This window comes from Calypte anna, chromosome 27 (assembly GCF_003957555.1).
Source record: "Calypte anna isolate BGI_N300 chromosome 27, bCalAnn1_v1.p, whole genome shotgun sequence".
Classification (NCBI taxonomy): Eukaryota; Metazoa; Chordata; class Aves; order Apodiformes; family Trochilidae; genus Calypte; species Calypte anna.
In genome coordinates, this window is record NC_044272.1 from 2,258,734 (window position 1) to 2,547,091 (window position 288,358).

Below are 288,358 nucleotides of genomic sequence, written 5' to 3' on the forward strand. Positions count from 1 at the left end.
AATGTTAACTGATTGACAGTGTGGGAAGAGAAGGTGCTTGGCTCTGTAGATCAAACACAGCCTCATTTGCTCACTTTTCTGCCTTCTCCCTCCCATGCTGCCTTTTTCTGGAAAATCCCAATTTCTGTTTGATTCCAAGGGCTGCTGAGCCCAGTTGATACTGCTTGTCTTACCATAGTGTTAAAAGTGAGTACATTCCTTAGATCCTAAGTCATCTCAACCTGACCCCAATTAACTACAGACCCTGGATTTCATTTCTCTCAGTTCTTACCAGCCATAACAAATTAGGTCATTTTGTGTCAGTGAGACATTGAAGCAGACACCACTGGGAAAGTCACAGGGGACTCTCTGCACCAGTTATGTTGCAGGAAGTACGAAGGAGAGAGAACAGCTCATATCTTCCTATTGCTTTCCCAATAGGAGCCACAGGATACTTGGTAGCATAGCTGAGGGCTTTTCCTAAGGATACAGGTAAGCTTTACATTTTGGTCACACAGGAAATTTGGCAATATTTGACACCTGTGGCCCAATCAAATGCATCATGAGCTCAGCAGTCCCAAAATTTGAACTTTCTTTCTGCAAAGGTTGCCTGGGGCTTATGGAAGAGCCTGGCATTTCTTAGAAATGTTGGAGAGGTGACAATTGATAGATCTCTCAGCTTTTAGAGATTCTGCTGAACTACTAGAGCACCATTTAGAATATTTAATTGTTCTGTTGAGTAAGAACATTTTGAGCTCAATGAAATCCAGGAAAATCTGTGGAAAGGGGCTGAATCCATCATTTCAGAGCCTGAAATGTATACCTTGGATTTGAAAAGGAAAAATGCAAAGGACTCTTATTTCATTATTTTCACTATGTTTTTTTACCAATAACAATGCAACAGAATCATTATGTATAATCATTAATGAGATGGTGTGAGCCAGACTCTGATCTCTCCAGGATGAGTAGAGTTATTCCTTAGAATAACCCCAGAACAGGAATGGTGGTGTTGTTATCTATCAGACAAGGCCTCCAGACATCTTCCTTCCCTTACTGGTGTTCTTCCAGCATTTGGAGAAGTCCCCAGTTCACAGTTAGAGAAGGAAAGCACTATTTTTTTTCTTTCTTCTTAATGCTTACCTATTTCAAGTGACAAAATGCCTTTGAGACAAGGCCTGCTCTGAGCTCAACACTGAAAGGCTCTGATTTTAGCTATTATCTCAAGGTAAATAACTCAGAATGCTTTCCACTGAGTTTGTTTCCCTTTTGGCTTTGCTGGACTTTATGAACAATTCTGGTGGAATTGGAAGGTTTACTCTCTAGGCAATCTTGCAAAAGCTCAAGAAGAATTTAATTATTGCAGTAGAAAGACTTTTGCCATCCTTACTTTTCTAATGTTTACATGGTTGGAAATGTTTTCTCAGTCTGTGTGTTACAGACTTCCTGCCTGCAGTGTGCAAAGGACTTGGAGCATTTTCAGGATCTTAAACAGAATCAGAATGGAACCTGAGTGTGAAGGTGTCTTCAGTGCAGACAGCAGTGCCCCAAACATTTACGTTGGGTCATGTAAAGCCCAGCTCAGTTGTGTCCATGTTCTCTTCTGCAAATAAAACAAGGGAGAGATGCACTTTTATGTTGAAAGCATGAAATTGTAAGGATATTTGTGGTGAGTACTGAGAAGGAGGAAGCAGTTCTTTCTCTGCTGTCTCTCCCATCATCAGCTCCACTGTACAATTGCTGGGCTAATGTTCACCTGGTAATTCCCAAGCATGGGAAATAACTCTGCATGTGGGATTCTGGGTGACAGATTATCATGGGGAATGAGTGTGGGGCATTGCTATCTTTCACTGAATTCAAAATTAAAGGCTGTTAAGAAAGCATAAATGCTAATTCTGTTTCCTGCTCCAAAGCCAGGGACCCACTGTAGGATTGAGGGAGGTTTGAAAAATGTTTTCTTCTCTAAAAAGGAAAGAGAAACATGACTCAAACCTTCATGGTATGAAGTCACCATCCTGTCTGTTACTCACTCCCATTATCTCTTTGCAGTCTGTTCCCAGAGGGGCTTCCAGACAACTGGCTGTTTACCCTTATGTCAAAGCTGCTTTCAAAATAAAATCAGCAATTACAGTATAGAAGGAGGGAATAGTGGTAGAAAAGTCTGTTCCTAGATGAAAATCCTTCCTTCATGTAGAAAGTAAACCAGTGTGGCATTGTGTAGAGGGAGAGTAGGGAAAAGAATCTGCAGGGCTCTGCAGGCACCTGCCCATACCTGGTACTGCAGTGAAAAGTGCTCCATCATAACTCAGAAATACCACCTGAAAGGCAACAGCTTGATGCTGGGATTACTTTACAGGCACAGCAGGCAAGTTCCAGTCAGACAGAAGCCCTTCTACTGTAATCACTGGAAGAAAATGGATTTCCTGTCTGTCTGTCTGCCCAGAAGTGTTGCACGGGTCCAGTACTGGGTCCAGTCACTCACACAGACATATAATGTTTCTTGAAGGGGCTGTACACTTTCCATAAGGGAAGGGAATTACTGAAATATGATAGTGGCTGATGAAACTTAATATGAGCACTGCTATAGGTGAGGTAAGAAAGTGGAATAATTGAAAAATAGTGTGTCTGTTCTTCAAGCTGCCCTGATCCATTGTGGGTGCTTGTCTCCCTGCATAGGAGATCTACTGGAAGGATGATCTGTAAGTTTTGCTCATGTAGAATATGACCCAGTCAAAGTCTGGGTCTGTGAACTGTTTCCTAAAATGGCTCTTTTGTTTTCCAGGCAGAACCTAAAGGTTTGGTTCCTTAGTCACACCGTGCCCTCCCCCCCCAGTCAGGAGGATTGTCCATGTGGGGACTTGAAGGAGTCTCAGCTTGTGACAGGGATGGAGAAGATCTGGTGGAGAAACCAGCAGTGCCAGTCAGTAACTCTCAGGTGCAGCCTCCTTTCCTGCATCATCCCTTGAGCCAGGCACAGAGCAGCCTGAGATCCCTGTGCCCTGAGCTCTCTTTCATCTGGGGATGGGAAAAAGAGTCTTTTACCAATGACTGGGATGTAAAAGACTCTTGAAAGGTTCTTGGCTAAGGGGGGAAGAACTCTGGTTTGGGTGACAATAGAAGGATGAGATAAGGAGATAAAGTGGCTCTGGCCACCTCCCAAGTCCACTGCTTTTCAGTGGGTAATAATGCCTCACTCTAGATAATTACTTACAATCTAGTTAGTGTTCAACACCAGCACATTATTTCTACTGTTTTTTTAAAGCTAAAAGGGCTGTGTGTGAGCTCAGCAGTTTGCAAAATGCCCTAAGTGAGGGCTCTGGATGTCTCCACAGTGTCTTTTACACATGCAAATTATCAAGCTGCCCTGAGACCAATGTTCTGTAAAACGTGATGCTCCACCAGATTGTGGCAGCTCTAGAGACCTTTAAGAGGCTGTAGGACTTTCCTGGTTCTTTTTCTGGGTAAAATACTGAGAAGCTTCTGATCATTCTTCCCCAGATTCCTAGCCTGATGTCACACTTCTGCAGCTTCCACAGAAATACATTTCTTTGCCATCTGGTGTCCCTTAACCTTTGCACTCCTTAGGAAAACATCAGGCTTTTCCAGCCACATCACAAGGTGTATCCAGTGACAATCCAAAACTGGCAGGCTAGGTTTTTCTTCTGCTTTCCATAGACAGAGACTTGGTTTTGCAGCAGAGCAGCATCTCAACAGAGATTGGTGTTGCTCCCCTAGACTCAGAGGCCTTAAGAGCTGGAAAGGGAGAGGGAATTCTAACTCTAAAAGAAGCTGGGGATTGCTTTCATAATTAATAGGAAGGCAACACCAGCCAGGGAGTGGCAGGGCAATACTTGCATGACACAGCTGGACTTACAAATGTCAGGATACAGACTCAACACATGCTCAAGATTCTTCCCTTTCTGTTTCCACTTGCACAGATCATCTCTACAGACAACACTCAGTAGCTATATCATATCTCTTGTCAGAACTGCTGCATCATCTGTTTATTATTAGTTTAAGATCCCAGCTTCTCTCAGCTAGGACTAGGAAAGATGTGGATTATTCCCAGGTATGGAAGAGGCAGTATTGCAATTGCTTTCATAGGGAACATGGGATTTGACAATAAAATATAGGATATTCTGAACTATATGGGATATCTAAAGGTGCTATCTGGGACATCTACATTATCTCCTAAATTTGCACAACTAATCTGAGAGTGGTAGCTTCCTGTAGGTTGCTTCTGCCTTTTCAATGCATGACCATAGGTGGCTGTAGCATATTTTCATGTGTTTATCACTTAGGCTGAGAATTCTCAACCTTGCAATAAAGTCTCTTGGAGATGTAGAAGGTGTCACAGCTTTTTCTGAGTTTCTTTGGGTGCACAGGTCTTCCCTCCACAATCTTTGCCTCTTCTGCTCTCAGGGTAAAGCACAAGGAGGTGCTTTAACAGAACAGTTTCAAGGATATGTCACAGTTTAAAAAGTGTTTGAAGGGAAACAGAGCTGTTGCTTCTAATTTCTTCCTTTGCTGTCTCCATAATGAAATACAGTCGTACTCACTGAAGTAATACCTTATGAAAAAGGAAGTGCTGTGTTTTTATTGGACACCTTTTATTACCAGCCTCAGTGAAAAGTGAAGGTTTGAGCAAGTATCCATTCCTTAGGCCTTTCACCAGCTTGTAATCCTGAAAGAGAAAGGCTCCTTCTCAGGGAGCTGGAGATTTGCAGCAGCAGCAGCAGTGTGGGATGCCTCTTCCCTGGAATTATTCAGTCAGGTTGGATGGCCCTGATCTAGTGGGAGGTGTCTCAGCTTTCATGGCAGGAGTGGTCTTTAAGTTCCATTCCAACCCAAACCATTCTGTGATTCTATTGACATGACAAAGTGGTAGGAAATTCCCTGACAGCTTAGACAACAGCTTGAAAACTACATCAGGTATTCATGGTGTAGCATCCTCTTCTAAAATCATACCACTGCTGCTATCCTCATCTCTGCTGAGCTGATTTAGCTGGAGGAGTTGGGGGGGGGTTGACATTGGAAATCCTTAGAAGAGGTTGCATGGATACAGCCCACAGCTTTTTTGGGTCTGTACAGACATCCCCATTCCCTGTGGGCTCTTTGCATTGGGAAGAAAATCTTCCATGTGTGTCCTGTGGAAGACCTGCCAGAGCTTTCCCATTCTGGGTGTGGGTGATTGTGTGCTTAGATTATTTATGAAGAAGCAGGCATGGGAAGCATTGCCAAGCATCTCCAGGTAGCTTATTTCCCTTCTGAGAGGAGAATAAAGACTGCAGTGTATTTCTGCACAAAAAGAATTGCAGGGCAGAGATTTTGCTCCCAGATGACAGAATTTGCCTGGAAGATTCTTGGCACCAGAGGTTCAGGGGTCAGATGCTTTATTGTCAGGAGTGAAATGTTCCTTCAGAAAACACTGAAGTCTTAGAACAAGCAGATGGTTTTGTGCGGAAACTGCTGCAGCATGAAATGATCTCACAGGTGACTCGTACCTTATCTATCAAAAACCAAAGCAAGAACTCTTTAGTAGCTGTAGTTATGGGTACAGGCTTAGATCACATTGACTTAGCTTCCCAATGAATTAGGATGCAATATACTACTGATGACAGCTTCCTTGAAAGGCAAGATTTATTAGTCTCCTTTCTCTGGGAGGACCTGATGTTGCTGTGTGTTGGTAGCCAAGAGCCCAAAAGTTTTCATCACAAAATAAGCTGCTCCTGCAGCTTGCAAACTCCCTCACTGCAGTGGGGAGAGCAGACAGTGAGGTGATGTACAGGGTGTCATTGGCTCAAGAGCTTACAAAGAAATCAGTAACAAAGAACTCCTCCCCATGGTGCTTTATGTGCCTGGAGATGAAGTTAGCATCAGAGTTCTGAGTTAGCATCAGAGTTCTTCATTAAAATAGTTGTTATTAAATTAAAATATTATTAATGATATTAAATTTAAATATTAAACTGTTATTAAAACAGTGTTTGCCAGGAGCTAAACTTAGTGAGTTTAGTCAGCAGCTTCATCAGAAGGCACTGAGGTTTAACCAGAGCCACAGACATTTTCTGCTCTTAAAGTTACAGTAAATTGTAGCTTCTCACTTGTGTGTAGGCATTTTTTTTAGCCAACTAGTTTTATGTCACTGAATAGTGAGGTTATTAAACTGTCATGGTTTAGGCCTATTGTTAACTTCATGTTTGTAACCCAGCTAAATAAAACTGCTCTGTTACAGTGCTCAGTTTATTGCTGTTGAGTAACTGGGATCTGTCTGCAACTTCTGTCTGCAAGATCTCTAATCAGGCTTACACCATTCACACACAAACCTCCTGGGAGGAAACTGAGAGTAGTGTTTCCTTATCATAGGGAAGATCTAGCTCAGAGGACATGCATACTCTTAATTTTTTTATCTGATTATTTATTAATTAATTTGCATTAAATGCAGCATTCATTTAAGCTTAGGGTAACAAAGTGCACTTTTTTTTCTTTTTTCTTTTTTTCAGAGAAATAGGTGGGCTCTTCAGGGGTGGCATTGCTTGCCACCATGATTTGTTTTATTAATGACAGATTCTCCCATCTCTGTTCCACCCACTGGGTTTGGCTTGAAGTGGAAAACACCTTGTCTGACTTTATATTTCTTAAGTTTCCTTTAGCAATAGATAAAACTGTTGAAAAAGTAAACTATAGCTTTTGAGTTGAGGGCTTAATCTCTGCTCTACCTGCTGTGACATTTGGCAATGACTGCTTTGAAAAAAAAATTAAATTGGAAGTTTGCAATTTAACTTCAGGATTTACAGTGAGCTTGGAAGAAATCTTCCTCTGCAAGTTGCTGCCATCAGCAAGGCACATCTCCTCTTGGGCTGTCAATGTGCAAGCCATCTCTTCTGAAACTGGTAAGCAGAGTTCTTTGCATGTAGTTTTTGTCTCAAATTTTTATTTTGTGATCTTACTGCCTAGCTGTACAGTTGCTCATCTTGCAAGAAAAATGAGTGGGTATCAAAGTATTTATTTCTCTTAAAGAACAAGGAAAAAGTGTCTTGTCAAGTATAAATGAAGAATGAGTAAATGTGACCAGGAAAAAAGGGCTGGAGAAGAATCAAGTTGCATGCCACTTGCTGACTGGTGACCTGTGTTTTCTGAGAGAGAGCCTAGACAACATTACTCCTGATTTATACTTAATATTTGTTAGCTTTTATTCTGAAGACACATGTGGTAGTAAGACAATTTCAGAGAGAGTTTAAGTCAGTCAGACAAAACTAAAAATAATGCCCACCCTTGACTTTTTTTCCCCTGCATTCTTTAGTTGCTTCTGTAACCTAAAGCATCATACAGCTTTTAAAGTCACAGGGCTACAGCTTTGCAAGCAGGATCATCAGATGGTTTTACATCCATTTTCTCCATGCTCTTCTCCCATTGCTGCAAGGACTAGTCAGAGATGGGAGAGGCAGCAGAGTCCACATCTTCTGTGTCATGTTCATGTGGGGACACTGGTTGTCCTCCTTTAACACGTTTCCACTTCATCCTTCTGTTTTGAAACCAGACTTTGACCTGGATGATAAAAAGAAAATAATTACTGCTTCAACCTGAGCTGTCCAAGCAGACCTAGCCATAGATGTGTGTATCAATATGCAGAGGTTTTGTGGAATTCTAGACAAAAAGGTGAAAGGAAACTTACAAGTTCAAGTAATACATCTCTCTAACAAAAGCAGGAGCAATTTTTTTTCTAAACTGTTCAGGCAGAATGCATGTATCAAATCAAATTCTAATAATTTCCTGGTAATTGCAGTCTAAGGTGACAACCATATTCCATCTGGAAGTCCTGACATGTCAGTAGGTACTAAAGAGTGGTGGTAAACAACAGCTCAGTAGGGACCAAATATTCCCAAGTGTGTCTTTAGTTTAGATAAACACAGTTATTACACTTATTAACTACTTCCAAAAATTTTTAACAAATCCTGTTTTAAAAACAAAAACACTTTTAACAAAAAGTGTCCTAAAAATGAAAATACTTTTAACAAAAAGTCTCTTGAAAACAAAACACTTTTAACAAAAAGTGTTCTAAAAGAATGTGAAGGCTCTATATTAAAACACCTCTGTGCCACTGCACAAGTACAGCCCTGAGTAACTTATCTGCTTTTTAGCTCTAGGGAGAAGCTGTGGGGGAGGAAGAAGCAGGTGGGGAGACAGGGATTCAGGAAGTACTTGTCTCTCAGTGAGATCCAGGTTCACAGCTATCTCGTATCTCCTCAGCCTTGTCAGGTAGTTATGGTGAGCAAATTCAGCTTCCAGCTCCCTTAGCTGCTCCTTGGTGAAAGCTGTCCTCTCCTTCCTGGATTTGCTCCTTGGTTCTGCCTTGTTGCTTGAGTTGTGGTTTTCTAAGAGGCAAGCACATGGGTAATTTGCAGTTAGGATGAGGTGAGGATGTGTAGAGCTGAGGTCTGATGCAAACTACAAATTAAAGTGCTCAGGGAAATTTGTAAGCATTTTGTTGTGCCCCTTAAAGCTCAGTGTGAGTTTGCAGTGTTGTCAGTCTGAGGTTCAAGGGATTAAAGGTGGGTGGGGTGTGTTGTCAAAACTGCAGCAGCACAGGAATAAACAGCTATAGGGAGGAAGCTCTCAATCCTTATTATCATTGCATTGAAGTGGTTTCCTTTCCCTCATCTTTACTTTCATTCCTTACATACATATCACTGTTCCATGATCTATGAAGCAATAGGCAGCAGAGTTGGCACATTGTGTTTGTAATGTGTTGTGATCTTAAAGGTCCCTTCCAACCCTGAAAACTCTGTGATTCAGAGTGCATGGGGAAGATCTCTGGCATGTGAAGATGCAGCCAGTTCCCTGCAAGACAATTGGGCAAGTTCAGCATTTGCAGTTTATTAACAGAAGCCAGCTTTGCTTTCTGCTTGCAGCCAACATAACTGAATCAGAATCTGATCTTCAGAAGTAGAGTTTGCTGTCCCTCACTGGGTTGAACTACTAAGAACAGCCAGTAGACAGTGTACTGGGGGAAGGCATGAGGCCTTTGCACTGTGCAGATACAGGATTTTAGCACCAGAGTGTCCTTGTATTGCTCAGACACTGCTTAGGCATGCAGGGAATCCCACCTGCTTGTTAGATGTTTGTGGTGATCCACAGCCCACATCAATGCACTTTGGTGCTTGTTGTTCAACAAACTACTGCCCCTGCTGCAGTTTTTCCCTCAAATACAAACCATCTGCCTCCAAAACAAAATACAAAACATCTAACCCCACACCAAAGACTTTGAGGGCTTCTTTATTCTAAGGGCTTAATTCAATTAGGAAGACACTGATAGATTTTGCTGTTACAGGCCATAAAATTCTGAAAGCTATCAGGAACATTGGCCAAGTGACCTCATCAACAGTGGGTTCATTTGGCAGCTGATGATAAAGTAATCAGAAGTTGCACCTCATGTGCACCTCATGGAATAATATCCCATGGTGGGTGCATATGGTATGCCATGATCCATGGCATTCTGCACCCAGACAACTTTAAAATGATCAGGGATTTACCTGATCAGTATTTTTCAGTCCTTGTCAGGTTATCTGCTGCTTTCTGTTTTTATTTACTGCTTTATATGCCATAACAGATTTTATACCAATTGAGTTGGAAGGGACCTTAACCCCCCTGGAGGGGCAGGGATACCTCCCAGTAGACCAGGTTGCTGGAGGCCCCATCCAATGTGGCCTTGAACAACTCCAGGGAGGGAGCAGCCTCAGCCTTTTGGTGCAGTCTGGGCCAGTGTCTCGTGACCCCCACAGGAAAGATTTTTTTCCTAATATCTAACCTAAATCTACCATCCTCCTTTCAAACCATTACTGCAAATGGAAATTGCAAGCTTAGAGAAGTCTTCCTTACAGGTAGCAGCTAGCAGGAGTTCACATCAGCTCTACATGTTTTATTAAAAACTTTTCCAGAATTCTTAATCAAGGACACTGTAGGCCTAATATTGTTTAGGGAGCACTGCTGGAACATTCTTATTTCTACTGCTGCCTCTCTAGCATTCTGTGTTGTTTCACATACCAAAAAAGCAGTCTGAAGTCTATTATGTATTATATTACTATTGTTGGAGATCTGCAGACTTCAAGTGCATGGTAACACACATATGATTTCAGACAGGTCAGACTGGTTATTTTGTGTGTTCCCTGACAGCCTATTAATATTGGAAGAGAACAGAGATTCAGGCCAGAGAGGGAGAGCACAAGCACAAGCTTGTTCTTTAAACAGCAAAATGAAGAAATGAAAGTTGGTTTAGAGGTGGCTCTACTGTAGCCAACCTGTAGAGCCTAAAAATTAATAATTAAATATTTTATCACCTTTTTCTCTACCTATAAAATAGGGATGATGGGAAGTATTCCTCACTGTATAGCAAAGCTGTGGGGAAAAGCACATTGTAGCATTTGTAAATGAATCCTGTCTCAAATGAATGCCTGTAAACATCTGACTTTTTAACAGCTTCTTTAGGAGAAAACAACTTTATGTGTATTTCACATACCTGGATTTGAGAGAGCAGTAAACCAGAGGTTATGTAACTATGAAATAACTGAATCTTGCACTGTAGAAAGAATGTTTTGCTAGTTAGGATGACACAATAAAAACTGTCAACATTTTCTGCATTGCTGGACATGGGACTGACAGGCAAGCTTTTGGTACCTCCTTTTTTGAGGTAAAACCATTTAATTTTTAGTGAGGACAAATGGAATTAATATCTAAAGGGAGACTTTGCATCTTTTACTTGTTACCACAACCTAAGGTGTCAGAATCACAGTATGTTTCCAACTATCTCGGGGAGCTCAAGATAAGGGATCTTTGCTATTTTCCATTCTCTTACACTTGGACAAATGGTACAGAGTCTGGAATTCCACATTCTAGTGTATACATGCCATGTGATTCCTGTTTAGTTACAGCAAACGTGTTGTGCCAGTGACTAAAATGCCTCAGCCTAAAATGCTCCTAAACAATATCTGCAGAAATGAAACAAAACCAACAAGGTTGTTAAAGATGAAGCTATTTAATTTCAGTGCTGTTCTTCTGTAAACTTTCCCAGTCGAAAAATAACGTTTTCCTCATCAGCTTTACTTCTTAAATACTCATCTTACACATTCTCTCATTCTCTAACGTGTACTATCCCACAACCCTGGTTTCACATCACCTACCTGAGTTTTCCTTTTTCCTTTTGGATGGCTTTTTGTCAGACTCATTTGTTGCATTTCCTGGGACCTCCTCATCTTCATTCACAGCCCCTGGCGCACTCGCTGCGTTTGGGCTGCTGCCTTCTGATTCCCCAGATCCCAAGGCCAGTCCTGGATTTAGGTGTCTTCTGGCCTCAGTTGCTGCAAAATGCCAGTCAGAGGGTTGGAAAGAGGAAAGTTGCTGCTCCACAAACACCCTCTCCTCACACGGGAAGCTCTGGGGAGCAGTCACCAGGCCTGAGGTGGAGAAATCGGCGTAAGAAACAAAATCTGATTTTTGAGGAAAGGAGAATGGTGCAGATGGGAAGTGGGACAGCCCTGGAGCTGTGGTGGTGACATCTGCGTGGGTGCTCCGCAGACACCCCCAAAGTGGGGCAGGAGGCTGTGGGCTGCTCATGCAGCTGCTGCTGGGATCCATCTCCTTCCAGTCCTGTCCACACTCTGCTGTTCCTGACTGGCTCAGGCTTTAAAGTCAGAAGAGAAGCAGAGGGGAAATCTTCCAAATGTTACAGAACAAATCTCCTGCTTAAACAACAGTTTGTTTGTGGGTTTTGTGCTGTCGTAGATTTCTTATTTTGGGAACTCTTCTAAACATCTTCATTGTCCCAGCTGGAAAACAGTAACCAAATCTGTGCAGTGATGATTGCCCTGTGTTGCTTCCCAAGGCCTGGAGCTTCTTTCCTTGTGAAGCACTGGACATGAGTGAAACACTTTTTAAATACTGTGCTGGGGAGAGAGTGACAAGTTTGTGAAGTGAAATGTGAGAGAGGGGAGGGAGGGGTTAACACACATACACTCAGTCCCTCCAACCAAAGCAAAGCAAGCAACTATTAATCATTGGAAACTGTATATGCACATCTAATGGGATTTGCAGATGGAGCCTTTTAAAGAAACAATGTCTGTATTTTTTTTTTTAAAGGGAAAAAGGAGCACACAAAAAAGGCTTTAATGTTTCCCTGTAACACTATGAAGTCCTTTTTACTGCCCTGTTAACAAAATTCCCCATGTCTTGGATTCCCTAAAAGAATTCAACAGATGCCAAATTTCAAGAACTGAAGTGGGGAATAAAACGGAGGGCTTAAGTGATTATATGTAATTTAAAGTCTAATCCTAGTTTTAAAAAAAAGTCTTAAACCTGCCTTATGCACAAATGTGAGGGTTTGTGTGACTGTTTGTTTTGTTAGCTTTGTAGCACATGTGTGTGCTGTGAGTTGCACTTTGCTGCTAGTGGCAGATCTCTATTCTGCTTTCCAGGGAATTCTCAATATGCCACTCCTTCCTGCAAGGAAATCTCCTATTTTATACTGATGGGAGACATGGTTTTCATCTTTTGTTGAAAGTTTTATAGTTTTTCCTAACAGAAAGCAGATTCTTAGACCCTAAAGCCTTCACAATTGAAAAGACATTAATAGAGAATCTGTTCTCAATGCCTTTTTCACAGAAGTGTGGCAGCTGGGAATGCCCCAAATCCTGCTCTGCTGGGGATGCTGCAACTCCTCTCAGGGTTGTTCTCCATATTTTTAATGACAGTTTATGTGTGCATGTGTTCTGTGTTTCCATAATCTGCTTGCAACTATTTCCAAGGCTTCCTTCCCTAGCCCTTGCTCTGTGTTACCTGCACCTCTTTTTCTTCCACCATTTGTGCCACTTCTTGTGTTTCCCCATGGGCACAGATGGGACACGGAGCCTTCACGTTTCCCAGGGCCTTAGGTGATACTTTTATTTGGCTTCTGTATAATTCAGAATTGTAACATTTCAAGGAATCAGGGGGAAAAGGTGCTTATCCTGATATATCTGTTGGTTCTTAGAGTTTGGCCTTTTCCAAGAAATGAAGTTAATTTAGTCCAAGAACATCAAATTCTCTTCTGTCATACAGATCTTGACTTTCTTGCAAAAAATACTAAGTATCTGATACCTAAATAATTCTCTAGGAAGAATTCTCCTGAATATTTAAATGTTCCTGAGTTGTACTAGAGGATAAACTTTAAAACATATTTCCTGCTCACTGGCAGGAGAAAACCCCAAGTGCTCTTTCTCTGGAAGGCCAGGTTATAATAAATACATGAATGCCACAGATGTTGTAGGCTCTGGCAGAGTTGTGAATCAGTCCAAAACTTTTTGCCCTTGCAAAGTATTTAATTTACATTCTCTGTTTCTCTTGTCATATACTCAGGGAGATAAAGGGAAGGAAGAATTGTCCTTTAGTAGAGTAACTCCTTCCCCCAGGAGGAGCTTTCAGCTCCCATCCCCAGGTCCCAGCAGAGGTTTGTCTGCAGGGCTTTAGTGCCTCAGTTCCTGCACATCACTTTGCATTTGAGTTAAACTGCTTGGACCCTGTGTTCCCCATGGAGCTCTTGTGGTTATTATTCGAACTTCAGATGTGGGAAAAGGAGATGACATACCCTTCCCAAATGTGAGAACCCCCAGGTCTTGCATTGCTTCAGCACCCTCTGCAGCTGGTGCTGTCACTCAGCTGCTCAGCAGGGGCCTGTTTGACCTCTACATCTTCCTGACACTTCATTCCTGAAAGAAGAAAGAACAACAATCCTCCTGTCTTGCTAAGTTCCATTTGTTAGTTGAGGCAGCCACCTTTAACCTTCCTAAAGTCAACAGCTCTTTGGTCAAGCACTGTGTTGGGTAGAAAAAAAATGGCCTGGCTGAAGGTGAGGTTTTGTAACCATTGCTCCCATGTTAAAGCTGAAGGCAAAAGGGGGGATTCACCTTTGGGCTTTCTGTCAGTTCATTCTATGATTCCCCCAGGAAATATTTTCTCAGAAACGTTGGAGATGTGGATAGTAAGGTGGTAAACACAGAGAAGTAGGAAGCAGGAGGGAGGAGGGGTGAGTTGGGCACTTGTAAGTTTTGCTAAATCTGAATCCATGCAGGAGACACAGAGGAGGGTGGAGGATTAGAGACGGATGTGTCAGGGACAGAAAGAAGCACCTGTGAAGGAGAGGAGAAGAGGGCTAACACAGCAGTGAGAGTTGGGAAGGAAATGCCAAGCCCAAAGATGGGCTCTTTGGGTTTATCAATCATTTTAATAGTTTTCTCAGCCATTCTGAATGAATAAAAGAACAGGAAAGTAAAAAGTTTAGAGGGACAGTGTATCTAGGAAAGGAAAAAGTATTTCCTACCAATGGAAGTTAAAGTGTGCTGGTGGTTAAAGAGTTTTATTAAAAGACATTATATATTGAACAAAATATTAGAAAATGTTTACTTGCATTTTGCTGTAATGCTATCCAACAAGTTAGTCCAGTTTAAAAGGCCTGTATTAGCAGAAAATCAGTATTAGTTTTTCAGGTAATTTGGGGAAGGAGATGTAGAGAATGAGAAAGTATGAATTCCTTCTTGAAAGAAAGAAAACTTTAAGCAACAACTCTCTAACAGTGATAAAGTAGGGACTGAAGAATTGTATTTGCTACCTATTTAATCTTTGTTGCAGTGAATCATTTACAAATTGAATCTGGCATTTTTCTTACAATATGTAATTTTCACAGTTCCAAATAGACTGAAGTTATTCTATGATTATTTGTCCTTTTCTACAAAAGCAGTTGTTCATTTTCACATTTGTCAGCCTCTTTGCTTATTCTTCTCCAAGTTAAAGTACACGTAATAACATCACTCTGAGCAAGTCAATATTTTAAAATACTTTGTTTTTTCCCCCTTCTGTTTATTTCTCTATCTCCTATGGTTCCAGTTGATCAATCCAGTTGTTTTACACCCTTCAACTTCTTCTGCTGCTCAAATTTTTTACTTTCCTTAACTCTTTCAAGTTTCTCCCAGAATTTTTAGAGGAATCTTTATGATCTTAGCAGTCTGATTCCCTATCAGACAGGACAGTGCTAGTGTAGCCTTCACTGGTTGGTGGGAGCTGTACAGTCAAACTTCTGAGCAGGGGAGACCTCATCACTCTCTACAACTCCCTGAAAGGAGGTTGGAGCCAGGGGGGGGTTGGGCTCTTTTCCCAGGCAACTCTCAGCAAGACAAGAGGGCAGGGTCTCAAGTTGTGCCAGGGGAGGTTTAGGTTGGAGATGAGAAAGAATTTCTTTCTGGAGAGGGTGATCAGGCATTGGAATGGGCTGCCCAGGGAAGTAGTGGATTCTCCGTGTCTGGAGAGATTTCCAAAGAGCCTGGATGTGGCACTGAGTGCCATGGGCTGGGAACTGCAGTGGGAGTGGATCAAGGGTTGGACTTGATGATCTCTGAGGTCCCTTCCAACCCAGCCCATTCTGTGATTAAGGGCTTCTTCCTTCCACAGTCTAATCTGATGCTTTGACTGAGAATCAGTGTCTGACTTGCTGTGCAGATGAAAGCTGGCATCACTACTACAAGAATTTCTAATTTAATGCTAATGTTTCTCTTAACACCAAGTCAACATTTCCGGGATTCATTACATTTGATGGCTTTATGGTAGCAAAAAAGCCCTGCTTCAGGTACAGGAAAGATGTGTTCAGAGACACTTACATGATAATTTATCTTGAGATGGGGAGTAGCAGAAACCAAAAGCTGAAGAATGAGATTTCTATTTTTATTTGCAGAAATATTAAAAGAAAAAACACGAGGTGGAAATTACTGTGTTACACAGTGTCAGCTTTTACAGTTTTTGTTTAGAAGATCCCTTTTTGTTTTGTTTTTTAGCCCTTTTGATTGCAAATCAGAGGTGTGATAGAGGTTATAGGCAAATAACAACAAGCTTGGGTTAACTGGATTTAGTGGGTTCACTCATAGGAAAAACTCAATTGGATTTGTAATAATAATTACAAATTGAATTAATGAACACTCCCTTTGTTTTACCACTTCTCAGTTTCTTTTTCACTGGTACTTCTATACCAAAGTAAAGATAATATCACAGCTCTTCTCCCAGAAGTAGTTGCTACCTCATCCAACTATGGAATTCCATAAGAAAGCTGAAGATCAAAACCCTGGAGCCTCCAGAAGATGAGTAAGCAGCTAACACAATCATTTGAGCTCTGGAGAAAGGACATCTGGCAGGGACACAAGGGCTATGACTTGTTCCTAGAAATACTGACATGAAACCCCCAAAATACTGGTGTTACATTTAGTTAATTCTAAATGTAGTTAAATGAAAATGCTGGAAAAGTTAAATGAAAATTAAATGAAAATGTTAAATGTGTCTATGGAAGTGTTACAATGTTAAATGAAAAAGTTAATGACAATTCTGGCAAAGAGAGAGAATTCATTCCTGTGCTGATTGGCTGTTACAGAAAATGGAAAAAAATTAAAATATAAATAATTTTAAGTTAAAGTTTTATTCAAATTCCTATTATTTTGAATATAGCCACAGGACATTTGTAGTTTTGAAGAGATCAGCATCAATTCTGGTATTAAAGATGTCCTGTGGCACTCTACATGGTAATTACAGCTCAGCCATTTGTCAGTGTTAGGGAATTCTGCTGAAACCAAGGAACATTTACAGCTATTGTATTGTATTGCCTGACATCTTAAAGACAGAGCAGTGATTTCTGGACAACTTCAGCGACCTTCTCCCCTTATTTTTGGCTGCAAAGGAATTGTTAGTGGTGGAGTATCTCCCTCTAATGGTATCCTTTGTAAATGCAACGAAAATGGAACATTTCCGTTTAGTTGGGCCCCGAGTCGGCTGGTTTTGAAACATTTTAAGTCGTGCCCATGAAAAGCAGATTTCCAGCAAATCAGATTTCCAGCAAATCAGATTTCCACTTCAGTTCGTGTACAACTGAAGCTGCTGATGGGTGCAGATTGGGTCAATTTGTGAGAGCAGATTTTTCATGCTGGTCTTCCTCATTCATTTTAATAGTTTTCTCAGCCATTCTGAACGAATAAAAGAACAGGAAAGTAAAAAGTTTAGAGGGACAGTTTATCTAGGAAAGGAAAAAAGTATTTCCTACCAATGGAAGTTAATGTGTGCTGGTGGTTAAAGAGTTTTATTAAAAGACATTCTATATTGAACATTTCCTTCTGAAACCCAAGTCTTGAGCCATAACATCCCTTGTTCCACAAGTCAGAATCTACCCCCCAAGAAGTCCTTTCCAAATGAGGGAATTTAGCAGGAGTTTCTTAAGTATCAATAGTGAAAAGACTGGTTTGGTTTTCACATTTTTGGAGTATCAGGTAGAAAATTAGGAGTCAGCCTGTCCACTGACATGAGAAATTTTTTGGAAGAGAGTAAGACTGAGAAAACCAGATTTTTTGATAACTTTTGGATGAATTGTTTTGAATACCTCTGTTTTCTGGTAATATTTCCCAGTAACCATCCCATCAACTTGAGTGGGATCAAAATGCAATGGTTATTCCTACACAGGAGACAGGGCACAGTCTTAAGTCTCACACATCCACTGCTCAATAACGAATTAACTTCCTAGATCTAGAAGTTGCTCTTGGATTTTTGTGACTATTTTTCATACATGAAACTAAGAAGAGCAACACATGTAGAATGCAGCAAAACTCAAAAATATATATATTTTTTCCTCTATAAATCATAACTATTACATCCTGAGTCCCAGGAACCAGAGTGCCTGAGAAACTAGGAGCTTACCCTTTTTAAAGGTGAGTTTAGCACGTTGCCTTTGCATAAATTTACTATTACAGAATTTTTTTTTAAAGATACTTCAGTTTCATACCAGGAGGTGGAGATGTTTACCTGCAATTCTTGAGAAAATAACCCGAATTTTTAATTGTAAAGCTGTAGCTAAAGTTTAAGTAAAATGCTGTCTCCCCATTGCCCTCCCTACAGTCAGAAATGACTAAAATAAAAGTATGCAGGTGCTAAATCAAGAAGCTAAATTTTTATTTTGTTTTGCACTTCAAAAAACCACACTGAACTGTAGCCTCTGGCTACTGCTGGGTGGATGTGAACACTTCTGTGTTCCACAGACCTATTTGCAAGATTTCTTTACACAACCTCTGAGCTGCAGCTGAGAGCTGAGAAGGATTCTTTCAAGCTGCATGGCAAGGAAAACTTCCAGGAGATCCTTTGCATGACAGAAATTCACACCACAGCATGAGAAGTTGTTGATAAATTCCCCAGCTGGACCAGTTCTTGTAGAAGAGGCCAATGCTTTAGAGTTGGTGCAAAAGCAAACATGTTCAGACACCAAACACTACAGCTAAGGGCAAAGGGTGAGGGAAATGCAGGTAGGACAAGGGAAAAGCCTTAAGAGAAATGTGAAGACCTTTTATTTAATTTTTTTTTTTTTTGCTACATGAGAACAAGGGCAAGCTGAGGAGCTGGTCCACATCCAGGCTCCCTGAGTCCTGTGTGGCCATTGGATCCATAGCTACAGACACAGATGAGCTGAATTAATTCTCCCCTCTCTCTCTCTGATGGTTTAAAAGTTGAAGATGGTAGATTTAGGTCAGACATAAGGAAAAAATGATTTCTTGTGAGGGTGCTGGGACTCTGGAATGTGCTGCCCAGGGAATTGTGGCTGCTCCCTCCCTGGAGTTGTTCAAGGCCAGGTTGGATGGGACCTCCTGCAACCTGGTCTGCTGGGAGGTGTCCCTGCCCATCCAGGGGACTTGGAATTAGATAATTTTTTAAGGTCCCTTCCAACCTTGGCCATTCTGTGATTCTCTCCCTAGCTACAACCTTTGCCTTGGAGGCTGCATCTTCATTTGGTTTTATTTTATGTTTATAACTTTAACACTCCAGGTCCCTTGAGCAAATTATAAGTGTGTTTGCCAGGTTGTTGTCTGGAAGCAAGGGAAGAAGCTATTTTTTTCTTTCATTGGACTGTTACTATTGTGGGAGAAATGTGTCTGAGGAACAAAATCCTTTGCTAGGTGACCACGACAGTCCCTCCTGTGGTTCATTGCTCAAAGACAGTGAGGCACCATGGTTCCTGCTCTGACTCAGGATGTAACAGTTATGGTTTATGGAGAAAAAAAAATTGATTTTCACATTTTCTTGAGTACTACATGTCTTGCTCTTTTTAGTTCCATGTATTAAAAAAAAAAATAAATGTTTCTAGTGGATGGCTTCTTTTTAAAAGTGTCAAGCCTCTGGCTTCCCCTAAGAAAGTATAAATTTTAAGACATTTGTTAACACACACAGACACTAATCACTCACATGCAGAGCCTGAAGAAACACAAGTGCATGGGCTAATGCTGCTGCAGCACAGTTTAAAATAAAGAACCTGCATTACACTGAAGTAGGGCTGCTAAGCAATGGGAGGAGATGGGCCAGAGCAAGGAATGCCCAAGTGATGCTGTGTTGCAATCAGCCACTAAGGGTATGAATCAATATTGGATTTGTCAGAGAGAGGAAAAAACCCCCCTCAGGCTGAATAAACACTTAGTTCACTATAAATTATATATAATATATAGAATTTTCCAGAAGGGTAAACTTAATCTTTCATCTGGGAAGATGGAACTACCCACACTGGGGTTTGAAGTGTTATCTCTGCCTTTACTACTGCTTCAAATGGTCCTTGAGCAAGGCAGGTGACAGTCCATGTGTGGAACTGTAACCAACAACCAACCCCTTTTGTACAGGTGACTCAACAGCCATTGCACAGTGTCAACCACTGCCAGCTCAGGCTTGACACCTACTTAAGAGTCCCATCGGTTCATGGCAAAAAAAATGGCTTTTGGCACGTGTGGCACATCCTGTGTTTTATTTTCCAGCTCTGTTATGTACCTCTGCAGGCAGTTAGAAGGATGAAATGGAGTGCTCAGGTGTCCTGGAGGATTCTCCAAAGTTTATGTGGAAGCAGCAGCAGCAGGTGCTAAGGGGAGGTGTGTTTAATGGGGAAGCTGGCATTTCTGGAAGCACAGGGGCTGGATCTTTGTGAAGTCTCTGCCATTAGTTGCAGACAAAAGGGCTTTCTGCACCCAATTTTATCTTTGTCCTTTTATCAGGTTGTGATTTTGTTGTTTTATACTTATAAAAAATGTAGTGGCAGTTATCATGCAAAGTGTCCATGGGACTGACTCCTTCCTCCCCTCCACAGGATGGGAAGTCTGGAGCAGGGATTCCCAATCCACAGGCTCCCTCCTCATTGCCAAGGCAGTTTTCTGTGTTGGAATGGCCTCTGTGGTTGCCATGACAGTGACTTGCAGGATCATAATACAAAGGTGAGGAGCCTGTAAGTTGAAGGAGACCTCATGTAGGGTTTGATTGATAGAAAAAGTGATTTTTAACTTGGTAAGAAAGAGTGTGAGCAGCTCTTCCACTTGCCCCTCGCTGGGTTCCCAGGGCCCTAAGCCCTTTTGCAAATAAGGAGGTATTTGCCCAGAAGTTATGAGAACAGAAGCTTGTCTAAAAAGATGAAAAAAAATCCAAGGAGTTCTCCATTTCTTTCTGAAGGATTCCAAATTGAAAAAAAAAAAAAAAAAAAAAAAAAAAAAAAAAGCAGCTAAAAATAGGGCAAGGAGCAGCTATTGATCCCCAGAGTATCTGTTGTGTTGTGCTTAGCTGCAGCTGGGAGTCTATACTGCTACTGACATGGTTAAATACCTCAGTACTTGGTTTTTTCCTGGATCTACCACAGATTTAGGTAACTTTAGAACACAAGAGAACTTCATTGTTTTGAAAAGAGTACCACCACATTCTTATATTAATGATTTTAGAATATATTAAGGACAAACTTTTTGGATAGGGTTTGGAGTGGGTATTTATCTTTTGGATAGTCATTCCTGCAGTTAACATTACTTGTACTCATTAAATAGAGAAGCAAGACTTTAGACTGATGCCACAAATTGCTGCTTGTTCCAATTCCACAGGTGATTTTTTTTTACCCATATGTTTTTTTCTGCAGAAAATAAGATGTAAAGCTACAGCTACTACGTGTGCTGTAATTAACAAACCTTCTGCTTCCCCTTGGTAATCAGTAGCAGTAAAATGGTGAAGCTCATTAGGAATGAGCAATCTTTAACTGAATTTTTATTACTATAGTGGTCTAATTCTCAAGTCAGGTAAACACAGGTATTAATCTGTAGTCAGAAGGTGTTCATAGGTCTGACATAATATTCTCATTACCAACTAGTGGAGTTCCTAGAGAAGGGAAGATGTAGAAGAAAGACTTGTACAGTACTTGATGCTTGGTAGTGTTGTTTCAGGCCTTCAAGAATCTCTTGGGTATTTAGGTCAGGAAAATGTGGGGAAGATGTGTGGAGAATTCTGCCTGTGACTTAAATACATTGTGGATATACAGCTGGCATCAACTTATCAAAAGATTGTAATGACAGTTCCTCTTTTTACTTGGCATAAACCAAAACTCATGGTTTCTGGCTATGAATGACCTCAATGATGAAATGCACGATTTTTACCTTGGGAAGGAGTATTTTATTCATTAGAAAAGGTGAGAAACAGGGACTTGAAAGTCAAAAGTGTGTTTCTGTGTGGTGATTAAATGAACATACACCTGTAGGTGTTCATTTAGGACCAACTTTTCTATGCATTGAAACTAGATTATCCAAAGGGCTCAGCACTCCACATACTGCTACAGGTTGTTGCTTTATCAAGGCCTCAGTTTTGCCTCAGTTTCTCAGTTTTGTTTCTGTGCCACCAGAAGCTGAAAGTACTGTTAGACTCAGTTCTCTGCTCTGCTCAGTTCTCTGCTGGAGTGTGAGGCAAAGTGGAAATGCCCCAAATTAAAACCTGCCAATAAATTCAAACTTTCAAATGGTTCCCATTTGAAAACAATGTAGGCTAGATCCAATTAGCAAGTACCACTTATTTATTATGAACAAGCAGAATTCTAATTAGGCTGATTTGAGCCTCAGCTACCCTCTCAGATTAGATTGGCAATTAAGGTATTACTTGTACTAGTAATTATGGTTCACCATGAAATTACCCTCCCTTTTCCCCTCTCCTTCCAAAAAAACATGAAATTATCCATGAGTGGAAATATATTTATCACAGGACCCTGTGCAGACTTTGCAGATAAATACAAACAATTAGAAAACCACTCAGAGTGCTGTGCCAGCACAGTAATTAGGGTTTGAACACAGGATTTTTTGCCAAATTGGCTGGGTTGGCATCCAAGAGGAGCTGAAAATGTCTTCAAGCATGCCTGGGGGTAGAGGTCCAGTCACTGGTGCTCCTGGTTCCCTCTCAAACATACCCTGAAGAAGCAATAATGCAGGGAATAGATAAAATTGTTTAATTTAGAACAAAATCCAATAGACAGAAGACATTTTAAAAGCAGTCTTACAACAGACATACTCAGATATTCTTACCTGTATGCACTGCTGGTACTCTTGTCTTGTCATCTCTTTGATTTCATCCAAAGGGTGTAATTTGCCTTTTGTAGAAATGGAGAGAAAGCCTGAAAAATAAATTTTGGTAGATCTGTAATGTATAACCCCTGTTACAGGATGACTTGTTCAATATGGTGTTAGCTACTGTTTGCAGAGCAAGGAAATGGAGCTGGCAGAATGAATGATATTACAGCTGTTCTTCTCTGGGTACTGGCAGGCTTTTTATCATTTTGTCAAAAATTAGGAATTAATCAGAAAGGACTCTGATACTGGAGTAAAAAAATATTTATTTATTTTTCCCTCACAGTAATCTGTGGTCTTTTCATGTCTTGAGCATATATTCATAGATTTATCTGAAGAATCTAAAGACTGCTGACACTTGGTGTTTGTGTTCCTAAAAATGGTTAGTTTTGAGAACAAATAGCTTGGAAATGACACAAAATCTTATCTTTTCTGACTATAAAAGGAAAATCAGAGAGACAGAAGGCAGGTAGCTGCCTTCCTAATGTCTGCAATAGAATCAGGGAAAAAAGGGAGAATGTTGTGCAGATTTTGTTCTTTCTGCTGCCAAAAGAGTTGTGTGACATCAGAATTTATGGAGATATTTTGGAAAAAGGAAAGTGCTTCTTTCCAGTGGAGGGATGGGGTTGTTCTCTATAAATTAATGTTGGTTTGTTTGCTTTTAAATAGCATAGCATCTCCTCAATTTCAATCCTGATCCTAAGGCAACTCTTGCTTTCCATTTCACTTCTGTCATTTTTGATCTCACAAGGACTGAGTAATGGAGTGAGGAATGCAGTTAAAACGTGGACTGCATAACCTAGTGTGTAAAAAACAATTGCATGGTAGTGCATAATAAACAACAGCATGATAAATGATTAAATTACAATTTAATTGTAAAACTAAAAAAATTATTAATAAAGGTGTTTGCTAATAAAGAGAAAAAGGCTCAGGAAATCAATACATCCCTTTAGCTTTACAGAACAGACCTTTCAAACTATATTGACAGAAACAATCTGTCAGCATAATATTTTGTCTTCCTGTCTGTAAAATATTATATGATACTTCCCATTTCAGGCAGAACAATCTAGGATGCAGACAGCACAGAATAGAACATTTGTATCATAGTAATTCAAGCTACCTGTTTAAGTTAGACAAATGAAAAAAATAGCCTCCAGCCCACACATTGTGGCCTGGCACAGAGCAGCATCCAAAGATGAATGCAGCTGATGAGATTAATTTGTTGGGCCCTTACTTATCACCTACAGACTGAGGTTCCTTATATTATGAGCTCATTTCCTGGTGCATGCACAACGTGCTATTTCAGCTTCCCTTCATCCAAACAGGGCAATTTGCTGTGGCCAGAAGGGGCCAGAGTTACCACCAGATCCCATTAAAATGCTCTCAGAGTTATTTCAGCCATTTGACTCCTGAGTATTAGGTCTACCATGGTCTTCTGCTCAGTGAAGGGCTCTTTCTTTTTGCTCTCTCCTCTACCTGGAGCTTTTTCCACCCTTTGGTAATTTTTTCAGTGTGTGAAATTCACAAGCTTTGGTGCAGGAGTTTCTTGCTTGCATTTCCCTATGTGTTGGGGTCTGTTTGGTCCTGTTCTTTTAATCATGAAGTTGTAGTGTCATGAGTCATTTATAGGAAACACACATTCTGCAGTGCTACACAAACTCCTGCTTGTAGGGTCACCCCTCACATGGAACAGGGACACTCAGAATGGTCAAACTGCCTCATCCCAAAATTCACTATTTTCCTCAGGAAAGTGAAAGTGTGACCTGAATCATCCTGGTGGCCTTAACAAGTACTGTAATGAATCACAACTTGATATGATTCTTTACAGGTAGCCAGCCCCCTCCTTCTAGAAGGAAAGTTCTGGCAATCCTTGTGGGAATCCAGTGCTTTATCCTGGCCTTCAGGAGCCAAGAATGATGCAGTAAACCAGATGGTGTTTGGAAGAGTGTTACTTGCACTATTCTTCTGTCTCTGTTCACCTTTTCATTTCTATTTCAACTGATCTTTCTTGTAGAATGCTACCAAAAATCAGAAGCATTCACAGAGAGGAAGTTTTTCTTCTTGACAGGTAGAAACAAAATCTCTCTCATCTCCAGAGTCATTTTGAATATTCTTAAGACACATGCAGCCCTGTAATCTGATTTAAAGGCAGGTGAAAATTTTAGATTTACCAAACATCTGAATATTTAGCTATGTGATGTGAAGTGAGTTGAAGTCTGAAGTCAATTAAAAAGCTCATACTGATGTCCTTCCCTGCCTGCAGCATTTTCCTACAACCTCAAGAACCCACTTTGCATACATGCCTTTTCTCCCGAAACATTCTCTCTTTATGTACATTTTAAGAGTGAATGTTTTATCCTAACTCATTGAGCTCCCTACACAATATTTACTGATGATGAGGAGGATGATTCTTCAGGCTTGCCTGTGGCTTTGTTTTACTTTAGAAAAATAGGTGCCCTGAGAGCAAGAGAAGATGGAAGTCTCTGAACTGCCCTGCAAGTGACTGACAGCAGCAAACCCGTGAGACTGCTTGAGACAACTTTAATTTATTTGTACAGCATGCATATGGCAGGGTCCTCACCTCCCATTTGGGGAATGATAAATGACAAGATGTCAACAGTTATTAATTAAACTGCCTGGCATAGCAATGTACACAATGATAAGACCTAAAGAATTGTATAGCATTCCTTCTATCCCATCATGAGAATGAGGCCCCTCTACTGTTCTCTGGTAAAGCAGAGATTAGACTCAAGCATCAATATTCCAGCACAGGCTGGCTACCTAGTAACTGCCTGAACACAGGGCCCTAAAAATTGAAATCCTCTCTCATGTGAGGTGTAGTAATTAAACTTCAGCATTCTTACTGCAGGAAATGGTTCTTCTGTGTTGTTCCCACAGATTGTGCTACAACAACAATTTTAGCCCCATGAACTATTAACCAATTATAAAGGGATTTTCTCAGTCTGCCCTAACTGAAGATAAAAGTAAAAAATGTTTTGATTTTCTTGCCAGATATTGTAATTTAGGAAACAAAACACCAAGTGCTTTGGTCAAACAGAATGGATTTAAGCAGGGGAGCAACTTGCACCCAATTTCTGCTTTTCTGATACAGTTTTAGCTGCTGTTCTTTCTTAAAAAAAAATCCATTGCTCCACAATTCAACCAATGAGGTTTCTGTTTGAGCATTTTCAAAAAGCTGTAAGGAGATAGCACCTCAATTCCTGCATTTCCAATAGAGAAAATGTAATGGCTGACTAAGGAGCCTTGGAACCAGTCCCTTCATGAAATATAAAATGGGCTCTACAGTAGACAATGCTAAAAACCAGCATTGTGATATCAGGAAAAGATTACAAATAAAATGTCAGCTAAATAATTACTTCCCTTGGAGCAGCAGACATGGCACTTACAGAGAGGGATTTTTGCAAATATGTACACACCTGAGTAATTTCCACAGTTCTTAAAGGCACTTTCCAGTATTCTTTAATCAAAGAAAAAAAGGCACTATAAAAAAAGCAAACCCTCTCCTGTGTAATTAAATAGCAAGCAAAAAGTTTTATATTCTCTGCTCTCCTTCCAGCAGTCCTCTGCCTTAACTCACTCTGCAATTAAATCCTGTAAAGCCTTCTGCAAGGGCAATAAGTGCCTTTCACAGTGTGAGGCTTTGTTTTTTCTTGGAAGTGCTAGAATGATTAACCTCTTTTTCTTTTGCTATTTTATTATATTTTATATTTATAAAATAACTGCCTTCACTGGACTGGGACTTTTTAGTCATAGCATCCTAGAATCCTAGAATTGGCTGGGTTGGAAGGGACCTCAGAGATCCTCAAGTCCAACCCTTGATCCACTCCCACTGCAGTTCCCAGCCCATGGCACTCAGTGCCACATCCAGGCTCTTTGGAAAGATCTCCAGACACGGAGAATCCACTACTTCCCTGGGCAGCCCATTCCAATGCCTGATCACCCTCTCCAGAAAGAAATTCTTTCTCATCTCCATCCTAAACCTCCCCTGGCACAACTTGAGACCCTGCCCTCTTGTCTTGCTGAGAGTTGCCTGGGAAAAGAGCCCAACCCCCCCCTGGCTCCAACCTCCTTTCAGGGAGTTGTAGAGAGTGATGAGGTCTCCCCTGAGCCTCCTCTTCTCCAGCCTCAACACCCCCAGCTCCCTCAGCCTCTCCTCACAGGATCTGTGCTCCAGTCCCTTCCCCAGCCCAGTTGCCTCCTTTGGACCTGCTCCAGCACCTCAATCTCCTTCCTGAGGGGCTGAGGGGCCCAGAACTGGACACAGGACTCAAGCTGTGGCCTCCCCAGGGATGAGCACAGGGGCAGAATCCCTTCCCTGGACCTGCTGGCCACGCTCTTCCTGAGCCAGCCCAGGATGCCATTGGCCTTCTTGGCCACCTGGGCACACTGCTGCCTCCTCTTCAGCTTCCCATACAGTAAGAGCTTGAAGCCTATAAGTTTTTACAAAGCAGCTTCTCTAAATGTGCTGCTTTTTGCTGATCACTGTGGCTTTTTTGGCCTTTCACAGGAGAAAGGTGTGGGGTTTTTTAAACTGCATAAATGTAATCTGTGTGACTGTCCTTTAAATATCCTTTTAGGATATTTAGGTTTTAGGATCCTGATGTCAAAAATCAGTACAGCTGCACTGACACCAATATTCATTGCAGTTTTCTCTTGGTCAAGATTTTCTCAGTTATGTTTTGTTTAAAAAAAAAAAAAAGTTTCCTAGACAAGCTTTTCAGCAGACTTGTGTGTGAGGTCTCACTGAACACTCACTTCCAACTATGTTTTTTAGTATACCTGCCATTGCCCCAAAGACCACCCATAAACTTTCTATAATAAGTTAGGGATGTTTACAAGAATACCCTTAGGCATGAGTTATTTCCACTCCTCTTGAGCCTTCCATTTGCTTTTTAAATAGCAGACTAATCTACATACATTAAAAGTTACATTGCCACTGTTTGCAGAGAAAGTAAATTCAAAGTCATTGGGTATAATGTCTATATGTAACATGTACTTCAGAATAATAGTGGTGTATTTCAGTAAATATAGGATGATGGTGCTGCTGCCCAAGACAGAATTATATATTTGAGAGCTGTGGAACTTAAAAGTAAGTTTGTTGCTCATATACAGACTCTATGCTACACATCTGATGGCCTCTTTGAGGTTCCAGACTTCCCAAAATAATGGAAAGCTAACTGAAATCCTGGAATTCTAGCAGACATTATTTCTAACTGCAAGAAAGGTACATGTTGAGGATACAATGCTTAATTCTGAAATTATACCAGTTTTCCCAGTAGTGAGATCCTATTTCCTGTCACTGAACTGTGTTCCACTGAACGTGTGCATTTATTAACACATTTAACACCACAAAATAGTCTTGCTCTGTTCTTGTTGCAAGTGTAAGTCCAAGGAATAATCCTTACTACTGCTTGTTACCTCTTGGTGCCATATTAGAGATGTTAATAACAACACTAAACCTCAATTTAATTTATTCAGAGTTATTAATTTATTCAGAGTTAATAATTGCTAAGCAGGCTGAAACTTCACAGGCATTTCTTCAAGTAATTGGAAGTCTATGCAACTCTCTGTCCTCTCTCTCCCCTCAGTAATGATTTCCTGATAGTGCTACTTTTGTTTCTAGAATGCAGAAATTCATCATGAGTGAAAAGTTTCTGGTTCTGAATACTACCCTTAATCTGAAGAACAATTTTAGAAGAAAACTATCACTTTTAAAATTAACTTCTCCTGCTAATTTGACAAGAAAAATAAGCCTCTGCAAATAGCAAACCCCTCCAAATGGAAGAGTAATTACCTTAAATTAAGCCTTATTTCTGGTTTAAAAAACAAAACTAAACACTCAAAACCAAAACAAAATGAACCCAAAAAAGTCCAAAATCCCCCCCCCCCAAACAACCAATACAAAACCATCAACCACCCAATTCTAAAAGCATGGACTGGAAAGGAAGGAAAGGAAGGAAAGGGGGAGGAAAGGAAAGGAAGGAAGGAAGGAAGGGAAGGAAGGGAGGGAAGGAAGGAAGGGAAGGAAGGAGGGAAGGAAGGAGGGAAGGAAGGAGGGAAGGAGGGAGGGAAGGAGGGAAGGAAGGAGGGAAGGAGGGAGGGAGGGAGGAAGGAAGGAAGGAAGGAAGGAAGGAAGGAAGGAAGGAAGGAAGGAAGGAAGGAAGGAAGGAAGGAAGGAAGGAAGGAAGGAAGGAAGGAAGGAAGGAAGGAAGGAAGGAAGGAAGGAAGGAAGGAAGGAAGGAAGGAAGGAAGGAAGGAGAAGGAAGGAAGGAAGGAAGGAAGGAAGAAGGAAGGAAGGAAGGAAGGAAGGAAGGAAGGAAGGAAGGAAGGAAGGAAGGAAGGAAAAGGAGGAAGGAAAAGGAAAAAAGGAAAAAAGGGAAAAAAGGAAAAAAGGAAAAAAGGAGATTAGAGAATCTGACAGATGTAAATAGCCTTAGAGGAGCCACTCTGTCCCAAGGCTTCTCTTAAGGGCAGTTTTTACACCAAAGAATCTGGTAGCCTCAGTGAAGAATGACATCACTTATTTATTGAGCCAGAGCTGAGCTGTTTTTTCAGACACTGAAATAACCTCATGCCACAATCATTACATTGTTGGCAAGTGGTAAAGATGTCCACTTAATTTAGGGGCTTGATAACCATGAAATAAGTAGATTTTATTCCTTAGTTTGAGAGTAAATATAAATTGCCTGAAGAGCCATGAATAAAAAGCTTGAGTCTCAAGGTTCGTTCTTCCAAACATCCTGATGTGGGAGTCTTCAGATCCATGACTTTTGACTTGTAACTTAGTCAAGGAGTTGTCTAAGTTAACTTAATCAAGGAGTTGGGGCTTGCAGGTTAAATGATGTTATTACCCTTATTACCCAAGCACAGACAAATGTTTCCACATCCTGGGTGCTGTGCAGATACATAAGAAAGGGATAATTTCAATCTAAAGTGCTAATTAGTGCTGAAATCGTGTGGCAACCCCACTGAGAGCAATGAGAAATCTGAGTAGCCCATGTGTGACAAAAAAAAAGGATTCACATCACCTGGAAGAGCTACAATGGATGTTCATGCCACCAACATGACAGTGGCAGCCCCTGGGAGCTCCAGGGAGAAGCAGGGTGATGAGAATGACCCCCAGCTGAGTCGTGGGGTTGGTACTCTAGAAGCAAGGGATGCCAGCCAGAGGGATCTTGACAAGCTAGAGGGGAAAGTTTCATGAGGCCAAGCTGCAAAATCCTGCATCTGAGACTGCTGGGGGTTGTGAGCAGCCCTGCAGAGAAGGACTTGGGGATATTAATGGGTGAAAAACTTAATATTATTGAGTGGGCAATCTGCACCTGCAGCCCAGAAGGTCAACCATACCCTAGGGTCCATCCAAAGAGGCATGGCCAGAAGGTCAAAGGAGGTTTCCCCCCCCTTCTGCTCTGTTCTTATGGACTGTATCCAGCTCTGGGGTCCCAGCATAAGATGGACATGGAGCTCCTCTTGCAGGTCCAGAGCAGGGCCACAGATATGGTCAGGGGACTGCAGCACCTCTGCTGCTGAGAGAGTTGGGGTTTTTAGCCTAGAGAAGAGAAGGCTCTGGGGGAGACTTTATAGCTTCCTTCCAGCCTCCTTCAGGTTGTTGCAGCTCTACAACATTCAGTGCAAAAGCTGTTCCCATAATTCTAGGAACAGAAATGTCCATCCCTTTGTACATAATTGGGAAAAACTCTGTAGAATTGTCCTTTGTTGGCTCTAAGAGTGAAAGGGGAGCAGTTGCACTTTTTCCTATAACTAAATAATGTCAGCTGTGTTTGAGAGTTCTGCAACCCATAGTGGCTTTTTTTAAAACTGTGAATTACTTGGTGGCCTACTTGCCTAATAAGAGGAGTTTCAGTTTATTAAACTTTCAGGTTGCAGCTGCACAGGGTGTTCAATCCAAACCCAAGCTACATACAAATATCTTCTATGTTAATTTAGGATTTTTGAGACTGTTTACTATAGAAAAATTGTTCTGTGCTGCACTAATTTGAGTGAAACAAGCTAATTATAAGTTGATGTCATATGGCTAAAAAAATACATGTTTATTCTTTCAGTATTTCATGATGCTGACTCTCTCAACTGCATTTGCAGAACACACACATGATGTGTTTTCTGGGCCCAGGGCTTCACTGGATGAAGTTAGCTTTTTATTGCTCAATTTGTAATTAAAAAAAATTCTTTATTGTTCAGTTTGTAATTAAAAAGTTGAACCTCATGCAAAATCTTTGGGACTTTGTGGTTATCAGTAGGCTGTTTGTGCTGTTTTAAAGTTTATCTTTCACTGTATAATGGCAGGATTGTGTTTTTACCAGGAACAGAAATAAAGTAGGCACACTGACTGTTGTCAGTGAGTAGACTGAGCCAGTGTATACACAAGTTGGAAAAAAAAACAGGAAATAAATGCTCAAAGCTGCTTTGGAGGAATCATGAATATGGACTCTGCAGTATGAAAGTTGTTCAGCTTCTGGCAGGCAGCTGTCTCCAGCCAAGTGAAGGTAAATTCAGTGACTTGTTACTACCTCTAGTTTAGTACCACTTAAAAAAAAAAGAAAAAAGGGAGTAAATAATAAGTAAATAAATATATAAACCCAAATGCTCAGCTTGATGAGAACCCACACGAGGGGTAGGGATGTTAATGTAGCAGTCTGTGGCTGTGGAACAAGCCACATCCCACATTTTGATTTTTCCAGCTCTTAGGAGAACATTAATGTTTCCTGTGCCTCTCCTGATAACATAAAGTGCAAAAGAGGGGATTGGAGGAGTGTGTTTCAGGAATAAGATTACAGAAGACCAAACATATCTGCAGAATACTCATCTAATCCACTTTTGACCTGTGGTAAGAAACCAGTGAGAAGCAACTTGTAAACAGGATGGGCGTTGAGTGGAAATACAGCAGTGTGAGTGCCTGAGGACTCCCTGGCCATTGGTGTTCTAGTAAAAGCCTTTTTAACATGCAAAGAACCAATCATTACATTGTAAGTCAGAAAACTGCAGGATTCTGAATGGCAGCTTAACAGCAGGACATTTTTGTGCTTTTTGTAGAAGAGAACTGTGTGGGAGGACTTGGGCTTTTTTTGGAAGAGGACATCTTTAAGGTGAAACATTTGGGAGAAAGGTATTAGTGGTTCATTTGCAGCAGGCCCTGTACTCCTGAACTGCCTGGAATCCAGCATGAAGTCTCAGATTAATCATAGGAAGTCCTCCAGTTTATCACAGTCAACATTTAAAACCCAATATTCCAGTAACTTTAGATGCCAGTGGCACTGGAAACTTAACTTAAGAACCTACTTAAGAACCACTTGTAGCTGCTCATGGCAGTGTCTGAAAATGAAGCCTCAAATGCCAAATTCATAAAGTCAAAGATAAGCCTGATAAATGTCACAGGTCTGACAACTGTTTATATTGGGGTTTTATATGAAGAATCAAACAATAGTAGGGAAAGAACATCTTAGTTCTGGCTGTATTGAAAAAGCTTTTCATCCTTAAAGCTGTATTGAAAGATCTGCATGCTATGTGCAGTCCAAGCTCAGATTTTCCCTAACTTTACTGGAAAATGCCTTTGTTTCTTAAAGAGCAAGGTCTGAAAAATAAGAATGGGCATAGTTCCACAATATCAAACTGTCAGAAAGTTTTAACTGTTTCTTGGCCTCACTTGCAAGGGGATTTCACACTTCTTTTTTGGTTTAGTCAGAGAAATCTGAAGCAATCAGATTTCAGTCAAGAGATCTTGGTGTTTCATAGACTTCTTGTTTTCTTTAGCAGGTTTTAAGATATGACTGAACATCTGAAATATCACTGGGAGTAGGAGGGAAACTGAAATCAAGTGAGCTTCTTCCCTGGGGGAAGCAGAAATGAGAATATTGAAGTAGTTCTGAGCTCCACATCTTCCCAGAAAGACTTTTTCAAAGAGAATCATTGGAGCAAGAAGTCCCAGAATGGAATTTCTTTGGAGTTGTTACTGGTTGAGTAATCAGTGGGTTACTGGTTGAGAGTTAAGGACCCTAATATACTCTTTATCACAGAAATTGGAGTCAACATGCTGACTGTTCTGTAATCCCCTGGTTTTGTAGCAAATCAGCTTTATACTGTAACTGAAAATCAGTGAGTCTTCCTAGAATTATTCATTTTTTCTACTTTATTAACAGTGTATTTAAAATTTAAAATAACAGACCAATATTATTAAAGCACTATTACTTCTCATTCCATACAAGGGAAAACATTGCATAAATAATTTCTGAGAAAAAAAATAAATAGTTAATTCACTCTGCAACACATCATCTTTTCTCTAGAAGTTCTGGTCCCACAGAAAATAATTGTAAAATCTATTAAAATCACAAGTTTTTATGGTTATATGATTTCAGCAGAAACTCTACATAGAAGAAAAAACAACAGTGAGGAACTCTCTTCATTCCAAACTGAATTATCTGATCCTAGGCTTAGCACTTCTAGAGGATATATACAGCAGGTAATGATTCACTTGCTAATAATATTGTTTAATGTAAAAAACACAAACATTACTGTGAATGTTGAGAAGCTAAGTTAAGGAAAGTTGCTGTCAAACTAAGACTTACCAAAGCTTCACATACCAAGTACTTTTTGAGAGGAATTCATGACTTTTTAAAATTAGCAGAGGCTCACTTTTAATGAAGAATCAGCACCTTACTCTCCCAACCTGGCTTGCACAGTCTTAATGCTACAAAGTGTGTGTATAATTCAGACTCTGCAGACTAGAAAATGTAAATTGAGATCTATAAGCTGATAGGAGGCATTTGTGTTCTAGGAAATAAGGAATAATAATTAGATTTTATGTCAAGTTATGCACATTGTTAGCTGTTTACAGAACAAACATCAGTGAGGTTATTTGGTTTGAGAGGAGCATCCATTTCTTAAATCTGCTCCACTTTGTACAATTTGTTTAATTGTTCCTAAAACAAATTGTCCCTAAAGCAAATTTGGGTTTAGTTGTCAAATCTCAGTTTTGAAGCTGTTGAACCTCCAGTCTGTTAAATGAAAGTGTGAAGTGGATTTTTCACACCATTGTTTTGAGAACACCAGTGCCATGTTTTGGTTTTTGTGTTTTAGAGGAAACAACTGGGACATGAGAACATCTGCAGGAGATTCATTTCCCAACAATTTTACTGAAGTCACCAAAGATGGATAAAATCCCTGCTCTCACTAACTTTGTAGTACTCAGTCAGAGAGTTGTAACTCTCCTTGTGCTTCCCTAATGGCATGCTTGTCCTGCACTTAAAAATATGGGAAAGGGATCTCAGTGTTCTTTTCACATAAAGTAAGTAAAATGTTTTCTAACAAAGTGTGATTGTCACCACAACAGCTTCACTTTTCCTCTGCCACGCTGCTTCTACAAGCCACATGATTCCTGTGGATCTCCAAGGTGTACCTCTCCTCTTAGACAGAATTAAGGTTTTGCTACCTCCAGCTTGGTTTTACCTCTGTCTCTTATCAGACCATCACTGCTATAATCTGATAGATTTTGGACTATGTGAGCCTTTGTCCCAGCTTAGCAGAAGGACTCGGAACCTACTGCAGTCAGCACACGATGCTGTGGCCTCTTTAGTGCCATGTGGTAAAACCTCCAGCGCCGCACTCAAGAGCCACCTCCTAATAAGCATTTTCTAACTCGTGCTGATTAGATTTGCTGTTCCTGGCTCTGGACAGACGAGGTTTCTTGGTTTTCTGAGGCCTGACAGCTTCCTTCCCAAAGTCCTTCAGCTCAGACTGGTTGTGGTACCGGGTGTAGCGTTTGCATTTGCAGGAGGTGACAGCTCGGAATTTGTAAGTCCGAGTCTCTTCTCCAGGACAGGACATCTGGACCCGCTGCGTGCGGCTGTGAGCAGGGATGCAGCGATAATCCAGGGAGTTCTGACGCCACCACTTCCCTCTACCAATAGAATTGGGAAGGAGGTGTGAGGGGAGGCACTGCCCCGAGCAGAGCAGCTCCTTGACGGGTTTGATGCTGCGGCAAAGCCCCTCGGTGAGGTAACGCGTGGTTCGCAGTTCCCTGCAGCTGAACTCGGAAGCATCTGCAAACAAGAAACCCATTTAATTCCTCACCACTTGCCCTGAGTAAGCACTTTTCCATTCCTCAGCACGTTTATCTAGCTCTAAGCTAGATGCAAGCTGAACAGGAATGGCAGATTCACCTCCAAAGGCTCCTGAAAATGAGTATTTGACTGCTCTAGCAAATGTACAAATGTACGTTGTACAAATTCACATTATACAAATACAGATTTGTGCAATGTACAAATTGGTGAATAAAATCCTTCTCTTGCCACTAGGGAAATTGCACATCAGGGCTGTGCAGGTTTGCAGTGGAGTGTCAGAAATGTAACCCCAGCAACAGTGGTTTCGTGGGAAGTTCTGATAGGATTCTTCTGTTTGTATTTACCTGTCCCTGTTGCTCTTGTTTAACTTGTCTCCAGAGTTAAATTCCTTTGCAACAAAGAAGTGTTTCTGAAGTGATTTGTAACAGGTTAGGGGAATGAGCAGATTACAACAATGGTAAGGAATTCCTACTCCTTAGGCATTAGGTTCTCTAAGTTTACTGCTGTCTAAAATAACCCCACATCTCACATAAGTTCCTTCATATGGCTTGAAGCACCTTCTACATCATTAGGAACCTTGCAGTGTTTTGGGTTTTTTTTCCTCCCTTTTTCTCAATGCATAGCTACAGGCAAATGAAACATTAGGAAATACAAGATTTTTTAGCATTAAGGATTTATAAAAGCTTTCAAGTTGTGGTAACAGACTTTTTTTGAAGGTGTCACTTCTGCCAAGTGACAGGCTTGGCTAATTGACTTGTTTCAAAGACACACAGTTTGTTTTTTCAAATAACTTTATCTAAAAGGTTAGTTTTAACTCAGAAAAGCTGTTTGCACTGGAAGTCCTCACAGGTCAGTTTACAAATAGCAGGCTGTGTCTTTTAGGCCCATTCTCATTGCTGAACACAAGGTGGTTCCCTTTTTAGTTCAACAGAAGAATTCTGGCCCTCAGTCATGAGTGATGGTTTTATACTTCTGTTGCAGGAGGTGCAGCAGGAAAACACGATTCCCTCCCAGTCATCCCCAGAAAAAGAAGCCTGGATCTGCAGTCCCCAGCAGTGGAAAATGTAAGTTTGATTTACTGCTCTGTGCATTTGGTAGCCAAATATGTCAGTCTGGAGAACAAATACGTCAGAACAAATATATCTGTTTGCCAGCAGAGCAGTTCCTTAAAACCCACCTTTCTCTGGTCCTAACTCCCTATCTTCCACCTCTTCTCACAAAGCTTTTGTTTGGCATTGCTGCTAATATTGAATATCTGACCAAATGCAGGGAAATATGGCAATGCTCTCTTATGGATTGGAGTTGTGTCTGCAGAACAGGAATAATATTGTAGTACCCAAGGACTGTTCAGCAGTAGATAGACCAGATTTCTCATCACTAAAGTCTGGTATATCCCTTCTGATATTTACTTTGATACTGCTTCAACAGTAAATGTCATTCCCTGTCACTTACAGCATGAGGTCCATACCTAGAGGTTTTCCTAAATAAACATCCCAACCTGTTAGGATTCAAATAGTAACAAGGATGTTATTTTTCTTACCGTTTGGATCTGGAGTTTGTTGTATGTGTCTTCCTCCATGCTTTGCTTGGTTCATGGTGTTGTTGCTGAACATTGGCTCCATTGGTGTTTCTGTGTTCTCAGTGATCTCAGGAATTATTTCTGTAGCATCATTTTTAAATATTTGCCACCCTTCCACAGATCGAAATGCAATTTGTATCAAGACACAGACAGAGCACACAGCCCAAGAGATCTGCATGGTGGCAGCTCACAGATCAGCTTCCCAGTAGCCTGACAGGTCTCAAATCCCAGCCAAAGGCACATTATTCCCCCTTTTTAAAATCCTTTTCAGATCCAAGCCAGCCAATGACTATACAAAGTGGGAAGGGCCAGACAACAACTCATTCATCTCAGCTTTTGTCTGTGTGACATAAAACGGGTGTGTGGGGGTGGGTGAGTGACAATGTTCTACGATTTCTACCTAGAAACTTCTCATATGCACTTAATTTTTGAGCCTGGCAAGAATGGTGATTGACAAGACTGGGATGAATTACAACCTACCAAGTCTTTAATAATATCTTTTTCTAACAATTCTATAACTTAAATCTGCTTCTACTTTCCATATCTGAATCTTGACAGTTGTCTTTCCAGAAGGTTCTTCATACTTTTAATTTTTAACTGTTCTTTCTCTTCCCCCTCCCCTTTGCACCCAGTTTAAAATAAATCTAGAAACTGTGGCTCGGGAGTTGCACTTTTAAGTCTCTGCAGGCAAGTGACTTGCAGGGGGAGTAGTGTTCTTTTTTCCTTTACAAAACAAGGAGCTTGACATTTTGTTTCACAAAGGTATTGGAAGAAACAGGCAAGAGCTCCTTTTCAAAATGAGCTTTGTTTAGTTTTTCTTAAGCAATAGGGTATTTAGGAATATGTTAGGGTCAACAGCCAGGATTATAATAGAATGGAAATGGTTGGAAGGATACATCATGCTTTTTGGTATCTTCTTTCTCACATTTTTAGCACTTAAACCCCAAACATTTGTACATGCTTTAAATTAATTGCATATTACTATTTCTGCTGCCATTCTGCACAAGTGTTGAATATAGGACATGTGCTTACTTTAAACACAAGAATATGACCAGACTAATTCCCATTTATTATGAAACCACTTAAGAAGAATTTAAGACCTTATGTCTAGGGCACCTATGTCCATTCATGTGCCATGTTTTAAAATATTACCCACAGTGGCATTCTTCCTTGTAAAAATAAGATGGTAATGCTGATGCTTGCAGTATTTTTTTTGTCTCAAGACCACATGCACTTTGATGTTATTTGCAAATGATGTCAGGCTAAACACATTAATGAGGAAGCATCTCAGCTTTATGTAAGTGAACTGCTGAAGTAAAATGTTTGCTTAAAGCAGTAGAGTGATGTACTACTGCAATACTTTTCACAAACATCTCCTGAAAATATTTCCTGTAGAAGACATTCAGAAGTGATTCACTCTCTGATTTCCCCTACTCCTATAAAACTCAGAACCAAAGGCTTGCATTGCATTCTGACAGTTTCACTGACCTGGCATGAAAAGCAGTTGTCTCCAAATGTAAAATGGAGATGTGTTCTTGGTGCAGCCTTGATGAGGCACTGATCAGTCACACTGGTGGCTTGTCTCCTTCAGTGGGAAGACAGGAATACATGAAATGTGCACAACAGAATTGTTCAGGGATGGAATGATGACTGTCTGGTGAAGAATAACAAGCCTACAGCTCCATCTGGTGAGTCAGCTAGCCAGTGACCTTGGCATACTGGAATTAAAAAAACCCAAAACAACCCAACAAACAACAACCCAATACGTGCTTTATTCCCAGTATTTATTTGCAGAATAATAGATACTAATTAAGCACTAATTCTCATGAACAAATCCTTAAGGATACCTCTGAGATCTGTTCTTTTTTTTTCAGTTTTACTCATTGGTGAAGCCCAGAAAGTAATTTTAGAAGAAACCTCTGTGCTCTGTACTTAGTGAGATTCCATTAGATAGTCCCTCTGTGCTAAAAGCATTACAGTAAATTCACAGAACTAATTTACAAAAAAGGGAGGGGAAAAAAATCCTGCTTCTAGTTCTAGCATCATCTATTTAACAAGTTCTGGACAACAGAAGAGATCTCAATGAGAATATTTAAATATTTTCAGGAGTGACTAATGCAGCATTCACTTATATAATATTTCCTGGTTTTACCTTTGCTCCAGAGTAGCATGGATACAACACCTGTGAAGATTGTAGTCTCTGCTGCAGGACCAGAGGATGAAAAAAGCACTCAGAAAATGGTATTTTTGCTTTCAATCTTAATTTTTATTTATAAACTTCTTTCCTGTGTTTATGCAATGGCTGAGAAAGATTTAGCTCAGCATGAGCAGAAGGTCAGTTTAGTTTTACATGGATCATAATTTTATCTATCTGGACTTCCTTCATTGTCCCCTGCTATAAAATGCTAATAGCTTCTTGCCTCCACTCTTCTTCCCTCTCCAACTTCAATAGTTCTCTAGGACAAAAAATCCAAGCTTTTTCTTTTATTGTGCTGGATTTGACATGGTAAGAGACCACTGTTAGATAGATGCATATTTTACAGAGACCCCCATCCCTTCTTCAGAGTGCTATCACACAAAAAATACCACACTGCTATTCAGGGCAGTTTTTCCAAAAAAATAGTTTTAAAAATGCCATTCCAATTCACATGGTTGTAAGGAACATCTCACAGCAAAGGGTACCTGTGCAGTAATTTCATAATAACAAAAGGCAGAGCTAGAAATGCTTTCATTTCTGAGCCACCTGTCACTAACTCAGAACAGGGTACACAGTCATGGAGCTCAGTTTTTAAAATCTTCACCCTCATATACAGAATGCTTGTTAAATCAGTTTTGTTGTATACTGAGATAAATGGGCCAGAGAAACATTGAAGTTGCCACTAGAAGTGAGCAGTGTCCTGTGAATGACAAGAACATCTTGAATATAAGAACAAATTCCTGTGTGTCTTGAGTTTTCAGTATTTTCTGGTACTGACTGACACAAAACTATCACCATAAAGCAAACAGACTCAGTTTTAATAAACCATTCTGATTTTATTCTAACAGTTAAAAGCCTTCTTACAATTCATGGAAGAGATTACCTTTCCAATGGACTGGAATTTTTGAGTTCTAAGTAACAGGTCAAAGACAAAGTGCATGGCACATTAATTATTCTTTTTTTCTTGTACAGATAGGTGATGCAGGGACACATGCTGTGAGATGAGATAGAAAAGAAGTGTCAAGGTCCATAGCAAACAGGATGATTTATAAATAAGAATGAAGTATGAAAAAGCCAGTATAGTAAAAAAGATAAGACCAGTACTCCTATTCCCTGAGCTACACAGCATGATATTAATAACTAGGAATTTTGAAGAAGCAATTACTTAATACTGATATAGTATGATAAAGCAAACAGGTTTGTAATTAGCCAATGAAATAGACCACTGCTGGTTAGTAGTGATTCAAAACAGAACTAAAGACTATGTAGAATTTTCCCCAGTTGTCCCTTTAAAGGACAGAGAAGAGAAAAAGCTACTTGATTTGGCAGTTCCCACCTTGTACAAGAAAACAGAAATAAGCCTGGTCTTCAACCAGAACAATCACCTATGGAGTTTAATTTCATTAAAATATTTTAGCTCTATAGAACTCTTCTTCCCCCCAGTCACACAACCCTAACAACTGAAGTAAAACAATTTGTGTCCTTTGAGATTTTTGATTACTGAACTGAATATATGAAACTAGATCTGGACATACAGGTGTTATAATACAATAGTGTTTCTGTTTTAAATAGTTTTAAGATTTTCAGTCTAGAACTACATTAAAGCACAGGTAAAAAGAAATGCACACATTTCGGGTTCTGTTTAAGCAGCAATTCTGAATTTGCAGTGGGAGATCCTTTGCATTAAGAGTGCTGTAACTCACAGGCACACATTTACACATAAATCAGGCATACCATAACCAGAGCTCCCTCTCCCAACATTGCAATGACTGTTTTCATCTGGATGTCAAGGAGACAAAGACATCATATGTTTCCTATTCCATGTGGTACATAACAATGCTCATTTCTATGTAATGATAACATGCAAGCAATCTAAAAAGTGAGTGTATTTCTGCAAACTACTTTGTAAGCACACCTGTGCTGCCCTACTGGAAGCAAGGTGCAATTGTGCTCATTCCATGTTATGTTAATCAACAGTGATAATGAAGAAGGGAGAGAGACACTGTAATTCAATACAAGCCTCAGAAGCTGTTATGTTCTGATGCTTTTGAATTTACCATCTATACAGTACAAGCACTCATAAATGCAGACATTATTTCTTTTTTGCTCAAGTTTTTTCCTCAACATTTGCTCTTGACATTTTTTTCTTGCATGACTTCAAAGCAAAAAATAGGAGCCTTTCATACCAGACTATTTCATGTCAATCACAACAGCAAGAGGTACAAATATTCTTGGAAAGACAGTGTGCATCAAGATTGAGCTCTGAATGGCTTCACTACCACACACTGTGGATTGCAGAAATCCACACTGAACACAACACTGCATTCTCTTCATTTTATGAGCAAGTGCATTTTTGCCTTTGTATATCTGCTTCTCCATTGCTTGAAGTTCCTACACTCAAACTTTAGGCATCTAAATACAATACAGTACTTCAGGTAAGGGCAAGTAGAGAGATGTGCTGAGGCCCTCCAAAAGTGGTGCCTTACAAGTACCACACTCCATGGCAATGGGAACCATTCTGCAGTTGGCAGGGGGCTCTGAAATACATGTGTAAAAAACTATTATCACTGGCTTTAGCCCTCTAAAAACACATGTTTATTGCAGCAGCTCCAAACACTGACACAATTTTGTGCCATTTTGAAAGACAGACCCAGAATTTGAGAACAATCCTTTCACAAGACAAGAGCAGGAACGGTGTCTCCCTCACCTGAGGTGATTTAGCGTAGTTGTTGGGGGTTGGGAATCTAAAGCACCTACGACGTCCTCTGATGAGTTGAGAAACTTCAAGAAACACTCTGGTGCTCTGTTTTAGGGTTTCAGTTTGCCCTCCTTCTTGAGCTGCTCATTGAGCTGACAAAGCTGCCTCAGAAAGCCATCGTTGGGGCCGATCTCCCGCTTCTCGCGCACCGTGCTCAGCGCTGACTTCACGTCCATGTTGTGGCGCAGCATGAGGTAGGCAATGACCAGGGTAGGAGATCGGCTGTAACCCTCACGGCAGTGCACAAATACTTGTCCTGCAAGGGAAGACAGCTCATAATTTGATTTACACTGGCATATATGTTTGAAAAGCAGCACAAAATAGCTGGGATATAAAGCGTAACAACGTTAATCTTCTATCGTCTTGAGAAGTGTAAGGTCTGAGTGCTACAATAAGACTCAACCTGAAGGAAAGGTGATATCAGTGTTAGTACTTCACAAAGAAGTCATCAAGGATAATGCAGAAAAAAAAAGGTGGTAAATCAAACATTCAAACTAAAATGTTTGTTAATACATTACAGAGAGTGTCTATTTGCTACACTTCTCTAATATTTTCTAATTTAGAATAAGCCCTAAGGATGACCAGTGCAAAAGCACAAATGAACGATGCAAAATTTAAAATACCCAGAAGGTCAGAGGAATATGCTGTTTGTCATGTATTGGATCTCTTCAAAGCTCTCTAGCCTTTTGGATGCATTACTGCCAATTCCTAATGCTAACTCCATGTTGGATCATATGTGGCTACTTCTCTGGCTATCTATGAGTCCACAAGAACACTAAAGGGGTGTGGTAGAGAAAGCTGGGAGTGAAGTTGAACCTGGGAAGAAGGGAGGAGTGAGCGGAAGGTGTTCTAAGATTTGGGTTTATTTGTTATGATCCTTCCTTAATTTTATTGGCAATAAATTAAATTAATTTCCCCAAGCTGATCCCCTTTTGAAAGTGATGGTAATTGGTGAGGGATCTAATCCTGTAGGTAGGTATGCAACAATAATAAAGCAGGCTACTGTTCCCTTTGAAATCTTACTGGGTTTTATTGCTTCTCAGCTGCTTCTTCTTTGACCTGCTTTTCCAAACACAAAAATTTTCCCCTTTCGAAACTCTGTGTGATATATAGCCCCAGGCTATTCTCCAGAGCAATTTTTTTCCCAAGACAAGAGAACAGATGAACCATGTACATATTTTCATCACAACCACAACCTGTTTTGAACCACAGCAACAGAAAGCCCATTGCCACATTTGCCTTGGTCTGCAGAGGCTTCTCAGCTCAAAGCAGATCTGTAATTAGTAGCAAATTAAATCAGCTAAAGCAATTCTCAACATGTTTTGGGAGCTCATAGCCATAAAGGAGCAAGATATAGAGATTTTTTTGATCATGTATGTGGAAGAGAATTGGCTTCCTCTCTGCAAATGATCAGAAGTAAAAGTGCCTTCCTCTATGAGAGTGTCTTAAGAGCCTTCCAGAACCTCATAAAGTTACAATGCTAAAATGAAACTGAAGGAAAATATTACTGCATCCCTATACACTTCACTGTCCTTACTTTACAATTCAGTGTCAAAAAAAAACCAACTTTCCAATTTCAGTAACTATTAGATCAAACTGAGCAGGGACAGTCATGGCACTACTGGCACTTTTAAGCTCTTATTTCCTACTGCAGCTTCAGTGAGTCACAATGCTAACTGGAAGAATCACATCTAAATTTCTAGAATTTTTCATTCTCTACCAAACTGGAGGTAAAAATTTCTTTCCATCTGCCCAAAGCACGTCACAGCTGTGCTACCCCTTTTGCCCATTTCAGAGGAAGAACTTTTAGAACTGTGGGAGTTCTCATTTGCTTTTTTTTCACGTTCAGTTGTGAAGTAAGAAAGAAATTAAGAATGTGTAGAAATAGCTGGTATGCTGAAATACTGATTCAACAACAAACACCTTCTGGCCTACTGCACTTTGTCCTAGGATTTCTGCTCTGAGGAAACACAGTGCAGAAAAATGTGCCCAATAGCAACATTACAAATAGCATCTCCATCCATCCTGCAGTCCTAAGGAGCATCATCACAAAAAAGAGCTTAATGCAACAAAAACTGTAAAGCCAAAGTTTCTCTCCTTACTATAGAGTTGGAAAAAACCCCATCACATTAGGTTGTGAGCAATCTTCAGCAATGCATTACTTGTATCACTTCTGGTGTCCTAAAACAACTTTTAGATCCTGATTTTTTTTTTTTAATTTTTATTTTACATGATTTACCACTTCCGAGCAAAAGTAAGAACACATCTTCCCAGAAAGGCAGTATTACAGAATGCAGCAGCTGTTTCACTTTTCAAAGTCATCCCTACAATGACAGACTTTGCCAAATACTGGAGGCCCACAGGTAGAGACAACAGATTAAGAGATCTCAGTGTGTGTTCTGGTGTCTTTGATCTACAGTCACGATCTGAATCCCTTACTTGGTTCTTCAGCTGATATTCTGAGCAAAGAACCATTTGAAGAAGTAAAATAAATTGCAAGAGGAGACACACAGTGCACAGAAAACATGGCAGAAACCACATTCATTTTCCCTTACCATCCTTCTGGGAAAGTGCTTTATCTATAAAATCAGCTGCCTCCTCAAAGTAGCGACTGAGGTTAAATTCTTGGGTGTCGTTGGCTTTGATGCCGTGGTATCTGATGCCTGAGCCTTCATAGAACTGTGCATTGGTGTTCACATGCATGAATGACTTCCCCTCTGCTGCATTCAGAACATGAGTTATACCCAAGCTCTGCAACTTCATAATGTCCTTGGCTATGAACCTGTAAGATAAAAGCCATCAAGAACGTGATAAGAATTCAGTGAATCATCACGGGATTTATGATGTCCCCAGAAACTACTGAAATCACAAATTTTTTATTTTTCTGCTATTGGATGCTAAATATACTATGTCCAGAAGGGAGTTAGCTACAGGTTACAAATTCACAAAATATTTAGAGCTGTGGTCATTGCTTCTGCATGACAGAATGCTGCTTTCTTGGCTGACAACTGAGCAGAGTGCACATGAAACTAAATCTGCTGGATCTTACTAGGACATAAAATTGAAACTCATTCTTAACATAAGCTTCTGACTAAAGTAAGAAAATACTGGAGATAACAGAAATCCTTGGATAGTCACTTCTAACCATAATCTACATAATTAAAAAAACCACACAGTTATAAAAAGCCTCTACTGTCAGCTACCAGTGTTCTAGGTAAGCCATCCTTGCTGCTGTAGCAGATAGTCCAGGTATTTCAGGAGCAATTTTAGCAACTGTGACACAGCACTGGCCTCAGGAAGATAGAAAATAGCTGAGTAAATGCTCCTGCCTCTCCAAAGGCCTCATCTGAAGACTCACATGAGGTGTCATTCTCTGTCTCTCTGCTGTTCACTATCTTTGAAGTCTTAAAAAGATCTGGCAAGGCTACCTGACGGGCAGCAATATAGAAACAAATTGTCTTTGCCACTCAGTGTTTTCATCACAATTATTAACATTTGTAGTATCTGAGTTGAAATCAATGCCTGAATGGTAAAGAACCCAGATGAGTGATAGTTAAGATACTGAAGTCCTAAAGAAAGCATTCAGTACTTTTAGGACAGCTATGCCCTTCCCAGCTCCTCAATTCTATTAAATAATTTTAGCAAAACCACTTGGTTCCATGCTTAAGTGGCTGAAAGAGCACACAAGTAGTGAACAATCATTCCTTCCAGGCTTGATGATGACAATGAAATAGATTCAGTAATAATGCCATAAACTCTAATAAAAGCTTTGTGCTGTATGTGCACTGGCACACAATCCATCTCCAACTGATCCTGCAGTAATCTCTCCTTGTGCACTGGAATGCCATCTCCAGTAAGAGGAGATAACCACTGAATATTCATATTCATATTCATATATTGACTCATTTTTGTTATAAACCCACCTCTTTTCATTCTGATTATTTGCCTGTGTCAGTCCCAATATTTGCTTCCTTTTCCTGGGAAGATAAAAACTAATCCATGTTTTAACACCCTTTTTGGTCTCTTAATAAAATCTGAGCCCAGTGGTCAACATGAGCAGAATATGACAGAGAGGTTTAGTTGAAAGATAACTCAGTTCCTGCACATTTTGTGAAAAGGAATAGCCTGAACAGACACAAATCCCTTATTCCTTGTGAAGGCAGCTTTCACTCTGTGTCTAACTGAATGTGGAAACCAATCTCTTAGAAAATCTCCCTACAGCTCCAAGTAATAGGCTGCAAGCACAAGGAGTTGTAGTATTAGGCTGAGCTCCAGATAAGCATTTGTATGGTATATTTTTTGACAAATATCTAAGAGAGGGCAATGCATCTAAGGGTTTTGGCTGGACACTTAGTTATTCTAACAGAAGTTAAAATAAATACCCAAGTTAGCTGGTTTCTATCTATATGAATCTCTTGAGCTCATTCACTTACAATTTTCATGTAATTCAAGGCTACATGGACATCTAGAGAGTTCCTTTTCTCCTAATGACTGTTCACCCCTTAAATTGTAGTGTAAGCATGAGTGAAGCTTCTACATTTTCTGCTGTCTATGCCAAACAACTATGGCAATAAGCCAAATATTTGTGAAGACTTCATTACCAAAACAAATGTTTACAGATTCTCCATCTGGCAGGACATCATCTGTGCCAGAGTTCAAGTGTCACAGCCTGGAGAACTGTGCTTGCAACACCAGACTAAATCCTACCATGGAATGCCAAATAAAAAATTGCTAATTCAGCTGTGAGTTCCCATGCTTAATGGGGTGAGTTTATGGCTTAACTAATAGATAAGTATATCTCTGATAGTGGTCAGGATCAATAGGACTTCATGTCCTGGGACTGAGGTTGATTCTGGCTCCCCTGAAGACAAACTCATTCCAGTGATTGATTTTTGCAAATTTAATGGATGATTTTCTTACACAGATGGGTAGGGAGGGAAAAAAAAAAAAAAAAGGATTATTTGTATGCCATTTTTTCTCTTTCCAAAGTCGTTGGATCTCTCCCATCCTTAACATTACCCTGAAAAAAAATCAAATAATCTTGTCTGTTTTCAATATGGAAGATTTAAGAGCTCCTCATCTGTGACTTAAACTAGTAAAAAGTGTTTCTTTTTAAAAAACAACAATTTTACCAGCCACAAAATATGTGTCTTAGAAAACCTTTCATAAGCAATTAAGGGTACAGGAGACTATAAGGCATTGTCATATGAGATTATCCACTCATCTGATACATGGTTATTACAAGGGTGTTGTGATTGGGCTCCCATAGATGATATTGTATTTATACCTCATGGCATTCTGTCTGTCCTCTTACATGTGGATAACCACAACTTGTTAGCAAGAGGAGGAAACAGCAGGAGAAAAATGCCCACCAGTGCTGACACAACTGAGCTGTTGTTCATTCTGAGCTGAATGTTTCATTCTGAAACAGCCTCATTAATTTAAACCTTGTTTAGCTGTATTTTAAGTTAAGATTTGTGACTCTTAACAGGGGACAGATGCCACCATCTTCGCAGATGCCACTCAGGAGCTGTGCCCTTCCATTTAGCAAGCAGAACCCTTGGCATCCTGCCTGCTGCTCGGGCCTCGGAGCCTCCCTGCTGACACTTCCCGAGCTCCGCACCCTCGGACTGCACAGCTCCAGCGAGGCTCCGCACCGATTCCACCCTGATCCTGACATCCCCCCGCTCCAGGTGGGGGAACCCCCGGTGTCTGACACCCCTGCACGTCCTTGCCCTCCACCCACCCCAACCTCTGCGCTCGAGTGCCTACGAGAACTCCGCTCACAGCCCGGCAACCTCGGGCCTCTGGGCCCCGTCCTGCGCACTCACGCGTTCCCCACGTGGATGCGCGGCACCACCTCGTTGCTGTGCGCGCTCGGGAGGCTGTAGCAGCCGCTCCCGTTAGCCAGAAGGTCGTTCAGCTCCTCCACTGAGATCCGATAATCGGACATGGCCGGGCCCGAATCCATGCCCGCCAGCGGGTCCCTTGGCGCAGCAAGCTCGGGTCCGGTCCGGCCCGCCCACCGCCTCAGGGGCGGAGTCCCGGCAGCTGCTTCCGTCCCCGATGCGCGCCGAGCCCAGGTTCGCAGCTGGACGGGCAGTGAGAGGTTCTGCCGGTCCGGTCCGGTCCGACCCGCTCGAACCGGCTGGTCTGCCGAGCTCCTCAGTCAAAGGCGGTTCCAGACCCGGGCGGTTTGGGGGGATGGACCCTACAAGCCTCACCCTGAAGCTGCTTCTGGTCGGAGACAGCGCGGTGGGGAAGTCCAGGTTCGGGCCGGGCGGGCCTTGAGTTCGAGCGGGGCTTTCACGACCCCGGGCTGAGTTCTGGGTTTGTTCCCCGCAGCCTCCTGCTCAGGTTTACAGACGGAGCCTTTGAGCCATGCCTGAAACCCACCATCGGTGAGCACGTTTTTCCCAACGTTTTTCCCAACGTTTTTCCCTGGTGTCCCCGCTAGCGAGAAGCAGCGGCGGGAGGCGGGATGGTGCGGGGCGGGAGGCGGGACGCGGGACGCGGTGGGGAGGTTGAGAGGCTGTTTTGGTTTGTTTGTTTTTCTTCTGTTGGTTGGCTTTTTTGTGTGCTTTTTCTATTTTGTATTTTTTCTATTTTGCGGGGAGGCGGGGACGGAGCCGGCTGCGAGGCCGAGCATTCATTCCCCAGTTGATTCTCGCAAGTCTTCCCTTATTACGCCTTAGGTGTTGATTTTAAAGTGAAGAAAATGCTGGTAAACGGGCATGCAATCCAGCTGGCGATATGGGTAGGTTTTGTTCTGGACAGACATGAACACTTAAAGAGTTTCCTTCTCGTGTTGTGTTTTGGTTTGGTTTTTCCCCTCTTCCTTTCCTCGCTTCTTGCTGGAGTCTTCTCCGTGTTGAAGTTGTATTCTTGTGATACAGATGCACATCCTGATAGCTCACTGATGGCTGGCTGAGACTTTGTGATGTGTATTTAGTTTTGTTCCTTGTCCATGCAAAGGGGTTGGATCTTCTGGATGATCTTTGAGGTCCCGTCCAACCCTAATCAATGATTCTGTGACCTGAATGAATTAACACATTGCCAGTTTTAGATTTTTTTTTAACAAGGAAAAACTAAATCATAACATACCTCTTTGTCTATTGCAATCTGTACATAAATTTAAATATTTGTGAGGGGATAAAAATAATATTTGTGATGTTCTTTTCCCTCCTTATTGTTTGGTCAGAGGATTTTTGAATTTCATGTCACACTTGGAAGCTGTTTTGAAGATTCATAAGAATGTGTGACATAATGCAGTAGTAATTGAATGTAACTACTGATTTATATTTCTTAACCACTTACACAAGCTTCAAGTGGTTCTTTTTAACTAAATTCACCTTTTCTGCTTTGGAAAAGCAAAGGGAGACTTTTGAACACTACACTAGGATCTCCTTCCCTGCAGTGTCTCACCTCATTAAATTGAACTGATTAAGTCCCACTGACTTTCTTGTTGTCTGTTCATCTTAAAGGTGTCTGTCTTTATTGTTAAATCTTTAACCAAGTCCTCTCCACTCTTTTGTGCCCCTTCCTTATCTGTTTTATTTTGCTGCTGCCAATGTTTTCTGACCACTTCCCTCATTCTGTTGTCTTTCGGTTCCACATACCTTTAGTAGTCAGGGAAAATTTAACTTTTTAAAGATATCTTATGTAGTTTAAAATGCCTTTTTTTTGTTGTTCCAAATGTATTTGATTTTTTGTGTGTGTAGTGTCTTGTTTGTTTGTTTGTTTGTTTGTTTTCCCCTCTGTAGGACACAGCAGGACAGGAGCGCTTTAGAACGCTGACTCCAAGTTATTACCGAGGAGCTCAAGGGGTTGTTTTAGGTAGGACTTCTAGAAAAGAAAAATATGATTCCAAAAGGTGTTGTCTGAGAGGAACAATTACAGTTTGTGCATTACTGCATCATTAGCTCAGTGAGTATGCAAAACCACTGGCAGAAAAGAATGTTTCTTCAAAATATTGAAAATCAAAAACACAGAGACATCACACTGCAAGTGGATTAATGTTTAGTTTTGTAGTTATTACTTTAATGAGGTTCTGGTAATAAGGTAAAAAGGGTTTTGTGCTCTCATGTGTCTGCCTGCCTCCCTTCCCCCCTGATGATTTTACATTTTTTCCTAAAATGAAAACTGTTGATGTGATTCCTGTATGACATAAGGTGCACAGCACAAATAATGGGTGGCCAGTCCATTCTGTGTGACAACACCAGTCAGGAAAAGAAGAATTTCTTATTCTCAGGGTTTTTGAAGGCTGAAAACCTTGCTGTATAAAATACTCTTATTACGATGCAGCTTTTTAAACCTTAGTGATTGAATGAATGTAATTATGAAGTTACCTGTGGACAAAAGTCACTTTTTAGTCAGAATCTGTGTTTTTAGCAGCAGTAGAGCATGCTTGTAGTTATATATTAAATGAAGTGGTAAAATACCTATTTTCAGATATTCTGTGTGAATTTAGAACTAGTATCATATAAAAGATTTCAACTGGTAAATCTGATTTCCAGTCACAGATAGGTTGATCTCTGAGGTCTCGATGATCTCTGAGGTCCCTTCCAACCCAGCCAATTCTATGATTCTATGATTCTACGATATATTACAGTTTGTGTTTTGAAATACCTTGTGATTGCCATGGCTGCATCCAGTGTGTTCCATCTCTGGAAAAGGGACATGGTTTCATTTTACTGTAATTCCCTAATACTTCTTTTTTTGGGGAGAGGGGCTGTATTTATCTAGTAGGGATTAAATTCTGCCATAATGAAGTAAATGTTGTTGAAGACTCTACAGCTCTTAAGCTTGTTTTCCTCTGTTACCAGTGTATGATGTTACAAGAAAAGACACTTTCACAGGACTGGAGAGCTGGCTGAATGAGCTGGAAATGTATACCATCAAAAACAAGACTGTGAAGATGTTAGTTGGCAATAAAACTGATAAGGTCAGTTTAGAAATACATCCTCTTACACAGGTTACTCAATCCTGATAGAATATAAATGTGAGGTAAGTGCTGACAGGAACACCTCTTGTGTGTGAGGGGGTGATAATGCTCTCTGAGGAATATAGGTTGGGTAAATTTCTGCATCATCTTGTTGAAAATTTTAATAGAAACTCTCTTGTGGAGATGCAGTTGTGGAGGAAGATTCTTTTAAGATAATGAGAGGTTCTTCCTCAAAACTGTCATACACCACTAAAGTTAAATGCAGTGCAACAGCACAACTGCTGCTTCCTTTTTGACTGTTTTGGAAAGGGTGGTGGGGAAGAATAATTCACCTCTTGAGTGCTATAGAATTTGTATCAGTGTGGGTGTGAGCTGCAATGCTTGCTGCACGTTTCTGGGGTGTTTTATATGACTCTTGCATAGTGAAATGTTTGACTTATGCTTTACTACAAGAGGTTTCCAGTGTGGCTATTGTGAACTAGGATCTCCTGCACCCTTCCAAATCTGCCCATTTTCAGATTGTTTGGTACTCCTTTCCAGCTATTTTACTACTAAAAACCTCATTTCTGGCCTGTTGCTCCTAGTTGACTCAGAAGATATCAATACTTTATTAAATTCCTACTGAAATTCTAAGTTAGGGGGTTCCAGGGAATTCCTACAGTGGGAAGTATAACCTATTTTAGTCCTCTTTTTCACTCATCTCTGCAGCCTGATCGTGAAGTACAGAGAAAAGAAGGACTCCAGTTTGCTAGGAAACGTTCACTGCTTTTTATAGGTATGTAACTCCAGGCCAAAAACTTGAATATTAATGTTTATTTTGGTATTGCTAAGCATGAATGAAATGTACAATTGTATTTCAGTTTGGTTTAAATTTTTTAGAGCCTAATTAATATGGGTCCCTTTGGCTGCATATACTTGGATGTTGGTTTTAAGTTTTCTAAGAGATGTTCTGTTTTTACTTTAATTATAAGTATTTTTTCTCTGAACAAACTTACTTTAGATACTGTATAGGTAAGGATTTTATATTCTTTTGAAACTAGCAGAATTCCTAATTCAGAGTCCAGAAGAATTTTTTTTTTAAGGTCACTTTTCAGTGAAACTTCTTGGAAAGATTTTCAGAAGGAACTGGAACAAATGTGTTTAGGAAAACATGTAATTCCCCCTGCATTTTTTGTTTCCCAGCTTTGTTATGAAATAACTATCTTGTAGATTTACTACCAGAAACTGAGAACAATTTCTTTTTCTGCCTTGTATGGAGCTGAGGATTTTTTTTAGGTGGAAAAATTACATGCTTCAGATTGAGGTGTATTTCTGTATCATATTAGACTTAAATTTGCCTTTAAAGGAGAATGTATAGGACATTCACTCATTAAAAAATGTGTATCTTCTCTCTGGTCCCACAAGAACTTTTTACCAAGTGGAATGCTTTCTGCAAATAAGATAAAATATTTCTTTCTCTTTCCCCTCCACCAGAGACCAGTGCCAAGACACAGGATGGAGTGCAACATGCCTTTGAGGAACTAGTCATAAAGATCCTGCAGACACCAGGTCTTTGGGATAAAAATGCAGAGAAGCAGGGAATCCAGCTCATGGAATCTTCATCACAGCAGGGTCAAAGTTACTGTGGTGCATACTGTCCACTTGCCTAAAACTACAGGTGGCTGTTCTGTCAGATCCAGTGGACTTTTTTAAATTAAAAAAAAAAATACAGGGGGGTGGGGGAGTTTCAGGCACTAGACTGTATTGTGTGACCTGCCAGCAGTTGTGTAGATCCAAAACCCAAACTGGTTGGACAAGTACATTTTTGCTCATTAATAATAATACAGTTTATTCTTTCCTTATGCACAATTGAGATCTCTAGATATTCCTCTGGTAACTGTCAGATTTTTCATATTAAATCATAGGCATGCTTTCATCTTGGGAATATTCACTTTCTGCTTGAAAGGGTTGTCAGGGGAAAGAGAAGACTTGAAAAACATCAGATTCACCTTCAAAATTTTAAGTTTTTCTTTTTTGTAAGAAAATTAGAAAGTTACTCTGCATTCGTGGCAAATCACATGAACAGTACCCCAATATGGAGATGTTGTTTGAGTTTCTTAACCTCCCTACATGATGCTTTCCTCAAAAAAAGTTTCTAAATCCCTAAGATCCTTGCAATGCAGTTTTCATTAAAAACTCTCCAACTCTCATGCAATAAAGTATTGTACAATATTAAAGAATCACGTTTGTGTTCAGTGATGTAATCAGTGTGGTAATTTTAAATATGTAACTGCACAAAATAGAAAACTGATTTGTGGGTTTTTCCATTTCATGGCATTTTCCTGTTTCTTTCTTGTTATCTTTTTCTTTTGTAAACAATGAAAGTTGTCTCAATTAAAAATTTTTTTAAAAAGGCCAGGTCCAGGACCCACGGGGGGAGTGGATCAAGGGTTGGATTTGATGACCTCAGAGGTCCTTTCCAACCCTGATGATTCTGTGTCCTCCTTCGAGTCTTCCCGTGGCACATCCCGGCTGACAGCGAGGGCTCTGGATCTTCATCTCCGTGAACCTAAGGATGTCAGATCCTAATGATGACAGCAGGAAAGGGACTCAGGAGCTCTGGTCCCCAGAGCAGGAGGGGCAGTCCCAGCCCGGGGGCCCCCGACTCCCCTGGGCCGCGTTGTCATGAAAAAGTCGCGTCTGAGGCGAAACCGCGGTAGGAGGCAGATTCCGTGTTTTCTCCCCCATTCCACGCTGCGGATCCGTGGTGAATCCCCGGGGCTGCGCGACAAACGAGGTGGGGTCCGCAGCCGCCCGCCCGGCGCGTATCGGGAGGGGGCAGCGAGTGAGGCAGCGCCTACAACGGCGCAAAGAGCGCATGAGCGGGAAACGCGCAGGGGACGGGGCAGCCGGGGCGGTGCTCTGCGCCCTGCCAGGGCGGGCAGGCAGCACCGAACGGGTCTGGACTTGGACACGAACCCGCAGGTAAAGGTCATGCGGCGGCAGCACCGCTCGTGGGGCGATGCGTGGCTCTGGACCCCAGAGCCGGCGCGACGCCATTTTGCGGTGGGGCAGGGCCGGGCTGTAACGCTGCCTCCTGAGGCACAGACCTCAGTGTGGCGGAGTCCCCCGGGTCAGATGGGATTTTCCTGGTGGGATTTGGGTAAAGCTGCGGTCTCGGGGTCGTTGTTGATGGAAAACCCTGCGGAGGGCTCCAGGTGGAGGAGATGGAGAGACCCTGGCAGGGCCCGGCATCACGGGAAGCAGGGCTGGAAGATGTCTGGAAGTGCGGTGCGGGGCCCGGCTTAGCTCTGTACCTTGTGTCGTGTCACTGATTTCGGTGCAAAACATTGAAAATTCTGTCTGAGAATTCTGAAGATTTTGGTGCGGGAGCCCTGTCAGGCGGTGCTGGGGAAGCTGCTTCGCCTCCCTGTGCTGCGCCCCTCGGGTTTCTGTAAGTTTGTGTGGAGCTCACATTGCTGTGAGGACAGAGCAGCAATTAAAGTTCCCTTCTCATTTGAGGTAACTTTAAAAATATGTCAAATTAAATGCAATATTCCAGGAAGCAAAGCAGCTGAATGAATTACTTATCCAGTTCTTTTTGCGTTAATGCTGTGTGTGTTTGTGCGAGATGTTTATTTCTGCAAAGTGATAGGTAATAAAAATGGTTTTGAAAGGTTAATTACATGGATGTGTAATGTATGCAATAAACTGGAGTGTGATCCATTAATCAGAGGGAAATTTCAACACTCACTTAATTTGCTTTGACAGCTCTGTAATGTTTTGACACCCACGTGGACTAATGAGGTGTAGCAGTAGAAAACACAGGGTGCAAAACACAGGTTAATTTATCTACAAACAGAAACATAAGGAACATCCTTCATTTCATTTAGCAAAGATCTGACATTTCTTTTAAATCCTTTTTGCGTCCTGTTACAGCTGATAATTTTTCTGCAATCATTAATCTGATGGATTTCCTGGGCATGAATGGGATTTAAAGGTCCTGTTATGCATGAAGTGTTTCCTTTTGGACTGGACATTATAAGCACAGATTCAGTTCTGCAGTTTGAAATGGAATTGCTCTGGGGTCCTTTGTTCTCAGTGACAAGAAAAATATAAATAAAACCATCTGATTATTTGCTGTAGCATCCTTAGTACCAATGAGCAAGGCTGATGGAATGACATCTACTTGCATGTAATAGTAGAGTGGTCTGCATTAGAATATCAGGGGGATGTGAATTGCTTTGAAATGTGCTTTTAGAAAGCCCCAGCACATCTTCTCCCATCTTCCTGCACACTCTGTTTCTGCTCACTTCAGAATCACCTTTATCCAGGATACCATACAGTTATTATATAACAATATTTTCCACGTTTTTTTTCTTGCATAGCAGAGTAACTGAATCAGGTTAAACTGAACACTGGAGGGAAAGATGTACTAGGACTTTACTATATTCAGGATTGCTATTTTTGTTGCATATTGTATTCTCTTTGCTTATTTCAGGGCTGCCTCTGAATCCCAGTCCAGAAAGAAGAAAGAATTGTGTTGATTTCAGTTGAACATTTGTCGTTAAGATTAAGAACAAAGCTATGCCAGTGCTCTCAGAAGACTCAGGTAACTAATCTGCATGCTCTCACCAGATCAGTGGCTGAAATCATAGTATAAAAATTAACTTTCAAGCTTTTGGAAGTAGAGCTGGGAGCTGTGCAGCAAAGGAGGCAGTTCAGTCACTTTTCATGTCTGCTGTGGCACTTGAATAACTCAGAGTTTGTTAGAGGGCTTGCTGTTCTAGAAACAAAGGGTAAATAATATGAAGGGGGAAATTTCAAAAGTAATGTCTTAAGAAATGTGTATTCCTTTGGTAGTTTTTTGCCTTAATATAATGTGTGTTAAAGCTTAAGCTTTGTTTGTATCTTAAGAAGGGGAAGAAGTGGTACCCAACGAATGGAAGATAAGCAGAAATCTCCAGGCAAACCTAATGATCACCAAGATGGTACTCAAAGAGTGGCTGATGTTAAGGCTGTGATACAAGGTCCCATGAGACATGGGTTCTGCAAAGCTTTTGTTCTGTCTTGAATTTAAATTTAGGATTGCACGAAACTTTGGCCCTTTTGACATCTCAGCTCAGACCTGATTCAAATCATAAAGAGGAAATGGGGTTCCTTAGGGATGTCTTCAGTGAAAAGAGTCTCAGCTATCTGATGAAGGTAAAAGTTCATTTAAGATTTATGAACATCCATTTGCCTTACAGATTACTTAGTTCCTGTTCCCTCATTTACTGGCTGTTTACTTTGCTAAAGCTTTTTTTTTCCCCTCAGAAGTTTATACTGACCACAGCATGTATACATTTAAGCACAAACCTTAAGGACATTTGTTGATAATTAATATATTTTGTTCAGAAAAAAACATTTCTGCCTTGATTGCCATAATGCAGATACAGTGCCCCTTAGCTAAAAAAAAGTATAGAATGGCTTTTTTTTTTTTTTTTTCCTTATGTTGCTTGTCTTAAAAATTTTTCTGGCTGTCTCTGAAACCAGCATGTGCAAGAAGAAAAGACTCCTAAACAAACCAAACCAAAGCCAAGAGAAGTTATTTTTCTGACACTTCATTATATTCCTTAAATATCAGAATATTTCAGTATAATTTTGAAATTGTGTCTCTCTGTAGTAATATACTTGAATAATTTTTTTCAGATTCATGAAAAACTCCGGAATTATGAAAGACAGAGTCCAACTCCTGTTTTACATAGTGCAGCAGGGCTAGTTGAAGATGTGAGTAAAAATTCTTGTCTCCTTATTTTCCTGCTATTCAGACTTCCTTTTCTAACAAATCAAAGCTGTATCTTGTTTAGTGGCAATTCTCTAACTTCCAGGTTGTTAATTTTTTTGTTTTAAAGGTAATAGAGGAGTTGCAGACTGCACCAGTGAATAATGAAGAAAAAGAGCTACTTCAGCTGTTGTCAACACCACATCTCAAGGTAAAAAACAAACCAAGGACTTTAATAAAATCTCTTTGCAGAATTTCAACAGAATGTTTTGTAATGGAAAAATGAAATCAGAGAGCTCCTAAGAGAAAGGGAAAATGTACTACCAACTCTAGTTCTATTCCAGTGTGATCTCCTGCACAGGTTTTAGGGTGTGAAGGAGGTTGGGAAGACACAGCACAGGCCTTTCATGCAGAATTCATGTTCCCTCCTCCCCTTAGTGTTTTCTGAGGGAGCAAAAAAGAAAATAATACCATTTCTCAACCTTTGGCTTTCTGTAGTTTACCTCCATTCTGCAGGCTCCATTTCTGAGGCTGAGCTTCTTTATTGTCTGGATTTATTTTAAATACCAACATATACCAGTGTATAGTGTACATGATGGGCAAATAATTACCAAATCTCTGCTTTTGGGATTTATGAGGGTACAAAAGGTGGAGGTTTAAGTTGACTTTAATGTTGAAAACATGAAAACTGGAAGCTGTTATTATCCCATTACATTACTGTTTCTTATTTCCTTCATGCAGGCAATGCTTGTAGTACATGACACTGTAGCACAGAAGAACTTTGACCCAGTCCTTCCACCTCTGCCCAGTAACTTTGATGATGATTTTGATGAGGAATCAGTGAAAATTGTTCGGCTTGTGAAAAATAAAGAACCCTTGGTACACATAAGATACCACATCTCTAGTCATAAAACTCTGTAGTGCAAAAGCATTATTGTGAGTATGGAAAAGGTACTTGAAGAACCAGGGAGGATGCAAAAAATTGGGAGTGTTCTGAAGCTAATAAAATAACATTAAAAGGAGACTTTAGTAAATAAGCCTTCACAGTTTTCTGTGACATGCTTTGTAGGTGTGGGTTTGTAATGCAGGGAGCAAGATCTCTGAGGAGATTGTGTGTGTTAAAGCAATTATGCTTACTCTACATATTAATTATTTTCATATTGTAGCTCATACTTGATGGGTAATACCTCAATTTGCAAGCAAATCAGTGATATATGTAAAGGGAGGTTTGCTAGCTGTATATTATATATAATATAGTATATATATATATATATATAGCATTATATTGACAAGGTACTAACTTAATACAAACAGAAATGGAGGAATTTATTTCCTAACACAAAACAATTGCATTGAGGAAAAAATATGCTAAAGTGCTTTTTGTATATGCTAGTAGGTAGTAAAGGAGAGCAACAATTGAAGTTCAGAAGGCATTTTTTTGTTTGTTTTACTGTATTCTTACCGTGCTTTCTTGGGGATGGGTGTGTTTCAGGGAGCTACCATCAGAAGGGATGAGCAGACAGGAGCTGTGGTTGTAGCAAGAATCATGAGAGGTGGTGCAGCTGATCGCAGTGGTAAGTTTCTGAGGCATTTCTGATATTTGTAACCTTTTTAAGAATTTCCACAGGTATGCACACACATGTCATATATAAACAAAACTAGAGCAACAATCTCTAAATATGATGGTTATTCAATCCAAAATCAGTCCTCTGGTGTTTAATATATGTATAGAATAGTTTGTAAAAAAAGATAACAGCCTATCAGAATCTCAATAGGCAACTGTGAGATGTCAAATCTGAAGTAGGATGTAGGCTCTCTGGTAAGTCAGTGGAGGGAGGTGAATATTGCTGTGAACACATCATCCCAACAAGCTTTAGAGTGGGATGGGTTACCACTGGGATTGCCTTATGGACTATAAATCATAGAATCATAGAATCATAGAATTGGCTGGGTTAGAAGGGACCTCAGAGATCATCAAGTCCAACCCTTTAACCACCATTGCGGTTGCTAGACCATGGCACTCAGTGCCACATCCAGGCTCTTTTGAAATATCTCCAGACACGGAGAATCCACTACTTCCCTGGGCAGCCCATTCCAATGCCTGATCACCCTCTCCAGAAAGAAATTCTTTCTAATATCTAACCTAAATTTCCCCTGGCACAACTTGAGACCCTGCCCTCTTGTCTTGCTGAGAGTTGCCTGGGAAAAGAGCCTAACCCCCCCCTGGCTCCAACCTCCTTTCAGGGAGTTGTAGACAGCAATGAGGTCTCCCCTGAGCCTCCTCTTCTCCAGGCTGAACAGCCCCAGCTCTCTCAGCCTCTCCTCACAGGATCTGTGCTACAGTCCCTTCACCAGCCTGGTTGCCCTCCTTTGGACCTGCTCCAGGACCTCGATATCCTTCCTGAACTGGGGGAAGAGAGCCTTCAATGTGTAGATTCAGGATCTACAGGGTTAATTCAGGCAGTATTTAGCCTTCCATTTTCAAGACAGTGATCACTCAGATTTTATTAAATGAGCTGAACTGATCTCATATGATGTGTATAGACTCCAAGCCTTGTGCATTTTTTTAAATACACAAGTGTAATGCAACTGCAAAAATAATGAACCACTGTGATGAAAAAATAATAGCTAATTACAGCTTTCTTCTTGATTGTCATGCTTGAAATTGAATTGGTGTAATCTGACAAATGTGATATCACAGGACTTATCATTTCTTTGTTTCATCAGTAATTAGGAATTTTATATTATGTAGGTTTTCTCTAAAGTAGCTGCTAGGAAAAAAATGTCAATAGAGACAGGAGAAGTCCAAGCTTTCGAGGTCCAAGCTTTAGAAGAAAGAGAAGCCAAGAATGTTTCTTCCTTTTAATCTTGTGTCTCTGTTTATTCAGCCCATCCTGTGCTTTCTGATCACTTTTCTGAGAAATTCTTAGGTGTCAGTTAGCAGTAATGACATAGCACAAGCACATCATTTCTTAATGAACTGGACCAACAAACCTAGAACTTGTTAGGGCTTCTTCATGGACTGTTAAAAAAAATAAGTCTAACATTCTTTGTGAAGTTTTGTAGCATTGATCTATCCGTTGATGGCCATGTTGTTCCTGCCTTTTTATTGTCAGCAGTCTGTCTCTTACAGGCTTTGATTATTCTCATAAACTGCACAGTTTTGTATTCTCAGTGCTCATCCAAATACAGAGGCAGTGATTTTCCAGAATACCTTGCCACATGTTCTTTGTCTCCATGCTTGTCTTGGTTGCATGTCAGCAGAGTGGTGCTTTCCAGGATGTAAACTCACTTGAATTTACTTCACCATCTTCTCAGGTCTTGTCCATGTTGGAGATGAACTGAGAGAAGTCAATGGCATTGCTGTGCTTCACAAACGACCAGAAGAGATAAGTCAGATTTTGGTTAGCACTGATTTTCATTTTAAGATCTTTTCTGTTGGGTGATCTAGGAATTTGTAGACATTTTACTCTAACCACTTAACCACTATGAGGGAAATTACAGCAGTTTTTTTCTAAGGAGCACTTTCAAGTTACTAGTCTGCAAAAACTTAAGTTAATATTGTACTGAAAGTCACACAAGTATTTAATGCCCTGTGAACTGTAATCCAGGAAATAATGCAGTTGCTAAAAGGTAATGAAAGAATTGTAATGCAGGGCCTGGTATGTTCTGGCCAAGTAGTTACTGTGGGAAAGACATTGTTGAGGATTCCTGGAATATCATGATAGCTCTGTAATTAAGTCATACAGTGGGTTAGTTTGGCTATTTAGGTTCTGTGAAGAGATAGACACAACCTCCTAAACTGGAGCTTGAATGGTCTGTATTGTGTCCTTGTTCTGCTTTTAAAATAAAAAATATTTCTCTCTTTCACAGGCTCAGTCCCAGGGATCCATAACATTAAAAATAATTCCAGCCATCAAAGAAGAAGACCGTCTGAAAGACAGCAAGGTACACACACACCTTCAGGAACCACTGAAGTGGTTTGGGATGTATGCAATCCCTGTAAATGCAAGATTCCTGCTGTTTCACTGAAGAGGCTCACAGACCCATAATTGAACTTAAAAGACAGTAGAGCAGTTTCTTTTCTTAAAGTGCTGTAGGTTTTTTTATTCAATAGAAGTACTTCATCATCTCAGCACTTGGTCTTTGATAGCATTGCAGAAATTTCACCTCTTTTTGCTTACATAATTCAAACTGGTGTTTCTGCCAGTCTCATCTTACCATGACACCTCTTACCTGTCAGTTATCTCGGGGCATTTTGTCACTCAAATGAACCAAACCAGACAGAGCTGCACTCATCATTTGACCCCATTAACCCACTAAAGCATCAACATACCTGAGTGCTTCATTTACCCTCCTTTATCTGCACTGATTTACTGATCTACTGGGCTCACAACATTCCTCTGTCAACCTCTGTTTCTCCTCCCCTGCTCTCTGAATTTTTACTTGGTGCCCCACAGGTCACTTTTAAAAGTTCTGCTGTGATGTGTTGAGTGTTGGGAAGAATTCATATTTGAAGTTGAATAGTACATTTTGATACATTAAAGGAACATTTTAAGGACAGTCTAGGCAACTTTGCCACAAAACTCACTTTATTGTTTTCTCTCCTTCCTAAATTTGTTGGGGTTTTTTTAATTTTTATTTTTTAAATGTTTTTGCTTTGTTGCATTTTGTGCTGTGTGGAGTGTGAACTGTCAGGCCCATGTTCCACAATGATAATACTTCATTACTGGGTATGGGCTTGAAACTGACTTTATTTTTCTGCATAATGAGCAAGTCAGAACACAGATTCAGCTTCTTGAGTATTATTGACTACTCTAAAGCATAAAGGAGAGATGAAGAGTATATATATTTATATATAAATCTATTTAGCAGTGTAAGCACTGGGGAAGCCATTAAACCGGAATTTAAAATTCCAAATAAGACAAGAGGAAAGAACATGTTCCTTTCTTTTAAAGGTGTTTATGAGGGCACTTTTCTGCTATAATCCCAAAGAAGACAGAGCCATTCCTTGCCAGGAGGCTGGGCTGCCATTTAAGAGACGACACATCCTGGAAGTTGTAAGCCAGGATGATCCCACGTGGTGGCAGGCGAAGCGTGTGGGAGATACCAACCTCAGAGCAGGCTTGATCCCCTCCAAACAATTCCAAGAAAGGTTTGTCAGTGAGGATTATCTACATATTTTATGCTGCTTCTTTTTTTTTTTCACAGGAAATTAAGGGCAGGAGGATGCCAGAGAGAAAACCAGATGCTTAGGAGGAAAGTGCTAAAAAGCTTCATTTTCTCCAGTTATATGATGAGCTTCATAGCTTTCCTTGTTGGCTTATTTGCCATTGATGTTTGCTTTGTAGCATGCAGACAGAAACACTTGGAAAATAAATGTGTATGAAATCACATGCAGAATATCAGTCTTGGCTTACCCCAACTCTTGTTGGTGCTTTTTTGGTGTTAGGCTTTTGCCATAGAGGAGGTGGCTTTTTCCAGCAAATTCAAGACTGAGGGATTAGAAGTTGAGCTCTGGTTCATGATTTTAACACTGCAGAAAATTTGACTTGATGCTCTCTCTCTTCTTGTGTTTTCACCCCAACTGGGTAACCTGGTTCGTTTAGACAAGTCCAAAGCAGTCTGGAAGGCTGTGGATACTTTGAGTATGCAGAGCTGCAGTCCTAATTCTGTACAAAGACACAATTTCTTTCTTAATTTTCAGTGCTCTATGAATAACATGCTCTAATTCTGAGCTTACATGGCTGAAATATATTTCTTTTCCATTTAGACGACTGACTTACAGAAAAACAATTGGCACCCTGCAGAAGCCCAGAACTGTGAAGAAACCATTATGTAAGTGTGTTCTGTTCCTTCAGGGGTTTCTTAGCTGATACCCACCTCTCAGTATTTTCCTGTTATTTCAGGAGTTTGAACTCTGTGCAGTGTTGCTGCTGCCTATTGTTTTCACAAGACAGTCCCTCACTTCCTAGTTTGAAGAACCTGAGGCCTTATGCATTCTTGAGATGCATTAAAATTTGCTAGGTGTTCACATTTTTTTTATGGTTTAAAACTTGAAAGTTGCAAGAGTAACCCAGTAGAAAGTTCTGTAACTTGGTACATAAGTGCATGAAATGACTCTAAGCTTGTATGAACTTTATCTGTAGCTTTAAGGAGGATAAAAATCACTGGAGCTTGCAGAACCATTTGCATTTCATGTAGGATTATGAAGCTGATCTTAAGCAGTTATTCTTTTTTACAGCTCTGAAGTTGTTACATTCAGTGGTTGGAGTCATGTAATGAGGATTTCTACTTAGCTTTTTCTCTCAGATGTTCTCAAGACAATTAGTAATTGGCTGCAATACTACATTTTCATTTAAAAGTCTTTAATTAGTTGATAAGGGTATGTTACTGCATTATTTTTTAAGATAGAAAAGCTTGCTAAGCAAATTGGGCCAGAAGAGCCTCCCTTTCCATTCCCTCTGATTATATTCAGTCCTTTGTCAGTCTTTTAATATCATCCCAACTCTGCCTTTCATGCTAACTGCAGATGATCAGTCCTCTGATAAAGGTAGGTAGATTCCTAACTCAGTTTTCTTCTGAATATAAACCATCAGTGCATTTCCTAAAATACTTTCTAAGCCCCCAAGCAAAGGGAATAGTAGATGTAGCTTGTTCCTGCAGCAGTTTCTTCCTGAGTTAATTTTTAAACTCATTTAATTTGGATTGATGACATAGGTAGTGGTAAATTCCAAATTTATTTCCAATTCAAAAGACAAGATTTGTTTCTTCTGGTGTGCATATACATTTTCTGTAGGTGTCTGGGTGAGGTTGAAAGAATTCCAAGTTAAATGTGGTCTTCAGTATTTGTTCAAAAATAAAGAAATACTGGGGTTTAACATTTGAATGTTTAACACCTGGATCAATCCAAATTGATTATTTTCACTGTCCATTTAGACTTTTTTCTGTGTTATTTTCATGATGACCAGTTGTGTTGGCCACACAGTTTCTATGTGTCACACTTTTCCACATATTAGGTATTTTTGGTTGAATTCTGCATGCTGTGATTTTTATTTATTTTTTCTTCACATTACACATACTTCTTGGGAATGATATTCCAAATATTGACTATTCCTTCAGCTTTGGTGAAACCATTAATCACCCAACAGAAAACAGCAGTGTACACCTCTCCTAGCTACCAGTAGGTGTATCTTGCTACTACTTCTGTTAATGTAGGCATAATAATATTGTATGAACATACACTTGATCACATACTGGCAAGCCAAGTATGAAAAGCAAAGCTCTCTCTTTGTTTGCCTCATGTGATTAAAATTTAAGCTGCATACATTTTTTGCTATGGTTGGGCTTGTTCTAGAATAGCACAAAACCTTCTTAAAATGAGTAGAGTTCTGTGGATATTGCAGTCCACAGGTGCCTGCAGCCCTCTCAGGAAGTGACAAGAACTCTCTGGTTGTCTTAGGATTGCAGTGTAGTGTTTTGCAGATATTTTAAATACTTTTAAGGGGCCTTGGAGAGGTAATTTTGGTTTGAGGAGGGGTAGGTTGGGTTTTTTAACATAGATTCACATGTTATTTTACACACGTATGACAAAAGCATGAAATCTTTCTAATAATTAATAAGCAATGATGATTAAATAAAAAGGAAGGTGTTCAGAAGGTATTTCAGTCATCTCTGATTCCCTTTTTTCAAGCCCAGGTGATACTGAAATGAGGGCACATTCTGGGAACCATAAATACAGGGATTTAAAATTCCCTTGTGCAATATTAACATCAAGGATTTTTTTTTTTTAAGGCTAAACCACATGCCAAGGCAAAATTCCTTTTTTGTTTTGGTTTTGTGAATGTCTGTGTTAGAAAAGTGTGTGTGCAGAGTGCAGGATAGAAAACTGTTTTCCTCACCAATGAACAAGACTTGTACTGCAGGCACTGTTTAAGATATCTCCCTTCTTCCCCCCCCCATTCTCCTCTCCCCTGTACCCTTCCACTCCAACCCTTTGACCTCTTTGTAATTTACAGAAGACTGTGACTGTGAAGGATATTTCAATGGACATTACATAGGTGAGAAACAAAAATCTCTTTCCTCTTGCCTAACACTCCCCTCCCTTGCAAAAAAAAACCCAAAACAACCCAACCAACAACCCAAACACCCCTCTATAAAACACTCTTAACACTGAAAAAGAAAATCCAGTTTATTTACATTAGCATTCATTTCCTATACATTCACATTATCTCCATGGAAAAAAATTGTGAGAGGAATTTGGATTCAAGAGTAAATTCTCAATGAATAAGGTTGAAGATGTAGGTAAACCAAGACATGGCTTTTCATCTATTTTTTGTTTTCCTTTTCAGCTGGCTTACGTAGGAGCTTTAGATTAAGTCGTAAAGAGAAGGAGAACAATCAGAGTGAAGGGAAGGAAGCAGTGCAGGGAGATGCTGCAGAGTTCCTCACGTATGAAGAAGTCACAAAATATAATCAGCAGCCTGGTGAACAGCAAAGGCTTGTGGTGTTGATTGGTAAGATACACAGTTAGTTCCAAATTTTTCGTGTTATTTCCCTCTTCCCTGCACTCCAAGAGACTTCCTTTGGTGTTTGGTTTGTTTGTTTTTTGTGCTTCTGGTGGCCTTTATAAAGTTTTTTTCTGGTTTAGGTCAGAAGTTGTTCCTTTCTTTTAAATGACACTCCAAAACCCCACAAACCAAACCAAAAATCCTCCCAAACCCAACCAAACTTACCAAATCCTTCTAAAAATAATGGCATAGGACCATTTCTGATTCTTCTTATTTCTCTCCCTCAAACATGTGCATACTTACACTACCAAAACAACTGTTAACAAGCAGATACTAGAGTTACCTAACAGTTTATGCAGCAAGTTTTAATTGTGTGCTGAACAGCTCTGTGTTAAGCCAGTTTCCCAGGATGTCCTATAAATCAAGGGTATCTTATAATAAAACTAAGATGATAGATTTTTTGACATAGTCTCTGACAAATGTTTGTCCAAAGTGATTCAAATATTCAATTTATTCCTGATAATGTTCCTTGGAGCAGAATGTGGTAGGTCATGAAGTCTTTCATGTAGAGGTTTCTTCAAGCACATTCCTGTCTGATATTATTTGTGTGAACTTCATATTCTTTATTCCATTTGCAGTATTTCACTCCAAACAGAAGTGTGCCACTTTGTTTTATTTTATTAGGTTCTTTAGGGGCCAAATTAAGTGAGCTCAAGCAGAAGGTTGTTTCTGAGAACCCACAGGAATATGGTGTTGCAGTTCCACGTGAGTTAAATGGCTTTTGTCTCATTGCTTTGTTACATAAATGCTGACAGTGTGGTGCTGCCTGCTCTGGTGAGTGGTAATTGGAGTTTTGACCACTGATTAGATGTATATTTCAAAAGTATATCAAATTATTTTTCTTGCTGTTTGCCTTTAGCAGCAGAATTACAATGGTTGGTTCATGACTTATGTTACTTGGAATTTGCCAGTGTGGAATTACCTTGTCTGAGGGTATAAAATGTGATTGGAACTCAGCAGAGAAAATGGACTTGTTTGCAAAGGCTGATCTTTCCTCTTTTTTGTCTCACTTCCATTCTCTTCTAGATACAACCAGGTCAAAGAAAAGCCACGAGAAAGAGGGAGTAGAATACAATTTTGTCTCTAAGCAATCATTTGAGACAGATGTGCAGCAAAACAAGTGAGTTAATTTTCAAATACTGTCAAAATTGACTGTTAAACCTTATAAATACCAAGATCAGGTGCAAAGTTGGACTGGCTGTATTTGAAAGGCTCAGCTTTCCAAGTAAAAAGCTGGTTTTTTCAGTCTGGACTCTTAGTGTGAACTTAAATGTAGTAAGAAGATTTTGAAACAACACAGGACAAGTTGTAGGATCATGTTAGAATTTAAGCATTCATATCCTTAGTTGTATGATTGGTCAGAATTGAATCTGGTGAAAGTGACATAGATACTTTCCATTTAATGTATAAATACTTTCCATTTAATGTAATAGGTAACAAATTTTATTTATAATCCTACTTTTTGAGGGGTATTGTAGACTGAAACATATAAAGGGCTTTTGAGAAGATGAAGTGCTCAGATTTTTTGGCTGGTCTCAGAATATGGAAGAAATGGAGTCCATTTCCTTGCCAACTGTTCTGTTTTCTGTGGAAAAACATCCCCTTTCTTCTATTAGGTTTGAGCATCAGTCAGCTGGATGAGTGTAGCTGCTTCTATTTGTCAGTGGGGGTGGTTAAATATTCCTTTTTGGATGGTATTTTAAAATGTGTTGACTTTTCAGATTTGTGGAACATGGAGCATACAAAGAAAATCTTTATGGTACCAGCCTTGAGGCAATCAGATCTGTGATGGCCAAGAGGAAGGTTTGTTTGGTGGATGTGGTCCCTGAAGTAAGTCCTGCAGGTTCTTTTAAAGCAAGCAAGCATCTTAACAGCCTGAGTAACTGCTGGTCACTTTTTGTGGCTGCTTTTGCAAATGGCAAATCCTCTCTTCACAGGCAATAAAGCTCTTGAGGACTCCTGAGTTTAAGCCTTATGTTATCTTTGTGAAGCCTCATGTTCCAGAAAAGAAAAAACAGGTTCTAAAATCTCCCGTGTCAGAAGAAATCTCAGTTCCCCTTGTGAGTACTTTTCACTTCAATTCCTTCTTTTTAGACATGAAACATTGGGATAGCATCCCAATAGCAGTTATCATCTTACATGCCTCCTGTAACATATTTTTTTCCCTCCCCGTCATGTCCTGCATTTTTGAAAGTGCCTACCAAATCCCACCAGTGCTATATATTATATATTATATTATATATTATATAATATATATAAGCCGACAGCTCGGACAGGGACACTCTGTGCTGGGTCAGGAACCAGCTGGAACGGGCCCAGAGAGTGGTGCTGAACGGGGCTGCCTCAAAATGGCGGCTGTGGTGTCCAAAATGGCGGCTGTGGTGTCCCCCAGGGATCAGTGTTGGGCCCAGTGCTGTTCAATATCTTTATTGATGATTTAGATGAGGGGATTGAGTCCCTCATCAGCAAATTCACAGATGACACCAAGCTGGGGGGAGTGTGGATCAGCTGGAAGGCAGGAGGGCTCTGCAGAGGGACCTGGAGAGACTGGAGAGTTGGGCTGATCCCAAGGGGATGAGGTTCAAGACAAGAACCCCACGGGGAGCTCCAGGCTGGGCACAGAGTGGCAGAAAGGGAGCTGGGAGTCTGGCTTGCCAGGAAGCTGAAGAGGAGGCAGCAGTGTGCCCAGGTGGCCAAGAAGGCCAATGGCATCCTGGGCTGGCTCAGGAAGAGCGTGGCCAGCAGGTCCAGGGAAGGGATTCTGCCCCTGTGCTCATCCCTGGGGAGGCCACAGCTTGAGTCCTGTGTCCAGTTCTGGGCCCCTCAGCCCCTCAGGAAGGAGATTGAGGTGCTGGAGCAGGTCCAGAGAAGACCAAGGAGGCTGTGAAGGGATTCCAGGACAAATGCTGGAGCTGGGGATGTTCAGAGGAGGCTCAGGGGAGACCTCAGCACTCTCTCCAACTCCCTGAGAGGTGGTTGGAACTGGGGGTGGGGGGGGTTAGGATCTTCTCCCAAGACAGAGGCCATGGGCTTCAGCTCTGCCAGGGGAGGTTTAGGTTGGAGATTAGAAAGAATTTCTTTCTGGAGAGGGTGATCAGGCATTGGAATGGGCTGCCCAGGGAAGTAGTGGATTCTCCGTGTCTGGAGATATCTCAAAAGAGCCTGGATGTGGCACTGAGTGCCATGGGCTGGGAACTGCAGTGGGAGTGGATCAAGGGTTGGACTTGATGATCTCTGAGGTCCCTTCCAACCCAGCCCATTCTAGGATTCTATGAGTATATTACATATTATATACTATCTATTATCTATTATTATATTACATATATTACATATTATTTATTATATATTATTAAATATTATATATTGTATATAGTTATATATTTTATTTTATTATTATATATGTTATATATCATATATATTATATATATCTATTGTCTATTATATATTATATATATTTCCTTTGAAAGTAATGACTTGCTGTGCTACTACACTTTTTAAAATGCTGCTAATTGGAAAAACATGCTGTAAACTTCATCCCATTTTCTTGTGTTGATCAGCAGGATGAAGAACAGCAGGAAATTATTAATTCAGCTGCATTCATTGAAGAGCAGTATGGCCATTTCATTGACACTGTGCTGGTGAAGGAAGATCTGCAGAGTGCCTGTGCTCAGCTCAAAGCTGTGTTAGAGAAACTGAGCAAAGATTCCTTCTGGGTGCCAGTCAGTTGGGTCAGGTCATAGCTTGGTATCCTCTGTTTTGGGGAAATATTGTATAAAAATGCCTGTAAATACATGGATTAGAAAAAGGAAATATTTCACCTTGAATTGGTGGACTTAATCCATAAAGACTGTGAGAAAAACTCAACAAAGTCAGGAGCTGCCACTGCCTTCCTGAATCAACACTTTGAATAGCAGCTTCCATTTAGAAGATTGGAGTGACTTTTAGACAGTAAGCATTGCATTTTGTTTATTGGTTTCACAGAGGGTCCTACACTTCCACAGCATTTAAATAAATAATTAAATAGCTGGAATTTTCATTCTTTGGCCACAGATTTTGGGGTTGGGGTTCAGGCATCTGAGTAAGGAATTCCAGGAACAACTCTGCCTACACAAAAAACCCTCCAAAAACACCATCGAAAAAACCCACCAAAAAAATCAACAAAAAACCCCACCAAAAAACCCCACCAAAACCCACAACAAAACCCCACCAAAAACACCATCAAAAAAGTCCAATAAACCCACCAAAAACCACCAAAAAACCCACCAAAAAACCCCACTAAAAACCCAACTAAAAACCTCCAAAAAAACTACTAAAAAAATCTACAAAAAGTCCACCAAAAATCTCCAGAAAAACACCAAAAAAACCACAAAAAAACCCTCTAGTGTAATGAGGCAACCAGGTGCCTTTTATTGGCCCCCTGGTCCTGCTCATGTGCAGTGGGTCCCACCCTAATTAGGCACAGGTGGGCTTGACACAAGCTGATGCTCACTCCCTGGCAATTAGTGGCACTTGGTTGCCTCGTTACACTACAAAACCCAACAAAAACCCCAAAACCCCCCAATCGCTGCAGGAGCTCCCGTTGGTCTCTGCTCTGGGTGGGCTCCTGGTGACACCAAGCGGCTCCGTGTGACACAGACGCAGCCGGGGGGGGAGTTTGGCGGGGTCGGTTCCGGGGGTTCTGCTCGTCCCGGGACTCAGCTCCGCATCCCTTGCAGCCGGGGCGGGAGGAGCCGGGATGGGGTCCCCTCTGCCTCCCCTGATCTCTCATCCCTCTCCCCCCAACTCATCTGCTCCCCATCTCCCCTACTTATCCCCTGCCCACCCCCCTCTCTCCCTGTTCCGTTCTTTCCTCCCTCGGGAACACCCCCGGGGGAGCTCAGGATGCGGCTGATGGTGCTGGAGACCCCCCAGGGAAGGGAGAGAGGCGGGGAGGGGGGGGGATGTCCCTGGGGGTGTCACCCCCTGACCCACAAACCAAGCCCTGGGGTGGGTGGGTTTGTCCTGGTTCCCAACCCCTCCCCCCGATGCTGCTGATGGGGGGGATTTAATTACGCCAGACCCTCATTAGCACTGCCTAAGCATTAATTAATGTGTCCTGTAGTGGGGTCGGGGCCCCGGGGCTGAGCCAGACAGATTTGGGGGTCCTGGGCGTGGGGGGCTCAGGTGATTGCGGAGGGGCTGAAGGGGGTGGGTGGGATCTGGCAGATTTTGGGAGGAGGGGGAGGTGTTTGTGTCACACAAGCTGCCGGTGAGTCACCCCCCGGGGACTGTCCCCACAATACACAGCCCCCCCCTTCCTTCATGGTGACCTCCCCACCCCTTTTTCAGCTTTGCAGCCCCTTCCCCCCTCCCCAGCCCTCAGTGTCCCCCTCCCTCCGCAGCGATGCTGGAGATGGGGGGGGGTGCAGCCCCTCCCGCCCCTCGCTTTGCCATCGCTCCGTTGCCTTGGCAACGCGGTGGCCCTGTCCCTCCTCAGACTCTGCCACCGCTGGGCCTGGCGCAGGAAGCATCACAGGTAGGGTCAGGGGGGGGACAGGAGGGGGGGGGCTTCATGGGTGTCTGCCTCCTGTCACCCCCCATACATCACTCTGAGCTGTAGCCCCCAGGAAGAACACACACGAGACCCTCCCTGGGGATTTTGGGGGTCTCAGCCAGAGGCCATGGTGAGGGGTGCACACACCCCCCCCCCCCTTCCCACCCTAATGAGGAGGGTTTAACCCTGCCCCACCCCCACCCCCCTTCTAAAAGAGGGGAGGAAAAGCTTTGCCCTGGGAAGGGGGGACTTGGGCTGTGCTTGGGGAAGATGAGATGCAGGGGGGACGGGGGGCAGGCAGGGCCCCACCACAGGATGGCTCTGGAAGGGACTCGGCCACCTCTGGGTCCCCATTGCCAGGAGGGGAAGAGCTGGGAGGAGCAGAAAGGAGAATTTGGGAGCTGATGTGGCCCAGGCAGCTCCCTGTGCCCCACTGCCCTCTCATGGGAGGGTTGGGGGTGGTCATTCCCTGTCCCTCCACCCTGTTGGGGTCCAGGTTGGTCCTTTGTGGGACTGCAGGTGCTTGCATCTGGTGGGGGGATCCATGGGGCAGGATGAGGCCCCCATTTGGCCCCCTCCCTATTGAAGCCAGCAACCCCATTGCAGGAGGGAGGGTTTTAGGGGGAGTGGGGGAGCCTGTTGTGCTGCAGGAAGGAGCTGGTGCCTCTCACTGCCCCCCACCCCAGCCTGGTCCCTGTGTCCATCCCTCGGAGTGTCCCATGGCCCCGGGCGGTGAGGCAGACGCGGGGAGGCGGCCTTTGCAGCCCAACTTAATGGAATAAACCAATTCCCTTAACCCATTTATCCCGCTGATCCAATAAAGGTGGCTGGGAATAAAGTGTGTGCGTGGTCTTAATGCAGCCCCCGGCCCCCCCACCCCCACATCCCCCCTAGTCCAGGCAGCACCCTGGCTCTGTCTGCCACAGTGGGCTGGGTGCTCCTCCCCGGAGGAGCTGGGGCAGAGGTGGGACCTTGGCCCCCAGGGCTGGGACTTGCTGGCCCTGGCTGAGAGGGAAGCAGGAGAGGTGACTGTGCTGGTGGAGGTGGCTCTGATCCCCAGGACATCAGGAAGCATCGAGGGACAACCCAGCAAGAAGCGTGACAAGGGTGCAGGTGGGTGATGGGAGCAGCTGTGGTGTGGCTGTAGGTGGGGGTGAGTAACACCGTGTGTCCGCCTGTCCCCCACTACCACCATGGGGGGTTGAGAAGCCCCATGTCCCCAACGGTCATCACTGTCTGTCATGGAGCGGTGGGTGGTGGTGGTGTCCTCTTGTCCTCCCAGTTTTTCTCTAGCAGGGTTTGGGGGTGTGGATGTGTAAACTTGTGGAGCTCTGGGGGTGGGTGAGCTGGGGAGGAGGAGAAGGTGGGACATGGGATGGGGATGGAGGGACAAGGAAAGGGGGGACAGGGATGGAAGGACAAAGGAGGGGGGACAGGGATGGAGGGACAAGGATGGAGAGACAAGGGTGGAGGGCCAGGGATGGTGTGGTTGAAGGGCTGGGTGGGATGGTACAGGCAGGGGGTGGGCAGGAGGAAGCAGGCAGGGGGAAGGAACACGACAGCAGGGACAGGAGAACAGGGCTGGGAGCCACCTCCGGGGCGGCACCAGGAAGCGTCCGGGTTCGTGGCAGGTGCGGGCGGAGGTGACAACTTCGGACCCTGCCCGCAGCGGGACCCCCGCACCAGGGGTGACCGAGCCCCCGCTGCCACGCGGGGCCACCGTGGCTTGTCTGCCCCCTTCTCTCTGTCCCCGCAGGCCAGAATGGAGCCCAGCACCTCCCCTCTGCCACCCACCAGCCCCGCCGGGCTCTCGGCGTTCGTGGCCGTGTCGCAGGTGCTGGGACTGACGCTGTTGGCCACCACCGGAGCCTGGTTGGGCCGGTACCGGGGCGGCGTGGCCTGGCACGGAACCCTCCAGTTTAACGTCCACCCCCTCTGCATGGTGCTGGGCATGGTGTTCCTCCAAGGTGACGGTGAGCAGGATGAGCACCCTGGCACGGATGCAGCCTTTGACACCACCCCCCCTCCGGCTCTGCAGCCAGTCTGGGAGGGAGGGGGACAAAATGGTGACGAATGAGCCTGGGAGGATGCCCCAGGACCGAGTCCTCCTCATCCTGCCTCCCTCCTCCCTTGGGAGATGTGGGGTGCCCCATGGGGACCTCCCTGGGTGCTCACCTGCCCTCTCTCTCACAGCTCTCCTGGTTTACCGGGTCTTCAGGCAGGAAGCCAAGAGGTCCACCAAGGTTCTGCACGCTCTGCTCCACGGCCTGGCTCTGGGCATTGCCCTCGTGGGTGAGCGTGGGGGCCGGGGTGGGGGGAAGGGGCTGGATCTGGTCCTGGTGGTGATGGGATGGGATCCTCTCCCCAGGCATCGTCGCCGTCTTCGAGTCCCACCGGACCAAGGGCATCCCTGACATGTACAGCCTGCACAGCTGGTGTGGGATGGCCACCTTTGTGCTCTACCTCCTGCAGGTGAGGGTTGGGGACCCTCCGGGCTCCCCCTGAGGGGGAAGGGGACCCCACAGCTCCCTGTGACCCCCCTGTGCCCTCTGCAGTGGCTCCTGGGCTGTGGTTTCTTCCTCCTCCCTGGTGCCCCCTTCTCACTGCGTGGCCGGTACAAGCCCCACCACATCTTCTTTGGCATCACCATCTTCATCCTCTCCATCGCTGTCTGCTTGCTGGGTATCACTGAGATGCTCCTCTTCAACATCAGGTGGGTGGCCAAGCTGGGTGGGTTTGTAGCTCCCCTCCAATCCCCTTGACCTGCAGCAAAAGGGCTGCTCCAACCCATGGGGAAGAGTCTGTCCCCTGCTCAGGCCGTGGCTCTGTGGCTGTTCAATGTCCCCACTCTGAAGCCTCTGGGGCTGCTGCTGCTGAGTCACTTCCCAGAGCTGGGTCTTGTGACATCTTTCTTCAGGGAAGGGGATAAAACACTTCGGGGTGCGGGTAGGGACAGGCCACCTGCACCCCAAAGCTTGAGCATCCCCCTCTGCCCTCCTGCAGGGACTCATACAGCCTCTTTGTGCCTGAGGGTGTCCTGGCCAACACCCTGGGGGTGCTGCTGGTGGCCTTTGGGCTAGTGGTGGGCTACATGTTGACACGGGATGACTGGAAGCGCCCACCCCTGGCTGAGGAACTGGCTCTGTCCATGGACTTCAAGACCCTGACAGAGGGTGAGAGCCCCGGCGGTAGCAGCCAGTGACATCCCCAGGACCCCTGTCCCTGGCTCCTCCTGGTGTCTGTGGGATGTTCCTGTGTACCCCATCCCTGCTGCTTTTGGGGCTCAGCCCGGCTGGGGGAGGTGAGGGGCACCAGGGAAGGGTGTTCTTGGTGTGAGACTGCTCGCTGGGCTCTGCCCTGCTTGGCCTTATCCCTCCTCAGCTCTGCTCTGCACAGCCCCCCGTGACTCCCCCAAACCTACCCCAGCCCTGTGGGGACAGCAGTGACACAGGCAGGGGCTGGGGCAACAAGTACAGAGGGGGTTCCCAGGCTCTGCCCTGCCTGAGGGACCCTGGGTGGGAGCTGAGGTTTCTCTGCTGGACCCCAACTCCTGTTCTTGATGCAGAGGGGCCCAGGGGTCCCACTCACTGGCAGCCCCTCACCCTCCAGCCTGGCTGCTCCACCCCTAGAGTGCTCCCCGGGGGCTGGGAGGGACTCGGCCTCTGTGCACCTTCAGTGTCTTCATGTCCAAAATGTTCTCTCCTCTCGTGTGCTGTGGTGTCTGCTCAGTGGCTGTTCCCAACAAAATAAATGTTTGCAGCTAACCCTGTCCTCTTCTGGTCTCTGCTCCCCCAGCTCATGATTTTGGGGTACCCCTGAACTCCCACATGCTGTGGGTGGCCAGGGGAGGAGCTGCCCGAGGGGATGGAGAGGACAGGGTGGGCATCTGGGGAAAAACACCAGGCCAGATGCCATCTCCAAGTGTTAACCATTTATAAATAAGTACATTTTTTTTCATACATACAGTTTTCATTGTACAGATTACAATCTGTATACATTGGGGAGGGGGGAAGGGAAGGGGGCAGGGGGAAATGCATTCTTTTGAACTTTTCACATCTATCTCACAGCTCACATGTACAGACAAGAAAACTCTGCTCAAGCAAATACAGCAAAGGAAAAAATATGTTTTCTTCTTTCCTTATACATGAGAGGCAAAGGCCTCTGCTGTCGGCAGGGGCTGCTCTTCCCACTGCACAATATCACAACTGTGTGGTGTTCAATATATCAGTAGAGAGAACAGAACATGCATTGAATAATATACTGTACAGAGAGAAAGTCCTTTACATCAGAATTATAGAAAAGCTAAAGGAAAATTTAAGTGTCTTAAAGATCTTCCCAGCAAGTGTCTCGGAGGATGGCAACCGGGGGGGGGCTGTAGAAAGCAGGAGGTGTGGGGGTACTGCACAGGGTTTGTACCAAACTCAGATCCTCTAGGATGTGAAGACAGAAGGCAGACAAAATGCTGAATGCAACACTATGGGAAAGAAAAGGCTGGAGGGGGAGGACAGCAGCAGCACTGGCAGAGTCCAGCCCAGTCTCTGGGTTCTCAGTGTAGCCATGAACTGGACTAGGTGTAGCACAAGTGCTGCTCTTGGTGCACAGACCCACAGGGAGTCACCCAACTCCCTGGGTGTGAAGCTTTCCCCCCCCAACACACCCAGCACCACCCCAACACCCCACAGCCCCAGCACCGTCCCCACACAGCCTGACCCAAAAGGGACAAAGTCTTTGGGCAAAGCAGCCCCCTGGTTTGGCCACTATAGGATGTGATCCCATCAGAAGGGACCTGGCTGCTGACTCCCCAGTGCTGTGACAGCTAGAAAATGAGCAGGAGGAAAGGATACAGAGGAGGGGGCTGGTGTCCATCAGCTTTCCCAGTGAGGGTGGCACTATAGTTGTGTTTTCTTTTGGGTAGGTCTGTAGCAGTTGCAGTGAGATCCAGCTGTATAGTCAAGGAGTTGGACGTGAATGCATCTTGCTAAAGAATTGAGCCCTTAGTGGTTTGTATTAGAAAAAAGAGTTTGATTGAATGAAAATCCAGCAATTATTCACACAGAATCTGAAAAAAACGCAGGTTAACTTTCAACCCTTGTGCTTTGTGTCCAACAACGCAACCCCCGCCAGACTTGGCGTCGAGCAACCGGCACGGGGTGAAGGCATTGAGATCCGCAGAGGTCCCAGTGGGTCCACCAGCTCTTCCCCTAAGCCCTTGGGTTAAACACCGTTCATCCCAGTGGAAAAGTTCTCTTGAATTCCCAAGACTAAAGCAAAGCACCCCCAACCACAGAGCTCAACACAGAACCCTCTCTGCAAGGAAGGCAGAGGACGGGCAGGCACGCCGGCTTTGCTGTTCTCTAGATAAGGCAGAGCTGGCACTTGGGTTGGAGCTAGACTTCTCCTGGGGAACCCTGGACCACATGGCAACCCCTGGATTTGGGGACTGGGTGGCTCCAAATTGGGTGGCCACCCTGGTTCTGGACCTAATCCCCGTGTGGCTGAGGCTGTCATGCATGCACAGGGATGTTCACACCAGCCAAGTGTTTTCTTGTTTTCTTCACAGCCAGGTTAAAGGAAAAAACCAACCAACCAAAGCAAAAAAAAAAACCCAAAAAAACAACATAAAACCCAACCCAAATAGTTCAGTGCTTGGATAGAACCATCTGTGGGCACCAAAGCCAGATGGACAGACAGACAGAGAGATGAACACACACACCTGCACCCGCCCAGGCAGTGACGCAGAGGAGGCGGCTCAGGCTGTGCCTTCGCCTTTGGGGATGGATCTCCAAGGGATCTGTTTGTGAAACCCTCTCCTGAGCAGTCCAGATGCCAAATAATGATTATTTCCAAGGCCCTCCAATGCTGCCCCAGTGGTGGGGACCCCTGCATAGGCCCCTGCCAGGATGGGGTTCCCTCCCCTGGGCCAAAAGCATCCTCCCAGCCTGGGAGACAAAGCAAGAGCTGGTGAATCCACCCAGAGGGACGTGGGGGCACAGCCAACTCTTGGAGTGGCTTTGGGCAGAGGAGGAGACACCAGATGGCAAAGATGGTTCAACACAGGGTTCAGCTTCAGCATCACCCATCCAACATACCCCAAGAACCAAAGCTGGATGTTTCCATGTCATCAAGAACCTGGTTCACTCAGTGCCCCCAAGAACCCGACTCGCTCAGAAGATGGGGGGCTCAGCAGGGGAGGGGATGCAGGCACTGGCTGGCAGCACAGCCCCACAACTTAATTACAAAAAGAGTAATTAAACAGGCAGCACGAACAACACAACACCCTGTCTGAAACTCTGTGTCTGGCCTTGTCAGATCAAGATCTAAGATGATAGGACAGAGGGAGGCCAGGTGCTTCCCAAGAGGGCCATGCACGACAGCCTGACACGAGAGAGCCTCTGCTTTTTGTCCACACCAAATCCAAATCATGCCTTTGAGGACACGGGGGACTTTGTAAAGAAAGGTGTGCTCCTTACCCACCCAGGGACAACAGCAGCCATCCTGCCTTTACTGTCCCAAAGAGAATTGCTGGGGAAGTGCTTTAAAACCACTGCAAAGAATTCTGTGTTTAAAAATTGCTCCATCTGTTGATGCTTATATACAAGAGTCAGTTCTTGTGCTATAAATGTTATGATTCATTGCTTTGTTTCTTTTTTCTTTTCTTGAAAAATACACTAAGAGACAAGAGTTGTTTCCCTAGTTTCTAATGAAGACACTGCTCACACTTAAATATCCAGTATTTATCATAGTAACAAATCCAAACAGTAAAGTGCACCCATTTACAAAGAGAACAGATGGAAAACCATTAGTGCAAGACTCCTGTGAAAAATGTAACACTTGGCTTTGTGAAAAAAAAAAAAAAACCAGAAAAAAACCCAAAACACCCTGAAGGTCACAGTATTTCAGCCTTCCTTCAGCTCAGTGGTTGTGTTAAAAGCTTGAACTGTTTTCTTTTTCCCTTAAAACATCTTCATAGACCCAAAAATTAGACACAGAAGTGCTGTGAGGGATGATGTGGACTGGGAGCACGGGGCAGTGAGTGGTGAAAGCAAACCAGGGGCAGTCCTTGCACTGCTGCTCTGGGACCATCCCATGGAGAGAGGAGAGAGAACTGGCTCCTGGATCCCAAAACAAGGACAGGGCTGAATTTGGTTACTTTTCCCTTTCAAAGCAAAGAAGAAATAAAAGGTAGAAAGCCACTCACTCTATTAGAAAGCTGGAGGATGGGAGGTGTTGAAAAAAGCCACGGGTGCTGCTCCAGCCCTAAAGATTTGCATGTCCTAGCTTGAGGTGGATGTGGAGGAGCAGAAATGGGTTATTCCTTACAAAGCAGAACATGCCAGAAGAGAGGAAGGAAAAAACCCCAAACCTATCATACACCCTTTGCATGGAGAAAAATGGTGCATGGAGCCAGAGTGTTCCCATGGCCAGGGGGAACTCACCCTGCTGAGGGGTCCCCCAGTCACCCCCCACTTCACAGACAATAAAGCAAAGAATAAAGCACTGGAGGGCACCTCGGGAAAGAAAAGGCAAACCTCAATCCAAACACTGGCTTGGCAAATAGCTGAAAAGAGCACAAAAATCACCAAACCCCTTGGAGGAAACACCTCCCTGAACACTCTCAGAGTGTCTATGAGACACAAGGCTCCATCATCCCCAAGGTGTGCATATCCCAGCTTGCTCCAAGTAAACGAGGCAATGAGACAGCAATGAGATGTGATCCCCACACAGGGAGTAAAAGCCAAAAGGACGAAAGCCCCATCGAAGCCAGGGTTTGCTAAAAGGCCAAATCCTGATCTGGTGTCAAGGGGTGTAGCTGCTGTCACACTGAGGATGTGGTTCCAGTGGAGGTTGGCCCCCATGATTTGGTTCAAGAGGGGTGCCATGGGTTGGCACAGCCCTTTGTTGACACCATGAGGCACCGCTCCTCTTGCTCGGCACTGAAAATGCTCCCAGGAGTTGGTGTAAGTGAGGCTGAGGAAGTTGGGGTTGTTCAGCCTGGAAAAGAGGAGACTCTGAGATGACCTTATAGCAACCTTCCAGTATCTGCAGGGGCTGCAAGAAAGCTGGGGTAGGGCTTTTGACATGGGTGTGGAGGGAGAGCACAAGGGGGGGACTGTTTAAAACTTGAAGAGAGGAGATTTAGGTTAGACATAAGGAAGAAATTCTTTAATCTGAGGGTGATGAGACACTGGAACAGGCTGCCCAAAGCAGGTGTGGTTTGTCCCTCCCTGGACGTGCTGCAGACCAGGCTGGATGGGGCCTTGAGCAACCTGATCTAGTGGAAGGTGTCCCTGCCCATGCAGAGGGGTCAGAACTGGGTGATCTTCAAGGTGCCTTCCAATCCAAACCATTCTATGATTACCTTGCAAGTAAAAAACCAAAACAAACAAAAAAACCAACCAAACAACCCCCCCAGTATGAAACCCCCAACACAAAACGGTGACAACGGGGTGGTGAGTGTGAGGTGTGGTCCCCTGCTAACCGCAAGTGTGAAGCAGAACTTGTTGCAATCTCAGTCCACACGTGAGAGGTTTCTGGCCAATCTCCTCGGCTGATTAAGACACCTACAAAAGGGCAACTTGAATTTCCCAAAGCTTGCAAAATGCCCCAGAGCACATCAGGGTCAGGGCAGCTGGTAGGCAGCATGGGAAGGAGCAAAGCCCAGAGTGATCCCCACCCCTCCTGGCCAGCAATACGATTGAATCCCGCTGGAATCCAATTGGGATTAAACTGCTCTAAACCCGACGGAGCAGGATGGGGGTGGTTGTTGTTGTGCATAGGCTACTTGGTATGGAAACACCTCGTGCTCTCACTTGCTGCAGAGGATTTGCTCCTTGGGGCAAAGAGCCAACAGACCCAGTTGGCCCGGGGAGCTGCTGATGCAGCCTTGGGCAAAGCTCCTCTGCTCCCTGCCCTGCTCCCGCTGGGAATTCCCATCAGAACTGAGTAAGAGCTCATCGAGATATAAAGAAACTGATTTAAATCAAACTGTCTCTTGAAAAAGAGCTGATTACCTCCCACTGCGTAGGGGATATTTCTGGACCACCCCGCACCACGTGCTAAGATATCCTGGTTGGGAATGGAGCTGGAATTGGGCAAATGGTACTGGCTTGGCTGATGTTGGCTTGACGGTCAGCTGGGGAACGGAAAGGCTGGAGCACGTGCATGGTTGTCTGACCACCACACAAAGTACCGGAGAAACTTGGTCATGTAGCTACCAAAGAGAAATAAAAATAATAATATGCATGGAAATCAAGCTTGGAAGTGTGTGCTGAAAACATGAGGGTCTTACTCCAACAAGCGTCTTTTACACATTAGACTCCACAAATGGTCTCTTTGGTTTGATTGGGGATGTCTGCCCTTGCCTGGAGTCCCTGGAGAGCTGCCTGTAGAGGTTGTCCTGGTAGGCCTGTGCCACAGGCAGTGTCCTTGCCACCTTGACGTCGGGATATGAGGAGGCTTGGGTGACTCTCTCCAGGAGGTCTCCCCGGGACCCATTGGCCAGCATCCCATGGGGGCTGTAATAGTCTTCCTCTAGCAAATGGCCATTCTGTGCATTGTTGGTTTTGTTATAAAAGGCAATGTTGCTGATTGACGAAGGCGGGCTAAAGGATTCCGGCTGGGGCAGATTGCCAGGAGATGTCGGACTGATGACAGAGTCCACTGAGGACACAGCCCAGGTCCGGTTCTGCTGATGGAGATGGGGGTACTGCTGAGTCCGAGCCGTTTTGTCTATGATTCCCATGAAGGGGGTGGTCCGGGAACGGGCTGGCTCGCTGGGATAACCCCCCTGCGTGGGGGAGACCGGTGAAAGTTCATCGCAGGAGCGGTCGTAAGCTGGCTTGAGAGGAATCTCCATTTGCTGGATCGAAGCGGAGGGGCGGAAATTGGGAGTCAGGTTGGAGGTGGAGGAGATGCTATTGCTGGAGGGAGAGAAGCGGAGGCCAACGCTCTGCGAATGGAGCAGAGGCCGGGGAGTCGGGGGGTGAGGTTTGATTTCGCTGGGATTAACCGTGATGGGCCTTCGGATGAGGTGAGAGACGTCTGGAGAGCCCAGCTGGCTGGCGGGAACGGACGAACGTTCCAGGTCAAGCTTTGAGTGACAGACGGGGTAGTAGGAAGCGGATTGACTGCGCCCGATCTGGGGGGTCTGGCTGTACCTCATACCCCCCCGGTAGGCCGAGGACGGCCTCTGAGGAAGGTCTTCTTTAGCCAGCCCTCCATGCTGACAGATGGCTCCCGCGCTGAGGCTCGCCTGAACGTGCTGCACTGGCCTGCTGTCCCCCACGATGCCCCCGATGGAGCCCTGGTAGACCAACCTGCTCTGGCTGACCCCCATTTCCCCTGAAGCCGACTGGTACTTGGTGGCCATGGAGTGGGCAACCTGGCTGTAAGCACCAGTTGGGATTACAGTACTGGAATGGACGGCAGAGCTTGGCTGGTTGCTCCTCACGATCTGGGCCTTGGCTGGCTGCAGCCTCAGCCCCTGCTGTGGGACAGCCACGGGGAGCTGGGGCATCTGGAAAGACCTCTGTGTCATCTTGGACAACGGAGACTTTGGTCTACCAGGGAGCTGGCTGACTCCACTAGGTTCTTGCTGATAACGAACCGGGGAACCGGACTGGGACCTGTAAATGCTCATGCTTTCTGCTGGGGGGCTGGCACGATACTGAGGACCTCTACGGAGAGGAGAAGGTGGTGGGCTTTGATATTCCTTCCCTTGGCTTCCGACTGGAGGCGGGCTGAAGCGGTAAGAGGAGCCCTGGTGAGCAGGGGAGGTGTGGGGAGGACTGGGTCTGTAATGCGAGTTCTGGTGCGTCGGAGACAGAGCAGGAGACGTGGACTGATACCCTTGCCTGGTTGGTGAACCCACGGAGCTATTGGACCTGAAATCAAAGACCTGATGAGAGCCAAGAGGTGAGCCAGAAATATAGGCCGAGTCCCTGTGAGCTGGGGAGGGGGGTGGGCTCTGGATGATGGGCAGCCCTTGGTTTGGCCTGGACTCTGTCTGCAAGCCAATAGAAACGTTCTCAACATCTTGCTCAAGGAATTCCTCCTCAAAGATGTCTTGCACAGAATACAGCTCTTCATGCTGGGCTTCAGGTTCAGGCTCCACCGGGAGCGGCGGCGGTGGCTGCTGCTGCTGCTGCTGTTGCTGCTGCTGCTGCTGCTGCACCTGCCTGCACTCCTCCTCCACCCGCAGCAGCAGCCGTTGGATCTCACGGTTGTTGGGACACAGCTTGATGGCCTCATTCAGGTCCTCCAGGGCTGCTGAAAACTGCCTGCTTGACAAAGGGACAGAAATGAGAACTGAAATTACTCTGGATTTGAACAGAGCTGTTCTGGGGAGGCTCCTGGGGGCTAAGTGCTTTGTCCCTGTCCCAGAGGAAGGTGTGATCACTACGTGTCCCCAGCTCTAAGTGCCTCTCTCAGACCTACTTTATCCAAACTGAAGGAAAACACTGCCAGCCATCCCAGGGAAGAGGGGAACCCAGTTCTAAGATGGCACAACCGAGACTGGCCCAGCTGGGTCCTCTGTGGTGTGTGGTACTGGCTCATTATTACTCCTCCTGGAACCACTTTGTCCCTGCCTTAGCCAAGGGGACACCAAAGCATTGAAGGCCAGGAGCAGAGCAGAGCTCCTTGTTCTCCACTGCTGTGAACAAGTGGAGCTGCAAGCTCTTCCTTCAGTGAAAATTTAACCCCTGCCTGATGCCAAGATCACCCAGTGTCAGGGCTGGGTCCGGAGCTCCCCCACGTCAGTGCTGTCTCTCTAATTTTGCACTGGATTTGACAAAGCTCTGGGGAAGGAAGGAAGGAGCAGAGCCTGGGAAGCCTCTGTGAGGGAAAGGCCAGGCTGTGAAGAGCAAAAGGGAGGTGGGGATTTGGGAAGGGGGTTGTCAGTTACAACCTGCTTTTGAGCAGAACCATCTCTTCAAACATGGTCAGTACCTCAGGGGGGATGATGACACCAACAAACTCCCCAACAGCAGGTGAAGCTTTTGCACAAGCCATTGAAGACCAGGTGGAGGTAGGAAAAGACTCCTGGTTCCTGGACAGTGGGACTGGATGGTCTTTAGGTCCCTTCCAATCCAAACCTGTCTGAGATTCTCTCATCTTATGAGACAAAAGCTCAGCTAAGATGAACCTCTCAAAACATTTGCATCCAGCTGTCTCCAGAAATGAGGGAGGGTGTCACTTGTTGGTGAATGTTGATTTACCATTTCTTCCCAGGTGGCTGCCTACACTGGGGGGCCAGGCAGGACCCCAGCCCCTCACACTTTTCTCTCTCCTCACCTGCTGCTGCGTTTGGCCCTTGCTCTTGCATAGTAAGCTTCGTAAGATTTCGGTTTCAGCTCCAGGGCTTTAGTAGCAAATTCCTCTGCCATTCCAAAATCCTGTCATTACAATGGGTGAGTAGATAAGTAATTGAACAGGCACAGAAATAAAAATGTATACAGCTTGGGAAGAAAACAAACATAATATGGACAGGTTTTCTGGCATGTAAAATTGGGAAAACCTGATGTTACCTGAATGTTTCACATGGATTCAATATAATTTACAGCCAGTGAGCCACAATGGCATGTCCAGAGACTCCAAGTCCTGGCATAATAACAGATGCTGTCAGCACCCATGGAGGTCACTGTGCCCCTGGCTCCATTCTCACTGATTGTCCCCACAACAAGTGCATGCAATCCCTGTCCAACAATCTACAGTCTTGAGGAAACATCTGGTTTTGCAGAGGCTGGAATGTAATCTCATAAAGGATTTTTTTCCTGCCATTGAAAGCAATAGGAAACCTTTCCCACGCCCTCTGCTTCCCACTCTGCAACACACTGACAGACTTCAGAGGGGCTGAATAAAACTGAACATGAAGGAAGAGATGACACAATACCTGAGCAGCTCTGGGAGGAAGCACCAAAGTATTCCTGATCTGTCCAAAACCTCAATAACCGAACTCCAATATTTAGAAATGAAGCTTATGAGCACATGATGGTGCCCTGGACAGGGCTGAGCAGGTAAGGTTGGACCTTAGCAAAATACAGGATGGGTTTAATCTCCTTTAAGGTCTCCACACTGCTGCTTGCTATGAGGATACCCTGCCTGGGGGAGTGAATACATTTGTCTGTACCTTCAGTAGCAGTTACTGAAGAGATTCTGTCTAAAGGACTAGACTGGGAAAGCAGTCAAGAGGTAGGGACCTCTGTGGTCTCATTTCTAGGTGCAAAAACTGCAGGAGCAATTACAACCTGCTGAAATTTTTTATCACAAAACCTGGAATTCTCCTGTTAACACTAAGCCAAAAATCTTGTCCTTAAAGCTCAGGGTTAGTTGGGGGCTGGCTTGTTTAAAGAGGAGGTTCACACTTTCTCTACAAACTGTGCTACTTGATCACCAGCCTGAAGATTTTCCTTCCCTGGCTTTCCACCTTTCTCACAGTTTACAGAAATGAAGGTGTCACAAGAATCCTTTCATGGCCTTTGTGGAGATCTCACTTGTCAAGTTTTCTGAGGAATTTCAGTGGCAGAGGTGGAAGTCCCAGACTGCAGAGCAAAGGGGAGGTGGCATTGCTGCTGGACTGGAGCAGGAAGAGTGACAGTGATCTGGGAGGAGAGGGAGTATGTGGGGGTGTTTCTGGATGAGTCACTGCCCTGGGGAAGTGTTAGCCCCCTGAGCATATGCTCTTTTATTTCAAATTAATTAGCATTCAAAGGAGCACATCTCCTGGCTCCTCCCTCACCACTGCCCTAGAAATCTGGAAAGTGCCTCCACCCCCAACTCACATCATCATCAAACAGGGAGCAATAAAAAATTCAAAAAGCTATAAACACAGCAATGAATTTTTAATCATCAGGAAGGAATATTATATCATTACTTCTTTGGAATCATAAAATGTCAGAGCTCTGTGAAGGACAACCATGTTAGGCAGAAGAGAGATCTCAGAGGTGAAAGCATGGTTACAGGATGGACTCCTCTGTGCAGGGGCAGAAAGTTGGCAGCTTGCACTTAAGACCATGGAAGGGGGGAGACTTACATTCATTTTCCTTCGACATCGGGAGAGGTTGAGGAGGAGAGAGACCTTCAGCTCCCGGAAAGTTTTCAGGTCTTCTCCAAACCCTTCCCTGGGGAATTTTTTCAGAGCATACTGGTAGCGCTGGGCAGCCTCTTTCACTTTACCTTTCTGGTAGAAGGAACAAACATGTCAAAACACACCCTTGGGTTGACTGCAGAGAACTCACTCACTCACTCACTCACTCACTCACTCACTCACCAGCCCCACGAACGTTTGGGATGGTGAAGGCAACACAACTTCACTAGTCAGTTCCTTTCTAGAAACAAAAGCCAGAACATTTGATCAAGGGAGCATTTGGGCTGGAAATGCAGATGTCTTGTGCAAGCTGAGCTCTCCCACTTCATGCAGAGCCATCACAGTGCAGTGGGTAAGAGCAGAAGTTGTGTTATAACTCAATACAACTCCATCTGCCTGCTGGGTTGATGGTCTTTTCAGTTGGGTGATCACTAACCCATTTCTGGAGAATTCCCTACACAAAAAGCTCAATAAACACCAGGGAGGGTAAAGAACACACAGTGAGGGAGCTTGGGTGGAGCTTCCAGGGCTCAGAGAGGCCTCTGCAATAGCAAAGATAAACCTTATGGCACGGGTATAGCTCTGAAATTGGACAGACTGGGATTTATCTCCCTAGACTTTAGATGTCTAAAAATTAGATGTCTACATCTAAGCCTGTCAGCTGGGTTCCTTTTATAGATATTAGGACGTAAAAGTCATCTTCAAAGGGTGACTCATTGCTAATTTGGACACCTATTTTTGGGACAGGATGATCTGTGCCCTGGAGGGGTGCAGCCATGGACACTAGGGTGAAAGAAAGAGGGCAGAATGGGATGTAGGACCCATGGGATCCATGCTGACCCAGACAGAAATTCTGCAGCTATGAATAGTGAGCTTTAAAAGCTTGCAGACTCAGGTTTCTCAGCTGGATCACATATCTCTGGCAGATAACTCCAGTTACAATGCCAGCTTTGCATATTTCCTGCTTCACCCTTAGAACCTAACAGTGAATCATTGTTGTACTTATACATTTTGTGTGTGTGTGTGCAAATCTCCAGGTTTTGGGCTTCAAATAAACACCCAGCATAAAAGACTCCCTGATTCTAATGGTGAAACGTCCTCCATGGGCTAACACGACAGAGACATCTGTGTCCTAAACAAGCTCTTTTCATTGCAAAAAACTTTCTTCCAGGAGTTGTCTGGGGCTATGCTATCTCTTGTTGCCTCATTCCACAGCAGTGAGCCCACCAGGTACTGACAATGGTGCCAGATCTGATGCAATGACATCAGCACTCCAAAGTGACCTCAAACACTTGGGTTCTGGTGTTTCCACAGAGGAAATGAAGTGCTGGCTCCAATCCAGAATGCAGAGAGGCTTGGCTCTGCTTCAGCTTCATTACAGATTTGGGCAGCCAATCCCCATCCCCGCCCCTTCCCAAACCCCACAAACCAAACCTAAGAGTTTGCAACCCCAGGAATGCTGCAAGCAGGAGATTTACTTGTCATGGATTAAGGCAGCAGCCCTGCTCACTCAAAACCCCAAGCAAAGTTCTGCTGCAAGGTCTGTTGAATTTTTGCAAATCAGATTTTTGCAAATCTCTTCAATTTTTCCAAACCCACCCCCTTCTCACCTTATAAAACATGTCTCCCTCCTCCATCAGCTTGCTCAACAGGATGATCATGATGTCTGGTTTGGAGGTTGCCATCGCCCATGTTGCTGGACCTGTAGTGTACAGGATGCATGATGGGTAAAAAACTCATACAATGCAAGGGGTGGTAGGAAGCTGGGTGGAAAAAATATATCCTGGGGTGGGAATTTCTGCTGGAGAGAACAACTTGGCATAGTCAAAGGCTCCAAATGAGTGAGCTGACAATTCCTCTAGCACTGAAATGAATGTCATCCCCAGTGCACTGGTTTTCCTTTGCAGTCCTTAAAGCTACCACTAACCATCACCACCAGGAGGGGCTGGGAAATGATGGGAGCCATTCCCACAAGAGGGCAGTGCTGATTGTGGAACCAGCTGGGCTGGTGGGGAAACGGAGTGGTCGAGAAATAAAACAGGTTGAAAAAAAAAAAAAAATTAAGAGAGTGGTTATATAAATGCATTTCTAAATTAAAATCTCTGGAAGCATTCTAGGAAATCTGCAGTTCAAGGGTCGATGGGCGCTTTGTCTTTAAGTGGATTGTGATTTCCAGCTTCACAAGATGAGAAATAAGGGAGCAGAAAATCCATTAAGGTGGAAAATAGGATCAGGGAAAGGTGGTGTCTAAGTGCTGCTGGTGCCGAAGGGTCCGCTGTGGGCAGGGGACAGGAGGGCTCAGACCCAGCCCTGATTTCAAGGTCTAACAATACTGGGAGGGAAAGGGGGGGGACAAAAATCTGGGGACAACTCATTAGTGTGGGTGAAGAATAAGTCAACCATATTCTATAAGTAGATTCAGTACATTTTGGGCGAAGGCTGTTAGTTTTTGAGTTCAAGTTATTCTCTGCAACAGTCATTAAAAAAAACTATTCGAAGGTGAGGTAAATTAAAAGATTAGAGGTGTTGGGGATGCATGCAGGCTAAATCAAACAGGAGAAAGCAAGGCTGACAAAGCTATCAGATCGAAGCTGATGCTGACAGCAATGAGATATACCTCGTGGGCGACTCGGTAACGTCTGACAACCTTCAAAGAAAGGAGAAAACAAAAAGTTGTAGGAGAGAGGGGGGAAAAAAAATGGATGAAGGTGAAAACGAAACAAAACAAAACAACAAAAAAACAAAGAAAAGGAAAAAAAAAAAGCAGCTGTGAGAGGCAGGCAGCAAGGAAGCCAATGCACCAGCAAAATCCCCTTTGCCAGGAAAACGTAAGGTGAGCGGCTGTGCGGCGGTGCGGGCAGCACTAAGGTCTGGAAGCACACACAGAGCGAGTGAACGCGGCAGCTCACAGCAAGGCACGGACAGAGTACGTTTGTCGACTCAAGACTAGTAAAGATAGAAAAAGCATTACCAGAGGAAAGACCTTGCCAAAGAAACAGTTGTTTATTGATTAACTTTGCTAAGTAATACGAAAAAAAAAAATAGTAATAATAAAAAAAAAAGTAATTGAAAAATCATCCAAAAAATCCAAATTTCCCCATTTTTTTTATCAAAGAGAACAAGGCAGCAGTGACTCGCTGGCTGCTTTCGGAGTACCCAGCAGCTGCTGGGGCTGAGGCTCCCTCTGCAATATGGTTATAATTTCTAGGAAGCCAGCCCAGCTGCTTGGAGTCCAGCCTGAGCACAGAGCAGTGGTGGATTGTCCCCTCGTCCCTACCTATCTTGGCTCCTTTCTTCAGGAGGGTGACAACGACGGAGGTGTTGCGGCACCCCACTGCCCGGTCGAGGGGACGCATCCCGCTGTAGTCCACGTGTTCAATCATGGCCCCATGGTCTACCAGAAACTGAACCTGCAACGAGAAACCCAAAAGTCAGTTCTGCTCCTGGGCAAGAGTTTTTCGTGCTGCTGGTGATGTCGTTCTGCACACTGCTTGGGCTAAAGCCACCTCTGTAGGGTCCGAGGGCTCAGTGTTTTCACGTGTTGTCCTCTAGGGAAGCACCTACACATATGTAAGACCAGGACTCTATATGCTTATTGCTACCTCAAGCTGAACTGTACTATTTGAAGGCTTTTACATCAACTGGCTGTCTTCTTCTCCACCTGTTATGGCACTTACCACCTCTGCATCTCCATAAAAAGCTGCCAGGTCCAGCGGGGTGCGTCCGTTCTTATCCGCGTGGTCAGTGGCAGCCCCGTTCTCCACCAGGGAACGCACCACGGGGAGATGTCCCTTCAGACAAGCCCAGCTGAGGGCTGTCAAACCCTCTTTGTCCATTAGGGCAATGGAGGCACCTGAAAGAACAAGCATCAGTTCATTTGGGGCTCTCTGGTGTTGAGCACTGTGATAACAACAAACCATCTACTTAGTGATGACACAACAGCTTGTTTTCCGAGAGCTATGTCCATAATTATTAATTACTTCATTACCATTTCTCTCACCACAGGTCCCACCCTCCAGGGCAACTTCAAATCCACCAACAGGAACCATGGCAAATGAGTTTATTCCCACCAAGCTGTCAACTTTTTTGCACCTAGCTCTGTAGGCTTTTCTGGCAAACATCTTCTGAGCAGCAGGGTGGGTATGACATCACTCATCTCAGACATCAATCTTCCTTATAAACTGTTTGTTAGTTTTGTTTGTTTTCTTCCTTTTTTTTCTTTTTTTTAATCAAAATGCATTCCAGCCTGTGCCAGTCAGAGATGAAACGAAGATCATCTTGCTGCTCCAGCAGGTGATGGTGTACCAAGGGGAACCAAGTGGATTCAGCTCAGTTCTTCTAAAAAAAAACCCCATGTATTTTTTCCCTCTTCGCTCCCCTGCCCTTACCCAACTTGACACAATTTCCAGCAGTATTTCTCCCTGAACTTCACCCAATATAAATACAACAGTTGTGGGATAAACTGCCGACTGCAAGCCAGGGAGAGAGGGACTTGACATTTTCTTGGATGAAGAAATCCTGCCACACCAACGGGTCAGCATTGCTTCACACAGCATATGGATACACAGGAGATGTGAGCAGCAGCATGAAGTGAACACTCCTCTTCGTGGCATGGGGACAACTCCTGTTGCCATGGCAGAGGCAGGGCTCTGGCTCTGGCTCTGGAGCATGCGTGAGATCTGTCCCAGCTCTGCTCCTTCGAGGAACTGCTGCTACCTGCAGGATGCTCCTGCCAGCAGGCTGGGATGAATTGCTGCTGCAGGATTTTCCTCATGTAGGTAAACTCTGAACTCATGTAGGTAAACTCCCAGCAGGACATCTTCACTGGCTCCAAAATGCTCAGCAAGCAGGGGAGGAATGTGAATTCCTCGACCCTTCCCGTTCATCCAGCTGAGCGTGGTGAGCACACAGGTGACAGCAAACTGACAAATCCCAGACTGGTTTGGGTTGGAGGGACCTTAAAGCTCATCCAGTGCCACTCCTGCCATGGCCAGGGACACCTCCCACCAGCCCAGGGTGCTCCAAGCCTCATCCAACCTTCAACACTGCCAGGGATGGGGCAGCCACAGCTTCTCTGGGCATCCTGGGCACCCAGGGGCTCAGCACCCTCACACCAAAGGTCTTCCAGCTTGCACAGCTTTTTGTGGAGGAGCACAACATGTGAATATTTGCTCAGTAGACATTCAGAAACCTCCAGCCAGAGCTCCCAGACTGGCTTCAGGGCCAGCCTCGTGGGGACAAGACCAATGTCATGTGTCAAAGACAAAAGACTGACAGCAAGGAGCAGCACCCACGTGGTTTCCCTTCTCGCAGGGAGATTCAGAACCAAGGAGTCCAAAGGGAATGAGCAACAAGAATGATTTTGCTTTGTGTAACCCAGATCCATATGAACCTCAGCTTCAGCAGAGCTGCTCCTTGGAGAGCTTAGCTGCCTGTTTACACATCTGTTACTCCTGAGTGTTAAGTGAGAGCAGCAAGGAACTCTAAAAACTGGGGTTTCAAATTGATCGATGCCTGCAACTCTGTTAATAAAAAGTGTTTACGAATGCTGACTGTGATAATCAAGTACAGTCAAATGAGATTTCCTTTGCAACACACTAATTAATGCTCATGGCTTATGATTCACACACTTTGATTTTAATGAAACATTAAACAGGACTGTCAAAGCCATTTTAATTAAAATATACCACGTATCACTGTACTCTGCCCAGGCTTGAGCTAACTTTTCAGGACCATGTGTTACAGCACATTTTGTGGCATTTATTAAGCCACTGAGAAGATTTTTACTTTGAAAGTAAAAAAGATTTTTGTATTTTTGACTTGTTACACTCTCAGTGTCCAAAGAGCCAGGGAAACACTACATGCATGTGCTGGTGATCCCAAAGCCAAGATCAGATTATCTGGTATTTTCATTCTTTACTGAATCAGTCTTAAGTGACAGGCAGAGTTCTCAAGTCTGAGAACAAAAAAACCCAATAATAATAAAAAAAAATCTCTTATTTTAAGTCTTTAAAACAGTTTCAGTTAAACTGCAAAAAGGGCCTCGGTAGAACTCAAACAAGCAGAATGTCAATTTGAATTTTTTAAAAAAACAGCACATCAGAAAAGAATCAACTGAATTAATTCATAAGAAACTCATGCCTCAACTGGATCTTTGTCACATGCCTATGGGTTACAGTACCAAACTGCAAAGATCCTGCTGGCCTGTGGGCTCAGGATAGCCAGACAGGCAATGAGAAACTTGTTCTGGGAAGCCTGGCAATTTTACAGTGAAAAAAATGTTCTTACAACTGCTATGTAAAATATTCAAGTGTCTCACATTTTGGCTGAGGTCAGACACAGTCACTTACGATATGAAGAAAATATCCCTTCCCAAAGAGGGATCTTACCTGGAATAAAAATATCAAATAACAATACAAGAATTAAATGCTATTACTAACAACAACAAAAAAAGAAATAAAGGAAAATACAATCCAAACAAATCAAACAAACATTGGCTATTTGTCAAAAGAAAAAAAAAAGAAAAAAAGAAGTATTTCAGGAACTGCAGAAATCAGAACTGTGTTCACCCAGGCTGCAGGCAGCAAGTTGTTCTGACTCACCTCAACCATGTACAGCAGGAATGAGTAAAACTGAGACATGTTCTTCAAAACACTCCTGGTTTAGTTTCAATGAACACACCAAATCCTTGCCTGTGTTGGGGTCTTACCCTTCTGTTGGTGTCAAAAGTGTGGTCAAAAATCCTAGCACTGAAAATGGAAGTGTTAAACATGTCCCAAGTTCTGGTCCTGTGGTTGAGCCTTGTCTGCCTCTCCCATGGTGATGTTGATGGTTCAGTTACCTCACTTGTTGATTTTTTTTTGTCTAAGGGACAAGCTCTAAGCATGGTTCAAGGGATTACTCTTAACTCAGTGCTCAAAGCTAAACTCAAGCGTGTGGTTTGGAGGCTGTGAACACCAAACACAAACAACAAACTAAACAGCTACAAGTATCCTGTTCCCCAAAAAGCTGGGTATGGTGCTGAGAACCTCTCCCACCATCTGCTCCAACACTGGGGTTACAATCCCCACACCCTGACATTACCAACTCCACCTGTGTGGGACACAGTGCTCCCTGGCCCACCTCCAACACATTTCCAAGCACGTGCTCTAACCTTGTGCAAGTAGGAACTCCACTGTGCCCAGATGTCCCTCAGATGCAGCCATCATCAGTGGTGTCCTCCCCTGCTTGTCTGCCATGTTCACATCAGCACCGTGTGTCAGCAAGAGATCTACAATCTGCAACACACAAAGCAAGAGCACAGGTTGTGTGGGGTGCTGGGAACACACATTGTATGGAGAGACCTGGCTGGGAACACACGTTGTATGGAGAGACAAATGTCATATGTAGAGAACCCAGCTGAGAACATGAGTTGTATGTCAAGACCCAGCTGAGAAGAAACCCCAGAGTAGCAGTCCCCCAGATTGGAAACCTCACCCCCACAAGGCATGGTGTCCCCTGGGATTACTGCTGCAACATCAGGGCACAGGAGAAGCATCAGAATTATAAGGACAGGAAGAATGACCCTTTTGAGTTAAGAACATCCCATCTGCTTCCCCAAGACACAGGAGGTCTTCCCTTCGAGAGCTCTGGGTGTCTGAAGCATCAATATCACTTCTCACTGTGATCATTGCCTAGAGGAGTTGGGCTTTGTCTTTTCCACCCCTCTTTCAGTAAGACAGAAGGGATGGGCTGACCTTGAGGCCATCCTACCAACAGGAGGAACTCTCTCACCTGCCAGTGGCCCTGTCTCACGGCGCTGAAGAGCGGAACCACCCCGCGGCGGTTGGGCTGTGCCACCGCAGCTCCCTGCTCCAGGAGGAGCCTGCAGACCTCCAGCTTCCCACGCCCAGCTGCTGCTGTCAGAGCTGCAGGAGAGAGAAAAGCAGTCAAGGGAAGGAGCCACAGTCTCCACGAAGCCTCTTTCCTATCCAGAGAGAGGCTGTTCTGCTGGGTATCAAAGTGATTTGGTGATTAAAGTGGGTATTTCAGTGCCTGAAATGCCAAATGTACCTCACGAAACGAGCAAAGGAAACGGGTTGGATCAGTTCAGTTCTAGCTCTTGCTCGTCATTTTAGTTCACTTCAAAGGTCACCTCTTCCCTGAAAGATCTCCTAAGGTTATGGAAAGGAGGTGACTGGGACAATTATTTCTGCAAGTTGCAGTGAAACAGGGTGAGAACAGTGCTAAACAGGAAATAATCCACAGGCAATCGGTGTGACTGAGGGTCAGGGTCTTGCTGTACAGAAATGGAGAGTCGTGTCACACGAAACCCTTGTCACTTCCCCTTGGGCCTCCCACAGATTCCTTACTGCAAAAGCCACAGGCTGCAAGACTGAGTATGTGTGAGTGGGGAGGCAATGTCCTGAGAAACCCCAGGTCTTCAGGTATGTGCTGTCCTGACAAGACCTCCTGCAACCTGCCCTTGACTTGTCCCACCATGACTACAAGAGAGCAAGCCAGGGATGGAGCTGGAGGCACCAAAAGATCATTGCCTGCCACTGCATGACGTGTGCCTTTTCTCTGTCTCAACAAGCAAAGAGCAGCACAATTCTGATGGAGGGACTTCATTTTTAACACCCCACGTTAGCCTGTAGATCTCTGGAACCAGGGTAGCTTCACTGGAAAGCAGTGTATGAATATGTTCACCTGTTCTCCAAGAAAAATGATAACTCAGGGCTTTCTTTCTGGCCAGGACTGATCCTACCAGTAAGAGGCTTTGTGCAAAACCAAAATTATCCCTCATTTCCAGCACTACAGGTGGGTAGAAGTAACACCTGACAGCTCTCTCCCTGACAATATGAGCTCTGGTAATTCCGAAAGTAGAGCTGGGTTAGAAGACACCTTCAATCCAAAAATAGTTCCAAGTGCAGGACCTGCCTTTGCCTCATCTCTGGTATTAATTTTAGACTTTTTGGTTCCTCCCTCCCCTCCTTGACGTTCTGTGTGCTCCAGCACAGCTCCTCTGCCTCGATGCTCTGCTGCTTCTGGTAGGAGTTTGAGCAGAAGGTGGGAGTCTATTTCTAACTGATGCTGCTTGCTTTCTCTCTGAAGTACAGTTCTGTGGGATGGCTGACTACAAGGTGTTGATGGGTTTCCAACTGCAACCCTGCTAATGTTGGGGGATTTGATTAATTCTCTATTCTGTTCCATGTTATGGCTGAGTTTTCTTCTCTTGGGCTTGAGAGACACCAAGAGTTAAAAGAAAAATCCTCTTGCTGCCACCAGCAGAACATACTGCAGGATCTATAATCAGATCCATGTGGGTTTTAAACGTAAGCTCCAGATATAGAAGGAGGACTGTGTGTGATGTGCACAGCAGAGGGATCAGCACAAAGGGTTTTTTGGGTTCTATTTCTAAACCTAAGCCTTCGAAAGGTTGCAGGTTAGTTTGAGGTATTTCATGTCAAAATGACTTCTGGTTGCAACAATGAAAACACTGTAAATGACACTGTCACTGTAAATCACCAAGTCTTCGGTGCTCACCATGAAATGTTCTTTACTGAAACGGAATGATCTGATCCACAGCCACACACTTCTCCTCTTTGCCCTGCAATCCACTCCACCTGGCCTGACATGTCCTGGTACTACTCCAGGAGCTACTCTGCTCCTCAAGGTCAAAGCAACTGGTGCAGGGATGTAGCTCCAGCTTGTCCTTCACAGCTCCAACTCAAGGGTAATGCAAAAGTTTCTGTGTTACTGAGCAGTCAGACCCTGCTGGGTCAAGAAAGTCCCAAACTGACAACTTGGGTTTGCTGCCTGCTGCACCCAACCCACCCAAGCTCATCTTGGGTACCACAGAATCCTAAGCACCTACCCTCAGAAACAGGGAAACTCTCTGAGGGGTGAAAGGAGCTCAGTCCAGCTGGATCCTGGGAGACCAAACCACCAAGGTAGGTCCACCCAGACCCCACCAGTGCCTGTGCTCTGATCAGGAGATTGCAGTAGACAATCCCTGTGGTCCCTCTAACTGGAACAAGCTGGACAGTTGGCTGCTGCTCTGCATGCAGGTGCCTCACCCGTGTCTCCAGCCTTCTAACCAAAGCCATTTCTGACAACCCCAAGCCCAGAGCACTTTCCTGTGGCTGGTGTTCAACTTTCCAAACCCACAATCTCAATAGAACTACCCCAGGTTCCAGAAGTAGCTGCTTATTTAAACCTTTTGCCACTCCTCAGATGGAGTCATCAATTTGCTTCTGACATCACCAGCCACTGGTCTCCAAAACACCCATGACACAAGGCACGGATGTTCCTGTGTGCTGAAAGGAGACTCAAAAAGCCAAGGAGAGGTGATGAGAGGCAATGGAAATAGTTTTGTTTGAAGTTTTACTATCTGCCAGAGAGCTCCAGCATGAACAAGGCGAGTCCACCAAGTCCAGCCATGAAGCAGCGACTTGGGATCCTGGGATGGAAAACAGGAATGCTCATTTTGCAGTTTTTCCATGAGGATGTAGTGCCAGGAGAACAAATCACCATGCAATAACAACATCTTGGCCTAAACACTATGGAAGAGTTGCTGCAATTCTCAAAACACAACTCAAAGAAAACCTGAGACAAGTCTCAGGTGTGGACGTGCTCTGTCAATCAGCATCAGACAAACCACAGTCTCCAGCACCAGGGATCTGCCATGGCACATTCTGCCTCTGGTTCTGCAGAGCACTCCTAGTTTGGTTTGGTTTGGTTTTTTTTTTTTTAGAGAAAAGCTTTATCTGGAGAAGGAATCATTAAGTTGCTCCTTCATGGCACGTGTATCTGTTTCACAGCCTGGCAACACGACAAACACAGTTTGATGGAGTCAGTCTTTGCACCTCCAACTCTGATGAAGTTCTTACAAGTGACTCAGATACTTTTGTGCTGGGTTTTGCTATTAAGTCTTGTCCTAGGGGAAAATATTCCATCTGGAGTTGGCTATAGTTTGCTGTCAGCAATTCCTAAACTTATGATGTAACTTGGCAGTACCATTTGGATGAGATCAGACTGACAGCACCAAGCCAGGCAGGCAGCCCTGCAGAAGATCAGACACATGAGCAACAAGTATCAAAAAAAAACAAAGCATGATTCAGATTTTTCAAGCTGATGGTTATTTTTAGGTGGAAGCCTGCATTAGTCTTGAAATTTACCTACACTCACTATTTACTTTTGGGAAAAGAATAATAAAACAATGTGAAAAGGAGTCTTGAGAACCAACAGAAACAGGAGAAAAGACTGCTGGATTTGGTGCTTGGATTTCTTTTGGTTTGCTTTCCCATCTTACCTATCACAACTGTAATGGAATAAATGAGTATTCCTTTGAGCTGACTCCTCACCCTAAATCCCTGTTACCAGCTGCCCCAGTTACTCAGAAACTCCTCTTGAACTTGCAGATGCCTGTATGAGCCCAGCTTCTGGCACTGTTGTGGGGAAGAGCTATGGGAAGGGGGACAAGAGAGATGAAGGAGTCCTCAAGGCAATGGGCAAGCTGGGACCAGCAGAGCTGCTCAGGACACAAAGGAAAAGGAAAGGGAAGAGCTGGATTTTATCAGGGAGAAGAGCAAGGTGCTTGGCTCTCAGACTGGAGGGCTGAGCAGGTCAGAAAGCAGGACAGTGTGACCTGCAGAGCTCCAGGGATGGGCTGAGCTGGACACCAGCTCCAAATCCCCTGTGGCTTTATACCAGGCTTCACCACATTCATTTGGACAACTCAGGACTACCTGATCCCAAGGAGAATGTCTTTAATATTGACACTGCCCATGTGGCCAGACTGCTGGGAGACATCTCAGTGGCTTCTGAGCCCATTCTGAAGGTGTGAGCATCACCACCCTCCTTCCCAGACAGTCCTCAGGCCCCAAGGACCAGAGAACACTTGGTGTGAGGTGTCTCTGGTGTGGTCACCACTGCAAGCTGTGGGCTCATTGGGAGCAAAGCTGCTGATCTATTACCAAGGCTCAGTCATTGCATTTGACTAATTCCATATCCAACTTCTTTCTTTTCCCATGACATCCTAGAGGCACTTTTAAATTGCTTATTTGTACACATTGCCCTCAGTTCTGCTAATAACAGCACAAGGCCCTTGCACTCAGGTCTGTGCAGGAGCCAACTCAATCCCCAGTGCCCCAGGAGTGGCCCAGGGCATCCTGGCCACCTGCCTGGCTCCTTGCTGGGACAACTCATCCCTCTATCTCTGACCTTTAAAGCTCAGGGGCAAGACCTTCTGGTAAGACTCCATTCATTACAAGGCTCCATTTTCAAATGTAGAGCACACAAATCAGCTTAAAACACATCCCAGCTGCCCCCTGGCCCCATCCTTCTAACCAGAACCAACCCAACCCAGCCCTGAGCCAGACACCAGCCCCTCTCTGTGCCCTTGGATTGTGTCATTTTTAAACAAAGCTGACAGGATCAAAAGCAGTGCTCTGTTACTCAGACAGGAACATTACCTTGGTGGATCAACTTGACAGGAACATTACCAGTGATGCAAGCAGATTAGTGAGCTGAGTACAAATGACAGTGGGTAATATTTACGAGGTCACTGGAGCTAAAAGCTAACAATTCCAAGTTTGAGTAGCTCAAGAAATGGAGATGATAGTGTGATGAGTACCCGTGGGGTGGAGGGGGTGAAAGGCTGATTTTTTTTTTGGCAGAAATGAGGCAAGCAGGGCTTCTGGATCCCACCCATTGATATAAAGAACCAGTACAGCACACAAGGACTTTTTCTTTCCCAGGTGCTAAACGAAGGGAAGTTTTCAGAAAATCCACAGATAATGAAACAGTCATGGTGTAAAAGGGAAGGGGAGAGAGAAACAGGGAGATGCTTTGGATAAATATGCCCAGTATCAAGAGAGAAAAGGAGAATTTTGTGCCCATCTCACTTAATGGGAGATGTTTTAGAGAAATTAAGTGTCTGGTTGTCAGAGATGCTGCATGGGAAGTGTCAGGAGCACCAGAGGTTCAGGATTTTCATACCCCAAACTTCTCTGTTTGACTTAAACTGAGTGCAAGCTCCAGCCTGGCACTGGTTAATCACCTGAAATGACATTCCAGGAACTGACCCTTCTCCTTTCATCAAACCACCACCAGGAACAGGGATGTATCAGGTGATGGAGAACCCAAAAACACAAACAGAAATATGCAAGAACCTACAGCATCTACAGAAATCACCTGTCTCTCCCCAAAGGCTGTCAAAGCTGTTGATCTGTGCTCGCTCCACCTCTTCTTCATCTTTTTCTGGCAGATCAAGCAGGTAGGAGACAATCTGAAACAAAATGACACGTCAGCTCCCAAGCTTGGATGTCATATATGAAATGCTGACATCTTCACACGAGCTGCTCTGAATCCACCAAGGAAAAGGAACAAGCTCTGCTTGGCACCCTGAGCTCTAGTAAAAACTCTTCTGGAGGATCAATCACTGAACCTGCTGCCCTGTACAGAATGAGCCTTTGCAGAAGCAGCTTCTCATCACTGTGTCTGTCCTGCTGCAGCTGACCCAGTGTGGGCAGAGGATTCATCCCCAGCTGCTGTCACCAGTGAGGAAACCTCACAGTGTCCATCAGAAACCCAACTGTGTCCATTGGCACCAGTTCCCACTGGGGGGGTTCCTGTGACTATGATCATCTTCTTTTACTGCTGGGACAAGTGATGCAATGGGGCAGTTACTCTTTTCATGAGCTGATGCTCCAGCCAAGATGAGCAGCCCCTTAAAAATGGTGTTTGTTTGAGAGGAACTAATAGATTCTGAAAGTACCTTCAAGACTTTCACTATCTTTCTTCCAGCTGCGGGTGCTTGAAACCCCAGAGAAGCAAATTAACTTTTTAAAGGGTAAATTAAATGACTTAATTGACTGAGAAGTGGCAGAAAATTTTCAGTGTTTGCATCCAATGATGTGAGAAAGCAAGAGGCTTAGAGGAAAATGAAGATTTTACTTTAGTGATTGCAGGATGAAAATGGTTTCTTCATTCTAGGAGAAACAATTATCTGCTGGGCTCTGGTCAGCATTTTTTGAGTACCTGGAGGAGAACCCTGCCTGCTCTGCTGCCTGCACCTCTCTGTGGGAACAGAGAGAATTTGGTGTCATTTTCCATGTCTTGCCAGTGATGCCCATGAGGTGCCTTGAGTGTATGGTGCTGCCTTGATGGGGTGGCATCAGCTAAACCTCCCTGTGCTCTCAGGTGACCCCCAGGTGGGTGCTGGTCTGCTCAGGGGACCTCTTGTTGCCTCCCTGAAGAGTAAAGTTACATCTGGTACAGTTATACATGGGTGTATCACAGCAAGGACTCCAGCAGGGTTCCACCAGGGATTAAGGTCACTTTATAAACATGTTAAATACTTGTTTTACCACTGAAGTTGGAGGCAAAGAGCAAATTAATCATGAGCTTGCATCTCCTATGACTGCCAGCACATCAAAACAGTATTTTCCAAAGGCAGCCATGAACCTTTCATGGTAGAACAGAAATATTAAACAACCCCCCAGCTCCTTTCTCTAACTTATAAAGGTGACCAGTGTTATTTGGGGGAAATTCCCATTTAAAAGCTGTGCCCTGTTACAAATTATGTCCTCAGTGTGCAGATCTTTAGAGTTCTGAAGTCACATCTGCTTCTAATTGGCCCAACTCAGAGTCACTCAGCTAACAGGAATTTCCCAGCTCTCATTAATCAGCTCCTCAGTCTGGGATTCTACAACAGGAGGAAGCTCTCTGACTCTTCTCCTCTGGGATGTACAGTCCAAAACTCTGTGGTCCCACACTCCCTTGACAGGGCTGGAAGAGCAGTGTAAGTAACACACTGTTTATTCACCCGTGCTTAAAGGTTTACTTCAACAGCTCAAAGGTTTGTTACACTTCCTCTCTTGGACACCAGCCCACAGGGTTTGCCAAGGCATCTCTGAGCCCTGCTGCCTGGGATGAGAAGGGGAAGAAGAATAGGAGAGAGGTATGAACTCTGCCTCCCAGCCCCTCTTTGGTCAGTGGCCAATGTTTCCCACTCCAGAGCAGCAGTGATGTGCTAGCAGGTCCTACCTCAGTGTAACCCATGCTGGCTGCAGCAATCAGAGCTTGCTGGATGGCGTGGCTCTTCTTGAACACTCCCTGCTGCTGCCCAGCCATGGTCCAGTCACATTGGATCAAGAACTTCACCACCTCCAAGTGTCCTCTGAGAGCAGCGTGAACCAGCGCGCACTGACCGTTCTTGTCCAAATGATCCACCTGGGGAAGAGGTGAGAGGATGAGCTGAACCATGGGCAAACCAACATTTCTTTCTTTGTAATTTTCAACCCCTATTTCAAAATAATGGGCCCTCTGTGCAGTTTTCTGGAGCACTAGCCCTCCCACCACCAGAGAACAGCCACTCCTAGAGCTCTTCCCCAGGCCGAAGCATCCTCTTGGTGAGAAGTGTTTGCTTTGGGGAAATCACCATTATTTTTTCAGCTCTTTTCAGACTCAAAGGCTGCAAGTGCATCTTGCATCCCAAAGTCCAGCAACTGTGTTTTCTTGTGGGTTGAAATCATTCACATTGCTATCATCTCCTTCACCCAAAGCCCCAAGCAAAACCCAACTTGTTTTCCACATGCCATTTCCTTCTTTTGAGAGAGGCAGAAGTGCCTCAGCCTGCAGCCAAAAGCATAAAACACAAGCCCAGGGCAGGCAGAAGTCAGGAAGAAACAGAGATGGCATTTAGTAGCCCTGTAGGAACTTTTTTGGTTGGCTTTTCAGGACAGGGCACAGCTTGAACTGAATAAATCAGCTGGGATTTCTGTGCCCTATCACAATACCAGCAACTTGGAGAAAAGAGGACATGACATAGTAAGTCTCATTTCTAATGAGAAATAATTATATTAATATATATATTAATATATTTAGTTCTAGAATACATATAAAATACTTATAACACATTTGTATTAATAAGTTATTAATATTTCTCCTTTCTCAGCTTATTTCTCAAGGAAAACTGAGAGAGGAAAGACTTCTGCACTGCATTGTGTAGCCCAAATATTCCTCTTTGAGACAGAAAGCTGCTTCTTACCAACAAGTGTCAGAGTCACCACTCTCTCAAAGCAGCCCAACAAAAGCAGAATTATTTTTTGCCTTCACATTATTACAGACAACACAGCAAGATCTAAACAGATCTCTCAGTCATCCTGACTTTCATACCAAAACTATACAAACCCATATTTTCCTTTTTGAACTGAAGCTAAACTTATAGAGAACCCACAAATTGCTTCCAGGAGGCTCCACTTCAAAAATCAGCAGAGTTTTCTTCTTCAACAAAATATTTGAACTTGACTCATTATATGTAATTAGAACTCCAAACACTCACCACAAAGCTAAACAAAGGGTATTTTTCTAGGGCAAGCCTGATGGAAGTTTTGGAAAAATGTTTCTCAAGGAGCTATTTAAAGAATGCTCCATGCTGCAAAAGCAACGTTGCCATTTTAACCTGGTGATGTTCAAGGACTTCTCCCCAAGAATTTTTTCTGGGATTAGGCAGCTCCTACCTCAGCCTGGAATCCTGATTCCAGACCCTTGTGAGCTCCTAAGCTTTGGTGTTAACGTGAGATGCTCAAAGCTGCTGCCTTTTCACAGCAGCACAATCCCACCTTCATCTGCTGGAGGATCATCTTGCTGCTTTAGCAAGAACTTTGCATCCCAGCTGCAGCTTGTGCCCTGCCTGGCACAACCATGGAAGAGTTTAAATCAGCTTTCTGAGGGATGTGGTCACTTTACCTTAGCCCGTTTCTTGCACAGCAGCACCACAATACTTAGGAACCCAGCAGCAGCTGCATAGCCAAGGGGGGTCAGGCCACTTTCTGATGCAGCATCTACGTTGGCCCCAAACTCCAAGAGCAAAGCCACCATCTCTGTGTAACCCAGGTGAGATTGGACACACAAAATGGGAGCATTGTTCAGAACTTCAGTCCGATAGTTCACGTTTGCACCTCCTAAAATCAGCAACCGACTGACCTGCACGGGGCAAGAAGAGCTCCTGTGAGATGAGTCTTGTGGAGAGACATTAAGTTCATTTTCAAGGCAACACAAGAATTCAGATCAGAGAATTCTGAATGCTTCCAATCCAACAGCAAAGGACATGAAACGCTCAGTAAAAACATCTGCCAAAATATGGTCCCATTTCAGGCATTTATGCAAAGAAGCTGAGGCAAGCATCCTTCCAGCTGACAACTTGAAATTTTTATCAATGTCTGAAATCCTTCTTGCTGTAGAGATGAAGTCCCTGAGGCCACCACGTTCATCCTTACATGGGGCCTGAACTGGCTGGTGCTGTTGGGTTTGGTGCTGCCTAGAGGCAGAGCCCTGCATGGGGCTGTCCAATTCCAACAGCAGCTGCCACATCCCACACCTCTGGGGAAGAGAAATCCAAGTGAACCATTTTGAATGCTCCCAAATACACTATTCACTCACTGTGATTAAAAGGAGATCCCAGGTCAACATAGAAGACTTGAGGGATCATCCCAGATGGTAAAAAAAACGTAGAATCATTAATGGTGGAAAAAACCTCAAAGACCAAGTCCAAATCCCATGGCCATGACATCAGCTCCAGAAAACACAGGAGCATTTCTGGAGCTTCCCATCAGGGCTCTGAGCCACCCCAGCTCTTTTCCTCCAGTACCTTTATGTTTGGGGTGTACAGATTTCTCAGGGATGCCAAAGCCATCGAGAGACCTTCAGTACTGTAGGAGATCCAAAGCCCTTGCAGGATGGAGGAAGATACCCCAACTTTTTTACTCAGCCCCTAAAAAAGAAAAGACAACTTAGATGCAAGCTTACAAACACCCTCCAATACCTTGGGCAGATCCTCCTGGGTCTTTGGACTCTCTGAAGTTTGCAGTCAGTAACAGCTAAACACAAGATAATGTGACAATTTGCCACATCTGACCTTTGCAGTGAATTAATAAACTTGTAGGAAATAACTTGCAAAAGTACTGCAGCCACCTCCAGGGGCTTGGAGTGGCAGGATTAAACTGTGAGCAGCCTGAATCCATGCAACACCCCCAGAAAATGTCACGTGCAGGAGCACAGCATGATTCCTTTTTTTTTTATTTTTTATTTTTTAATAAAATACACATTATTTTGGCTGAACTGATTCACAAAGCTTCCTTATTACTCAGGCAGCTGAACTGGACAGGATCTGCTCACAGGATGAGAAATTAAAGCAATCTCAACCACAGCCTAGAGAACCATTCCCATATCTCAGACCAGACCAACTCCCAACCTTTCCAGCTGGTGTCCATGACCAAGCCATGAGGTACATATATAAGATCTGACATAGTTTTCCAGCAACACTAATTGCCAAAGCACAGAACTGTTATGGAAGGAGCAGTAACCTCTCTGGAGCCACCAGATGGGAGCAAACACCTTGCCGGGAGCCCAGAGGAAGGGATTAGCATGGTGGGCACCATGCTTTGCTCTGTGATGGGATGTGGGTCTGCCCAGAACAGTGCTGCTCTGCTCTTCATTTCTCCTCCAAGCCTGCTGTTTCCATGGAAACCAGCCAGCCAGCTTGAAATCTGATTTGATAACAAACCCCCATTTCTGTGCTGGGTGGTCACTTCTCTCGGTAGCATTTCAGGGTCTAGGTCTTTCTTTCTGGCAGACTGAGATGGTGTAGGGTGGTGGGAAGCAAATCAGGAGCAAAAAGGTGGGATTTGCTTCTTCTAAAGTAAAATGTGGAGGAATCATCACCTCAGCCTGCTGCTGGATTTGGCTGCAGCCCTCTAATCTCTACGTGTGAAAGATGTTCTGAAGCATCGCACCAACCATCACCAGATTTGTCATTTGAAAGGGTTTTACCATAAAAAGAAGCAACAGATTAGAAAAGGTTTTATAAATAACAACTCCACATGCTTGTTTCCTTCAAAATTCAGGGAGCTAAATAGAGAAAAAGAGCTGCTTGTGTTAAGAGGCAGAAAAAGAGCTCAGGGATTTCAGCCACCATTAAATGCTGCTTTTGAAACAACCCAAGACAGGACATCAGAGGTCAGTGTTAAATTTCACTGAACTCAGTCCAATGTAATTGGAAAAATGGAAAACAATTTTATAATAAACAGTTTGAATAATTTAAAAATAGTTATAATACCATCAAAACCCATAAATAAGCTGTTTGAGTCACCATCAGGCCCAAGGGGAAGAGTCTGTATTTTCTCAATAGCCATCTGAAGATAATCACATATGCTATAAAATTCTCCCCTGCTGCCTTAGAACACACATATTTAGCTATTAGTGCAAGACATAAAAGATGACATTTATCCTTTAAGGAACAAATACATTCAGCACTATCATCACTCAACTACTGAAACAAAATTGCACTATTTCTCATTTTACACCTTGTATCTCCTTTTCTGTTCCCCCTTTCTGCCAAGAACTGGAAGGAATTTTGCTGAATCCCTCAGCAAAAAAAATATCCTGACTTGACCCAATGTCAAACCAAAATATCAGTGGGGGTTTCCACTATGCTGGGACCATCCAACACAGAGCAAGCCATGGCTTGAGCATCCAGCCTTCACTGGAACAACTTTGCCAGCCCCACACAACCCCAGTTTTCCATCAGCCTTGCTTTTTTTTTTGGCCTGCAGCCCTGCATGTGCCTGTCAGCATCCCTGATTTCTGACTTAGGGCTTCCTCTGCTATATGGCTATATGATCTTCACCAGAAGACTTTCATCAGGATGTTCTTTAAGGAATATCAGACACCTTTACATACCTGTAGCTTTCAAGGTGAGTGTGCCTGGAACTGTCATTCCATCCTCAATCTGGGATTTTTATTTCTTGTTTACTAACATTTCAGCTGACTAATTTCAGATCAAATTGAAGACTTCTCTTTGGCTGATCTGCAAAACATCAGCCTGAAGTTTGGGTCTTCTTGTACCATTATTGCACATTTCTTTTCCTGCCCTTTCATTTCAAGCTGGGTTTCCATATGCTCCTGTTAAAACTGGTAATTGCTTGAAAAGACAAAAAAACCCTGTACTTCCATCCCCACACACAAACTGAATGAGAATGTTTGTGTTTAAAGAAGAAAAGCAGCAGATCTCAGGCATCCAGTGAAGTGTAGAAGTTTCTTTACACCCATCAGACCATCACCTTGTGACAGCACATCACTGATTTCTTACAACTTGAAATTCCAAATGTCCCATCATTTCCTTACATAAGGTTTTGGTGGATTCAAACCAATGGGGATTGAGGAAGGACAAGTAAGTTTTCTGAACTGTTTAATCAAAGTTTGTCCCTATCCCAAGCTCTCAGGACTCCCTTAGCTCTGCTCTTCTCCTGGCTTCATGATGGGTAAAAAAAAATTGGAATTACAATGGCATGAGGCCTCCACAAATCCCTTCCAAACCAGAACCTCTGTGTCTGCAGAAAGCTGTGGCTGCTCAAACACAATCCTTCAGGAAAAACACCCTGAACTGATGACCTGCCACACTCCTTCCTTGGCAGAAAAGGGGAACAGCTTCAGCAAAAGACCAGAGAGAATGAAAAGGGATAAAAAGGATAAAAAACCCAACTTGTCTGTTTAGGAACAAAAGCAGGGAAAGGAGCCTGTGTGTACTCTTAGAAATATTCCCTTAAGAGAACACTCAAGATCTTAAAATGTGGTCTGCAGTATTCCAGCTCCACATCTCCTTCAAAGCCTAATGCAGTTATTGTTTCACTCAGCAAACACTCACAAACCCTCAGTAAACACTTGTTAAATACAAAGATGGGAATAAACCTTTTCAATGCAAAGCAAAAGCCTTCAGTTTTAAAATGTTTCTAATCCAGCTAATCTCAAGCCTTTCAAAACTTCATAGTACTTCTAAACAACACACTGGTATGTTTAGCTGTCCCTCAGACGTGCTGTTCTGAAGATGGTGTTGCAAGCCCTAGGATTTTGGGGAGTGATTAGAACCAGAAGGCTCAACTGACACATTTCATATGTTAATTGGCATTTTCTCCTATTGTAAATACTGCTCAGTTAAATCTGGAATCTACAGGCAACTTGTCCACCTAATGAAAACTGGCAGTTGTTTAGAGCCTGAAACCCCCATTATTTGGTTCTGCTGTGGAAATGTGAAATGAAGATTTGGAAGCAGATTTAGATCTCTGAGGCAGCTGCCTTGTAAACTCACTGCTGAATTCAGTCTTGGGAACCTAACTCAGAATTTGAAAATTAGAGACTTGATGGGAGAATGTGACCATCTGGGCTTCTTCCTTTGGCTCCAGCCATCACTTTCCCAAATGAGGAGACTTTGCTGCTGCACCTGATGGTGAGCTGGGCACACAGAACTGCATAAAGAAATCCATCAGGACTGCCACAAGGCAGAAAATACCTGTTTGCTCTAAAAAACCCCAGGAGTACTAAAATTGAGTCTATAAAATCGTTTATAGTCCAGCTAAAAACACAGCCTCGTTTTTCCTGGTGTTAAGCACCCACAGCTACCAATAGCTTTAAGAAATTTATCTCACAAATCCACCCTCTCATTTCCATCATCTGGTATGTGGGCCAGGAGGCACAAAAATGTCACTTAAGTTTATGGGTCATGTTGATCTTCACACCCAGGTTACCTTCCAATTATCTAAGTCTCTGTAGGGATGATAATGACCATAAAATTTCCCCTTAACAACCTACACCATCTTGGGTTGGCTTCTTCAAAACCCCTTCTTTTAAATGATTTATTTCTTGTCACAAGAACTTGCTTCCATCAGAAGAAACCTGGAAGAAGACCAATTTTAGGTAAGGAGGTTACATGCTGAATTTCCAGTCAGAAGGAAGGTTTAATTGCAAGGATTTCTTTTACACCACTGCCAGTTTTCTACCCGTTTCAGCAGCCTGAAGCAATCACACTTCTTACAACAACCCTGAAACAAGGAGAGACTCAGCGCTGCTGGGTTATCCATAACGAGGATGAAGTTGGCATAATTCTTAATTTTAATTTTTGTTACCTTAAAAATATGTGCTTTGAGAATGTGATGTCCCAGTTCAATAGTTTGCTGTCGATTTAATTTTCCTTCTTGACGGGAAAACCAGAAGGCAAGTAATGTGTGGCCACTCCTGAAATCAGAAGGGAGAACACGTTAGCATTTGCTTGTTACACCATCAGAACAACTTTTAACAACAATTTAGCCACTTGCAAAGCCTCCAAACTTGTTCTGGGAAGCAGAGCTGGACTAATTCTCACTTGTAAATCACCAGCTAAAGGCATCCGTTCTTACTGGTGATCACTGACAGCTCCAAAAACCTCAAACATTGGAGGGACAGCAAAAAAACCAAACCCAAACCCAATATATTTTCTCTGAGCAGATGTGAATTTGGAAACATTGACAGTACAACTTACAAAAAACAAAGTGCCATTTTTATTGTCATTTTGCAGAGGAGAACCTTACTCTGAAGGCACACCACCAATCCTCATTGAATCATCATGGTTGGGAAGAACCTCTGGGTCCAACTCTCAGTCCTACACCACTGTGATCAATAAATCATCTCCCAGAGCACCAAAATGACAGCAAGAAAACATTGCAGCTGACAGTTTTCACAAAATTGAGGATTTATCAGCACATATGCATGCAGGGAGAATGATTCCTCCACATTAACATCAACTTGGGAGTAAAAGAGAAAGACTTGCAACACCACAGCCAGGTCTTGGGCAAGATCCCCCCCAAGCCTTGCCAATAAAATTCCTTTTGGACCCAAAATTCCTTCTCACAGAGCCCAGTGATGCTCTGCCAGCCCTTGGTAGGATGTGGATGTGTGGGGTGGACAATGAGATGCCTTCTGCTTACAAGGCAGAACTTGATCTCCAGGTCTTGATAGGTGAAAAGGCACCACATCCCATTTCTGTGTAATAAAAGAAACTCTCACTGGGCAGTAATTCTCTTTGTGCCTCTCTGCAAAATGCAGTGAAATTCCTAGGACTGCCACCAACTCAAGGGTCACCAGCAACTCTTGCCTGATTGACTGATGGTACCATTCACACTTGGAGTGAATGAAAATGATAAAGAACCTGAAAAATCCCTTTTTTTGGTGTGTGTGTTTTGTTTCCTCTCCACACCCTGGGCTGGCACACAGTGAGATGCCCACGTAGGGATTCCATAGCTCTGCTGTCCCAGTCACAGCTCTTCCAGATGGTGACTCAACCCATCAAGATGTAGCTCAGATGCCTCAGCTGAGTGCTTTTCATCAAGCAGGATGCCTGGTGCAAAGGGCAGTGCCACTGATTTGCACAGGGCTGTGCTGGGAGAATTCTCCACATTAGCACCACCAGAAGGGACAAGATGTAAAAAGCTGGGGAAACAGATGGGCCTTGGAAGTGGTTGTAGCACCTCAAGTTATCTCCAGATTTTTGCCTTTCCTCCTTTTCTCTCTTCCCTCTTTGTTCCCCATTCCTGGAGTGGGAGGAGAACATGAAGTCACTCCTTTTAAAGGAGACAGTCAAATGCTCATTACACTGATTAACCTCCAGAAAGGCTCCTGGAAAGGAGAAACAGATCAGAAGGGAATAACTGACTCTGAAACACAGTCTGAGTGGTGCTGGGTACAGCTGCAAGTCAAGGAGGGCAGCAATCACTGGATTTTATCAGTCCCCATGTTCAGCCAGATGATGAAAACCTATAATCAATCCACTCAGTGCATCTCAGCTGCACGAGGCTGAGCTGACATGTTGGGGAGGAGCATTTACCTCCACCAAAAAGCTGGTGATCCAAGTTCATTGGGTGCCATCAGGCTGGTGGGCCAAGAACCATGGCTGCCACCCCTCTATTTGTCATGTCACACAAGTCATGCCACTTCTCTGATTGTTGATGGAAAACCCTTGGAAAATGTTTGGGAAGGCTCTGAATGGAGCTGGAACTATCACTGTATCCCAGACTGGTTTGGGTTGGAAGGGACCTTAGAGGTCACCTTTAAAAACACCTCCCACCAGCCCAGGGTGCTCCAACCTTCAGCACTGCCAGGGATGGGGCAGCCACAGCTTCTGGGGGCAACCAGGGGCTCAGCACCCTCACCCCAAAGAATTTCTTCCCAGTGTTTAACTTGAATCTCCCCTCTGCCAGTTTAAAGCCATTTCTCCTTGTCCTTTTACTCCATACCCTTATATAAGGTCCCTCCTCAGCTTTCCTCAAATTGTACCAATCCTAAGCATGAATTTAAGATCCAGACCCATGGAACGTGCCTTTCCTTGGCAGGCAGTGATGAAATGCAGCTCCTGCCTGCCACACAGGCCCAGCTTTCTCTGTTAGCTCCTGAACTGCTTTCCAGCAGCAGCTGGGAGGGTATTTATCTAAATTTAATTCTATGCATGACTTTGGCTGCTCCAAAGAAGACATGTATGAACTATTCCAGAATAAAGTACAGTATTCATGAGTAATGCATTACCTCTGCAATATTCCCCAGACCTTGGCTTTGGGCTTGTTGATAAATACTTGCCATCACTTGTTCTGTCAACATTAACTGCAAGCTAAACCAGGCTCCAGCAGCACAGGCTTTTTTTTTTTTTCTTTTCTCTTTTTTTTTTTTTTTTTTTTTTTTTTTTTAAACACAGCTGAGGATGGCAGTAATGATTCCTACATCCAAGAGCCCAGTGAAATGATTTGCTTTGAATTTCACCACTGCAGACTGTATTATCAGAGATTTTATTTTTTTTTCCTATTTTTAATGTAAGCCTTCTTTTTTGTGAAAAATTAATAGTGCTGCCAGCTCAGCTCCAGCAGCCTTTGTCAGCTGCTGTAAGGGCCCAGGGTGCCTGTGGGGATGTGCATGTACATGTAGATACAAAGACATAAAAATAAGCTTCATTTCATCCTCCCAAGCCCCTGCCCAGCACAAACCAGCACCCACAGCAGCTGTAAGGGGGAGCTAAGTGAAAGTGGGCACAAGGGGAGATGCTGGGTCAGCAGTGGTCCCCACACATCTGCTCCCTTTGTCACCCAAAGCTGAGGCATGTAATGGCTCTGGGTGCAGGACAAGGGGAGTTGGTGCCTCAAGCACATCCCTCGTTGTGCCCTTGTCCCCTGTGCCACAGATGGAAGGGGAAAAAGTGTCAGGAACAAAACACCAGTGTGACCAAAGAGATGTGATGGAGCACAGGAAAACACTAAAGAAAATAATGAACGCTCTCAGATTGTGCTTAATCTGTATTCTCCTATCCTTCAGGCAAAGTAAAACACCTAAAAGGATGTAAAATTGCTTTAGTGTTGAGGCATTGGCATTACCAGAGCAAAAGACAGGCAAAAACCTGAGAATCAGCCCTACTCCTGACCCTACTGAAGTCCAAATTCCCTGATTTACATCCACAGCTCCTTTCTGCCAGCTAATCCCATGAAACCATTCCAGAATCCAGAGCCTGGTACATCTGATCTGCCAAGAGATGTGAATTCATTCTCTCCTCAGCTCTGCAGAGTGCAATTTGATAACTTCATTGCCTGCTCTGACAAAGCCTGGAGTCTCTTTTGCTTTCAGAAGGATCCATCCAGGCTGCAGAAAAGGCCAAGCTCAGCTCTGTGAGCCCCTCTTGAAGGATCATTTAATCACCCAAATTGATCTATTGATTTTTGTAACATCATTTCCCTCTGATGTTATAATTGTGAATTAACTTGGAAGGAATTAACATTATACAAGGAAACTCAAGAAACTCAAAGGAAACAGAAAAGGCTCTTAAGCACGTGACATTCTTTCCTAGAGAATTAAACACTGGATTAATTTGCTGAGCTCACTGGGACAGGAAAGTTCAAAGCCAGGAAAAAATCTTTCTACACCTCAGGTCACATCTCACTGGAGCAAGAAAAAGGTGGGGATCCAAAACCATCACCCTGCCTAGAAAAAAACAAGGACACAGCCGTGGTGTCCTGCCAATTCCAGCTGCTGTAGGAAACCACAGACACACTCCCAGGAAGTGACAAGACCCCCCTGCCAGCATGGCTGCTGTTTGTCTTCTTCACCCAAGAGTTGACTGATTTGCACTGACCCAGAGCAACACTGAATGGCCCCAGCTGTAAACTTGAAGTCCATCATTCTGAGCAAAGCCCATGGGATTCACAGGCCAAAGGAGCCAGACAAGATTATCTAAGCTTTCTTTTTTATAGTACAGATGATAAGGTTCAGCCCATGCACCAATGGAGTCATGGGTTAGACCTGCAAACCACATCCAGCCTTGAGAAGGCTCAACCCAAGCATCAAAACATCCAGGAGCCACAACCATCCCAGCACCTGGTTTCATTGCAGCAGGACTCTTAGCAAGCCATCTGATCATGATGTGTCACACCTGATGTCATTTCCCCCAGAGGGAAGTGCCAGACTGATCACTGCTGGTTTGCACTGCTGCCCAGGCACTGTGGACTTGTTATTTCTCAAGGCTGGCTATTAAAAATTCCATATCCATGCTGCACCCATATTGTACCAAGGATATTTATTTTATCAAGGGTGGGGAGTGCATGCCTCAGATTATGTCACAAACTTGGCTATCACAGAGAAAGAGCCTGTCTGGAGCTTATCTGGGATAACAGAGCTGCACCCATGTCAGGAGCTGATCCTGGAGAACCTTGATGCTATGCAAGACAACAGCATTTTGGGTGCTGGGAACTGCCCTGAGATGCAGCAAAGAGGAAAACCAGACAACTCCAGTGGCCCCTTCAGATTTAGGGTAACAAAAGATACAATGACTGAAAAATACAGAACAAAAAAAAGAAGGATAAAGAAGAGGAAAAAAAGAAGCATTTCCATATGCTTACAGGCCCTGACTTAATGCGATTTAAAACCTCAGATTCAGAGAGTAAAAGATGCAATTCCCTTGTCTCTGTTCAGTTCATAAAGCTTTGCAGAAAATCTGCTGGTTGCCAAGAACAGATTACTTTATATTCAGAGAAAAGCAGGGTTGTGCAAGAGCAGTGTGAAAAGACTGCTGGCATATTTAATAAATATGTTGGATGGGTAAAATGAGTACCAACAGCTCTCAGTCAGCTCTCCAATTTACAGAGGAGCTCTCTACAGACCCACAGGTGATCCAGTGTCTGCTCATGTTCAACCTGATGCAATAGAATTAAAAATCTAAAATACAGGGGGTTGGAGCAGCATGGGAAATGTGATCTGGAAGTGTTTTACTGACACTCTGACCAGGAATAAGTGACCACATATGAAGCAAAACAGAACAAAGTCAGGGCTGCTCTCTCCTGAACTGCTGGAAGATGCCTTAGCTGCTTAACCAGGTCTTAAAAACTTGAGGATTGGCAAAGCAGGAGGAAATTAAGGAACATTTCTTTCTCTGGTCAGCACCAATACTGCCTCCAATTAACTCCACTGCTCTGCTCCTGGTGGCTCAGTGCCACAGAATGGATTATTCCATGAATATTTGCTTCTGTTTAGGAGTGAAAAGGGCACAGCATACACAAGTTTACTGTCCAGAAGAAAAGAAAAAGATTTTATGAGGACAGTAACTCCAGACACTAAATATATTCACCCCCCCTCTGCATCCCAACGCTTTGGCTGCACAGCTAATGAGCCAGTTAAAACAAGCTGCTCTGCTCAAGTCCTTTCTGATGGTAGCAACCACATCTGTTCTCCATCTCATCTGTCATGATTTGTCATGTCTCCCATTTCTCCTCTCCCCTCCTGTTACTGCAGCTTCAGCCCTGCCCAAATTTCAGAGGCAAAACCTGCAGCTAAGGCACCTCCTTGCTTCTCTTGCCACAAAGCCACCACATGGAGTTCAAGTTCCCTTCTCATCTGTGTGCACACTGTCCTGAGCCTGCTTTTACACAAGTATTTGTTTCTGATGCTCAGAGAAGTCCCCATCAGAGCTGCTCAATTTGCTGCCTGTGGTTTTAATGATTTATTTTGGAGCTCTGTGTTTCTGCATGAGATCAGAGTTAACATCCAGAGCTGCTGGTGATGTGGATGCATAAAATAAGCTTCCTGTGTTCATTTTGTTGAGGTACTCCCCATTCTTTTCATATTTCAAAATGTACTTAAGTTGCAAGTCATGGAAACAGCAAACTTTATTCTGGAAGTCATATGGGAAGCCTGAGTTGGATTCTCTGAGTCAGCGCTCCAGCAGGTCTCTGCTGCTTGGGGAACAGATTGTGTTTGCCCCTCTGATTCACTGGAGGACATGATGATGGATTCATCTTCAGCATGCAAAAATATGGCACTCACTAGGGTCTGCTTGAGAAGTAAATGAAAAGAGAAAGAAACATTATCCTGTCATGCTATGGGTAGAGAGGAAGCCCTGCCCCAAGACATGGGTAAGGCACAGCTCCAGCCACGCTCTGCCAAAACCAGAGCTCTAGAGATGGTCTCCAAACACCAGATCCCACAGTGAGGTGGGAATTAATTACAGTGACCCAGCCCAGGTCTTGCACAACTGCAGACAACTGGAGAGCAGGCTGGGCATGACAAAAAAACCCTGACCTCATGTATTTTGGTGACATGTGGCATCCAGCCCAAAGCTGGAGATGTCAAAGTGACAAAGCACAACACATCCTTCCTGGTTCTGCTGAGGCACCAAGTGCTGGCATGGACCTGGGGGCATGCAGGAAAGCCCAGCATGAGCTACAACACTTGTAGAAGTAGGAGATAGGGCACATGGAGCCATGACCAACACCTTGGGAGAGGTGACTCTCATGGCAAAGAAACACAAAATCCCAGTGGTGGCAGCAGCAGTGCTTGGCTCCCTGCTGCACCCCAAGGGCTGGGGCTGCCCTGGCTGCCCACTGCTCCTCAAAACCCTGTCATTCCACCCTCAAAAGGTGCTCTCAGGCACTGCAGTATTTTGAATTTTCTGCAGAAGTATAGAAGGGATTCCAAGAAATCCCAAAGCTGTTGTTTTGCCTCACCTTGAATTCAAACGGCGCTTTTGCTTCACTGAGGAAAACCCATCCCTGCAGGGACAACACTTAAGACACAGCCTGAGTTTTGGTGAAGACTTGGTCATCTCAGTCACAGTAATCCAGAATGTATTTTAAGAGCTTTTAAGAATGTTGTAATGTAAAAGAGGAAGAAATTCAACAAATCCATGCACCATAATGACAAAGTGAACATCACACAGAGAAGCTAACTGGGTAATTTTTAAGAACCTGATGTACAATGCCAGGACTCACCCCCCCCCCTTTAAAGCTGTTTAATCCCTGGATTTTTAAAAAATAGCCTTTCAACAACTTCTTTTCCTCCAAACATTCGAAGTGAATTATCTTTTGGCTAGGGATTGCCATCTGTCAATCAGATTCAGCATTACACCAAGATGAAAAAAAAAAAAATCCCACTTTTTTTTTTTTTTCTTTCCCCTATAATGTATACACTCTATCATTTTGCTGAGTAAGATAAAAAAAACATTAATTTTGTGTAGGACAAGTCTCCCCTGGCACCGTGACTCCTGAGGGAGAAAGAAAAATGCAAAATATCTAAATGGCATTGTACTAAAAGACAGCTCTGCCAGAAACCATGGCAACTCAGCCTGTTGGATCAGCAACAGCCTTCTCTTTGCACAGCTGCTGCATGCTCACCCACCCAGGGTGTCCCTCTCTGGGGCTTGGGGCACAGGGAGATTTGGGGATGTAGAAGAGAAGGGAAGAGATGAGATGCCCTCAACCTTGGTGATGCAACCACCAGAACTTGTCCCTGATTATGTTTTTTTTTTCTGATATCCCTGATTGTTGGATACCATCTAAGAAATCACGTGAAGCACTTGAGGTGAAGAACTTCACTTTGCTGTTGTCCCTCAGATGCTGGGGAGCTGCCTGAGAAGTGCAAAGAGTCCAGACTGAGTGGTGACAACAGGGGACACCCCAGCAGCATGCCCAGCACTGGCTGGTCCACTGCCACCCTGAGAAGCAAAAGCCCAAATCAAGGCGGTCACACGAGTGCAGTAGTGCAGAAAATCTCTTTTTCCTTCCTCAGTTTTTCTGTGCAAGAAAAAAAAATCTGTGCCTCTATCCCCAAACCCCATGTATTGGTTAGAAGAGCAGCCTGGACACATTCATCTCATCCAGTTTTGTTTTGTCAATACTGGAGAAGTCTCCTGGGGAACCCATCACCCCGAGGTTCCCTCGAGAGAGGAGGAGATGCTTCCCAGGAACTCTCCACCTGACCTATTTTAGACCTTTTAGCTCATGATGAAATGAATCCTTTTTATTTCTCTCCTCTGACTATAGAGCAAGTTTAGACAAGTAACTCAGATGCTGATACTTAAAACTGGAGAGAGTAATTTCACTTCTGGGGTCCCTATCTGCCCACAGCTCTCCTTGCCAGAGCAAATCACTTCCACTTCGATCCCTCTCTCAGTCCCTTCATCAGCAGCAGAAGGATAAAACATTTTATTAATGTTGTAAAAAGCAAGGAATATAATTGCATGGAAGCTTCTGATTCAGTTTAGGCAGAAAACAGCACAGCATTCTGGCAGAACTGAGGATAAGAAACACAACTGTGGGAGCAACTGTACAATAATAAGCACTTTTTCTGTGCACCAGTCACAAAGGATTTGGGCTTTCTCTAAAATGTTTTATGTTATTTGTCAACCAAGACACTTGGTTAATAGAGCTACACTGCCAGGCTGAGGAAGTCATTACTGCAATGCTGGTTAAATGCTCTGACAAATGCTTTTTTGGTGCCTTGTTATTAAACAAGGAGGTGCTGGGGGGGTTCCCCTCTTGGGGAGCCTGCAGGGATGGATTCCCCTTCAATGCCAATTTCTTGTGGACAGCAAATGCATGAAGAGCATTCCAAGAGGAGGGCTGAGAATCAAAATGGGCTGCATCAGCAAACTGGAGGATGGAGATCTGCTGTGGCTTTTAAATTGTACAAAAATGTGGTTGTTTCTGCATATTGTGGTTTTCCTCTCTTTGCCACCTTTCCAACAACATGGGAATTCTCTCTCATTAAGGACAAGATCACCCCAGCAGCTGTGCCACGGGCACAAGGCCCATTATCCCAATTTCCTTGGTAATGTCCTCACACCTGGACATTCTGTCAGGGTAAGTCAATTAAAAGCAGCTTCACAAGACCACATTTCATTTCAAAGCTCTTCTAGGGGAAAAAAAAACCAAACCAGCCTCAGCAACCCAGTTGCTGACAGATCAGCACAGCAAGGTCATCAAGCTTCACGTTTGTGCCTGCACCACTGGACAATGAACTTCAGGTGCAGTCCCCACAGTTGTCATGTCTTCTCAATTCTCAAATGAGCAGAAAGAAATCAAACTGGCTGGGAACAAACCAGACAGAGGCAAATTTTCCTAGGCTGATTCTACGAGCTCTGGCAGCAGCGAGCTGTGCTTCTTGTAGAAGAAATAAAATGAAAAATCATTACTGATCTTAATGGTCACCAAGGGTTTACCACGCTCTGAGCTCAACATCTCAATATTAGCTCTTCCCCAAGAGCTGGACAGGAGGATTTTGAGGAGTGTAATAGCTGAATCTCAGGGGGTTCAGTCTATTAATCACCAAAACGTATCCTGCTTCATTATCTACCATCAGAGGGTAATGCAATTAGTGCATGTTAAACATTAGAGATATTTATTAGTCCTCCAGTATGTATGGACTCACACTCAAGGCAGGAAGAGCTCTTACATCCATTCCAACTTCTTGTTCACCAGAGGCAAGGAGCCAAGTGGGGCCCCAGAGGGATCCCCTACCTGCAAAGAGCTCCCCCACGCCTTTAAGTCACCATCAATTTATGATGTGAAATGGCACCCAGGGGGTGAATCCCTGCCTGAAAGTCTCCTGTAATGCTCTGGAGATGCTCATGAAAGGCAGCACCAAAGCTGAGCCCTCAGAGCAGGGATCTACCACATTTCCAAGCAAGCCAGAGCTGATCTGTGCCTTTGTGCTAAAATCCCACGAGGCTGCACGCCTGCTTTCAGTGTGAAACCACCCAAAATGCAGCATGTTTTGAGTTTCACTCTGAATTTGGTACTGGAAATGCCTTTACCCATTGCTGTGAGAAGGAAGAGGAGCATTTCTGGACCCAGAAGTCCAAAGCCCTCACATCACCCACCCGTGTGCATTGCTACCCAGCACCCAACCCACATGGGTGTCTTCCCACCCCACGGCAGCATCCTGCACCTTCCTTTTCATTACTGTAGGAGAGCAGTGATTTTTCCCTGGGGACCTCACTCCAGTGAGTGTTTTGTGATTACTGCTCATTGCCAGGCCTCTGGCTGCCTGGCAGGCAACAGCTCCCACAGCCAGACCAGCCACAACCACAGGGGCCAGCCAAAACCAGTAGTACCCAGTGGGAGCAACTGGGAGAGAGCTCTGAGCTCTGTGGGTGAAAGCATCACACAGGGGTTGAGAAGCACCTTGTAGTGACAAGCTCTGGATGACCCTCCCCTAGGAAGGGTATTAAAGAAGGAACATTGATGGATATAAAGACACCTGCAGTGGGGAGATGCTTCATGAAGGGTCAGCCCGACAGGATGATGGTGCAGAACCTACTAAACCAGAGGAGATCTCTGTTGGGGAGGAGTGATGGAGTATTTTTCTGCTGCAGCTTGTTTACCACTAAATTTAAAATGGTAAATGACTCTGACACCACTAACAGCTGCTGTAATCTGACAGGTGGCTCTGTGGTTCCAGCAGATACCATCATCTTTTCTTCAGACTCTGAGACAGCCTTGAATCCAAGCATTTCCCTGTTTTTTATAATCTTATTTGAAGAAATGGGCAGGCCAAATGGAACAAAGCTTATGTGGATAAACTACTAGAATTACAGTCAAGAGTGCCTGCTTCCCCCCTTCAGCAGAAACAAAGATAACATTGTTCATAGTCATCATTGGGTTTAGAGAATATAAATCTTATCCATGATTAAATTCTGCTCCCTGTGAGCTAAGCCAGGAACTCAGCTGCTGTCAGGACAGAGATTATGGATGCATTTACAATCCAAAATTGCTAAAGCCTGATTCTGTTCCTTAGTTTGCTTTCAAAAAGACACGTAGCTGGCCTACAAGGATCTTAACTTCAAACAGCCAACTGCAAAAGACATCCACACTGTTCATCCTTCACCTCCTCACCCCCTGCTTCACATGGTTTTGGTTCCTTAGGAGAAAGGGAGGGTGATTCCCCTTCTCCAGATGGCACGAGTGATCTGCTCAAACACAGACATCCCTGCTGACACCTGCACAGGAGCAACTCAACCTGGGGGCTTCTGAGGAACAGCTGACCTCATTCTAAAAATCAAAACTAGGTTTGCTGGGCCAGTTGTGTGCCCAATTGTGTGCCCCAGTTGTGGCTGGTACAGGTGTAGAGATGTACAGTGTAGGCAGACCAAAGCCAGGTGAGATGCCTCCACGTGCAACCTCCTAAAAAGAAATGATTCAGATAAAAGCACGAGACAAAACATGTTTGTAAACCCTGATTCCTCAGAGTGTTTGCTTACCTAGGATCACAAAGAAACTTGGTCTTTTCACCTTCTTCTCTCCAAATGAGCCATTCTCGGAAAGAGGGATGAACAAACATTCGCGTCATATCTCTACGTTTGATAAGAAACATAGAAAGGTTCTCCATCCTCTGCTGAAAGTCCTCCCACTCCAAAGTGCCCTCAATGTTACCTGCATTAATGGCCTGAAAAATATGTTCATCTGTTAATGGATGCAGAGATGCCACTGCCACATTCAAGAGAGGCATAACCCGATCAAAGGAAGACTGCGTTGGGAACTTCATATTGCACTGCAACAGGTAAACTTCAGACAGGGACACTGGGACTACTTTGTAGCTGGAGCTTTTTAGTACTAGATATCCTTTCTCTATGAGATCAAAAGTGAGTTTTAGGTACAGATAGGACCCTTGGCTCAAGGTCTTGAGGTGAGAACTGAGTTTGCCAAACGTCGTGTTGTCCATTTTGCCGTTCAGGGAGATGTTGTTCTGGATCTCCGAGCTGCTGTGGATCCGATGGAGGATGTATGCCTGCAGGTCCTGGTCTATGGCTTCATTCTCTTCCAGTCTATCCAAAAATATTCTGTGGAAGGGCAACAGCTTAATTATTTCCTACAAAGAAAGAAAAAAAAGAAGAATACTCATGCTGGCAGTGTTTATTATTCACTAAGTGAATAAGGTCTTGCAATAGCACCTTTGAGACTCCTTTAAGACCTCTTCCATCAGGGCAAGCACACAAGATGGCACTTTGTGCCCTCAGGACGTCACAGTCTCATCTATAATCAAGCACATTGCATGTGGAAAATGTGACTGAAATAGAAATGGACAGGGGTTCTAATACCCCATCCACAGAGAGGGCTGGGAAACCTACACCAAGCAGTGCCCTTGTAACTCCCACCCCATCCCAACCACCAGGTGACATTCCACCTTCTGCTGTCTTCAGGGTGAATGATCTGTGGACAACCAAGCTGACAGGCCTGAGGCCAAAAGAAATTTTGCTGAAGCCAAGCTAAGGACCTCTCCTGAAGTGAGAGCCTGCATCCCACAGCCACTGTCAGCAGGGAAATGCAGGGAAAGATCAGGACAGAGAAGAGCAAAGCTTCCCCAGTGCAAAACAAATCCATCTGTCTGTTGCAGGATGGTGGGGCCAGGGATCTTCTCATCTGCTGAGCTGACTGATGATGCTTCATGCAACATAAACCAAAGATCATCAAAGGCTTTTCCCCAGAAGCTCTTGTGTCAGGCACTGTGAGGTGGGGAGAGATGATGGGTCTGGAAAAGGGGGTTGCAGGAGAAGACATCAATTTAAAAAAAAATAAAATAAAGAGGGTGAGTAAGGTGCAAAACTAAAGCTTGCAGTGAAGACTGCAGGGCTGCAAAAGCCCTAATTAAATGAGAAATTCAAGTCAGAGGGATGCAATTTACCTTCAATTACAAAAAGATTTCTTCCAAATGATGTTTAATCTACTCCATTACCAAGCAAAAAAAAAAAAAGAAAGAAGAGCTGCAGGACAAAGCAGCCTGTACTCTCTGGTGTCTTGGGGAGCAGCTGCTGCTCCCAGCTCCAAAGCAGCCCTGATGGAGCTGGAAGTGGCTCTCAGCTCCTGGCAGGACAACCCACAGTAAATCAACCTGCAGATCTCAGTAAACAGAAGCAAATCTCAATAAAACTTCTTCACAGAGCTCAGTTAAAACAAATGGTGCAGTGAATGTGCTAATGAAAAAATGGCTAATGATGAAAAAATGAGAAACACAGAGCTGCAGGCACAGCTTTCTGCTGGGAGCAGCTGGTGCAGCCACAGAGAGGCTTTGAGCTGGTGCCCAACACAGCTCATCCCTCTGCTGTGTCTCCTCTGGGCTCCCAGCTCTGGGGCTCAGTGTGAATGTTCCCACAAGTGATGCTGCACATCAACCAACTCGACTGTAAAGAGTTGAGGGAGCAGCTCTGCCCAAATTGGGTCACTGTGTTGGCTTCCCAGCTTGCTCCTCTCAGCTGAATAGTTGAGCCAACAAGCTAAGGTCAGTGTTATCCTGATGCCAAGAGAGTGGGGAGGAGCAGATAAGGACAAGCAGAAGGTAAAAACCTGCCCAGCTGCAAACTAACATCAAAATACTTCAGAATTATCCAAACAGCACTGGGGCTTCAGCACCTGCCCAAGGTTTTCAGTGAGCTGAATAATGTCCTGGCCTGACACTGACTCCCTCCAGGCTGAGCCATTCAGATGCTGGCACTCTGGCTCTAACTCCTTCAGCCTTCCACATGGAGGAGAGGATGTTCTCCAGCAGAGCAGGCTGGCAGACATCAAGCTCTCCCCTCCTAAGACACTTGGTGGGGCCACAGCCTGTTGGCACATGAGCTGTCTCACCAAACTGAACTATTTGCTGCTGAATGTTCAGTGATGTCTCTAAATAATGCTGGATTAGAGCCTTTCAGAACTGTACAGTGACTCTGGGGACATGAATCTAAATCCCAGTGCAAAAAAGCCAGAAGGATAACCTTAAATCAAGGGTCTTCAGCAAGCCCAGATATCCACTAAGATCTTACCAAAGCCCCTGATGACAACACCACAGTTTATCACAATTCTCAGTCTCACCTGTAGACTTGTTCTGACAGTCACTACCAGCTTCAGCCAGGAAGGGAATTTTCCAATCATTTTGTTCAGGAATGATACTATGGTGTCTCCATAATCTGGCTTGTGAAATTCAGCCTCGTTTAGTCCATCAATTAATATGATGAAATCTTCATCAGGGATTTTCCTCTCTGAGAGAAGGAGAAAAAGGAAAAGAATTTATTTCAAAGGTTTGATATGAGACCATACTGCAAAGTCATTGCAGTATTTTAAATCATCATCAGATAATGCTGAAGGAGAGCAAAGACACAGCACCAGCACCTTTCTTCTGATATATTAATTGCAGATTAGGTAGTTCCACACATACACCAGTTCAATTCTTATAAAGTAGACATTTTAATTACAACATACACAACTTCAACATCTCAGATAAAATAGTTAATAACCTTTGTAAAAATTACATCTTCCACAAAGTCCAATGTTATTTGATGTGTCAGTACTTTTCTGTTTTAATAAACACATGATTAGTGGTTCTCTGTAGGTTTGGCATTAAACTCTCACCCTGATCTCTCAATTTTTGCAACTGCTAAATGAAGGGTCACCAAGAAATTCACCTCCCAACACCTCTTGATCCTTCCCATTTTGGTGTCTGCAATTCAGACAGGGGCTTGTTGATAACTGAGGTCTGGGCAAGTGTTTGAAAGAGAAATCAACCTGATTCACAGGCAAAACCATTCTGTGGGGAGAGCAAAGATCAGAGTGCTGGAAGGGGGACAGGGACTCAGTGCTCCAGAGGTTCCATTCTCCCTTCAACAGAGAATGTTCAAAACCCTTCTGAACTTCCAGTACTGGAAAGGAGTTTGATCACAAGTCTGTAACCAAAAAGAGTCACGGGGAATAAAAAAGATCCTACAAAAAGCAAGTCACTGACTTTTTAAACCAGGATTTTTTTGTTGTTGCTACAGAAAGCAAACTGAGGGGGACAATGAAGTCAAGTGTTTCTACATCAGCTTCTGGGAGCTGAGCACAGCTTTGTAACTAAGAGATTCTCTTGGACTTGCATCATAAGCCCAAGCAGTATCTTCTCAAAGTTAATGTTGCTTCATAATCCCAAAACTGGGGTGGAAAACTGGGTGAGTCTATTGTTGGCATCAGCTGCTACCTTGTGCTACAGATTCTGATCTGGATAAAGCTTGTTCTCCTTTGTCATGTACTATGGATAAATCCTGCTAACAAAAAGCTGAGTATTCCCAATAGCAAGTTAGCCTTTCCCTTTGACTTTAAATTGCACCAGGAACTTTTCTATAAAAACCCAGCACAAAATGTTCCTGGATGACAGGAGCTGCCTCTGTGGTGTTCCAGGGAGAACAGAAACGTGTCAACACCTTGTGCTGGGTACTGCTCAGCACCAAATCCCATCTTCTCCTTGCCTGACATCACCAAGTTGCATTTATTTCCTGTAATACTGTTAATATCCATACAAACCCCACATATTTTACATTAAAATTATCACAGATCCTTTTTCAGTTAACTTTATGGTGAGATTATTGGGTGCACCAGAAAATACACTTCGTGACTCTGAAATCTTGGGAGTGAACATAGTGCCTGAATTTTATACCCACATCTCATGTTTCTCCTAAAGCCTGAGGGAGAGAGAAGGCAGAGTGGGGGGAAGAATCAGAACTTTGTTCTCCTATATAATACTTAGATTCCCTGAGATTAAAAGAAATACATATATTTGAGAAACATGACTCAACTTTCTTGGTCACACTGACCATTAACAGCTGTGCAATAATTTAATCTGAGCAGCATTAAAGCTTCAACAGCACCTTGTAAAAAACCTGCTGATATATTTACAGAGTCTTAAACGTTATATATTCTAAAACCAATTTCCAGACAGTGTTCATTTTGTTACAAAACACTTGGTGCAAATTAGCTTGCCAGCACTTCCAATCAACAAGGCTGAAAGGCAGGAGTCCTGATCATTGGCTCCACTGGAGCTGTGTTGAGTGTAGAGCTCAAGAGGGGTTAAAAAAAAAACAACTTAGGTTTTATATAAAAATTTTCCACCCTCCTGGAACTCAGGACCAGATGGGGGTCAACTTGTTTGGCAAGAAAAATAAACATCCTCTAAAATGCTCTGAACTCAATAGCTGGAATACCTCCCAAGGAGTTACTGCAGTAAACACAAATTCTTTTCCCTTAGTGCAGTGCTTCCTAAATGTATTTTTTTTATTTTTTTTATTTTTTTTTTGCCAAGACTGTTGGTAAGGAAGAGTAGCCACACTACTCCTACAGTGACATTTCTCCATGCCAGGAAAACCAAATGCTGCTGAGCTGTGCTGGCTCTCTGGGTGCTTTGTGCCTGTTGGAACCACGTGTGCTGGACCCAGATGCTGCAGCTCGGTGGTAACAGAAAATTCTCTGAGCTACGTTTGCAGCCAACTTGCAGCACATCATTGTAATAAACACCTTTTTGCAGGGCAACAGGCCTGAACTCTGCAATGCTCTGGTAGTTTTCATGGCAACGAGCATTTGAGATCTCAAATTTAGTGACTGTCACAGTGAATTAGTTATATCTTGCAAAGGAAAGAAAGAAAAGGAGACAAAACCAAGGCGGTGTTAGAAAAAGCTCTGAAAAATCCATATTCAGGATAAGGCTTGTTCTCAGCTCCCCTAGAAAGTCACACAGAGTATCTACAGACTTTTATGATATTGAGTCCTTTGGTGAAAGCTTCAAATTCTAAGCTTTGAATTCTAATTACTCTCATTAAGTAATGAGAGAGAAAGGCAAAAACCTTCATCCTCTAAACAAATCAGAACAGAGTTCCAAAGGCAGAGCTGGGTGTGGAAACTGTTGCTTGTTTTCACCTCCAGAACTGTGAGGCCACATCTGGCATGTGGAAGCAAGAAAAGAGAAATCCAAAAGCATGCTGACATCAGCATTTCACCTAATGGCCCTAGAACCAAGGCAGGAGGAGAGGAGAGGTTAACCCCTTACTTCCAAACAAGAACAATGGTTTACTCTCAGATCTTCCCTTCAGCTTTCAAGATCCCAGACTGGGTTGGGTTGGAAAGGACCTTAAAGCCCCCCCAGTGCCACCCCTGCCATGGGCAGGGACACCTCCCACCAGCCCAGGGTGCTCCAAGCCCCATCCAACCTTCAGCACTACCAGGGATGGGGCAGCCACAGTTTCTCTGGGAAACCTGGGGCTCAGCACCCTCACCCCAAAGAATTTCTGCCTCATGTCTAACCTAAACCTCCCCTTTGCCAGTTCAAAGCCATTGCCCCTCATCCTATCACTCCAGACCCTTAGAAGTCCCTCCCAAGCTTTCTTGTAGGCCTTTCATTCACTGAAGCCACCTTCAGGCATCTTACTCCACGAAGGCTGAGTATTCCTGTTAAAAACACACTTCAGTTCAACCACAACTTCAACTGGAAGAAAATACAGCTCATGGAAGCCCTGGGGTCTGTGCTGACATTTCCAAGTCGCGTGGCCAGGGTCTCACTGCCCTCACAGTAAAAAGTTTCTTCCTACTGTCCCATCTACATCTCCCCTCTTCCAGTTTAAAGCCATCCCCCTCATCCTCTTGTTACACCCTTATAAAAAGAGATCACAGAATGGCTGAGGTTGGAAGGGACCCCAGAGATCATTTATTCCAACCCCCCTGCCATGGGCAGGGACATTTCTCACCCAGACAAGGTTGCTCAGAGCCTCATCCAACCTGACCTTGAACACCTCCAGGGAGGGGTCAGCCACAGCTGCTCTGGGCAACACAGAATTAACTTATTACTTCACTGAAGTGCCCTAATGCAACGATATTTAAAAATCATAATAACAACAGTCTGGAGAACTGGTCTGGAGAAGAGGAGGCTTGAGGGAGATCTCAACTCTCTCTACAACTCCCTGAAAGGAGGTTGGAGCCGGTGGGGGGTTGGTCTCTTCTCTGAGGCAGGTATCAGTAAGACAAGAGGGCTTCAGCTCTGCCAGGGGAGGTTTAGGTTGGATATTAGGAAGGAATTCTTTCCAGAGAGTGTGATCAGGCATTGGAATGGGAGACTGAACTCAATGCCACAATCTGAGAACCACGGGAGGGAGCGGATCAAGAGTTGGACTCGACGCTCTCAGAGCTCCTTTCCAACCCGAGCAATTCTGGGAACAGCAATCACAGCATGGTGCTGGGGAGCTGAGGGGAGCATCCCCACCCCATACCTTTGTGGAGATTCTCCAGGGGCTCCAGGACACCCCTGCGGAAGGAGGCCATGGGGTCCTGCACGCAGGAGCGGAGGCTGAGCAGGCTCTGCAGGTGAGGCTCCCGCAGCAGCTGCTCCCTGTAGGCCACGAACTGAGGCGAGCGGCAGAGCAGGGCGGCCACGTTGTGCACAAACTCAGGCACCAGGCAGGTGTAGGCATTGTCAGCCTGGCAGTAATGGTAAGCAACGACCTAGGGGAGAGAAAAAGGCAGAAGTAAATTATAAATAACCACCCCCCAAAAATATCTGAAATTAAATAAATGCACCCCATCCTGGGTTGGGCCAGGATAAAGGGGATTTTCTGGCTTGTACTATGGCTTTCGGCTCAGTCTTTTGGAAGGAGCTGCACTTGCTAAACGAACAGCAAGTTTCTCAGATATTTTCTGCTTCTAGGACTGATCCCACTCCATGATTATAGTTACAGCCAGAGCCTGGTGTGCAGAACCAAGGGCACTGCTCAGCTCTGAGGAACATTTTGCCTTCTGGGAGGAGAAAAGGAGTAAAAAGGTCCCACCTGAACCCCTCCTCTGGGGAGGAACAGACAAGAGAAATGGCCAAAACTGAGCAAACAGAGGATTCCATCCCATCCACCTCATCCTCAGGATAAATTGGAGGGATCACCAGGCTCAAACCCCTTCCTGCTTCCCCTTCCTTCCCTCTCCCTGTTTGCTTCAGCATCCTGGGAGGATTCCATCCCTTCCTCTGCCTGTGCTCCTGATCCATCCCAGCCTGAAGCTGTGTGTTCCTGCCTCCAGCTCCCAACTGCTCCTGACTCCAGGATTCCAGCCTGGATTTTCCCAGGACTGCCCTGCAGCCTGGGTGGTAACATGAGAGTTACTGGGAGGAACGTGGGATCAATTTTCCTGTCTATTTGTACAGATTTAGTCATTTTTCCTATTTATCATTCCTGTTTCATTAAAGCTGTTTAGTTTAGTTTCCAACCCATCAGTCTCTCTCCCTTATTCTCTCTCCTTCCTTTATCAGGGAGGGGCATTAATAGAGAGCATCTGGCATTGGGTTTTATTGCCAGGCCAGTGTAAAACCCTGACACACCTTCATCAGAGGTGAGGTGGGGAGGATGCTACGAGCAGCAGGGTTTTTTTTTTCTGTTGGGTGACTTTGATGGCTTCTGGCAGGCAAGGTCTTTGAGAGTACCAAGTGTTAACTACCTGTGACAAGGATCCAGACAAATCAGTTGGTCAAAACAGGCTTGGCTCCTGAAAAATGACTGCCCTGCCACTTGAGGAATAAATGAAATTAAACTGTAGCTGCTGGCAGAGATGGACAGTGACAGGAGCTGACAGGGCTGAGGCTGTGCGTGGAGCAGGGAGAGGTTGCATTGTGCTCCCAGCTCCATTTAAGGACTTGGTGTTGGTAATAGCTTGTGATTGTTTTCTTGAACTGATTTTTTATCTGCTGTTTGCAAATGTCAAGCTCAGCAGGAGCAGGCAGAGAGCTGAGCAAGGTGCAGCAAGGTGGCATCTGCAAACAACAGGTTCCTGCAATGGGGAAACAGCAGGCTGGCTGCACATTGCTCAGCCACCTTCATCCTGCTCTTCATTCAAAAAATCAACTCAATTAAAAAGAAAAAAAAAACTTAAATACCTGAAACTCTTTTCCCAAGTCACCTGATTTTCCCAGTCCTTCAAACTCTGCCAGAACCCACTAAATTCTACCCGTGTGCTAAAGTTAGTAGAAAACCAGTGATAATTTTCCCAGTCCAATCTGCCAACTTTCTTGGGTTTTTTTGTAATATACAAAATAAGATGTCCCTGCTTGTGGAGTGCTCAGCAGGCTGCTCCAGCTCTTCTCCATCCACCAACTCCTAGCACCAGCACCTCGTGCCATTGCCTGGCCATTTGGTGTGAGCCTCTGCCAGGTCCAAAAGCTTTTCTCCAGCTCCCACTCCCTGTGTTTTCTTTTCAGCTGTCCCTGTCCAAAAAATATCCCAGCAAGGGAGGTGGGATCAGTTCTGTACCAAACTTGATGACTGCCTCGGAGCGTTGTAGCAGAGAACAGAAATACTGCCAAATAAAAATAAACCCCATTTCTGAACTTGAAAGGGACACTGTCACTGAGGACATGAGATGGTGGTGGCCTCCCTGGAGGTTGTGTGAGCTCAGATGAACCATGGCTGGTGGCCAGGGTTGAGACTTTCAGGCTCTCCACCTGCAGTGAGCAGGCTGAGGTTGGCAGCAGCTGCAGGGGTTGGGGTGGCACGTTCAGGCTCTGCTCCTGCCAAGGATGGTGTGTCCAGCACTGGAAACAAGAGCCTGACACACTGCTGGCTCAGCACTGGCTTGAATTTTAAATAGAAATAGGTGAAATTACTGGTGGGGTATCATGCAGTCATTTCCTTTACAGGCAAAATGAAGTGTGGTGAATCCAGTGATGATAAAGCTTGGCTGTTATTTCAAGCATCCAGCTCTAATCCATGTGCCTAAGCTTTAATGGATACCTCCAAATTCCTAACAGAAATATTCCTACCAGCCAGTTAAAATATAATGTATTGCCTTGGAGAACAGCACTGGGTAAAGTAATAATAAAGGTTGTGATTTCTTTTCAAGAATCATATTTATTTGGGGATTAAAACTTGTGGATGCCACAGTATAAAGTTCTGAAGTGGTCGTCCCTTGGTATCAGGTTCCCAGTAACAGAAACCAAAGTGCTGTATGCAGAGCTCTTATTTCCCATACAATAGGTCTGTAGACACAAAAATAAACTCTCCTTTTTACCAGAGGACAATTAACTTCTTCCAGAAATCTAAAGAGCCACGTCATGGAAAAGGAGACAAATCCAGCACCCAGGAAGGGATTGGTGACTGTCAGACACTGGGACATACATACAGTTACAACTCAATTAATTTAAGCTCCTTCATGTGTGTTCTTGATCCTTGTGCTAGATTTACTGGTATATTGACTGAGCCTTGCACAGGAGGATAAATGCAATGCTCAATAGGTGGATCTAAAGCTAACCCAGTAAGCAAAGAATAAGGAATTTGAAAGACAATATTAGGATTTTCTTTACAGGTTAAATCCAGAAGGTCTTCAGGAGTCTCCTCTCCCAGCACCAGTCACCTTCCTCCTTTCTGCCACAACCACTTCCATTTCTCTCTTCACCAGCCCCACATAACCTTCATTTTCCAACCACCCTTTCTATTGTTGCTCCAACCAGGTCCATTCCTTCACCCACTTGGGTTCAGGACTTGACAACTCTGTCCCATTTTGATCTGCAGCCTCTGTACCTCTTTTCCCTGCAGCTCTTCTCCCCACACCAAGATGCTTTCCTACATCCCAGCAGTCCAAACCATGCTCCAGATCTCCAAGGCCAAGCTACTTATTTCAGATATGGAAGAATTCCATGAAATCAGAAAGGGAAAAAAAACAAAAGATTGGCTCATGTAGGTCAGGACCTAGGAAAACAGCTGCTGGAGGAAAAAGGAAGACATGGGGGTGTTAAAAGCAAAACAGCTGTTCCAAGGATGATGGAAAACGTCAGTGGAAGAGGAGGGGAAGAGCTGGGTGAAGCCAGTGGGAGGAAGAGGGTAGAAAGGGCACAGAGAGCAGAAAAAAAATGAGGCACAGAAGAGATTGTGTGCTGTCTATAAAGTACAGAGGGAGAGAAAAGACTGAACTGTGAAGAGGGGAAAAGGAGAGGGAGGAAGGGGAGGAAATGACATGGCAGGAGATAACAGTAATAGGAGAAAGGCTGGAAGGACAGCATGAACATCAAAGGAGAATGAGGGGCTGAAGATGGCCCAAGGGAAATCAGTTATTTTTACTTAATAGGACAGGCCCATTTTAAGCAGTTCTCTGGCACTCTCTGTGAAAAAGAATCACTTCCATTTCAGAAGCATTCCTTCAACATCATGTCACTGCTGTGCTGGGGCTCTGCTTCCCTCTGGAAGCATGTGCTGTGAGGAGGCCATCCTACCAATCCCCCCAAAAAAGGATCAACCTCCCAGACCCCTGGGCTCCCAGCAACATCCCAGTTCCTCCCGTGCCCCTAAAGGGCTTCAAAACTTTGTATTTTATCCCTATTTCTGCACTTAAAGAGATTTATCTTTCTTTGACCCATACAGAATAGCTTTAAATAAATTCAGTGTAATGCTTTAAACCTGCAAAAAGTGCCATTTGGCAAGCACAGCATTGGTGGGAATAATGGAAATGGGAATCAGCACTGCTGTGTTTTACCCACTGCAGCTGACTGTGTACGTGGTGCCCCAGTTTATTGGGGATGTTCATTGCTTTTCCAGAGCCCAGCATGCCAGCAAATGCCCTCTGGAACTCATTAGTGTCTCAGGGCACCAAGGCTCAGAAGTAATGAATCCCTTCACCTCTCTGCAAGGTAGGAGCACTCCCTTTTTTTTGATACATCTACAGGAAGGGTAATGATGCTTTAGCTTATGGCTTGGAGGATGGGGAAAGAAGTCTCTGAAGCCACCAGGCAAGCTCAGCATCAGCTGAGTGTGCTAATGCACTGGACACACAGCTCCTCCAGCAGCTGCTCTACATCAGGGATGACCCATTAGTGCAGCTGAGCTGCCTTTCAGGTCCATTTGTTTAAGTGCTGCCTCCCCAAGCAACCACACAGCAGCCAGAAACCCAAAGAATATAAGCTGTTCAATGGGTTAATTAAAACTGTGCAGCCAATCCATTAAAAATCCTCTGTGAGTAAAGGGTAAAACCTTCAGGGAAAATGGGGAAGGTGACCCTGACCAGAGGGAACATAGTTCAGGCTTCTTCCTTTGAGCTGAATTGATTTCACCTTGGGCTATGGGACCTCCCAGTGGCACTGGTGCCCCTTGCTGAAAGACAAAGGTCACCAAGCACAGGGATCTGGGGCTCAGTCCTTTTCAGCACAGGTTTGGGTTGGTGGCAAAGTCTCTCATTTCATTTCTCTGAGGTGAAGGACCAGCTCTGGCCAAGCAAGGTCGAGTCACCATCCCTGGAAGGATTTAAAAGACCTGTAAGACATGACACTTAAGGACATGGGTTAGGGGTGGACTTGGAGGTGTTAAGTTAAAAGTTGGACTTGATGAGCTTATGGGTCCTTTCCAGTTTAAATGGTTTGATGATTCTAAGGTCATGCTCCAGCTGAGCTGGATCAGCCCAATTCTCTGTGTCCAAGCATCACTTGGAGACAGAAAGGTGGCACTGCAAGGACAGCCTCACTGCTCATATGCAAACTTTTTTTTCCCGTTTCTCCTTACAGTTGTTCTCCCAGGAACCCTGATCTGAGGTTGAACAGTCCCACAAAGGTTCATATCCAGGCTGGCAGGTCTGCACCTCTTGCAGCCAAGGACTTGTTGGCACTGCTGGAAAACTGGCAGCTTGCCTGCAGGTGGAGGGCAGGCCTGAAATAAATCTGGGAATCCTGCAAGCTTGTGTCCATAACATACATATACATATATATATAGTAAACCAAAAGACTAACTGAGCAGTTTTGCCAGGAACACTTCTGTTTTCTTTGCAAGTGTCAAGATGCAAGGTGAGCAGTTTGATTCATGACTTCTGAGAGTTTGCTGCACCTGGCAAGAGAAACTCTCTTGTCCCTTCTTCCCTGCAGGTCCCTCTGCTCCATGCTATGGCATAAGCTCCATGAGAGCAGGGATGGAGGAAAAGCTGCATGTCCCCATGGTCCTGGTGAGCCCCTCAGCAGCCACTGCCTCTGCTCAAAGGCAGGAGACAAAGAATGAAAAGGGCAAAGGGAGTTTGTGCCAGCTCAGTTCTCAGCAAGAAGCTCAATGTTACCTTTAAAATTAGGGAATTGATTCACAGATATCTCTGCTAAGAAGCTGTTGATATTGCCATGGATTTGGTATTTTCCTTGCAAGGAAATGGAAGGCATTTACCTCTTGATGCCTCCAGTCTCCTGGCAGGATGCTTTATTTACAGCCCATAACACAGTGCCAACCAGACTGATGGGGACCCTGGTGTGATATAAGGCTTTGATCTTTCCTCTTCCAAAAGATTCTACCTCGACACATCCAAAATGATCACCAGGAGCTGGAGCAGGACAGGCAGAACAGACTGGGGTGATGCTCCAGGGTGAGATATACCCAGGAATTAATCTTCTTCCAGAATTTTCTCCATTAATCTCTCTCAAGGCAGAATCACTCTGCTTCCCCTTCCAAAATCCAAGTAAAAGGCTGAGAAATGACACCAAGGAACAGAGAAATCTCAATGTTAAGCTCCTTGTTTTCTACCATTCTTTCAGAAATGCAAATCCTGAAAAGCATCCAACCCTTCCTACCCCAATCAGTACTTGTATGGGAGAAAACTCCATTTCCAACCAAAGCAAGGCACTGAGATGTGAGGAACCTCACCAGCTGCCCACCAGCATCTGGGAGGAAGGGCATTTTGCCATGGTTTTGATATTTTTTTTTGCCTCTAGAACCCACCAGTGAGGATAACTTCAGAGAACTCCTAAACCAGTTGGATACAATTTCCCTGGCACAGTTTCTGAGGACACAAATCACACCTGATACTGGGTTTCTAAATGATCTCATTTCTAAGCATTTTCTTCTCCAGTAGTTTGCTGATGAACATGGAAGTAGAAATCACAGATGCTGTGATCAAACTGCTCTCTAAGAATACACAAAATAATGCTCTTTTCCAGCATGGCAAGGAAGCTGGAGGAAGATGAGTGGAGCTCCTGCTAGGCACTCCCCAGATACTTATTTTTGAAATCAAATGTTTGTTCATTTCTGCCAACAAGAACTTAAAGATACCCTTGCCCCCAAACCCATGCACAACAGGCAGAAAAGCACAACCTTGTATAATCCAGAGGAGGAAAAGCAACTGTTCACCTTTCATTTCTGTCCTCATCAACAGACAGCTTCTGAGTTTTGGGCTAAGTGACATTTTCAGAAGGAACAGAGTGGGTGAGGGGGCTCAGTGTGCTTCCCACCAGCATTCTGCAGCCTGCACCAACCAGGGCCTGAGCCTCTTAGCAGATTATTAATTTGCTTTTCTAATGATCTGCATTTCTTTAGCAAAAAGACCACAGCACAACCAGAGAACATCCTGCTCTGCTCAGTGCAAGCCGAGGTGGAACATCTGGAACATCTGCACATATGTTTCATATCATTCCTAAAATATTCCTGACAATTGTGCTTGTCCATCACTGTCAACACTTTCTTCCCTACTTCAATCCTGACTCCAGTCTTAATGCAACCATAAAACACACATGTCCAAGAAATATTTTTCCAATCAGACTAACCTAAGGTCAGTCTGTCCTTCACTTCCTTGGGCTCTTTTTTCTTCAGCCAGTTGAACAAAAACTGTTTTAAGTAGGCCATCAGCAGTTCTTTTTTTATCCCACAGCTACTGATACAGGAATATGCTGCTGCTCTTGCCTTTCCTCCTGCACAAAAGGACATTTCTTTTTTTTTTTCTTTCTTTCTTTCCTCCTTTTCTTTGTTAAATTAGACTTTGGAGAGCATTCATCTGTGTGAAGGGTTTTCCTTACCTGTCCCCAAGAAACACCTGTAGGCAAATGTGGCTCCAGACATTCAGATTAGGCAGTTAAATCCTTTTAACCAACTCCTTTTACTCTTCTCTACCAAGACATTTGGTGCATTTGCTCTGTGAAAGAGTTCAGCACCTTCAAAGCCTTTTATGAACAAGGAATTCTCATGAGCTCTCAAAGGCAAGTCAGATGTGACTGAGTCTCTGAACGAGGCACTCACATGCAGAACAAAGAGTTTGCTGCTGTTATTTTAATGGATTTTCAATTCTGTTGCCAGGTCAGTAATCCTTTTCCTCCCAGCGTCACTCAAAGACTTCAAAAAACCACAGCTGGGGTGGAAGAGTTGGTGTTTGTTTTATCTAGGAGGACATCATAAGCATGGCTCTTTCTAAGCAATTCAATTTATCTGCTGTTGACAGCAAGAATTCATCAGTGGTGATGCTGAGTTGTACTACTCAGGAGGTTACTAAGAGTGCACTAGGCACACGACTTCCAGCTATCAACTTGACAAACATCCTAAACCATTTTATTTGCCTTTATTTTCTTTCCTGAGGTTTGATAATCCATCAAACTTACTGCTTGTAGCCTGCTGCACAGCAGTGCTGGAAAAGCCTCTGATTCAGTAAAACCCAGATTTTTGTTTATGATAAAGAAACACGTGCAGGAACATGGAGCTCCACAAAATTACTAAGCAAGCAAACTGAAAGAAAAAACCCCCTATAGTTTCAGAAAAATCTCCCTTTGTGGTGGGAAATGAAGCCATGGAGCAGGATTGAGGCCTGTGATTTAGCTCAAGGTGTGGATTCATCCAGGCACACACCACAGCACTGCCTGGAAGTCTTCCCAGCTGAGCCCCCCAACCATCCCCTGGTTAACTATCCCTTCCAGCAGCAGGTAACCAGAGGACCATTCTCTGTGTGCCTCACTTTTCCTTTAACAGGCAGGGAAACAGAGCAGGCAGATGAGATGCTGGTCTCCAAGGATCCCAAGCAGGCTAATGGCAAAGCTGGGAACAGACCCAAGGTCTCTGAGTGCTGAATCAAACCTCACTGCTGCTGCTGCTCTGACTCATCCCAGGGACTGTTTGCTAAACACCACCAAACTCTTCAGAAGTTCCACATGCTGTGTCAGCTGCTCGGGGAGGAAAAGTGATTCCAAGTACTCCAGGGTCAACTCATCAGCCTTGGCATTGATCTCTTTGGGAAGGCCTCATGTTTGGATGCTGGTGATAGTTATTTCTGGAACCTGCCTGCATTTACAGTAGTCAAGATTTAGTGGGAGATGAAAAACCATCCTCAAAGTCTGCAATCCCACTGGGAGCACAGAGGCAGCACCTCCTCCCAACTCATTCCTTACCTTCTGACAGCAAAACACAGGATTTGTTTTGCCAAAAAGAATTTTGGCTAAACAGGGCTTTAAAACCCTTTCCTGAAGAACTCTGAAGCACAAGTATAACAACCTATTTTTACTTTATTTTTGGCTGTAACCATTCTTTTCTGCTCTTTTCCCCTGTGATCACAGTTCCAAAAAATCTTCAGTTTGTGATCTATGCAGTGGATGTGACACACACTTCAGAGTCAGATACTTTACCTTTTCCAGGAGGAAACTGAAGCTAAAACTGCATCCATTTATCAACTACATATCCAGCAGGATTACTTAAGCACTCAGGGGAAGAAAGAAGAGATAGATGAGGCATTTTAAGCAGAGACAGCACACTTTACTGCCCTTTCTAGCAGCCTGTAAAGCTTAAGATTTGCAAGGAATATGATGACTAATGTGTCCTGAACAGAACCAGACATGGCCATTGCATCCCTCTGAAGAACTCCAAGTGGGAGAAGGGAGTCTCAGGTCTTAATATTTATTTACACAGACACCACAGGCACTCTGCCTCACCATCTGGGTGCTGCAGGGAAGCAGCTAGGACAAGAGAGTATCTGGCACAAAAAGCCAAGCAAAACACATCCTGGCAATAATTTAGAACAAAGATTTTGCTTGACATTTTCCTCTCCTCCAAAGGGAGAACAGGCAAGAGGAAAGCATTAACTGCTCACATCCTCTCCAAAGGTGTAGGAGGAGCAAACTCCTTGGATTTCAAGCACCTTCCCACCACCACAAAACTAGGGCTGAAGCTTGGTAAGACAATAAAATTCAAGCTATAAATCTCACCTACAGTAAGCAACTGCATTATATACAATCCACCTTTGCCATAACAGGAATTGATTTGTGTTCTGCTCCAAAGACTGTGATCTGTCCTGCAGACTTCCCCCAAAATGCCAAAGCTCACACAGGGCAGAGATGCTCCCAGTCTGTGCCCTTACCCACTGCCCCAGACCTGCTCTTTTCAAAATCAAACACTGCCACAAACATTTGGCAAGTTGGCTTTCACTGTTGGGAGAAAAACTCCATTTATTCAGATCACTGTGTCATTTCCTAACGTTTGTAAGGACAAAGTGCAATGGCTGGGAAAGCCAAACTCTTGAAGCAGAAAGGGAGGTGTTTGATGTAGTGGGAATTTCATTTTCCAGAAATAACTTTCCTAGGGTAATAAAACTTGCTCCAGAGTTTTTTTTCTCTAGATTTGCCCAGTAACTACTTGAATGCACACATTTTAGGATGGAATCATAGAGGGGGAGGGGGAGTAAGACAAAGAATAAGGGAATAAGAGAATGAGAGTAAAAGAGAATAAGAGAAGAAATTTGGGTTGGAAGGAGCCTCTCAAAGTCACCCAGTCCAGCCCCTTGCAGGAAGCAGGAACACCCTCAGCTAGATGAGGCTGCTTTGAGCCTCTTCAAGCCTCACCTTGAACATCTCAACCACCTCCCTGGGCATCCTGTGCCACTGTTCCCCCACCCTTATAGTCAAGCAGCTTTTCCTACCATCCCGTCTAAATCTGCTCTTCTCTAATTTAAAACCATTGAGCAATTTTCCAGCACACCAAGCACTGCAAGACAGGAAACTTTCCAACAGGTTCCATTAAAACTGACATTTTCCCAAGGACCACAAAATAAACCCCAAAAACTCCTCTCAAGAGGAATCTCTCCTACCTGGGATGCCAACCTCCTCATGGCCTCTTCCTGCCGCCGCCGCATTTCCGGAGTCCCCGGGCAGCTCCCACTGGTGATGGATGAGTGGGCAGAAGGTGGTTGGGTTAAGGGCAGCTCTCGGTTTGCATCCACATCTGTCCCAAGGAAAGAGGTTATGAATTGCTACAGGAAAAGCACATCCAAACATTATTGTTCCAGACAAGGCAGCTGCTGTTTTCTAGGAGGTCAACGCACGGTGGTTAAAATACTTTCCACAAATCCTTTGCTTTCAGGCAGCAAGAGGCTGTGGCACCTCCCCAAGGAACTTCTTTTGGAAGCAGCTCACTTGGAAAGGACTGCTAAGATAAAGCATTGAGCTTTTTTTTAGTCATCTTTTCCCTTGTAATTTCGTTTGGCTTGAAAATAATGACAATAAATGGGAGTGAATTGTGCCCTCTCTGCCTTCCAGTTTGGGGTATTTCAGTGCAGTGCTCTCCTGCTCTGCAGTTTTGCCAACAGATCTTCCCTTGTCATGAACAATTGGTTAATTTGGTGCCAAGTCCTCCTTCAGTGGAGACAGCCAATTTTTCTGAAGTCTGGACCTGTTTTATAACATAGAGAAATGGAGAGCCCCAGATCTCATTAATGTACTCAGAGGGAGAGAAGCAGAAGTAGCATCAGGATCTGGAAAAGGCTTGCAAGCAACTCAAGCATTCTACTTGAATCATCTCTGTCCAGTTGAACTGCTTTGAGTTGCATTTTATCCATCTCTTTTGCCTAACAAAGCAGAAGTTGCCTTTCCCAGCAGCCCCATTCACCAGGCCCTTGTGGATAATATTTTCAAACCCCTTTTACTTCCACTCCTAGGTGTTCATCCAGAGTACTTCTGAATAACACTGAGACAAGCAGTACTTGATGATGCCTAATTAGGGATTTCTTTATTTTAGGGACATTCCTGAAGCAACAGTTTGTCTTCAGCATGCAACACATCCTCAAGCTCAACTTGAAATCATAATGCAAACAATGACCCATTTAATGGCAAGCAACAACTGAGGACAACCACTGCCTACCTAATTAAATCCTTACTGCCTCAGCAATGATCACATTCTTCATTTTGAGCATGCAACACCACCTTCACCTGTGCTCTTTGTCAGAGACAGGAAATTAATAGCATGAGGCTGTATTTGGGGCAGTTTACTAATGCTGACAGCAAAACTGCTGTAGTACAGTCAGGTCACCTGATCAGTATTTGTTATTAAACATGTTTTTTTCTAAGCATAACAGGATTTTACTTTTTGTGTGTGTGTGAAAGAAAAAAAAATCAAAGAAACTTGAAGAATAAATGTTATCCTTAATAGCTAGAGCAAAACTTGTCATTTCCTCAGGAAATGAAGTAAAATCAGTTGAATGACTCTGAAGTTTTCCATCCCAACCCCTAATACTGAGGAATCTTTCAGCTCCATGGACAAACCAGGGTGTGAGCTAAACAACAGTGTGTTACCAAGGATCTTTGTCCTTTGTGCCTGACAGATAGATGCAAGGCACCTTCTCATTTGGAACAGCCAAGCCTTTAATCCAGAAATAGTTAAATTCAGTGGCTCTTTAATCTCCACAATCCCCCTAAGCAGACTGGGGAGACATGCAGCTGGTGCACTGCAGAGCTGCAGTTAAAATACAGAACCCAGCCCTGCCTTTCACTGTGCATTGTTCATGTAGCTCTGACAAGTGACACTACTCCACATGCCAGCCCTGGGTGACAGTTCAGATATTTCTGAGTACTGCATTCCAGTAAACAGATTTAACTCCAGATTCACAGAAGTACAGTGACCCAGATCCTTACAGATACCTTTAGGTACCTAACTCACTATTTTCAGTCCTGTCTTCATCACTTTCTGTGAGCTGAGTGATTTTAAAATGCTGCCACATCCCCACCCACAAACATGTCAGCACAGGGAGATGGAAACTGGATGGGACCACAAGAGGAAGAAAAACCCTGGGTGCTGCTGAGCCACTTGTGACCCACCCTGAATATTTAAACCACCATAAACAGAGGTGCAGCAGCCATGTGGGAAGGAGAACACAGCAGCATGGATTTGTAATAACAGAATATTGGCAATTAAAATTGGAGTCTTCCCAATCAGGGGAAAAATCTGTCATGTTTCTAAGGCAGAGAAACAAGAGACAGACTATTTTGAGTCTTCAAAAAGTGGATTTGGACCAGCAGCAGTATAAATATTGCTGACAGGTGCTTTCTTTTCTTGGCAACAAGGCCTAAACTGATTTCTTGGGGCCTGAAGAGGAACAGACTCCTTCTCTTTTCAGCCAGAACCATGACAAAAGCTGACGGGAAAGGTCTCTTCACTTCCCGAGATCCACGCGCTGCCGTACTTACGTTTGGGAGAGGCGTGGGGGCTATCAGAAGCAATCTGTCTCATCCGTGTGCCATGGCAGCTGAGTGCAACCAGCCTGGAGATGATGGCTGTTTTCCCAAAGCCAATATTCCCAACGATCACCACGCCACGGTTGACACTGGTGTTGGAGCTCTGGAGCTGAGCGTCGATCTCGTGGAACACCCAATCCCGGCCAACGAAGACGGATTCGGTGGTGATGCTGGGAACCTCGAAGAGCAGGGGCTTCAGGGAGATGTCAGGAGGTCTATAAGGTGCAAAACGTACTAGGAAGAAGCACAAGGAAAGAGGATAAGCATCAATGCTGGCAGTAAAATGAGAGCTGGGAAATCACTGTTTGATTTTTTGTTTGATTAAGGTTTGAGTAAAGCCCGAACACAGCAAGTCCCACCTCAACGTGAGGACAAACTTCTTTACTGCAGGGCTGCAGAAAGATTTCAGTAAAAAACCAACATGAGGACAAACTTCCTTACTGCAGGGCTGCAGAAAGATTTCAGTAAAAAACCAACCCTCGGTTCACTCTTCTCTTGGCACAATCCTGGTCCCATCCTTTACCTCAGAGCCTCTTTGGTCTCTAAAGTTTTTAAAGCCCTCAAACACTGACAAAGCACAAGCATCACTCAGCAACCACTGATGCTCAGCACTTCTGCACCCACTGTCCCTCCCTGTGGAGGTGTGGGTGATGGGTGAAGCTCCTCAGGCGCTGCTCCTGCCCCAGCCTTTGTACTGAACTCACTGAAGAGAGTTGACTCCATTCTAACAGAGGGATGTTTTACCTACATGGGAAGAGACAATGGATGTGCTACCACCCCAAAGATCTATGCAAACATGTGGGTTTTGCACTGACCTAACAGCAATCTTTGTGCAATTGGAAGCTACAAACCCATACTGGTGCCCCCAGCCTCCTCTGGACCCATCCAGCACTGCACTGGGACCCTCCCCAGCAACCACCCACAGCTCAAATCACCTTGAAATCTTTCCCAGACCTGACTAGGGAGCTCATCCATGAAAGCAGAGTTGATAAAGGGGCTGGGATTTAAGGTGAAATTACAAATGCTTCCAGAAAATAGTTTGCAGTTAAAAACATTCAATATTTTGAATTTCCTTTTTTTTTTAACTGATACAGAAAATGCTGCAGACAGAAGCTGTGTTTTTATTCCCACTTGAAAATGATGAATGTGCTTTCAATTTATCCCAGGGTGGAGATGATTTTTGAGCTGCATGAGCTCACAGGCAGCTCGTTGGGGTCCCCTTGCTGGGCTGTGTCACGCGAGCACAACGCAGGCACAGGGGAGGTGCTGGAGATCCAAAATCTCTGCTGGTGGGAGGAGAGGAGGAGGTTGGTGAGGACAAAGCAGCCCCAGGCTTGCATGTCTCCACATCCCCCATCACAGCTCCTGGCATCTTGCATGAAATTATCTGTTACAGCAGGGAATTTTTTTTTATTTTTTTGCATGATGCCACCAATACCATCTATAGAAAATTAAATTCAAAATACCAAAAGCTGCAGCTTTTCTTGTGTGTGTGTGGGTATATCTGTGATCTGTTGTGTTAGGAAGTGAAAACACAATAATGCTCCTGAAAGGCAGGAGTCTAACAGGTACCAAGTGGCCTCAGGGACAAGACTGATTAAATATCCAAGCTATGGGATGAAACACAGCCAACCATCCCTGTCTCTTTTTTATTCTAGATGAAAACAATTACAAAAATAAATTAAAACAACTTTTAAAAATAATGAATGAACTAAACCAGACTAAAGGTGCTTTTATCATGTGCATGACTGAAAAAAAAGTTATTAGGAAGAAATGAGCAGGAGCAAAGTCAGAGCAAGGCCCATCCTGCTTCACCACGTGGCTCATCCTCTGCTCCACAAAGTGTGATTTTAGTTATTTTAGTTGCTGAATAACTCCAAAATGCCCCTTTCAGAAATCATATTTCTTTTACAGGCTCAATGAAATGCAAACACTTCCAAACATTGGTGTTTGTGTTTTTCACATCCTCTTCTTCCCCTTCTCTAACTCAGCACCTTAACAAGAACAGAAAACTCCAAAACACGAAACACTGCTGCTACTCTTGTGCAACCTCCACAAAAAAGGAGAAAGAAAAAAAAGGACAAAAAGAAGGAAGAAAACAAGTAGTTCTACATGTTTTTTAAACGTGTGTCTGGAAAACAACTTGATTCTGTTCCTACAATAAAGTTTAATGTTTTGGATGCAATCACTGCAAATTACGCAGCCTTGGCAAGCTGCTCCCTTTGAACATATGGAAATTTTGTCTGTCAAACTTTGCTTTCTTCACTTCCTGCCTGCTAATACATTTTTATAACTGCCTCACCAGCCAGTATGATTTCATTATAGACTATAATCCAAAGTGACACAAAACCCTTTTTTTTTTTTTCCTTCAGATTTGGGGCATGTGCATTCCATAGAAATCCCAACGAGGTCGTGGTCATGGTGCTGAGTGAAACCCAACCTGCCATCCACTGGCTCTGGACCTCCTGACCCCAAGGATGCTGATCACTCGCTCAAAACCACCCCAGAAGAAAGAAAAGTTTAATGTTTCCCCAACAGATCTCCCTTTCCCTACGTACAGGGAAGAAGAAACTGTTCTCATGGTGCAGCAACAACTAGGAAGAATCCCAAGTGAGCTTTTTCAGTGATTTAAACATCAGTGAAATGACAAATGATGGGGAAGAAGCATTAACCTGGAGATCTGCTGCAGATGCAGGACTGTCACAGGGATGGCTGGAGCATGAAAATACCATGCTTGGATTAAAAGGAGGATGGAAGTTGTAGGGTGGGCTAAAACCCCAAGCCCATGGGGAGAATCTAGCTGGAGTTATCTGGAAATAAACAAAATACTAGAACATCAGCCCTGGCTCCTCTTCTCACTGCTAACTTCTTTTGGGTTGGTTTTTTGTGGAATTTGTCAGGAAGAACCACAAAATTTTCCCCTTTCAAAAGGCCTTTCAGAAGTCAAAGGGCTGCCTGAATGCTGGCACTGTCAGCATTTCCAAGAGGGACATATCAGGATGGTGGCCCCAGACACTGCATTTGGCTCCTTCCCCATTGGGTAACTGAATGCTGTGAAGCTGGGACTGCAATTCTTGGCTTTTGTTAGGAAAGAAAAAAAAAAGAAAAAAGAAGAAATAAAATAGCAGCCCTTTAAAATATCTCAGGGACTGAGAGGTGCACCCAGGTCTCCCTTGAGCCTTCTCCCAACTTTCTCAGCCTCCAGCTCAGAGCTGCTCCAGCCCTCTCTTCCAAAGAGAGCACTTACAAGAAGACAACAGAATTGCTGGTGGGTGTGAGAGCCTCTGGAGCACCAGCAGATCCTGCAGGACTGAAATGGGCAATGCATCTTTACACCATGGATACACAGTGTGTATCCAGCAAGCCAGAGATCTGAGTCAACCCAGAAGAGCAACCCTAGAATGTCAAACCAACAGCACTTCACAGAGCACCCCTCCTCAGCTCACCACCCCCAGGCAGAAGGCAGCAACACTTAGCTCATCACTTCATTTATCTCCTTTCCCCTCCAACCTGTCCATGCCACCAAGAAGGATGCTGCAAAGAAAGGAGATGGGTTTTTCACATCCTCTTAAGAGGTTCGTCCCATTCCATTAAGGGTTCCCGCTCTTACAGAGAGGCAGTGCCCAACATCTGCCCACAGACCAGTCCTGCTCCAGCATTTTCACATGGCCATTGGAGAAACAGCTGCAGGAGAAGCTCCAGCTCCAAAGAACTCCTGGAAACCCCAGCCCTGAAGCCTCCACAAGCTCCTACCTCTGAGGTCCTGCTGTGTGCGGGCTCCAGCCACGCTCTGCCGTGGCATCCGGAGGGAGGTCCTGAGGGGAGTGTGCCTCTGCTCATCCAGGTAGGCCAGGTCTTCCAGGTGGGCTGAGCTGGTGGCTGCCAGGAGAAAGCAAACAACCACATCACACCTGGCTTTCAGGTCTAAAAGTCTGGTTATTGCCTTTTTCCTTTTTTTGAAACAAAACGTGGAGCTGGAACCGCGCGGAGCCAACGCAGCAGCTCAGCCCGACCAAGTGTCATCTCCCAGAGCATGGAATCAAGGAGAGCTTTGGTAACTTTTCCTCAGTTGTATTTACTCTGGTTTGGTCTCCTGGTGATGCTGACAAATAAAAAAGACACATGGAAAATGGAGACACGGAGTCTCATATCTGAGTTTTCCCAATCACAAAACTCAATCCTGTGTGAAGCTGGACAGAGGCACCTCTATCAGTGACAAGTCACCAGTGCAGTTCCTGCTGAAGCCCAACCTCTCCTCTTTAATTATTTCTGAGCTCTTTAGGTTGGATATTAACAGTTACCTGTTCACAAGGCCGGAATTAGTGGCAGAAAAAAAATAAAGTTTTAACAGAGCAGCAAAACCACAGGAATAAATGAGAAAGGTGTTATTTGAAGTGCTGAAGATAAAGAACTTCACTGGTCCAAAGTTCCTGGCTTGTGGGAGAATTTAAGTTTTCTTTACAATGCAAAATTAAATAGGAATTATTTATTGGTCTCTGCTGAAGGTGCCATCATTACATGGATAAGCCCAGCTGGAACAGAAACTGCAGCTAGAAATTCTCAGATAACTCAGTCCAAGTTAGATTTGATGACATTTTTCAACGCTCCCACCTCAGCCAAGTGGGCAGAGCTCCAAGCAGTGATCCCCAAGGGAAAAAACAGCAGTCAGAAACACAAAGGTAAAACCAGCCCAACTTTGAAAGTTCTTCTCCCAAACCCCATGGCCTTGAGCTTCACCCCACACACACTTCCTACCACGATGTGAGATTTCCAGCCATCATTTCAGTGATCAGGTTTTAAGCCATGCTCTTCCTCCAGCTGCCAAATAGTTTACAAATATTTTTAAACTTATTTTCATGCTGCTGCTGTAGAGTTCAGAGAGAGAAACACCTCTGGACCAGATCAGAGGGGAATGATTGGAGTGAACAGTGACCACAAAGCTGCATCGATTGGTTTGGGTTTTTTTTTTTTGGTGATGATTGGAAAATGGGAAAAAACCAGAAAATGGGAAAAAAACCAGAATCCTGTTCACTTGCATCTGAGCTCACCTCTTATCAGAACCCTTTTCAGCCAAGGAATTGACAGAACCTTGTAAAAACAAGCAATGAAAACTGCTCTGCATGAAACAGGCTTCCCAGCAATGCACAGAAAACTAGAAAAATAATCTTTGCAGATCCCCAACTCTTTCTGGTGTTGATAAACATTTCCAAAATTCCCACTACAGGTTTACTGATGGCAATCACACTGCTCAGTGCTCAGTTGCTCTGTAGTTTGTACCCCACACTGCTCTGTTTTTCTTTAGTTTTTGGTCAATTACCATAACAAGATCATTATTTCAAATTGGAAATTAATTAAAACTAATTAATTAAATGACTTCTTCAAAGACTGCCTGTGAGGCTGACATTAATTCTTCGCTGTGAAATGGGTAAATATTTTGATTTCAGTCTCTGGAGTAGCTCACAGCACTGGACTTTGTCTCCTCCCTCCTTGCCAGAAAACACAAGTAACAATTCAACCCAACTGAAAGGCAGAAAAATCTCAAAACTGAGGAAACCATCTTTGTCACACAAGGCCTAATAACCATGTCAGAATCTTTACAAGACTTCGTTGCAGTCAAAAACCAGGCAAGGTGCAGGGTCTGTAACATGGGGTGGGGAGAAGGGGTTTAAATCTGGCAGCAATTTTTAATCCTATTCCTCAAATTGCCTGAACTCTGGAAGTTTTAAAAAAAAAACCCAGAACAAGAATAAGAGATAGAGGCCACAAGAGAAACCACAGGAGTTTCTGACCACACTGACCACCAACTCATCTCTCCTTTCCCTCTCGTGTGGGCTTTGATGGTTTTCCATCTCAAGTTGGTCACTCCAGACCCCATCATTGCTCTCATGTGGTTTGTGTGACCTTTCCTGGATTGCTCCAAGGAAACCATGGCTCAGAGGAAAACATGAACAGATTTCAAGAGGAAGAAACACATTTTTATGACCTGTTTCTTCCAATCACTTTCATCCCCATCTCCAACACCGCTGCTTGAAACTTGGGTTTTTCTGACCTTGAGAAAAAGAAGTATTGGCTTTTCTGGAGGTCACACTTTCCAAGTCCCATTTTTATAACACTTCCTGTATTATTAGCTTGTGCTTTTTGCTTTGTGGTTGCAGGCAGAGGTAGCAAATCTGCCAGATTCCTGCCAGAAACACCCTTAGAGGATCAGGTGCCTGACACCAGGATGCTCCTGGAAACACCCACTGCTCACCATGGTCTCAAAATTCAATTTATAGGCATCTACATCCCCCCTGCCCACCCCTTCAACAAAACACTTCCCTAATGGATCAGGAATTCCAAGTTTATAAGCAATAATATATTTGTTGCTATTTTATATCCTCCAAGAGGAAAAAGAGAGGAGCTGGTGTTATATAAGGGTATTTTAATTCATGTTTGGACAGACCTTATAAACCCTGCACGTGGTCTAAATAACCCAATAACCATGTTTTCATTTTGTGGGTAATTTTTGCCCAGCTCCAATGCCAAGAGTCCTCCAAGGATTAGAATGAAAAATATTAAAAGTATAGAAAATTAATTCTTGTGTGTATTTGCCTGGGTTGGGGTAGGAAGAAAATGCAGTTGAAGCTTTAGGTTTAGGTTGAACTGTGAGTTTTAAAGAATTCTTGGAAATTATTGGAAGATCTGGGATTATTTTAGAGAGTTGAATGCCAAGTGGAGGTGCTGGATCCTGCCAAATGCAGCAAGTACAGGAATTTATCTCCAGCAAATCCTCACATTTTCCTCTTTTCTTCATGTCCAGCATGGCTGAAGCAGTGATGCAAAAGCTTTTCAGAAAATTCAACCATTTGACCTCAAAACTGACTTCAGGCAGTGTAACTCTGGTAAAATTACAAGCTCCTAAATGTATGACATTAAACATTTCAGTAAAGCCAGGTAAATCTTCTCTGAGAGCCTCTGAGAACCTCTGAGGCCAACATCCACAAAGGATCCTGTTCCTTGCCTCTAGCTGGAGTGGGCTGTGTTTCAGTTTCCAAGATGCAAATGACAGAAGGGGCTCATTCCAGCTGGTTTTATGCAATTTAGCTGATGAAAATCTCAATTTCTCAGGCTGTGCTGTGAGCTTTCTCTCCAAAGATAAGAGGAATACATCAAGGGGAATCACTTCTCTCTATGAATTGATAGGGACCTTAGAAATAAAATGGCAGAACCAATACAATGTAGAAAATATATTAGAAAATCTTGAGATTCTAATGAAGCCCTTGGAATTCCAGGCAGAGAGAACTAAAAAAATGCTGAAGTAATATTTAGCTCCATCAAACTGTGAGGGGAAAAATGGGCAAGAGAAATGTTAGCTCAGTAACTAAATTCATCAAGGAACCCAACAACTTTCAAAGTGAATTACACCAATACTTGTGTGTATTTCAACTGAAGGTACCTGGCCTCCCCTGTTTGCTTTTGAAGGTGCTTCTGCAGCATTATTTATGAGAAATGAAATTAAGGAAATGGGGCTGTACAAGAGGGGTTTCCCCTTTTTCCCCATCCCCTCTTTCCTTTCCACACTCCCAGGTTTTTCCTCTTTCAGACACAAGTAGCACGTGGGGTTGTTCCTCCATGCCCAGATTTTAGCATCTCTAAAATCTCATTTCTGCCTCATTTTTAGGCCTCTGACTGTCCAAAGAGGGATTAAAAAGGAAACCTAATCTAGTTATGCAATGCAGCCTGGGTTGCCAAGAGCTGCTGGTTTAACAGACACATCCTGGGCTCTGTGCAATCTGGATTTTCTGGAGCAGCATCAGTGCTGCCAAGCAGCCAGAGAATCCTGCAGGGACTCTACAAAAGGCAAGGACTATTTCCCCATGCAGCTATACAGACAGACCACCTCAGCAGAATATTTAACCCCACAAAAGTTACCCAGCAAGAAAGAAATATGGGGCAGCAAAGGAGAAGAATTCCTGGCAAGCAGCTTTTCAGTAAAGCTTGAAAATTTTTAATCCCCTTCTCTTGTTTCCATCCTGCTGTTATCAGCTCCAGGGGGAAGCTGAGCAGGCTGCTAAAAGACATCAGTAAGATCTGTCAGAGCATCATTTAGGAATCTTTCAAACAGCAGAATTGAAATAAAATGGAAGAAAATGTTGACACTTTGCCAAAACAAAAACTTTAGGTACTAGCAAAGCCCAGATGCTGCCAGAACCAAACCAGCACCTGCACACGTGCAGGTTGAGACACCAGGACAAAATCCAGCAGGAGAGGTGGGATCCACAGCAACTGCCCTGCAGACAGAAGGCATTGCAATTTTCCTCACTCCAAAGTTCTGGAGATCTTCAGAGAAAATCAGACATTGGATTTTACTTGCAATAAATCCTTGGAAAAAAAAAGAAGAAGCTGCCATGTCTTAAATTCTGGGGTATTTAAACCCAAGATTCTTTACACTGTGGTGATAGCAGATTTTTTTTTTTTTTTAAAAAATAATAATATTCTCCAATAATCTTACAGTTTTGTGAAAAAGGGATCACAGGCTGCTGAAACAGCCATGAGACATCACCAGAACCAGTTTTCCCCACAGGAATTTTCCACTTAGAAACAATTAAGTTCAATGAAAGACATTTTTTTTTCACACTTAATAATGATGATGACAAATTTCTTGTTGGATTCTGTGTCTTGCTGTGACCCAAAGGCAAAAATGTTGATTTCTTACCTGCTACTGAGTTTGGCCGTGGCATAAGGTAAAGAGGAATGGACTGCACTGACTGGGACAAGACAGTCTCCAGGTTCCTCTCTGGGATTTTGTTCAGGCTGTAGGTGGAAGCTGTCATGTTCTCATCCACACGGTATAAGCAGGAGTCCATGCTGGATTTTTGGGACTGCCAAGGTTTCAGGTTTCCTCCAGATCCAAGGTCTTTGCTGCTTTCCCCTCCATATTTAGTGCGTTCTACATTTTCTGAGTAGCTTGTCAGAGTAGCTTGGGAGGAAGAAACCAGAGACACAATGAGGAACAAAGCAGAACAGCTTTCACACACACTGCTCCACACTGCCTTCTGCAACGAGAGTGCCAGAAATTATATTCATCAGATTTTCCACACTGACATAAATCAGAGATTATGGAATTGAGTTTCATGATGCTGTTTCTGCTTACTACTTCCCAAAGACCATTCAGGCTGCAATGTTCTACTGTTAGAAGTCATTTGTAGCTACAAAGAGTATTAAAAATTAAGTGCAGCGTTGCGTTGGAATATCCAATTCCAGGGAGAGAAGGAATTATTGAAGAAAAAACCATTATCAGTGCTCTTCACATCTTTGAATTTGCATCATCATCACAACCATGTCAGGGGATGGCTGCAGTTGATACCCTTGCACTTTCAGACACTGAAAAGCCAGAAAGCTCCTGCCTGCCTTGCTTGAGCAATGATCTCCCAGGGATTAGTTTGGTTCAGAAACTGAAGTCAAGATTTCATTTGATTGACAGCAGGTTTTATGAAGCTCTGACTGTAATTCCCCCATTTTCCCATCCATTATTTCATTTTACAGATCAGGATTGTTGCTATATTGACTCTCACATAGGGGAATGACAATACTCTGCTGATCCACACCACTAACATCTTCTCCCTGCTGGTATTTTCTCTTCTGAATCCTGGTGCAGTTATCCCCTGGCTGCTGCCTTTCCTTTCATCTTTGGTCTCCCACGTATTCATTCCAGGTCATAATCAGACCTCCTAGGTATTGAGAGAAGGTCACAGTGCCCACACCAGTTTATCTGAGTGTGACTAACTTGCCTGCTCCTTAACTGAGGGGGAAAGAAAGAAAAAAGAATAAAAAAATTAAACTAAAATAAATGACAAACCAGAGTCTATGACCCTCCCATCACTGCCCACCCCACTCACTCCCACTGCTCTTCACAACCCTGAAATTCAGTTTGACCCTGAGTATTCCAAAGCCCCAGACATACCCTGTGCTTGCAGCTCTTCTTGCTAAATCCACCCAAATCCATCATTTCCCTTTGCTGTGGAAAACACCTTTCCCAGTCCAGATTTTCTGTGTCCCTGGACACACCATGTGGATCCACAGCACAAATCCCAGTGTCACCCCTCCTCAGGGACAGCCTCTTCCTCCTCACCTGCCCAGAGCCAGCTCCTGAGCCTGGGGGGATGCTGCCTCAGCAGCAGCCAGCAAAACACCCATTTTTATATTGATTAAAGGCAAAAAGTAAATTACTCCACAGATTCACCTGCTTTTAAGCTAAAACTTTTTCTACCTCATTTTTCTAAGTAGCCTAGAAAAGAAATTCCAGCCAAAAAGCACCTGGAAGAGGATGGAGTTTAATCATCCAGAAGCAGAGAACTCCAGATTCTAGCCAGTCCTTTATTCCTGAGCACAGGAATGATTTCACTGCCTAACATTTGATTAAAATGCTCAGAAATACCCACCTAGGGCTGACAAAATACAAAAGTGATGACACTTTCAAGCCAGGGGCTCCACACCAAGGTGCCAAGAAGACTGCTGGACTCTATCCTCAGTGCAAAACAATGAACCTTCAAAGTCCAGGGACTCATCTGGCTTAATTCTATGTGTTAAATGACATTATAATAGGAACCAGAATTAACTGCTTACATCTGAAGTCACCAAAAAGAATAATCAGGAGCTGTAATTCTTACTGTGCCTGTTCTTTATCCACCCCAATGGACTCCGTGCAACTTCAACCTTTATTTCTAGTGTTTTCTTTCTCAGTATTGGGTTTCTTGTCTATGCAGTGGGATCAGCATCTTCATATTTCATCAAGTGCTCAAAAATTTAGTTGTTTGTCACATATTTAGAAATTTAAAGCCAATGAACACAACTGCTAAGAACTTGTAGTTGCTTGCTGGCATTTAAACATAGGTTTGCTGTCAGGTGAACACATTTACACTTCAGCATAAGAAAATAAGTTACAAACAAGAAACAGATGTTCACAGATTCCTCTTGCTCCCTCCAATTGTTTAATATGGAGAAATATGTTTGAAATAGTTTGCTAGAAAGTCTCCATTTCAAAGTCTGGGTCGAGTTCCTGGCATGCTAGGTTGTCTGTTTACAGAAAAAAAAATCCATTAATTTAAAAAACCCTGTATGTGGCTAATTAGTCTCTGCAGAAACACATCTGCAGCTGAAATCAGTCACCTTCCAATACATCAAACTGAGTAAAACCCAAATAACTAAGTGTCAAAATAAGTTTTCTCTAAATGAAGCAACAACAACAACAACAACAAAAGCTAATAAATCTTGCTGGTCTCCTTTCTAATTGTCAATTTGTGTTCATTTTAAACATAATTTTCACTGTTTTACACTAAAGTTGTTTTATGTGCAAACTCTTCATTGAATCAGGTATTTAGGATTGTTCCCTGTGGATTAATTTACCTTCTGAACAGCTCTGGATGATGTAAGTAACTGCTACACAGGCAGGAAGCAATTGCTCTATGGATTTAATCTCTTCTCTGAGCTATTTTAAACCAAACCAATTTTAACTTTATTTAAAAGGCAGAAGCATAAGGCCAGCAACATAAACTGACATGCAAAGCACATCTCCTGGGAGCCTGGGGACCCAGAATGCTGCTCAGAAATTACAAGTCCCCAGCCAACATCTGAGAGAGCAGTGGTTAACTTCAGAAAATCAACATTTCCTGCACCAAGTGATGCTGATGCAGTGTGATGCTCAGGGCTAAGAAGTTGGTGACACTTGGACACAGAGAAAGTGCAAAGATTTGGTCAGCAAAAAAGTGGTCAAGCAGTTGATGATCACCTAGAGGTGCCTTCCAATGGAAGAAAAAAATCTTTTCTAACTCTTAACTTCATTCTAATTCATTCTCATTCTAATTCTCATTCCCATTCTAACTCCATTCCATTCCATCACACACAAAAAACTTCATCTCAGTCCCCAGCAGGATCAAGCCCACCAATAACTTGCAACCAGAAGGAAATATGCAAAATAATATTTCTGCAAGTTTGCCATATTCACATCCTCAGCTTTCCAGAGCTGCTGAGGGTGTTCCAGGACAGGGTCTGTGCTCCTGGGGTTGTGGTGTGAGAGTCCATCTCCTGTGCCAGGGGATTAACTGTGCCCTACAGCAATAATCTTTTCAGAGGTTGTGTGGGGAATGAAGACCCACCCTGAGGATGAATCCTCCCAGCAGTCACAAGAAGACTCCTGATGCACTCCTGGTCTTAACCCAGATGCAGAGAAGCTGGTTGGAATGGGCACCAGCAGCTGCACACCACCATGACAACATTGCTGCCCCTCAGGGAGCAGATCTGTGTATGCATAAAATATGGGAGAGCATCAGAATTTCAAATTATCCTAAAAATTGGCTCTGAAGATTCCTGCTGAAGTTCCTGCTTTGGTTAGATTGAGCATCTAAAACCACAAAATGAATATTTAGTTTTCCTCCACTCTGGAATTCAGAACCATGACTCTGGCTAAACCAGCCCATGGCCTGCAGGGAGGAGGTCCCAGTGCTGGGAAGTTCCCAGAGACCTCAGCTCCACATCCCATTGTTTAAACTGTGTCAGTGCTAAAAGGAGCTGCAGGAACACTCCTGGACTTGGCTTCACCCACGGGTCACAATCCCAGGTTCTCATCACTGGGAATATCTCAGCTCACAAGTCACATCTGGGGGGGTTGCAGGATGAGGGGGGTCACAGCCTTGGGAGGAGAAGCCCTGTCCCTGAGCATCCCTGCTGCTGGGAACTGGGAAACTGGAAAAGCACCATGGAGTTAAGAGAATGAATGCTTTCTTAATACAAGGTTTAGAAATTAAACAAATGCCACAAGATTTCTTGTGGGTCTCGTGGTGAGACAATGAGGGTGGTGAGACATCTGTTGCCCAAAAAAGCTCTGGATGCCTCATCCCTGGCAGTGTTCAAGATCAGGTTGGAGCAACTTTATCTAAGGAAAGATGTCCCTGCCCATGGCAGGAGGCTTGGACTCAATCATCTTAAAGGTCTTGTTCAACCAAAAGGCTTCTGTGATTTTTAAACCCAAAGGAAACCTATTTAACCAAAAAGCTTAAAAGAATGCAACCTCTTAAGAGGTAGCATGTCTACATTTGGGAAAAGATAAACTGATGGATCTCAAACCCATCAAAGAGCAGAATTTTTGCCTTCAGCCATCTCCTGAGGGGCAGATCTTTCAACCCTGAGTCTCCCAGAGGTGATACCCAGCACACCAGGTTATGATGGGACATGTTAGGCTGGGGATGCCACAACCACAGCACCCTGGGATGCAAGAAGGGCTGCAAAGATGCCATGAGAGACCCTGCATTTACACAAGGCTCTGGATCCAACCAGAAAGAATAAACCTGGTGAAAAAAAAGCAGAACATTACAGTGCCCTGCTCCATCACACAGACCATGGCACATGCTGTTGGGAGCAGAAGAGACCTTGCTGTCTCCTGGAGGAATGGAAAGGATTACTGCAGGGATGGGGTAGGATGGGGGCAGCCCTGTAAGTCACACCCTGAACATGTGAAACCTGACAGGCAGGCAAGAAACAGCTGAAGTTCTCCATAGCACTGTGGTAATACCATCTGCATATAAATATAGATGTGTGTCTGTATATATACACATATATAAACACATATATATGGGGTTTTATATATATATACATATATATGTATCTCAAGTCTCAGCTGGCACACAGTCTCACACTATTTAATATCAACAGAGACAGAATCTGAGGCATCTGAAACCTCTGAGTGCTGTAAAACACATTAATGAACAACTTGGAAAGACCCTGGAAGGAGAGGAGCCCGGCAGCACGGCGCCATTCCCAGCTCCCTCCATGCCTTTCCCTGAGGATTTGCCCCACCTCTTCCCACAGGATTTCCACCCCACTGTCCCAGCACTACCTGCTCCAGCTTCTTTGAAGACACGTGGATTTTGATGCCAGAAGGGACAGGCTCAGAGATGCTGGAGTCATTTACAATCCTACCTTGCTTTTAAGTCTTCAGGATTTCTGCATTCATTTTCCTTGGCAGGGAACTTGCCTACGTCAAGCTTTCATTTTCAGTCTTGGCTCATTTCCCTTGGTGAACTGCTTTCCTTAGAACTTTTTGCAAATAACATGGTTTGAAATATTTTTCTTTCTTTGAGGAAAAAAAAGAAGCAGAACTGTATCCCAGCAGCAGTTCATCCAAGGTAGCACCATAGGTGTCACCCTGGACAGTGTTCCTCTTCTCCAAGAGTTTCATGTTTTTACAAGATAGCAAATATTTCTCATTTAGTTGGAGCTGGTCTATGCCCTGGAGCATCAGGCTTCAATTCTACTTGTCTAGAGTCAAACACACAAGGGGATTTTTACCATACCATCCAATTCTCCTTGAGGCCAAGATCATGCCTGGAAAACATCAACCTTTCTGTTCACCTTTCAGATAAAAATGCAGAAGAAAGCAGTTTCCTAGAGTTACCACTTTATGATGCCCAACAGCTGAAACATAAATTATATGTAAAGATTTATAATGTCTCCAATAGGATGGACTAGATGACCTTGAAAGGTTCCTTCCAACCCAAACCATTCCATAGAATAAAATAAAGAATTTGTTGCTTTAAAGAAATAATGGCAGCAAAGCAGCAAACTTTGTGTGTTGCACTAAAATGAGGTACTAAAAACCTTTCTGCCAACTCTGCAAGTTCCCCTCACTCACCTCCAGTCACACACACCACACACTTTGCTTTTCCACACTAGAGATGTCCCAGGACCAGCTGGCAAGGAGTAAGATGAATTTTTTCACCTCCTCTACATAAACCTTCAATTCAGTCACAGAAGGACACACCCAAAAATAACAAATGTTGGCCCCAAGGATTCCAGGGAGCTCAGATGCCAAACAGATGCTGCTTCCTTAGCTGTTAACACACTTCTTGCTGTTGTTTTTTTTCCCTGTAACATAACAAACACCTGTAGCTGAACTTATTCAGTATTTAAGGGCCAGATTTTGGTGTCAAACCCAACCCTTGATGCCTCAGTGGCTTCACAAGGGGAAGGCAGAACTGCCATACCATCATCTCATGGTTTCTCAGCCATCAATCATGTCCCACGTGCACACATGCCTTTGCTTTCTGCTTAATTTGTCCTTTTAATGAAATGGAAAAAGAACAGGATCAGGATTCAGAGATGGTGTCCTTCTGTGCTTCCCGTGGTCAGGGTTCTGAGACCACACTGATTTTGCTCAAGAGCTGATGAATAACCTCCCTTTTCACCTCCTGAACTGTCAGCTCCATCACCTGCAATATGCAGATGCATTAGTGAACAAAAGCTCATTACTCATCAACATCAGACATTTTTCAGGGAGCTCCTCCTCTGGGGAATGAGCCCAAATGGAAGCTGGCTCCACACAAAGAAAGATCTGTAATTCTTGGAAATCTTATTCATTATTAACAGAGCATTTCATAACACTTATGAGAATGTCAGAATTCAAATGCTTTAGCTGTAAGATCACAAAAATATTTAACCTGAATTAAATTTATCTTGATGTGCCTTTTGAGCTGCTCTTTGTTCCCTTCTCAAAGCAGTTAAACTTGCAAACAAATCTTGTTTTATTGTCAGCAGCATCTATTCTGCTTAGCACACACTCTGGATGAATTTATTAGCAAACCTATTTTTAACCCACAAACACATAAATCTGGAGAAAGCAGCAACTGGATGAAAGCTCAGGAGTCAGAGTGAAAAAACCCAAAAACCTTAAAACAAAAAACCATTTAAAAAAATCCTAAAAAATAAAAATAAAAAAATACAACACCCAAAGTGAAAAAAGCTGCATGCCCTGGGAGAACAGTAGAGAACAGGAGTCCTCTGCATGGCATTCTTCAGTGTAAAAATTGACAAAATCTAAGTGAAGGCAACTGGTCCACATGGTATTAGACCAATACAGATTTCTGCAGCAGTGGTGCAAGAGGATTTTCCAGCTCACTGCCTTCCCTGTAAGCTGCTTTCCCATCAAACCTGTTTCCTTGCTCAGGATGATCCCCCTAACCATCAAGCAGTGTAGATCATCACAGGACTTTGCACCACGAGGCAGCATGGCCCCGTTTCATGCTGGAGTAAATCACAGCCCTTCCTCAGGAAGATTGGATGTGGGAACAGCCATTCCTTTCAGCCCCTGGGGAAAGGGCTGCTGAGTGACATGAAGTGCTGCTCAAACACCACAAGCACTTGGGGAAGCTTCACATTCCCTGCAAGAAATGTTTGCTGGTTGATTTTACAACTGTTGGAGTTTTTCTTATATTCTGCTCCACTCAAGCAGCAAAAACTTCACAGTCCTCTTCTGTGGGGATGTGAAATACAAAGTTCCCCCACAGCTGCACGTGATTCTTTGACCAGTTTTCTTTTCAGTAGCAGATCCTGAACATTAACAGTTGGCTGCTTTTACATAGTGAGAGCCAAAAAAATCCTGGAAGCTTTTCAGAGGTTAAAGTCAGGTCAGCATTTTCACCAACCATTCTGTTGTACATGAAAAGGATTTCGTGGCTTCCAGGAGAAAGGGCTGACTTGCTCCTTTATCTCCTCTTGGCTCACCTTTTCTCTCTCCTCCTCCTCCTCCCTCTCTCCCCATTTCTTTTCTTTGCCTGAATCTGAAGATCAGGACCTTATCACATTTTTGTTACCTTTTCAGCATCCACAAACTGAACTTCCCTTTACTGTCAGGGATCTAAAATCTGCTAAAGGATCCAAAATGTCTTAGTCTGTTCTAAGCCAAGTGATGCATTTACTGAAGTGTTCACTAAGCATGAAACAGTCCCTGTGCTGAGCAGGTGAGAGATGTGACACACTTGTTCTCTGATAATTGAAATTATGTAAGAGGTGACACATAAATGGACAGGAATAACTCCAAGAGGACAAGCCAGCCCAGAAAACCTGCCTGCTTGAAATCTGGTCTTTATATCCAGATGAAAACACCACAATGCTCACTCCATCCACCTCAGTGGACAGCAGGGCTCCCACTGCAGTTAATTCAGAGCCTAATGAGCCACACTCTGACCTAACTTGGACAAATCAGTGCTGTGTCTAGCAGTAGAGATGTAAAATTAGCTGAGCAGGGACAAAACCATTTTATGTTAAGCAAAATCACATGGAGAGAAGCAATTATGCATGCAGTGTATGTTTCAACTTCCCACCTTGATTTAACTGTTTTTTGTCCTTTGCTAATTCTCAATTATTGCACAAATAGCACGTCAGCCTTCTGGGACACACATGAAAGCATTTTGTGTTTTTAAAACATGAAATTCCATACTGCTTAATGATTGTGAGATTTGGAGGTGATGCTCAGTGCAGCTCAGGACTGAGAGGCAGCAAAAACCAACAGATCTTCTCCAAATCCTAACTTTTATCAAGATGAAAAAGAAATATATTGAACTTGCCTATTATAAAAACACACTTTCTTGGAGCTAATGAGCTAAGAGCTTAAATCACTTATTTGTGAGGAGCAGGAGGAAGTGTGACCCAGGGAAAATAAAGCACCTAGAGAAATATTCACCCTTTTTCTCCACATCTAACAGAAAACATCACTACTTTTGATAAGGAGACTTCAGATAGATTGATACTTTCCAAGGTACCACATGAAGTGCTCAGACCAAAAGCCATGTCACTACAGCCACCTTGGCAGAGAACAAACACCAGCAAGAGAAATCCCCACAGGAAGCTCTGTATCCAATAAAGGAGGAATGCAACCAAGAAGGGAAACCTGATGCCTGACCCTCCAGAAATGAAGGAGCTGAGGTGGGGAGAACAAAGCCTGAGGTGGGGAGAGGAAAGCTCGAGGTGGGGAGAGGAAAGCTCGAGGTGGGGAGAGGAAAGCTCGAGGTGGGCTTTGCTCCCTCCAACTGAACAATTTGTCTACTCCGTGGTGAAAAGAATTCCAGGGAATTGCCATCCTGCAGAGTGCACCTTTCAGTATCGTTGCACACCCAATTTGCATCCTGTCAGGACACTCATGACCAAACTGTGCATCCATCTCCTGCTGGGAACCACCAGCCCCGTGCTCCGACTGCCCTCGTGCTGGCAGGAGACAAGAGGAGGTGCAGAAAAAACCAGACTGAGAGAAAACTTCCCAATTCTTTTCACTGCTGGGAAGCATGAACTTGAGAAGAGTCTTTTCCCCACGATTTGTTATGGCTGCCCAGCTCCTATCAAATTGTAGAAGCAGAAGGTGCTGAAAATGTTACTGGCAAAATAAGGAGGGGGAGACAAGAAGGGGAGAAAGAGGCTCTGGTTTCCTTTTGAGTGTGGACACTAGCAGAGGAGAGCCCTGTTTTCTGAAAGCCTTGAAATGGGCTTCCCCTACTCCACATAAACATATTTTTACATGACTTTTCCATCTGGGATACATTAACATAGTCTTGGGCTAAGTCACCTTCTTTCATTTTCCAAAGTTTCCATGGGGAAAATGTAAATTCCTGACAGAAGAACCTCTGAGAGAGAACTGGTGCTTGGGAGGAGGGGAAAAAAAATTACTTCAGACAATTACTACAGACCTACTGAAAAAAAGAGTAGGGCAGAAAGTCTGAGGAAGAAGATCTGATGCCTTATCACATCAGCAATCAGGACCATGCAGATGTTTCTGTGACACACAAAGACCAACTGGATCTCCTCTGGCTTCCACGTGGACAAAAAACTCCAGATAAAACCAAACTGCAGCAACCTCTGGTTTTGTCACCTTCCTGCTGGCACCTGCCAAGCAACCCCAAGATGAGCTCAGCACCATGGCTCAGCTGACACCCCCAGATCTCACTTGGGAGAGCAGCTCATGAAAGCAAATCCTGCAGATCCTGCTGCTGCACTCCAGGCTTCCTTCAAGCCCAATTCCCAGCTGATCCAGAACCAACCATCCACTTTTACTCAACATGATCCTCCAGCCCAGCCAGGCTTCAAGGACCTGCTGTGGGACAGGGAGAAGCTCTGACCCTGGGACACTGTGAGCAGAGAGTGAAGGGTGTGTGATGCTGCAAGGATTTTTCCCAGAATTCATTAACCTACTTCACTCTGCAGCTCAGAATAGCTTAAAATATTTGCATTTTAACATCACCCAGGCAGAAGCTCTGCAAAGGTTGCTGTGGCATCCAGGAGCTGAGCTAAACCCAGATTTTTCTGATCAACCAAGCAAAATATTAATCACTAGTACAACTCATCTCCCTAAATTATCAACTTCCCTTTCTTCTTCTTCTTTTTTTTTTTTAACCTTTATTTTTATGTAAACTGTTGGCAAAGTCAAACCTTCTTAGCTAAAAAAATACTCAATATAAAACACATGGCAAAGACAACCAAGAGAGGACCATCCTGCCTGATGTCACCCAGATGTTACTTTTCTCCTGTTGTGCCATTCCAGTTATTCAACAGAAATTATTCCAAGTATGTAATTTGCTCAGGATGCTTCACACTTGCAACCCAGAGATCACTGGAATGAAAAACCTGCTACAGCAGCCACAGAAATGTTTGGAAATCTGTGTTAATATAATCCTGCTCAATGCTGAGCATTAATTTATGCTTAATTGCTTAAAAATTGCTTTATGCTTAAAAATTTATTTATTAATTAATGCTGAGCAGTAATTTTTGAGACACAGAGTCACTGGTAAGGTGGCAGGGACATTCATGGGGCACAGAAGGTAATCAAGATTTTATATTTATAAGAATACAATCCAACAGTATTTGAACTATGGATGTGATGCTGTCAACCACTATCAACATCCAACAACTTCATTGAAATGAAAGAAGGCAAAAAAATGTTGGGGAAGAAGACTGCAAGAATCAAAATGATGAAAATGAGATGCAAGCATAGAAGGAGGAAGATTAAACTCTTCCTCTTTCAGCATTTATACAAGTTTTAAAGTTTTGAATCAAATAATTTAGCCACCTTTTCCATCCCAATTTTCACCAACTCCACTTAGTTTTAACTATGACAAATAGAAGATGGAAACTTAGGAGGGTAGCTGATGGGGTTCCAGGAAAGCTGAAGGATTTTTTTTAAGTGACTGGATATGGGGAAATGGCTTTAAACTGCCAGAGGGGAGACTGAGATGAGTTCTGAGGGTGAAACTGTTTGGTGTGAGGGTGCTGGCCCAAGGGAGAACCTGTGGCTGCCCCATCCCTGGCAGTGCTGAAATCCAGCTTGGATGGAGCTTGGAGCAACCTGGGCTGGTGGAAAGTATCCCTGGATGAGCTTTAAGATCCCTTCCAGCCCAACCCAGTCTGCAGCTCTACAGGGAGGTGCAAATCCCTCGTGGTGACCACAACGAGCTGGAATCCAGTGACAGGAGTGATGGAGACCTCAACTCACCAATGATGCCACTGTCTCTGCTCTCCAGGGTGGAGGTGGGGCTGGTGACAGCCCCGTAGGTGCAGTCCTTGGTGGTGACGTTGGTGGTGACAGGAGGGAGGGTGGAGCAGGGGCTGCTGGCAGGAGGTGAGGCCGTGCTGCTGGTCAGGGTGGAGCAGGGGCTGATGCGCTGCGTGACCGCCGAGCTCTGCGGGGAGGGGAAGGGGGAAACACATCACTCACTCTGGTAACTGGGGTGGGGGAAAGGTTTTCCATAGCTTTAGGGGGAAAAGGAAAAAAAGAAACGAAAGAAAAGAAAATAAAAAAATAATTTAAAAAAGAAAAGGGGGGCTTTTCTCTTCCAAACAAAAGCGTTGATGCCGTCCCACGTCCGAGGGGAAAGAGACCCTTGGGCCTCTTTGCTACTTCTGGCCTGAAAAAGGACAGATTCCAGCTTCCACCTTCACCACCCAGAAAACAGAAATAAAGTGCTATTTACCACAAGGCTGATCCCCTACTTTGATCAGTTTATTAACATTGAAAGTTTAAAAAAACCAAATAAATAAATCAAGCTAAAAAAACGGAATAATTGTGATGCAGTGAGGGAGATTCTGTGCTGAGTACAGGGCATGAGCTCACCTGGACTTACAGTGAGAAAAATCCAATCCAGAAAACCCTACAAAGGCCTCTGGGCCATTTCCAGCTGCTCAGAAACCTCCCCAGGGCTGCAGATTTTGTTCTGCTCTGTGAATGTTTCCTCCATTCAAGAAAAAGAATGGTGGCTGAAGAGGAAGCTCAAGGTCCCTTATCTAGAGCTGAGACAGCCCCTCCCCACCCAGGGGCTTGGAAAGAAAAAAAAAGAATAAAAAAAATCCTTTCTCAGAGTGGAACTACCCCACTTTGAGGTGAAATGGAGCATCCCTGGGTGGGGGGACAAGACACCCAACTCCAGCCTGACTGCACCCATCCTAAGTACAGAGCACCCCAAAGGTGGATTAGCACATCAAGGGATGGTAATGTGACAGCTCCAGGGGGGTGGTTTTTCTATTAAAGAGAGAGCTTGCAGCACAGTAGAAAATTAACTATTTCCATGATAATTTTAATCTCCCTCTGGTATCCATCTAAAACACCCCAGCAGTGAACCAGGCAGCTGCCACCACGTTGGCTTTTCAAGCACTCATAAGCAGCCCAAGTTTTTCCTCTCCCCATCCAATTTGCAGTGCCACAGTGGATCCTGCTCATTATTTTCCATTCTTTTATATTCCAGGGCCTTACAAACACATTTCTTTTTTTTTCCCCAAGCAGCCTTCTAGGAATCCCAGGCAAGCTGATGGCTCTATAAATTCTGGCTCCCAGTAAATTCTGGTTTCATGCACTTGTTACCTCTCCTGTCTCACATCTTCTCTCTCAACAAACCCTTTTCATCTCCTCAGACTGCAATCTCTTCAGATGTCTCCTCTCCCAGGCTGATTTTTTGTAGATCTGTTTTTAATTCTGCACAAGTCTAACACATTCATCCTAATGGCTGAATTAAAAACTCCTCGTGTGTCAGGAGTCAGTGGAAAGATTCCATGATTTTTTTCCCCTTGAAATTACTCAGGTTTATGTTTTTCTTAACATAACCTGACACAGGGCTCTTTTTTTGGATGGCTGCTGGGTAGCAAGCAGCTGCTTTCACCCTGCTGCCCACTGCAGTGGGACTGTCTCTTCCCATTTATTGAAGTCAGTTGGCTCCATCACCACACCTAAGCTTTTAAATCAGCTTTTCCCAATATTCCTTCAGCTCCCTGAGAGGACAATCAACTGCATAAAGTTTAAGAGAATATTGGCTTTGAGTTTCAGACAAGTCAGCAGAATCCTGGAAAGAGCAATGCTGATGATGATTGCTCCTGGCTCACCTCCAGTGGGACCACAACCTGGAGTGATGCACCCAGGTCTGGGTGCCCCAGCACAAGAAGAAGATGGAGATACTGGATTATCACCATCACGGGGTGATGAGCACACCTCAATGATGACTGAAATAGTGGAACATCTGACACAGGAGATACAAAGATGTTCAGAATCCAACCAGAGATGGTTCCGAGCCACTTGCTCTGAGGTGACTCCATTTGGAGTGGGCAGATTGGATTGGACAATCTCCAGAGGTACTTTCAGTCTCCTAATACACCACCTAAAATAGCTCCTATTTGAGATCTTTCAGACATGAAGCATTACAACCATTACAACCACTCTAAATTCTTCATGGGGAGGTTTTTTGGTGGCCTGGTTTCAACTGTTGAAATGTCTCTCAGTACTAACAAAATAACATCTGCTAACCTTAAACCACAGAAAAAATTACACTTCAAACCAGATCAGAATTCAGTGTAAGAATGGTACAGTCATCTTCTCTTCAGCTGATGACACCATTGTTTCATGAAATGCCAAAAAATATATTCTTATAAGTTCTTTTATTTGTCTCAATGCAGCTCCTTAAGAGCAAACTCCTTGCAGTTGGAAATGGCTTAAGTACCAGGGTGTTATCACTTAGCATTGACTGACACATTTTATTTTTGTATTGATACAGAAAAAAGAGTCCTCTCTGCAAGTTTTAAATATAAATTTCCATTGACAGAACGTTCTGTGTTATTATCACTGCTGTTTCATCTGTCACATTTGCACCAAGCTTTGAAAAACTGAACTGTTCTGTCACACTCCCATTGTCCTTTGTGCTTCTCTGGCAGCCAGCACAGTTAAAAAACAGGTTTTTTTTTTTAAAAAAAGAGAAACAGGATTTGTTCTTCAGCATTTGTGAGCTCTCATTAAGGAAAACGTGATTAAGAAAGAGGCAGCACATAAACCACACAATTTCCCAGCAATCTGGCTTAGAGAAGAGATCCTTGGACAGACTGAAATACAATGTGCCCATGTATTGGGAGAGTTTTAGTGCAAACACCTCCATTCCTTATCTTCACTTCAGCTCAAGCACTGGTGAGATTACAAATAATTATTTTCTTGCTTGAGAAGGCAAAGCATGGTGAGAATAACAAGCAGCAGCCAAGCCCCAGGTTTGGATACAAAGATTTTCTTTGCCTCTGCCATGCAAATTAAGGCATTAAAAACCTAGAAAACTTCACACTTTTAAATTCAAGTGCAAACTGGTAGTCCAAGTCTCAATTAGCTCTTAAGCAATCAATGATTAACGAAGATTCTGCAGATCCCATAAGGGTCTTCCTGCATGATTTGCAGCATTCCTTTTAGGCAGCTAAATGGAGAAATTCAGTTTGGGATGAAGACCTGTAGAAGGATTCAGAAGATTTGCTGCAGCTTGGACAGGATTTCTGTCTGGCTCCTGTCCTCAGCCAGCCAGAGGCAGATGGAAAAGGCAGAGGACAAGGCTGTTCCATGGCTGGAGATGGTGATGGAGAGGGTTCCCTCAGCCTAGAAAAGAGGTGGTTAAACTCTATCCAGGGAAAAGCTGGAGTCTTCCAGTATCTGCAGGGGGCACAGCCATGCTCTTCCCAGAAGTGCAAAGGGAAAGGCCAAGGAACTAAAGCCACAGGGCTTCTCCATTAGGGAGAAGGAAGAAGTTCCTCTCAACTGGAGCTGTTAAGCCTGCCCAGAGAGCCTGTTGATTCTCCATCTGTGGAGCTGTTCCAAAGTTGCCTGGACAAGCCCTGAGCAGCAAGGTCCAGTTTTGAGGAGGAGATGACCCCCAGAGGTCATTCCAACCCTAAGCATTTTGTGATTGCAGGCAAGAGCTGATACTGGAGATGCTCACAAAGAAAGAAAAAAAATTAACTTGGTAATTGAGGAACCAACCTCTCTTTATCTTCACCACCACATGAACAGCATTCAAAGGCCCTGTAAAACTTTCATGCAAAAATAAGCACACAGCCCAAGATACCAATCTATTTTAGAGGACAACTCTCTGCTATTTCTCTTCAGATTTTTCTTTTCTTTAGTCTCCAAAGACATCTTGTGCTTTAGAGAAGAGATGGGATTTTAATTTTTGTCAAAAGGCAACAACAAAAGGAGCCATTTATAGCAGAAAGCTCTGCTTGGCTTTGAAGTATACAGTTCAAATAGGTGCCTGTTAAAAGTACATTTTCTAGCATAATGTATAGTAAAGTACATTTCAAATCCACCACAACTTGCATAAAAATTGAATGAAAGCATTAAAAGCCTAATGGATGTGTTAAAGGCAAAAACTTGTCAAAATACTTGGGTTTTTTGGCTCTCAAGCATACTCTAGATCATGTAGAAGATCAAATCTTTTCTGGTTGAAATCTGTAGAGTGGGACAGACAGACCCAGGGTGCTGACCCCCTCCTGGGCTCATCTCCAGCTTCCCTTCCAAGTGGCACAGATTGGGACAGCATCATTGGTGCCACCAGGGCCACGCTGGGCATTCAGCCTGAGTGTACAGAAACATCTTCTTTGGCTGTAACTTTCCATACCCTGCTTGTTTGGGGTTTTTTGGGTAATACAAGACCTTAAGTCAGGTTCTCTAAATTGCACTCCTGTTGAACAGCTGACTTGTGCAGAGTCAGGCAGTGAATGAAAGGAGACAGAATCAGAAGTGGGCTTCTTTCTGAGTTCCATGCTCTTCTGCTACATATCAGGGTATCCCCCTGTCAACTGAAAATTAAGCCCCCAAAACCTGTCCTCTAGCACCACTCTCATCTCACCAAGATGGCTGGGATTTGGATTATTGTCCAGGTTTGAGGGGAAGGAGGGAGAAACTTGGGTACTTTCCACAAAATCTATGCTGCAGCCCTGAGCTTTTTGCTGTTTTCCTTTTCAGCCAGCCAGAGGGGAGGTCCCAACCCCCATCACAATAAAGATTTTATGATTTGCTTTCTGTACATTTTCAAGCATAAAATCACCTTGTTTGGCAATGATGAGCAAGAACTGTGACTATCTGTAAAATCAGGCAGTGAAGACTTCTCTTTCCTGCCTGGAGAACCTGGAAACCTTTATGTAACACTGCTAAAACACTTGTGCAATCTTGCCACGGAAGTACAGATTATTTTGGTCACTATAATCTGATTAGAAACACTGCCCACTCCCCCTCCAACATTTGCAGAAACCAAAAAACCACCAGAAGCTATTTCAGATGGCAGCAGCTGATCCCTGGGACACGTACTTCTTGGAAGGATGATTCAACCACAGAGCTCCAACCTTTTACCTCACTACAATTATTTCATTATGAGCCTCTCAGCTGCCACCAAATCAGAAAATAAAAACACTCTCTGGCTGCTCAGCACCCAGGGGGTTGGGGCTGGGTGAGGAGGAAGGGTTGGAGGGGCCATACCTGGTTCTCATCCTGCACCTCCATGCTGTACTGGGGCCCTGGCTGAACCTCTGTGACTTTCTCTCCAAGGAGGAAGCCCAGGCGAGTCATGAGTGTGTTTGCAGCCTCATCGACGGATGGAGGGGGTCCCAGCTCCTGCTCAGTATCACCTAAAGAGGAAGAAATAAGAGATTCAGAGAGGAATTGTTTCCCTTGGCTTCTGGCTGGGTGGTTTGAGCAAGAAATCCCTGCCCTGTCTATGATTCTCTGTCAGATCTGGGGGGTTGGGGTTATTCAAAGGTGGTTTAATACCATCTGCTGATCATGAATTTGAGGCAAAGCACTGCTCCAGCTGTCAGTCTAGAAGTCAGATGTTATTCTAAAGTCAGATGTTATTTCTCCCCTCGTTGTATTTGTGTTGTATTGTGTTCAGCACCTCCCATAGAAGCAAACATCTTTCCTTGGGGATAAGGGCTCAGTTAAGGTCTGGTCAGTGTTAGGGCAACAGTTGGACTCCATGATCTTGAAGGGCTTTTCCACCCAAGTCTGTAATCTTGCTCTCTCTGGACAAGAAGCATCAGAGTCACCTGGGGAAGGAGATCTCCTGGACCACACCAATGGAGATGGCAGAGCTTTCCTTCCTCTTCTCTAAAAACTACCTCTGAGATCCTCCCAGAGAAACCATGGGTCAGTTTGAGAGCACTCCACAAGAGGCAAAGCAGCCAACCTGCACTACCAAGAACTTAACAAGAAAGAACAGGACAGAAAACCCCACATGCACCTACTACCATCATCTGCTGTTTCTGACACACTCACAGATACGTAGAAACCAGACACTGAACCTGCCTGGACAGTCCCAGAGTGAGTCTTGATACAAAGCAAAGTCCCTCTGCCAATTCCCCCTCGACTTTGTAAAACAGTTTAAAACAAGAAGCTGATTTCATCCTCATTTTTCTCCAGCATCTGTATGAAGAACAGCACAGACAGGCTTCCAGCTAGCACAGCACACCTGCCAGGCATGGACATCAGTATTTCCCTCCCTTTTACTCTTTGTAAAAGAAAATAAATCTAAGATGATCTTTGACTCTTGCATCCCAAAGCTAAGTTGGGTTCTGAAAGTCAAGTTCTCCCCTGCTTACTCCAGTGGCAGAATTAAAGCCTGAAGGTCAAGTTCTCTCCATGTTATGCTGAAGCAATATTGTGCTTAGTGCAGTTGTAGGAGACTAATTAGGATTTGCAATTAGTCTCCAGTTAATTATTCATTTGATAATGTAGAAGCTGGAAAAGAGCCAATCTTGATTTCCCAGCTCTGTCCTGGCTCGGGGGTGCTCCAGGACTCAGCCTGAAGCTGCAGTGAAAAGATTTGATATTAAATACTGCTTTTTGATAACTCTGGCTGAGGCCACAGATCACAGAATCTGGGATGCAATCTCTGAAAATGTAAGCCATAGCTGCTTCCAGAAATTCCTATTCAGGACGAGCACCTCAAAGCTTTGACATCTCTTAGGTGTCTCACTTACACTGCTGCAGATGAGGAACGTCTCACATGAAGCCATCTCTGCATTCATAAACAACACCAACTTTGGGAGATGAGCAGCTGGAGCTCTCCTCATGTGGTGACTTCACTGCTATGAAAATGGACTATGTAGTATGATGAGAGAAGCTGCCTTGGAAGTTACTGAATCCCTCTTGTGCAGCTTTAGACAATGCTGAGATGAATAGGATAGGATTTAAGGTAGAGACATATTTAGATGGATGGCCCAATTTTCTGACCTGCTGACCATCCCCACCCAATCTGCAGGCACTGGATATCTCTGGGAGTCAAATCCAGAACAGATACATTTACATAAAATGAAAATTACATAGACTTTTTATTTCCAAGGTTATTTGTTTCTTGAAAAAAAAAGAAGACATTTGGAATTTATCCTAGATTTCTGTAGCTGGGCTATGGCTCTTTCTCTAACTGTTAAATGCTTATTAAATATTTCCCTTTTCTGGCTTCAACACACATAAACAGGTTGCCCCCAGAAGCTGTGGCTGCCCCATCCCTGGCAGTGCTGAAGGTTGGATGGGGCTTGGAGCACCCTGGGCTGGTGGGAGGTGTCCCTGCCCATGGCAGGGGTGGCACTGGGGGGGCTTTAAGGTCCCTTCCAACCCGACCCAGTCTGGGATTCTATGATATAAAGTGATACTCATCCCATGCTGTCCTCCACAGCTCAGCAGAATGAAAAAGCTGGACCTTAAAAGCTTATCCCAGGTCATCATGTAAGAATGCAGAAGACAGACAGGACATTACCTGCTCTGCTGACAGCCCTAATTCACCTGGGAGATGCCGCTGGTGGCACCAGGTAACCAGAGCTGCAGCAGGAGCAGCTGAGCTCCAAGAGCAGCATATTTAGTGACAAACTACCCATTATTTTATTATTAAATGGCTTTCAAAGTACTTCTCAACTTAAGCAAAGCACTGCTGGACTGGATCAGTCCCTCCTTTGGCTCCAGGTCTTTAAAGATGAGTGCAGTCATTTAAGTGAGTGCCAAAGAAGAGACATAACAACTCCAAGGTGCCTCTGAATGGGTATTCTGGAATGAAGCTGTAACTTGCCTTTCAAGGTTGACAGTAAGACTTAATACCTTTCTACATTCCGTGTAAAGCCAGAAATGGCTTTGTTGGGTTTTTTTCACCCTCACAGTGTGTGCTCTCCAGGTGATGCTGAAGATAAACTTTACAGACACCTCAGTGCACTCAGTTCCTGCAGCCAGAGCAGGGAAATCTGAGCTCACACTTGATAACAGAACCAGCTGAAGGTATTTTTAGCTATCCTGACACTACTGCTGCAACAAACTACAGCAGCTCACACACATCTGACAGTCACCTCCAGGATATCCAGAACCAGGGGAAAAGCTGCCCAGCCACACACACACAACCCCAACCTCCATCAGCAGCTTTGAGATCCCAGCACAGTTTGTGGACTGGGGCTGCTGGGCTGAGCTGGGACACAGGGATCAGGAACAGTAAAAGCTGGAGCAAAGTGCTCAGTGTCAGGAGCTGGAAATTTGAAAGAATAAAGAAACTTTAATCCCCCAAAGCATTGCATGTGCATGAGTATTTCATAGAGTCCCAGACTGGGTTGGGTTGGAAGGGACCTTAAAGCCCACCCAGTGCCACCCCTGTCATGGGCAGGGACACCTCCCACCAGCCCAGGGTGCTCCAAGCCCCATCCAACCTTCAACACTGCCAGGGATGGGGCACCCCCAGCTTCTGGGGGCAACCTGGGGCTCAGCACCCTCACCCCATGGAATTTCTCCCTCTCATCTCTCCTCTTGCAGCTGCAAACCCTTCCCCCTCATCCCATCTCTCCAGGCCCTTGTCCCAAGTCCCTCCCCAGCTTTCCTGGAGCCCCTTCAGGCACTGGAAGGTGCTCTGAGGTCTCCTCATTGCATCTTTTTTTCTAGGCTGAACAATCCCATTTCAAGAGTGGTTTAGACTGCAATTTTATGTCCCTATTTTCCTGTGGAGCAGACAGCTTGGGATTTTATAGACAGACACATAAAGCAAGAGGAAGGACAGGGTTCACCATACCCCACTCCTCACCCTCCCAGATCTCCTGTGAGCTTCCCTGCAGCCATCAGCCCACTCCACTTGTCCTTCCATGCCAGCTGACAGCTTTACTTGGCTGCTTTAGTTACTGATGTCTTGTTTGGGTTGAAGCAAGAGCTTTTTAACAACAAGCCCTGCTGCAGTGAAATGGCCATGGCAGGAATGCCAGAGCCACCTCAGGTTGGGCACCCCAAAAAATCCTGGACTCACCTCACCCATGTTCAACTTCAGCCAGAGACTGAATTATTTCTGACAGAGTTGACTTTACAGACAGAGCTGCATTTCCTGATCCCCATGTGCTAAACACCTTTTCTAAATCTGAGTAAAAAGTCTTTTCCTTAGCAGAAAGGAATTTCCTGGAGCAACTTTTCCCCACTTGGAATTTGTTGTGTTTCATTTCAAGGCACAACTTCCCCAACCCCAAAGTCAGCACTTCAGGTGCTGATGTCAAGAGTCAGAACCAAAAGAGATTTATGACATGTTTGCCACCAATCCAAGGACTTCCATCACAGATATTGCCTCCAGAGTACAAACATATTGCAGTGAATTGCTGATTTCTAAGAACGTAAATAAAAATCCATGAACAGTTCCAAGACAGATTAGTCTCAAAAGTTGCAGGCTGTTTGGAAGGAGAGGTCATTTGTCCAAGCAGGAGAGGGATTATTTTATTTAATTTTTTTTTTTTTGCTAAGGAAAATGTAAGCAACCAATCTTGTGCACTGCAAAACCAAATGAACTCAAAATTAAGATATTCAGATTCTTTTGTAGTGAGCTCTACAGAAATTAAAGCTATCTTGAAAAGGAATAATATACAAAAGCCTGGATGAAACAGGCAAAGGAATTTTAGGCAGAGTCAGCAAAAAGCTGTACTAAGGGATACTTCTTTCTTGTAATCCTTAATCTTCAGAAGAGAGAGGGGACTGCAAGCACTGAGGGACAGAAATAAATAGAAGCTCCTAGAGAGATGTGAAACAGGTTGTCCTTTTAGATGAAAGCCCTCCACGTGTTGAGGCTATCTGGCATTCTGATCTATCAGAGCAGAAGAATGCTGGAACAGTAAATCAGAGCCTAAGTGGAACAAACAGAAGCAAAAATCAGCAGGGGAAGAGCTTCCCACTCCCCAGCACTGAGCCACAGGGAAGGAAGGCAGTCCCAAACCAGCATCAGCCATCAGATTCCCAGTGCTCCCTTAGAAGTCCAATCTTTAGGGTAATGGAAAAAAAAAAACAAACCCTAAAAAATCAAAAATCCCACCTAAGTGTGACTTAATTCTTCCAAAACCAGAAGAATATTTGATTTCTCCATCTCCAGCCCTTCAGGAGCACAATGTGGGGTTTTTTTCCTTATTTATTTTGCTTCTGGTTTGAATTCCAGTGGAACAGCTGCCCCAGAGGATGGATGGACATGGAGCCATGCAGAAGGTTAATGGGATCAGGAGTCTGGAAAGCCAGGAGGTCATTTTGCTAAGGAGAGCTTGTGTTGCCCAAGGCCTGGGGGACAGAGCAGTCTGTTGAGGCTGAAATGCTGGGCTAGGAGATGGATCAATGGCCCAATGGATCAGGAGGTGGGGTGGGATGGATCAGAGCAATAAGGACACCAGGAGGGGTGAAGGGAAGAGGAGGGGGAGGAGAAGACAAAGCATCCATGGACCTGCCTGAGAACTCCTCACCCATGTGACAGCAGCAGAACAATTTTCAAATATTCCACTTAATTAATTAGTCATAAGAAATAAACTAAACCCAACACTCAAGTTATTTAGAAGCTTCAAAAATGAATGTAGACACCTGAGGCTCAAAACTGCAGCTTTTTTTCTTTTTTCTGCTTAAAAGCATGGAGCTTCTGGAGCCACACCAGCTCTCAGCAGTGCCACGCACACCTCCACACTTTCCAGTGACTTCTGCCATCCTCTGAAGTTAATGACAATCTTTTTTTATTTTACTGCACTGCCAAAATGCAAATTAGGAACATGATAACCTGAACTGCCAAGCAATCTCATCCCTCTCAGCCTCCTTCCCTTCAAAACCTTCAACCCACTTTAAATACGTCAGAAGGTCTCTGCAATTCACCCTGGAATTCACCTGATTTAGGACATTTAGGAGCAGTTTGCTGGCTCCTAGCAGCCCTCTCAGATGTCTTACCTATATATACTTTCTATTTTTGAAGGGGTCAACTCTTGAGCACCTCTGTTAACATCACGTGCATGGATGAAGTTCCTAAATGTCCACAGCATTTCCTTTAGAATCAATCCAGCATTTTCTAAGCACAGTTATTAAGTTTGCTCTTTTCAAGAAAGGATTCAAAACACAATGTTTCTGAACATCATGATTTTCAAACACTGCTTCTGTTCTGCCTCTTCAAATCCTGTAATGAAACCTGCCACCTATTTCAGCTGCAATTGCTTCCAAGCAAATGAAATCTCTGTATGATTTATTCTGTAATTCTGGGACTTGTTTGCTAGTTATCATCATCTAATCTCTCATATAAATGATGTAGGGCAGTGCCCCAGGAGACACTAACAAGTGCCTTTGCTCCAGAGAATGGTTATTCTTTTACTTCCAAAACATCAGGCTCCAAATACAACTTCCATCCCATCTGACATCTATTTCTACAAGTGTCTAAACCAAGAACAAGTGGGTAACAGTTCACTCAGTGGCACCCAGCACAGAATTTGGCTGAATAAAAAACTGATTTAGCTTAAAAAAAAAATAATTCTTCAATTAAAAAAGAAATAATTGTAAGAGTGAGCACCTATGGAATACCAGAAAGAAGTGAGACCATTGCTGGTTTTGATCTGCAATTGCATAACTGTGGAGTTTAATTTAACAGCTTCCCTCCCTCCATGTGACCTGAATCCCTCCCATCACTCCATACATCTGCTTTAAATTATTCTGGATACATTTGAGCTATATTTGGAAAATGCCCTTGACCATTTCAGCCTCTCCCTCTAATCTCAGAATTAATGGAAGGGTTTTTTTCATTAGTCTTGTTTACATCAAGAAGAGATTTTTTTTTTAAATTTAACCAAGGAGGGACAAAAGCCACCCCAGAGGCTTTCAATACTTTGTAGTTCTGTAAGAGCAAAGGAAAATGGTCCCTCTGACTTCAGTCACACCAAGGACAAGTGGCAAAATAAATATATTCCCTTGTTTGCTGATAAAACTAACACTGAAGGATGGGGGTGTTCAAACCCTGGCTCTGACTTGTCCTGGTCCCCTCATGCTGCTCCAGCCCTGTCTGCTCTGGTGGCTGCTGCTTGAATCCATCATTTCTGTAAGAAACTGCAAAAATTCCCATCATCAATTCCACTTTTTCTCTTGCAGGAATCCCACAGACATCTCCTCTAAAAAGAAATCCCAACAAAAGAAATTCTCCTCTGCACTGCTCATCATGCAGCTCCCTCACCAGCCATAAAAATCACAATTTCTGGTTGGAAAAAAAACTTGAAAATCATTTTGAGTCCAACCAGGAACTCAACTCTACCAAACATTAACTCAACTCCACCAAGCCCAGTGCTCAAACCAGGTTCCTAAGCACCAGATCCTTTAAACACCTCCAGGGATTGTGATTCAAGCACCTCCCTGATATCCTTTAATATTCCTTCAAGTAGACTGTCAAAACCAGAGTGATTTTTAATCACAAACCATCCTGGGCCAGAGATAGGCAGTAAATGTAACTTCAATGCCATCATGAAATGATTCAAATTTAGATTAATAATAAAAATAAACCAACAACTTTTCTGCAGGCACATTTGGAGATGACTTCTCCTGGGTTTCAGCTGCCATTTAAGAGCCAAACAAAAGGAGATAAGGGAAATACAAGGACACTGGGAGCACAGATATATTTATATTAAAAAAATAAAAATAAAAAGGCCACAACTATCCTAAAGAGGAGCCTAGGCAAGCAGAACACTCCCTAAAAACACATTTACCCTTAGATCCCTGAAAAGGTTCCTCAGTTCTTGAACACTTCAAGGACAACATGACCAAGGCAGTGAGTTCCCAAGTGATGGAAAGCAGAGGAACAATTATTTCTTCCTTTACAGCTTTGGCATTTCACCTCTAAGATTTCAGCTGATCATGACCAGGGGTCCATGCTCCTGGCTCTCAAGGTGCAGCCTCTCATCAGCCACTGACTGATGAAAGGTCCTTGACTCCTACATAAAGCTCTTTGGAGGTTTGGGTTGTGGTTTTTGGGTTTTTTTAGCTTTCTGAACTGACCTTTTGTTCCAGCCAGGTTTGAGGATGGTACCTTAGACTCTTATTGGGGCATAGGGGTTTTTCCTATGAGTCACAATCTAGAAAAAGAACAAATATTCCCTTCACATATTATTTGCTAAAATCTGTGCTCTCTGTGACTCAGAAAAAAGAGGCCAGTGGGGGAGACAGAGGAAGGATGCTCCAGTCAAGACCAAACCAAACTATTCTGGACCCTGCAGTGAGTTACAGACCACTGGAGGAATGCAGGGATGTGTTGGTGGGATCAACACTTCCCAGCAAGGCTTTACCTGCAAGCTGGCCCCCAGCCAAAATTGTGTTGGGCTTCCAAGTGATTATTTTTTTTGAAGTGGGTGGCACTCAAATCATCAGGGCCATAAAAATGTCCAAAAATTCTGCTCTAATAATGCCAAGAATCTGCTGTGGTGCAGGAGGTTACGAGCAAACTGATCTCTGGTGTCCAAGTCCCAGAAAAAGCCTCAGAGAGGATGGGGGGAATGCAAGGATCAACACAAATGACAGCAAAGGGAACAATCTTCATGCTGGATAAGGATAAAGCAGTCCTTGTTCTGCAGTCCTGAGGAGGGTTAGGAAGTCAAGGCAACTGGGAAGGGAGCAGAAGCAGTGGTGTGGCTTTCAGAGCCCTGCATATTTTCACTCAGGAGAAGCTCTCCATAGCATCACTGAGGTTCAAGGACTTTAAAGGATCTCTTGGCCTCATGTAGGCAGTAAGACATGGGAATCAAGCTTATAAAACAGCTGAACAGTTTTCTATAAACTCATCTACCCATCCACCTCTCCTCCTTTTGTTAAAGCTGGTAAAATGAGTACTAAAGGGTAAGGGAAGTCTGATGTTGTCCATCAGCCATGAAAAGGGTACATACACTGTCCAGGGAAGGTCTCCAATGTTCCAACCAGACCAGAAAGTCTCATATCAAGCCCCACGTCACATCTGCCCAGATGTGGAAGCAAAGGAAGCTTTACACTGATCCTTTAAGCCCCAGCAACAGGTTTCAGCCTCAACAGGCTTGGTTTGCTGTGTACATATTTACTCACTGGCAAGACAGAAAGCTAAATATTCAATAAGCCAAAGTTATTAGCACAAGAAAGTTACTGTTCCCCCAAAAGGCCAACTGAAAGCAAGCACTCCTGTTTGAGAAGGCAAAACAACACCTTAGGCTTCCCTGGATCCATCCTGACAGGCAGCCAAAGGTGCCAAGCTGCAGGAAATTCTGCTGCTAAAGCAGCTGAGGTGAAACTAATTCAGGGGCTACCCAGGATATGTGGCTGGGCAGGAGCCACAACACTTTGAACAGTTCTGCACATAGAGTGTGTCTGGAGGACTTCAAGCCTTTTCCTCTTTTCCCTTTTTATTTCTCCTCCAGATAGAGGAAAGCAAAAGCAAGGAAGTAAAGGGGAAGTTGGTTGTTAGTAGAGCACTTCAGGAAGCCTCAAGAACACTTTATGGAAATGATTCAGCAGGTAAAACATGCAAAGCAATAATAAGTGGAATTCATATTGTTTTCACTTCTTCTCTTGAGCATCTCCTCTTTGACAAGAAGGTTGAAGAAACCCTGAACTGTAAACCCAACCACTGCAAACCCAACTCTCTCTGACAGCAAGTGCTCTGTGGCTAATCCCAGACAGACAGACACATCTGCAGGTCTTACCCCACCTTCAGTATTCCTCTCTCAGAAGGAGAATTTCAGCCCAAGGTAGAGGTGTTTTTGTCTTGCTTTATTTGGGGAGGGTTAAGTTTTGGATGGTCAATCCAGGAACTTATTCTGAAGCTGTTTCCATCCCTCAACAGGGCAGAAGGAACCAGCACTTACTTCCAAGTGAAGCAGAAGAAAAGTCAATGGCTTCCATAGCAACCAATGCCCCAAATTGCCACAACTCTCTTCTGCAATTAGGACTGATCACAACGATTTCCCATTCCCTTCAGGTCAGTGGGCTTGATAATGCTGGGACAGCCACAAGATTCAACAGTAAAACCATTTGTCAGGCCTTGGATGGTTTGATTATTCCCTTGCCTTCCTCCCAATTCATCACTGTCCAACACGACTGAGGCTGGACAAGGATCCTGCTGGTGGATTTTGTTTGGGGTTTTGTGGGTTTTCTTGGCTCCCTGCCTGTATTTTCACCATGAAAAATCAGAGTACAACACCATCCATGCACTCCCTGTTAAAGGGCTTTTTCCTACCACCTGAAAAATGTTTTCCTTTAAAGAGAAGAGTGTGGTTTCCCTGAAATGAAAAATACACATTTTCCACGCTGAAAAGAAAGCAGCAGCAAGCAGATGTCAACCTCAATTACTCTTTAACCAAAGAAAGAGAAAAAGGAGTGATGAGATGAACATAAATGATGCTGTGATGGTAAAACCCTCTCCCCCTTCCCACCCCCCTCCCTGCTGTCCGTGGCGGCGGCACCGCCGTGGCACCTAACGCAATTAGAGATGGAAACAGATGCCTGCCAGCCTCCTGTGGCTCAAGCAAACCCCCCCTTGAGCAGACACTGAAGATTTGTGTCCTGAAATTTCTGAAGAAGACTTCAATCAACTGAAAAGATAATGCCATAACACACTTAGCCTTTGAAAGAAAACCACTGGGTAATAAATCTCGCCAAACGCAACTGCGAACGTCGAGCTCGGCCAAAAGGCAATTACCTGAAAGCCTCATCCATCTCAGGCTGCTTCCAATGGGTTTTCTGAGCACTCAGAAGTCAAAACAGGATTTTAACTCCCGTGCTAAAAACTAAAAAGCAGCTCCAAGAAAGATGCCCCCCGTGACAGACATCTAAACAGAACCAAGAAGGCAGGCGCTGCCCCTGGGCAGGAGGAGGGAGATGCACTAAATGCAGAGGGAAAAAAATACTGCACATTAAATTGTGAATCACCAGACTCTTCCAGAAAAGGTTTAAAAGCTGAAGAACAGAGTTTGGAAGGTCAGCTCCTGCTCTGATCCTCCCTCAAGAGCTATGGTGGCCTCACTGCTCAGACACCTGAAAAGAAGGGAGATGGGAATGCTCCTGGCAAAGAGCATCTGAAGGACCAGAGCAGAGACAGGGATGCATCCAACCCCTTTCAGACCCTCCTGCTAACAGCACCACAAAGTCAATAAAAAAAAATAAAAATCAGCAACTTCTCTGCCACAAACACTCCTAAATCAGCAAGGACTTGACTAAACTCTAAATCACAAAAACTCCAGCAAAAAATACAGTTCTGATAGAAATGGGGTTCTCAAAGGCATTTTTGGTCATAATTTTAAATGCAACTACTGGAAGAAGTGGGTCAATTCCTGCTTTCACTTTAAGAGATGAAATCCACCTTCCAGAACTTAATGGCTAAAGTGGCAAAAAGAGAATATAATTTAATTTTTTTTAAAATTAGATCATGTTTAAGGTGTCAAAAGCAGTAACTCCCAGCCACTGCACGAGAGGCCAAGTGGTGGCACAGTGGTTACTGAGAAACTTCCTCCCTGGAACCTGCTGCAATGGGCCTGGAGCCTTAAAATAAACATTTTAGCACTGAGCACAATTTCATCTCAAGGCATCTCCAACTGAAATCCTCATTTCTATATGCAGACTAGCTAATGTTCTCTCCTCGTTGCTATTTAGTGTTTTAAACTGCCTTTAAGTGTATAATTTATGACATTACTTGTCAGGGATCATTTTACAAGCCACTCTACCTCCACACAATTGCCAGGCATATCTTCAGCCTTATTTTTTTTTTGTTCTTTCAGCTCAGATCATCCTTCCTGGAGACACTCAGGATTTAACACAGGATGCTAACATCCTTCATATTTTACAGGAGGGTTAAAGTAAGCCTAATGCTGAAGAAAGGAGCTGTACTTCCTTGGAAAACTGATTACAGGGGGGACTCAGCCCCTCTTTACCTTCCCATCTGGAACAGGATGCTATGCTCAAAGTCCTTATGAGTAGCCCAGATCTTTGTTCTTTCTTTTCTACTTTACACAAGGATCTGTCCCAAGCCACCTCCCTTTCTCATCTCAGTCTTTCTCCCTTTCTCAGTCCAGTTTTCCAGCCCAGCAACTCCTCCAGCCACTGCTGGAGCAAACAGAAACCTGGCTGGGTTCTTCAGAAGGAGCTGGGCACACACAGACTTCCCAGCTTGATGAGGTCCTGGGGGCCAAGTGAGCACAGAGAAATGGATTCAGCAGCTTCTTTGGGATGTGAATGGATACAGTGGAAAGCTCCAGCACCTTGGGATATGGATGCATGGATACAATGGAGAGAGGGGCTCCAGCAGCTCCCTTGGCAGGTAGGTTTTAGCAATCTGAAACCCCTAATGCAAAACTTCTCCCTTTACTCCAAGCCAGTGCTGTTCACTGGCACGTTCTCTGACAGCTGTTTCTTGCTTTTGCTTCTTTTCCTTCCTTACTGATGTTTCATGTTTCTTCAGTAATACTTCAAGGCAACAGGAAACTCCCCTCTTCCATTCAGATTGTTACACTAGCAACAAGAGGAGGAGATTAAAAGGCAAAAAAAGACATTTAAAAAAAAAACAGATCCCATTTTCAGAGCTTGTTCCTGGGCCTGGCAGGATTTTGCCCTTCATAACCCCCTGGCAAGTGAAGCTGGGGCAGAGGGAAGAGACACAGGTTGGTACTGCAAGACATGGAGATGTGGAATTCAGGCTTTTTAAGCCCAATTTACAATTCAATTATAATTCTCAGAGGATGTAATCATGATATAAATTTATCATTATTAACAATTATAAACACAACAGTAGAAGCTATTTAGTTAGGAGAAGAAAGAGCTGCAACAGCAAAGTTTTAATGGTAATTCATGATGACTGGAAAAGAAGGAGCACTTCTCACAGCAACTGCTGTCTCAAAGGAGACACTTCCAAGCAGAGGGACTGTTTTGTTTTTTCCTTTTTCTAAGACAACTCTTTCTTTAGAAAACATTAAAGAAAACCCACATTCAAGATTTGGACAACATTCAATTAATTCCTCCAATTGTGAATGCTCTGTAAGCTCACCAGCCACTGAAAGAAACAATTTCCTGACTTCAGAGAATCATTTCTGAATCTGACCTTTTCTACTGCAGCTACAGCTTCAGGAGGGCAATGTCACAGATTTAAATGCCATTTCAAAACTCTTGACATCCTTTCTTTCAAGACCTGTGCTGAATACAGGTCCCTTTGGTTCATCAGCTAGGGAAAGCCAAGGGAAGAAACTGCAGAATTCAGAAAAAAATCCACCCAAACACTTGCTGCTGCTTTAAGACAGCTCCAGTCCCAGCATCTCCACAGCCTCCAGCCCTTCCCAGGCTGCCATGTTCAAGTTGGAAAGAATGTGGGTACCAGGTTGGAGGTGAGATGCAGCTTTAGCAAGGTTTTACAGCATTCCCACACCTGCACCAGGACTGCCAGGGCTCCAAGGAATTTCTGGGACTGCCTGCCCAAAGCACCAGACCACAGAGGGTTAAGCCAGGGACACAACTCACTTCTATTCATGTTTCAACCAGAGGCCTCCAAGCAAGATACTTTTAAGAGCAGCTACTACAAGATACATAAATTACAAGATTATTTCTTTAAAATATAAATAAATCCAAAAAGCAATATTCTCAGATGCAGGTAACCAAGATCCCATCGTTTTGCATTAGTTGATTTAATGGCTTTTCTGAAATGCAGTTTTATTCCAGCAGCATTAAAAATTAAATTTAAAGTAGTATGGCCTCTGGATTATTTTTATCTTCTCTAAAGCAACTCTCCAGGTCTTCTGAATTCCTCAGAGGGGAGAGCAGCCACACACAGATTTGCAAGCAAACAGAAAAATGGGTACCAGTTAGAAACTAATACTGCCAAAAGTCTCCATGTCAATAAAACTTAGCTGGGGATGGTCCAATCAATCATCTACTACATTTAGAAATACTTCTGGGCTGGAATTGCCTGTTCTCCCTCTTTTAAGGCTGAGCCTTTGCATGCAGCTTACCAGGGCAGTATGCATCAACGTCCAGTTTCTGTGCTGAAGAAAGTGTTGGGGAGCCAAGCTCAGACTCTGGGATTCGAGGGCTCTCAACAAACTTTGCTTTCCTCAAAGGGGCTAAAGAGAAGGAGGGGGAGAGAGAAAGAGAGGTCATGAGTAAGGGAAATAGCAAGCAACAGATGGAAGCACTTAACTAAACGACACTGTCAGACTCATATCAGGTTACCCTTTTTCTTTCTTTTTTTTTTTTTTTTTTTTGGCCAGAAAAAAATTATCTGCATTCTTTGCAGAGGAGATGGCTCTTGTTAAAACTTTCAAACTGTACAGTCTTACTTTAAAGTGTGAGAGTACTGAGGCACATCCTTGGTACTCTTTAACACCTCCTTTTTTCCTGCTTTATTAATTTTTCCTTAGAGGAAGCAAAGAGACCTGGATGCAGCAGCTGTAGAAAAGCTGAGACAGAGAGAGCTACACTGAGCCCATCAGTGCTTAAGATATTTAACCAAAAATATCTGAAATGAATACACAAATTCTCTGTTCAGTAATTGTTTCCTTCAAACATGAAATTTCAATTTCCAAACATTTTAAATGTCTGCCCAAACAGGGCTGGTGTTCAACACAGAAGATCAGAGGAAAACTAATGCTGTCCAAGACTAAAAATTGAGCTCTCCACTTTTAGCCTTGCAAATCCAGAAAAGATTCAAGTAATTTAAATAACAGGGAACAGGGAAAAGGTAAAACTGGCTGTAACAAAGCAGCATTGACCACTAGTGCTCAAGAAATGGGATGTTTCCACATGTTTTACAGTCGGAATTCTAAAAAGGAACCACGGTCTGTGCAACATTTGTTTCTAATAAAATAACTACTACAACACTTTGATTAAGAAGTTTTTAACCAGATATTCCTGCCAAACCAGAGAAATAGAGCTAGAGAATAAGTGATTTGCAGATTATTGCATTACATTTCAAAGTGAAAAAATCTCCTGCCCATCCAAGGGAAGGGAAAGGCTCATCTGAACAGCCCCTCCAGCACCCGTGCGGTGGTCGGCACGCTCCCTGCCTCTGGGATTCCCCAGCAAAAGAGCCTCCATTTCCAGGATTTATATTTATAGCTCTCTGTCCCGCAAATTAAATTTGGGATCTAAGGGTGGGGGGATGTTTGTTCTCGTGCATCTCCTGTAATAAAAGCTCCAGGGGCCAAAGCGACGACCTTGGAGGCAGCAATAAATCTGCTGCTCCTCAGGAGCCGCCGCTGGGAAGGGATTCACAGTTCCAAGGAGGAGGAACCAGAAAGGCCACACAGCACTTGCTGGTTCTTGCTAGCCAGAAATGGCCACCAAAATTTTCAAAAGAGGGTTGGGGAAAACAAGAGGTGAAGGGCAGGGTATGATGGGTTTAATAGAAAGTCCTTGTGAGGTCGAGCGAGGAATCAGACACCCCCCCAGCTCGGTACCAAAATAGGTGCTGATCACCCTCCTGACTCTTTCCCTGAATGATCCATCCCATGGTTGAGCCCTCATTCCATGGATGAGGCTCTCCTTCTGCACAAGAAAATCCTAGGTGAATATTAGCTGTATTTCCAGCACATTCCCCTCTGTGTAACATGAGCCATGGCAGGCAAGAGGAATGTGGGAGAGATAAGGGCAGCCCCAGCTCCAAGCCCTTTCCCCCCCCTTGGGATCAGCCCCTGTCCCACCAGCACATGGAGCCCATGGATGTGCAGCCCAGCTCAGACAGACAACCTGATGCTAAATCCCACAAGGCTGTAGTTAGAGTTATTAAAAAAAAAACCAAACCAAACAACCTCAGCCCCCATGCACACACTGGCCAAGAGCAGAGAAAAACATTCTTCCCAGTCATGATCCTGTGCCAGGTACTGATGTAAAGAAAACATGGAAATATTGAGATTATTGTTACTATGGCATGAAGATTATGTAGAATCCTAATTCTGTACAGGCCAATCTACTAATATTTCATTTGTCATTGCAGTTCTAATAAATATGTTTATTTTTCTATGCTTTAGCACAGCCCCAGGAACAGAAATCTGGACAATATACTTTAGAAATAGCTCATTTTGTCTGTCTGTGTCATTTCTGGCTAACCTTAGAAGCACAAATCATCCAACATGACACTTGGCCACGCTCATTTTATTCTGAAATCCAGAGCAAACATGGTTTTCAGAGCTCAAGTGATGGTGATGAATTCAACAGGATTGCTCCAAAAGGTTTTGCCCTAAAGACTGAGTTACTAACTCAAAGAGGAAGATGAAATTTAACAAAGAAAAGAACAGGCTGCCCAGGGAAGTTGTGGATGCCCCATCCCTGGAAGTAAGGACAGGGCTGACAATACCAACTACATCACATATACATCATTTTACAGTATTCCTGGGTTTGGTCCCTAAAAAGCAGGATTTCAGGCTTAAACCTGTGGTGCCAGCAGCCAAGATCTGCTGTGTCAACATGACTTATAAGACAGCTGCTCACTTCAAAAGGCTTCAGTCAATACAATCTTCTCAGTGTAACTGCAGAGCAGGAAAAAAACCCCAATAATTTCTTTTATTTCAGCTATTCTGAACCTGAAAAAGACCAAAAGCCTTCCTAACTCATACCTAACCCGATTACATGAAAGGAGGATTTTCATGTAAGAGAATTAAGCACTCCTGACTCCTGTCCAAATGAAGATTATCCTGACAGATTCATATTTGGGCATTAGTTTTCTACTGGAATAAATAACAACTGGAAATGTCGTCAATCAGAAACCTGGTTTGGCCATGTTGGGTTTTTGGGGTTATTTTAGCCAAGTGTTAAAGGATAACATTGATCTTTGTATAAAAGTGACAACAGTTTGCCTTGCTCCTCAACATCCTCCCCTGAGCACAGCCAAATCTTTGATCAAAGGCAAGAGATGAGCATTTGGCACATGCTATAAAACCAACAAAAGCAGGAAAATATTTTTTGAAGCATTCTATACCTGCCTTGGTCAGTCAGTGCTCTTATTTAAGTAAGATTTTCTGTACAGAACAGACAGCCCCTAGACATTAAACAGCAGCTAAATCACCTTTCCTGTTACACAGCTCGATTTTTTGGAGCAGGGAACAGTATTTCTTCCAAAAATATTGAGGGGAATAAAGGCTATTTGCAACAACCAGCTATAAAAATATATTGAATTATGTGAAGAGGTCAGTAGTTAGTAATGCTGTTTTTCTAGAACTCCAAAATGCACATTTATTGCAGAAAAATGTACAGATTACAAGCAGCCTGAAGTCCCAAGCCTGTCACTTGGGTCCTACCACCCCTTGGTTGCCAATGGCTCAGGAGGTGCTGGCAGCAGCCAGGGCTGGATGGACATTCCCAGATGGACACTCCTATTCCCAACCTCTCCATGCCATATAGAACAGGGACTGACATTTCAATAGGTAGAGTTCTGTAAAACAAGAGTGCCCATTTTGGGAACCAGTTCCTGCAGGTCAGTCTCCAAGCCAGCAGAGCAAAACTGAAAAGTCCTTTTTTTCAGTGCAAATAAAATTCTCATTCGACTTTGACAGCAACTTTTCCTGTGCAAGGAAAGCAATGCTAATTCTAGGCCAGGAACTAACCACATGAGGCAAAACAATTAGCAGGGCAAGCATTCAAGAAGTTTAATTAGAGGGCTCATTTCTGACACTTTGTGCAACAGGTGGTCTATCTTCCAGAGAGGACAAAAATACAAATTATTCCTCTCTTGGTTTTCATGTTAATTCTTCTTAACATCCACAACGACATTGGAAGAACCATCCTGTCACCCAGGAGTAAAATCTTCAAAGCAGCCAGGAAGATGAAATAGCTTAAGAACTGTACAGAATGTGTTTTTTGGAAAAGTGTATGTTTGAGAGAAACTGCTCTTCTAAAAGACTTTGGTTATCCTGTTGCTTGTAAACCTGGAGGCAGCTTCTTACACTGAAAGAGCCCCAGGATGGAAGAGACAATGAAACCCCAAGACCTGCTGAGCCCCAACAATGCTGCTTCAGCAGCTCAGACAGGAGATGCTCCACTTTCTTCCCCCTGAAGAGAAAAGAGAAATACCCTGGTGAGCTAACACTACAGCTTGGTGTGAATTAAAAAGCATACAGAAGGAAATCTGTATTTAGAATAGATAAACAGGACAGGGATAAAACTAAGGGAAAGGTTTTAATAGAAGCTGTCACGTCTGCCAGCCTGCAGAGTGCTTTTTGAAGATCCTAGAATCATAGAATCCTAGAATGGGCTGGGTTGGAAGGGACCTCAGAGATCATCAAGTCCAACCCTTGATCCATTCCCACTGCAGTTCCCAGCCCATGGCACTCAGTGCCACATCCAGGCTCTAAGATGTACAAGAGAGATGTAAATGTGCCCACCTGATGAACAGAAACCTGAATCATAACATTCCTCCAACCTGTATGCCCATCCAAGTTATTCCTGAAGCTCCTGGAAGGAGCAGTGTGGGAGAACTGCAGAAAATGACCCAGAAAACACTTCAAATACCAGGAGCTGCTGATGGATTATCCTTTTGTACATCTGCACAGAGCCCTGGGATCATTCCTGATACTGCTTGTGAACAACACCAAGCATCTAATCTGCTACCAAATAAAAAATAAACCAAAGAAAAAGGAGGATGTGTTTATTCTTTCAGAATAATCACTTTATTAGCACTGTGCTCTAGTTCAGCTTATTGAGCTTCCTAATGCCATTGCATTTTCTACATTACCAGTTCATTGTCAAGTAATTTATAGATGAGTTAGTATTATAATTTAAATAAATAAATAGTTTTCTTTAGATTAAAAGGCATTGATAAAAGCAAATTATCCTGGATTAGCTAACAGGCTTCATCTCCTAAATTCAGTTTCAGCTCTGAAAGGAATGTTTCACTGAAAAGGGTTATTAACATCTAATGACCTGATTCTCCTGGTATCAACTCCTTAGAAGCATTAGAGAAAACTACATCACAGTGCCCTGAGCTGTAGTGATGCAAACCCTGCCAGTTTGCCCCCACACAGACCCCCGGCCTCCATCAGTACCAACACCCCCCTGAGCTCTCCACACTCACTCCTCTGGGAAGATCCTGAGCAGATCCAAGGAGCCTGGCTCAACATCGAATCCTGGAATGGGCTGGGTTGGAAGGGACCTCAGAGATCATCAAGTCCAACCCTTGATCCACTCCCACTGCAGTTCCCAGCCCATGGCACTCAGTGCCACATCCAGGCTCTTTGGAAATATCTCCAGACACGGAGAATCCACTACTTCCCTGGGCAGCCCATTCCAATGCCTGATCACCCTCTCCAGAAAGAAATTCTTTCTCATCTCCAACCTAAACCTCCCCTGGCACAACTTGAGACCCTGCCCTCTTGACTTGCTGAGACATCTCCAAACTTCTCCCTGGTTTTGTGCTCCCTTTGCCTTACATTCATGATTACAGCCGAGTTTCAACCCTGCTTTGTACCTTCTTCAGCCAGAAGAGGATGAACTCATGACATTTGCTATTTTGGGGTAAAAATGATGGGTTTATCCCAGGCTAAAGAGAGGAAAGTGCATCCCAAGGGATGGGAAGGAGTGATCTGCTCTGCATTTACTGCACCCTCACCTCTCCTCACTGCTTCAGTTGAAGAGGAGCTGAATTTTGCTCTTCACCACTCTGTCTGAAACATTTCTAAGCCCAAAACTACCACAGAAATTCCATATGGAGAGAAAGCAACTCCCAAAACACCCAAGCTTTTCCAAGGTGCTGCCCAAGTTCAGCTGTGACGGGACAAGCCCGAGCAGCAGTTCAAAGAGCAAACTTAAGGAAAGTTCTGTCTAGAGAGGTAAAAGTGGGCACTTTGCACATCAACCCTTCCCCATCTTTAGTTAATCCCACCAGAAGCTGATTCAAGTGCTGGAAGGTGCCCAATGGCTACGTAATGCTGCAGAGAGGCAACTCCAGGGAAGTCTCCCTCATCCTGAAACGTCTCAAGTGCTGCAGTGCTATTGATCCATGGGGCTCCTGGAACAAATACCTGTCAGGTTCCACACAGCTGGATTACACCCAGAGATGCAGCTCTCGGGACCACCTCTGATCCCCACTGCCTCTTTATTTTGCTGAGACAAGAGCTCTAAAAAGAGAATTTTGCAGCCCCCATGATTGGTTTCTCTGTGGTGCTCATACCCCAGCAACGTGGAATCAAGACTTCTAGGTAAAAGTTTTCTTTTAGATCACTACAAGAGCAAAATTACAGGTTCACATCCTTCAAATAATCCATTGTTTTAGAGAGACCACTATGCAACAGTAACAGGTTTTTTCCCATCTGTCATTTGAGAGTGTAAAAGCTTTTGAAGTTCAATTTTAGAGCCTCCTTTCATCACTGCTTATCAGGCATCGTGGGGAGGGCAGAGCTTGCAAGTAGTGAGAACAACGTGCTGTCTGGGAACACCAAACTTGTTCCCAAACTTTCAGAAAACCTGTTTAGTTTAGGAGATAAGGCCCTGAAACAAGAAAATTGAAGGAAATGAAGGTAGAAAGAGGAACAGGGCACAAAAAAGCAAGAGAGTCCTGCAAGCTGGGCATAAATAGCAAGGGAAGGGGAGAGTTAAAATGAGCAATTATCAAAAGTGTCTCAAGTTAAAAATTCTTCTTTCAATTTTAAGTCTGTGACAAGAAGGTTTTGCCTCTTACTGCTTCTGAAAATAGTTTGGTTTGGTTTTTTTGTAGAAAAGAAGAATAACCTTTTCCAGAGGAGTAGATCCTAGAATCCTGTGGGACCACAGCAACCAACTGGAAAATGATTTCACCCTCTCTGTCTCTCTGCAGATTCAGTCTGTGCAAGGCCCAGAAAATTCTGTCAAGCCTCAGCAGTAACAATGGAAATCTAACACATTTCCCCACCATAACCTTAAGAGCACAGCAAGCTATTATAACCATGATAAGAAAGGAGAAACTGTAAAACCCCCCTCACACAAAGCCCAAGTAATGCCCAGGGCCAGATCCTGTTCACTCTCCCTTGTTTATGGCCAGGACTACACAGCAGACAAGTTAATAAAATTCATGACTTGATAACAGCATTTGAATGAAGGTAAAAGATGTGGCTAGATAAGCTGGTTTTATTTCTGTCAGTCATTCAGTTTTTGCTATGCTAAAAACAATTTAGTTTGTTTAGCTGATAAAGGCAGAGCTGTAATTACAGTGCCATGTAGGCATAATTGTTCAACTGATATGAAAGTGCATTTAGGATCCATATTTATTTGCTGGTAGGAGCTTCACAGATGAGATCCTTAAAATAAAGCTGCTTATCTGGCAAGACATGAGCCCAAATCATCTGAACCTGTTTGTTAACACTTGGAAAAACTGTTTTATGCTGTGTATTGTGCTATGTTTACAAGGTGGGGTTTTTTGTTTGTTTTTTTTACTTAAGGAAATTACCACCATTCAACCACCTCTACTTTTCAGTCATTTATTCTTTGCTTTTAAAATTCTTTATTTACTTCCAGAAGAGAATGAGCTGTCAGATCCTCCTGGTTGGAGATGTGCTGACTGCTCACCAGCCTTTTCTTCTACAGAGGAAGAAGGACAAGGAAACCTGACCTGCCCCAGGGATTTAATTGCAATATCTGGTGAGCATTCTGCTCCTCTGGGTAAACCCAGTTAAAGCAGAGCAGCCCTTGCCTGTCAGCACTGCACAGGAGAATATTTCTCAGTGTCAGGGGATTTAAGAGCCAAAAATCTCTTGGAGGCTCTGGTGTGACAGCAATGAGATGTCCTGCCTTGTCCTTTCAGGGCAAAGAACTTTGCTGGGGGGGCAGCAGTGTCAGGGCTCACTTCTGAGCCAGAAAAGCAGCAGTCATGGCAGACAACAAGCCCTGTGAGCATTTATTGCAACAAACACACCCATGGCATGACTTCCTTCCAAAAACCATTTTCTCACACCTACTCACTTCCACGACTGAGAAGGTAAAAAGAAAAGTGTAACAAGGGAAAAGTGAAGTAACAAGTGAAGTTTAACAAGAGAAAATGGTATTCTAGCTCTAATTTTGGCAGAGAAAAACCTTGTGGAAATTTCACTATTCGAGTTTCCACAAGCTGCAGAGAGTCCCAAGCCAAGGAGCTTCCCTCTCCATCACAGACACACAGGACCACAACTCCCTCCAGGATGCGCCATCCAGCCCTGGGGCTGCCCAGAGGTGCTGGATGGCTCCTGTCACACCCATGGGTGACACTTCTGTGCCTCAGGTAAGAACCAAGCCCCATTAGGGCCAAATGGATTTCAAAAAAGAAAGAAAAAGAATTGATTCTAAAAATCAGTCTGTCGCAGACGACACTAAGCTGGGGGGAGTGTGGATCAGCTGGAAGGCAGGAGGGCTCTGCAGAGGGACCTGGACAGACTGCAGAGTTGGGATGATCCCAAGGGGATGAGCTTCAACAAGTGCTGGGTCCTGCACTTTGGCCACCCCATGCAGCGCTACAGGCTGGGGACAGAGTGGCTGGAGAGCAGCCAGGCAGAAAGGGACCTGGGAGTCTGGATTGCCAGGAAGCTGAAGAGGAGGCAGCAGTGTGCCCAGGTGGCCAAGAAGGCCAATGGCATCCTGGGCTGGCTCAGGAAGAGCGTGGCCAGCAGGTCCAGGGAAGGGATTCTGCCCCTGTGCTCATCCCTGGGGAGGCCACAGCTTGAGTCCTGTGTCCAGTTCTGGGTCCCTCAGCCCCTCAGGAAGGAGACTGAGGTGCTGGAGCAGGTCCAAAGGAGGCAACTGGGCTGGGGAAGGGAAGGCTTTGACTAAAGCTCAAGTTGAAGGAGCTGCTTAAATTCACTCAGAAATCATTCTCTGTGTCACATACACATTAAATAGAAAACCAGACATTCTGAAATGGAAAATTAAAACCCAGAAGGAACTTAAAGCACAAAGTTGTCTAAATAGGTCTTGACCTGAAAGATTCTGCAAGTAAAGTTTTAATTCCTAAAGAAATAGGGTAGACAGGAATCAGGATGCAGGAAAAAAAATATGTCTACATAAAATGGATGGAGAAATGTCACAGAAATGTTGTAAAAGAATAAACCCAGAATGTAGAAGAGCAAACAACAGTTCAGACCTTTCACCTCTGCTTGAACTAATGGGATACACAAACATATCCTGCTGAAAACAGAGCCTTTGTTTTTTTAAGAGGTGAAATTTTAAAGCCCTGGGAGAGAACAATGTTAGGTTTCCATTAGCATCTGCCAATCCTGCAAAAGCTGCTCAATACTTCTCCTCTGCTAAAATCTTGTGCTGTCTGACTGTAAAACAAAGGGCACTACAGCTTCAGAACAAACCTGAGTTCTAACTGCATGATTATCAAGCAATGAAACATTCAGAGTGCAAAAGCTCTTATTTCTGGAGCCAAGATCCAACTCAATGCTGCATCCTAAGTGTTATTTTGATGCAAATATGGGAGCAGAACCTTGTGGGTATCAACAGATCAAATGTGCAGTGCTGAGATGGTTATTGCAGAGCAGTGCTGGGTTTTTAGCACTCAGAAAGAAATGGTTCAGCACAACAATGTATTTAGCCAGGCACAAATGCCTTCTGTCCAAATAAAAACTTTTAACAGATATGGTGCAAGATTAAACTAAGCCCATATGTTGTGTAGCAGTGATTCCTTTGCTAGGAGACAATGTGGAGTTATTCATTCTCATCTCCTTATGCAACTGCCCTCAGATTCAGTGGGCAGCAAGAATCTGTTTTCCAGAGGAATCCCAGCAACAGGTACAGGTGTGCAGAACACCAAAGCTTTCAGAAATGTTCCAATATTACAGAAAATCTTCATTTCTCATTTCCGTGCCTCTTGCCTACATAGCCAGGCTGATTTGGGATCACTACTGCAAAAGCATCTTTTCCAACAGGGGTGGAGAGGAGGCAGGGAGGGAGGGAGGGGATAATGAAGTGTGTTTCAATTGTGTGTTTAAAAAAAATGCTGAAGAAAAGTGACAGGAGGTGGTGAGGCATCAGGCTCAGTGCAGTCTCCCAGACACACCAACAGGAACCCTTTGAAAACCACTTGGGGAAGTCAGGCCTGGAATTCTGCAACCTTCAGTCAAGTTGGAACCCACCAACTGCTGAGTCTCAGCATCTGCAGGGGACAAAGTCCCCAGGGAAGAGGCCCTTGGGCAGCTCATCCCAAACCCCAGACATGGAGCAAACCTGTGGGCCCCATGTGATGAGGGAGCTCTGAGCTGAATGTCACCACTCTGCATGGCCATGACCCTAAAGATTTTGTTTCATAAACACAAAGCAACCAAAGAAACGTTGGATACAAAGACTTAACCTTTTTTTTTCCCCTTTGATCCAAGTGCAGTGGTACAAAGCAGAGTGGGTTAATTTGTTCCCTCATTTCATGAAGCTGTAGGGTGTTTCTTCCTTGATGAGAGAAAGAAATGCCCAGTTCCACGTGCAGTATCAAACCCTCAGCTGTAGCTGCACTTCAACAACCTGGGGACTTGGAGGAGATTGTTTAAGCTCTTATGAAAGCTGATGGTGGAATAAGAAAGCTCATTTAGAGACATATAAACACATTATCTACTTGGGAAAAATAATGAATAATCAATACCCTGCTAACAAACAATGTGTTGTTCTTTAGTGGAGTGCACAGAAGAAGGATGGATGGATGGATTATACTGCTGTGTATCTGCAGGTGCAAGAACTCTTGGTAATGGTTTCTGCCTACAGAAGACATTCAGGTCTATAGGAATGTAGCTTCAACCTTAGGCCAAAGATATCTTTGATGCAACTCTAAATCATGTGCCCGTGGTGAAATCAGTGAAATATCCAGGGATGGAATTACACAGCACCAACAGCTACTCAAGGCAAGCCACCACAGAGCAAGGAAAGAGGTCACAAACTCCAAAGCAGGGGTACAGAGCATGGATCAATCTCAATTCTCAACTTTCTGTCTATTTTGGGCACTGGCCAGGGCTCTGGGGTGAAAATCCAGCCTGCAGCCCTGCAGAATCTGACCCCATCACAATGCTGCACAAACTTCCAACATGTGGCATCCCTCCAAACTCAGCTGCAACTCTGTGAGTTTTATTGAGCCTCACCAAAGTTTCCTACACAGTTAGAGGTACAAGCCACCTCAAAAATGAAACTTTTGCAAAAATAATGGTCAATCTCTGGAGAAGGAATCCAACCCAAGAAGCCAGGGTGGTCGTGCAGGACACAGAAAGAGGTTCCAAAGCAGGTTGTCTTGCTGTTAGAGAAGCAAGAGAGGATCAGAAGATAAGCAACTCAGTTGAAATAAGGGCTTTTTCCAAAAGAGAGTGTCCTGTGAAGGCCCCTCTGCTCACAGGGAGCAGCATGAGGAATGTGTGTACCACACATCTTTCAGGGCATCCTTGAGGAGGAGGAGGAAAGATGTAGCCAAGGGAAGAGCAGTGGCCTGATTTAACTCCACAGCATGCTTCCTACACCACCTTCTCTTGCTATAGAAACCTCTGAGCTATGTCTATAAATTCAAATTCTCACACACCACAAGTGTAATCGTGACAGATGCTCCATTTTGTGCAGTACCAGTGTGAAATAAGGACAGACTTCTAGCTCTGTGCTTCTGGAAAGCCATGGAGGCTCAGGGCTATTTTGTTTGCCTTTGTGATGTTCTCTGCACTAAACACAAACCTTTGGGGTTCCTCTTTGTCTAAGCACGTAGAGAAATATCAGAAATGAAAAGCAATTACCACCTTTTCCCAGCTAGAGTGCTGTGATGATGTGCTCACCCCCTCCTTGGCAAGTCTGAGCAGTTAAACAGCTTCAATGCAACGAAAAATGAAGAAAAAAATCCTGGAGAAGAGCAAATTGCAAAGGTTCTGCAGGCCCAGCAGGCAATCTCACATGGCAAACAGCAAGGGAGAGCATGTGGGATTTTCTGCACATCTCTATTAGAGTTTCTAACCCATCTATATGGAAGGCAGTTGTGTGTCAAACCAGGAGAGAAGAGAGCTTGTTCTGTAAGCAGCCTTTGGGAAAATCTGTGTTCAAACTCTTCAAGAGTGACTTTCAAAAGCCAATAAATATGACAAGCCAGGTTTTTCCTTCCCTCCATTTTAAAAACTAAAAGTTACATAGAAACTATCCTGAAATTCACACAGAAATGTCACGAGCTTGACAGATCTCCAAAGAAAAGCCCTGAACACAGGGGTTGGTTTAATTAAAAAAAAAAATGCTACAGATAGACATACTAATTTCCTGTATCCATTTTGGGAACAGATTCAGAGCCCACAAAGTGGGAAATTTACCAGCTTGACACAAAGTTATGTTTGTTTAATCAAGATAAATGTACATATGTGGGTACACACACAGACATATTCATCCACCTGCTTTACTTCTGCTGAAATGGTTTCTAATTAAGCATAAGCCTGTCAAAACAAATCACAAGTCCAAAAATAATGGATGAAGCATCCCAAAAATCAAAAGGAAGGACTGACATGACAGGCAAAAAAAAAAAACCCTATTCAGCATAGATCTTTGTGAATGGAAGAGGAGCCTCCTTCTCCAGCAGGAGATGGAGATGTTAGGGTTTGCCACATGGCAAGAGAGGACTCAAAAACCACACAGAGGTGCCAAACCCACACTGAAATGTTGCCTGTTTGGGGGTGGTTTGTCACTTTTTATAAAAAGGAACAATTCACTAATTCTAAGAAAACACAAGTTCTCAATTTGTTAAACCTCTGGATTGCAGAGCATATGGGAAATTAATTCTGTCTCCAAATAAACCCCATTCTGCATCTTGAAAGCCCCTGAATCTAAGAGCACTTTAGAGATCACTCAGTCCTTGTCACTACTCTGCAGCTCAGAAATGCAGGAGTGAGCCTCCAGCCCAACCTCCACTCCTACATTTAAAGCACGAATTTCAGATCAATGTCATGCTGGCAGGATGACAGTTAAAGAAAGCAAGAAAAAAAAGAAATGGAAGTGCACTGCAAACAGTAGGCTATAAAAATCCCTTAAAAGGATGAAAGTCTGTCCTGACACCAAGAATTTTAAGCTCAACACCCCTCAAAAATTAGGTGCAACATGAGCACCAGACACTTGAATAGCTTTTCCTCACATTATACTTTGAAACTGCTTGGCTATGGATTTCTATTTTTCCAACTAGAACTGAATCAAAAGTCCCCTTCCTCTAATGAGAAAAAAAAAAATCTCTCCCCCAGCACACAGGGGTTTTATAATCCACTCAGATCTCATCTGTGGTTATTCTGCAATACAAAAGAAAAACCTTTGCTCAATTCCATTGTTTTAAATTGTTAAGAACAAAACACAATTGCTAGCTGTAGTATTTTTCAACTCCTCAGCCTTAGTTTAGCAAGGCTGAGAAGTGCAATTTTTGCCCTGCACATTCACACTTCATTCTGCATGTGAAATTCTGCAGATTCCAACAAGCAGGAGACAAACCCAGCTTTATGCAAAAGTATTGCAACAACAGCTAAAAGAAAAATCAGCCAAGCAGCATACCCAACACTAAAACCCTTCGACTGGCTTCCTTGTAAATGAGGAGCAGCAGATTCCCTTGCTCTACACTGATTTTCTGCAGAGTTAGAGGCTGAGGGAAGCCTAACCCAAATTAAACTCAAGTCCATGCAAGACAAATTGCCCAAATACTCACAAGGCTTTGTTAGCTCTCCCCAGCACCCAGGAACGTGCTGGCATGCAGCAGGAACTCACCAGCCTGGAAATTCATGGGCAAAGATGCCTCAAGAGCAGCAGCACTTGAGCACAGACCCTCCTCTGGTCCACACCTCTGCTCAGCTCCAGCTCCATATTCCTGCTCCCGACGTCAGGATGATGTTACAGGTGACACCTCCTGCTGCTGATGTCAAACCTGGATCCCAAAAGCACAACAAGCCTCTCCCTGCTGCCCCTAACAAGCATCACTTCTGCATCTTCTCTGTCTCCAGGGAGCAGCTGGGAGAGGATTTCAGACAAGCTGCCAGCCACCCAGCTTCCTCTCTTCTTTAAGTCTCTGGGCATTAAAGAGCCTTCCCTTCCCGACCGCTGCAGCAAATGGGGATCGAACGCCTCCTTTGGGGGAAAAATGAAGGATTTCTACAGTTTCTTTCTGTGGCGCAGTTTAATTTGGTCTTTTGTCAGAGCAAAGTGCTGGAAGGGCAGGGAAATAATAAGAGCACAGCATCCTGGAGTGAAGGATTCACTGATGCTCCCCCTGAACGTTTGGGAGTAAGGCGAAGGGCTCTCGATGCAGCCCAGGACCTGAGCTGATGAATGGTGCAGTGCTGCTGTTGTCATGGCAACGCAGAGGAGGGGGGTGGGTGGGAAGGAGCCCCATATAAGGAGTTGTGACATGGATTCTGGGAACAATTTATCCTAAAAGGCTGGAAGCCCTTGGATGCTTTAAAGCTGCAGCATCCCCTTCTCCTGGGCTGGATGTAGGGTCTCGTTGGTGGGGCTGAAGCCATCAGGATGGGCACCAATCCCAGCCCCGTTTGCACTGGGAACAATGTGTCAAAACATCCTAAAAACAAGAGGATTTTGATGTGTTTTTCCACTTTTCCAACTGAAAGAATTTAAATTTTTCTGGGAGGGGAGATGGCAGGATGCTAACAAGGTAACAGCTCTGTAAAAGCAGGGTACCAGTGAGAGCCCCGGATCCCCTGCAGGTGAGCTCTGTGCCTGGCAGGAAGGCTGAGATGAACCAAACTGCAGCACCATCAGGTGGCTGAGTGCCTGAGTGGCAGTGCCACCAAGCAGAGCTGCAGCCACTCCTCCCAGAGACAGGACAATATCCCCAAATTCACCTGTAAAGCAGTGGCTGTCAGGCAAGGAAGGCTGGCAGTGCCTCTACAGCATCTCCAGATCCAGCAGCACAGCTGAAGCCAACTTGTACCTCCAGCTGCCGTGGCAAGCTGTAAACAGGAGCAAGGTTTCTGTGCCATGCTGCCCCAGGAGGACACAAACCACGTTGTTTTACACAGTTTTACACGATCACCATTCACAATTCTCCCTTTGTGCCCCTGCTCAACCAACCAGGACACTGCAATCAAGAGAACTCCAGCTATTCCACCAAAAGCCAACACCAAACTGCAGTGCTGAAGATGGGTCAGTTATTGAAATGTCAGCTTTTAGAAATCTTCTCCATTTATTTCTCTATTTAGCCAAACAAAGATGCACCTGCACAGCCAGCTTCTCCCCAGCACTCACCCCATCCAGCAGCTGCCTCCTCCTCATCTCTCACATCCACACCCAGCTCAGTTCCTGCTGTAGTTTGAAAGCATCAGCAGTCCCAGAGGGCTGCAATTATTAATCTGGGTTTGTCACCATTAAACCAGAAACAATTAAGAGTCTTCAAGCAGAGAGAGCTTCACTTGTTTCATCTACAAATACAATTCCCATCAAGAATATTGATTTACTATCAATAATATCTGCTGCAGAAGAAAGCAGCAGGAATCCTTGTGGGTATTCCTCAGGGATGCAGATGGATGGGGAGATGACAAGACCCCAGATCTCCCATTTCCCAGCACTACAAATGCTCTGGGATGGTGGTGGGACACTGCCCATGGATGTTCCCAGCCTGGCTGGATCAGGAGGATGGTCACTGGTGTCACAGGGTGTCTCTCTTGCCATCTCAGAGATCTACAGAGTACATATCTTCTTTAGGAAAGAGGATGCCACAAATTGTTCCCCACCTAGGAACACTCCTACTCATTTTCATCAAGTTTCTTCTTCAGGAAAACTCCCACATTCCCAAAGCACAAGGGAAGGATTTGCAATGAACCCAACTACTCATGTCCTCAAAGATGTCCAAGTCTGATTCACTCTGGGTACAGGAGGAATGAGGCCTCTGAGAACCCAAACTTACACATCTGGGCCACAAAGAAAACCATGATTTATTGCCTGAATTTCTTGATAAATTCTCCTCTCCTCCCTCTGTGCATGGCACTCACACACATATGCTCTCTCAAAAAGAATCCTCAAGCTTGCAATCTGTCAACCCATAGAAAAAAATAGAAATAGCCAAGTACAGCAATGAATAAAATTAGCCCCCTGCATATACATTTACAGCATGGAAATTGAAAATCTTTCCCGAGGAGGAGTTAGGGGGAGCACTGAGCTTTGTGCTGACCCTTTGCCAGGACTGAAAAAGCCCTGGGAGCTGAACCTTTCAGCCCAATCCCTCAGTTTTTTAACCTAACACTGGGCTGCTCTTTCTGGCATGGATTCAGGAAAGCACTTACACACATTCATCTCCACAAGCACCCTCCTGAAAAGCTCTGCTTGCCTGAATGAAGGTATCCAGGGCAATTGCATCACTTTCATTGCAGCTGTGGCTTTGAGTCACCAACAATCCATTTCTGATGTACAGAAGAATATTTAACCCAATGGTTTTGAAACTGGTTGGTTTCTCCGTGCTGTAAGCATGGAAACTTTTGAGTGCTAATTTTATTCCAGAGAGAAATCAAAATGGTGTCTTCTATATATTTATCCTGGGCTGACAGCTTTTTTTTATTTTTCCTCCTTCTTCCTTTTCTTTTTATGATGTATTTTTCACATTACCCTCACTACTAAAGCCACACTTGTTATAAAAATAAATTAATAAACAGCATAAACTGCTGCTGAACATGCTGATCCAAAATATTTTCTCAGCCACTGCTAAACAGGAGGTTACAGAAGCAGGAGAGGGAGAGCTGATTACTTATGCTTACTATTACTTCACCCTTTAGAGCCACAATGACCTTAGTTTTTTCTTAATCACCAGACTATTCAGCAGAGTCAAAACTGCAACCATACTGAATATTTATCAACCTCTGAATCCAGCCAAGTCTCCATGCACAGAAAATCCAGATATCACCATGTTAGCAAGTGACCTCAGCTCCTCTGGAAAGAAACTGAAGGCACTGGGTAATGTGCTCCTGGGGCTTTTTACCAAAAGTGGACATTTTAACTTTTCTGGGGATAAAAAGCTTGGTTTACAAATCAGCCAGGTTAAAAGCTTTAAAAAAGTATCATAAATAGATGAATAAATAAATAAATAGCATGGCATTTCTACTGGGTAAGTTTTACTGCACCAGTCAGGTTTCTATTCTTTCAAGAGCTGAGTTAAACCCCAAATTAACACTGATGCCATCTCAGCAGCTGCTTTCTTTCCCCTTCCCATCAGAGCTGACAAACCTCCTCTACTACACAAGAAAGGATGCAGGCAGATCTGGAATGATCCAAAGTACTTCAGCCCTCCAACACAAAGAGCACAAAAAGGCTTTTGTATTAAAATGTTCACCTCTGAAAAATTCCAGGAAGCATAAAGGCAGAAATGGTCCAGACACATTTGGTTGCAAATGGCTTTAGGAATGACATCTTTAGTTGGAAAAAACTAAATACATGAAACAAAGTTTTTTTCTGTAATAAATGTAGCCTTGCACTACCCCAACCACTCCACAGACACGGAAATTATGAGATGAATGGGTTAGTCACACACACAAATGTATGTAAGGAGTGAAGAGCATGAAAAAGCCCCTACAATTGGATAATTTTTCAACAATTTTCTATGCTCTAAAGGTCGCTTTGAAAAATCCATGTGGCAACTGTCAGACAGACAAAAGCCTCTCTTTGTAATACTTCAGTTTCCCAGAATCACCCTCATCCCTGCTCCAAAAGGAATCACTGCTGTTATTGTGTCAGATTAACAACTGGACAGCAGAACGAGACAAAGAAGAAGAGGAAACCATCACAGCCAGTGAGGCTTTGGGAAATGGCTCCATGCATTTACTGTCAAAGTGCTGGCTGCTTGTTTTTATCTGAAAGCTCCCAGAGCCTCACAAAGATTTCTGAAGGAAGTTGCTTATCAACCCCACCAGATTTTCAGAAGGCTACGAGGGCACTTGCAAGACTTCCCTAAAATCAGAGAAGGGTGGGGAGTGAGACTGGGGAGAAATGCACCAAAAAATAGTGCAAGATTGTGAAGTTGTCTTCAGAAATCTAATAAGCTCCCAATCTTCCTTGTTTCACAGATCGTGCTGGTTTATTACTGAATAAAAATTATGAAGGTCTTTACAAACTATCAATGTCCCCCAGCAAAAAAACCAAAACACTTTTTAGTTACTGATACAGTAAGTGGTCAATCATTCAACAGTCATCTCCTTCTGAGGGTTTTTTTGCTTTATAAATCTCAGATGAGTAGTAAATGAGAGACAAGTGATAAGGAATAATTGAAATGTGAAAAACACTAAGAAAAACAGAGGAGAAAGCATTACTTTCCCAGTTCCTTTACATGCTACCTTAATGAAAGCAAACAAGTTCCTGTAATGACTGAATATGGATGGAAAAATCCTTCCTTTTACAATCCCAACAGTAAATTAAACTAATATATTTTTTTAAATCATGATAATCCACCAATGCACTGAAACACACACTGAATTCTAAGTGTATCAGGAGCTCCACTGCAGCCATCAAGACATGGACATGCAAACACTGCTGTGTTTTCATGCTGTCCCAGATTGGGTCTAGCTGGAACGGGGTATTTAGAAGAGATGAAAAAGAATGCAAGTAGAAGACAGATGTAATCATCTTCCCAACCAGCCTCCAATAGATTTGTGGCCCTCTGAACAAAAGCAGAAGCCTCCACTTCTCTTGTGTTTGTGTAGCAACACCTGTGAGCATCTTATTGAAGTCATCCTGTTCTGTACACAGCTTGTGCAGCTCTGGATTTCATCACCCAGTTTGCAAGCCAGATCAAGAGAGGAGGAGGCATCTTCAGCAGGTGAACATCTCCAGCATGGCTCTACAATCCCCCCTGACTGGTGCTGGAGATGTTTCAGCAAGTGGCATCTGTATAAACCAACCCCCTGCAGAGCCATGAGCAGTTCAAGTAGAGGTATGAATGTCAGGTTACTGCAAGAGAAGAGAACAAACCCACAAAGAAATCTAGACAAAAGAAGGGGACAGAAGTGTAACCAGTGAGATAAAGATACTACAAAGGCCTGAACTGTCTGTAAAACATAATGCTTTCCATCCTTTCCTAATAAAATAAAAGGTTTATGATATCACTGGCTGATATTACCTGCCTCTACAAAGAAGGCCACACAAAACAGAGAAGAAAATCCCTCCAAGTAACTCAAAAACTAAGAGGAAACTGGATGAATGTGAGGATTATGGGGGAAAACTCAGGAAAAGCATGAAGGAACCAGTTATACATTACACAATAAATTAAACTAGTACAGACATGCTGTGAAAAGGAAAAATAGCCTTGATTTATTTTTGTCATTTTTCACAACCTATGATTTTCATGGCAGGAAGGTTGTGGATTCCACACCTACCCATTACTATGAGACAGGGAAAGGAAAAAAAAAAAACCCAAACCCAAGAGTTCACTGCAAGCACACACAAGAATTTCCACCCTGCAAAGTGCTGCAAGCAGCTTACTCAGACTAGAGGAAAGTATTGGTAACAAAATTCCAGAGACACTGAAAGGGATTGCAGTTTGAAACTACTTCTGTAACTCATCACTGGATTTATTTATTCTACCAAAGTCCAAATCAAACTTTTCAAAGTCAGGTAGTTCTGCTAAAGCCCAACAGAGGTTCAGCTGCTCTGCAAAAGAGAAGGAAATGCTGACAGACAAACAGAGAGGAGGTCTGAACATCCAAGTGCATAGCCCTGACCCAGGACTGCAAACTGAAGGATCCTCTTCACAAGGAAGCACTCCAAAAAACCAAAAGAACCCAAAAGTCCACAAAACCCCACAAATGCCTCCAAGTGTCACATCATCAACCCTCCTGAAGCTCCAGCTTCTCAACCACACAGCTGTTCTCATTTTCATGAAAAAGTTGCTTTACTCCTTGCCATTTCAAGGCAGAATTTCAGCCAGGCTTTGATGGGAAACACAACAGCTACAAAATGTGCCAGAGCTCCCTTTTGTAAGCACAGAATTGATGATATTGGGTAAAAATTCTTTTTGGAGGTTTCTCTCAGTACAAACACAGCACATTGGCCAATGATTTTTAAAGAAGGGCACAGAGGGATGTCAGATTTTAGGTGAGAAGCAAGTTTCTCAAAACTGCTACCAGACAAATTAGGATGTCAGGCTTTTACATGGCTGTTAAGACTCCAAGAGTTTCTGAAAACCCAACTACTTTAAAATCTCTAGGTGTTCAAATCATAATCCCAGCAGATTAGAGAAACAAAACATTTTTAAACTATGCATGGACTACAAAAAAAATTGTTTTGCTGCAGAAGTTTCTAAGTTTTCTCTCAGCATTGAAAATTTCAGCCTTAAATTACTGCAACACTTCAGCTGTGCATAACCCATGCTACAAAGTGGAACTGCAACACAGCTTCAGAGAAATTACAATTTCTCAGCAAACTCCAGAACATTTTGTAAAATGTTTCTGGACCAGAAAGATTTCTCTGCCAGCATGAAACCCCAATCCAGACCAACCACACGAAGCCCTTGCACACAGCTGCTTGTCAAAGTGTTTTCTTAGAGATTTTTTGCACCAACGGACCTTAAAAGCCCCACTGAACTTTATTTAAAGTCCTTACCAGTTAACTTCTTCACAGGTTGGAGCCGAACACTGATAGACTGATGTGTGAGTAAGGGGGAGGATGGAAGGGAGCGGGACATGCCCTCCATAATCCGAATGTGCTGCATACCTTCGGTCACTGGGAGTGGTGGGATAGCGTAGTCTGGTTCAAAAGCACAGTCGTTCTCTGTGGAGGTGCCTGGTGGGAAGAGAAAAACACAAAGGAACTGCTTAGAATACAAGGAAGTCTCCTGCTTTCATCATCCCTAGACAGAGGAGTGCCCGGCTGGGGTGTGAGCCCAACCCCACGGCGAGCAGGGAAAGCTGCGCCCTTCCTCTTCATCCTGCAGGGTCCTTAGAAATTCCCTTGGAAAAAAAATCATATTTCTGGAAGAGCATCTCAGCTTGGCCCTTCAGATTAGGAACAGCAGAACCATGAAGAAATATATACATATATATCTATATATTTTAATCTTTATAGTCCTAGAGTCACCAGTTTTAAGTATGACTCGTACTACGAATTAATTTTTGGTGTGCTTTCCAAAAAAACCTTCCAGCTTAAAGTGTTTGGAGGGGAGGAAGAGAAGAGACATGCCCAAAATCTCATGTGCTGGAGCTACCAAGAGGGGTGTAAAACAGGAGCTCCAGCTAACTAGGAGTAAACTGTGAGAACATTCATGAGGTCAAGGGTGTCCATAACTAAGGTTAAGATGCAGCTCTCTGACCATTCATAACCTTGGATTTCTGGCCCTGGTTGGGGTGTGCCCAGAGGAGACCCCAAATAAGGTTAAGAGGAACAGCTCTGCTCTGGACCAGGTTGAGAGTTGGGGGTGTTCAGCCTGGAGAAGAGAAAATTCCAATGGGGAAACCTCAGAGCATCTTCCAGTGCCTGAAGGGGCTCCAGGAAAGCTGGGAAGGGATTTGGGATAAGGGATGGGATGAGGGGGAAGGGTTTCCAGCTGCAAGAGGGGAGATGGGAGGGAGAAATTCTTTGGGGTGAGGGTGCTGAGCCCCTGGGTGCCCCCAGAAGCTGTGGCTGCCCCATCCCTGGCAGTGTTGAAGGTTGGATGGGGCTTGGAGCACCCTGGGCTGGTAGGAGATGTTCCTGCCAAATGGATGAGTCTTTGAGGATCTTTAGCCTCTGTAAACAGCCCCACCAAAAAAAAAACCTGGATGGGGGTGACACATCTACACATGGAAAGCACCAAATAACATGAGAAGAAGTGGCAGAAAACAATAAAGGCACATGTTGCTAAGTGTGGCAATAAATATTAATGACAAACAAATGCTCCAGATCAGGAAGAATTCAGAGCCCTGAGGATCCTCCCCTTAGCTGCAGAATATGAAAATTTCTGGTCAAGAACACTTGGTTCTCCTCATCTGGTCAATACAATTAACAACCTAACACAGGCAGCTAATAATTCATCTGCAAACCCAACTTACAACTGGTTTTGTTGCAGAGAATGTACAAAGGCTACACTCATGCCACACCTTCAAGAGATGGGTTTTAGCTTCCAGTGCCTGCTGATGTTTTCTTCCATGAAGACATTAGCTGCACAGTGTGGTTCTCAATGGCTTCTATTGCATTTAAAAGAGAAAATGTAATTGCTAGACTTAAGGGTAGACAGAGAAAAAATGGGGAGAAAATAAAAGGGTAAATGCCTCAAAGAGGTGGTATTCCAGAGAAGGCCATGGATTAAGCCCACCCAGGTAGCCAAGAGACAGTGTGACCCACACTATGTATTATTTAGAAAAAACAGATTGAAATAGCTGTCAAAAATCCTGGACAAGCTCCTGAGGTGTACAAAGAGGTGGCATTATTTCTGGCTAAAATCCATCCATTACTGATGCCAACTTCCAGGAACATCTCTCAGCATTTTAGTCCCCTCCTCTCCAAGAAACCAAACCAAACACTCGATGCATTTTACACACACACCATTCCTGAGAGTTCAGAATCTGCTCCTTACTCCCTTGCTTGCATTTGTCACCTTCACAGAGCTTTACTGAACATTCAAAGCTTCATCTTTACTGAGGTGATTTCCTTTACCTCTGGATGCTCGAGTAACTGTGCTGCAGTTGGAGATGTTTTATTCATCAGAGATTGTCATTATTGCCAGACACTGATGTGTTTCTGTGCCTTTCATGCTGCTTTAATTAAGTGTGCAGACGATTGCTCTAACGAACACTTCCTTTTCAGGGCACTGATCATTGCTATTCTTCTGTTCTTTCTGGTGTTGCTAAAAGCTGCTGTTGCTGACAGTACCATGCCTTTTATATATATCTAGATGTATAAATATAAATATGGAGGTATATCTAGCTGTATGGTGTATAGAAATATAAAAAAAATATTTGGCTACAGTCAGAGAAAACTCAAATTCCTGCTTTTTCCTTAGAAACTACAATTACTCCACCTTTCCACTGCAGTTACTACCATTTCCAGGTGAGCAGCAGCTCAGCCTTGCTTCTCAACCTGAGAACATCCAAGTGATGCAGCCCTGTGCCACCATCACCCACCCACCACCACCTTGTTACAGCCACCAAGTCTCTGCTGGTGGCCACCTCCAAAGTGTTTCCCCAGTCCTCCACCCACCAGCTTTGCTGTGCTGAAACTCCATCCCTTCCATGGAATTTTGGTGTCCCCAAAAGTAGTCTCTACATCCAAGCAAGTTGTCTAGAAGTGCTCCTAAAAGGTAGGGAGTTTAGGATATTTATCTAATGAAGCATTTTAGGGTTCTGCTCCAGGAGGAGAAGAACCCCAGTCTGGACACTCCACTGCCTCCATCCATGAGCTCTCCAGGGACAACAGAAGGAGTGAGGGCAGTGGGCAGCTCCACAGCAGCCACCCACAGGTCTCCCATGGGACACACAACAACCACAGCTCCAGAGGTGGGAACACTGCCATTTCTCACCTCTCTTCCTATCAGGCATCAAACCTGGTGGGAAGGACAGGACCTGGAAGGACCTGGCATGTGGACAGGACAATGAGGATGTGTTTGGAGTGACATACGTGCTCCCAAGAGTAACCCCAAGTCTTGCACACACACAACACACAGAGCTGATGCTGAGCAAAAATCAAAACCTCATTGGATCATCCTGTTTCTAAGTTCTTCCAAAATCATCCAAAAGATGCAGTGGGTCTGGTAGTGCTGTTGGGAATCATTTCTCCAGGAGCATATAATTTAATACCATGTTTCCAGTATAGAAAAAAAAAAAAAAAAAAAAAGACATTTCTTCCAGCTGTGCATTGTCAGAGGTAATTTCTGGCCCCACAGATAGCTTACATGACATAAGATGATTGAGGACCTTGCTTCTCCAGGATTATTGTGAGCTGAACACCTCTGCTGGCTCTGCACATCTCTGCCAGGCAAGGCAAAGTGGCACCAGTGCCAAAATCAGCACTGACAGTAACAAGGATGGGTTTCCAAACTCCATTTGGCCCAGAAACAAAACCAAAACAGAACAAAAGCAAAGCAAACAAAAAACCACATTTGCCATCATTGATTCTTAAAAACAAAATTTCAATTTGCTCATGCCAGATTTGGGGGGTTTGAGGGAACTACACCAAACACCAAGCAGTTTGTGCTACTTAAGATCTAAAAGCCTGTGTGCATTTCCCTTGTTATCACAGTGCAAGTTGGAAGCATCTTTGACCAATCTTTACCTAAAACCAGAAGAACTTGGGGCAGTATTTTATATAGAAATAAAAGTAATGATATCCTTGCAAAGTTTTCAGGAGTATTTTTCCCCTTAAAATTCAAATCCTTTACAACCAAAGAGAAAACTTCTATGGAGCTAAGAGACTTCTTCCACACTGAAGAAAACTTATATCTACAGACACATCCACTGATCCAAATGGAAAGATTTAGGACAAGAAGCTGGAAGTCTTATCTGTTTTTCCCTTTACTCCCCCCTCTCACACTGATTGAGGTGAACAGACACATCCTGACCACTCTTTGGGAAGGATTTGGGGAAAAAAAAAACCCACAGCCTCTGCCCCAAACTGGTATTTTTCCACAGCACTCAAGATGCTGAAATGTAACCTGAGAGAAGAGAGTGTCTGAAATGAGTGCTCAGAAACCCAGCAGGCAGCTCCCATCAGCTGCACCCAAGCTGCTGGATCTCCTACAAAGCCAGGGACAAAACCAAGACACACCAAAAAGCATCACAGGGCCCTAGGGAAGGGGTTTGCAGCCTCCATCACAGCAAATGTACCTGAGCTAACAGTGTCTGGTGAAGAGCAACCATTCCCTTTGTGTTCTGGAAGCACAGGAATTCCATGAGGTTTGTATGCAAGCTACCAAGTGGTAGCTTGGATGTGCAGTTATAAATTTCCTTGTCCCTTCCTAAATTTATTCATCTCTTCTATTTTAAAAGAAGAAAATTTAAAACAATAATTTTTTTAAATAGTGCTAAGAAGATCCTATGTTAACAGAGCAGTTGCAGCTGCTGACATTAAACAGGGTTTTAACTCTGAATTTCAATCCCCCTACTTCTGATCACAGACTTCAGTCCCTTGCAGTATATTTTGCCTGGGAAACTCTGGAATACTGCCAAAACCAAGCAATGCTCTGGAGAAAATGTCCCCATAATAAGTCATTAGGACACCATGACAACAACAGTCTTGAACTTAAATGAAAGGAAAATTATTGCTGTGATCTGAAAGAGAAAATAAGTCAATGCACGTATTATCTACTACAGCCATGCTTCCAAAAAGTGCTCCATAGTCCCAAGAGCTGTGTGAAAATACCAGCATTTGCACAACCCTCACAAATGAGCAAATGCTTCAAACTTTTAGTAAGCTACTTCCAAGGACACATAAGCCAGCACAGACCTAAGAGCTGCTACTGGCAGTGACAGAAATCCCCCCTACACAGCTGCAGTGGTGGGTTTAACCTCCAAGCTTATTGTGAGTGATGGATACTCAACAAAAGAGTTTGTAGAACCATTATTGAAGTATTATCAAACCTATTTTTACTCCTGTCTTTCTAGGACCTTTTGGTCTGTTCCTGTAGGATGAAACAGAACGAAGTGGAAGATGTGACACGTGGCTGCTCAGCCCCCTGCAGGAACCTGTCCCTTCTCTGCCACGAGACAAGGACTGGGGAGGAGGATAACCTGGGGACTGAGAACCTGCTAGATTCTGCCCTTGGCAACCAGGAAAAAGGCAAGTGGTCACCAACCATATGCCAGTGGCCCACTCCTTTGCACTAATATGTGCTGAAGGCTTCTTCCATCAGCAGCTCCAACAACCTCCATCTAAAGGGGAGATGCCCATGTGCTGCAGGTCCTTAATTCCTATACCAGCAACTCATGGTAGCTATGTGGATAATATCCATGGTTACAGAACTCCCTGAGAGTGCAGAGTCTTAGGAAAAACACAAAAAGGTGATTACAAAAGGTGAAGGAATGAGAAACAAGTGACCAAGGCAGAAGAACACTGAGGTTTACCTTGCCCAGATCGGCTCTGGCGGGACTCTACACTTGTCTGTCTTCTCTCTGCTGGCTCCTCGTTCCCTCCATCTGCATGAGAACCAAAACAGCACAAGTAGAACATCACAGTGGACAGGTCAGGCAGATGCAACTTTTCCTTCAGCACCATCCCCTATCTTGCAGGAAAAGCAGAACAAAAGGTCCCTCTTGCAGACTGAAATGGGGGCAAACTGCCGACAGCTTCCTTTGCTCTTCTGTTTCTCCCCAGGAAGGGAGATCTGTGGGGTCCTCAGGGTGTAAATAGGTTTTTAATTTCTCCTGCTGACCCCACAGATATTGGAATGAAATAGTAACCAAATTGTGTATCTTCAAATAGTCCTTTCACTTCAGACTATTACATCAAAATATTAAGTATATGATGAAAGAGATGCAGGTTAAAAAAAAAAAAAACATTATTTGAAGTGGTTTCCCTTAAAAGTTATTTTTAAAGTTATTTGCCAGCTAAAAAAAAAATGGTAAGGCTTGGAAGAAGAAAACCACTTTCATTACATCCTCTTGAAGCTGTTTAGGAAAGCAGCTATAGTTAACAAACAACAAATCCATCTGGATAAATGAAGAGTGGGACATGGTGTACAGTGTTATACAATTAATTACACCCTGGTCTTCATTGATCAAGTGACCAGATTAGAAACAATAGATACACACATCAATAGAGATGCTTGAGTACACAGGGTTTCTGCAAGCTGAAAGCAAAAAGTTGTCTAGCTATGCAGATTGTGAAAAAGCAAACCCAGGCATTTAAAATGCAGGATGAGTATTTCAGAGGTTGTTCCACCTCATGGCAGGGGAAGGGGAAGCTTTTAGGATATTTAAAAATAGTTCTGAAGTAACTGAATGCTTAAATAGCTGTTGAAAAACTCAATAGCTGATTTTAGCAGTTATACTTTTTGAGAATACTAAAAGCAGCTGCACTCTGACATGTTTGTATCTCTATTTATATACCCCTAAAATTATTTGCTGGGCAGGCCTGTTATGCCATCAAATCAGCTTGGGCAGCTCCTGCCAGGTGAGTTACATCTGTGAGCTGTGTATTGGAGAAACAACAGAACTGAGAAGATGACTGAAATATTTAATCTAACCCCACCCAACAAAAAAGCAGGACCACAGCCCAGAGCTTTTGTTTCCTCTTCCCTTGGCAAATTATTCCAGCCCTTGGTTTCCCTCCTGCAATGCTCAGACACCTTGACCAGGTGCCAGCAATGTCATTTTCTGTTCCCTTTGCAACTTTCCCCGCTCATACACCAGCTGTATGTAAAGGGCAGCATCCCACAGCCAGAAAACCCATATTTTATGCCAAGTGCTCATGCCCCAGTAACTCATCCCAGTGCCAGGTGTTGAGAGGGCCACAGACCCCACAGTTTCCCTGCTCACTTTCCACTCTGGTTCATGAAATCACCAAATGCTTTGGGTTCAAAAGGACCTTAAAGATCACCCTGTCCCACCCCTCCCCATGGGCAGGGACACCTCCCACCAGACCAGGTTGCTGGGCTCCTCCTCACTAAAGCTCTTCCAACACCAGGATGCAAACCAGTGCCAGAGGCACCAGGTTTGAGGATGGGAACTGCTGCCAAGGGTTCAGAGCCTGCTAGAGATCTCTCAGGTACTTTGCAAGTTATGCAATATACGAAGGGGGAGAGGAAGATGACTGTAAATTAACTTCCCAAAGCCACTTAGGCTGGTGGGAAAGGAACAAATCAATCCAGTGACTCAGCATCCAGAATGTCTCCAGTGGGCAGGCAGTGGTGCTCACTCTGCTGCTGCAGCAAAGCTGAGGCTGGGGTGCAGCACAGCACAAACCTCATGGGCACTGGCAGAACCACTGGACAGCTTTTAATGAGGAACATTTTAATGAGAAGCTGTCCCATAGAGAGAAGGGCATCTGCATGCACAGCTCATGCACACAAACTGAAGCAGAGAGTGACTCTGCAGCCAGGCAAGGAAAGGATTGTGTCAGGAATACCTTTTATCCTCCACCCAGTGGAGCACAAGTCCTTCCCATCTGCTCTGCCCTGGATGTGCATGTCTAAAGAGCAAAAACCAGAGGCTCCCACCAGCAGAGCCAGGCAGGATGGATGCTCCAGGCTGAGCTGAGACCTTCTACCTCACAGGAAGGAATTTTGAAATGACAAATACTTGCAATAGAAAGAGAAAAAAAATACAAACAGATCAACGCCAGGTGGTGGACAAGGCTGATACCTGCAGAATTTAGGATGCGGGGTGAAAAGGTAGCAAAGTGCAGGAGGATAAGGAACAGCCCACAGTTAAGAGCTGAACGACTGAACTATTTTCAGTTTTCCCTCCCTTTGTTATAAATAAAAATTTTGAGCACACTCCATTCCCTGCAGTGGAGAAGCAAGGATACTGGGGAACAATCCCAAAGCTAATTAATGAGTTGTCTTCATATACATGAAAAAAAAAGGGGGGGGGGGGGGGGGGGCGCAAAATAGAGTTGCTAAGGGAACATTCCCACCTTTTCAAACTTCTGAGGACTCAGGTTTACAGTCCTGGCAGTGGTCACTCCCCTGTGCATATCAGGACTTTGTTATCCACCAATACTGCCAATTTATTTTACTTATGCACCATTCTAGGTAGCTGCTAGCATTTGCTTTAGGAATAATTATTTATAGGCATGACCTACTAGTTGGGCAGCAGTGCACACACAGCCAGGATCACTCACAGAAGCACAATCAGCTCAGTTGGTGTAATGATTGTCAGCATCTGAACTAGCACAGTTATTGACAAAGCCTCAGATGCAACATCTGAAAGAGGTCACTGAAAGCAAATGGGTTGTGAAATCATTGCTAGAAAACACAGATATCTGTGTTAATTGAAAATAAAGATCAGAACAGACTGAGACAAAGCTGGTTAAGGAGCATCTACAGAAGTTGCCACAAGAAGCAGAAAATAGTTGTTTTTTAAAAAATGCCACAGGGAAGTGAATGGCATAGTAAAATATTTCCTCAGTAATCCATAGTCTCTTGTCATTAGCAATGAGAGGGAGAGGCACTGTGGTTTATTTTTACATAGCTGGGTGCTGAGCAAGTCCATTAAGATTTACACATTATTTTCATCTCAGAAAGATGCTGTCTCATCCCTCCTGTTGGGATGCTGGGCAGAAACTGGGGTCAAAAATCCAGAGGGCAGCCTAAGTAGGTGATGAGGTGGCAAACATATAGCAAATAATCAGAGCTGTTAATGCTCCCTCTCAATTACAGAGGGATTCAGTAATCTCAACACAATCATGTTTAGCAGTAGCTTCAGAAAAGCAACCTCTCCTGTAAATGGGTCTGCAAAACACCTCTGCTTCCCCTTCTTCCTCTCCACCTTTGCTCCCCCTTCCTCTCTTCTACCACTTCTCCGTTTAAAACCAACACAACAAATCCCCTCCCATGCACACAACAACGATGTTCTCTGAACAAACCATTCCTAAAGGGAAAAGAAAATCCCAAGGGTTTCAGCCCACGAAACCCACTGCACAAAGCACTGCATGGAATTAGCAGGACCTGACTGCAAGCAGGAACAAGATGCATCTGCACCAACCCAAATAACCCAAAATAACCCAAATAATCCAACATATCAGCATCACCTCGCTGCCAGGTGCTCCCATACAAGGCAAAACCAAGTTTTAAATAAAATGAAGTGCCAGCCAGCTCGATATCCTTGTTCCCCTCTTTTAATTAAAGCAGCATCTAAAAGGCACAACGTGACTAAAACGTCTTCCCAGGTCTTTTTTTTTTTTTTTTTTCTATGACAAAGCAATTTTTTTTTCCTGTTTGTTTTATCACAGCAAAATAAAAAGGGTGGGTCAGGCTGCTTCACGCATGCTGGGAAATCTGCTGCAAGACCTGACTGCATTAGATGTGCCGCTGCTCCTAACAGCTTCGAAATCGCTCCTTCCAACCCAACCCCGCAGCAAACCCCTGATCCGGAGAACACACAAGACTCACAGAAAGCTCGTCCAGCACTTAGGAGGTGAGCCCAGCCCAGCCCAGCCCCGCATCCCTGCGGGAAACTGCGCGGAGCTCAGCGAAGCGAAGGGGGAGGTGGGACCCGAGTGGCATCGCGGTGGTGAAAGCCAAAAGAAATCAAGGAAGAGAAATCCAACTGCTAAAAGAAATCATGGAAGAGAAATCCAAATGCCTTCCCCCAAAAAAGAAAAAAAAAAAAAAGGATGGGGGGGAGATGGAAGGAGGTCGGAGAGAAGAGTGCGGTGAAGGCTGCGGGCGGTGCCGGGAGCTGCGGGTGCCCTCCCCGGAGCCGCAGCCGCGCAGCCCCGCGCAGCCCCGCGCAGCAGAGCCAGCTGCAAATCCTGCTGGCAGAGATCCCGCTGGATCCCGGCCAGGCTGAGGAATGCCATGTGCCAAAGCACGGAGTCTGCTGTTCCCCCAGGGAGAGAGGGAAAAGCTACCCCAAGGGGGTAAGAGAGGAGAAGGGGCTGAGCCTGGGAGTGGGAAAAGTCGTGTTCAATCCCAAATCCTGGCTGGTTAAGTTTGGGAGAGGGTTTCTGCTCTGGAAAACCAATATTAAAATGTCATTCTGCTAAAATTTGTAATATTTCTCATAAAAATAATAAAACTGTATTAATGTACTGATAGAATAAAACATCTGTCCCCACCAAAACAAGAAGTGCTTTGGGGGTGGAAGAGTTTTGCTGATGGAACTCCAGGAGAGGTCTGGGTTATTAATCACTGCATCAATTAAAAAAAGAGTTCCTGATCCACTTTCCAACACATTGAATCCCTTCTGAACAGCTCTGGTAATTCCCATAAATGATAACAGAGACACAAAGGGCCCTATTTCTGGGTGGGTTTGTTTTTCTGCAATTAAAAGATGAAGATCATACAATCATAGAATCGACAGGATTGGAAGGGACCTCAGAGACCATCAAGTCCAACCCTTGATCCACTCCCACTGCAGTTCCCAGCCCATGGCACTCAGTGCCATATCCAGGCTCTTTGGAAATAGCTCCAGACACAGAAATTCTGTAGCCATGGTTGTACCAGGGCAGGATGGAATGCAGAGACTCCGTGGTACTGTCTCTCTGTTAATGCACCTAAAAACCAGAAGACAAGAACTGCCTTGGTTAGGCCAGGAAATCACATTCAAGATTTAATCCATAACCATAGAAACTTCACTTCATACTTTGTGCACTTTAAAATGCCATTAATAAGGACATTATCTAAATTTATAAACAGAGGCCATCTACCACTAATACCTGCACTGGATTTGAGCTCATTAAGGAACAACCTCAGAGCCAAAAGCAGTCAGGAATGACAATATTCTGCTTTAATTTGTCCCAGTGGCTGTGAGAGAGGGTAAAAGCAGAGATCCAGGGACTCTCAATAGCCAAGATGAACACAAAAGATCCCTCAGATCAGTCTACCCCTGTTCAATTCATAATCTCAAGACTGGATAAGAATATATATCAGAAGCAGAGATTTTCACACTGGAGATTCAGTGATTTCTTTTTACCTTTTTTGAAATAAAATATCTAAAACATTCCTGATCTTTTAGGTAGAATAAAGCTTAAAATTTACCTTAGCTCTTAAGTTTCTCTAATACAGACAATCCCTCAACAGACCGAATGCACACTGTAGTTACTCTCTTTTAAAGAAGCAAATGCATTTAAAAACAGGACCAAGAAAAAAGAACAGGATGCAAACTCCATTTAAGATTGGATTAGTAAAGTAAATTTTCAAAATACTGGGCTTGCTCAGGCTCCCTGCATTCCATTCACTGGCAGTGAGATTTGGGTTAAATCACATCAGTTCTTCTAAAAATTCACCAAATAAGCCATCAAAGTCCATTGCAGTTTAGCTGAGTAATTTTGTTTAGATTTAGTGTTCAAATGTTCAGTACTCACCCCTAAAAAGCTGTTTTGATGAACAATCTTTCAACCTGGTTACTAAAGGGGGCAGAAGCAGCCTCACCTGTTCACCACTTTAATAATTTCAAGAAATGTAAAACTGATCTTTTTGGAGCTTCCATCAAAGTTAATGGGGCAGTGTAGGAAGCAATCAGCTGAATGCAATGGTTGCTGTCCCTGAATCAGAAAGGTGCTGATTTGCAGCCATCTACGTGCATCAACTTGTGATTATTTTCCTAATATTTTGTTTCAAGCTCCTATGGGGCCAGTGCAGAACCAGCCAGGATGAAAGGATGGGAGCAGCACAGGCAGAAGGAGTGAGGAGTTGGGTTCCTCCCATTTTGCTTACACACAAGAGCAAATGGTGCACTGGGGAGGGGAAGAGAGGTAGGAAAATGATGTAAAAATACCAAGAAAATTGAAAAAGGCAATATACAGACAGTACAGTCATTCATTCTCCTAAAAGTCACTAACAGGTGGGAAAAGCCTCCATTCTGGGAGAGGTTTTGGTGTCCACACAGGGCCAGGAAGGAAGGAGAATCAGTGATAACCAACTTCCAAATTCCCTCCTCTCCTTCACTGACTCAAGAAGCTTTTGCTCTCCATCTGTGAATTATAAAATCCTTTTACCCTCTCCTAAGGCTGTCTGGGACCTTTAGCAACCACAAGCATTTTCAGCTCCAAATAAAAGGCATGACAGATATCCTAATTATTCCAATTGACTGTGCAATTAACTACAAACAGTTCACACTATACACAACATATGCTTCTCTGAAGAGCTCCAAGTTAGGGATTTTATAGGGCAAATTTTCTCTTTGCATCTCTGAGTGCTCCTCTAATTAAAAGTTGAAACAGCATTTTTAGAACAGCTTAGTGGTCATCTGTCCTAAAATTAGTTGAGAAATTGGTACAAGTGACTGAAGCTCAAAATAGGTTATGCTGCTGCCAGCCAGCCTGCTGCTAGCACTCAGCAATCCCTGAATGACAGAAGACAGTGAAAGGGATTTCTTAGGGATTCAAAGCTTTATTGCATAGGAAAAAGGTTCCAAAATCCCCCCAACCCTTACCCAACGTGTTGAAAACACTGAAAATGTCACTGCCACCACAAGGCTCTGCTCAGTGACTCCCCTACCTCCCTAAGAAAGCACATGTACAGCTACCAAATTCCTAAGCAAATTATTTCAAGTACTTCAAAGGTTTAAGTGAGTTTTGTTTGACAAATCAAAACATGGGTTGGTTTTTTTTCCTACTACCAGGCTCCTACACCACATTTTAGGGTTGGAACTGCTACAGCCAAGAGGTCTTCCCTCCACCTCTAATTAGCATCATAGCTACCCAGGTGTGAGTTTTCCAACACAAGCATCAGGAGGCACTGTTGCTAATGCTCCTCTGAGTGATTTTTCCAGGATCAGAGAGTAAATCCAGGCCAGGCAGCAGTGCTGTGCAGACCACAGGGCCCCTGCTTTCACCTGCAGATTACAAGGCTTTGCCTACCCAGATGTACTTAATTCAATTACCTTGGGCAACCCTATTGATTCAGCCACACTTACTGCAGGAAATTGATTTTTGGCAGAGTGAACCAGCACTGCTCCAACAGGATTTGTCACCAGTAACATCCAGTTGAAAAATGGAGACCTTCCAGCTTTAGGTGTGTGTGTGATAATCACCCTGGTACTGCCAGTTAAGGAGACTTGGACAGGCTGGTATGAAAAGTGTTCTCATTCCTCAAGCAGTGACAGAGATTTTTAGTCCTGAAGAAAGTCTGCAAAATTATAGGCAGGTTACTAATGAAAAGGGAGAAAAAACCCCAAAAAATCCATCTGAAAGCCTTGTGTTTCTTAGCATTTCTTTGTTTTCACAGCCAGATCTAACACTGAGATTATTTACCATCATCAGCTCTTGTTTCATTCTGCACTCTCATACTGCAGCTGAAATAATTCTTCCATTCCAATTCCAGTGGATGCACTACCCATGTTTTTAGAAACACATCACAGCTTTTTTATCCAGGTATTTCCACCAAAATCCTTCTTCCAGTCTGCTACCTCCTGGAATCCAAATAACTACATTTTTCAAGTTATGCTTAAACACTGAAGTAGTAATAATGCAACCAAACTTCTTCAGGAATCACCTTTCCTACAGCCCCTGTGGCTCTGTACTGCAAGAGAAAAACCTTCACACATGTGTGAACTCACAGTTAGGGCTTTTGATCACAAATGCCACTCTCTCTCCTACTTAAGGCAATTATACAGTAAAGAATAAAAAGAGATTAACAGTTCTATTCAGCTGGAATAATGAGTAATTATTTCTAAAAGTTGTTTTCCAGCTTCTCCTCAAGCAGTGATATTGATATATACAGATCCACACCTACAAATAAAGACAGACAGGGCTGTAAAGAAATCAAATCTTCATAAAATTCTGCTTGATAAACTGCAAAAGGAAAACCAATTTACAGATATGTGGTATCATTTGGTGCAGTACCAGATTTTCTATCCATTGCACTGTTTGTTGATTCCTCCAATAATTCTGGCTGGCACTTTACAACCTGCAACTCCACAGCAATCCCTGCACCATGAGGAATGTCCTCCCAAGTATTGCAGAACTCTGAGCTTAGGCAGGAACTGTACAAGAGAGTCTAAAAAACAAATTTAAAAAAGGAAATGCAAAGCCTTAGTCCTTCAGCTCTGGTTGTCCAGGAAGGATTTTGCCCAGGCCAAGGGATGCAGAGTCAGCAGCCCATGCAAGCTGTTATTAAGGTACACACAGGATCAGAAATGTCTTTGCAGATACCAAACCTAAATCTCTAATTAATACAATCACAGAAACTCTAGAGAGTCATTTTTATTGGATTTCTCAACCAGGAGGCAGGATCAATCTAACACCAGCACATTACATAATACCTTCTAAACAGGTTTTTGCCAATTAAAAGGATGTTGTGGGTTACTCACATCTGAGAAGAATTTGGCTCAGGACTGAGCCTGGCCAAGGACATCAACTTCCAATGTCAAAAGTGAGATTAAATCTCAGGCTGGAATCCCAGGGGGCTGTGGTTTTTCTGCAGGCAGAACCCCAGCAGCTCCCTCTCCCTCTGCTATGCTACACAGGGACCATTTCACCCCCTCTTTGTAGCTTTTTTTTTATTATTACTATTTTCCTTCTTTTTCAGCATGGCTGTTCAGTTGCAGGGTGTCATTTTTTCCACCAGAACAATTTTCCTGATAACCTCTCTGAAAACATTGCCCTTCTGTAGGTCCAGCCACAGCACTGCCCCATTTCCTGCTGGGAAACCAAGCTATTTGCACCTGAACATGGATCAAGAGAACCCAAACCAATAGTTTAGGGTTTAAACTAAACCCAGACCAGAAATATTTCACTTCTCTGTTGGTTTAGATGGTTAAAAATGTTTGTATCCCTGTGGCTCAGCAGTGTTTTCACATTCAGTTCATCTGCCTTTCTTATCACTACTTAATTAGCTGTTATGTTTCCTTGCTGCCCCCACTACCTGGATGAGGTGTAAATTATCTGCTAAAAATAAGAAAAAAAAAGAAAAAATGTTTATACTTATCTTTGTTTTGCTTGGCAATTTAAACCAGAGCCTGTTGAGCATTTAATTTAACGAGGCCAAGTTTTGCATAGCATTACATTATGTAAAATAATTACACTTTTAAAATTGCTGCTCTACAGAAGATTATGGAGAAACCTGTTAGTGCTGAAATTATTCTGTTTGTGTAGACAAACTTTGAAGTTTATTAATGAAAGTTTGCAGTGAAACAGCTGTTCTCCTGATTAAATGAATTATGACTAAGTTTTCCTGGTAGCTTCCTTGAGCAGGCAGCTATTGTATAAAACTCATGAAATGCAGGGATATAGAATCCTAGAATCCTAGAATGGGCTGGGTTGGAAGGGACCTCAGAGATCATCAAGTCCAACCCTTGATCCACTCCCACTGCAGTTCCCAGCCCATGGCACTCAGTGCCACATCCAGGCTCTTTGGAAAGATCTCCAGACACGGAGAATCCACTACTTCCCTGGGCAGCCCATTCCAATGCCTGATCACCCTCTCCAGAAAGAAATTCTTTCTCATCTCCAACCTAAACCTCCCCTGGCACAACTTGAGACCCTGCCCTCTTGTCTTGCTGAGAGTTGCCTGGGAAAAGAGCCCAACCCCCCCCTGGCTCCAACCTCCTTTCAGGGAGTTGCAGAGAGTGATGAGGTCTCCCCTGAGCCTCCTCTTCTCCAGCCTCAACACCCCCAGCTCCCTCAGCCTCTCCTCACAGGATCTGTGCTCCAGTCCCTTCCCCAGCCCAGTTGCCTCCTTTGGACCTGCTCCAGCACCTCAATCTCCTTCCTGAGGGGCTGAGGGGCCCAGAACTGGACACACACTATTACACAAACAGGTAACATTAGAGGCAGAATTCAAACCACCCCATTACCTTAGATAGCTTCCAGACTTAAAAAACCCCACTATTTAGTTGGGGAGGCAAATGAAAAACTGTCAAGAATTCCAAGTGCTCTGGGCTGTCCTAAAGCAAGTTACAGAGCTCAGGGAAGAGAATATTTTTTTTATTTGTTTATCAATAATTATTTCAGTTTACTCATCAGAAATATAAATGAGCAAGTGAATCAGGAATGCAGGAAACAAAAACTATCCCTGATGAAATGACAGCTGTTTTTTCAGCTTAGTAACCCATTTCTAAATGCAGAGTAGGTTAAAACTGGAGGAGAAAAAACAAAAAGACAAAAAAAAATTAAAACCAACCAAATAATGTCTTAATTTGTTTCTCATGCTTCAAGTAAAGCTCCACACACAGTGGCAGGGTTGGAGACAAGACAGCACCAGCCTCTCCCCTGGCTCTGGGCATTATTGGCCATCAGCACAGAGCCAAGAGCTGACAGCCAAGGGAGGTCAAGAGAGGAAAAAAAAACTAAATGCAAATATCTGGGAGAGGCTGAGGCACATTTGAGCTTAGCTCAGTCCTGAAGATGAAACAAGATTTGATAGAGCAATAATAAACTTGAAAGGCTTCCAGCAAAGATGGAGCAGAAGTCAAAAGGAGGGAAACTGAACCTGAATACATAACGACCAAATTGGATGTCAAAATGTTTTGGGTTTCTGGGCAGGTACAAAGTCATCCCATTACCTAATGCTTTTCAGGGCATTTCAGAGATCCAGCTTCTTTAAAAGAAAGAACACCTAATAACTCAAGTGCTTTGCACATTGTAATAGAATCATTAGGAAACCCTGTGCCTTGTTTTCCCAGAGCTACAGAGCACTGCAAAGCCAATGCAAACCAAGATTTGTTTTCTGAGAGGCAATTTCCAAGCCTCTTGGAAGCAGAGGGCACAGCAGGCTTCAGCAAGGAGCCAGCCCAGGCACCCAGCACTGCAAGATCAGGCAAGACATTTTTCACAGCAGTTTTTTTCCTTATAGACAACCAAGGGATAATTTCACATCTGTACACACATCTCTCTATTTGTGTATATACAGACAAATACTGCTGGGTTTTTTTCAAACCATCAACCATCCCAGCCTGAATCCCTGCAGTGTGAAAGTCACAGATTTTCATTCATTTATGTCTGACTGAAGCTACCTGCTCCTCTGCTGCTCAAAAAAAAAGTAAAAATCACTTCCATTCAGTTAGTTTCAGGGATTATTCCTCCTGTTAAAGCACTGCCCCTTTCTTCATCATTTCCACTTCTCATTCCAGGTTGGCTTCTAGCTCTGTTTGAGACTGAGTGACCTTATGGTATCTGTATTTTCATCAGACTCTCAGCACAATAAAGCCATCTCCTTTCTCTCTGATAACCTTCACATCGACAGCTCCTGATCCTCCAGGGTGTGACCTCTGGTTCCCTACACTTGGGGCTTTCCATATTCCCCCTAATTTTCTGAGCCCTTTTCCAAAATGCTGGAATCAGCACTGCCAAAGCCCACTGACACCTCTCAGCAAACCAACCTCCCCTCATCCTCCTTGAGGATGTCTTGCACACACTCTCATATTTCATTAGCCCTTTCTGGCACAGCATCTAACTGGAAATGGGATCTTTTTACCACCACTGCTGTCCAAGACATTTCTTTTCTCATTTGCAAGTCTCTGGATCCATGCCCGTATACATGACCCCAAATCTGATTAGCTGGCATTAATTATTCCACTGATAGTAGGATCAAACAATTTGCATCCCTAACTCCCCCTGCCTTGCACTCAGCACTCTGAGGTTTTGCAAAGTGGGGATTTTATCAACACCAAATCCATCCCCCAGCAAAAGCACTCAGCCAGGATTCATTCTGCCTCTCAGAGATGTCACAGAATTGGAGCACCTCTTTGGGCTGGCAAAGACCTTTCAGACTGCATGGACAATCATAGAATCCTAGAATGGGCTGGGTTGGAAGGGACCTCAGAGATCATCAAGTCCAACCCTTGATCCACTCCCACTGCAGTTCCCAGCCCATGGCACTCAGTGCCACATCCAGGCTCTTTGGAAAGATCTCCAGACACGGAGAATCCACTACTTCCCTGGGCAGCCCATTCCAATGCCTGATCACCCTCTCCAGAAAGAAATTCTTTCTCATCTCCAACCTAAACCTCCCCTGGCACAACTTGAGACCCTGCCCTCTTGTCTTGCTGAGAGTTGCCTGGGAAAAGAGCCCAACCCCCCCCTGGCTCCAACCTCCTTTCAGGGAGTTGCAGAGAGTGATGAGGTCTCCCCTGAGCCTCCTCTTCTCCAGCCTCAACACCCCCAGCTCCCTCAGCCTCTCCTCACAGGATCTGTGCTCCAGTCCCTTCCCCAGCCCAGTTGCCTCCTTTGGACCTGCTCCAGCACCTCAATATCCCTCCTAAACTGAGGGACCCAGAACAGGACTCAAGGTGTTTCATCTGAAATATTTTCTTCAATAAAACCTCAAGCCCAAACCTCCTCCAGCACCAGAACTCCTGCAGCTCGTGCATTTCTGGAGATCTCCCAACCCACCCACTCCTGAGGGATTTACATCCCGATGTGGCAGAAGCTGACACTGAACTGACTTTTCCTGTGGCTCCCAGCACCCCAGATTGCAGCCAGGACAGAGTCTGGCACTTCCAAGGAATGTGGAGAAGTTAAAAGTGAAGGAAAGTGAAAACTCAGCTGTAAGCTGTGAACAGCATGCACTACACTGATGGTTTGAGTGACACTACAGACACCACAGAATGCAATGGTACAGATGAAGAAAAGCCTCAGCATGAACACTGCTTTGCAGGGAAACTCCAGGGATACTCCAGGGAACTCCAGTCCATCAGGAAAAGAAACCAGGGAGACTGAGTGGAAAGTTGGGAGGACCCAAGAGTAACAATTTGGCTGTGGGAGGTGGGAGGGGGGTGCAAGAGTTATTTACACATCCCTGCATTGTGCTGTTCTGAGTATAGAAGTTTTCATCTGTATACACAGGCCTTATTTGTGAACAAATAAATCCTCTCCTTTTCCACAGTTTTCTGAATTTAAATAGCACTGAACAATTCAAACTGAACAGCTGACACACCAGTACACCAGCATGCTGCACCCTAAAACAAACTCTGTGGTCTTTGTGGCCATTTATGGCAAAAAGCCAGAGCAAATCTCAAGTAAATAATATCCCCCAAATAACAATAAAGTTGTTGCTCTCCCAGGATCACGAGAAAAACCCCAATCCTTTTAATGGAACTAAACTGCTTAGAAAGTCAACACAGCCTGTAATCCAAGTGCATCACTGTACCCATGTGGTCCAACTGCTTGCCTGAGAGAGTTCAATTCTGCAGAGATAAGACCTCCCACACTTAAGCCCTACATCGACATTTATGGACAAAACAGCAGCTTTGGGTCGTCTGGCAAGTCGAGTTATTTGCATAAGCCCCATTACCTCATTTGCTTCCCAGAGCACATACCTGGATCACTGCTGGGCAGGAAACAGGGCTCCAGACAGCACCAGCCTTTTCAAGCTGTTCCCTCCAACTGGTAAAGCCAGGAACACAAAGCAGCAAAGCAATTTTGGCAGGCTCCTGGAGATGCAAACCATGGGCTGAGATCCTGTCAGCACACGTGGCTCGAGTTTAAAGGCAGGGGACTGAAAGGCACCTCTGGGTGACAGCCCCAGTTGCTCCCAGCACCTCCCACTGCACTGGGAATTCAGGGAACTGCTGCTCTCCCAACATCCCCTGATGGATCTTGGAGGCTCCACTCTCATTCTGGAAATGCCCACTGAGGTGGAGAAGTCTGTTCTTGCTGTGTGCTCTGCTGGACTTTCACCCAAAAGGGTCCAGGAATATGTGTCCTACACCTCTGATTAACAACCCAAGAGGAACTTGAGTTTCCTTGGGTTAAGAACCCAAGAGTACTTCCAGCAATCTATGCTAGATGTAAATTATCCACACTTCAAAATAAATTTATTTTGTTTTCTAGGGACAAAAGAATCCCTTTCCTGTGATTTGAGGAGAGAAACCCAATCCCTAAATTCTACCCACAGCATAATACTGAGTATTCAGTTCCTCGGGGAGTTGGAGGGGAGGAGACAACAAGGAAAAATAATAATTTGAGTACATTCAGTTTCCCCGTGATCTGGATTTACATAAAAATAGCATCATCTTTACACCTAGCTCATTTTGCATTTGTTGAGTCATGCAGCTGCTTGAGCAATTAATGAAAATTAAGTCTTTCCAACAGCTGCATTGTGTATTTAGGTTAGCTAGAACAGTCAAATACATTACACAACCAAACTCAATCCTTTCTTCTTAATTGACATCAGGCATTACCAGGCCAGTAATTCTATTTATTCATCTCCATTAAAGGACTGAGGGATACTGACTGGCTGTATAGTTCAGTCTACAGACTCCTTATTACTCCTGGTAGTACAAGAACAAATCAATCTCTGAATCCTTTTTAAGTCCATGTAAGTCTTTAAACAGCAAAAAAACACTTGGGAGTTTAAAAAAAAAAAAAAAAAAAAAGGTTTATTTGAACAGATGTCCTTTTACCTTCGAGTCACATATACATAAATGCACATTATTATTATTTTTGTAACCTAAAATTCTTTTCCATTTTAACTGAAGTATTTTGGGGCTGTGTGTCCTCAACCTCAGACTCTGAGGCTCCCAGAGCAATCCCCACCAGCACCTCTGCTCTTCAGCAGGTCCAACCCATTCTACTCCCAACAACATCATTTACACCAGGTCACTGGGATTTACTCTTTGTCATTTTGATCCTTCTGTGCCACCTTTATGAGAAACTGCAGAGCACAAGCACAGTTACCTGCCCACCACACACCTCCTTCCTTTCCATCCAAAGCTGCAAACTTCAAACTCTGTCTGAAGCTGAAACAAAATTAACTACAGAGGCACCAAAGCAGGCAGACACCCCAGTTCCCCAGGCACCTGCCATTCTCATTTTATGGATCAAGTCTATCAGGAAGCATGTACCCAAGGTAAATCTATACATCAGAAGAAACAAAGGCTTTCACAAATGTATGGAAGCAACAGCAAGAAAACAGTCTGCAAAGTGCCCGAGCAACCAAGTGCATTAGCTCCAGGCAACAGAGTTGCATTCCACCAAAAAGGATTCATCTATATTCCAAGAAAACTTGTTATTTCAAAGGAAATGTTTTGGTTCCCATGATGTAACTCCGTGTCACCCATAATGACTAATAGCAGGAATACAGGCTTGGTAATTGTAACTGGAGCACACATCAATAGGCAGCCTCAAGTTGAAAGGGTGATAATACATCTTTCAACCTGTCAGTAGGGATAATGGAGGTGTCAACCCCACTCCAACATGTGGTACACCTGTAAAAAAAAAGACAGACCCAGTTCTGCTTTAAAGACATTTCAAAGCTTAAGCCACGTTTTGATTGCCTTTTAAAAAGACAAAAATCTTTGCCAAACTTTAAAGGGCTCTTCAGCAGAGAACCATCTTTAAACTGGTTTCTTAATACATGTAATATTCTGAACAAAACATAAGAAAGTGTGTTCTTTAGTAAGGAGATGACTGACTTGTCCTTTTAATTTGTTCCATTTTAAACATTCCTTAAACAGCCTCCTAACCCACAGCAGACACCCCCCTACACAGCAGCTGACACCACGAGGCATCACAGGGACCCCCTTCAGAGCTGGGCTCTCAAAGCTGAGCCCCTCAAATTTCTCCAGGAGGGATAAGCAATTAGAGGAAATCCTCATCAATAAAACAACCTGGTGACAATTATTTTTTTCTAATGTCTGTAATTGAAATTAGCAACTCATTTTCACACTGCAAACCCCCATACCATGCATTTCAATTCCTTTTCTTTTGAGCTGTAAAGGTTCAAGGATGAAGTCCCCCATAAACACTGTGCCCACTAGAGGATGACCTTTTAGAATCATAGAATCATAGAACTGGCTGGGTTGGAAGGGACCTCAGAGATCATCAAGTCCAACCCTTGAACCACCGTTGCGGTTGCTAGACCATGGCACTGAGTGCCACGTCCAGGCTCTTTTGAGGTATCTCCAGACACGGAGAATCCACTCCTTCCCTGGGCAGCCCATTCCAATGCTTGATCACTCTCTCCGTAAAGAAATTCTTTCTCATCTCCAACCTAAACCTCCCCTGGCACAACTTGAGACCCTGCCCTCTTGTCTTGTTGAAAGTCGTCTGGCAAAAGAGCCCAACGTCCACCCGGTTACAACCTCCTTTCAGGGAGTTGCAGAGAGTGATGAGGTCTCCCCTGAGCCTCCTCTTCTCCAGGCTGAACAGCCCCAGCTCTCTCAGCCTCTCCTCATAGGGTCTGTGCTCGAGTCCCTTCACCAGCCTGGTTGCCCTCCTTTGGACCTGCTCCAGGACCTTGATATCCTTCCTGAACTGGGGGGCCCAGAACTGGACACAGTACTCGAGGTGTGGCCTCACCAGTGCTGAGTTAGTTTTACACTAACTCCAGGTGAAAATAAAGGATTAATTTGTAAGATCCCTAAGAATTCCCCAAAAGAGTTTCATTTGCAGCAAGGAATAACTTTCCCCTCCCAACAGAGAGAGGGGAAAAGTGCCAAAGACAACTGAGGAGCAGCAAAAGCAGACACTGCACGACCCTCAGATGAAGAAATCAATGCCTGGAGCTGCCAGCAGATATTTAAGCTGACACAAGAAAAAAAGAAAAAGGCCATGAAGTTTTACACACACTGCTATATTTGTCTGCACAACCACTGCAAAATATTGGGCATATTGGGGTTTATTTCAGATAAACATTCACTGCCTCAGAGCTCTGCCTGAAGCATTGTACACTGAGTTGTAAGTCCTGTGTAAAATTAGGTTGATTTCCTCCCAACTTGGGTTGGACACTGACCACATTTGTGTTTGCAGAGTGCTATGTAAAACTTCTAGTTAAACCAGTGATAGGTTTTATTGCTTTTAATTACCTCGTGGCATTTAGGGAAGTTCACAAAAGATGAAAAGGGTTTTTTCCCTCCCATCCCTCCTCAAAAATGGATTTTGCCATTTGACCCCTTTCAGAGAGGTGGGAATTACAAACATATGAAAAAGCAGAGTGGCAACACAGCAGAACCTTCATTTGCTGCTTTCCAGAGGCTGTGCCTCCCCACACACACCCTCCCAACCACCCCAGAAAAAAAGCCATTTACACTATGCAGAGCACATGCAAGAGAATCTACAGAAACAGCAGCAAAACTGGGTGCTCAGACAGCTTTTCTGAAATAAATTGCTCTCAGGGAATTTCTTTTAAAGAAAAATAATTGATCATCATATATCACAAATATAATCTGCACAGACAGCTGTGCTGTGAGAAATGCTCCAGAGCTGGAAAGACTCAGACTTGCCTGCTAGAATATATACCTGCATTTAAAGAAATCCAGCATTACACTGCCATGCTATGGATCAGGGGTTTGCTTCTTCTCATGATTTTTATTATTTAGGATCCCTGCTCTTCTCAAGGGTAAAGAGCTGGTTGTAAGACCTGAAGCTATCAGGGAGCAGGGGAGGGATTTCAACAGAAGTTGAAACCAGGAAGTTTTATGCTGGAGGGCAGATAAAATATGTATAAGTTCCACTGAGTTGTTGATTTTTTACTTTTTTGTCCTTATCAACTTGCTGCATTGTTGTGTGGTTTCTTTCTTTGTAAAATAAATTGTTCTTTTGGTTCCAGTATTACTGCCCACACTCTGCCAATACTTCCCATCTCTTCTGAAGGAAACACCACCACTTCTCCAAACCACCACTTCATATTCTCCTCCATCCACAGACTTTCTCCCAGATGGATTGCTGTTCCACACACCCACCTAATGAATAAGGCGTAAATGTAATCACCTCTTCCCCTCCCTCCCCTCTTCTAATATTAAAAATAAAGCCTGCACACTCCTCCTTGTGGATCTTCTTGTCCAAATGGGAACCTATGAGTAAGATTATGAGCTCTCAGGGATGCCAGAAGAGCTCTTCCTTGGGCCTCTCTTAGCTTTTATTGCACAATAAAAAAATAATAATAAAAAAACCCCTTCTTGACAAAGATAATAATAGAGAAAACACAACAACAACAACGGCGCCCGACACAAAAAAGCAGCAGTGATGAAGGTTTTGCTGGGTGTTATTCTCTGGCAGGGATTGGGGTTTAGTTGTGCAGCTCTGCTGCAAACCTGTGCTGAGTCCCTACTTGTTTATCAGGTCCAGGGAAGGAAAACAGAAATTATTGGGGCATTTCTTGTCTGGACTTACCCGAGTGCCACTGGAGCTCTTCACAACCAACATCCACACCAGCACACAGCATCACTCCCTTCCTGCCAGCTCTATCCTGTCCTTCAAGAGCCTTTTCTGCTGCCCCAGGGCATCCTGAACACAATCCTGGTGCATGTGGGAGTCCCAGACAATAACTGCTACAGAATATGAGCTTCAAAACCATCCCCAGGCACCAGCGGGGCTGGGATGCAACATGAACTCTGTCAGGGCAGGGAGGAGGAGGGGGCTGAAGCATCCTCCTGGGTACCTGCTCATCTCAGCAGTGCAGTGACCAATAAACACACCTCCCCATGGGGGCTAAACAGGAGTTTCAGATTGAAATAGCCCAAAAATATGAACTTCTACTGTGTAAGATTAAACTAGAGATTGTTTCTTACCAGAGCAGTTGCCTGCCCTCCTGCTTCCAGCAGCCACTAAGGAACCACAGAAGGCCATTCCTTTTTTTCAGCAACTTTTTTTTGTTTGCTTTTTTTTTTAAAGCAAGTACTTCTCTAAATTGGATTTTTGGTTTTGGTTGGTTGGTTGGCTTTGTGTAAGACTGCAGAGTTACCAAGCACAATCATACATCAAGAGTCACTATAAAAATGAAGACTTAGCAAAGGCTGAATCATCCCCCCAGAGAAACAAAAGAATTATTTGATGTCCAAAACCTTCCTGACAGAGGGGACATGTAGCTCTGTGCAATTCAGACACAAGTCTGGGTTGCTGTGCAGATGGGCTGTCATCTTGGTTGCCTGTGAAGCCCAAAGAGCTGAAAATGGACAATATGGGGAGAGGAACTGAGAGACAGTGCTGGAAACCCTTCAGCTAAAGCCTCATCAGATCAGAGGAACCCAATCACAGCTCATAAAACCCCTAAAAGCCCATCACTCTGGAGAAGCTCCCTGGAAAAGAAGATCCCAAAGCCAAGTTCATAGCTAGCACTGGTCAGGCAGATGATGTGAAGGAGACTTTTGGGGAGTCAGACTAAAACATGGGGTTGCTCGTGGCAAAAAGCTGAACCCCAGCTCTTGAAATGAGGGAAGGGAAAAACTGTTACAACCCCAGCACCATGCTAAAGCTTTAATTCTCATTTGGATAATTAATTCTCAATCAGGAAACAGGAACTACAAAACACATTTATCCATTAATGCTCATAAACACCCACTGATCCCCTTCTGATCAGTGATAATTCTTTGTCTCTTGAGAGCCCTTGGAAGAAAGACTTTTGGTTTTCTCTCTTACTGACTGCTAAGGGATGATCCAAACCAGACCAGAGAAGCTTCTGCAGAAGATCTCCAAGGCAAGGGCTTCTCCCATGGTACCTGCATGGTCCCTGCCCACATCCCCTCACACCAGACTTAAGTTACTTTAAATTTATTTTATTTTTTTAAATAAAAGATTTCCTCTCCATATTCTATACTCTTTATCTTTCTTGCAAGAGCACCCAGCTCTGAGCCTCAATCAACATGAGTTTTAAGAACACAAATTAACATTTCATAATTGCATAGCTGGAAACACATCTAGGCTCTACTTCTGAATAGAAAAACTGGAATTTCTCAGTAGTAACAGCAGACTTGTTTGCAAATTTACTTAATTTAAGTCTGTCTCCCTTTCTTCTAGCCCAATAACAGCTGCCCAACAACCAGTCACAATCATTGTATTTTCTTTAATTTTTATTCACTAGAAATAACTTAATTGCAGCCAGCCCCTCATCTGCAATTTTGCAGCACTAACACACCCCAGCCATTTGGGTTTCAGCACAGAACACCAAGAAACAGCTGTCCCCAGCCTACTTGGCTATTAGCATATCAGATCATTTAGAAAAATCAGCTCAGAAGCAGAACAGAGCAGTAAGGGCTGATTTTTATCAGCAGGAATATTGCACAGTACCTGATCTTTCTACATCCCTGATGCTGCCTTGGATTCAGGGAGAAGATTTCACTTATTAAATCACCAACACTACTTTACCTATGCTATTTGCACACTTCCTGAGCAGCTCACTGTTTAAAAGAGGGTTGGAATATTGTGATTTCAGACAGGAGAAAGCAGTGGCACTATTTTTTATATTTTATATTTTTTAGTGGCCACTATTTTTTATATTTCCAATTAGTGGGAAAAAGGCACTCGTTTGATCCAGTCATTACAGCTGTATTGCACTTGCCCAGCTCCCCAGGAATAACAAGATTTAAGGGATAACACAGGCTCTGTTCTCCCCTTTTCAAGGGTGACCACATCAGGGAGCAGAGACAGAACAATTCATCACCTGTTTTGACTGCAACATCCTGCTGTCCCAATGCCAATTACCAAGTGTTCTCCTAGGAAGTGGCACTGAAGCCCAAAATGACAAATTTCTAAAGCCAAATTAAAAGCCTTTGGAGTCTAATGGTGAAAAGTGCTGCCAGAAGCCTCTCTCTTTGCTGCAAGGCTTTCCAGCAGCCCCCACTTTAAAAACTCTCAAGTTATGATCAGTTCACACTTAATTTGGAAGTGGCTGTTGTTGAGATTTGGGTTGGGTTTTTTCCAGGAAGATTTCAAGCCATTTCTTTTTGCTTTGCCCACATAATCCAGAAAATACTTTTGGTATAATCTGGTTTTGCAGAGCATGACAGGGTTAAAGATGAATTTTTATACAGTTAAGGACTAAGATGAAAATTCTCAGGATACTTTCAGAGAAGAACCTGGGAGATGTAACAGTCTGAAGGCATCTAACTGAAACTATTATTATAATTAAATTTCATTTATCTCTTAAATAAAAGAAAGCAGTGAGTTCACAGCTTTGCTGTTTCCATTCCTTCACAGTGCTGTGAGAGAGCACAGATAAACCCATTCCTGCTCTGCTCTGCAATGGGGATAATTCACCTTTTGCTTCATCTGCAAATCTGTTATATAACCAGCAAGGGACATGAAATGGCTAAAAATAAGGGAAAGCAGATTTCTAACAATATGTAGAATTTACCTTCAGATATATATATATCTGCTGGTACTGTCAACTATTTTTAGCACCTACAGAACTGATGCAGCATTGTCATTTTATGCTAGTTACTAGTTAGTGGCATCTGAAAAAAAGATGATTTAGGCATAGAGAGGAAGCAGGAATGGCTTTTTATTCAGAATATTTAATTGCACCAAGAAATATGCACTGCAGAGCATTATTATTAAATTCAAACTGGGGCTTCCTGCCTTGAACTGGAGTTTACACTGCAAGAAGGAAGGGGTGGGGATCAGGTCCACATGAATGCAAATGAGAACAAAACAGAACTGAAAGGAATGAATAAATAGATGATTATACTTCAGTAACCTAAGTAGAAATATTAAAGTATGTAATCATCCCTTTACAATGAAAACAAACTCCTTAAACACAGTAGTACCTCTGGCCAAGCATTTGCTAGACATAAAAAAAAAAAATCAACATTTTGATCACCAAAAAGCATTTTATTTCTTCAAGTTCATGAACACACACAAACTGCCAGGACATTTCTCTCTCTCTCAGCCTTCTTCCCTCTCCAGAATGAAGGGTTAAGAGCCCCAAAGGAGGAGCCCTTTTACAACACTTATTTCCACCTACATTTTGGCTACACAGATAGTGCCTTTTTCATCTGTTTTATGATAAGACATCAACTCACAAGTTCCTGAGGCAAATCCAGGACCTCTTCTCCCCATGCACAACAGGTTAAGGTGACAGCTACACAAAAATCCCAACTGGCCTGGGGAATTCAGCCCTTTCCTCACAACCCCTCAGCTCAGTGTTCCCCAGGACCCAAGCCTGGGAATCAGCATTCCATCCCACAGCAAATCCTCTTGGAAATCAAGATATCCAGAACAGCTCTCTCACCAGGAATGGCTCAATAGCACAACAGAATTCTACTTTTACTCCTTGTTAAGAAATTTCCCAGTAACATTCTGCTACTGTTTAATGATCTCAGTAACACAAAGTTTAAACCACACAGGTCCCTGAGTGAAACACAGTGCACAAAATCAGCTTTATCTAAGCCTCTGTAGCTGTGTCCTTGGGATCCTCCTGACTCCCATCCGAATCCTTCCTTCCTCACTGCATAATGACATCTTTTTCTAAAGCTTTTATTTGAAAAAGAAAGGCAGTAATAATTTAAAGCCTTGTTATTTACAATGCAAACTAAGCAGTGTATTATGCTTATCAATAAAATATCAAGTGTTCCTTCCCATGATTTTCCACATCTTGGCTGAGACTCCTCTGATAATGCTCTCTGGCATTATTATATCCACACAATCAAATTAAAAAGCAAAAAATAAGGAGGAGGAAGAAGAAAGGACAAAGAGACACGCAGGATGTGTTTCATTTTAAAAAGGAAAATCTTCTGTTTGATTGCCAGAACTAAGGATTTGAAGGATTAACTCTTTTCTACGTGCAAATCACTATTTCCACAAGGCATTTTGTAAACATTTCACCTCACAAGATACTCACATTTTCATGTCCTTTTAAGCACAGAAAAAGACCAAACAGTAAACCCCTCTGCTCCAGCACCTATAACTGCATCCTAAAGCAAACAGGGAAACAAAAGAGCCCCAAACAGCATGAACCTCTTCAGCTTCATCATTTCCTCCCTGACTCAGTTGTGCAAACCCACCTCTGAATCCTGCTGCAGGTTATCCCTTCCTGAATTCCAGACTTCCTGCACCATTTTCCCTATCTTCCAGGCAGCAGAGCAGGAGATGCTTGAGCTGGTGCCCAGTGGGTGCTGCTGCAGGCAGGACTGGTGCCTCCTGAGCAGCTCCAGGCTCTGCTCACTCAGCCCCTCCACTGCCACCTCCCAGCTGTACCTCCCCCCTTTTCCTCTCCCTGCATCCCCAGCAACCTGCAATTCCTTAGATTAGCAACCTTGACAATGACTTTTAATAATAATAATAATATATAATCATAATAATGATGATGATTATAATAATAATGATGATGAAGCAGGCAAATCTTGCCATTAAAAACAAAAAAAACCCAAACCCCATCAGGCAGATTATTACAGATTTTACTTTTTGTGCTTTGCCTTACTCATGAAATGATACCAAATGCAAGCTGTCATTTCTCTTATTTTATAACAGGAAAGGGATGCAAACTCCTCCAGTGTACAAACATAAGTAAAACTTTAATCAGTGAACAGCTCATTTGGTATTTTCACATTGTTAGATTTCCTACAGAGCAAGCCATCTGTTTGGGGGCAAAACCATCACTGTTTGCAATATGGAGACATTCTAATTAATGAAGGAAAATAGCAATTTGGCTTAAGAGGCTCTGGTAATTCATAAACATACTTAAGTCCCTCCATTTATCATACAAGCTCCTGTCTCCTCAAGGAAGGTCATTGGAGCAGGGGATGAGTTATGGTTGGGTTACTGAAGCATCACCCAGCAAGTGGCTGTGCTGCTGAAATGCCTCAGCACCTTCCCAAAAGTTGGTTGGGTTTGGGTTTTTTTCCTTTCCTCCTCAGTGAGAGTTACTGGAAGGATGTATGACAGCACACACTCCCCAAAAATGTACCTCAGATAAATATACTGCTTCCTAAATATCCTAATTTAACTACCCTCGTTGCTTACCACTAATGAAACATTTTTAAATAAAGAAAATAAATAAACCAGACAAAAAAAATACTCCACCCACACAGCCAGAGGCCATGAGGCTCACAGAGAGAAACTGCAGAACTGAAAAAGAACTTTTTTTTTTTCTCTGCAAGTGTGTTTGTGTTTATTACTGCAGCACTTGGAAGCCCGAGTGGGAATTAGGGTCCTACTGTGTTGGCAGCTTGTACAAAAACATAAAAAGAAAAAACCCTTGTCATAATAAATTTATTAGCTTAAGTCCTACTCCTACAAGATACTCTGTCAGCATTACTTCCCATTAATTTTAGACACAAGGACAAGCAGGGGTTTTTTTTTTGCTGGAATGTACAGGTGTCCTGGCTTGGGCCAGGATAAAGGTGATTTTCTGTCTTGTAATTATACCCACTTCTGAAGAAATAACACAAACCAACATCTGGGTTATTTTTGAGCAGGATGAATCCTAAATAAGTTCAGGCATCAGTGCTTTTCATTGTCACTTGAAAGAAACAGGTACAGCTAATCTGGGATAGACTTTATCTCATGTATTTCATGTGAAAGAAGTGGCACACTTACTTCTCTCTATTGATAACAAATCACTGTTTTGTCTAGAAACTCATAAAGAGCCTGTAAATCAGAAACTACACTCCTTGCCTTTTTTTTTCTTCAAGTGGGAAGATGACAAGATGAATACCTAGAGCACAAAACTGCATTGCTAATAAATTTTGGAAATTCTACAGCAGAATCACAGAATCCTAGAATGGGCTGGGTTGGAAGGGACCTCAGAGAGCATCAAGTCCAACCCTTGATCCACTCCCGCTGCAGTTCCCAGCCCATGGCACTCAGTGCCACATCCAGGCTCTTTGGAAAGATCTCCAGACACGGAGAATCCACTACTTCCCTGGGCAGCCCATTCCAATGCCTGATCACCCTCTCCAGAAAGAAATTCTTTCTCATCTCCAACCTAAACCTCCCCTGGCACAACTTGAGACCCTGCCCTCTTGTCTTGCTGAGAGTTGCCTGGGAAAAGAGCCCAACCCCCCCCCTGGCTCCAACCTCCTTTCAGGGAGTTGCAGAGAGTGATGAGGTCTCCCCTGAGCCTCCTCTTCTCCAGCCTCAACACCCCCAGCTCCCTCAGCCTCTCCTCACAGGATCTGTGCTCCAGTCCCTTCCCCAACCCAGTTGCCTCCTTTGGACCTGCTCCAGCACCTCAAGCTCCTTCCTGAGGGGCTGAGGGGCCCAGAACTGGACACAGGACTCAAGCTGTGGCCTCCCCAGGGATGAGCACAGGGACAATCCTACAGGTCTCAGCAAACAAGGATATTGCTGTTCTTACCCAACTGCCTCCTGCTAAAAGACACTCAACTGACACTCAACTCTACACCTCCAATTCAGAAAGCAAACTTCATCCTAACCTTAAAAGCTTGGAATTTAAGTCTGTACGTGCCATTTTTAGCCAGAAACATTTTTTTTTTTCAAAATTCAACCAGAGAAAATGGCTGAGTAAGGATCTGCACAGGTAAAATAAATTTATCTTTAATAAAGATCAACTTATCTTTATTAAAGATAAAGCCCCTCCTATACTGGCCCTTCCTATACTCAATTATTGAACATTTCAGACACTCACAGCTCAGGAACTTCTGAAATCTCCTTTTTTTACTATTTATGTACCTTACCTTTCCACCAGGCTTGTTCTGCAGATCTTCTTCAAACTATGGGCTCCAGATCTGCCCAGCAGTGATCTGGGGCATGGCATGAAGAAAGCAGCAGTGCCACCTTAATTAGCCTGCCCTTTATTTAAACAGCATTAAATGACCATCAATTCACCTTCCACATTTTATGAACATCCTCAGTATCACTGAGGCACGTAAGCAACTGCTGCAATTTTAATACCAGTATTACATGACACGAAATAAAAAGGGGCTTTGAGTACAACTAAGCTGGCAGCAAACCACTCTTGGAAAGGTTTCTTGGCTTCCTTCCTGTCCTACAGCTCATACCAGTATCTGAAAATCACAACATTTTCTGCAATGTGCAGGTTAAATTAGGAGATGAGGTTTTGAATTAATTTCCAGAGGGGATGTTTGGTGAATTGATAGAAGCCCTGTCATGAAAATGGATCATTTTTATGGGTTTCTCTCTTTGTTGCCATTATTTTACATTACTGCCCAACCACAGCTGAAGTGCCAGAGCACAAAACACTGATTAGAAAAACACTCCCAGCCCTAAAAAAACTGCTCACATGAGTGAGCACTTTAGAACACACGATGAGCAGAAACAAATCTGGAACATCATGAAATATTACTGACTTCTACTACTGGAAAATGCATTAAAACTTAGTTTCAACTTCCACTCAGAATGCTGACAATTCATTAAAAATGCTGAGACTTTGGAGAACTTTGCAGCACTATTTTAATATGGTTGTAACTTCAGAAAGATGCTAAATACTGCACAAACAAGAAATCCACAAAATGAGGAGAAAAAGGTGGTAGTAAGGTAAAAAGTAACATAACAAGAATGTAAGGGTTACTTGATATTTATGACCTTTTGGGGTTTTTTGTTCATACATAAGAAATTCATGTACACATCACTAGAAGAACAAGTTGGTGTAGGTCCAGTTATCCTAATTACAATCCTTACACAGAACTGCTGGCAAACCAACTGCTTGCAAAAATTCAGATTTTTTCTGATGCCTCCAGTTCAGAAACCAGAGGGAACCATTCCCCTCTTACAAAGCAACTCAGCTCTGGGATCCAACCTACAGATTTCAGCTTACCTGTAAATTCAGGGAAAGGAAAGCATCAGCACAAAGTGCAGCAATTCTTTAATCCTCAATCAAATCCCCAGCCAAGATCTGGGGACACCCCTGGCAGTGCCCAGTGTTTATCAAGGAAGCTTATCTGGACTCACTAAAAGGGGATTTTACAATCAAGGAAGTAAGAGGCAAGAGCTCTTTCACAATGTTCTCTTCTTGCTATTCTGGCCAAGCCATCCTCTCTCTTGTCACCACTTTTATCCACAGCACATGGCAGAGGCCATGTGCCAGCAGCAGCACAAGCCCCAAGGACACCAGGCACATGGCCAAGGCACTTTCCACCCATCTCCTTTCTCCCTGGCTTTTCCCCTTGGAAGCCCCAAAGACCTCTTCCTTTCACTGGAGATTCATCAGGCTCCAAGCCCACTGCCCATTCTCTCTGCCAGAGCCTGGGTTTCTTCACAGTGTCCTAAAGAAGGCCCATTTGGAAGCAGCACCCTGTGATAAATCATCACTGTTGCCAAACCTAATTACAAAATACTAACAGGCTTTGTCTTGAAAAGAAACCCAAAGCTGCCATTAAGCTCTTGGAGCACCATGAGGCTGAAGAACCTGCACACAAACACACACACCCTCCCCAAAAATAAATAAAAGAACCCCCAAGAAACAGCCCTGTAACAGGTACATTGCAGGATGCAGGAAATTTGCATAAATCAGATAAAATTAAGACACTTCTTTAATTTTCCAGAATAAACTCTTCCTTCTTGTTATCTGATTCAATTTAAAAGACAGTAGGTAGAAAACAAGATTTCTAATGAATTGAGTCACTTACAAGCTAGGTAATCACACACCAGGATTTTCACAAGTACCTGAGAAGTTCCCTCCTGTGCTGCTTCAGAAAATAGGTGAAAAAGTTTTCTTTTTGGTATCTAGTTTAATGAGATGATCTCTTTGGCACCTGCAAGAGGCAAACTTTGCTGGCTGTACAGAGAGCATCCAGCAGAGACAAACATCTCCATTTAATAGCAAGGATGGGTCTTGGGCACAGGCAGTGAGTAGAAAGTTCTTGCTTTGTTACAATATATTAATACTTGAAATTGTAACAAGAAAATTCCACTATACATTAAACTCCTCTTTCTAAATCAGTAAATTGGAACCAAGAGATAATCAGAGATCTTCAGTTCTTCCTCTGAGAATGGACCAAAGGTCCAGTTCAAGTTATTTTTTTCTGATTATTTTTTGCCAATCAGCAATTAGTAACAGGGGTCTCAGAGGAGATGGTTGATAAACATCCTAAATATAACAACTGGCTTTATGCACCCCTTTGCCATCATTCAGCTAACAGAAGATCCTGATCTTCAAACCTGCTTTAACCTTCTGCTGAGATCTGCACAGCTTGCCAAAGCTTCTTGTAAAATCCTGTCCCTAACTTGCTTAGATTTTGGGGTTTTTGTGCACACAAAGAGAGCACATCTTAGTTTCTCCAGGACCACAGCCTGAAAAAGAAAATTACAGTCTAAAAGGAAAAAGAAATCCTTTTACATTAGAAAGATCTTGCAGCAAAAATTTCCACAGTTCCCTCAAATAGGTCATTTAAAAATGGAAGCTTTAGCAAAAATTATCCATGAGTTATCTAAAAATATTTTTGATATTGGGAAAAAAAAAAAAAAAAAGGCCCCATATGGATGTTGAGAGAGTAAATGTTTCTGTGCATGCAATAGAAACATCCTGAAGAGGAGAAACTTCTGACAGTTTAAAAAGAAAAAAAAATCAGTCTTCTTACACAGAGAAGATAATTGTTCCATTAAGAATATTGGTAAGTACTAGACACTTACTCTTCCTTTAGGAAAAATAAAAATGAAGAACAAGTGCAACTCCACTAATGAGAATGTAATGACACTGCAGGCAGTGATTCACCAACACTTGGTGCAGGTACTTCATGCATCAGAGAGATGCTAATGGGAGTGAAGTTAAACATTATGTCCTCAGAAAACCAGGAACTTCCCATACACAGTGCTGCAAAAGTCACATTAAAAAAAAAACCACCCTTGCAAAGCCACAGAAGAACCCTAAGGACTGGGAAGAGGAGGCAGAAGGGAGCTGATTTTAACCTTTACCAAACTGACTGTATGTGTACACATTAAAATGAGAACAACTGAGTACAGATCAGTGAATTTTACCTAAGATGGCCAATACTCAGTGCACAAAAATCCCCCCAAAAATAAAAACTAGGATGAAGTCATATGGTTTCAACATCTGTCAATGTAATAAATGGAATAAATCACACTGAATAAAAGTAATATGCACCTTTAGGTTCTGAAACAAAATTGTGGTATGGAAAAAATCCCACATCTTTGGTGGAGATTTCTGTAAATTCATGGTTAGATTAATAAGGAACTTACTGAGGAGAGCGTGATGAAAATGGATCTGGTTCACAGACACTGAAGGTTCAGCACTGAAGATAAAGTAACCTGGGCAGATCAGAAGAGGCAAAGCTTGCTCTCCAGTCATGCCCCAAAGCCCCAAAGAACACCAGGGATGCAGAAACTGGGAACATACACAAAAACCAGCAGCAGTTCAAGTGATGGGGCTGGGCAGCACAAGCAGCACTGGCCTGGCCCCAGGTGATAACTCCCTGCACTCAGGAAACATCTGGCAGCATCTTCCAACATGACCTTTCATTTATCAGATGACAGGAACACAAACATTACAAACTAAAATATGGTAAAACTAAGCTATGGGAATTATTACTGCTTCCTCAGACATCCTGAAAAGGACATTCCATTTTTTTACAGTGTAACTGAAACCCCACAAACCGATTCCTTTCCAATCACACACATCCCCTTTTTTCATTGTGTACCCTTTTTTTGAGAAATAAGAACAAACGAGGTCATTTGACAGGGAAAAATGTAACTATTTCATCTACATGTTGCCACAGAGCAGGTCAGCACAGCTTTTGATGTGTGATTTGTCAGAAAACTTCTACTCCCTCTGCTGGTTCAGCACGACTGAGGCAGCTATAGGAGGCTTCTACATCCCCACGAGTCTATGGGAATAACACCAGGAAATCCCTAGCACAGAGGTGCTTTGTTCTGTCCTCCCTACACATCCGTGTCACTACAATCTGAGTGTAACAGCACACTGCTGTATTTCCTTCCCTAGCCAAAAAAAAAAAATAAAAAAAAAGAAAAATAAAGCTAGAATAACAGAACTGCTGCTTTGGATTTACTGAGCACCACTGCTGCATTCTGAAGTCCCATGTGAGGACTCCCAAGGTTTGCAGTAAGATAACTTGGACCAAATCAGAATCTGCTGTGAGCTCTTGAATATTCTGGTGATGACTCTGAAAGTGTTTTACAAAGATGGATTGTTCATCCCTAAGGATGAGGTGTCCTCCTTGCTTTAAAAATGGAAATCTGAGGCAAGACTTGTACCAACTTTTGGAGCTCTGCTTAAGCTGTTACAGAGAGAAGATCTGAGGGCTCTGACCACTCTTTGCTCCTTCAGATGTTCAGCAATTGCTTACTCTTTCTCTGTCTTCTCCTACCCATATGCTTCTCCTTCTCTGAAGGCAATCAGGCTGCTCAAGCAACAATTTGGATCTGATAAATCTGTGCTGAGCTTTCCAAATGAGCTCCTTGTCTCTGGAAATGGCATCAAAGAGGTCTCCAGAATTTTTCCTGAGCCTGAGCTGCCAAGCCTGCATTTTCCCAACTCCCCTGGATTCCCTTAAATGGGGATGACACTTGCCTCTTCCCAATCCCCAGGATCTCCTCAAGCTTCTTGGCATGTACCTTCCAGCTTCCTACATTCTCCTGTGAAGATACAGAGATGCCAGACACGAGCTCTGGTGGAAAGCATCTGGAGAATGATGGGGGAGCTCCACTTCATAACACCCTTATTACAGCTTTCCTACTCCAGTACCTACACTGCTATTCCGTGTGGGAAGAGGCTGTTTCAAAGCCCTTTAAAAGTTTATTAGCAGTTATCAGTGTAGTTGTGTTCTTTAAGCAGCATTCAACAGTTGTTTAACAGGGTTTAAAGCACCCAGGCTGCCCAAGTGAACAGTTCTGTTTATAAAATACCTTGATACACACATAAAAAAAATATTTACAAGGAAACTTAAAGATTATTTTTAAAAACAACTTACATTTTCTATGCAGCTCCACTCCAACTGTTGGCAAATGCAAACACCATGTAATATGAGAAAGAAAGCTCCTCTCAATATCATGTTTCACTCTTTCCTTCCAAGCCTCCTCCCTTCCTTCTCCAGTTAGAAGCCACATCAGCTTCCAGCTCTGCTCCCAGCCCCAGACATCCTCCACCAGCACCTCCTGCTTTCCTGCCTTGCTCATTCCTGCACAATACCAAAACTTGCAGAGAAGACAAAAAAATCCCCTGAGCTCTCATTAAATACTACTTTCTGCCAGCTCAGTGGGAGAACACATCATGGGATGCACACATCCAGGTGACAAAGGCATTCCAGAGAAGTTGGGAGTGAGAAAAGGTGACCATGGTGTGGAGCTGACACTAAGGACAGGGCTCTGAAGGGAAAATGGCACAACCTGCAAACATCACCACTCCTGACCCCTTTAATTTCAAAAATCCACTCCCTGGTTTGGTGCCCATGGAGAGCTCTGCTTTCAAAAGCCTTTTTCTTCTCCCTAGAAGAAATTCTCTGGAAGTTAAAGAGCTCAGAACAAGAGAGGAGGACAGCAGAAGAAGAGATGGGAGGGAAGAAGCATTCAGAGCAGAGCAGAGACAAATGTGCTACTAGAAGGGACTTAAGTGAATTAATCTCAGCAATCAGACCTGTAGAATCACTAATGAAGGGAAAGGTTTGAGAAGGATTAAAGCTGGTATAGAAGAACTTGAGAATGGGCTCACTGACCTAGAGATAAATCTGGGATCAAAACCAGCAAGTAGGAATAGGGCTGCAAAATAAATTGTGGATGACTGAGGAGAAAAATGGAGGAAAGGCATCTGGTCATGTTGGAAACCAATGGAAAAGAAGAAGTTTTGTAGGTGTACCACAACATGGGAAGTTAGAAGGGGAGGGTTCAGGCAAAGAGGAAGGGTTAAAATATTATTCTGAAAAGCTTTTTTGTGTATAAAACATTTAAGAATGTCACCAAGCACCATTAGATGACCATCAGAAAACATTAAGACTTCCCTCTCCAGGTTTAGCATGTATGGTTGTATTTGACAAAAGCAAAGATGATAAAGAATGAAACAATAAATTAAATTACAAGAATCACAAACTCATTGAATGGTGCTTCAGGTAACAAAGTCACTTTTAGGACCCTGGAAACAGAAGAGGTGGGGTGAGGATATCCTCCTAACAGGATGGAAGCAGCCTTAGTCACCACACTTGTTGTTACAGCTGGTGATGTTCAAACTTGTGAAAATATTGGCAAGGCTTAGGTTGAGGGAGCTGGATTATCCCCCAACTCCCCCCAAATGTTTAGACACAGAAGCATAAAACAACACACACTGATAAACTTGAGTAGAATGGTTCAGTCACTGGATAAAAAAATTAGAAACCCCATGAAGGATGGAACAGACTTGTCAAGTAAGAATTATTTATGAGCTGCAAAGTAAGTTAGGTTAACATTTTGTGGATCAGAAGCAAAGAAATACAAGTTGTAATAATATAGGCACTAGCTGCCAAAATTCTAAGACAGTTGTGCAGAAGAAAAGCAGAAACTTAACTGCCCGAGCACCTTCCAGTTGTCTGGGAAGAGAGTTTGATATTTGAACAAGATGTATATATTTATATATCCTGATATATTTCCTTCCTAAGGAGAAATACATTATAATATTACATAAATAAAACACAAACTTTCAGGAAGGGTCACTTCATTCTTGATAAACTCAAGGACAAGACCTCACTGTGGTCAGAGGGGCTATGGTTTTATCCAAATACTCCAGACTTGCTTAAAACAGATTTATGAAAACTTAGCAAACTTTTGGGAAGCAAATAGTCTGATTTATTCTTTGGAAGGAAACCCCTGAACAAGCAGATAAATTCAGTGTTCATTACTACAAGACACTCTAGGTATGATCAGTCTTTTCACACCTCACTTCTAACACCTTCTTAAAGTTCTGCCAGCATCTATAGGACCCACCAGCTGGATCTGAGAACTCAGGAATTTCTTTCAGAAATGAAATTCAACAAGGATTTGGGACCCTCTGAAAGTCTTTTGGTATAAAAATTACACTTAGATTTCCAAAAGAGATCAGACAGCTAGAAACTGCCTGGAGTTGTGTCAAAGCAGTGATGAGACCATCATCACAATGGCTTTCATCTGAGAAAGTCAAGAATCAAAGGAGAAAAAACATTTGACAAGAGATTCATTTTAGTCCTGGAATTAAAATACAAAGTGACAGGTTCCAAAAGGCCCGATAAGTACACTGGAAGTTAGAAGTAATTGGCTTCCCCAGGAACTAGGAAAGCAGAACAGGTTTGAAAAACCCCACACCAAAAATATAATGAATGACAGGCAGGCTCCTGGAGGGTAAACTTGAGATAAAAATTGTGTGTGTTACATCAGTTAAGAACAAGTAAGACACAAGTAAGACAATTCCCAACCAATTCAGAAGAAACCAAGCACACCCTTTGGGCTGGTTTCTAAAGGATTACATGCCTCAGATAAATTTAACATGTAAAAAACTCTACTCCAGCCTCTGCCAAAAAAATAAAAGGCAGAAACTTCTGGACTTACACCTCACAAAGTGAAGAGAAATATAAAACCAAATCAAACCTGCAGTTGTGCAGCAGAATTTTACTTGGTTCTAAAAGGAATCTGAACTCTTAATGGTGTTAATTTAATGTGATAATGTAAGTAGGAAAGAGTCCAACTGCTTGAAAAAGAACAACTAATAATTATAATAGGTAGAAAGACTGGATCCATTACATGGGCTGATTGCACTGACACAATATTGGGATTAATGTATTAGCAGATTGATCTGATGTAAACTAATTAAATATACAACCAGACCAATGAGTGTTGAGTGTTAGAAATTAAACTGCAGATAAATATGAAATAAGTCCTTGATAAAACAGGTTTTAAAAAATGGAGTATTTTATAGTCTCTGGATTCAGAAAATGGAATTGCCCTGCAAGGGCTAAATCAGGGGGAAAGAAGCCTCAAAATCATTTCTGACAAGCAGCAGGAGGCAGGAGTGAATACCTCCAGCTTTGACAGCCCTGGCCATAGGGCTTCTGGCCACAATCATCCTGCTGGATCTTCAGCCAGAAGGAATAAAAGGGTGGAGCTAGGGACAGCTCTTTTATGCTTTAAAACAACCATTCTGGGTAAGTTTAGCCCCAGATAGAAAGAAATGAGTCAGAAAACTTCCACGTCTGCAAATCTCTGAAAATTAATTGGGAACAGAAAACTAAAGGTACTGCTTAACTACACTCAGATCACATTTCAGCTTTAAAAACACTGTTGTCTCATACTTCAGAGGAATATCCAGTTATGACAGAGGAAAATACACTCTAATCAAAATCCTATTGCAGTCCTAATGTGTCCTCAAGGCATTGCTGTAAAATATCTTGAGTGCCCCTGAGTCACAAGAGAATTTTTGTTAAGACAAGAGATTAAATATGTGCACACATACAAATGCACACAGTTGTACTGCCTCCTGTACCCTGCCAGGAAACCCTAAAACCCTTCCAGTGGAGTTTTCATAGACACACAAAGACAAAATTAACCACAGGAGATTACACAATCTGATGCTGCAGTAGAAATTCATTTCTTTTAATTGGCATTGCTGCATGTAACTGTACATTCATATGCATGTAATTAGGATTCTTCTTATTTTGGGTGTTCCTGAACCACAGCACCATAAAGAATACCAAAGGAAAAAAAAAAAACCACCCCAGCTGAGTCAAAATAAATTTTAACCACACTTCTTCAGAGAAGTTGCTCAGCAGTTTCTGAAGGAGGAATAATAAGAAAGCATTTTCCTGCTACCACTATCTTTTAATCATGAAGAATTATCAAAACCACATCACAACATCTAGAGATTGTTAGCATGACTTCACTGACCCCATTTGCTAACTCTGTAACTGCAATGAAAGCAACAGCAAAGAAAAGGGACTTCAAAGTCCAGGGTGCTCACTGTGCTCACTTGGATTCCCAAAGAAAAAAAAAAATTAAAATGCAATACTTTTAACCCTGCTCTTCAAAGGTTTATTCCAGCTGAGGAATTCAGAATGACTGAATACATACATTGGAAGTTCACCCAAACCCACAGGCAACAGGGACACTGAGTGGGCTGTCACCTCCCCAAGTCATTCACCACCATCTCCTGGGAGGTGAATCCACAACAAACCAAAGTTTTCCAAAGGTTCTGTCATCAGAGGACATTCCTGTACCATCCTGTACATTCCTGACCACTAAACTGCAAACTGGACACTTCAGAGAGATCAAAATCACAAGAGGACAGAGCCATCTGCCAGGGTGTCTTCCCAAAATGTCTTTTTATGCAGGAACCTCCCCAAGATTACCACCACCAAAAGACTAAGAATATGGAAAGCAAATCTTTCATTTTTTCATGAAAGAAAATCTCCTTTGTGAAGCCATCAATGGCAACCACAACCTTGGGCTGTCTGAAACTAGACATTTTTTTCCCCACTAGATGAGATAGACACTAAGTACAATAATTAATCCAAGAAATTAAACACCAGGATGCACTGCTTAGACTGTTCACAACAAAAACCTTCAGGATCAGCCAACACAAACTGGGATTTTCCCCAGAAAGCAGACTAACAGATTTCTGACCTCTAAAAGGGCCACAATGAACTCAACACTGCTACAAGGCAATTTCAGGGCACAGCAGAGAAGTACTGCTGAAAATACCATTCTCCTTCCCCAAGTAATTCTTGGGCTACTGAAATATTAAAAAGGGGAGGGGGGGATTCTGAAGCTGTGAAAAATAGGTATGAACTTCTTTCAACCAAGGGAAAACAGCCTGGTTTGTATCCCATTGCATTTCTCACCCTTGTATCTTTGCATCTCCAGTTGTGGTTTCTCAGGGAACACACACACACACTATTTACAGATACACAAGCACAAATAAACACAGTATCCCAAAATATTTAAAATGTGCTGCCAGATGGCTTTAAAAAGAAAGAAAGAAAAAAATCTAATTAAAAGCCCTTACGGTGCCAGTACCCTATTTCTTGAAATAAATACAGAAGCTAAATTAAAATCTTTTTAAAGCATATCAATATTTTTGTAATGGTTTTGCTTCAAAATTAAAAGTCCTCCTAATCTCTTTCATGGATCCAACAGGCCAAGCCCTATGAACCAGTGCTAACTGTAGGCTCCTCTCCCAGCTTGGTAGAAAAAGGAGACTAATAGAAATGGTGACTAAATTTGGGGAATTTCTCTTTAATTCCATCTCTTCCCATTCCTCTCTCCCCCATTTTAAAGACAAAAAAATTGCTACTGCTATCACAAGTCTTGTCTGAAATGAAGAACATTTCATTGCCACAGATTATCAGTCATTTTTGAAGGGAAAAATTATTTTCTTCATATCCATTACTAAAACATGAACCTTGGTGTTAGTTTACAACAGCATCCTGAGCAACTATTAATTCTACCTCTTTTTTTTAGGTATTAAATCACAGCACAATATTAAAACTTCCTTGAGTTTGAGTCTGTAAGATCATGACCTGAGTACAGGTATTCATTAAAAAGAAAAAACCAGCCAGTCTGACCAAAAGACACATAAAAGGAATACTTTCCAGAAGTGTCAATAAAACCCATGCATGAGGACTGGACATTTACTTACCACTGGACCTGTTTTTACGGTTTGATTTCCCTCCTGTAAGAAGCATCTTGAGACTGTTTCGAAACATGATGATCCTGTTCCACTTTCTGTATCCCAAAAACACTGTGTGAAGCAAAAGGACAAGAGATGTTAAAAATAAATAAAGTAAAATAAAATAAAATAAAATAAAATTGAATGCTGCAATTTGGTCAACAGGAAAACATTCCAGAGAAGCTGTAAACAAGTGCTAAAAACAAGATTAAAAACTTCAAATGGTGAAAAATTCTTTTGCCAATACATTTCCTAACAACAGAAACCAACATCCACATAAAGCCTGTTTGCTTTCATTCAGCCAGGTTCTTACCCAGGACAAGATGATCCCACCTATTTGAATTGGATCAAATTAAATTCTTTTCAGACTCTACTGGGAAATACACAGCATTTTAGCAAGCTCTGCCTCTATTTCCCCTTACTAATAAAGCCAAACCCAGCAGACAGAGTTGCCACCCTTCATGTTGCTCAGAAAAAGTCAAGTCTTGCTGACAACAACCCTCAGACTACAAAAGCTGTTGTCTTTAGCTCCTGGGCTAGCTGACTGTCAAATTCTTCTGTGAGCTGAATAAATTGTCAGGAGGACGAAAGCCACTGGAACCCAGAGTGAACTGATCCAAAAAAATCAAACAGAAACATTATCCATACATTTTTCTTGCTCTGTATGTCTTGGGAAGGGAAAAAAAAATTGTCTCTGAGCTGTTGAAGATAAAAGAAGGTTTCTGGGTTCACCAGACACTCTGACAGCTTGTTCTGGTGGAACATCCTTTTATTAAAGCAGCTAAACCATCAAAACAGCAACAACAAAAGCAGCTCCTAACTAGACCAAAAGAAGAGCAAAGAGTCTTTGATCAGGACATAGAATAAACCACAACTTTCCTTCTATTGTACACACAATATTCCATAGGTATAAAGTAACACATTCATCTTACAGAAATATATAATGACATTTTTTCCTTCAACAGTATTAGGTTCTTCTTGGAGGATGCTCACTAAATGTGATATTGAGCTCCTTTTATCTAATGTTTGCAAGGATATTAATATAATAATACCCAGTTGAAGAGCTTTATATATATATTTAAAGCCACTTAAAGTCCTTTTTTAATGACTTATTGGCAAATACAAAGCAGCAACTTAGAGCACACACATCACAAACACCTGGGTGCATGCACAGATGACCTTAACTTCAGCCTCTCCTGAGTTCCAGGAGATTCCATTCACTTACTGGATTCCAGAAACAGATTTGGGGCAATATTGGTTTGCATCAGGCATGTCAGAATACTAAACAGAAAGCACAGTACTGGTTATTTCCTTTGCATCTATGAATCACTTGGGTCTCATCTGGCCTCTCTTGAGGACCCAGCATAAAAACACCAAAGCCCAAGGAGCCAGAACTGAGGTTTATTCCCAGGGCTCCCAAACAAAGCTCAGGCCCTTCTTCCAAGCATCCCACTGTTAGAGGACTTAAAAAAAAATAAAAAATTTCCATTTGAGCACAAACACAATTGTCTTAAATTTGCTTTCTGTTTGTTTAGTTTCTTCAGGTGGCTGCTATGTTCCTGCACACAACACAGAAAGCTGCTAGGTTTGCATATCCTTCCTCTCTTCCAATCTGTTAGTAATAACCACTTGTACACACCCTTTGCAACATCAGGTGACGTGGAGTAGGCATCAAATGGAAAGAGAAGGCAACTGAACTCCAAGTGCTGTTTATTCTGGAGCATGATATTATAATTTCTCCATCATCACCCTAATCCAAATGTATTTATCTAGGCTTTGAGGAAGACAACAAGAAGGGAGCAAACACCTGCTGCAATTTGGAGACCTGCTTGAGTCTGAGTGTGACTTATCTTTTCCTCTTTGGCAATACTGAGCTCTAAGATCAAACTGTACATATGACTGATCAATTGATTTTTTATTTTCTTTTTTTTAAAGAATCAGGCTCAAGTGCTTCCTGCATTAACCCAAGTGCCACAGCCACAAGGAAGTTGTTTTTTTCCTAAAAGTTTAGGAACAGAAAAATCTAATTATCCCCTAGCAACATTTTTCCAAGACAGACAAAAAAAATTCCACCAATTATGAGGGTTAATAATGACTGACACTGATGTCTGCAAACTGAGGTACTCCTAGAACAGCAGCAACAGTGAGGAAAAGAACAACTGGCTGCCTATCTGATGAAGGATTCAGCTTTCTGTAGGCAGATAACAGCCTGCACAGAGCTCCTCTCCCCAGACAAAACTCACCTGCCCTGGCAGTCCTGGGGCAGTGACTCCAGTGCCACATCTGAGTAAAACCTGCACAGCACTTCCACCAAGTCACACATCCCCAGAGTGTGTAACTCTGGTGAATTAAGCACTAAGTACCACATGCAACCTGTGGGCTGAAGTTACAGGTTTCATTCTCCGCACATGCTCAAGTAAATCACAACCAAGCCCTCTGCTGATGACAAACACCAGACTTTAAGTACCACCAGCCAAGAAAAATGTCCTTGTTTGGTTTTCACAATACCAAGGAGTGGAATCAGCAAGGTCACCCACAGCAACTGCTGGTTTGCTTTCCCATTTCACATTATTCTGTGGCTCTGAGCACATGTGGGCACAGCTCTTTCTCTGCTGAGCTCATACAAAGCCAGAATTTACATTTAAGAATAAGCAGACTAAACTAAAAACTCTGCTGGTCATATTAGTTCATGGAATTCAAAGGATTAAACAGCAAATGGTGTTGCAGTATTAGGAGGAGGAGCTGGATCAGGCACTTTTTTTCATAGCCCCAGCAAGCTCCTCAATACACCTTGTAGTCCAGGTTAATTCTCTGGCAAGCAACTGTGTCAGCAGGCAGAGTGTGCTGATGGGATCCTTTACACTCCCATGGCCATGGGAAACTTCTGTCATCAAATCCAGCAGCCAGGAATTACTGCCCTGTCATGTAGCTTGCCATTTGTGACTGACAAAGTGCAGAAGTCTCCAAGCAGATAAACAAAGAGTACTGTCCCTACAAACTGTCTGACAGTATTGATGGCACTTCACACACAAAAAAAAAGCCTTTTCTTAAAAACAGTTCAAAGATCTTCTGTTTTCTGTACTGATAGACTCTATAATATGTTGTTTTATCTTGTAATAAAGCCAGATTTCAATGAAATACACAAACAAAACCAGTTTCTGGAGCAAGAGAGAACAGTAGTATAAATACAAGGAGGAAAAATAACAAAGGAAAGGCAAAGGAGCAGAGAGAAACTGAATGCTGCAAGCTGCAACTTTACACCAAATGCTAAGCTTGAACAAGTCTGCAATATCTCATTAAATCCTCCTGGATGACTAAGGCCTCTTTCTTTGTTTTCTTAATGTTAAAACAGAGTTTGTAGACAGGCCATGAAAACTCCTTCACGTTTTGGGTGGCTGCACATTATTACAGCCCACAGATGTAATTTTTGCTTCTTTTTAGAGATCTCTTAGGGAAAGATATTGACTGTCAGACACTGAATCCCAAAATCAAAGCAAATTACTTTTGTCACATATAGCACCACTGAAACAGCTACATCCCAGTATTTTCCTCTTCAGTGATTCCCTCACTGAAAATATAATTATTTTTTCTATAAAGCTGATTAATCAAGCTAAGCTCTTTTTCCAAAAAGTGATGTCCAGTGAGACTTGACCAGGCACCACAGTCAAGCTTTGGGCACTAGAAATAATTCAATATATACTTCTCAGTGTAGAACTTTAATCTTTGGTTTTTTCCAGTAATAACAAGGCTTCTAACTACAGAAGTATTAAAAGAATGCAATTCAAGTCATATGTGCACACACATTTCTTAATTTCATTTCCCCCTTAAGTTTTCAGTTCCTTCCTTGCCTCCACAGTGAAATTACCTACAGCAAAGGAGAAGCATTTCTGAAAAAGAAGTCCTCTGACAGAAAATATTGCACTGCAAAGCAACAGAAAAGCTTCCTACTCAAAAAATATTCTATTTTAAAAGTTCCTGGGAGCACCAAATAATCTCTTCTCATGCAGGAAGCTGAACTCACTACCTTAGAAGTGAGCATAATACAAAAGCATACATTAAGACACAAGAAAGGTACCTGAATATTAATTTTCAGGATTTAACAACATGTAAAGACTAAATTAACATTTTGTGAACATGAAAATCTAACCTTTCACAAATTAGTGAACTGTTTTCCAAGAGCATTTCAACTTCAGAAAGGATTAAGTAACAAGGACTTTCTTCTTTTTAAACAAGTGACAGATTTATAAAGCCAATTATCACAAGATGAAAGAAACTGAAAAATGAAAGGAGGAGACACAACACAAACTGAGTTAGGCTTTCAAGAATTTACTCTGTGTATCAAGTATTTTGGACACAGAAATCTCTTCCAGGTTCATTTGTAGCACCTGCTAGACTGAAACTTCCCATGTTCCTCAAATAAATTAGTCAAAGTTTGCACTCTTATTTTAAATTGCCCTGAAATTCAAGAGGATGTTTTGAGAAATAACCTGATGAAGAGGACTGAAGAGCACACGTAGAGGTTCACATGAAGATGAGGCTGGAACTGAGCACACAATGTCACTCCAGCTCAGGAGCTCCACAAAATTCCTGGCAATCAGATGTGTCAAACTCTGTCTCCTGTAACAGCTCTGACACACAAGAGGAGTGTGAATAACTGATATTATAACTCTGAAGTCAAAGCAAGTGTGTATTTCTAAGCTTGGTCTGTGCACGTTTTAAAATAAAGGGGTAGAAGAAAGGAAAAAAGAAAAAGGATAATTGTGATCTAGAAAAAATGGTAAGAACTTCCAGGATTGTGTGAAACAAGGCAAGCAAAAAGGGAATTAGAAGGGCTAATCCCTACAAATTACAGTGTTTTAAGCAATTAAGAGTTTATTAGACAGAGTTGTCTAAAATAACAGCCTTTAGAACAAACCAACCTAACCATCTGATGTTCCCTCATGAAAGGCTGAACACTAATTGTTAGGATTGGGGGAGTAGCTGGGAAGGTCCATCTGTCCAACCCCTCTGGCCCATCCTCATCCAAAAAGTTGGAGATCTCTTGACTCCCTTTCCTGCAGATCCTGCAGCCAGGCCTCACAACTCAAGAGCATTTGCACTCTTCTGATTCTGTCAACAGCTCGAGCTGCTCCTGCTGTCTGTGCTCCTCCAAGTGTCTTTGACAAAGATAAATCCCAATAAAGAGATAAAATCCCAGCATTCACACTGGACAAGCATGCAGCAGGTCAGTGAGAATCTTTCACAGGGGAGCAGGAAGCCAGTTTCAATCTCTGCTTTTCTTTGAGCAAAATAAAGCAATGCTTGCCTTTAATTCACCAGTTGAGACACAGTTCTGAGAAAGTCACAGAGGAATATTCCCATGCAAACAGAGCTCCCAACAACAGCCCTAAGGTGAATGTGGCCAAACATTTTTTTTTTATGAGGCTGTGGTGACTAAGTTCACTTGAAGGCTGTGGTGTTTACGTTCAGAGGTAACTTTTGTAAAAGGTTGGAGCCCCAGGAGGAATGAAATAAGGAATGTATTATTAGGAAAACCCATACAACTTGGAGGAACAGCTCATTTTGGAACTGTGCTTGGAAAAGAGCACTTCCAGAGGGTTATTTAGCTCAGCAATAGTGCCAGCTTGAAGCAGCTATTTGCTTCTGGAGCTGAGACAGGAGGACACCAAAAAAAGGTGAAACTCTCCATCATACAGCAAAGATTTACTCTGCAGGCTTGAGGTCTCTCTCCTCTGTTAACAGGAGATGTCTGCTTTTCTTTTTGTCTAGAACACAGTAAGAAGGATAAAGAACACAAGCATGATTGCTAAAAGAGTGATATGCCACTGACAGCTTATGATTCACTCAATATTGACACCGTTACCATCCCCAAACAACAATAATTCTGGCAAGATAAGCTTACCAGTCACAGAATACTAACAAATCTACCTTTCAACCTTAACTTGTCACTCAAGGTTTGACTGTTCTGGAGAAAACCTTTCTTCAACAAGACTTTTTCTTTAAGTGTTGGGAATTAACAACAGAAGAGCTGTTTAAAATGAGATCAGAAACACTGAGAGAGAACCCAATCAGTCAGCAGAATGAAGTCAAAAGTCAGAACCAGTTCTTGCTTGAACATGAAAATGTGGTGACCTTGAAATGAAGGAAATTTAATTTTGAACAGGGCTTTGTCATTTTGCTTAACCTGGTTTCTAATTCTAGATTAATGACAGGGACTGAACTCCAGGGGGACACTGACGTTCTCCATGTACAATGTCAACTGCACAGCTCCTGAGAAAAATGGTAACTGAGGAAAAATCTGGAATATGATCACCTCACTTTCATCAACTCATCTTCAGTGGTTTTAAGTGGCACCTGCGTTGCCAGCAACAGCTAAAATTACTGCTTTGGGTGTAAATATTACTACCAGCTGCCTTCACCAACGACCATTTGAACTAGATGTTCAACCTTGAAATAAAATGTGGCACTGTTCTGCAGTTTAGATAAACCATCTGCCTTGGAAGAAATTTTAGGGCACTTTCTACAGCTGGAATCAACAAGCTTCCTTCTGCCAGGACCAACAATCCTGATTCTGCCCCAAACCACCAGAAGATTGAAGCACAGCAAGTTTCCCCATCAGGAACTGCTTGCATTTCAACTTCTAGCTGTGACATGGAGGAGCCAAAAATCTGTCACTCAAAAAAACACCCAGCTACATACTGCATGTTCTATTTGAGGCTCCTAACAAGCTTGTTAATTCTAAAGATACAGTGTGGCATGATAAAAAAATTAAAACAAAAAACTAGGCAACATATAAAGTGGCAGGAAATGTTACAGCACCTGAGTGCTTTTAGATATCAAAGAAAACTTGAATTATTTTCTTAACTTTTAAAGTATGAAAATGCACATTAAAATACAGACCTAATGAAGGAGTTGCTGCAAGCTTGTTCTGCAAACCTGCTCAAGTCTCAAGAATGTTCCATATGGAACTCAGGCTCTCCACTGGCAAGCACTGGAGATCTTTTCAAAACATGGAAGAATTTGGATTTTACAAAAAACCATGAAAAATAAACCCACTAATCACTATATTTATATAATAGAATGCTGTGCCACTGTTATATATTTTGTTTACAAGAAAGTATAAATATTTTAAATAGCACTGGGTTTGATCAAACACTGACATGTGAAAGCCATTACACCTTTTTCCCTGAATACTGAAAGAACCAGATTAAAAATTGGTAAACCTGTTACAGGAACAGTGTCAGTGCTCCATGGTCCCCTTCTAAGTGATCACAGATTAAAAAAGAAGCAACAGAGGGCAACTCCAATTCTATTTAAACAATGAAGTAACTACCACAAAGAAAAGATGGGATTGTGGAAAAAATATATATATTTCTTACCTTGATATCTTTAGAGAAGTTAATCTCTAGTAAAAAACGTCTTCCTCCATTCACTGAAAGTCCTGAAAGACACAAAAAACCCGAACAGAATTGAGTGGCATCTTCCCAACACATTAATGTGTCCCAAGCTTCCTAGCTGCAAGCACAGAACTGTAATAAATTCAGCACAGGAAGAAACCCTCAGCTTTTCCAGAGTATTACTCTACAAGCTATCAGACAGCATCCACTCTTTATAATCACAATTAAAAAGGGAATGCACGTGCTTTGGTCACTTGATTCTTCCTTCTCACCACTTTTCAAATGGGAGAAGGAAAGCAGACATCACTTCCCTCTGATGCACACCATGGAGGAGACTATTTAAAAAGCAGTATGTTACTTCCAAATATTTTCCTTCAATCTAGCAAACTCTCCTGCTGCAAAACCTTTTTTTCTTAAACTCAATCCTTACACAAACACAACTCCCATGAAGGAATTCCACACTAAATCAAGAGTTCAGTACTTGGCCCTTCTCTCTGTCATCACTCACTTCCAGCAAGTTCATCAACCAAGAACCACAAGAAACTTCTCTTGCTACTTACTGAAAAAAGACCAGAGCACCCATTTTAGTGCCACAGTGGGTTTATTTGTGCTGCTGATACTGTGTTACAGGCTTTGCCAACCTATTTTTTTAGAAATCTCATTCAAGAAACACCAAGGAAATACAGACACATCTTACTTGTCAACAAACAAAACTAAAATATCCAAGTAATTGAGACCACCTTAAGTTTGCAAGTTCAAAGCAAAGCAGAATCGTATTTAACCACTTCAGTAAGTTTTTTTTGTTGTTGTTCTACTGCAAGAGGATACTGAGAAGTAACTGACAGCTTAACTTGTAATTCACACTTCTCTCCAGAACCCGAACAGAAACTTCTCAGATGAATAACCTGGTGTATCAAACTATAAAACATTCCATAAATTCACAAAGCCACCCTATTTCTCAGCATTCCTGCTTTTAATTTTTCCCTTGTGTGGTAAAATAGCTACAAAGCTGAGCATCCAATGCTCACCAGGGAAGGAGCCAAGAGTCAGGGAAGGAAAACACACAGATCCTGCAGCTCTGATCCCACAGCACTAAAAGGGATTTTCCAGACAGCAAGGAGGAAAGGGCTGTTCAGCTGATGTCCCCTCTCCTGGCACTCCCACCTCTGCCAGAGCCTCCTCCAGCTCATGCACAGCATCACCAGGACAATGCACCAAGAGCTGTCTCACACCATGCTGCCAGGTGACATCCCCGCTTCAAACTCCCTTCTGCTTACTCTCCAAATCATCCAACTGCCTGAGCACTGGTATTCTGTAGAAGCTGAATGGTTAGAAAGACCCTGAATGAGCATCCAAGACACAGAGCAAAAGAGCAGAGTTAGGGAACTTGTTTTGACTGAGCACATATGGAGGCCAAACCCAAACACATTCAGATCAAAGAAGGTATTTATTGGGCATTACTTCACCAAAAAATAAAGAAAGAACACTATTAAACATCTATTTGGCATTCTCCACAATCCCTGTAACTAGTCAAAAACAAGGTCCCTGCAAACATCTCCTGTATGAGTACAGAGAATCTTTTTCCTTCAAAAGCAGCATGGCTACAATTTTTGAAAAACTGAAAAGAGGCAGGGAGTTTGAGAGCAACTCCTCCTAAATGTTTCAGTTTGCTGCCATCTATCTTCTTAATACATTTCTCTTAATATGATCCCCTGTAAAACAGTCAAACGTGGCTTATGCAGTGTAAGCTGGAGATGAGTGCTGACTCCCCATAATTTGCTCAATAACTTCCCATCTGTATTCAGAGAGCATATTTGATGAAATAGCTCTGCACTGAGTTTTTAAATAGCAGAGCTTTCATCTGCTCATATTATTACATTAGAAATCTTTATGTGAACGCAGCAGATATTAGTGGGTTGTCAATAAAAGCTAAATGTCATTAAAGAGCTTTTATTCCTTAAATGCCTTTAACCCTCTAATTATATTTGTAAATTCTGCTATTTAACTGTATGGAAGTTATAAATTCTGACATGGTGTATCATAACAAATACATTTAGAGAATAATATATAAACAAGTGGGGGGGATATCAGTTTTAGAATTATTCCCTCTTGATTAAATAAATTACAACTGTGGTATCTTTCAATCAGAAGCAACTTCCAGTCAAGATTTCTGCAGATATTCTAAGAGTTTGAGGTTTTAAAACCTTTATGCTGTGGTAAATCTGCAAGCTATGATGTAACAATAAAAAAGGAATAGATTTTAAATAAATAAAAGGTATGGGCATAGTTTTTCCAAGCCAGTTTTCTTGGAGTTGGTGGAAATAAGGTAGCAGTTTTAAATGATCTCTTGGTTATAACTGTGTAAGTATGAACTGTCCAACCTTTAAGGTCAGAATTACTGAAACAAGGAAGAACAACAGTTTATGGGGCAATAAATAAATAGAAATTGCAATCTTTTCAGCACTTTCAGTTGACAGAATTAAGCCCCTCCTGTTGTTCTAACCCAGAAAACAAGGATCTCCAAAAGGAACAAATGCTTTTGAGTACAGCAATACAATTTCCAGCTGCAGCATTTTCCTGTCAGGCTAAAATCTATGTCAAAAAGAAGACTTTAAAGCTTTAAGACTGAAGAACTGAAACAAAAAACTTGCCTTCCCTACCCACTCGACTACAGCTGTGAAGAGGCTGAGTGTGAATGATACCAGGATCTGGGATTTCACAGGAGTTTGAGAAGTCTACTGAGATACCTGGAGACAGATCCCACCCATTTTATATCTGGAAATATCTACCATCCCTAATTAAGCAAACTTGCAATTAGGAGGATGAGATATAAGACCAATTTTCTCTTCATCCCAGAGCAAACAAAGCAATCTTTTCTTCCCCATAATCTCAGCAAGCAGAGGCTGCATTCGAGCGGGTAAAAATTCAAAGCAATTTTGCAGAGGTAATTGAATTTGAAGCCTCTAAACACATAGTATAGGTCAGATGGATCCTGATCTCAACAGTTTAATTATATTTTCCCTTGAAAAAATAACAACTAACTCATACTTTTATCAACAGAACATTAATACACAGACATTAAACACAATGGCCATCTGTCTCTGAAAAGCACACACTACACCACTGATCAGAACATGCTGCTCAACCAGTCCTGCTGGAAAGAAAAATCTCTGAAATGGTCTCATGAATAGGGATTTCCATCTTTAGATGAGGTTATTTCTCTAGTTTTGGCTGTCAGTTGCACCAGCTGGTATTCATCTGATAAATTGAGTAAGCTTGGATGGTATTCTAAAATCAAATAAAATCACAGTTTAAATTCCTTGCACATACATAGATGTTGGAAACAAAATACATACTGACAAAAAAATAGTCTCATTCCAAGTCTAACTTACATAAATTTCTTTTTACATAAAATATGTTTTAGTGATGGCTGCAATCTAACAAGCCAGAGATAGAGAAAATGGAATTATTCCTTAAATAATAATACTGGGAATATGGCTGACCCAAAGTTATTAGGAACTAATCTGGAAAACAAGTCTCATGTTTCCAGCTTGATAAAGAGTTTTGTCTTCTCAACTTCTTATTCTGTAATTAAAAGTAAGATTTTAATTGTTTGCTACCACACATAATTACTCTGCTTACAGAGTTCATTACATAGGAACATATACCATTGATAAATCAAGAACTCCACAAATAAAACTACACAGCATAACACTTCAGCCCATAATTAGATGTCTTGGCTGATTTTCAACTGTATTAAGCAAGCATCCACTCTGTCATATTCTAAGTTGGCACCAGTTTCTTCATGTTCATCACTCTAAATAACCATGGGAAAGCATCCAGGCATCAATAGAATTAAATAAAAAAATTAAAAATTTAGAAAACTGTCCATGCTTTAAATTAAGATTTTTCTGTCTTAAAAAACAGAACACCACCACCAAAAAAAACCCTACACCACTAAGCCAACAAACATAAGTATAAATGACATTTACATTCTGCTGTCTTAATAGCTCAGACTCCTGATTTTATAACAAAAATTATAATGAGTTTCCATTTTATTTCCTGCTTAAAAAAAACAGTTCCAAGCTATTAATGAAGTACCCCATTTTTCTGCATCTTAGTGATGTTTATCACATTTTACAAACTTACCTACTAGCAGGAGCTGTCACTGAAAGCTACAAAGCCCCTTTCTAAAGCCTTCAGCTGCTCATTACCACAACAAGTTTTATAACATGAAATACAACCTGTTTGTCCACCCTCTCTGCTCTATCTACTGATTGGTCATTATTTATTAACTACTTGTTTGAGGCACTGCACTCATACTGCACCAAGACCAGAAAATGATGGCTTATGTTCAGTATGCACCAAAAGAAATGTTTTCCTTCCAGAGTGGAAGAATTATTGTAATTATCTGACATTTTAATAGATGTCAGCAAAAAAACTAGAAAAGGAGACTTCATGGTCCACAGCTATCATGACACTGAAGACACATCCCAAGCCTATTCCCCTCTTTCCAATGCTGCTGGAAGTTTAGCCAGGGATTTCAGGAAGAACTGAACAAAAACTTCTTAACAACCATATGCAACCCAAGAAATCTAAGGATCAAATGACTGAAATGCCAAGAGTGTTATTTCCAGCACAGTTTTATCCCAAGGACCATGTTTACATTCCCATGTCCATGCAGCACCATCATTGCTAAGGATGCTTCAGCCACTCTTGGGAAGAAAACACCCTGAGGAGCAGCAAGGATCAGCCAGTGCCTCCTGAACATTCCATCCTCCCACTGCTCTCCTTTTCTTTTAACTTCTGGTAGAAGTGTGCTCTGTGTGTGTCATGAAAGTAACTCTTAAAATAAATTAAAGCAAGGTATCTTCCTAAGATCAAGTCATTTTATATAAAACAAACCACTCAGCCACTACAATATACTGCTGTAATAACTGAGCCATCTCTCAATATTCCTTTAAGGTGAAGCCATTAAAATAGTAAGGTAAAACACAGAAAAACTGCCAACTAAGAAATCATTTCTCTCTTCTGTAAAGGCCAGGCAGTTAAAATTATCATAAATAAAGCTTACAGAAAGCAAATCTTCCTTCTCTCAATTAGCTTATTCTGCAGAGCTGATAGCATTTGGTTTTCCAGGCATAGTCAGTCCATTTCCTCCACTGTTCTCACAGCCTCCATGCAGCAACAAAGAACAGAAAAAGGAAAATCTCAACTGGGTCAACACTGAACCTAAAATTACTCTTTTGGTTTCAAGCTGAGGTCCCTCCTGTCAAAAGACAGTTCCACTCACTAGTGACTTGCTGTATAATTACTTTAATTCAGCACCATACAGGTATGAACAGTGAGGCTGCATTGCAGCACCTGTGGTCAGCCTTCCAAAAAAACACAGATCATTTCACTTCCATCAGGCCAAAATGTTGCTAAGATCCAGGCCAAAAGCTCTCCCTAAGCACCAATTTAGGACAGAAGGCCCTTGCACAAATATTCCCAACTCCCCTGGAAATTCACTGATTCCACTTGATGGGTTGCAGGAGTTTGGGTTTGAAATCAGTAAAGAAGATGCTTTCTTATTGAAATTTAAACCCTGTACCATTCCACCAAAGGTCTACTTGGCAAATAAAAAAGCACATATAAAGAAATATATCACATAACTAATTAGTTTTAAAAGAATTACTCAAGAAACTAGAACTTAAAGCTGTAACTGAGCATTCAACCTCTATGTGTAACTACTGGCTGAGGAAGAGTTATGCAAAAATTCAGAATTATTATTCCATTTTAAAATAATGGTAAATATCCATAAAAATAAATGTTAAGCTTTATTTACTTTTGGAACAATGTTCTGACTTTTAGTTTTTCTTTTCTGCAGTTCAGTCCTTTACCATGGGTAAAATACTTCTAGAGTTTTTTGGGTTTTGTTTTTTTTAAGAAAATGTAAATTTCTATAACTTCAAATTCTGATTTTTCAGATTAACAGAGACACACAGGATTAACAGAGGATGAGGTACCTCCTGAGAGCTGTGCTATGTGAAATTGGATGAATTTCTGTGAAACTTTCTCTGGTTAAAACACAAGAGCACAGCACCTTTCTGTCCACGACCCTCCCTCCACCAACCATCCCCACAGATATTATCTCTGCAAGAAGAGCAACATTAAAATAGCTTTAAAAGGCTCTAATGCACTGTGAGCTTTTAAAAAAATTCTCTTTCATACTGAGAATATGTTTTCTTCAGATTCAATCAGCTTGCTTGTTTCAGAAGTGCTACTGCCAGAGAATATAACAAATTCTTCCCACTCTCTGTTTTTAAAGGTGCAATTAAATGTTGCCACTTTCTCTTTCTCTATGATGTGAACTGTTATCTGGCACAATATCTGCCTGAAACGATTTCCATCCATCTGCAGCTGAAGTTTGTCATCACATCAGAACAGGAATCCAACCCAAATCCTGTAATACACATTTTTAATGTTGAATATCATCTTTAAAAGAGTCATACAAGACTCTTGATGTTTCAGACACGCAGAAGATAAGCTTGGAAAAGGCTCAGCTTTGTGCACACTAAGATGCAAAAGTTTCATTAGCAGCACAGGACAAGTACATGACATTACTTGGAAAAGCAGAGAGATGGGAGACAATGGAACTTCTATAGAGGAAGTGCTATCACCTCTCTGGGAAAAGACAAAGTTACTCTTTTATATAACAGCACCAAAACCAACAGAAAAAGCAGCTTTGGAATCTTTTCTGCTCATGACAAATTTGTGCAGACTGGGTTCACAAGCTACCACAAGAAACTACACCTAGAAGACTATTTTCCCTACTTAGTGCTGAATAATGCATCAGTGTGAACAACGGGAACACAGATTTGGTGTTAGGTCTAAGTCATGGAGTAGATCACTAGATCCACACCCTGAAATCCTTCTAGAAAGTGATCAGTACTGCAAAATTACTATTATAGGATTCTACTGCATCAATTAATAAACAAGAACTGTCAGAATGCTCAGAAAAAAATTAACAGGTTGTTTCTGCCACAAACTCCACAAGCACCCATGCTGTGGTTGGCAGTGAAGCTGAGCTTAAAGCTGAGCTTAACTTGTGTAAGCAAGATTAAAATAACTACAGCACTAAACTAGAAGAGAGGAGCTAAGGAATGAATTTTAATACTATTAGCAATACCCCATCCTCCCAATTCTTAATTATATTTGTTGGCATAAAAACATTTGTCTCAGGCTACATTTTAGTAGGTTGCTCTAAAGCAGCTGTAGAAAACTCAGGCACTACTGCAGAGTGATTTCCTGCATTCCACACTGTCTCTAAGAAGTGCTATTTAGTCCTCTCTAAATGTGCCCCTGCTACATATTTTGAAGTCTACAGTGAAATATAAATTATGGTTATAAATCCATACACATACATACAAGGTTTTTTTAAAAGCCAGTAGATCATTTTACTACTCAGGGAGAAATCATGTAAACTTCTGACAAAAGTTTGCAATCAATTTGGTCACCAAGTCCCAAAGATTTTGACACAGATATATCTACACAATAAATCCAGAACAACCTGAAAAAAAATAGTCATGTATATTTACCAGCTTTTAAATACTGTGTTTATAAATGCAGACGTGAAAATCCACTGAAAAGTTGTTGCATGGAGCAAAACATGACCTATAGAATCTTTACTACCAGGATGTCTAGAGAAATAATCCCACTGTGCATTCCATTTCAACCTCAGGTTTCTCAGCCTCACAGATAAAGAGTCCATCTTACAACTCTGAAATACTGTCCTAGCAACATTAATACAACATAACTGCTCCCCTTACCCACTGCCCCACATAAATAATGCTGATATAAATGCTTCTTAAAATAATCATAAATAGTTTGAAATATTTTTTCACATTTAATAGTAAAAATATTAATTTTAATTTCTTTTTAATCCGAGCTGTCACTAAAAGCCAGTAGATGTGTAATTCAAGGAGAAAAAGCAGCTGCATACTCAGCCATCTTTGAACAACCAGTCACCTACGTCTGTTCTCTTCAAGGGATGTTCTCATTTGGAGTGGCACAGGTATAAATGTGTCAAAAATAACTTCTAAAACCACTCAACCAAGTCAGTCTTCATCCTCAGATAAGCTTTTGTTATCTCCAATTTCTTCATCATGAGCCTGGTAGCCTTTTCCTACAAGCTTTTCAAACTACATTGAGTTCATCACTTCCCAATTACTCTTCCCACCAGTCAATCTGCATACTTATTTACATGCAATTATCTATTCAGGAAGCACATTTACAAATTCAGAGACATCTTCTTGCTGTTCTCTTTCTCAATTTCATCTCCACTAATTTAGTTCACCTCCACCAATTTATTTTCACATCTTCCTTCACCCTCAGAATTCACAAGAGTTCTGAGAAACATCAAACCCAGTGTTTACAGATCTACACCTCCAGCAGTAACTCAAGAGTAAGGGAAAAAAGCAAATTATGGTGCTTTCCTACACTTGCAACCTCCTGTCTGCTGGGCACACGCAGAGATTCAGGATCACCAGGGTGTGTGCTGCATCTCAGGAGGGAGTTATCAGGGGACAGTGACAAAAGCTGGAGATGCCATCCTCCTTCCTACTGGAGGAGACAGAGCAGAGGTCAGAGCTCCAAGGAAGGAGAAGCTCTTGGAATGGGGATGCCAACCAGGCAGCTTTTGGGGAGGTTGTAGCTCCTGCAGCTAACAGGATAAAGGACAATTAGCACCAAATTTGCTCAACCCAAAGTTGCTTTGCATGGTGATTCTGCAGATGGGCAACCCAGGCTGGAGGCCTCCCAACCCTGCACACCAGCAAAGACTGGTGCCTCTCTGGGAGAAGTGTCACTTCCCACACTGTTATTAACAGTCTCAAGACCAAGCAGAAACACTTCTTCAAGGCTGCATTTGCCCATTTTTTAATAACTTAAAAGGTGACACCAAGCTCTCAAGATGGATGGGAAAGAGAAATGGGAAGGAGTTTTGTGTGTGTGACCATTTCTTTAAATCCTGACCATTACTAATGAGAAGCATCATGAAAATCACTTGTAAGTGTGAAAAGGCAGAGGACTTCATTTCACACATAAAGTGTCATTTCAGAAGATTTCACCACATGTGAACAGAAATCAATGGTGTTTGTGAACCAGACCCTGCCCAAGCCTTTGTTGAAAACCAGCACACAGCTCATGCTACACTCCAGGGATGAGAGATCAATTCCTGGCCCCGCTACTCAAATTCAACAATGCTGTGAGGATAAAACAACAGCAGGATGAGAAGGGGGAGGGAGGAGGAAGAGGAAGAACACAAATAAAGGAAGGAAAACCAACCTGATGTTCCTATAATGAGTAATATGCAAAAACTTGCCATCTGATATCTGAACCAGAGGTAAACACAACCCTGGTAGAAAAACAAACAAAAAGTGTTTGAAAAAACACCAGGTTCTCTCTGTAGCTTTCTTACAGAGTATTTCACATCTCTGCCTGCAGAATTTCCAAACATTTTTTAGTAAAGCCCTTCTAGCAAGCTGCAGATAAAAGCATCTTGCTAAAGAAAAACACTGAATTCACAGAGGTATACAAATAATACAACATGAAACCTGGAGACTTCTTTCCTCTATCTAAAAAGCAACCAACTATAAATACTGAATCTTTCAATCAAATTAGGCACAAACACATAAACAAAGTTATTAAGGCTTTAAGTGGTTTCTTACTTGGAAGTAGATCACAGGTTTAAATTTTACCAAGTATTTATACTTTCAATAATCATTTCCTATGTGTGTTTAAAAAAAAAATAAATTCAGATCAGCTCCCACTAGCACAAACATTTCAGATGTAACAGCTCCAACATTAAGGAACAAAGATGAAGGAATGTAAACTCAGCCTTTTACAAAAGAGAGCACTGACACACAGGCTTTCTACTGAGCTCCTTTCAGTTGTATTTTAATGATGTGTTACAGAGCATCTTAAAAACACAGAAAATATCTTCCTACATAACAATTACATTGTTCCTTTGAATTATCCAAAGTAATTCCAGACTGAGACTGAGCTTTCCTTCCTCCACAGGCACCCAGAAAACCACGTTATGTGCCTTCATGTACATAAGCACCCACTACATCAAACTACAAACTACTTGTCCCCAAACACAAAGTTGTGCCCAAGATTATATTACATATAACATGATATATGTTACCCTGGGTTTATTTTTTAAACTCTTCCAAGCCTGGTCTAGCCACATCTGTTATTCCATACACTGAAGTCAGACTCTGTGTCCTTGTATAGAGTTAGAAAAGGCTCCAGAATTTATTCTCTGCTGTTTCTGAAATACAGGATTAATGCTTAATGCTGGAAAATTATAGCATTACCATTTATAAGCATTTTTATGTGTTAAAGCACCTGAATAAACTTGCAAATCAGTCACATTAGGAAGAAGAAAAAAGACATAAGTGAGCAGATTTCAGCTCAGTTTTGCATTTTATGCTGGCCTCACAACACAGAAATACTCAGAAAACAAAAGCCATTTGAAAATTTAGCCTAGGTTTGGGGAATTCCACAAACAAAAGCAGCCTTGACAGTCAGGAAATAAATACTTTGCTGCAGCTATAGGTTTGCCAGCCATAGTTGTAAGATCTGGGTTTTGTTTCTCACACAGACCACAAAATTCACTGTATATGACCTACAAGAAATCAAAGTGATTGTTTCATCTGAGAGAGATGTCAGGGGGAGGGGGGAGGGAAGGAAGTGAGAATGTTTTTCAAAAAAACCCATTATTTTATGTATTGCTCCTACAAAGTTCAAGAATAGCATAACATATCAAAAACATTACTTTATCCTAACTAATTGCAAAATTCAGGTGTCCTTCTCAATGACAATACATGAGAAATGACAAAGGGTGTCTATTGTTAAAAGGAAATACATATATAGTTTCTCATGGCATTCTGACCTGCTCAGACAAACAGCCATTATTTTCCTAAACTGAAGCAATAGGGAGACTCTTATTTTTAAATCTATCCTGCAATTCACACCAGCACCAACCACATGGCATCATTTCTTGCTCTTAGCATTAATATTTATTCAAATTTCCTTGCAAAACTTATCTAGAAATCAGTCAGCCAACAACTTGTCATGCTTTAATGCCTTTTTTTTTTTTCTTTTTTTTTTTTTTTTTCCCTGATGATCCACCAAGAGCCTGAGATGAGAATATGGAATAGCAGGACTGCTGCCAGCAGACTTCCTGCGCTCAGAGCTCGTAGCATATGGATAAGCTCTTAATACAATGCAGAAAGAAGACTTCTTGAATGTAAGCAGTCAGGATGAGCTTCATGCACAAGTTCAGCACGAGTGTCTAGACTATGAGCAAACTGCCACCAGATATAAATCTGGGGATTTATAGCACAGACACTTGACAAGTCTAGATTTAAAGCTGCCCAAATTCCAAGAGTGCAGATTTCAGTAAGCACTCGTGTGCATTGGATGCGAGAACACAGGTGGCTGCATGTGACATCTGAGGGTAAATCCCCCACATATGCCAGAGCTAAATGGGTAATAATTAATACAAGATTTACTCTGCATGCAGTCTCACTCTTTAATTGAAGATAACCAACCCAAAACACACCCAGCTAAACCATGGTTTTGTACTGACAGACTCCTCACTTGGCAGATTTTTACAGTTACTCCATTTCCTGATAATGATGAATAGTTAAATAATCTTACACAGTACTATCTAATCTTTCTTTAAGATGGTTTTATCCAGACTTGGAGAGATTTTTCATTCAGCTTCATTTGTAAAGAGCATTCATTTTCATCTACAATTTTCAGTGTTTACAGCAGAGTAAAACCCCTTGACTCCACAAGAAAGCTGCAGCACATGCAAAGCAGTAAACACAGCTGGGAGTGGTGCCTTATCTGCCTTCCTGGCTGCAAAGCTGTTTGTCTGTCAGGACAAATGCAAGAATTTGAAGTTAATCATAATGACTTTCTTTAATGCCAGCCTTTAATTGTAACCAAGACACATCAGGTACATAAAAACCAGATAATGGGTTTGGTTTACAGGAATGCTGACATGTCTTGCAAAAATTGTCTCATTGAAGTAACTATTTGAAAGATGCCTTCATATAGGACTTAAACTTTTATTCTGACCAGAAATAGCTTGGTAAACACACTAAAAACATACTCAGGTGTTTACAAAAAAAATAGCATTCATTAACTCACTTGAAAATTTGTGCATGCAGTCACCAACTTCAATGCTGATCTCCACTACCAAAGATCCAAACTATAAAGATCCAACACAACCTGGAACACTAACCCAGCACAAGGACCATGAATGCATTCAGTGACCTTGGACAAAGCCTTTACTGACTAGATTGGTTAGGTAGCCTTAGGGACACTTCCAAGAGGCAGAAGCAGTAAAAAAAAGTCCACAAAGAAGTCAAAGTCCAATGCAAAGCTTATCAGCTTCATGAGGACCCCTGCAGGTATAGCTATGCTGGGGAGAACAAGAAAAAAGATACTGGCAAAGTCCCCCAACAAAGAGAATGTGTGCTGCTAAATCATCTACCCAAATAACTTGAGAAAGAACAAAACCCCCTTTGAAAACCTATCCGTGTCTGTGCATTAATTTTCTCCAAGCTGATACATAGTACTTCCAGTGTCTGAGGAAGTCTGCAACAAGAACCCAGAGCTGAAAAAAGTCACAAATTTGCAATTGCCTCTGAATTTCCCTTGCTCTGTGTGTGTGCAAGCAAATCACACCAAGGATTTTTCATCATTCTGGACATCTTACAGATCTTTGCATTTTCCAGACCCCTCTGTTCCTGTTTTCCTTTTCTTTATTCTACTGACCACTAATCTCATTCAGAATAAAATTGTGATAAATTCATTTGTTCATATTTTAAGTTTCATAGAATCATAGAATTGGCTGGGTTGGAAGTGACCTCAGAGATCATCAAGTCCAACCCTGTTTCCATGTTTTCAAGGTCCTTTTGAATCAAATCCTTTCTTCCTGTCCCTGCAGCCCCAAGAAAGCTGATGTCATCCACAGGTTTATCTAGTACACTCTCAATTCTATCATCCAGGTTCCTAGGCAACTAACCAGTTCTGCATTCACTTTACAGCAGTTCTGATCATGCTACATCTAACTTTTCAGATAAAAATATCCCTGGCCACCACATCAAGAAAGCAACTCAAGGCAAAACAAGGGATTTTTCCCCAGTTACAAAGTTTTTCTGTGTCATACAGCAGTGTCCTGGTTTGGGACCGTGACAAGCAGGTAGCAGCAATTTCTTCATGACTACAGTGCCAAATGATGGAGAACTGAAAGCTTTCAGTTCCCATTCAGCCAACTCAAATCAACAGAGCACTCCATTATTCACTCTTTTAAAATCATTCCTCGGTTTCAGCCTCAAACATGCAAACCAAGTTCAGGTTTACATAATGGAAAAATATAAATAAAAAGCAACTTTTTTTTAGTGCCTAGAAGATGGTCTAGCAGGCATCACAGCCCATATTCTTCTGACTTACTCCCTTCACACTTCCTTTCAGATGCTAGCAACTAAAACCTCAGCAGAGCCCCCCGTGACTGAAAATACGTCTCAAGTTCACAAAAAATAAATACTTCCATCTCCTTCTCTTAGGAAACGTAAGCTAATTTAGAACTACACCATTTGGCTTGTGATCACAACTTGTAACTGGCAAGAACTCCCACTGTTATTACTTTTTGGGATAACTACTACCCACATAGTGCCAGATGGTATATTCCACCTCTGCTGAGGAGGTGTAGGAGCACTGCCTGCTGTCAGCATTGCATTTTCTTTCTTTATTTTTTTTTTAAAAACCAAGAGACAGATAATATTACCAGTCTGAAGAGACAGCGGGTGGGCATACGCAGATCCATTACAGCATAAGCCTTCAAAGAACAATATTCCTTTCTCTGATGGTGCCTGTAAAATTAAATCCCCACTCCTGATGACAAAAAAGCAAGGGATGCCTTGACTCATACCCAAGTATGAGCAAAAAGTTGTTGCCAATGGAAAGCAGCTCTGAAAAACTTCAACCAACCACTGATGTTCCAACTGTGAAGCAGAGTGTCTGTCTCTACTGTGTCAAACAGTAGAAAATTGAGCTGGGGTCCTCTAATAAAATCTCACTTGGAAAATTAAACAAGAATTATTATTTGAATAAGAAGAAAGAATCCCCATTTAATTAGCAAATGGGAGAGAGATTTCTCCCTTCATAAAATATAAATTAATTATTAATCTAAGATTATTTAGAAATCAAAAAGCTGCTAGAAGAGATAGTAAGTATCACACTCCAATTTAATCAACTACAGGAAGTAACAGATTAAGCCACACACAGCTATAGACACAGACTAACTGCCTGAACCCACATCACAGATTGACTGAAAAATAACAACATGAACAACAACGTGGACTGCAAGTTTGGGGCAATCCAGCAAAATCCACAAGAACAAACATGATTTTAATAATTTATATCACCATATCTGCTCCCATTTGCACCCTTCCACAGGCTGTGGTGTACAGCTCTCCCAGAAATTGGACACACACACTTCCTTCTGCCTCCTTCCTCCAAGCATCACAGGTTTCTAAAATCAACCCTCACAACATTTTAATTGGTTTGTCCTCTCTCTCACAACCCTTCCACATTTTATTACATAAAATCTCTGAAAGAAAGTTGCTTGTTTGTCCACTAGTGTCCCCTTCACTGAGGACTTTCTTCTTCAGCACTCAGCCTGGCTAAGCCTATCCCAATTATTATTAATTACTCAGCAACTCACCCCCCTTCTGCTCACAGACATGCACTGAGAGCCAAGACATCAAACTAAATATCTACATGTATTTAAGGGAGCCAAGAGAAAAAGGAGAGGACACAGGGGGCTTTGGTCTGAAAGGACATAACGATTTTGATCAACTTCTTTCAAGTTTCAAGCATCAGCTGCCATGGCCCTGGTGCCTCCCTACCTCCTGGAGAACTACAGAACATGGAGGTTTTTCCTGCTGCCATCTTTAAAAACAAACACCTCATTTCTACAACAGCACTGTGCACCTTTATCTTCTAATTACTAGGCCTCTTTAAATTGTTAACATTAAGAGCATCCTACTATCAAAAGTATTTTCTTGACACAGAATAATCCCAAAAGAGAGAAACTGAGGTAAGGCAAAAAGGGAAAAGTGTCTGTTAATAAAGAGGTAAATAAAAGGATAGACAACAGGAAATATGCAGCCTTCATTGTTCATTGCACTCTGGTTGCATATCGTACCTTTGCTTTCTAATAATATTTCTTTATTAAAACATTAAATTTAAGGGATCACAACCCAAGAAGAGAGGATGAGAGAAGCTCATTTTTATTGGTAGAAAAAGGGATAACCAGGATCTGCTGCACCAGACCCTGGGACAAGAAAGGATTGTTAACTACATCTGAGCACCACCACCAGTAAATAATTTCAGGACATGGACACCTGGAGAAAGGCAGGAAAATGGGATTTATTTTTTTTTTTTACCTTACACCCAGAAACCCTTCCAAGCTTTGGGGACGTTTGGCTAATGGCAGATACACAATTGCTATTTGCACGGGAACAAACACAGCTTTGAGCCTTCTCTGCTTTGATCAGCATAATAAAGTCAGAAACACTCATCAGATGACTTCTGAGTAACTTCTGTGAGATAGGGCAAGATGAATGGAACTTCTTGTGGTACAAGAAAGAACAATCCACATCTCTTCACTTTGGACATATACTACTCTGTTCTTTCCAGTAACTGCAACCAAACAATTAATAAGCAACAAGTTACTCCAGAACTTCGATATGATGAGTATGAAAGCTCTCCAACAGCAAAATCACTCCCCAGTCAAACAGAAAATTATCTGCAACTCCAGCCTTCACACCACAGAGCTACCAGTCCTCTCTGGAAGATATTCCTTCAGTCACCAATATGTTCTTTTTATAAAGGCCAAATAAATAACAAATACTGGTAATAGCTGAAATGTCAACATGCATGATTCATCACCCTCTTCATTAGTTATGCCAGTTCCAAAGAGAACACCACTCTAACAGATTACTTCCCTATCCATGAGCTCATACAACATCATTTCTCATCAGCATGAGGGCCCCAGCTCCAGAAGGCAGTGGCATGTGGGGACTTGCCTACATAGGAATAGTAACAGGAACTCACCGGGATTCTTCATGTTCCTCAAGTATCTCCCTCTGCCTTTGCCAAGTTGGCTCTTAAGGATTGCTACCTAAGGTTACTTCTTTGGTAAACCTAAACAATTCTCATCTTTACAAAGCAACAGGACTGGTGGGAAGGGAAAAAAATAAAAAAAGCCACTCTCAAATCTTAAAAAAAAAATAAAATAAATTAAAAGTGATGTTTTTAACAAATAAGCCCTCTACTCAGAGTAAAAGAAAGCTTTAATGAAAAAAAAGTATAAAAATGACTGCTTTATGTGGAATACACACAAAACCACCCACTACTTGTATTTTATAAACACCATGAATAAGTAATGAGTCCTCTGAAATCAAACAATCATGCAATGTGGCACAAAACCAAATGAGTCAAAGCAGCATACTATACTTCTTATATCATTACTAATTAATGTTCTCTTAAAGAGTACTTGCAAGATGGAGTTTCTCACACCACAGTATAAAGTCATTTATTTGACACATTTAAGAAACATAGGTAATAAATGCTGCCCAGGAAGGAAACCAGCCTGTTCAGGGAACTTCACAGACTACCCAGAGATATCTGAAGTACCACGGTCCCATCACCACAGCACCCAAATACACAGCATTTTTAACAAAAAACTCTCTCATCAGAATGCCATGCTAGGACAAGCTAAATTCCTCCCCAGTTTCTCCATCACCCTCATCATGAAATGAGATCTTTCATCCCAGGCTGCTTAAGCCTCAATGAACCTTACCAGATGAGGCAGCTTCACAAGGGACAAGCACTAGGCTGGGCTCTCAAATCCAAGTCTGTCCCTTCTTAATTCAAGTACACAAAACTTCTTTAATTAACACAAGGCTTCTATTTGTAGTAATTTTTAAATGAATGTAAAACAACTGTGCTTTAGCCCCATAAAATAACAGGACTGGAACAATTCTATCATAACTAGAATTTGTTTTTTAAAGCTCATAAATCCAGTTGGCAAATAAACCAGAGATGAATGATCTAGTTCACTCCACTGCTGCAAATATTTGCAGATGCAGTGAGGTTTAAACACTAATTTATCTCTAGTGAATGCAACAGGCATGCTCTCTACCTTGATGTTAACATGAATGTGTTATTCTAAGATGAAGGCTTCAAATTTTATGAGTCAGAAACAACCAGCAGGCACACTCTTGCTCTCAGCTGAAGGCCACAGTAACCTCCCACAGACCTTACAAGTAACATCACGAGGCTCTCTATGACCATAAAGCTTTTGCACATTCTACAGATGCTGCTAAGTTTTCCTACAGCTTGGCACAGATTTATTATATTGGAAGCAAAGTGCAAGACAACCTGAAATGACACAGCCAACAAGGTGTGTAAGGCTGTGAGCATTCTGTGTGAAGCACTAAACATAAGCAAAACATACACAGGGAAAGGCACTCACTGTATACTGAAAATACCATTTGCAGAGACATTTTTAAGGTCTCATGCAAGTACTCCAGGCCTGAGTTCACAACTGGCATCAACCATTCCAAGAGCTCACTGCTGCTATTCCACACTCCTGCATCCTCCTCCTGTCACCCTCATGTGCAACAGGTCAAGTTCAGTTTATTGACCCAGCTAGAAATGAACTCTGCAAAAATAAATAGTTTTCAGCCAGCCAGCAGCTGCTCAAGCATTTAACTTGGTACAAGAGAGAGGGCTCCAATGCCACAGCACTGAAGGTGGGAGAACAGGGACAAGAGGTCACTGCTTCTGCACCAATTCTTAAAATCATCTCATCAAGAAACTACCTTTAGAGCCATTTGCTTATCTAGATGTCAAAGGAAATCATCTTGCCATGTCATTCTCTAAAGAAAATTGATATTCAAAAGTGTAAAGAATGTATGCATATACTCCAGCTTTATGTATCAGAAAGACAGAAAATCTTTTTCTTTGGGTTTAAGGCAGATTTTTTTTAATATTTCATGACACAATTATGCACTGCTAGCCTCCCAGCTGATCACAAGTGTAACCACCTCTAGAAAAGGTAAACTTAGATCTAACCCAAGGAGGAACATAATCATTTTCTTCTTTTCATTTTCGAATGAGAAAAACCATGCAAAGAAGTTGCAGGTTTTAATGTACCAAGTGGATGTTTAAGTTTTCTGGCTCTCTTTTTATTGGTTTCCTTTTGCTATGTAATAAAAAAGAAACTACTACCAGTTTCATCAAGCTTCCTGAAATTAAAGTATAAGATTCTATATAATAAAACTGATATGTGTCAAAGGCATAAAGAAGGCCTTGAAGACACCTCATGCTCCTGGAAATATAAATATATATATATATATAAACTAAAACCTGTACAGAGTGCATAATAGATGATGCACATTTGGGCCTTATACAATTTGCATTTATGGACATGACTATTACTAAATGAGAACTTACAAGCTGAAAGTTAGATGTGCTTGTCTGTAATACTGCATTAAAATAATTAATCTTTTAAAAATTCACTGCACATACCAGGTATGTTCATGGATTTCTCGACATCAACACATAAATCACTTGTATTCTGAAGGTTTAATTGAAAGTGAGCCTAGTGTATGGAACCTAAAATGTTAAAAGGCAATTGTGAGGTCCCTCAGAAGACATTTTTTGTTCAGAATATGTGTTTAAATTAAAAAAAAAGCTCACACAGGCTCATGGGAAAGCCCACGGAAAAAGGGAAAAGACAGAAAGATGAGAAGACAGGAATTGCTACAACACAATCAATACTGATAAGGAATTTTATTCTATAAAATTATATTAGTCATCCAGTTACACCAAATATGTAACCAGTAATTCACATTTTAATTACAAGTCTTAATCTGAATCAATTATGCTTCAATATTCTGTGACCACAGTCTAGATCCCAACAGGGTATGGCCCCATCACCCTGTCCACACAAGTGGATTTGCTGCTGTTTGGAGTTTGCATTTATGATGCACTTACTACAAAAAAGACCAACTCCAAGTAGCTTATTTTCTAGAAGCCCTGGAGTCCCAAAGGCCACAGACCTCAAATGCTTGAAGAGAGTCTTTGCCTAAGCACTGCTGCTTCCCCACCCCACCTCCCTGATAGTTGGTTTGCAGAGCCAAAAATGAGATTTTGATTATGGCAATTTGCAGTATATTGTATTTTCATAATTCAACTGCACATTCATCAGACGTTTTCTAGACAAACAAAACCTCTACAGAAAGTATCCATGATCTAAGGCGTCTCTCACCACCCCAGTCAACTGTAACTGGAAATTCTCAACAGTCTTTTCTTGCCAAAAGACACTTATTTCACTACCTTCTTTTCTTTTTTAATTCACAGGTTTGGTATTTAAGTTTTGAAGGATTAAATAAGAAAAAAATAGACAATACCCAACCTTTAGCAGATTGAAGAAATCATTCCAAGCTCCAACCTGAAAAACACTGCACGCAGGCTTCCATGGCCATGTTGATATTCTCTGTGGCACATTTGCTGTATTTCTTCTTGTTCTCCCAATCCAACATGAATTTGCAGCTGTTCAGTACACTGCAGCTATGCTACACTCCTCAGCAGCCCTAATGAACCTGCACAATTTATTTAGTTCCTCCCAATATTTCGTATTCCTTCTGCCATCTTCACCTGTATGAAAGCCTAAAATCCACACTGATGCATCATTCTCTAAACCAGTTTATCATCATCTTAACATTCCATCCTGAACTTCCCAACACAAATGGGGACGGGAATCTGTCTTTTCCCTGCAAAAACATACACCTAAGAGAAGCTGTCTGCCTCATCATCTCTCATTCCTTTTTTCACATATTAGCCCCCAACAACCAACCCACGCCTGTAACAGAAAGATACTGCGTGTCATTAGACTCCACACTCCTTACTCACTCTATGGGAGGAATAAGGGGGAGGATATTTAACCCTTCTTTTGCTCCAGCACCACAGGAGGAGCAGGGAGGGAGTGTTTGCCTCACGTGCATGCTACCTGCGGCACAGAGCCTGGAAAAACGGGGCCGTTCTGCAAGAAAAATTCCTTCTTATACCCCCCCCCCCCTACACGCACACCCACAGCGTTTCAAAGGGATGGATCCGAATTCTGCAGCACGAAACAACTCGCTTACCTTTACAGATATCGTGCCGGTCTTATTAAAAAAATAAAAAATAAAAATAAAAAATAGGTGATTTCTGATGGAAAAGACGGTATTTTCGGAGCTCTACCTGCACGCTGCTCTTACCGACCCCACCTTCCCAACCGCCCGCACCCACACAGCTGCTAACCCAAGTTTTATTCACCAAGAGCAAACCCACCGCCGATCGGGTCAGCCCAAGCCATTCTGTCACCGACACGGGGGTGGCACCCACACCCCCACCCCTCCCCACCGGGGTGCGGGGGTCTGCCGCCCCCCCCCACTCCACCAGCGTGCAGAACCGAGCGGGGGAGGGGAAGGGAGGGGGAGGGGAGAGGGGTGTGAGGGGTCTCGTCGCGATTTCCACACAGACACCGCTCCCGCCGTTCCCTCCCCGCCGCACGCCGACATGTCGCCGGGCGTCGCCTCCTCACGGCCCACACACACACACCACACCGCCCCCCCCCCTCACACTCCCACCCCACCCCCTATTCTATCGCGGTGGGAGGGGAAGGTGGCCACACAAACACACACACGAGAGAACAACCCGGCGCTCGTTGGCTCTTACCTGTCGCGACAGCGTCGCGGGGGTATCGCCGTTCCCACCCCCCCTTCCCCCGGCGGCCCGCGCGCCCCCTCACAGACCCGCGGCCGCCGCGCGCGGGGCGCCTCCCTCTCACCACATCGCCGCGAGCCGCCGCCGGGCTGAGCGCGCGCGCCCGAAGGGGAGGGGTCGGGGACGGTGGAAAGGGGGGGGGGGGGCAGTGAGGGGCGGCCGCGATCGCTCCCCCTCGGCGGCTCCGGCTCCGCTGCTCCCTCAACTACGACAGCGCCCTCCTCCTCTTCTTCCTCCTCCTCTCTGCCGCCCGCCCGCCCGCCGCGGCCTCCCCCGGGGAGCGGCGATCCCCGCGCCTCTGCCCCCCGCGCTCTCTCTCTCTCTCTCTCTCTCTCTCGCTCCGGAGCGCGCTGCCGCCTGGCGGGGGCGCGCGCTGGGGGAGGGGAGGGGAGCGGGTGGGGCGGGAGCGGCGCGCGGCGCTCGCCCCCCGGGCGGGCGAAGGGGGAAGGGAAGGGACGGGAAGGGTTGGGATGGGAAGGGATGAGAAGGGAAGCGGCGGACGGGCGCGCCCCGGGGCTCCTTGCCTGGGAGGTGAGCGGCCCGGGAGAGGCGGAGCTGCTGGGTTATTCATGAAGGGGAGAGGCGGGGATATGCAAAATGCGGACCCTTCTCCGCCCGATCGCAACCTGCGCCGGGGGAGGTCCCGTCGGGCAGGGCGAGGCGGGGTCGCTGCCGGGCTGCTCCCTCCCTTCTTCCTTCCTTCCTTCCCAGCCGCTCCTACCTGGCGCGGCCGCTGCGGAAGGCGGCGGGATGCGCCTTAATCACATCCGTGATCGCCGCCTCCGATAAACGGCGGTCGGGAGCAGGCGGCAGGGAGGCAGCGAGCTCCGGCACGGCCAGAGCAGCGTCCGCGCCCGGCGAGCGGGAGAAACTTTAGCGGGAGAGGCCCCTGTGGGGCGGGGGGGAGGCAGCGCACCCGGTGTGGGGCGGGAGCGGGAATGGGTCCCTCCTGTGAGGGGGAAGGCGGTGGCTGAACGCGGCCCCTTCCTTCCCTGAGGGGAGGCGGTGGGAGCGGGGCTGGAGGCTGAGGGGGAAGGCGGCGCGGATCTGCCTGGAGAGGGGGAGGCGGGGGACGCGGGCGCCGTCCCTGAGGGGAGGCGGGGGGCGCGGAGCCGCTCCCGGGGGTGGTCGGGGTGGGGGTGGGCGCGGAGCCGTTCTCGGTGGGGAGGCGGTGCGGGACCTGCCCTGGGAGGGAGGAGGAGGAGATGGGAGCGGGGACCTGGTGAGAGAGATCCAGAGCTCAGTGATTCCCTGGGAAGGGTTCGCTGAAAAGGAGGGAGCGCAGGGCCCGTGGGCCGGGCTGCGGAAAACGGAGCTCAAGCGGCTCCGGCATCTGTCAGCGGGGCCGAGGCGTTCAAACCTCTTGTGATGGCTGAACCTGTCCCTGCAGGTACCGCTCGGAAGGGACCGGGGCTGAGAGAAAGGAGTTTTTGGCGATGAGATGTAAGGAGGAGATGGGAACGAGATCACCGCAACCCGGCCCGGTGTGGGCAGAGCTGCTCCAGGTATCTCCAGTAGCTCTGCTGCCAAAACACCCCCACAGCCTGCTACTGTTGGTTTATTAAAAGAAAAATAAATTAAAAATCACACTTCTAGGAATACTACCTGAACACCAAAACCTTTTACTCATCCTCGCCTTGACAGTTGAAGGCCAGGTTCAAAAGAAACACACAGGAAGAGAAAACCTAACTACCTATTAAACCTAATGTAAACATTTATTTAAGTTACCTAAATAATTTAAGGTACACATTGCAACCAACAATCCACTCAGCACAGCAGTGCTTAATTGCCCACTGTGAATGAAACAGAATAGTGACAGATACTTGGTTTTCTCATCAAACTAAAAATCAACATTATTTTTGCACAAAATAGAACACAGTAAACAATTCTTGTTTGTAGCATGCTGCTTCCCTTTAAGAAAAATAATATTGAGGCCTTAGTCAACAAAATAATCTTTTCAGTCCAGTACAAAATGTTCCCTTTAATTAAATTAATTAAACATATCTACACTCCCTTGGGATGGATGCCTTGTTAAACCTTCTGGGTGCAGATTATTGCCTTGCATCTAACCCCAGAATGGTTGAGAGCTTTACATCACATCTGCCCACAGTGCCAAATTAATGACCAAATAAATTAAGCAACAGGGTAACCTTCAGTTGTGAGTCATGAAAATTACTTGTACAAAAAATAAATTGAAATAGAAAGAATCTATTCTAACACCTCAGAAGTGTTAATAAAAATTTGAGGGAGCTCTGGTTTGGGTTTTATGTGTATTTGTTAGCAGAGCTGATAAGATGCCAAATTTTTGGAATTAAGCTTGGATCAGAGTGTTATCTGTAGCACCTATCACTGCAGTCCTCTGGTTTTGCTTTCACAGGAGAGAGGCAACACATAAAACAGTGCAACAAGCACTTGAAAAAACAACACAATCAGAGCAGGGAAATGTTCCAGAAATACTTTAATCTAAATCTGTAGCCTCCTGTCTCTTTCATTACTTCTAGAAGTGCTTTTTTCTAATTGCTTATCTCCTGTTGCCCTTTAGTCTTTTTAAACCACATATACCAGAGAGGGATACAGAGCCAGAATAATTCCCATTTTTCCTTCTGCAACTTATTAGCATAGCAGATCCCTGACACTGTGCAGTTACATAGCAAGGAGGAATAATAGTTCCACCTACAAGAAAATATTCTCAGAGCTGATGTCAGCTGCTTTCTAGATGTACCCCCATCATTCCTAAGAAAAGAGATCTCAATACATCAGTTTGTGAAAGAGAGGGAGGATCTAATGTTTCCAGTACAGAGCTGAGAAGCCAAAGAGAATGAGATAACAGCAAAAAAAAAACCCCAAACAGCTTCCAAATGGGAAGAGAGGAGCCCCAGGGTCTGAATATTTGGTTGTTTACCTCTAATACAGAACTTGGGTCAGTACCTGGGGGAACACAGAGCAATCACACAGAGCCCCTTCCCCACCTTGCTCGATTTAGTCACAGCCAAAAGTGGAAACTTCAGCCCAGGAAGCACCTGGAAAGGTTCCTCCAAGTCCTGTGGCAGCCACCAAGCTTTGGAGCTTTAGGACCTCCTGAAGCAAACATGATCCCCAAATCTTCATGCCACAGGCTCTGTGGATGTGTCCCAGTACACACTGGGTGCTCTCAGGTGAGGACCCAGGTAGAGGAGAGGCTTCTCTGAGGTAATACTTGGGTCTGACCTCCCTGGGGCAGAGGTGAGGACTGAAAAGGAAGCATTCTTGTTCCCCACTGATGATGGTCCTGCCAGAAGAGAGTGAATTTGCTCTAAAAATGCCACCCAGGACACACAGGCACCTTTAGTTCCTGGACCTGGCTGTTCAGGCTTATAAATAAAGCACCAAACTGCCCAGATTGGCTCGGTCTGTGCCTGTGCAGAAGCACAACTGTGTCAAGAGCATTAAGATAAATCAGTGACAGCATTTCAAGTTTTCAGGGATTAGCCAAGAGAGGAGTTTTCAGGTCACCACTCCTGGCTTTGGCCCAGAAATCCAGTCCAAGTTCCATGTTGGTCACATCCACACCTTGTTACATCTCATCCTTAGCTGTGTCACCACTCCTTCAAACACCTCTTTGGTGAACTGGGGAGCCAAAAGATTCCCATAAAACCTCAATCAACTCTTTTATGTTTTGTGTTTGTACTGCAAGCTGATAGAAAGTTTGCACAACAGCAGCTAAAAAAATGGACTGTAATAAACAAGATGTTGTCTCTTAAGTAGCCAGAAACCCTACAGCAAGACATGAAAACACTCAGTCTTTTAAATCAAATATACCATCAGATCACCTCCTAGATGGAGTCCATTAAGTGTGACCATATAAAAAATAAATACTGCTTACAATATTTGTTATCTATTTCTCCACATGCCTGTGGAATAAATATTCTAGTATAATCCTGTAAGTATGAGATACTCATTTTCTTCACACTTCAGCAGCCTAAAAGAACCCAGGGTCTGCCATCCCTTCAGTAACTGATGAAAGGCACATCTATTTGTGTAGCCTGGGGAGTTTTGAAATAGATTTCTTGTTTTGCAGAGGGAAAAGGGAGATTTCTGGTTTTGCTGGCTGTGTAATTTTAATTTTTACAATTTTTTGGCAAGAGCACCTTGAGCTGGGGCTAACTGCCTAGATGGTCTTAAATCTGAATAAATGTGGGCTTTATTCTACCACCAAGGCTGCACTTGAGCACCAGCACTACTGAGCAAAGGCTGAAACTGGGGCTGGCTAACAGCTTCAGAGAAGCAAGAAGTAATGGGCTGAGTAAAATTAGTTTTTGTGATTCCATGTGATCAAGGGGACATCTTGACTGCAATAATGCACCTCTGGCAGAGGGCAAACAGCACTCAGCTGGAAAAAAAAACTGAAAAAAATCTTCAGAGTTGTCCCTTGATGTTGTTAATGTGACAGAATTCAGATGCTACTTGTAGCCAAAAGATGTCAGAAGTTGTATACACACTAGACCAAACCAGAACACCAACTCTGGGGATTTCCCCTCTCAATTATGCCAGGACCAACTTAATTCTGGATTTAAGACTTCCCAAGGTCCCCAGCAATGACTGGAGGTGGCAATCAGAGCAATGTGCAGTCAGAACAGGAACAGCTCACACCATTTTCTGCAAGGCACAGCTAATGACAGGCTGTGCTCAGTGGCTACTCTCACAATTTTGGATTACATGGGATCTTTATGGTCCTCAGTAAAAATAAAGATACACCAAGAGTGGCTGAAAACTGCATTTCCAGTTTGTCTGTGCCCATTAATTAAAATTCCAGCACATTATCCTTTGTAATTTATGTTCCAGTGTTCTGGAAGGATACTATATAGAGACTGGTACTTTGCTGTGATGGTCTCAAGACAAAGACAGGACAAGACTCATTGGCAGACCAACTAGGATAGCTGGAAAGATTAGAAGGTTTTGGTTTGGTTTGGTTTGGTTTGGTTTGGTTTAAAAACTTTTTCTCCTTTTGCAGAGTTCAGACAATGTTTGTGCATCCCCAAAACTTCAGAAATCATCAGCTCTAAAGCAGTGATCAGTGTTTTACAAGCAACAAAATAAGTAAGGCTCCTTAGAGTAAATCTGTCAGAATTTGGATAAATTGATGTAATATGTTGCATTTTAGAGTACAGTTTTAGTCACAGTAATTTTTATGAAAGGAAAAAACTTCAGTTCACTCAATTTGTTTCTGTCAAATACACTGTAACTTCCAGTGCTTAAACTTCACTCTTTATTCCAGTCATGGAATAAATGGTATTTAGTGAAACTGCCTAAATAATCCCATGTATTGCAATAACCCCTGGCAGTGCTATCAGAACATGTCAGGTTCTTTTCCAATAGGACATATATCCTCTGCAATTCACAAAATAAATCAGTGTAAATATTTTTTGCTATTGCTTCCCTACACCAAACTCCCAAGTGCTGCTCTGAGCAGTTCTTTTGTGAACTGAACAGCTGGAAAATGGCACAGGAAATTTTTTCTGGACACAGCAGCACCAAAACACTTCCTTCCCTGTATTTCTGGGTTTTAGTTGACAATTCTGAGCCCACTGAAATCAGTCAGGATTCTCCCATCTTCAGTGAGTGAAAGACTTGACCTTTAGCAGTTGGTTTAGATCCCAGAAACAAAGAATGCTTTGGGATGGAAGGGACCCTAAAGCTCACCTACTTCCAACCCCCCTGCATGGGCAGGGACTCCTTCCACTAAACCAGGTTGCTCAAAGTCCCTTCCAGCCTGGCCTTGAGCACTCCCAGGGATGAGACATCCATTCTGAAGGTCTCAGCTTACATCTAGCAAGCATCCAGGGCCCCAGAGCTCTGAGGTCTCTCAGCTGCCACTGAAATGAGCTCCTGTGACAGAAATTGCCCCATTTTGCAGAAGTGAATCTCACAGCAGGAGATGTGGAAATGCTTCCTGTCCAAAAATGACTCCAAGTCAAAGCACCATAAAGAGTGAAGAAGAGGGTGTCTCCATCCAGAGTTCAGACACAATAGCTGCTGAATTTTGGGTAAGAATATTTAAAAAGCATTATTCCTCTCTTCAGGAGGATCTTCCAATTGTGATGCACTATCCCAAGAGGGCATCATTAGCACAAACCTCAGCAAAGCTCCAAATCCTTTTTTCCATGACATTCCTAAACTGTTTGCTCCACCCTGATTCATTTTAGGAAACTGATAAGACAGCTGTGAAAATACACCACCTAAACCTCTCTCATATTACAAACCAGCTGGCAGAACTTGCACTTTTTTTTTTTTTTTCCTCCCAAGGGAATAAAGATTGTTGTTTATCCCACTTTTCAAAAGGCTTATGAACCAAACTGTAACCTTCTCCTGACTAACCCAGCTGGGATTCTTCAGTAGGTGTGTACTGATACAACATTTTGGCTTGCAATAAGCAGCAAAGCAGCTGCCTCTGAACCCTGTGTGGCTTACACTCAATTTCTTATTATGAAGGGGGGGGGTGGGAGGTTTTCCTGTCGTGAAAACACTCAACCTTTTCACTATTCCTCTTCAGTGCCTCATTTGACAGCCTCCTGCCACCAGGTAATAGGTGTAAGAGCTCATGTCTTCACCCCAGTACAGTGCTGGTAAAATTTAATGGCAACTGCTCAGAACTCTGCATTTTGCAGGCAAGGAGGTGCTGAAGATGCAGCTTGGCCCATTCTGCTGTTTGCACACCCTGCCCTCAGACCTTCTCAGCTGGTGGTGTTTGACTGAAACTTCCTTCGTACCCTTCCCTGTCCTGTTGTGTGCCACCAAGCTGGTGTTCTGACACCCCAGAGATGCCTGCAGCTCAGTGACAGATCCCTCTGCTCAGACACAGCACTGAGATCCAAATCTGGAGGAGAAATGACACTCCAGACACACTCCAGCTGAATTTACAAAGTCAAACCCAATGCTTTGGTGCTGAGATTCCTTCTGAATGGTTTCCTTCCTCCAGCTGATCCCAGATCCCTGCTAGCTGGGCCTATCCCAGCTCTTACCTCTTTCTCATCTCTTTTTTTTCCACTGATACTCAAGAGCAGCCCCCACCCAACTCACTTCTTCCTCTTGGTCCAGATGTGATGCCTGCAGCTGAGAAAGAAAGTTTGGGAATAGACTTCCAACTTAACCATGGAGCCCTGAAGACCTAGGGATAGTTTCTGCCACCAGCAGACACGGGGTGTGTGTGTGGCTCCAGGAGGCAAAGGAACCCAGGAATATCTCCAAACTGTTTGCATTAAAATGCATCCTGGGATGGGCAGGATAGGCAGGGCTCTGCCACAGCTTTCAGTCCCTTTCACTGCTCTTTTAGCCAGGAGCAGAGTGAGTGAAATGTTCACCTAAAGTAAATGCATCCATTGGGATGCAAAAATGTATAGAATACAGTTTCTGTATCACAGATCCTGAGGGAAGGGAATCTGGGGGCAGGGTAATGAAAGAGATGTGCTAGAGGTGCTCTCCTGCTTTGTCCCTAGGAAGGATTTCCATGCTTAAATCCCTCAGGGAATATTACTGCTTTCCTCAGCATCCCATTCGAGTTGCTTTTGAAAATACAAAGAATTGTAAGTGAGCAGAACCAAGGACAGAGTGGCTGTGTGGCTGGTGCCTCTCTGAAGCCTTTCTGGGGGTTTCTTTTCTGAAAGAGGCTGATTTGCCAGAACAAACCACTCTGTGTGCAACCAATTATTGCCTGAGTGCTCCAGAATGAGTTGAAGCTCAGATAATTCAAGAACACCCCTCAAAACCTGCAAATCCTGCCTAGAGCTTTGTCATCCCATTTTTTTTTTCCCATTCTGAGTATTCTGTTGTGTAACATCAGCTACTTTGCAGTTAATTTTTTTAAGGTAAATCATATTTGAACAGAATCAAAAATAAGCAAGAGCTAAAATATCTGCAGTGCTGGGGCTGTGCCAAACACCCACAGATTCTGTACCCTGCACTCAAGTCTTGTCAAGCAGCTCAGCACATCTTTATTCTAATCATTTACTTTCATTTCATGCCTAGCAGAGAATTGTCCTGATTACTCAAGCAAAGAACAGCAACAAAAGCACAGAAAACATTTGCTCAGCTCGGGGCACTCAAGGAACCAGATAACTCTAAGAAAAGAGGTGGCAAGAACAAGCTCAGGGCTGGGGGTTTCAACTCACCACCATTTCTTGGCATCCTTGTGACCATGGACATCCAGGTACTGCAGGAAATCACTAATCAAGTGCTTTTCTTCTACACAACCTCTCCATGCCTATGGTGTTAGGGTATCCACACAAAGAGCAGAGTCACAGAGGGGGGTAGAGGACCCAAACTAACACAGAAAAGAATTTTCTGGGAAATTTAAGGTTTTAATACATTTTTTTATATGGCAAAAAGCTACAGTTAGATGTTTCAGTGTCATCTTCCAAAAGCATTCATAATACAGGTCTATAGTATTCAGATTACCATCCCTTACCTCCCTGGAAATTGCTTTTTTGGGCTTTATACCATGTCCAATGCAGTCAATGGGAGAGGTTTTTGAGTGACTTCCAGGAGAGCCATTAAAGTTCCTTCTTGGCTGCCTTCAAAACATTCTGCAAGTTCCAGCTCTGAAACCTGTGTGTATGAACAGAGAAATATCTGAGCAAGTTCAAGAGGAAAACAGTGTTCAAGTGTGCTTTGCACAGCCCACCAGGAAGGATGTAGTGAATGCCTGAAAACACAGAAATTGTTAATTCTAGTAAACCATTTGATATGCAGCTATAGAAATAATATTTATGACACTGAAGAAGCTTTAAAACAAACAAAACAAACCCAAAAAGCAGCACCAGGACTTCTATCTACAAACTGCAATATTTGGGAATGATCTCATATAAAAAAAGATGAAGTGCAGCAAAACGTGCAACTGGAAAGGAGAGAAAGAGAGAAATGTCTTAAGATTCAGCATTTGAGGAATATATATCACAGATTTTGCCAAAAATTAGTCACATACATCTGCACAATCCCCATCCATCTATTTTTACTCTTTTTGTGGGCCAATAAAGAGAGCTGTGTTGGCAACCCTAAAAATAAGTGCTTAAAAAGCTTTAAAAGCCATTGGTCCCACAGTGCAGAGCAGAATGATTACGTTCACATCAACCTTTCACATCTGATGTAGCTTCACCCAGATTAGACTGAAGTCAAAGCATCAACTTTTCCTCACCCCCAGACAGGAAAAAAGAAAAACCACACAAGAAAAAAGGTTGGGTGATCCTAAGCAGAGACCAACTTAACCCAGTCTTCCTGCTTTGGCATCCTAGGAACTCTTTTCTCCAGGGTTTTTGCTGCCTGCAGCACACAGGGTTTTTCCAAGAGGTCCCAAGAAATCTGTGGTCTCAGCCTCAAAAAGTGAAATCCTGATTCCATTTGAAAGAGTCACAAAATTCCCCTGCCTTCCAGAGACAATTCCCACTGGAAGTTCCAGAGCCATTTGCAGAACTGTCCAGCTGCTTTACTGTTCACTGCTGTCCTTGGGTTTCTGTCAGTGTTCCCTTCCCTGCATCCCTAACATCCCTAATTGTGGGTTTGCTCCAGTTACTTAATTAGATTCCAGACACCAGGTAGGTACCTGAGTGCCCATCCTAGAAACAGCCTTACTAATGGCTAAATAAAAGAAATGCTAATTTCTTTCCCTCCAGGCAAGCTTCAGAAGTTTCTCCAAAGTTCTCAAACCTTTACAGCCAGCCACAAAATCCCAGAGGGAATTTTCCTGGAGGAGGGACAGTGATTACAAGGGCTAAGGTTAGGCACTAACTCTTCCCAACCACCTGCTGAAGTGCAACCTGCTCTTCATCCCCTGCCTCCCAGCCATGCAAACCTCACTTTAAGTCTCCTGCATCTTTTATATTCCTTTCCAACACAGGGGAAAAAAAATAAAATCCATAATCTGACAAACACCAGCAGGATAGTCCCAAATTCTCCTTCTTTCCCAGACTGGATACCACTGGTATTGACAAGCCAAGCCCCAGTGGGTGCTATTGAACTTGTCATTTAATCAGCCACCACTGTTTCTCAGCAGTTTGTTTATTCTCTTGATGTTGACATTTCCTAGAGGTGAGAAGAAGGCAAATGAACCCATTTTGGAAGCTCCAACAGCAAAGCCAGGCAGGGCTCTGGGAGCTGTTTGCATTTGTTTATAACACAAGGGATAATTTTAGCAGCCTTCTCTTTTGTTTTGCTCTCTATTTAGAAAACAAATGCTAAACCTTCTGGGGAATATTCAGTGCCATGAGCCATGAATTCACCTCACCAGCAACACCAGGACTGAAAATCATGGGTTCTGGAAGAGGGAGCAGAGCAGGTGAGTGCTGCTAAGCTGTCAGGACAGTTGCTGAAGGTAGGAGCTGCAAATCTAAAGAAATTTTTGTCCTTTCAGCTAATTATTTTACATGCAGTAAGGGTATTGCCCATTTTCCTTGCTTCCAACTGGCCTTCCAGATGCTATTTTTCCCTGACAAATCTCTAGAATACTGTCAACAGCCCCAAGATTCTTTACAGCTGTAATTTAGCTCCATGTGCCACAGCTCCATCAGAAATCTGGGGCTCCAGCAGCACCCAGCTGCAGGCAAACCAGTGAAAAGATCATGAAAAGCTGGCAGCTGGAAGACAGGAGCTCAGTGCATCCTCCCCTCACTTTCTTAACTCTTCTGCAGTCAACTTCAAGGTTGTTTCTTCAGAAATACTCAGGGTGTTTCCTCTTAGTTACAACCCAATAGGTGATGCAAAAGCAAATGGTCAAGTCAGCTCAGGAAGAAGTGATGAAAAAAATCAAAGGGGAGCCCCAATTCCCTTGTTTGCCATTGCTTAAATCCTTGGCTCTGCAATTCTAACACCATTTTTTCTTGTTTTAATGTTATTTTCTCTATTCCTTTAGCTTGCTGTTCAGAGGAAAGAAGAAAATGAAATTCCTTTTTTCCCCTCCATTCTTCATCATCAGGAGAAGAACTTCAAGAGGTTGGAAATTTCTGACAAAGATATTTTTATTAGAAAACTAATTCCATTCCAGCTGTACTTGGAAGAACACTGCTTCCAACCATGCTTTCAGGCTTCTGTTGAAGAGCTTTCCCTCCTGACCTAAATGCACACTTCATTATTTCCCAAATTCTTCCCATTGGAAGACAGTCCAGGTGTGTGGGAAACCCTGTGAAGCTATGGAACCCTTTCCAAAATAACTTCCAGCTTTAGAAATAACACTCAAGTACTTACCAGGTGTTAAATGGTTGATGCAGTCATTTTCCAAGTGACAGGGTGAGCCTGAGGCTGTTTTGAGGCTACTTTGGTACCAAATGTGAGGTTCCTGCTCCAAAGAAAACTCCAAAGCTCTTCTAGAGACAGCCATGATTCTAGAATGGAAAAGAGAAGATGACTTAAAGGTGGGGATTCAACACCTTCCAGTCTCAGCTGAGAGGTGGTAGCTTTACCAGCTCAATTATATTAAAGATTTACAGTAAAAGACACTGCAATATCAGTGGTTAATGCATTTTCTCCCTTCATCAAGCATCAGCTGCAGAACTTGTGTGATTCTGTGATGAATTATGCAGTAATAATATGACCCTGCAATAAAAATGGAAATTCAGTGGGCAGCCTGTAAACTGTAACTTTTCCAAAAAAACAACCTGTAAATATCTGCAGAGGCAGCAGCATCCTTGGAAAACAATGAGTCATAAATCTTTTCTCTTTTGTTTGGTTTGCTTTTTTTCTTTGACACACTGAGCACAAAAAGGAGCTAACACAGAGAGTAGCTGCTAGCATGTTTGTCTTACACCAACTTCTTCATGTCTGAGAAGAAAAAGAATCCTCTAACAAACAGCTGATAAATATTTGTCCTGGTTCTTGGGTTGTTTTGTGTTTTTTTCTTTATGAAGCACTTATTTCCTTTCCTTCCCTGTGTTTTGGCTTCTGTTGTTGTGTTCCTCTTGCTCAAAACTCATTAAATCACTCTTTTTCCATGCAGAGATTCCCACATAACCTGGAATGCATTCAGATGACCATCACATAGAGACCAGAGAATATAAATATATTTTAGTTAAATGTGTGTGTCTTACCAGGATGGAGTCTACCAGCAGAACTCACACTGGGGACCCAACTTACAAGGAGATCTACTGAACTTCATGGCATAATTTACCTCAGAAATTAGGGACAGATTTTCAACACTGATCACCACCTGGCAAATTCATTACAATCATGACCAAGTATTTTCAAATAAACTCACAAAGTCCTCATTTTACCAGATGTCTGGCATATTTTGGGAAATCTGCTTCTTCCTATTCAATGGGAATATCCAGGCAGGGGAACAACAAAGACCAAGGCACTGCAGATGTGTGCATACCCAAAATAAATAAATAAATAAATAAAAAGGTCCCATTCCACCTGAACCAGCATTAGATGCATAGAATAGAATCCTAGAATGGGCTGGGTTGGAAGGGACCTCAGAGATCCTCAAGTCCAACCCTTGATCCACTGCAGTTCCCAGCCCATGGCACTCAGTGCCACATCCAGGCTCTTTGGAAAGATCTCCAGACACGGAGAATCCACTACTTCCCTGGGCAGCCCATTCCAATGCCTGATCACCCTCTCCAGAAAGAAATTCTTTCTCATCTCCAACCTAAACCTCCCCTGGCACAACTTGAGACCCTGCCCTCTTGTCTTGCTGAGAGTTGCCTGGGAAAAGAGCCCAACCCCCCCCTGGCTCCAACCTCCTTTCAGGGAGTTGCAGAGAGTGATGAGGTCTCCCCTGAGCCTCCTCTTCTCCAGCCTCAACACCCCCAGCTCCCTCAGCCTCTCCTCACAGGATCTGTGCTCCAGTCCCTTCCCCAGCCCAGTTGCCTCCTTTGGACCTGCTCCAGCACCTCAAGCTCCTTCCTGAGGGGCTGAGGGGCCCAGAACTGGACACAGGACTCAAGCTGTGGCCTCCCCAGGGATGAGCACAGGGGCAGAATCCCTTCCCTGGACCTGCTGGCCACGCTCTTCCTGAGCCAGCCCAGGATGCCATTGGCCTTCTTGGCCACCTGGGCACACTGCTGCCTCCTCTTCAGCTTCCTGGCAAGCCAGACTCCCAGCTCCCTTTCTGCCACTCTGTGCCCAGCCTGGAGCTCCCCATGGGGTTCTTGTGTTGAACCTCATCCCCTTGGGATCATCCCAACTCTCCAGTCTCTCCAGGTCCCTCTGCAGAGCCCTCCTGCCTTCCAGCTGATCCACACTCCCCCCAGCTTGGTGTCATCTGTGAATTTGCTGATGAGGGACTCAATCCCCTCATCTAAATCATCACTAAAGATATTGAACAGAACTGGGCCCAACACTGATCCCTGGGGGAAAGCTTATTGCATAAACAGAAAGGCCCAGGGTAAATAAAAATGGCTTTTCACACCCTTGTTCCACTTTGGGTTTCCATGCATGTGCAGAAAAGAGCTCAAGAAGGGGAATCAAGTATTAAAAGCTTCATCCTGTGCCCGATGTGGGCAGCTCAAGGGTTTAAAACACAACAAGTTGTCTCTTCAGTGTTCTCTCTCTTCTCTTTCTAATCTGGAGGCTTGTAAACAACATATTCAGGCTTGAAATGCAGTCTACACATAGCTAGCATTTTCTCACAAAAAGGAAAGATTTTTTTTTTTCCATTTGAAATGCTGCAGTCATTTGTAAGGTATAATCACACCCCATCAGGTTGGCACTGAATCCTTAACCTCACTGTGATCAAATATTTAAAATACAACTAAGAAATTGAATGTCAATTATAGTCTATAATCTACAGCAAAATGAGAAAAGCAGATTCCCTCCAGAAGTCCAGAACAGGCTGTAAAATGGGATTGACAGTGATGGGCAATCCCAGGCAGAAAATCTCCACTCATGTATTGCTGTGGATAACTGGGAAATTGTCACCTTCACAACTGTCACTTCCTCACCTGACATTTACTACAAAAGAGCAGAAGAACCATTTCCAGCTGACAAGACCAGAGTGAAATTGTCCAAAGCATGAAGATTTAGGGTCTGGGCTGCTTCAGTGAAGGTTGGGACAGCTGCACCTCATTAAAAGAAGGATGGGAAGTTATTCTGGAAGGGATAAAAATCTGGGATAGGATCTGAAGACAACAAAGATCAGCTTTCCCAACTACTGGCTAAACAGGTGGGATGTGAAATTACTGATAATGAGCATTCCTGGGAGAACAGTAAATGCACAACATAACAGAAAATTCAAAATATAAGCACACAGGGCACCTTTAAGTGTCATTTGATAATGCTGGCATATGTGAGTAATCACAGTCCATTTAGTGCTGATGGCAAGTTTGTCATTTTAACAAGGACTGAGTAATGTTAAATATCACTGTGGGCAGGTGTGACTGTTATTTAAAAGCTAATTGATACAAAACCTGAAGGGCCACATCTCCAGTCAGTGTAACCAGTCAGTATTGCCCATTTCAGGACAGAGGAGTGATTCCAAATTAAACAATCCAGAAAGCCATCTTGCTGTATCCAAATTAATTCTTACACCTTGTTAAAAAGCCCATGAAGCCAAATAAAACCCCTGCAACCAGAAAGAAGGTTGGCAGCTCTTTCAATAAGGATGCACACAAATTAACCCCAAAAGCTGCCACCATGACAGGTCCTTCACTACCTCCTTGCACCATCATCTGTGGCATAACCTGAGAGGCTGGCAGAGAGCCCCTGGGGTTTTCCAGATCCTGTGCACTCAGGGGTTGCACATGGAATGAGAAGGAAGAGGTCAGCCCAAAGGAAAAGGGATCAGAGAAAGCAGGAGCCCAACCTCCAGCTGGATATTTAGGAGGCTGGGAGGTTGCAGCCACTGGGGATAACATCCCAGGTTTTTCCCTCCTCTCAAGCTGCCAGGGTAAAGCAGACCCATAAAATACAATCTACAAGCCGGTTCCAAACCAGCAAACCCATGAGTTTGTGATTTCATCTGGGCTTTATTCTGCTGCTTTCAACTCAGGCACTTTGCTCCACACCTCATGGGTGGGCAGCTCCAAACCTCACCAGCATCCCCTCACCTCCCCCACCTCTTCAGAGTCCCCAGCTGCCCTACCTACCCTTGGGGGGGTCTCAGATACAACCAAATCATTCAAATTGACTTCAAACACCTGCACAGGGTGCTTGAGGTTCATCCCTTCATAAGCCATTTCTTTCCCCCTGTCCTTCCTTCTTTTCCATTCCTTTTCATAGAATCATAGAATCATAGAATCCTAGAATGGGCTGGGTTGGAAGGGACCTCAGAGATCATCAAGTCCAACCCTTGATCCACTCCCACTGCAGTTCCCAGCCCATGGCACTCAGTGCCACATCCAGGCTCTTTTGAGATATCTCCAGACACGGAGAATCCACTCCTTCCCTGGGCAGCCCATTCCAATGGCTGATCACCCTCTCCAGAAAGAAATTCTTTCTCATCTCCAACCTAAACCTCCCCTGGCACAACTTGAGACCCTGCCCTCTTGTCTTGCTGAGAGTTGCCTGGGAAAAGAGCCCAACCCCCCCCTGGCTCCAACCTCCTTTCAGGGAGTTGCAGAGAGTGATGAGGTCTCCCCTGAGCCTCCTCTTCTCCAGCCTCAACACCCCCAGCTCCCTCAGCCTCTCCTCACTGGAGACTGGATCTGTGCTCCAGTCCCTTCCCCAGCCCAGTTGCCTCCTTTGGACCTGCTCCAGCACCTCAAGCTCCTTCCTGAGCTGAGGGGCCCAGGGTCCTCTTCTCCTCCTCTCCAAGTGACTGCTCTTGGCAACAGGGACTGTGCTGCTGTGTCTGTTTGTGTGGCAGGGGGGAGTGTGACTACAAAATAAATATTTAACACAACTTTACTTTTGAATTCCATCAAGCATCTTGGTAATCATTTCCTAAGTTTTATGAAGTCACAACCTCAAGGCAGGTAATTATCCAAAGCCCTCTGAAGTACAAAGAGAAAACCAAAGAAAAGGAATCAGTACCAGAGCTGGAACTAGAAAAAAAAAATTAATGAAACAAAAACTTCCCAAATGCATTTCAACACCTGTGTTTGGGGAGGCTGGTCCTGAAACATGACATCTGATCAGCTCCAAACGTGGGGAACTCAGGATGCATCTCCTTTCACACAGTGCAGATGGCATCACTTTAATTACTCTTCAGCATCACATGGTGAATAGAACATCCTTTTTTTTTTTCTTTTTTTTAGATAAATGGACTGTTGTCTTTGCCTTCCCATGAATATTTCCACACTGAACATTCAAGCACGGGGGGGGGGGAGGAAATCCCCAGAAAACAGAAATCTTTCCGTCGTGCTCCATAGGAATTCTTTCACATCAAGAAGACAAAAGTTGGCAGAATGAAGATCTGATCCAAATCATGGGCAATATTAAAAAGCACTGGCTGCATTTCCTAGTTACAGGAGCATAGGATGGGGTTGCTTGGTAACACAGCCTGGCTCCAGCCAGGAGCTGCTCAGAAATCAGCCATAAAAGGCACTCCCATGGCATTGCAGCGTTGCTACAGCAACCACCAGAAGTGATGGATCCCAAGTTACAGACACACCTTAAGCAAGACTGTCTTTCCTCTCATTTGAAACACTTTCCCAGCCCAGAAATACGTGGATGCTGCAATTCTGAATAGCTCCCAGCAAGGAAAACTTACAAGGTTTTTTGGGTTTTTTTGCTATCGTTAGAGACTTGGGCCGTGTAGCAAAGTAATTAGCAAGGAAAATAATAAAAAAAAAACAGCCAAACACATCCAAACCATAATGTCTGCAGCACTGGGCTGCAGGGAGGTCACCAGACAGCAAGGTACAACACAGAGCAGATGTGTGACTGCATTGAAGAACAGAAAGAGGAGGGGAGCAGAGCTGGGAGAGGTGAACTCCAGGGAGGCTGGGGGAGGGGACATCTGAACATGAGGAGGAACTTTTTTGGGGGTGACAGAGAACTGGGACAGGCTGCCCAGAGAGGTGATGGGGTCTCCATCTCTGGAGACATTCCAAACCCACCTGGACACCATCCTGTCCAACCTGCTGTGGCAGGGAGGTTGGATGAGATGATCCCCAAAGGACCCATCCAACCCTCTGATGGGTGACAGTGGGGCTGGGCGTCCCCAACAGCCAAGCTTGGCACCCCTCTGGTTGCATCCCAGCCACATCCTTGGAGTTCATCAGAGGCTTCAGCTGAGCCTGCAGGGACAACTGGCAGTCAGATGGGCAAATCCCACCCCCCTTGGGGTGACTGCCCAGGAACTTGCTCTCTGGGACTAATGAGTGACCCAGGATCAGCTCAGGTGGAGATACCTGTGCCCAAGACACCCGCTTTTGATCTGAGAGCTCCCCTGCCCCACTACAAACCTGTCCCATCCCAATAAAACTGTCTGATGGGCAAGAAGTTGACTACAGCCACGTGGAAGAGGAATTTTGGGGGCTCCTAGCAATAAGCTTTCCCCCTGAATTACTACAGGCTTCCAGGATATCAGCTTCAACCCCATGTCCAAGTCCTCTGCTCTTGCCCACCACCTTGTTTCTGCAGTGATCCTCCTGCTAAACCAGACACATTCCTTGACAGAAAACCTCACTTTTTCAAAATCAATCAGTGCCAGCTTGTAAAAATGTCAAGTCTGCATTTATCTCCAGATCCTGGGGCAAACCCCAGCTGCAAATGCTGAGGACAGGCACAGAGATGCTCTCCCTGCTGCTGTGACTGGCAGGGGGGGGGGGGCTAACAGGATCAGGGTTCTTTTTTTCCCTGAAAATATCTAAAACAGCCCCACGAGCAAAAATTATATAATAATTATATTCCATCTTGAGCTGAACACAAACAGGTTATTCACTAGAAAGCCCTAGCAACCATCTTACCCTTAAAGAGAGAGAAAGCAGACTGCCAAAGCAGTAATGAGGTGACACACAACTGCTAATTTCATGTCTGTTTTTCAGAAGTCTGTAATAATAACCAGTAATTCCTCACAAAGCCTCCATTCTTGCTCCCTAATTCTCACCTGGGGATATTAAAAGACTTAACCATTCCCTAGCTGTATCTTTGAGGAAGATAACACCCCCTTTATTCCTGAAGTAAATACACACACAGCTTTTTTTTTTTTTTTTTTTAAGGGAAATAATCAAATTTACAAAGGAGCTACAAAAAGTGCTCAGCTTATCAGGACCAGTAATGACACCTGAATGGACAGAGTGATTTTTTTTCTGCATCCTAACACGAGGGCAGTTTGGTGGCCTCAGCACATCCTATCAGAAAGTCACCTTCCAGCCCTGAGGGGCTGAGGGGCCCAGAACTGGACACAGGACTCAAGCTGTGGCCTCCCCAGGGATGAGCACAGGGGCAGAATCCCTTCCCTGGACCTGCTGGCCACGCTCTTCCTGAGCCAGCCCAGGATGCCATTGGCCTTCTTGGCCACCTGGGCACACTGCTGCCTCCTCTTCAGCTTCCTGGCAAGCCAGACTCCCAGCTCCCTTTCTGCCACTCTGTGCCCAGCCTGGAGCTCCCCATGGGGTTCTTGTCTTGAACCTCATCCCCTTGGGATCAGCCCAACTCTCCAGTCTCTCCAGGTCCCTCTGCAGAGCCCTCCTGCCTTCCAGCTGATCCACACTCCCCCCAGCTTGGTGTCATCTGTGAATTTGCTGATGAGGGACTCAATCCCCTCATCTAAATCATCAATGAAGATATTGAACAGCACTGGGCCCAACACTGATCCCTGGGGGACACCACGGCCGCCATTTTGGACACCACAGCCGCCATTTTGAGGCAGCCCCGTTCAGCACCACTCTCTGGGCCCGTTCCAGCCGGTTCCTGACCCAGCACAGAGTGTCCCTGTCCGAGCTGTCCTTTTTGAAGGAGGGTAATCTAAGCACATGGAATTTGGAGAAGGGGAAGCCAAAATTCAAGAGATTCACCTTAAATCCACCAAGCAGGCTTTTTATTTACACAGCACCCTCCAGGAAAATTATCCCAGGCCACTTTACACTGCAAAAAACAACTCCCCTTGGCAAGTTTCCAGAAGGGTCACTGCTGGTGACCATGCCTTGGATAGCAAACAGGGTTCCTTAATCAATCCATGCTTTTTTAAACCCAAATTTGCTCTGTATCCTCAAGTGACAACCACTCTAAGCAGCTACTTCTGGAGAGTTCATTCATCCAGCTTGCCTGCTGGCCCAAACCAGGTGACACAAACTTCCCCACCAGGCTTTCCAGAACAATATTCAGTCCCATGCTCTGGGCAGGGTTCTTAGCTGGTTTATTTCTGCATTTTGAGGAAGAGATGGGAGTGAAAAGGAAGCTGCCTAAGCCTTTTTTTTTTATTTTTTTTTTTTTTTTTGTACTCTGGTGCACTAGTGCTCTGGGTGTGCTTTACGTAACATGCAAACCAGATGAGCCTTGGAATGGGAGCTCAGATGAAGCTTTATGTAAAATATTTGCACGTCAGGCTCAAAACCAAAGCAGGGCTCCCAGAAACAAAGCAGAGCCTCAGGAAATGCAGCTCTCTCCTGACTTGTGCCAGCAAGCCCTCCACGTTTTCATTATTTATACAGAGCTTTGGATGAGCAACGTGCAGAAGGGAAAATGCACAAAGAAGAGTCACTCCCAAAAATGCACCAAAGGAGCACACAAATCCACCCCAAATGCACACAGGAGGGTGTAGGAGTTGCAAAAGGGAGCAGAAAGAGGGGCAATAACAAGGATTTTTGGATAGAAATCTTTGGGTCTTTTGGACAGGTTCTCCAAGCACATGGGAAGGCTTAGAACAAAGGGAAAGGCACAAAGAGGGGAAGAGTGGGAAGGGAGGGGGAGAAGGATCATGAACAGGGCTCAGAAGAGCTGAGAGGCTGAAGGAACTGGTTTATCAGGAGAGAGGACTCCAAATCTGAACCTGATGAGCAAAGGAACACAAGGAACACAAGAAACACAAGGAACACAAGGACCACAAGATCCTGCAAAGGGTGAAGTGAGCCCTGGTAGAGGTTTTGCTCTTAATACTGAATTAGAGATATTCCCTAGTAAATCCAGAGCTTAAACCTGTGCTAGGAAACATAATTTCAAAACCAAACCAGTAGTACAGACAATCAATGCATCTAGGCATACAGGATTAGTTTCAAACTTTTGTATTTTGTGTTTTGTTGTGTTTTGTTTTTTTTTTAATTCCCTTCTCTGCAGCCTTCTGAAGGAATTACATTGAAGTAAAAATTTAATCATAACCTTCACTACTGAAGAACATCTCCCAAGCACTGCAACTGGATGGAGAGGAATAGCCTTAACAGATCCGAAGCAACAAGTAGATTTATTCTGCTAAGGGTTTTTTTTCTGGTGTTTTCCCACATTCTGAATAAAACCTTGTGTGTTACACAGGCAGACTGGATCAGTGGAGACCTCCTGTTCCAAAGCATCATCAAAAATCTCACTCACCCCTAAGTGAGTGGGATCCACGCATGCTTGGTGACCATCCCCCAAAATCCTCTTCCTGGCAATATCCCTCCAACAGATTAAGCCCTTGACTACACCTGTCTGAAGATGTTCTCCTTCTCTCCTCTCTCCACTCTGCACAAAAACCACTTGGGAAAATGGTTCCACCCCGTTTCTGGGCTAAGCATGAAGAGCTCCTGGCATCGAGGCAAACACAACCCAGCAGTCCCAGGGTGTGCAGAAGGACAAAGACCCAGCAGAATTCAGGTTGCTGTGTGTACACTGCTTCTGTTTATACAATAAGGTGTGTATTTAAAGATGAAAAGCAGGATCTGATAAGTAGTTTAACTCTCCAGTTTCCTGCTGGTATCACCTCATGGTAGGAATGCAGCAGCCCCAAAGGCTTGGCAATATTTTGCTACTGATCCCACAGCAGAATGGGGAAAAAAGGATTGGCTTTTGTTGGCATTGACACAGAATCCACAAGACAGACAGATAATAAAGCCAGGACCAAGACCTTAGACCTACAGCATCTCCAGAGAGGCAGCTCTGAGGAGAAAGAGCTCTTTTCACCTCTTTTCACAAAAAGCACTAAGGAGCTGGTGTCCTCTCCTCTCACTGAAAAATGATATTTCTATCTTTCTCCAAACACATTTAACACAAACCAAACCAGTCTGAAGCCCTTTCTT

The 288,358-nt window shown here is 43.4% G+C and overlaps 7 protein-coding genes across 8 annotated transcripts; 3 read left to right on the forward strand and 4 right to left on the reverse strand.

Annotated features, from left to right (window-relative positions):
- Positions 1-7,398: 7,398 nt before the first annotated feature.
- Positions 7,399-11,604, reverse strand: MEOX1 (mesenchyme homeobox 1). The gene is made up of 3 exons (XM_008505709.1): positions 11,151-11,604; positions 8,176-8,348; positions 7,399-7,521 (listed from the first exon to the last, which is right to left on the reverse strand). Exons 1-3 carry the CDS (start codon positions 11,602-11,604, stop codon positions 7,399-7,401), a joined length of 750 nt encoding a protein of 249 aa, XP_008503931.1.
- Positions 11,605-34,061: 22,457 nt separating this feature from the next.
- Positions 34,062-36,261, reverse strand: SOST (sclerostin). Its single transcript, XM_008505710.2, has 2 exons — positions 36,045-36,261; positions 34,062-34,483 (listed from the first exon to the last, which is right to left on the reverse strand). Exons 1-2 carry the CDS (start codon positions 36,259-36,261, stop codon positions 34,062-34,064), a joined length of 639 nt encoding a protein of 212 aa, XP_008503932.1.
- A 2,834-nt stretch (positions 36,262-39,095) lies between these two features.
- On the reverse strand, positions 39,096-47,080 carry DUSP3 (dual specificity phosphatase 3). The gene is made up of 3 exons (XM_008505711.2): positions 46,870-47,080; positions 43,594-43,820; positions 39,096-41,294 (listed from the first exon to the last, which is right to left on the reverse strand). Exons 1-3 carry the CDS (start codon positions 47,007-47,009, stop codon positions 41,089-41,091), a joined length of 573 nt encoding a protein of 190 aa, XP_008503933.2. The 5' UTR covers positions 47,010-47,080; the 3' UTR covers positions 39,096-41,088.
- Positions 47,042-52,287, forward strand: LOC103539222 (ras-related protein Rab-18-B). Of its 2 annotated transcripts, none has more exons than XM_030465824.1 (7): positions 47,042-47,121; positions 47,384-47,439; positions 47,734-47,795; positions 48,802-48,874; positions 49,864-49,982; positions 50,691-50,757; positions 51,456-52,287. In XM_030465824.1, exons 1-7 carry the CDS (start codon positions 47,105-47,107, stop codon positions 51,629-51,631), a joined length of 570 nt encoding a protein of 189 aa, XP_030321684.1. In that variant the 5' UTR covers positions 47,042-47,104; the 3' UTR covers positions 51,632-52,287. The 2 variants fall into 2 exon arrangements, with proteins under 2 accessions (XP_030321684.1, XP_008503934.2); XM_008505712.2 differs by having other exon boundaries at positions 47,084-47,307.
- A 574-nt stretch (positions 52,288-52,861) lies between these two features.
- Positions 52,862-68,270, forward strand: MPP3 (membrane palmitoylated protein 3). Its single transcript, XM_008505818.2, has 19 exons — positions 52,862-52,946; positions 54,463-54,573; positions 55,048-55,166; positions 55,653-55,730; positions 55,856-55,936; positions 56,467-56,604; positions 57,218-57,299; positions 59,044-59,129; positions 59,599-59,673; positions 60,684-60,880; positions 61,499-61,563; positions 62,258-62,278; positions 63,744-63,785; positions 64,077-64,241; positions 64,920-65,000; positions 65,322-65,415; positions 66,017-66,125; positions 66,233-66,355; positions 67,856-68,270. Exons 2-19 carry the CDS (start codon positions 54,549-54,551, stop codon positions 68,033-68,035), a joined length of 1,761 nt encoding a protein of 586 aa, XP_008504040.1. The 5' UTR covers positions 52,862-52,946; positions 54,463-54,548; the 3' UTR covers positions 68,036-68,270.
- Positions 68,271-71,488: 3,218 nt separating this feature from the next.
- Positions 71,489-73,584, forward strand: LOC103539223 (cytochrome b561). The gene is made up of 5 exons (XM_008505713.2): positions 71,489-71,801; positions 72,022-72,120; positions 72,197-72,300; positions 72,384-72,541; positions 72,832-73,584. Exons 1-5 carry the CDS (start codon positions 71,591-71,593, stop codon positions 73,028-73,030), a joined length of 771 nt encoding a protein of 256 aa, XP_008503935.2. The 5' UTR covers positions 71,489-71,590; the 3' UTR covers positions 73,031-73,584.
- Positions 73,585-76,740: 3,156 nt separating this feature from the next.
- Positions 76,741-239,043, reverse strand: TANC2 (tetratricopeptide repeat, ankyrin repeat and coiled-coil containing 2). Its single transcript, XM_030466043.1, has 27 exons — positions 238,975-239,043; positions 202,253-202,324; positions 196,824-197,003; positions 176,333-176,443; positions 162,585-162,733; positions 157,314-157,500; positions 145,722-145,985; positions 140,780-140,905; positions 136,979-137,260; positions 134,608-134,741; positions 124,050-124,281; positions 119,860-120,026; positions 117,270-117,877; positions 105,859-105,967; positions 101,550-101,672; positions 100,649-100,885; positions 98,945-99,130; positions 97,091-97,184; positions 91,688-91,821; positions 91,068-91,191; positions 87,592-87,767; positions 87,192-87,324; positions 86,532-86,561; positions 85,525-85,616; positions 83,861-84,007; positions 82,123-82,223; positions 76,741-81,107 (listed from the first exon to the last, which is right to left on the reverse strand). The coding sequence occupies exons 1-27, from the start codon at positions 239,039-239,041 to the stop codon at positions 79,133-79,135; spliced, it is 6,240 nt and encodes a 2,079-aa protein (XP_030321903.1). The 5' UTR covers positions 239,042-239,043; the 3' UTR covers positions 76,741-79,132.
- Positions 239,044-288,358: the final 49,315 nt, after the last annotated feature.

Excerpts from the sequence above, each read along its gene's own strand:
- MEOX1 (XM_008505709.1), bottom strand. The coding sequence starts at position 11,604 with ATGGATCCCAGCAGCAGCTGCATGAGCAGCCCACAGCCTCCTGCCCCA. Across the intron at positions 8,349-11,150 it reads AAGGAAAAAGGAAAACTCAG|AAAACCACAACTCAAGCAAC; the intron begins GTAGGTGATGTG and ends CTTGCCTCTTAG. Across the intron at positions 7,522-8,175 it reads TGGATCTCACTGAGAGACAA|GTCAAAGTCTGGTTTCAAAA; the intron begins GTACTTCCTGAA and ends TTTATCATCCAG.
- LOC103539223 (XM_008505713.2), top strand. The coding sequence starts at position 71,591 with ATGGAGCCCAGCACCTCCCCTCTGCCACCCACCAGCCCCGCCGGGCTC. Across the intron at positions 71,802-72,021 it reads GGTGTTCCTCCAAGGTGACG|CTCTCCTGGTTTACCGGGTC; the intron begins GTGAGCAGGATG and ends TCTCTCTCACAG. Across the intron at positions 72,542-72,831 it reads ATGCTCCTCTTCAACATCAG|GGACTCATACAGCCTCTTTG; the intron begins GTGGGTGGCCAA and ends GCCCTCCTGCAG.
- DUSP3 (XM_008505711.2), bottom strand. The coding sequence starts at position 47,009 with ATGGATTCGGGCCCGGCCATGTCCGATTATCGGATCTCAGTGGAGGAG. Across the intron at positions 43,821-46,869 it reads CGCATCCACGTGGGGAACGC|GTTCATAGCCAAGGACATTA; the intron begins GTGAGTGCGCAG and ends TTTATCTTACAG. Across the intron at positions 41,295-43,593 it reads AGCACTTTCCCAGAAGGATG|GACAAGTATTTGTGCACTGC; the intron begins GTAAGGGAAAAT and ends CTTCCCTTGCAG.
- SOST (XM_008505710.2), bottom strand. The coding sequence starts at position 36,261 with ATGCAGATCTCTTGGGCTGTGTGCTCTGTCTGTGTCTTGATACAAATT. Across the intron at positions 34,484-36,044 it reads ACAAACTCCAGATCCAAACG|ATGCTTCCGAGTTCAGCTGC; the intron begins GTAAGAAAAATA and ends TCTTGTTTGCAG.
- MPP3 (XM_008505818.2), top strand. The coding sequence starts at position 54,549 with ATGCCAGTGCTCTCAGAAGACTCAG. Across the intron at positions 56,605-57,217 it reads TGAAAAATAAAGAACCCTTG|GGAGCTACCATCAGAAGGGA; the intron begins GTACACATAAGA and ends GGTGTGTTTCAG. Across the intron at positions 63,786-64,076 it reads TTTCAATGGACATTACATAG|CTGGCTTACGTAGGAGCTTT; the intron begins GTGAGAAACAAA and ends TTTCCTTTTCAG.
- LOC103539222 (XM_008505712.2), top strand. The coding sequence starts at position 47,105 with ATGCGCGCCGAGCCCAGGTTCGCAGCTGGACGGGCAGTGAGAGGTTCT. Across the intron at positions 47,796-48,801 it reads CAATCCAGCTGGCGATATGG|GACACAGCAGGACAGGAGCG; the intron begins GTAGGTTTTGTT and ends TCCCCTCTGTAG. Across the intron at positions 48,875-49,863 it reads AGCTCAAGGGGTTGTTTTAG|TGTATGATGTTACAAGAAAA; the intron begins GTAGGACTTCTA and ends CTCTGTTACCAG.
- TANC2 (XM_030466043.1), bottom strand. The coding sequence starts at position 239,041 with ATGTTTCGAAACAGTCTCAAGATGCTTCTTACAGGAGGGAAATCAAAC. Across the intron at positions 134,742-136,978 it reads CCCCCACGCCTCTCCCAAAC|ATGTGGATGCAAACCGAGAG; the intron begins GTAAGTACGGCA and ends TCCTTGGGACAG. Across the intron at positions 87,325-87,591 it reads TTTATGGAGATGCAGAGGTG|GTTCAGTTTCTGGTAGACCA; the intron begins GTAAGTGCCATA and ends TTCTCGTTGCAG.